The sequence below is a fragment of the Trachypithecus francoisi genome, unplaced genomic scaffold (assembly GCF_009764315.1).
Source record: "Trachypithecus francoisi isolate TF-2019V2 unplaced genomic scaffold, Tfra_2.0 Lachesis_group5, whole genome shotgun sequence".
NCBI classification, from domain to species: Eukaryota; Metazoa; Chordata; class Mammalia; order Primates; family Cercopithecidae; genus Trachypithecus; species Trachypithecus francoisi.
In genome coordinates this window covers 127,366,028-127,613,515 of record NW_022681470.1, presented here as the reverse complement: position 1 = coordinate 127,613,515, position 247,488 = coordinate 127,366,028, and the positions used below count along the sequence as shown (strand labels likewise).

At 44.4% G+C, this 247,488-nt stretch overlaps 1 protein-coding gene, 1 non-coding gene and 2 pseudogenes across 4 annotated transcripts; 2 read left to right on the top strand and 2 right to left on the bottom strand.

Annotated features, from left to right (window-relative positions):
- Positions 1–4,215: 4,215 nt before the first annotated feature.
- Positions 4,216–4,782, bottom strand: LOC117074309 (annotated as a pseudogene). The gene has a single exon (XR_004433544.1). The product of XR_004433544.1 is annotated as a 60S ribosomal protein L12-like (transcript).
- A 73,457-nt stretch (positions 4,783–78,239) lies between these two features.
- On the bottom strand, positions 78,240–211,839 carry ABCA4 (ATP binding cassette subfamily A member 4). Of its 2 annotated transcripts, none has more exons than XM_033195736.1 (50): positions 211,677–211,839; positions 203,090–203,183; positions 201,559–201,700; positions 198,985–199,124; positions 192,830–192,957; positions 188,616–188,813; positions 172,493–172,582; positions 169,050–169,290; positions 167,896–168,035; positions 167,158–167,274; positions 166,263–166,460; positions 150,792–150,997; positions 150,254–150,430; positions 148,263–148,485; positions 144,008–144,229; positions 142,520–142,724; positions 139,029–139,094; positions 136,182–136,271; positions 134,297–134,471; positions 131,948–132,079; positions 130,649–130,788; positions 130,074–130,211; positions 128,537–128,730; positions 126,450–126,534; positions 123,555–123,760; positions 123,147–123,195; positions 118,217–118,482; positions 117,449–117,573; positions 116,882–116,980; positions 115,897–116,083; positions 111,094–111,188; positions 109,538–109,570; positions 108,003–108,108; positions 107,798–107,872; positions 107,398–107,567; positions 105,748–105,925; positions 101,912–102,027; positions 100,728–100,875; positions 97,434–97,557; positions 96,964–97,093; positions 94,635–94,755; positions 94,119–94,181; positions 93,523–93,629; positions 91,009–91,150; positions 87,266–87,400; positions 86,408–86,511; positions 86,242–86,334; positions 83,309–83,558; positions 81,529–81,615; positions 78,240–78,646 (listed from the first exon to the last, which is right to left on the bottom strand). In XM_033195736.1, the coding sequence occupies exons 1-50, from the start codon at positions 211,740–211,742 to the stop codon at positions 78,641–78,643; spliced, it is 6,822 nt and encodes a 2,273-aa protein (XP_033051627.1). In that variant the 5' UTR covers positions 211,743–211,839; the 3' UTR covers positions 78,240–78,640. The 2 variants fall into 2 exon arrangements, with proteins under 2 accessions (XP_033051627.1, XP_033051626.1); XM_033195735.1 differs by lacking the exon at positions 78,240–78,646 and adding an exon at positions 78,697–79,480 and having other exon boundaries at positions 211,677–211,742.
- On the top strand, positions 126,110–127,961 carry LOC117074372 (annotated as a pseudogene).
- A 20,702-nt stretch (positions 211,840–232,541) lies between the features above and the next one.
- On the top strand, positions 232,542–232,645 carry LOC117077089. Its single transcript, XR_004434673.1, has one exon. It is a non-coding gene; the product is annotated as a small nucleolar RNA U13 (small nucleolar RNA).
- Positions 232,646–247,488: the final 14,843 nt, after the last annotated feature.

Sequence of the window (247,488 nt, the reverse complement as noted above, 5' to 3'; positions counted from 1 at the left end):
CATCATAGGGCAGTTATTCTCCAGATGAGTTCAATTAAAGAGGACACTTGAGCCGGTGAGATCACAGAAAGCTTTATCACCCACCCCTTTAGAGGTGGTCGGGATTATTTACCCCTATTAGGTTTCACGTGTGGTGGTGGACTCGGTATGAACATCAAATTGAACATTTATTGAGCTTTCCTCAACAATCTTTCACTTTCGTTGAAGTGAATAGATTATTAAAGGCAAAATGAGATTCTCATTATAAGCGGGGACAATATAGCTGTTGAAAAGAGAGCTGAGCCAGTTGGTAAAATGGTAAGAATTAGGAGAGGGATGGAAAAAAAAGATCCTTCTACAAAGTTAGATATTGGGCCTCATGTTGAGTAAATATTTGTTGGCTGAATGAATGATGGTAAGAGTTCATTGAACGAGCTTGCGCTGCTTTTTTTTTGGATATTGATTTTTTTTTATAGTGAAAGAGCTCCCCACAATCACCACCACTATTCAAATACATTTTGATGCACTGTAACATACAATTAACATTTATTATTATAAATAATTCGAACATAAACAAAAGCAGAATATTATAATGACACCCGATATAACTAGCGTCTGAACTCAAGATTGAATAAGATTTGTCTATACTTTTTTTAATTACACTTTAAGTTTTAAGGTGCATGTGCACAAAATGCAGGTTTGTTACATATGTATACGTGTACCATGTTGGTGTGCTGCACCCATTAATTCATCATTTACATTAGGTATTTCTCCTAATGCTATCCCTCCCCCCTCCCCCCACTCACAACAGGCCCCAGTGTGTGATGTTCCCCACCCTGTGTCCAAATGTTCTCATGGTTCAATTCCCACCTATGAGTGACAACGTGTGGTGTTTGGTTTTTTGTTTTTGCGATAGTTTGCTCAGAATGATGGTTTCCAGCTTCATCCATGTACCTACAAAGGACATGAATTCATCCTTTTTATGGCTGCTTAGTATTCCATGGTGTATATGTGCCACATTTTCTTAATCCAGTCTATCATTGATGGATGTTTGGGTTGCTTCCAAGTCTTTGCTATTGTGAATAGTGCCACAATAAACATACGTGTGCATGTATCTTTATAGTAGCATGATTTATAATCCTTTAGGTATATACCCAGTAATGGGATGGCTGGGTCTAATGGTATTTCTAGTTCTAAATCCTTGAGGAATCGCTACTGTCTTCCACAATAGTTGAACTAGATTACACTACCACCAACAGTGTAAAAGTATTCCTATTTCTCCACATCCTTTCCAGCATCTGTTGTTCCCTGACTTTTTAATGATCGCCATTCTAATTGGTGTGAGATGGTATCTCGTTGTGGTTTTGATTTGCATTTCTCTGATGACCAGTGATGATGAGCATTTTTTCATGTGTCTGTTGGCTGCATAAATGTCTTCTTTTGAAAAGTGTCTGTTCATATCCTTTGCCCACTTTTTGATGGGGTTGTTTGATTTTTTCTTGTAAATTTCAGTTCTTTGTAGATTCTGGATATTAGCCCTTTGTCAGATGGGTAGATTGCAAAAAATTTCTCCCATTCTGTAGGTTGCCTGCTCACTCTGATGGCGGTTTCTTTTGCTGTGCAGAAGCTCTTTAGTTTAATTAGATCCCATTTGTCTATTGTGGCTTTTGTTGCCATTGCTTTTAGTGTTTTAGTCATGAAGTCGTTGCCCATGCCTATGTCTTGAATGGTATTGCCTAGGTTTTCTTCTGGGGTTTTTATGGTTTTAGGTCTAACATTTAAGTCTTTAATCCATCTCAAATTAATTTTTGTATAAGGTGTAAGGAAGGGATCCAGTTTCAGCTTTCTACATATGGCTAGCCAGTTTTCTCAGCAACATTTATTAAATAGAGAATCTTTCCCCATTTCTTGTTTTTGTCAGGTTTGTCAAAGATCAGATGGTTGTAGATGTGTGGTGTTATTTCTGAGGCCTCTGTTCTGTTCTGTTGGTCTATATCTCTGTTTTGGTACCACTACCATGCTGTTTTGGCTACTATAGCCTTGTAGTATAGTTTGAAGTCAGGGAGCATGATGCCTCCAGCTTTGTTCTTTTTGCTTAGGATTGTCTTGGCAATGTAGGCTCTTTTTGGTTCCATATGAACTTTAAAGTAGTTTTTTCCAATTCTGTAACGAAAGTCATTGGTAGCTTGATGGGGATGGCATTAAATCTATAAATTACCTTGAGCAGTATGGCCATTTTCACACTATTGATTCTTCCTGTCCATGAGCGTGGAATGTTCTTCCATTTGTTTGTGTCCTCTTTTATTTCGTTGAGCAGTGGTTTGTAGTTCTCCTTGAAGAGGTCCTTCACATCCCTTGTAAGTTGGATTCCCAAGTATTTTAATCTCTTTGTAGCAATTGTGAATGGGAGTTCTCTCATGATTTGGCTGTCTGATTGTCTGTTATTGGTGTACAGGAATGCTTGTGATTTTTGCACATTGAATTTGTATCCTGAGACTTTGCTGAAGTTGCTTATCAGCTTAAGGAGATTTTGGGCTAAGGCAGTGGGGTTTTCTAAATATACAATCACGTCATCTGCAAACAGGGACAATTTGGCTTCCTCTTTTTCTAACCGAATACCCTTTATTTCTTTCTCTTGCCTGATTGCCCTAGCCAGAACTTCCAACACTGTGTGGAATAGGAGTGGTGAGAGAGGGGGCATCCCTGTCTTATGCCAGTTTTCAAAGGGAATGCTTCCAGTTTTTGCCCATTCAGTATGACAAATAGCTCTTATTATTTTGAGATACATTCCAGGAATACCGAGTTTGTTGAGTTTTTAGCATGAAGGGCTGTTGAATTTTGCTGAAGGCCTTTTCTGCATCTATTGAGATAATCATGTGGTTTTTGTCTTTGGTTCTGTTTATGTGATGGATTACATTTATTGATTTGCATATGTTGAACCAGCCTTGCATCCCAGGGATGAAGCCCACTTGATTGTGGTGGATAAGATTTTTGATGTGCTGCTGGATTCGGTTTGCCAGTATTTTACTGAGGATTTTTGCATCTATGTTCATCAGGGATATTGGTCTAAAATTCTCTTTTTTTGTTGTGTCTATGTCAGGCTTTGGTATCAGGATGATGCTGGCCTCATAAAATGAGTTAGGGAGGATTTCCTCTTTTTCTGTTGATTGGAATGGTTTCAGAAGGAATGGTACCAGCTCCTCTTTGTACCTCTGGTAGAATTCGGCTGTGAATCTGTCTGGTCTTGGACTTTTTTTGGTTGGTAGGCTATTAATTATTGCCTCAATTTCAGAGCCTGTTATTGGTCTATTCAGGGATTCAGTTTCTTCCTGGTTTAGTCTTGGGAGGGTGTGTGTGTCCAGGAATTTATCCATTTCTTCTAGATTTTCTAGTTTATTTGCGTAGAGGTGTTTATAGTATTCTCTGATGATAGTTTGTATTTCTGTGGGATCTGTGGTGATATCCCCTTTATCATTTTTTATTGCACCTATTTGATTCTTCTCTCTTTTCTTCTTTATTAGTCTTGCTAGTGGTGTACCTATTTTGTTGATCTTTTCAAAAAAAAAAACAGCTCCTGGATTCATTGATTTTTTTGAAGGGTTTTTTGTGTCTCTATCTCCTTCAGTTCTGCTCTGACCTTAGTTATTTCTTGCCTTCTGCTAGCTTTTGAATTTGCTCTTGCTTCTCTAGTTCTTTAATTGTGATGTTAGGGTGTTGATTTTAGATCTTTCCTGCTTTCTCTAGTAGGCATTTAGCGTTATAAATTTCCCTCTACACACTGCTTTAAATGTGTCCCAGAGATTCTGGTACGTTGTGTCTTTGTTCTCATTGGTTTCAAAGAACATCGTTATTTCTGCCTTCATTTCATTATTTACCCAGTAGTCATTCAGGAGCAGATTGTTCAGTTTCCATGTAGTTGTGGGGTTTGAGTGAGTTTCTGAATGCTGAGTTCTAATTTGATTGCACTGTGGTCTGAGAGAGAGCTTGTTGTGATTTCTGTTCTTGTACATTTGCTGAGGAGTGCTTTACTTCCAACTATGTGGTCAATTTTGGAATAAGTGCGATGTGGTGCTGAGAAAAATGTATATTCTGTTGATTTGGGGTGGAGAGTTCTGTAGATGTCTATTAGGTCTGCTTGGTGCAGAGCTGAGTTCAATTCCTGGATACCCTTGTTAACTTTCTGTCTCATTGATCTGTCTAATGTTGACAGTGGGGTGTTAAAGTCTCCCATTATTATTTTTTTTTCCACCAGTTGTCAAATGATCCTTTACTGAAATATTTTCCTTTGTGCTTAACTGGCTGGGCATTCCACAGCACCACTGTTGATGTCATCTATGATGTCATGAGGGTGGCGGCCATCAACATTACAGCCCACAGACTGGGCAGTCCCCAGGATCTCTTTAATGGTTCCAGAGAGTTCTCTGGCTAAGGATCGGTGCCGCATCTGTCGAGCAATGTTGACGATCTCATCAAAAGTGATATTCCCACTGTGTTTAATGTTTTTCTGTTTCTTTCTGTCTCTTGGGGATTCCTTGAGGGCTTTGATGATCAGGGCAGAGGCAGAAAGCACCACCTCAATCTTGGCCTGTCTGTTCTGAATGGTCAGTTTCACTGTAATCCTCAGGCCCTTCCAGTCACTCGTTGCCTTGGCAATGTCATCACCAACATTTTTTGGAGACAGACCCAGGGGGCCGATCGTGGGACCAGCGCAGAAGTGGCACCGACTTCACCTCCAGTGCCCCTCAGGTTTATGAGTTTGATCTCGCTGGGGTCGAACTTCAGCGGCATGGTGGAGGCGGCTGGTGTCGGATGAACCCGGATTCGGAATGACCAAAGAAAGTTGTACCTTGGCCTCCTCTGAGCTGAAAGCCGAGAGAAAGTCTCCTATTATTGTGTGGGAGTCTAAGCATCTTTGTAGGTCTCTGAGTATTTGCTTTACGAATCTGGGTGCTCCTGTATTGGGTGCATATATATTTAGGATAGTTAGCTCTTCTTGTTGAGTTGATCCCTTTGCCATTATGTAATGGCCTTCTTTGTCTCTTTTGATCTTTGTTGGTTTAAAGTCTGTTTTATCAGAGACCAGGATTGTAACCCCTGCTTTTTTTTTGCTTTCCATTTGCTTGGTAGATCTTCCTCCATCACTTTATTTTGAGCCTATATGTGTCTTTGCATGTGAGATGGGTCTCCTGAATACAGCACACTGATGGGTCTTGGCTCTTTATCCAATTTTCCAGTATGTGTCTTTTAATTGGGATATTTAGCCCATTTACATTTAAGATTAGTAGTGTTATGTGTGAATTTGATCCTGTCATTATGATGTTAGCTGGTTATTTTGCCTGTTACTTGATGCAGTTTCTTCCTAGCATTGATGGTCTTTACAATTTGGCATGTTTTTGCAGTGGTTGGTACTGGTTGTTCCTTTTCCTGTTTAGTGCTTCCTTCAGGATCTCTTGTAAGGCAGGCCTGGTGGTGACAGAATCTCTCAGCATTTGCTTGTCTGTAAAGGATTTTATTTCTCCTTCACTTATGAAGCTTAGTTTGACTGGATATGAAATTCTGGGTTGAAAATTCTTTTTGTGAGAATGTTGAATTTTGGCCCTCACTCTCTTCTGGCTTGTCGATTTTCTGCCGAGAGGTCCATCGTTAGTCTGATGGGCTTCCCATTGTGGGTAACACAAACTTTCTCTCTGGCTGCCCTAAACATGTTTTCCTTCATTTCAACCTTGGTGAGTCTTGGGGTTGATCTTCTCGAGGAGTATCTTTGCAGTGTTCTGTGTATTTCCTGAATTTGAATGTTGGCCTGCCTTGCTTGGTTGGGGAAATTCTCCTGGATAATATCCTGAAGAGTGTTTTCCAGCTTGGTTCCATTCTCCCCATCATTTTCAGGTACACCAATCAAACGTAGATTTGGTCTTTTCACATAGTCCGATATTTCTTGGAGGCTTTGTTCATTCCTTTTTACTCTTTTTTCTCTTAACTTCTCTTCTCCCTTCATTTCATTCATTTGATCTTCAATCACTGATACCCTTTCTTCCAGTTGATCGAATCGACTATTGAAGCTTGTGCATGTGTCACATCATTCTCGTGCCATGGTTTTCAGCTCCATCAGGTCATTTAGGAAAGTCTTCTCTACACTGTTTATTCTAGTTAGCCATTCATCTAATCTTTTTTCAAGGTTTTTAGCTTCCTTGCGATGGGATTCAAACATCCTCCTTTAGCTCAGAGAAATTTATTACTGACCTTCTGAAGCCTACTTCTGTCAACTCATCAAAGTCATTCTCCATCCAGCTTTGTTCCGTTGCTGGTGAGGAGCTGCGATCCTTTAGAGGCAAAGTGGTGCTCTGGTTTTTAGAATTTTCAGCTTTTCTGCTCTGGTTTCTCCCCATCTTTGTAGTTTTATCTAACTTTGGTCTTTGATGCTGGTGACCTATAGATGTGGTTTTGGTGTGGATGTCCTTTATGTTGATGTTGATGCTATTCCTTTCTGTTTGTTTGTTTTCCTTCTAAGAGTCAGGTCCCTCAGCTGCAGGTCTGTTGGAGTTTGCTGGAGGTCCACTATAGACCCTGTTTGCCTGGGTATCACCAGCGGAGGCTGCAGAACAGCAAATATTGCTGCCTGATCCTTCCTCTGGAAGCTTCGTCTCAGAGGGGCACCCAGCTGTGAGGTGTCAGTCAGTCCCTCCTGGGAGGTGTCTCCCATTTAGGCTACATGGGGGTCAGGGACCCACTTGAGGAGACAGTCTATCCATTCTCAGAGCTCAAACACTGTGCCGGGAGAACCACTGTTCTTTTCAGAGCTATCAGACAGGAACATTTAAGTCTGCAGAAGTTTCTGCTGCCTTTTGTTCAGCTATGCCCTGCCCCCAGAGGTGGAGTCTACAGAGGCAGGCAGGGCAGGGCAGGCCTCGTTGAGCTGTGGTGGGCTTCACCCAGTTGGAACTTCCAGGCCGCTTTGTTTACCTACTCACGCCTCAGCAATGGCAGACAACCCCCTACTGGCAGCCAGGCTGCCTCATCTCAGTTAGATCTTGGACTGCTGAGCTAGCAGTGAGCAAGGCTCTGTGGGTGGGCTTGGGACCTGCTAAGCCAGGCACAGGATATAATCTCCTGGTATGCTGTTTGCTAAGACCATTGGAAAAGCACAGTATTAAGGTGGGAGTGTCCCGATTTTCCTGGTACAGTCTGTCATGGCTTCCCTTGGCTAGGAAAGGGAAATCCACTGACCCCTTGCGCTTCCAGGGTGAGGTGATGCCCCACCCTGCTTCGGCTTGCCCTCCTTGGGAACCAGTCCCGATGAGATGAACCAGGTACCTCAGTTGGAAATGCAGAAATCACCCGTCTTCTGTGTTGATCACACTGTGAGCTGCAGACCGGAGCTGTTCCTATTCAGCCATCTTCGCTTGCGCTGCTTTAATTAATGTGTACATTTGATTCATATTTTGAATTTGCTGTGGTATCATTTCTTGATTGTTTGTATGTTATCTGATAGCATGCAATCAATACTTGATTGAAACTTAGAGTTTACATCTGCTAAACTATTAGACTTGCCTCTTTGCTGGGAATTTATATAACATATTGGCCAAGAGTGTTGGTACTGACATCAACTGGTATTGGCTTACCAACCTCAGTTTTACCAGGCACTGGCTCTTTTATCTTACCCAAGTCTCTCTGTCTTTCAGTTTCTCTAAACCAGCAAGAGGATAGTTTTAACCATATGAAACTGCTTATAATTGACTTTTTTTTGTTTGTTTTGTTTCTTTGAGACGGAGTCTTGCTCTGTCGCCTAGGCTGGAGTACAGTGGTGCGATCTTGGTTCACTGCAAGCTCCACCTCCTGGGTTCACGCCATTCTCCTGCCTAGTCTCCAGAGTAGCTGGGACTACAGGCGCCTGCCACCATGCCTGGCTAATTTTTTTTTGTATTTTTAGTAGAGATGGGTTTTCACTGTGTTAGCCAGGATGGTCTTCATCTCCTGGCCTCGTGATCCACCCACCTTGGCCTCCCAAAGTGCTGGGATTACAGGCGTGAGTCACCGTGCCCAGCAATAACTGACCATTTTTAACCGACAGAAATGGAAAGTCCCCATGGTTCCACCAAATAGAATACTTACCACATTGGGCAGGTGTGAGGAGTTAATGAAGAGGAATGAAAAGCCCTTAGTACATGTCCGGTAAGTGACAGCTCCTATTATTAATGCCCCTACTGTTTCCCCATTACAATCCAGTTCTCACAACATTGGTAAATTTATAACATGAATTCACAGCAGACATCCTGTTATGTTTCTAAGATTTGCATATGTAAACTCATTTGCTCTTTGCAACAACTCAGTTAAGTAACTTGTTGAAAATCTCAGTAATTAGTATTGTGGCCATGATCAAAACCTAGATCCTTCAACTTCAAATTCTTTACTCTTCCATACTATAGATAATTTAAATTCTTGAATGTGCTTATACATGATTTATATGTTTTAACGCCTGTACAACTTTAATTTACTACGTATAGCACTTAATGATACCCTTGCCATAACACCACAGTTCTCAGGGAGGGAAATTGAATCTTCTAAACTTATTTTGGGGGAAAAACCAGGGAATGTAAATCCGAAATTGATTATATAATCACTTTTAGTAAGTTATTTTTCTCCTGTCTAGAAAAGAGAAATAATATTGATAACCTTTCTATCTTTGGGAATGCATTTTTGTTTTTAGGTGCTTTAAAGTGCTTCTACAAGGGCTGTATAAATGCAGTGTCACTAGCACTGACTGCTTTTTTTTTTTTCTCATTCTTGACATTTACAGATCTGATATTCAACTGTTGGTTTTCCTTTAAAAAACCACTCTTCCAGGCCAGGCGCCATGGCTCACACCTGTAACCTCAGCATTTTGGGGAGGCTGAGGTGTGAGGATCGCTTGAGTCCAGGAGTTCAAGACCAGCTTGGGCAATAAGGGAGACCCCATCTCTACAAAAAATTTAAACATTAGCCAAATGTTGTGGCACGTGTCTGTCTTCCCAGTTATTCGGGAGGCTGAGGTGGGAGGATCACTTGAGCCTGTGAGACAGAGGTTGCAGTGGGCTGTGATTGTGCTACTGCACTCCATCCTGGGGGACAGAGCGAGACCCTGTCTCAAAAGAATAAAAACAAAACAAACCAGTGTCCTTGTGTGTCCCGTAATACCCTACATCAGTTTCCCTGATGTATTTGATCACAGAACCCTTTTGAAATTATAATGTATTGCTGGAAGCCCAACAGGAGCTCACAAGCTTTAAGTGCTTATAACAAAGCATACAGCAAAAAAAAAAAAAAAAAAAGTCTCACAGATGAATTAATTGCTGTAGGAAGTGATCACATTTTTATTCATAGTTTTTTTGCTTTATCAAGACAAACAAAATGAATTTCTTAATAAGGTAAAATGGATTTAAAATCTCAAGTTTTAATTCCTGGAATTAGTGTAACTGCTACATTTATGTTGCCATATTTAGAAGCCACTAAATGGATCCTGGCCCCTCTAGAGGTGAAGGTTTTTTTTTTTTTTTTTTTTTTTTGAGACGGAGTCTCACTGTGTTGCTCAGGCTGGAATGCAGTGGCGCAATCTCGGCTCACTGCAACCTGCGTGTCCCAGGTTCAAGCAATTCTCCAGCCTCAGCCTCCCAAGTAGCTGGGACTACAGGCGTGCACCACCACACCTGGCTAATTTTTTTTTTTTTTTTGAGACGGGGTCTCGCTCTGTCCCCGGGGCTGGAGTGCAGTGGCCGGATCTCAGCTCACTGCAAGCTCCGCCTCCCAGGTTCACGCCATTCTCCTGCCTCAGCCTCCCGAGTAGCTGGGACTACAGGCGCCTGCCACCTCGCCCAGCTAGTTTTTTGTATTTTTTAGTAGAGACGGGGTTTCACCATGTTGGCCAAGCTGGTTTCGAACTCCTGACCTCAAGTGATCTGCCCACCTCAGCCTCCCAAAGTGCTAGGATTATAGGCATGAGCCACTGCGCCCAGCTGAAGGTTCTTTTTTTTTAAAAGGACTTCCTAGGATTTTTCTGAAACCTAAATTCCTTGAAAATAATACAGCTGTCATGACCTGTTACCATCTTAAGGATTTGGAGGAACAGAGCCATGATTTGGAATAGAACATGAACAAGTGCAAAGGAGTGGAAATTGCCACAGTTTGTTCTGAAGACTGGATAGAGCGACACCTTCCTGGAGCAGTGGCACACCTTAAAGGTGAAGGGAACGTGTGTGTGGCAACAGAGGACCATTATCAAGAAGACTTTTTTGGGTTTGGTCTGAGAGGCATTGGGAAACCTCTTAAGCTTGAGTAAGGTAGAGTCTTGACTCAAAGTAATAAATTGGCAAAAAACTGCACACCCCTATATTTTAAATTGCTATTCATTTACTCAATAGATATTTCTCCAGTGTCTAATACTTAAGGTACTGAGCTAGGCACTGCAAATTCATAGTGAGCAAACACATTGTTCCTGTTCTTATGTAATTTACAGTCTAGTGGTAGAGGAAGATTTTAATCATATAATTACAGTAAATGTAAAATTACACTGTGGTGGTTATGAAGAAGGAGTACAAATATAATAAATCAGCAAGTAGTATGTAAAATTGCAGTGAAGAATGACTCAATGCTGAGACCAGTGAGAAGACTCTAGTAGTCACCTAGACATAGGTTAGTGAGAACATGACCCACACTGAATGCAGGCTGTGAATATGAATCAGGACAGAGCCCAGGTGCCTTTGTTTTGCCCTAGTTAGTGGGAAGGAGGGAATCAGGTTACCATGATGGAATCACAAAGTGGGAAGATTTACTTAGACAAAGCAGAATAGTTTATTTTCTCAATAGGGAGCCATGGGAGAATGTCCCAGTGGGAATATCAGGGTTGGGGTTGAGCAATAAAATTTGTTAAAATTCTCATATGTTCAAGTACAATAGAAATCATTCCATTGATAATATGAATCCCAAATATCCAATACTGTTATGTAAGATTGCCTGGATGGCTGCTGTATCTGCATCTGTTTGGCTGTGTTATCATCATCATCTGCTAAGTAAAAATAATGTAATTCCTACTCCTTCTCATCTGCTGATGGAAGAGGTTTTTGGCAGTAACTAAAATTTGTATAGTGATGAAAAATACAAGTAGATATTTAAAGAATCAATTAATATTTGGGTCTAAATGTATATATCACATTGAAAATTCTTTTTGTTTGAGATAGAATCTCACTCTATTGCTTGGGCTGGAGTGCAGTGGCTGGATCTTGGCTCACTGCAACCTCCACCTTCCGAGTTTGAGAGATTCTCTTGCCTCAGCCTCCCAAGTAGCTGGGACTACAGGCATGCACCACCATGCCTGGCTGATTTTTGTATCTTTAGTAGAGATGGGATTTCACCATGTTGACCAGGCTGGTTTTGAACTCCTGACCTCAGGTGATCTGCCCACCTTGGCCACCCAAAGTGCTGGGATTACAGGCGTGAGCCACTGCGCCCGGCCCACATTGAAAATTCTATGATTGGCCGGGCGCAGTGGCTCAAGCCCGTAATCCCAGCACTTTGGGAGGCTGAGACGGGCAGATCACAAAGTCAGGAGATCGAGACCATCCTGGCTAACACGGTGAAACCCCGTCTACTAAAAAATATGAAAAACTAGCCAGGCGAGGTGGCAGGCGCCTGTAGTCCCGGCTACTCGGGAGGCTGAGGCAGGAGAATGGCGTAAACCCGGGAGGCGGAGCTTGCAGTGAGCCGGGATCACACCACTGCACTCCAGCCTGGGCGACAGAGCGAGACTCCATCTCAAAAAAAAAAAAAAAAAAATACTATGATTGACCAAGTGATGAAGGGTGCTACTAGTACAGATATCATTCAGAAGTAATGTAACTTGGGGATGAGTGTCTTTTTTTTTTTTTTTTTAAGAAAATCACAACCAGGTGCAGTGACTCATACCTGTAAGTGAGCAGTTTGGAAGGCTGAGGCAGGAGGATCACTTGAGCCCAGGAGTTGGAGACTAGCCTGGCCAACATAGTGAGACCTCCTCTCTACAAAAAAAAAAATTTTTTTTAAAGAAAATCACGTTATTTCAACTAACTCACAAACAATAACACCACAATGGCAGGTTTAAGGAGGCCACACAAACATTTGCCCAGCCGGAGATTCTATACCATCTCAGTGAACTTGTATACAGTGAGAACACTCTTTTCCATTGCAATTCTGAAGCAAGGAAGCTATTAATGAAAGAGAAGTTTAACTGATGGTTTTACACTTTATACTTTATTGTCAACTATATTTTTTATGCTAAATTAACTTGGTCAGGTGAGCCGATTTTTCATTTCTTCAATCTGAATTTTTTGACTAGGTTAATTCATCTGCAAGTCTGCATAGTTTCAACACCTTACTGAAACCCTCACAGAGCTTTATGTCACTCTGGTTCCAGGCACACTCCAAAAACCGTTTATCTCATAGAAGCAAGGGCCAAACTGCTGCTGCTCTTGCTGCTGCTGTGCCAGCTGGGTTTCTGAGGGCCCTACTTAGAGACATCAGGCTTTGACGGCTCAGCATTACTTACTCTTCTGAAGCTCCCAGTGATGACCTGACCCAGTGTGTGCCTGACAGCCATGCCAGCTGCAGCAGTTGTCATTTGGATCATCAGACCTGGCGGTGGGGTACAGCAACAGGTGAGCCAACTACAGATGGTGGGGCTGCTGCTAGTGCTGGCCTGGGTGCACTTCTCATCGGCGGTACCTGCTGGAGACGCCCAGCTGGCCCAGGCAACCATGAGGAAGGTGCTTTGGTTTCTGCAAGCATTGTAGGTGTGTGGTAACTTCGCCTCTAAAAGTGTGGACCTCTGTCTGACTGTCAGTTTTAAGATTTGAATAGTCATCCAATGTCAGTTTGAAATAGTTATTTCTTGGCCTGAATAGATAAATATTAGGATTGGAATTAGGCTCGTAGCAAAAGCATACGAAATAGTTTTCTTGAAGTGAGGATAAGAGGTATCTTAGGAAGTGTTAATAATTAAGATGGTAAGTGAAATTATGATAGAGGAAGAGAACAAATTTATTGCTTTTATTTGGAGTTACACTCATTTTTTTTTAGCTTCTAACACCCATGTATTACTTCTATGCTTTAAAAATTGAAAAACAATATTATTCTACATGGAGGCATGAGTTAGTAATTTTTGCATACTTTCTCAGTAAATAAGGAGTTTTAGGCTTCTGTTATTTTAGTCACAGTATAATGTTTTGTTTAACGATATTTACAATATATGGGTACTAGAATAATTTGGGGGTTGTGATAGGAGTGATAGGAGAAGAAATACATAAGTATTAGAATATTTTTCTCATGTCAATGATGGTTTAATGTTTTTTGTTTTGTTTTGTTTGTTTTTTTGAGGAGTCTCTCTGTCGCCCAGGCTGGAATGCAATGGTGCAATCTCGACTCACTGCAACCTCCGCCTCCCGGGCTCAAGCGATTCTCCTGCCTCAGCCTCCTGAATAGCTGGGATTACAGGCGTTTGCCACCACACCTGGCTGATTTTTGTATTTTTAGTAGACACAGTGTTTCACCATGTTGGCCAGGCTGGTCTGGAACTCCTGACCTCAGGTGATCCACTTGCCTTGGCCTCCCAAGTATGGGATTACAGGCATGAGCCACCGCGCCTGGCTGGCTTAATGTTATTAATGTGGTGTGTATATTTTCCTCATCGTATTATGTTTAATATGTAGAGTGAATATAGGGCTGTAATTGGTATATTAAGTCCTATTAGGATAGTGGTAAAACTAGATCACAAAAATAATGCTATAACCACAAGTAATTTTCCAATTAGGTTCATAGTGGTGGTAGGGCTAGATAAGTTAGCTAGCCAGTACTCATGTTGTATTAAAGGAGGTAATATCTGTAGTTTGAGAGCTAATAGTATAGTTCAACTGTGGATTTGTTCATAGATTGAGTTTTTGAGGCACAGCAACATTGATGACATGAGGCCATGGACAATTATTAGGGCTGTGGCTCCTGTAACACTTCATGGCATTAGAATAAAAATGACTAGTTTTACTAGTGCTACAAGACTTATGGATGAATAGGCAATGAGTGATTTTAAGTCTTGTTTGGTGTAAACAAATAGAGCTGTTACAATAGTTCCTCCTAGGGATAATATAAGAAATGAATAGGTTATGTATTCTGTTAGTGGATTTAAAATTGTAAAATTTCATTTTATGCTACAGCCTCCTAGTTTTAGTAATTGGCTGCAATTGGGGCTTCTACATGCGCTTTTGGTAGTCAGAGGTGGAGGCGGTAAAGGGGTATTTTTACTAGGAATGCTATTATGTATGCTAATCATGGGAGACATTAGATCAGGAGCTTGGTCATGTTTGAATTCAATAGCGGTTCTTTAAAAATTTAATGAGTCTGAGGAATTTTGGATATAGATTAATGCTATGAGTAGGGTTGAACAGCCAATCAGTGTGTAGGACAGGAAATAAAGTCTTGCATTGAATTGTTCTCTTCAGCTTCCTCATCAAGTGACAGTGATTAGAATTGGGATTAGAGCTGCTGCAAAGATAATATAGAATAGAATTAGTTCTGTAGCAGTAAATGTCATGATTAAGAATATTTGTAGAAAAATTAATATTGGCCAGGCGTGGCGGCTCAAGCCTGTAAACCCAGCACCTTGGGATGCCTGAAGCTGGAGAATCGCTTGAGGAGTTAGAGACCAACCTCGGCAACATGGCAAAACCCTGTATCTACAAAAAATGCAAAAAAGTAGCCAGCTGTCGTGGTGCACACCTGTGGTCTCAGCTGTTCAGGTGGCTGAGGTGGAAGGATCGCTCGGGCGCGGCGAAGGCTGCTGTGAGCTGTGATCACATCACTGCACTCTAGCCTGGGTGACAGTGAGACCCTGTCTCAAAAAAAAAAAAATTAATACTGAGAAATATAGCTTTTTCATGTATCTGATTTTTTTTTTGGGAGATGGTGTTGATTTGTTATACTTATTAGGGAAAGTAGTTAAGTTGGACTTGGATGGAGTGGGATAAGGTAAATATTTAAAATTATGGCCAGATGCAGTGGCATGTATCTGTAAATTCCAGCCACGCAGGGGGCTGAGCTGAGAGGATAGGTTTGAGTCCAGCCTGGGCAACATAGTGAGGCTCCGTCTGAAACAAAACAAAACAAAAAACAAACAAAATTTATAATGAAACAAAAAACAAAAAATTATAATTTTACAATAAATAATCATAACATTATGCCATCTAAACATAATAATGAAAATACATGTGATTGGCATACTGAGAGCTGTATTAAGTATGCAATATAAGCTAGAATAATGTTAATAAAAATGAAGATATGTTGGTAATTATGAAATATAATTTAATGGGTTGAAATTGTTTGTTTTAATTTAAACTAAAAACCATATTTAATTAATTCTAGTCCTTTTTGGATCCATTCATAAACTAGGCCTAGGGATAGGATAAGGATAAAAATTAGTGCCATAACGAGTATGAGTTTCGAGTTGTTTATTTGAGATACTCATGGTAATGGTAATTGGAAGGTGATTTCTAGATTGAATAATCAGAACACTATAGCTACTAAGAAAAATTTTATGGCAAATCATAGCTGGGAAGATGCTGTTGGATCAAATCTGCATTTGTATACCCTTGATTTTTCTGTATGGATATTTAATTGTGGTAATCAGAATGCAATGATGATAAGCAGTAATGCTAGTAATGTATTAGTTAATAAGGTTAATGTAAGACTGATTATTCTTTTTCAGGTTGATACCAAAGCTAATTGATTGGAAGTCACTTGTGCTGATTAATACTAAAATAGGATCCTCATCAATAAATAGAGATGTATACAAATAGTCAGACTACATTTACAAAATGTCACTGTCAGGCAGCATCACATCTGAAAGGGTGATTAGATATGAAGTGAAATTGCAATTAGCTGGGCAATATAGGCAGACCTCCTCTCTACAAAAAATACAAAAATTAGCTGGCCATGGTGGTCCACGGGGGGCTCATGTGGGAGGATCACTTGAGCCCTGGAGGTCAAGGCTGCAGTGAGCCAAGATCACGCCACTGCACTCCAACCTGGAAGACAGAGTGAGACTCTATCTTAAAAAAAAGAAAAGGAATTGCGATTGACATAAGAAGCAAAGGATAAAAATGGTGACACCAATAATTACATTGATACAATAAAGAGAATCATTTTGTATTATATGCCTTTTTGAACAATTAATGTGTAGTGGCCTTGAAATGCGTTTTCTTTGACTGCATTTTGTTATCATTGATATACGTTTAATGTATCAGTTAGTACAACTAAGGATAGTAAAGTAATTGAATTAAAGTGAAATCATATTACCAAATGCTATGAACAGAACTGGTAAGTGATCAAGAGCTAGGGGCAACTGTATGGTAGATGTGGGTCTGGTGGGTGACTAAGCATTATCATCTAGGTAAAGCCTAACTAGAAGTGTGAAGATGTTAGCCTGAATTAGGGCAACCGTAAATTCAGGAGTGATAAGTAATGAGAAATGTAATTAAGGCTGTTGCCGGGCAAATGGGTATTAGGATTAAGGTGGCTCCATCGATTAAGCATATGGTAGATGACCACTGTAATGATGACTGTTAATTGTACTGCTAGAGCCATGGGTTGAATAAAAAGGCTAATATTATAGTTTCAATAATTACTAGCATGGGGATAAGTGGAACAGGTGTTCCTTGTGGTAGGAAGTGAGCCATTAATAATGCTCTGTTTTCTGGTAAAAGCAGGTAATTACTGCTCCTACTGATAGTGGGATAGTTATACCTAGATTTTCTGATAATTGAGTGGCTGGTGGGAGTGAGTGGGGTAATAATCCTAGTAAATTTGTTTAACTGATAAATAAGTGAAATTAATGTTAGAGATCAAATGTGCTCTTTAATATTATGTATTGTTATTTGTTTTAGTATGAGCTGCATGAATCATTGTTGAACAGAGACTAATAGATTATTGATTAGGTGATTGGGGGCAGGAAACATGATATTTAGAAATGAAATGATTAGGATAACAACAGATAGTCCTATTATTGTAGGGGTAATGAAAGAAGTGAATAAATTTTTGTTCACTTTTTTTCTCAGGGTATCTGGTGTTTTGATGCTTTGGTGTTCTTTGGTGATGGATTTAAAGAATTAATATAGTTCAAAATTTTTAATTGAGGTAGTATATATAGTACTAGAAATATGGAAACAATAGTGATAAATTGGCAGGGCACAGTAGCTCATGCCTGTAATCCTAGCACTTTGGGAGACTGAGGCAGGAGGACCACTTCAGCTTAGGAGTTTGAGATCAGCCTGGGCAACATAGTGAGATGCCCATCTCTACAAAAAATTTAAAAACTAGCGAGGCATGGTGGCACACGCCTATAGTCCCAGTCACTCAGCTGGCTGAAATGGGAGAATCTCTTGAGCCCAGGACGTTGAGGCTGCAGTGAGTCCTGATTGTGCCACTGCTCTCCAGCCTGGGCAACAGAGAAAGATCCCGTCTAAAAAAGAAAAGAAAATAACTGATAAACCATGTTGATGTGTCTAGTCATAGCGTTTCATTTTGAAGACATTAATACTTTCAGTCTTGAACTTAAAAGATTAAGGTTATTTAGCTTCACACAATGGCATTATAACAGATGATCAGTTTTCAAAGTGTTTTAGTGGAACTAATTCAAATACAATAGGTATAAAGCTGTGATTTGATCCACAAATTTCTGAGCATTGTCCATAATACAGGTCTGGTTTTGTGGGTGTTAGGGTTGCTTGATTTAAACATCCTGAAATTGTATCTGTTTTTAGTCCTAATGATGGAACAGCTCACAAGTGTAGGATATTTTTAGAGAAGATTAGTATGTGAGTTGATGTCCGGAGCCGTGTAGCCCGGATATTGCTGTGGCCTCTGTTGCTTAAGCTCCACATTGCGGAGACAAGATGGCGCACTTCCTGGTTCTTCATCATCAAACCTTCCCGCGCGCGCGAACTTTTCCCGCCGGCGGGTAAATTACCTCCCGCGCCCGGAGAGACTAAGCCTACCGAGCATGCGCCCGGTGACGTCTTTCATTCCCCGCCTGCTCCTAGCCCTTCCCCTATTGTCAGCCTATATAAGGCGTTGCTTTTCCACCATTAAACGAGACTTGATCAGAGCACTGTCTTGTCTCCATTTCTTGTGTCTCTTGTCTCTTTCCATTCCCACCCCCTCCTCCAGGGTCTGCGTTGTTCATCCCGCGGGTCGGGACACGTGGCGCCCAACGCCGGGCTTGGATACGAGGGAATGCGTGAGGAAGAGGGCGCATAGGACGGCCGGCAGCTAAAGTAAAGAGAAATCCCTTCAACCGCCGCGGGAGCCTGCTGCGTCGGAATTAAGGGTAAGTTCCGCGCCCGAAATGGGACAAGAATTAAGCCAGCATCAAATCTACGTAGGACAATTAAAAGAGGCTTTAAAGACACGGGGAGTAAAGTTAAAAGTGGTGACTTATTTAATTTTTTGATTTTGTGAAATATACTTGTCCTTGGTTTCCTCAGGAGGGGACCATTGATGTAAAAAGATGGCGTAGAGTAGGAGACGCCTTTCAAGATTATTATAATACCTTTGGCCCCGAAAAAATTCCTGTAACTGCCTTTTCTTACTGGAATTTAATCAAAGAGTTAATAGATAAAAAGGAGGCTGATCCGCAAGTAATGGCTGCGGTCGCCCAAACAGAGGAGATTTTAAAGGTCAGTTCTCAGACAGACCTCAGGAGCCCCCTACCAGATAAGGAAATGGACCTTATTTCTCTTGAGAGTGATGATGAGGGGGCCAAGGCTCCTTCTGTAAAAGATAAAGTGGTGCCAGACAATAAAAAACCTAAAAAATACCCAATTCTGCAAACATCACAAAACAGTAAAAGTAATGATAATCCTGACCCATCAGAGGTAAATTGGGATGAGTTGGAAGATGAGACAGCTAAATATCATAATCCTAACTGCCTCCCTTTTTCTCGCGCCCACCTCCCTATAATGGGACACGTGGCGCTTCTGCGCCAACGTAATGGCAGTAGTTAATCCAAAAGAGGAACTCAAAGAAAAAATCGCTCAGCTAGAAGAACAAATTAAGCTAGAAGAGTTACATCAGTCATTAATTACTAGGCTACAAAAATTAAAAACAAAATGAGAGTGTAACCAATACAGAGAATATGGGAGGTTTCCCTCGCCCACTTCAGCGGCCCGGACAACATGCCCCAAAGGAAGATTTTCTACTAGCCGAGATAGAGAAGAATCCTCCCCTAAAGATATCTTCCCGTAACTGAAACAATAGATGGACAGGGCCAGGCCTGGAGACATCATAATGGATTTGATTTCACTGTCATAAAGGAATTAAAAACTGCTGTTTCTCAATATGGAGCTACTGCTCCCTATACTCTTGCTATAGTAGAGTCTGTGGCCGATAACTGGCTTACTCCAACAGATTGGAACACACTAGTTAGAGCAGTTCTTTCAGGGGGAGATCACTTAATTTGGAAATCAGAGTTTTTTGAAAATTGCAGAGATACAGCCAAGAGAAACCAACAGGCAGGAAATGGTTGGAACTTTGATATGTTAACTGGCTCGGGTAATTATACTGATACAGATGCTCAAATGCAATACGATCCTGGGTTATTTGCACAAATCCAGGCGGCTGCTACAAAAGCCTGGAGAAAACTCCCTGTTAAAGGGGACCCAGGAGCTTCGCTCACTGGAGTTAAACAAGGACCTGATGAGCCATTTGCAGATTTTTACATACTCATAACAACAGCAGGAAGAATTTTTGGAAATGCCGAGGCGGGTGTATTATGTTAAACAATTGGCTTATGAAAATGCCAATCCAGCTTGTCAAGCGGCAATCCGACCCTATAGAAAGAAAACAGACCTAACTGGGTATATCCGTCTCTGCTCAGACATTGGGCCCTCTTACCAACAGGGCTTAGCAATGGCCGCAGCTTTCAGCGGACAAACTGTAAAAGACTTCCTTAATAATAAGAACAAGGAGAAAGGGGGATGTTTTAAATGTGGCAAAAGGGGACATTTTGCAAAAGATTGCCGTAAAGATTCAAATACAAACCCCGAAGTAAAAGTTCCAGGCCTCTGTCCAAGGTGTAAAAGAGGTAAACATTGGGCTAATGAGTGTAAATCTAAGACTGACAGGGAAATCCTTTACCCTCCCAACAGGGAAACGGGATGAGGGGCCAGCCCCAGGCCCCGAAACAAGCTTATGGGGCGGTCAGTTTTGTTCCAGCCAACAACAACAATCCATTTCAAAACTTAATAGAGCAACCCCAGGAAGTGCAGGACTGGACCTCTGTGCCACCTCCCACACAGTATTAACGCCTGAGATGGGGCCCCAGGCTTTAGGCACTGGAATATATGGGCCTTTACCTCCTAATACCTTGGGTTAATATTAGGAAGAAGTAGTGTTACTATGAAAGGTCTACAAGTTTTTCCAGGAGTAATTGATAACGACTATACTGGAGAAATTAAAATAATGGCCAGAGCTGTTGACAATATCATTACTGTTCCTCAAGGAAATAGAATCGCACAATTAGTCCTCCTGCCTTTAATTGAAACAGCTCATAAAGTACAACATTCTAACAGAGGAGAGGGAAGTTTCGGGTCCTCAGACATATATTGGGTACAGCCAATCACTAATCAAAAGCCCTCCCTGACTTTGTGGCTAGATGGTAAGTCGTTCACAGGATTAATAGATACGGGGGCTGATGTAACCATTATCAAACAAGAGGACTGGCCCTCTCATTGGCCTACCACAGAAACTTTAACTAATTTAAGAGGAATTGGGCAAAGCAATAATCCCAGACAAAGCTCTAAATACCTTACTTGGAAAGACAAAGAAAATAATTCGGGCCTCATTAAACCGTTTGTTATCCCCAAATTGCCTGTTAATCTTTGGGGACGGGACCTACTCTCCCAGATGAAAATTTTGATGTGCAGCCCCAATGATATAGTTGCTGCACAAATGTTAGCTCAGGGTTATAGCCCCGGAAAAGGACTGGGAAGAAAAGAAAACGGTATTCGACAGCCTATTCCAGCCTTAAGACAATCTAACACAAAGGGTTTGGAAATTTTTAACTTCGGCCATTGACATGCCTGTACCCCAAAGGTGCGCTGACCCCATAACATGGAAGTCGGATGAGCCTGTTTGGGTTGATCATGGCCTTAGTTAATGAAAAGCTAATTGCAGCCCAACAGTTAGTGCAGGAACAATTAGAGGCAGGACACATTACAGAAAGTAACTCTCCCTGGAATACACCATATTTGTCATTAAGAAAAGTCCGGTAAGTGGAGACTATTACAAGATTTAAGGGCAGTAAACGCTACTATGGTCCTCATGGGTGCCTTACAGCCCGGGCTACCTTCTCCGGTAGCGATCCCTCAAGGATATTTTAAAATTATCATAGACCTGAAAGATTGCTTTTTTACAATTCCCCTTCACCCTGCCGACCAAAAACGATTTGCCTTTAGCTTACCATCTATCAATTTTAAAGAACCAATGAAGCGTTACCAATGGAAAGTGTTGCCTCAAGGTATGGCTAACAGTCCCACCCTGTGTCAAAAGTATGTCGCCACAGCCATAAATTTAGTTAGAGAAACATGGAAACAGATATACATTATACATTACATGGATGATATTCTCATAGCAGGAAAAATAGGAGAACAAGTCTTACAGTGTTTTGCTCAACTCAAGCAAGAACTAACTACGGCAGGGTTACAAATAGCTCCCGAAAAAATACAATTACAAGACCCCTACACTTATTTAGGCTTCCAAATAAACGGACCAAAAATTACTAATCAAAGAGCAGTCATCCGTAAAGATAGGTTACATACCCTCAATGATTTCCAAAAACTCCTTGGAGACATTAATTGGCTCCGGCCATACTTAAAACTTACCACGGGAGAGTTAAAACCTTTATTCGACACCCTAAAAGGTGACCCCAACCCTAAGTCCTTTAGGTCGTTGTCAAAAGAGGCGCTTTTATCGCTCCATAAAGTAGAGGCGGCTATTGCTGAACAATTTGTCACCAGCATAGACTATTCACAGCCATTAACCTTTTTAATATTTCACACAACACTAACACCTACTGGTTTATTTTGGCAAGATAACCCTATTATGTGGGTCCACTTGCCTTCATCTCCCAAAAGGTATTACTCCCCTATTATGATGCCATAGCAGACTTAATTATTCTAGGAAGAGACAATAGCAAAAAATACTTTGGAATTGAACTTCTACGATCATACAACCTTATTCTAAGCCACAAATCCATTGGCTAATGCAAAACACTGAGACGTGGCTGATTGCTTGCGCTTCTTACGCTGGTAACTTGGATAACCATTACCCACCAAATAAGCTTATCCAATTTTGTAAGCTGCATGCTTTTGTCTTCCCTCATATCACCAGTAAAACACCCTTAGACAATGCCTTATTAGTATTCACTGATGGATCCTCCACAGGGACTGCTGCATATACCTTTGCAGACACCACTGTTAACTTCAAAACCAGTCATACTTCAGCTCAACTAGTGGAGTTGCAGGCCCTAATCGCAGTGCTGTCAGCCTCCCTAATCAGGCCTTAATATTTATAACAGTGCATATTTAGCTCACTCAATACCTTTACTTGAAACCGTAGCACAAATCAAACATGTGTCAGACACAGCCAAACTATTTTTACAATGCCAGCGAGTAATACATAACAGATCAACACCTTTTTTCATTGGACATATTAGAGCTCATTCAGGATTGCCAGGACCTCTATCCCAAGGCAACAAATGGCTGACTTTGCAACCAAGACTGTAGCTACAACTATAGATACAAATTGAATCAAGCACAGACCGCTCACGCTTTACACCACCTTAATGCTCAAACCCTAAGATTAATGTTTAAAATAACTAGGGAACAAGCTAGACAAATTGTTAAACAATGCCAGACATGTATAACTTATCTGCCAGTCCCTCACTTAGGAGTAAACCCAAGAGGGCTAGTTCCCAATATGATCTGGCAAATGGATGTCACCCATTATTCAGAGTTTGGTAATTTAAAATACATCCATGTATGTATAGATACATTTAGTGGATTTATATTAGCCACCCTACAAACAGGTGAAGCTACCAAACATGTAATAGCCCATTTACTACACTGTTTTTCTGTAATTGGAAAACCTAAACAATTAAAAACAGATAATGGTCCTGGCTATACATCTAAAGGTTTCCAAGACTTTTGCCTAAAATTACAAATAAAACATACTACTGGTATCCCATATAATCCTCAAGGACAAGGAATCGTTGAAAGAGCTCACTTATCCTTAAAAACTACCATTGAAAAGATAAAGAAGGGGGAATGGTACCCTACTAAGGGCACCCTAGAAATATTCTTAATCACACACTCTTTATTTTGAATTTTTTAAATCTAGACGATTTAAACAAATCAGCAGCTGATCGATTTTGGCATTCTGACTCCAAAAAACAATTTGCCATGGTCAAATGGAGAGACCCATTAGACAACACATGGCATGGTCCTGACCCAGTGTTAATCTGGGGCAGAGGCTCAGTTTGTGTTTTTCCCAAACTCATGATGCAGCCAGATGGCTACCAGAACGGCTGGTGAGACAGGTGCCTAACAATAGTCAATCCAGGGAGTAATTTTCTCCCTGAGAATATTCTTTTCTCTATTTGCAGAGATGAACCCCAATTACAAATTCCTCTGGATCCTAGTGCTGACTTACCAAGCATTCCAGGCATTCCAAGTTCATGCCGGCTTTGGCGATCCACGTGAAGCCATTACAATAATACAACAGCGACATGGTAAGCCTTGTGATTGCGCTGGGGGATATTTTGCCAGCCCACCTGAAACCTATATCACAACTGTATCCTGTTCCTCTCACACTGCATACCAGCCAATTAACTCCCTTAAGTGGCAGTGTGTATCAACCCCAACAATATCTAGTGGAGAAAATATTGGGCCCTGCCCTTGCACCTATTTTTGGGATTCTATACACAGCTCCTGTTACACCGCCTATCAAGAATGTACCTCTGGCGGTAAAAACATATTATACTGCTATCCTAACTAGATCTAGAACCCCTACTTTAGGGGCCAGTAATGTCCTTCAGTTCTAGGAAATACCAATAACCTTGTAGCAGCTGGCTGTACTGGTATTGTAGGGCAGCCTATATGCTGGAATACTCGCCCTCCTCTTCATATCTCTGATGGAGGAGGACCACAAGACAAGGCCCGAGAAATCATGGTACATAAAAAACTTGAAGAATTACAAAAGTCCCTGTTCCCAGAACTCCACTACCACCCTTTGGCCTTGCCCAAAGCCCGTGGTAAAGAAAAAATTGATGCCCAGACTTTTGATCTCCTCACCGTTACACATAGTCTACTCAATAATTCCAACTCTGATCTAGCCAATGATTGCTGGCTATGTTTACCATCAGGAAATCCTGTTCCTCTTGCCATACCCAGTAATGACTCATATTCCACATCCAATCCTTCCTGCCCATCATTCCCCCCCTTTTAGTGCAGCCCTTCGAGTTTGCTAACTCCTCTTGCATATTCCCCGTTTCGTAATGACTCATATGATATTGATGTAGGCATAGTTGAATTTACTAATTGCTCTATTGTCTCTAATGCTTCCCATTCCCTGTGTGCCCCAAATAGTTCAGTTTTGTATGTGGCAATAATAAAGCATACACATACTTGCCCACAAACTGGACGGGACTTTGTGTCCTAGCCACCCTTCTGCCAGATATAGACATTATTCCTGGAGATGAACCTATACCTATTCCAGCCATAGATCACTTTTTAGGAAGACCCAAAAGAGCAATACAATTTATCCCTTTACTTGTAGGATTAGGCATAACTACTGCCGTAACGACTGGGGCTACTAGCCTAGGGGTTTCTGTTACTCAATACACCAAATTATCTCGCCAATTGATCTCAGATGTACAGGCCATTTCAAGTACTATACAAGATCTACAAGATCAGGTAGACTCTCTGGCAGAAGTAGTGCTTCAAAATAGAAGAGGCCTAGATTTACTAACTGCAGAACAGGGAGGTATCTGCTTAGCTCTACAGGAAAGGTGTTGTTTTTACGCCAACAAGTCCGGGATCGTCAGAGACAAAATCAAACGACTGCAAGAAGATTTGGAAAAACGACGGAAAGAAATGATTGAAAACCCATTTTGGACTGGTTTCCATGGACTCCTCCCCTATATTTTACCCTTGTTAGGCCTTTGCTTTGTTTATTGCTGTTACTTTCTTTAGGACCTATAATCTTCAATAAGCGCATGACATTCATTAAGCAACAAATCGAGGCAATCCAAGCCAAACCCATACAGGTCCATTATCATCGCCTTGAACAAGAAGATCACGGTGGTCCATACTTACACTTGCTATAAACCACCTTCCTTGTGCGCTGAACTGGACAGCCAATGACGGGTAAGAGAGTGTCATCCCTCACTAACCTAAGACAGGAGGGCCGTCATAGCTACTGCCTAATCCCATGACGGGTACCAGTGAAGAGATGTGTCACTCCAACCTAAGACAGGCGCAGTTCCCGAGGGAATATCTTCTAGTCGTTTAATAATATAATAAAAAAGGGAGACCTGTCCGGAGCCGTGTAGCCCGGATATTGCTGTGGCCTCTGTTGCTTAAGCTCCACATTGCGGAGACAAGATGGCGCACTTCCTGGTTCTTCATCATCAAACCTCCCGCGCGCGCGCGAACTTTTCCCGCCGGCGGGTAAATTACCTCCCGCGCCGGGAGAGACTAAGCCTACCGAGCATGCGCCCGGTGACGTCTTTCATTCCCCGCCTGCTCCTAGCCCTTCCCCCTATTGTCAGCCTATATAAGGCGTTGCTTTTCCACCATTAAACGAGACTTGATCAGAGCACTGTCTTGTCTCCATTCTTGTGTCTCTTGTCTCTTTCCATTCCCACCCCCTCCTCCAGGGTCTGCGTTGTTCATCCCGCGGGTCGGGACAAGTTGATATTTCTATAGGCAGGACTACTCAGTTATCAACATTGAGTAGTGGTACTTGTCCTGGTTTAGATTTGTTAGAGGGATTATGTAGGAATCAAAATTAGGTCTTTGTAATGTGTGTTATTCATAACTTCAGTATCATTGATGGCCTATAGTTTTTACAGTTAGGGAGGAGTTACTAATTACATCCATTATGTATAGTAATAGGATTTGTAAAGATGATAAAGCAATTAGGATTAAAATAATAGTGGGTAAAATAGGCCATATCAGCTGAGCACAGTGGCTCATGCTTGTAATCCCAGCACTTTGAGAGGCTGAGGTGGGTGGATCACCTGAGGTCAGGAGTTCAAGACCAGCCTGGTCAACATGGCAAAACCCCATCTCTACTAAAAATACAAAAATTAGCAGGTGCCTGAAATCTCAGCTACTTGGGAGGCTGAGACAGAAGAATCACTTGAACCTGGAGGTGGAGGTTGCAGTGAGCTGAGATTGCACTCCAGCTTGGGCAACCAAGAGTGAAACTCTGTCTCAAAAAAAAAAAAAAGAAAGAAAGAAAGAATAATTCATATCATGTCTACTTCTTAAACATCCATAGTACTTGTGTGGGATAGTTTAACTGTTAATAAAATAATGTAAAGAACTAAAGGGATAACTAAAAATATAATTATTAAAGCGTGATCATGGAAATGCAAAACTTCTTCTGTAATAGGTAATGCTGCATCTTGAAGCCTAACTGGAATGGGTATGCCATAAGGATATAAAGGATTTTAACCTATTAAGTTAGCTTCAACTAAGTTATTTAATATTTTTACTAATATCTCACTTGTTGAGAAAGGCCTAGTGGTTATGGGACTGGCTTGAAATTGGAAGCTAACTTCAACTAAGTTATTTAATATTTTTACTAACATCTCACTTGTTGAGAAAGTCCTGTTGGTTATGGGACTGGCTTGAAATTGTTGATGTGATTTTGTTTCCTTCCTTTCTTATCTCAAGCTTTTACATAAGCAGGCTCTTCAAATGCATGATATGGGGGTGGGCAGCCATAAGGTCATTCAAAGTCTGTAATGAAAGCACCACTACTGAGGCTTCTCATTTTGAAGTAAAGTCTTCTCAAATTATGAGAATTATTAATATTTTGTTAGTGAAATAGAGGAGCCTGTTGATAAGATGATTTTTCATGTTGTATATGCATCAGGATAATTACAGTATTGTTATGGTATGCCTGATAAACCAAGGAAATGTTACAGAAAGTCAGGTTTATGCCCACAAATATAATTGTAAAATGAATTTTGTCTCAGGTTGAGTGTGTAACCTAAAAATTGTGAGAATCAGAGAACAAACCCTACTGTCATCATGAAAACTTCTCTTGTTGATAGAACATAGTAGAAATGTACTACAACATAATATGTGCTGCAAAGAACGATGTCTAGTGATGAGTTAGCTAGTACAATTCTTATTAGGCCCTCAACTGTAAATAGAGAAATACAGCCTAAGGCTCAAAATACAGCTGGGGATTATTTAATATTACCTCCATGTAGTGTTGCTAGTCAACTAGATACTTTAACTCCTGTGGAAATAGTGATATGGTTTGGATTTGTGTCCCTACCTAAATCTCATGTTGAATTGTAATCCCCAGTGTTAGAATGGGTCTAGTGGGAGGTGATTGGATTATGGGAGTGGATCCTTCGTGAATGGTTTAGCACCATCCCTTTGATGCTATTCTTGTGATAGAGTTCTTATGAGATCTGGTTGGTTAAAAGTGTGCAGCACCTCCCACTTACCCTCTCTTCCTCCCGCTCTGGCTGTATGAGGACGTGCCTGCTTTCCCTTTGCCTTCCATCATGATTGTAAGTTTCCTGAGGCCTCCCCAGAAGCTGAGCATAAGCTGCTATGCTTCTTGTACAGTCTGAGGAACTACAAGAAAAAAGAATAAGAAAATGTGAACAAAGTCTCCAAGAAGTCTGGGATTATGTTAAATGACCAAACCTAAGGATAATCAGCATTCCTGAGGAAGAAGAGAAATCTAAAAGTTTGGAAAACATATTTGGGGGAATAATCAAGGAAAACTTGCCTGTCCTTGCTAGAGACATCCAAATACAAGAAGCACAAAGAACACCTGGGAAATTCATCACAAAAAGATCATCGCCTAGGCACATTGTCATCAGGATAGCTAAAGTTAAGATGAAGGAAAGAATCTTAAGAACTGTGAGATGAAAGCACCGAGTAACCTATAAAGGAAATCCTATCAGATTAACAGCAGATTTCTCAGCAGAAACCCTACAATCTAGAAGAGATTGGGGCCCTATCTTCGGCCTTTTCAAACAAAACAATTATCAGCTAAGAATTTTGTATCCAGTGAAGCTAAGCATCATCTATAAGGAAAGACATGGTCTTTTTCAGACAAACAAATACTGAGGGAATTCACCACTGCCAAGCCACCACTACGAGAACTGCTAAAAGGAACTCCAAATCTTGAAAGAAATCCTGGAAACACATCAAAACGAACTTCTTTAAATCGTAAATGTCACAGGAGCTAAAAGAAAAATACAATTTAAAAAGCAGCAACAAAAACAGAAAACCAAGGTACGCAGGCAACAGATAGCACAATGGATGGAATGGTACCTCACATCTCAGTACTAATATTCAATGTAAACAGCCTAAATGCTGCACTTAAAAGGCACAGAACTGCAGAATGGATAAGAATTCACCAACCAACTATCTGCTGCCTTCAAGAGACTCACCTAACACATAAGGACTCACATAAACTTAAAGGTAAGGGGTGGAAAAAGGCATTTCATGCAAATGGACACCAAAAGCAAGCAGGAGTAGCTATTCTTACATCAGACAAAGCAAACTTTAAAGCAACAGCAGTTAAAAAAGATAAAGAGGGACATTATATAATGGTAAAAGGCCTTGACCAACAGGAAAATACCACAGTCCTAAACATATATGCACCTAACACTGGAGCTCCCAAATTTATGAAACAATTACTAATAGATCTAAGAAATGAGATAGACAGCAACACAGTAATAGTGGGGGACTTCAGTGCTCCACTGACAGCACTAGATAGGTCATCAATTCAGAAAGTCAACAAAGAAACAATGGATTTAAAGTATACCTTGGAACAAATGGACTTAAAGGATATATATAGAACATTCCACCCAACAACTGCAGAATACACAATCTATTCAACAGTGCATGGAACATTCTCCAAGACAGACTATATGATAGGTCACAAAACGAGCCTCAATAAATTTAAGAAAATTGAAATTATATCAAGCCCTCTGTCAGACCACAGTGGAATAAAACTGGAAATCAACTCCAAAAGGAACCATCAAAACCATGCAAATACATGGAAATTAATAACCTGTTCCTGAATGATCACTGGGTCAAAAGCAAAATCAAGATAGAAATTAAAACGTTCTTTGAACTGAATGACGATAGTGACACAACCAATCATCACCTCTGGGATACAGCAAAGGCAGTGCTAAGAGCAAAGTTCATAGCCCTAAATGCGTACATCAAAAAGACTGAAAGAGCACAAACTGATATTCTAAGGTCACACTTCAAGGAACTAGAGAAACAAAACAAACCAAACCCAAACCCAGCAGAAGAAAGGAAATAACCAAGATCAGAGCAGAACTAAATGAAATTGAAACCACAACAAAAAAATACAAAAGATAAATGGAACAAAAACTGGTTCTTTGAAAAGAAAAATAAAATCGATAGACCATTAGCAAGATTAACCAAGAAAAGAGGAGAGAAAATACAAATAACCACAGTAAGAAATGAAACAGGAGATATTTCACCTAATACCACAGAAATACAAAAGATCATTCATTTCTACTATGAGCACCTTTAAGTGCATAAACTAGAAAACCTAGAAGAGATTGATAAATTCCTGGAAAAATAGAGCCCTCCTAGGTTAAGTCGGGAAGATTTAGATACCCTGAACAGACCAATAACAAGCAGCGAGATTGAAATGGTAATTAAAAAACAACCAAAAAAACAAAAAAAAGTCCAAGGCTAGATGGATTCACAGCAGAATTCTACCAGACATTCAAAGAAGAATTGGTACCAATCCTATTGACAGTACTCCACAAGATAGAGAAAGAGGGAACCTTTCTTAATTCATTCTATGAAGCCAGCATTACCCTAATACCAAAACCAGGAAAGTACATACCAAAAAAGAAAGCTACAGACCAATATGAACATAGATGCTAAAATGAACATAGATGCTAAAATGAACATAGATGCTAAAATCTTTAACAAAATACTAGCTAACTGAATCCAACAACATATCAAAAAGCTAATCCACCATGATCAAGTGAGTTTCATACCAGGGATGCAGGGATGGTTTAACATACACAAGTCAATAAATGTGAAACACCACATAAACAGAATTAAAAACAAAAAATCACATGATCATCTCAATAGATACAGAAAAAGCATCTGACAAAATCCAGCATCCCTTAATGATTAAAACTCTCAGCAAAATCGGCATACCAGGGACATACCTCATGAGAAACCAACAGCTAACAGAATACTGAATGGAGAAAAATTAAAAAGCATTCCCTCTGAGAACTGGAACAAGATAAGGATGCCCACTCTCACCACTCCTCTTCAACATAGTAATGGAAGTCCTAGCCAGAGCAATCAGACAAGAGCAAGAAATAAAGGGCATCCAGATGGGTAAAGAGAAAGTCAAAATATCACTGTTTCCTGATGATATGATCATTTACCTCAAAAACCATAAAGACTCCTCCAGAAAGCTCCTAGAACTGATAAAAGAATTCAGCAAAGTTTCTGGATACAAGATTAATGTACACAAATCAGTAGCTCTTCTATACACCGACAGTAACCAAGCAGAGAATCAAATCAAGAACTCAAACCTTTTTACAATAACTGCAAAAAATAAAATAAAATACTTACGAATATACCTAACCAAGGAGGTGAAAGACTTCTACAAGGAAGACTACAAAACATTGCTGAAAAAAATCGTAGATGACACAAACAAATGGAAACACATCCCATGCTTGTAAATGAGTAGACTCAATATTGTAAAAATGATCATACTCCCAAAAGCAATCTACAAATTCAATGCAATCCCCATCAAAATACTACCATCATTCTTGACATAATTAGAAAAAACAATTCTAAAATTCATATGGAACCAAAAAGGAGCCTGCATAACCAAAGCAAGACTAAGCAAGAAGAACAAATCTGGAGGTATCATATTACCTGATTTCAAACTATACTATAAGCCCATAGTCACTAAAACAGAATAGTACTGGTATAAAAAATAGGCACATAGACCAATGGAACAGAATAGAGAATCTGGAAATACACCCAAATAATTACAGCCAACTAATCTTTGACAAAGCAAACAAAAACATAAGGTGGGGAAAGGACTCTCTTTTCAACAAATGGTACTGGGATAATTGGCTAGTCATACGTAGGAGAACGAAACTGGATCCTTATCCCTCACCTTATACAAAAATCAACTCAAGATGGATTAAGGACTTAAATCTAAGACATGAAACTAAAAAAAATAGAAGATAACCTTGGAAAAACCCTTGTAGACATTGGCTTAGGCAACGATTTCATGACCAAGGACCCAAAAGCAAATGCAATAAAAACAAAGATAAATAGCTGGGACTTAATTAAACTGAAGAGCTTTTGCATGGCAAAAGAAACAGTCAGCAGAATAAACAGACAACCCACAGAATGGGAGAAAAATCTTCACAATCTATGCATCTGACAGAGGACTAATATCCAAAATCTACAACAAACTCAAACAAATCGGCAAGAAAAAAAAAACCCATCAAAAAGTGGGCTAATGACCCGAATAGAAAATTCTCAAAAGAAGATATGCAAATGGCCAACAAACATATGAAAAGTTGCTCAACATCACCAGTGATGTGGGAAATGCAAATCAAAACTACAATGCGGTACTACCTTACTCCTGCAAGAATAGCCATAACCAAAAAATAAAAAAAACAGCAGATGTTGGCATGGATGCAGTAATCAGGGGACACTTATACACTGTTGGTGGGAATGTAAACTTGTACAGCCACTATGGCAAACGGTGTGGAGATTCCCTAAAGAACTAAAAGTAGAACTAGCATTTGATCCAGCAATCCCACTACTGGGTATATACCCAAAGGAAAAGAAGTCATTATACGAAAAAGATGCTGGCACACACGTTTATAGCAGCACAGTTTGCAATTGCAAAATCGTGGAACCAACCCAAATGCCCATCAATCAATAATGAGTGGATAAAGAAACTGTGATATATATAAACTGTGATTTTATATATATATAAATGACAACTAATGGGTAAGGGGTTTCTTGTGAAGGGGTCTCCCTCTGTCACCCAGGCTAGAGTGCAGTGGTGCCATCTCAGCTCTGCAGCCTCGACCTCCTGGGTTCAAATGATCCTCCTGCCTCAGCCTCCTGAATAGCTGGGATTACAGGTGCACGCCACCATAACTGGCTAATTTTTGTATTTTTAATAGAGTAGGAGTTTTAATAGAGTGGTAGAGTAGAACCTGGGAGGCAGAGGTTGCAGTGAGCTGAGATCATAATTTAGACACTTTGGTTGGGTGCGATGGCTCGTGCCTGTAATTCCAGCACTTTGGGAGGCCGAGGTGGGTAAATGACATATATATATGTCATTTACATATATATATATGATGGAATACTACTCAGCCATAAAAAGGAATGAATTAATGGCATTCCCAGTGACCTGGATAAGATTGGAGATTATCATTCTAAATGAAGTAACTCAGGAATGGAAAACCAAACATCATATGTTCTCCCCGATATGTAGGAGCTAAGCTATGAGATGCAAAGGCATAAGAATGATACAATCGACTTTGGGGACTTGGGAGTAAGAGTGGGAGGGGGATAAGGGATAAAAGACTACAAAGAGGGTGCAGTGTATACTACTCGGATGATGGGTGCACCAAAATGTCACAAATCACCACTAAAGAACTTACTCATATAACCTACTGGATGTGGTGGCTCACACCTGTAATCTCAGCACTTTGGGAGGCCAAGGTGGATGAATCACCTGAGGTCAGGAGTTTGAGACCAACCTAGCCAACGTGATGAAACCCCAGCTCTACTAAAAATACAAAAATTATCCAGGCGTGATAGCACATCCCTGTAATCCCAGCTACTTGGGAGGCTGAGGCAGGAGAATCGCTTGAACCTGGGAGGCAGAGGTTGCAGTGAGCTGAGATCATGCCATTGCACTCCAGCCTGAGTGACGAGAGCAAAACTCCGTGTCAAAAATAAAATAAAATAAAATAAAATAAAGCTTACTGATGTAAGCAAACACCACCTGTACCCTAATAACCTATGGAAAAATAATAAAAATAAATAAATAAAAAACATTATTACCAGCGCATAGGCAGTGATGATGACATTACAAAATTTGTGAAGGAGCTGGTTTGAATGGTACTATTTCCCAATGACCAGCTCACTTGTCAAAAAGAAGAACTTCCTGAATAACTGGCAACTGAGAAAGCAAAGTTGTAAAAGGTTTATTATTATAACAGTTTTAATTCAGATATGACAGTGTTATAATAGAAATACAGGCCAGATAGAGTGGCTCATACCTGTAATCCCAGCACTTTGGGAAGTCAAGGTGGGCAGATCCCTTGAGCCCAGGGGTTTGAAACCAACCTGGGCAACATAGCAAGACCCTGTCTCTACAAAGAATTAAAAAATTAGCCAGGCATGGTGGTGCATGCCTATAGTCCCAGCTATATGCACGTTATAAACTGAGGTGGGAGGATCGCTTCAGCCCAGAAGGTCGAGGCTGCAGTGAGCTGTGATTGCGTCACTGCACTCTAGCCTGTGCAGCAGAGAAAGACCCTGTCTCAGAAAAAAAAAAAAAGAAAAAAAGAAACACAATGAGAAAATTGTCTGTATTAGAAGATATTAAGTTGAGATATTCATATTTGCCTATATTCAGATATTGCATTGTCAAATACAGTTTTTGTGTAGTAGGAATCAAAGACTGGCAACTCTGTATGGCTAGGTGGATTATCTTGGCTTTGGGGCCTGAGGACCAGAAGTTTACTTTTTAAACAGTTTTTTTTTTTTTTTAATTTAGACACTTTGGTTGGGTGCGATGGCTCGTGCCTGTAATTCCAGCACTTTGGGAGGCCGAGGTGGGTAAATCACCTGAGCTCAAGAGTTTAAGATCAGCCTGGCCAACACGGCAAAACTCCTACTCTATTAAAAATACAAAAATTAGCCAGTTATGGTGGCGTGCACCTGTAATCCCAGCTATTCAGGAGGCTGAGGCAGGAGGATCATTTGAACCCAGGAGGTCGAGGCTGCAGAGCTGAGATGGCACCACTGCACTCTAGCCTGGGTGACAGAGGGAGACCCCTTCACAAGAAACCCCTTACCCATTAGTTGTCATTCACATTTTTCCCCAACTCCCTAGTCTTAAGCAAAAACAAACCTTTCTGTTTCTATAGATTGCATATGTTGGACATTTTATGTAAGTTAGAAATATACAATAATATAACACAACTATTTCCCCGTTTTCCTCTAGTATTTTAAAAATTTCTTTAAAAAATGTATTATGTTTAATTAACACATTGTAATTGTACATATTTAAGTGGCAAAATTTGATGTTTTCATAAATGTATATGTTGTATAGCAATCAAATCAGGGTATTTAATGTATCCATCACCTCAGGCATCATTTCTTTGTGGTGAGAACATTCAAAAGCCTGTCTTCTGGCTATTTGGTAATATACAATACCTTACCATTCACCGTAGTCACTCTACTGTGTAATGGAACACCGGAACTCATTTCTTCCATCTAATTGTCACTTTATTTCTGTTGACCAACCTCTTTGCCTTCTCCCCCTTCACCTCCTTTCCCTAGGCTATGGTAACCACTGTTCTACTCTCTGCTTCTATGATAGCAACTCTTTCATTTTTTAGATTTCACCTGAGTGAGGTCATGAGGTATTTGTCTTTCTGTGTCTGGCTTGTTTCACTTAACATGATGCCCTCTAGGCTCATCCATGCTGTCCCAAATGGCAGGATTTCATTCTATTTTACAACGGAAAGTTCTCCGTTGTGTATATATACCACCTTTTCTTCTTCTTCTTTTTTTTTTTTTTTTGAGATGGAGTCTTGCTCTGTCGCCCAGGCTGGAGTACAGTGGCCGGATCTCGGCTCACTGCAAGCTCCACCTCCCGGGTTCACGCCATTCTCCTGCCTCAGCCTCCCGAGTAGCTGGGACTACAGGCGCCCGCCACCATGCGTGGCTAGTTTTTTTGTATTTTGTAGTAGAGACGGGGTTTCACTGTGTTAGCCAGGATGGTCTCGATCTCCTGACCTCATGATCCGCCCGTCTCGGCCTCCCAAAGTGCTGGGATTACAGGCTTGAGCCACCGTGCCTGGCCATGTGCCACATTTTCTTTCTTTTTTTTAATTTATTTTTATTTTTTATTTTTATTATACTTTAAGTTCTAGGGTACATGTGCATAACGTGCAGGTTTGTTACATATGTATACTTGTGCCATGGTGGTGTGCTGCACCCATCAACTCGTCAGCACCCATCAGTTCATCATTTATATCAGGTATAACTCCCAATGCAATCCCTCCCCACTCCCCCCTCCCCATGATAGGCCCTGGTGTGTGATGTTCCCCTTCCCGAGTCCAAGTGATCTCATTGTTCAGTTCCCACCTATGAGTGAGAACATGCGGTGTTTGGTTTTCTGTTCTTGTGATAGTTTGCTAAGAATGATGGTTTCCAGCTGCATCCATGTCCCTACAGAGGACGCAAACTCATCCTTTTTTATGGCTGCATAGTATTCCATGGTGTATATGTGCCACAATGCCACATTTTCTTAATCCATGCCTCTATTGTTGGACACTTGGGTTCATCTCATAACTTGGCTATTATATATAGTGCTGCAATAAACATGGTAGTGCAGATATCTCTTTGATATACAGGTTCCATTTCTTTTGGATACACACCCAGTAGCGGGAGTGCTGGATTGCACTGTAGTTCTATTTTTAATTTTCTTTTCTTTTTGAGACAAGGTCTCACTCTGTTGCCCAGGTTAGAATTCAGTGGCGTGATCACGGCTCACTGAAGAGAGACAGAGCGAGACTCCGTCTCAAAAATAAATAAATAAATAAATAAATATAAAAAAAGAAATATCTATTAAAGTTTTCTAATTTTTCATTGGTTTAATTTTTACACTAAATATTTATCCCATTTGGCATCTGTTTTGAAAAAGGACATGAGTAGGCATGTATAATTAATATACATGCTTAAATCTGTTTCTAGTCTTTCTATTCTCTTCATTGATGTGTCCTCTATCCAGTAGCTCTATAGTATAATTTGTTTTATTTCATTTGTTTTAGTCTCACAGTATAATTTCATTTATATAGGTAAAACTATGCTAAGGCATTGAAAGACGCGCACACATATGTTAAAAGTGGAAACTAATGGAAGAAAATATTAATCACAAAATTCAGGACAGTAGTCACTTCTTCTTTTTTTTTTTTTTTTGAGAGGGAGTCTCGCTCTGTTGCCTGGGCTGGAGTGCAGTGGCCGGATCTCAGCTCACTGCAAGCTCCGCCTCCCAGGTTCAGGCCATTCTCCTGCCTCAGCCTCCCGAGTGGCTGGGACTACAGGCGCCCGCCACCTCGCCTGGCTAGTTTTTTTGTATTTTTTAGTAGAGACGGGGTTTTTTTTTTTGAGATGGAGTCTCACTTTGTCGCCCAGGCTGGAGTGCAGTGGCATGATCTCGTATCACTGCAAGCTCCACCTCACGGGTTCGCGCCATTCTCCTGCCTCAGCCTCCCCAGTAGCTGGGACCACAGGCGCCTGCCACCACACCCGGCTAATTTTTTTTGTGTGTGTATTTTTAGTAGAGATGGGGTTTCACCGTGTTAGCCAGGATGGTCTTGATCTCCTGACCCTGTGATCTGCCCGCCTCAGCTTCCCAAAATGCTGGGATTACAGGCGTGAGCCACCACACCTGATGAACAGTAGTCACTTCTTAGCGTGATGATGAGGTTGTAAATTAGGAGGTGCCATGGCTTGCTACTGGGGTGCTACTAATGTTTTATTCCTTGACCTGTGGGAGTTTACTCAGAGGCTCACCTTAAAATAGCTTTTTACACTCCACATGTTTTTCTAAAAAAATTCTTAATATATAATATAATACTTGTCCATTTTTATGGGGTACATGTAGTATTTTGTTATATTTATAAAATGTGTAATGATCAAGTTAGCGTATTTAGGATATCCATCATCCATAGAAATTTATCATTTCTATGTGTTGGGAGCATTTCAAGTCTTCCATTTCAGCTATTTTGAAATATCCGACACATTTTGTTAACTATAGTCACCCTACACTGCTATGAGATATTGGAACTTACTCCTTCTATCTAACCGAGTGTTTGTACCCATTAACCAACCTCTCTTCATTCCACCCCCCACCCCCCCACCCCACACCCTTCTCTGCCTCTGGTAACTTTCTTTTCTTTCTTTTTTTTTTTTTTTGAGATGGAGTCTCACTCTGTTGCCCAGGCTGGAGTGTAGTGGCACCATCTCGGTTGACTGCAATCTCCGCCTCCCAGGTTCAGGCAATTCCTCTGCCTCAACCTCCCGAGTAGCTGGGATGACAGGCACCTGCCACCACGCCAGCTAATATGTGTGTGTGTGTGTGTGTGTGTGTGTGTGTGTGTGTGTTAGTGGAGACGGGGTTTCACCATATTGGCCAGACTGGTCTTGAACTCCTGACCTTGTGATTTGCCCACCTTAGCCTCCCAAAGTGTTGGGATTACAGATGTAAGCCACCGCGCCTGGCCTCTGGTAACTATTATTCAATACTCTGGTAACTATTATTCTACTCTCTACTTCCATGAGATCAACTCTTTTAGCTCCCACATGAGTGAGAACATGCAATATTTGTTTTTCTGTGTCTGGCTTATTTCACTTATCATAATGACCTTTAGTCCCATCCGTGTTGTTACTGCCAATGACAAGGTTTCATTCTTTTTTAACTTCTGCAGTAAACATGGGGATGCAGATAACCCTTTGGTATACTGATTTCCTTTCCTTTGGATAAATACCCAGTAGTGGGATTGCTGAATTGTATTGTATGGTAGTTCTGTTTCTGTTTTTTTGAGAAATCTCCATACTGTTTTCCATAATGGCTGTACTAATTTACATTCCCACTAACACTGTACAGTAGTTCCTTTTCCCCACATTCTTGCCAGCATCTGTTATTTTTTGTTTTTAAAATAATAGCCATTCTAACTGGGGTAAGATAATATCTCAGCATGGTTTTGATTTGCATTTCCTTGATGATTACTGGAATTGTGCATTTTCATATACTTCCTAGCCATTTGTATTCTTCTTTTCAAAGATTTCTGTTCATGTACTTTGCCTGCTTTTTAATGGTGTTATTAGGGGTTTTTGTTGTTGTTTTGCTGTTGAGTCATTTGTGTTCATTGTTTATTTTTGATATCAGTTCCTTATCAAATATTAGTTCCAGTAGTTTGCAAGTATTTTCTCCCATTTTGGGTGTCTTTACTCTGTTGATTGTTTCCTTTGCTGTAAGAAGCTTTTTACCTTACTATACCCCCATTTATCTGTTTTTAGTTTTGTTGCATGCCTTTTGAGGACTTAGCCATAAAATCTTTGCCTAGACCCATGTTCTGTAGGGTTTCCCTTATGTTTTCTTATGGTAGTTTCATTATTTTGGGTCTTACATTTAGGTCTTTAATTCACTTTGAGTTGATTTTTGCATATGGTGAGAGGTAGAGGTCTAGTTTAATTCTTCTGCAAATAAATGCTCCATTTTCCCAGCACAATTTATTGAAGAGGGTGTCCATTCCTTAATGTGTAGTCTTGGTACTTTCTGAAAAATCTGTTGGCTATAAATATGTGGATTTACATCTGGTTCTCTATTCTGTTCCACTGGTCTATGTGTCTATTTTTATACCAATACCATGCTTTTTGTTTACTATAGCATTGTAATATATTTTGAACTCAGGTAGTGTGATGCCTTCAACTTTGTTATTTTTGCTCAGGATTGCTTTGGCTATTCAGGCTCTTTTTTTGGTTCCATACAAATTTTGGAATGTTTTTTTCTATTTCTGTGAAAAATGACTTTGGTATTTTGATCGAGATTGCATTAAATCTGTAGATTGCCTTGGATAGTATGGTTACTTTAACCATATTAACTCTTCTGATCCATGATCATGGGATGTCTTTCCATTTGTCTGTGTCATTGTCAATTTATTTCATCAGTGTTTTGTAGAGTTTTTTCACTTCTTTGGTTAAATGTATGCCTAGCTATTTTTTTTTTTGTAGCTACTGTAAATGGGATTGTTTTCTTGCTTTCTTTTTCAGCTATTTCATTATTGGTGTATAGGAACAATACTGATTTTTGTCTGTTGATTTTGTATCTTTTCTATAACTTTACTGAATTTGTTTATCAGATCCAAGAGTTTTTTGGTGGAGTCCTTAGGGTTTTTTAGACATAAGATTATGTTATTTGTAAAGAGGGGCAATTTGACTTCTTTTCTGATTTGGATGCCACTTATTTCTTTCTCTTGCCCAGCTGCCCTGGCTAGCACTTCTAATACTACTTTAAATAGGAACAGTGAAAGTGGGCATCCTTGTCATGTTTCAGTTCTTAGAGGACGGTCTCTCAACTTGTCCTCATTTACTGTTATATTAGCTGTGAATTTCTCATTTATTATTGTATTAGTCCATTTTCACACTGCTATAAAGAATACCTGAGACTGGGTAATTTATAAAGAAAAGAAGTTTAATTGACTTACAGTTCTGCATGGCCAGGGATGTCTCAGGAGGCTTATAATCATGGTGAAAGCTGAAGGGAAAGCAAGGCACGTCTTACATGGTGGCAGAGGAGGGAGAGAGCAAGGGGTGAATTGCCAAACACTTTTAAACCAACAGATCTCGTGATAACTCACTCACTATCATGAGAACTGCATGGGGGAAACTACACCCGTGATCCAATCCCTTCTCACCAAGTCCCTCCCATGATACATGGGGATTACAATTTGAGATGAGATTTGAGTGGGGGCACAAAGCCAAGCCATATCATTCTGCCCCAGACCTCTCCCAAGGGGAAGCAAGGCACATCTTACGTGGTGGCAGGAGAGAGAGAGAGAGAGCAAGGGGGGAAATACCAAACATTTTAAACCATCAGATCTCATGATAACTCATTCATTATCCTGAGAACAGCATGGGGGAAATTGCCCCCATGTCCTTTTCACATTTCAAAACATAATCATGCCTTCCCAACAGTCTCCCAAAGTCTTAACTGATTCCAGCATTAACCCAAAAGTCCAAGTCCAAAGTCTCATCTGAGACAAGGCAATTCCCTTCTGCCTATGAGCCTGTAAAATAAAAAACAAGTTTTTCCTTCCAAGATACAATAGGGGTACAGGCATTGGGTAAATGTTCCTGTTCTAAATGAGAGAAATTGGCCAAAACAAAGGGGCTGTATGCCATGCAAGTCCAAAACCTGACAGGGTGCTCGTTAAATCTTAAACCTATAATTTCCTTTCACTCCATGTCTTACACCCAGGGCACACTGATGCAATGGGTGGGTTCCTAAGGCCTTGGGCAACCCCACCCTTGTGGTTCTGCAGGGTACAGCCCCCATGGATACTTTCAGGGGCTGGTATTGAGTGCCTGAGGTTTTTCCAGGTACATGGGTGAGCTGTCAGGTCTACCGTTCTGGGGTCTGGAGGATGGTGGCCCTCTCCTCACAGTTCCACTAGGCAGTACCCCAGTGGGGACTCTGTGTGGGGGCTCCAACCACACATTTCTCCTGTGCATTGCCCTATTAGATGTTCTTCATGAGGGCTCTGCCCCAGCAGCAGACTTCTGCCTGGACATCCAGGCATTTCCGTACATTCTTTGAAATCTAGGTGGAGGCTGGCATGCCTTAACTCTTGTCTTCTGTGCACCTGCAGGAACAACACCATGTGGAAGCCATCAAGGCTTGGGGATTGTACCCTCAGAAGCCACGGCCGGAGTTGTACCTTGGCCCCTTTTAGCCATGGCTGGACCTGAAGTGGCTAGCAATCAGGGCACTAAGTCCCAAGTCTTCACAGAGCAGTTGGGCCCTGGGCCCAGACCACAAAACCATTTTTCTCTCCTAGGTCTCCAGGCCTATGGTGGGAAAGGCTGCCATGAAGATCGCTGACATTCCCTGGAGACATTTTCCCTGTTGTCTTAGCTATTAACATTCAGCTCCTCATTAATTATGCAAATTTCTTTAGCTACCTTGAATTCCTTCCTAGAAAATGGGTTTTTCTTTTCTACCTCATGGTCAGGCTGCAAATTTTCCAAACTTTTATGCTTTGTGTCCCTTTTAAGTAAAAGTTCCAGTTTCAGATAATATCTTCATAAACACATATGACTGAACACTTTCAGAATCAGCCAGGTCACCTCTTGAATGCTTTGCTCATTAGAAATTTCTTCTGCCAGATACCCTAAATCGTCTCTCTCAAGTTCAAAGTTCTATAGATCTCTATGGCAGGTGCAAAATGCCACCAGTCTCTTTGCTAAAGCATAGCAAGGTGCCCTTTACTCCCATTCCCAATAAGTTTCCTCATCTCCATCTGAGACCACCTTAGCCTGGACTTCATTGTCCGTATCACCATCAGCATTTTGGTCAAAACCATTCAACAAGTCCCTAGGAAGTCCCAAACTTTCCCACATCTTCCTGTCTTCTTCTGGGCCCTCCAAACTGCTCCAACCTCTGCCCATTACCCAGTTCCAAAGTCATTTCCACATTTTCAGTTCTCTTTATTTCTGTACCCAACTCTCAGTACCAATTTTCTGTATTAGTTCATTTTCATACTGCTATAAAGAATAGCTGAGACTGGGTAATTTCTAAAGAAAAGAAGTTTAATTGGCTCACAGTTCTGCATGGCTGGGGAGGCCTCAGGAAACTTACAATCATGGGGGAAAGTGAAGGGGAAGCAAGGCACATCTTACGTGGTGGCAGGAGAGAGAGAGAGAGAGAGCAAGGGGGGAAATATCAAACACTTTTAAACCATCAGATCTCATGATAACTCATTCATTATCCTGAGAACAGCATGGGGGAAATTGCCCCCATGATCCAATCACCTCCTACCAGGTACCTCCTTTGATACATGGGGATTACAATTTGAGATGAGATTTGAGTGGGGACATAAGTCCAAACCATATCATTAATGTTGAAGTATATTCCTTCTATGCCTAGTTTGTTGAGAGTTTTTATCATGAAGGGATGTTGGATTTTATCAAGTGCTCTCTTTTTGCATCTGTTGAGAGAATCATACAGTTTTTGTCCTTCATTCTGTTGATATGATGTAATTACATTTATTGGTTTGCATGTATTGTACTATTCTTGCATCCCTGGGATAAATCCCACTTGACTATGGGGTATAATATCTGTTTGATGTACAATTTGCTAGTATGTTTTTGAAGAATTTTGATCAATGTTCATCAGGGATATTGGCCTATAGTTTTCTTTTTTTGTTGTGTCTTTGTCCGGTTTTGGTATCAGGTTGATGCTGGCCATACTCTTTCTGGAAAGATTATATGTTTAATAATTTAAGAATGTTTTTAGAAGTTCTTACTGTCCTATGAGTACCCTTTAAGTATGTATACAGGGAAAATTTCTTTAAAAGCCAAAGGTATGGATCCCTAAACTTGGAAAGGTTCAGTGCCATCATTATAAATGTTATGCTGTGCTGAACATTCACAGTTCACAGAAGCAGAAGGTCTATGAGGGTGTTTGTTCAAAATCTTGAAGCCATAGCTTGCAACTTCCCCTCCTCTGTTACACCAGATGGGCAAATATCAACATGAGGACACAGGAAACATGAAGAAAACAAGGAAACATCACACCACCACAACACATTCAGTCTTTCAGGTCAGGCCCTCACAATGTCCCTTCCATACTTCCTTCCTGCTCTTTCTAATGCCCACATTCCAATTTAGGTAAGCACTGCCTTGTGCTTGAATCTTGCCATCCCTTCTGCCCAGCCCAAGAAGCTTTTTCTGACCTGTCTTGACCATGCTTCCTACCAAATTTAAATGCCGTGAATATTGCAAATGTTTAGTAGTAGAGCTATCATCAAATGTTTCTAAAAACAGCTTCTAATCTAGCAAGTCACTTTTAAGGAGTCTCACTACCTGTTGGGTAAAGTCCGAATTCTTGGTAGCCCCGCACTCATGGCCCCAGCCTGCCTTTCTTCCTCACCTCCTCTGACTCCTGACTCATGCCCTACATTTAAGGCAATTGGACCTTGTGCCTTTGCCCCTTCTGTGCCACATTTTCTAGCCTCTATGACTTTGCTCTCCTATCTCAGCATCCAAAGCAGCCCAAACTTCAAGGCCTGTCTAACATGCTCTCTTCCCCATGAAGCCACCCTTGCCTCTGTTCTGCTCTGCCCCTCTCATGACCTGATTCTTTTCTGCCCTGGCTTATGATTGGTTGGCAGTCCTGTCTAGTAGTTTGTCTTGACTCCCACCCTTCCTATGCTCCATGTCTTTTCCTGCTCAGAATCCCTTCTGGGATTGCCCCCATGACCTCAGATAAAGTCCAACAGGGGGAAGGCCCTCAGACCCCTCCAGTCTGGTCTCAGGTCATCCCATGTATAAACTCTGTGTTCCATCCAAAGGCTTCTCTTCTTTGTGTTGTGAAACTCCCAGTGGTTTCCATGACCATGACTTGAGTCTATTCTCTGTCTTCCTGTTTGCTGGCCTCTCCTTTATTTGCTTATAGAAACCTAGCTCTCCCTTTTACGCTAAATTTAGATGGCAGCACTCCTTCGTGAAATGTTTCTTTATTATCCTGGTTAAACATTATATATCCCACCTCTGTACTTTTGTGATGTTTAGCTTCTGTTGACATTTGTCACATATTTCTGTAAATTGTCATTATTTTTGTATTTTGCTTACCTAATCAATTAGTAATCTGCTCCTGGAGTTGATGTGCTATTTCTTAGACTTATATTTTTAACATCTGGTTTTGAGTGTTATGTTTCAGTGCCATAGATTACTTGGCGAAGATGTGTTGATTGAATTCAATTGTGAGTAATCACAGGATACCCTGACTTAGGCAGCTCTACATTTACCTTCTTCATATCTTACTTTTTTTGCTTGCAAAATTGTGCTAATTTTATTCTGTAAAAGAATGGCATGGAACTAAATTGGACAGATGCTCTATATTTTTTCAGTGTTGTATATTTTTATTGAAGCTTAAAATAAATTTGCTTCCTAGCTTAGACGCAATAGGGGAAGCCAGTTTCTCGGGTGTTGCTGCAATCCCCAGCTAACTTGTGGTAAAAGCTGATAGGGTTTGGATTCTACTAGATAGAATGGAGAAAAAGAAAACAACAAACACACAATTTCAGTACATTCTACTTAGCAAAGCCCTCAGAATAGAAGCCTAAAACAAGCTCTGTACACAACAGGGGAATCAGGCTGAGACTTTTCCTTGGGAAGTTAAAGCTGTGACACAAGCCTAGCCCTGTGCTGCTGGACATCTCCACCTGGAGCTCCCACTAGCACCTTGAACTCTTAACAGCTAAGAAGCGTTCCTTATTTTCCCTCCCAAACTGTTTTTTTTTTAAATTTTGGTTGGTGATACCACCTTCTGGCAGTTTCTGGGAGCCATGGGAGCCAGGGAAGGCTTTATCTCTCCTGCTCCCCATGCTGATTTTCCTTCTGAAAACCACCATCTTCAACCATTGCAGAAGCCTCATCATGCTGTGGATTTCTAGAGTGCCACCTTGGTGATCTCTCTAAACTGCAAATGAATATCCTTTGCCTCTGTTTGAAACCTGTTTCTGTTTTCTATGAACAAGATGCCCCACTTCCCCTGTCTTCTTGGTGACAAGCTCATCCTTGGAAACCCTACATAGATGTCTTTTCTTCTGGACTGTTTGATTCTCCCAGTGACTCAATCTGTCTCCCTCCTCCATTTGGTTGCATAGCTACCCTGAAGGTCCAGACTGCTGTCTCATATCATGTTTGCTCTAGTTAAGGGCTTCCCATCTGTCTTCTGTACTGGGTGGTGAGTGCTGGGATAGTGGTGGTAGTAGGTTGGCGTTTGCTAACTCTGTCCAGCACACTGCCTAGCAGCTAATAGTAGAAACTCAGTTAATACCTGTTGACTTGAATAAGCAAACAAATCATTGCATCCTAGTAATCCAGAGGAAGATGGGATATGCTGTCTTCTAAGTAGGCATCTTAGAGCCCCCCAGACAGCCACAGATTGAGTATCCCTAATCTGAAAACCTGAAATCCCAAATGCTTCAAAATCTGAAATTTTTTGAGTGCTGACATGACTCTCAAAGGAAATGCTCATTGGAGCACTTAGAATTCTGCATTTTTGGATTAGGGATGCTCAACTGGTAAGCATAATGAATGCACACATTCCAAAATCTTCAAAAGTCCGCTGGAACATTAATGGTCCCAAGCATTTAGAAGAAGGGATACTCAACCTGTAATAGCCACTGCATGACTTTGTCCTGCCTTGTATCTCTGTGTATTCAACAGGGTGACCCTCTTCCTCTCATATCCCATCCACTTTCTATCATCCACCCCTTCCACATCAGTAAGTATATTTCTCATACCATCTGCATGTCATTGAATTTGGGGTAAGTAGACCTAGGAACTTATCCTGGCTCTATTAGCAATTAGTTGTGTGACCTTGGAGAAGTCATCTATTTTTTTCTCAGCTTCAGGTTTTCAATCTGTAAAAGGGAAAAGAGACTAAAATTCGTAGTTTTAGATATGTTCTGGGGGTTAGGAGGCAACAATATTGGGGCCTAGTCCCTGCCTTCAACAAGAATAGTTTTGTCATGGTGTGTTTTATTTACATATCTTGGTAATATTTAGTTTGAACAAAACTTTCAAAAGGTGTTTGAAAATCCCTGACTTTGATGAATTATAAAATCCCTTTCCTCCTATTATCTCAGGAACCACAGTTCCTCATTCATTAATAAAGAACAGGCTTTGCTAGTCTTCTGAAAAGGATTATTGCTTGCTGGGAAAATTTCTCCCCCTTTAGTTTTCTTAAAATCAAAATTTAATCATAGGTCCCACTGCTTCTCTGAACTGACTTGTCACATAAAACCTGACTTGCTTGTTTGTTTGTTTTTGGAGACAGGGTCTTGCTCTGTCACCCAGGCTGGAGTGCCATGGTGTGATACTAGCTCTCCACAGCCTTGAATTTCTGGGCTCAAGAGGCACTCCCACCTCAGTCTCCCCAAGCACTAGCATTGCAGGTGTGAGCCACCATGCTTGGCCTCATTTCTATTTTTATTGTCTTTCCAACCTTTGCTCTCAGTTTATGCTGTGATTTGATAGCTGATCACAAAACTCAGCTCTGTGGGGATGTCATCTTGGAGATAAGCTGCTACTCTAAGAGGTTGGAGGCAGGCCCAGGCTTGCCTTTTGTGAGGTGAGTGGGAAGAGAGGTGCTGGGCATTGGCAGGATTCATTTAAACATACACCATTTCAAAAGCATGTGTTAAAAAACTGGTATGCAAACTAAAATGCAGTGCATTTGAGTATAAAAGGAAAAATAATTTATTGGGTGCCTCCCACAAGCAATGTGCTATGGTAAGGAGTAAAAAACAAAGACTACACTGTGTTTTCTCGTCCAGAGACTTCAGACCAAACATCTTCTAAGAAGCCATTAAATTAACCTAACATTTAGAGGTTCATAAATGTTTGTTTCCTATTGAAAATAGAAAGAGAACTGTGAGTCATTTTGATCTTGCTGGTAGAACCTTAAAAGATGGATTTAGTTCAGACTTGTTCTCTGTGACCTGAATCTGCATTCTTTGCAGTTTGTATACTAATAGTTCAAGGATAGAAGGCACATTAAAAACTTTGTAATAACTGTTATTAGTGACTGAATTGCTGTTTGTTTTTTTTAATGAAGCAAACTCATCAAAGAAAGCATGGACTCTTGCCTTCATGGTTTTGCAAGTGCTGTTCTTTCAATCTGGAACATTCTTCTTCCTGTCCTTGCACCCCCTTCGGATGGTTAACTGATTTCTAAAGTCCCTGTTTAGAGTGCGAATCCTTTGGGAAGCCCTCCCAAGTCTGAGTTATGCACCCCTCTTGTGGTCTCCTAAAACATCTTGTACTTACCCTTGTACATAGAACTTACTGAATACTAACCATAGATGTACTTTACCTATTTGGATTCATTTAATCCTCTCATCACGATAAGATAGGCCCTGTTATTATCACCATTAGACAGAGTGGAAACAAAGATACACAGAAGTTAAGCGACTTGCCTAGGATGGCTTAGCTAGCCAGTGTTAGAGCAGGGGAGTCTAGCTCCAGAACGCATACTCATAGATGTTCACATACTCTTGGCATCCTGGTATTTCCAGTACCAGAACAGCCTTGCTGGCAGTGTTTTCCAGGCCTAACAATTTGCTTGGCACTTAGAAGGCATTAATGTATACTTGTTGGAAGAGTAGATGAAGCATGACCCTCACCTCCAGGAATGAAATGGTGGCTTGGTCACAGAAAGTTATGATATGAGGTCAAAGGCAGAGATTTCAGGAAGTCTGAGCACCTGGGAGGAGGGAGAGACCCATGCTGCCTGGGAATTGGGGGCTGACTCCAGTGTGCTTAACTTTCCCCAACAAGGAGCTGGTGTTTCAGCTGGACAGTGGCCAGCCTCTCTGGTTGTGTCAGGACAACCTGGAATGTCTCTTGAACTAGTCACCCAGATAACCTCAATTTTAAGAGAAATATTAAATATTTGATTTGTAGAAGCCTATTAGAAACAAAAACAATCTTTTTTTGTCAGTGCCAGCTAGAGAAGAAGTTAAACTTACAATCTGAGCAATGGAATTCCCAAAGCACAAATAAAGAGCAACTTCTTTTTTAAAAGGATTTTAAGTCTAAAGAGCTTGTCGAGAGGAAGCCATCAGGAGCCTCCCACATTTGCAATGCCCCTGGTCTGGAAGGGAATAGTATGTCAGCAGAGGTTGGCTGAGAGAGCCACAGGGAGGACACCATGCCTCCCTGAGGATGGCAGCCTGAGTGCTGGTCATGAGGCATTGATGAGAGCTGCTACAATTCACAGGTGTCTTTAACAGCACTCATTCATACATGTTCAGATAGGCTTTAGTTTAGAGAATCGATACATGACAGCAGGGATGTCAGCACATTTTGCCCTAACCAAGTCTGTGCTTGGTCTTTTGCTGTTTCCTGAACATGCCAGACTCCTTAACTGCACATGGGTTTCTTGCCTCTTCCCCTTCCCCTTTCCCTGGGTCCCTCCAAATCCTTCTCCCTCTCCCATTGAGCCTTCCCAAGTAACTCCACTGCTCACTAATCTCCCAATTTTTGGAAATGCCACAGTCTTCCTAACTTGTGCTAAAATGGTGAAGGCGGTGTTATCTGATATCAGGTTGTGGAGCTTAAGATCTGCTTCTGACAATTTCTTGGGCAATGCCACTTAACCTCTTTGAGCTACCCATTTCCCATAGGTAAAGGGGACATGAATAACAGTTTCTGCGGCATGGGGTTGTTGTGAGGATTAACCGAAGAAATGCAGGTAAAGTGGTATGCACAGTGCCAAGCATACACCAAGCCCTGTGGGCCAGTCCCACAGAACAGGGCCCCACCTCCCTTTGCTCTGGGTCCTGATGGTGTCCCAGCAGTGGCTTTGGAGTTGGAGGTGGGCTTGCCACCCACCACATGCAGTAGACCCAAACAAAGTGATGTTGGACTGGTGCTGAGATTAGTAATGTAGTGTTTATGTGCCTGAGTAATGGGGAGGAACCTCTCTGGGCTACAGAATAGAATGTGCTTAATTACTGGCTTATTTGTTAACCAAGTCAGGGAAGCTTTGGCTAAGGACCCTAGCTTACATTTGGGGTGGTAGTCTTTACTCTCCCTATTGCCCACCTCATTTGAATCCTTTAGTTTTGTAAAATGCCAGAAACCAAAGCCAACCCAAACAGAACAGTAGGGTTTATTGGCCCCAAACTGGCAGGGGGACCCGGGACCCCCTCTCCAACAGGTGACATCTATTATCACACATCCTGAAGGTGCTCCCAGCTTCCTGGTACTCACTCCTCCCACTGCTGGCTGCAGGGAGTTTTCTTTCTTTCTTTCTTTTTTTTTTTTTTTAGCAAGATTAAGTAACCCTTCTCACTGTAAATAAGCAAAAACACTGAGGCAGAGGTGTTGCAGGCTCAAAGTGAGTAACTTGAATTTCAGCTGCCAGATTTCTGAGCTTACTGCCAGGGCAGAAAGAAATAGCAGATCTGAGCTGTGGGGATTCTTGGGCTTTGTGTTTGCCACTGCGGTCTGAGACAGGCCAGTCTTTGCTTGTGGATTTTCATTTGTACACTTCTGAGCTCTCAGTTGTTTAATCCAAAGTAGCTGGAACTATGGGGTAGTAGGTGGGATGACACGAAAAGACATGAATTCTGTGTGTGGGATTAGGATTTGGTCTTGATATAAGCTCAATTACAGTGGTTCATGGGGGAAATTAAAAATAAAAAACATAAGCCCTATTGTTCTGGGCCCAGAATTTCCCGGCTGTAGACAGTTTGCTAAGCTCTTACTGTGCACTAGGCAGGTGCCATGCTGCATGTACGATAGGCGTTGCTTCATTTAGTCCTCATAGCAACCCTTCAAGGCGGCTATTAGTCATATCTCCACTCTGTAGATTCAAAACTGAGATGCAGAGAGGTTGGTGACTGGCCCAAAGTCAAATAATTAGAAAGTGGCAGAGCTGGGACTTGAACCTAGGTCTGACTGATGCCAAAGCCTATGCATTTAATAGAATAGAGGAAAAATATCAACAAACTCTCACCTTTCCCACTACCTCAGTTAGCTCAGTGGGAATAGATTGCTTCCATCTTCCTTGTAACATAGTTGGCAGCCTCTCAACTCCAGCATCTTAGGAAAGGGGCATGGGTTTGCCTCCAAGTTCAAGTGTTGGGGAGGGAGGCTGAGGCTGGTGACACAGCACAGCACCACGGGGCTGGTTATTGCCTGGTCTTGGCAAAAATAAGGTCCAGACAAGATCTGTACTGTGGGAAATGAGGTGTGGGGAGGCATGTCTCTTTCCTGTCAAAGAAAGGTAGCTAGCTGCCCAATATAGATTTGCTTGTTTGTAAAAAGCACCAACCACAAGGGGCTTCGGGGGATTTTTGCCCTGTGACTCACAATATGAATGTACGATGCGAGGCGAGTTTGTTTTTGGTGGGAGGATTTAGGTTGGGCTGTCTCCAGAGCTGAGGTCAAGGTTGGGTGTAGCTCAGCCTTTGTGCTTTTCACATTGGCCAGCTTCTCTCTTACCTTCCTACTCCCAGGATCATAGCCAGCACCAAACCCAGACCTTTACAGGCTCTGGGGACCTGAGAACTAGCAAGATTTGCCCAGTCACAGTGGTTTGGGATGGAGTCAGAGCTAGAACTCCCATTTCTGGTGCATCTCCTCTCCTCTGCCAGGCCTTAGGGCTCATGTTTGCTCCTGGTGAATCAACACATTGAGAACTCTGGATGAGGGGTCTGTGGCCTCAGTGACCTCTGGCAGCATTTTATTCTCTTTGTGTGTTGAGGTTTCTCTTCCAGGAAGAGATATTTGGGCAAGTGCAGCTATTTGTTGGAGTTTTGCCACCATCTGTCCCCTAGAACTATGTGGAGCTTACAGGTGAGCAAGTGAGAGCCCAGCCCAGAATGCTCTGTGCCTGACGTGAGAGTGCCTGAAAGGATAGGCCAGACCAGCAACTTTCTCATTCAGCAAATGTTTGTTGAACCTTTTGCCCAGAACCAGAGGCAACCGTGACAAATGCTACCGCCCATGCTGGCAAAAATGCGCACAGTCTGGTAGGGGCTATAGACACATAATGGGTCAACATTCCACAAAGTGGTCATGTTTCCTCAGATGATCCTGGGTGGTCCAGGAGCAGAGCTGATGGTGTCTAACCCACGGGTGTTCAGGGAGGACACTTGCACCAGGCACACGCTATTCCCCAAACTGTCACCTCTCTAATCTGGATCCCCTCCCACCACATCAGCCCCTTGGCTCATTCTTCTGTTCCCAGTTGTATTATTGCCCTCTGCAAAGAATCACAAGGGGTGGGACATGAGGCTGGAGAGGAAAGCAGGGCCAGGTCACAGAGGTCTCAGTGGAGACATAGGACATTTTCATGGGAGCAGTAGGGTGTGAGACTTCAGTTCCATCTCTCTCCTGTAACCTAAGCATTTATGAGAGAGAAACCCTTTTTATCCCATGGTGCTGGCCCACAAAAGAAGGTGTTTTTCTAAGAGCTCTGGAGGCAGAACAAGTTCAGGGGCTCTATGCCAGAGGTAATAGGTAACCCTGGCACTCCATGCTGGTCACCCAGCCAGCTTTTGACCTTGGTCATGATTCTGTTCTGGAAACTGGGCCCAGGGAAGCTCCTTTGCCTCCTGCGGCTCTGCGCTTTATTCCCTGTCACAGGTTTTGGCATGCACTAGATGATGTCATTGTGGACTAATGTCACAAGCAACACTGAGGAGAAGGGCTCAATCCTTGAAAGCCAATGCTGTATCCTGTGTATTTTTTTCTAAGTGGGACTATCTTATTGTAAGTTGTTTTTACTAAAGTTTTGTATACATATATATTCCTTATAAAAAAGAAACATTCCAGAATTGCATACAATAGAAAGGGAATTTCCTGCCTCCCCTTGTAATCCCATCCCTCCCAACCATTATCCTTCCAAACTTTAAAAGAAATGCATACATATGTATGTCCAGACATTTCCTGTTGCTGCAGTATCCTTCACCCAAGCAAAAACAAGCCCTCAGGACCCTCAAAATGTCCCCCAGTTCTTTTCAGAAGTCCCCCAAAGGGTGCCTTACATGTGTCCATAAGCCCATCTGGTGCTTGTAGTCCATATGACAACCTCTCTGTTTCTCTTCTCCCACGTTTGCTCCCACCCTTGTGTGTCTGCTGCTCACAGAACCTTGGAGAAGTTCATGGGAGCCAGACACCAAAGTCCATGTCATAGGTGCTGTCTCCAGGTGCCTCTTGAGTCTCCAGTCCTTGGTTGGCATAGATGGGATGATGGAGTCCAGGCAGAGGTGGGAGAGGACCATCTGCTCAATGTGTGCCAGTGCCCTTTGTCATCTGGGTCCCCAGTCTGCTCTGCTTAGATCCTGCATCTCATGAGTTCAGTAGCCCCCATGATGAGTAGCCCCCATCAGCTTCTGCTGCTAATGCCTCTTGTAGGTGGCCTCAAAATCAGCCTGGGGATCGAGTGGAAGGGAAGAGGCTCTCATTGTTCTTTTCCCCTTTCTTTGCCTCTGTCCACTCTTTCAAATAAAATTCTCTTCTCTCCTGTCCTTCATCTTCAAAGACTTTAATCTGTAGAAGCCTTTTATGTATTATGATGATTAACCTTCTATTTATCTATATTGAAGACACTTGTATCCATTTGTCTTTGACATTGTTAGTGGCAACTTTTGTTCTTAAACATTTTCAAAATTTTAGTTAGTCAAATAGGCCTAAATTTCCCTTTATAACCTCTGTGTTTTGTGTTCTGTTTAGAATGGCCTCTTCTATTCCAGATTACAATAATATTATCTTCTAGTAATATAGGAGCTTCACATTTACGTTAATCTCTTTCATCCATTTGGAATTTGTTCTTGTGGATGTTGTGTGATAAGTGGAATTTCTTTAAAATTCCCTATAGTGTTAGATGTAAAAGCTCAAAGCCACAGATGGACTGAGCTGGCTTTTAGCTGTGGATACCCTGGCAGCAGGTGGGGGAGGGAGGGCTCCTTTGCTGAAAACACAGATGACTGCACTCTTGGCCAGCTCTGCTTCCTGCTGAAAATAACTCTTCTACCTTGTGTTGTCAGGGCTGGTCTTTCCCTTGCAATGTAGTTCAGGCTTCAGAAGTTCAGAGGTATGTGTTGGGGGTTACATTATTGCTGCATGCAGGGAGAGGCTGAAGGATGTCTGTGAACCATGAAGATTGAGTTTCAAAGAGGGCCAGGACTCTCCTGTCTGCAAGGCCCTGTCCGGCACTGGTGGGGTAGGCAAGGAGCCCTGGAGTTCTGAGCTGCACCAAGCTCCATGGCATCAGGTGGCATCCTCAATGCCTCCTGGCTACCTTCCTTAGTGATGGTACCTCAGTGCCTGGCATCAAAAATGCATATTTGATGCCTGCGTGGGCATCAAAAATACTTATTTGTTGAGTTGCTAGGAAACCATTAGGAAAGAAGTGGGGTGTCTAGGAAGATGATGATCAGAATGAGAACTTTAATGGCAGTCTGTAGGGGAGGTGACATCCATCCATTCATCCAGCAAATATTAGTTGAGTGCCTACTGTGTACTAGGCACTTTTCTAGGAGGATCTGTTGTTTTTCCAGCAACAACTAATTTGATTCTCTGACACCAACCAGGTGTCCTGCAATTCTACTCAATTTTGACACTAACTACCTGGAGTTAGTGCAGACCACACAGGTTAAGGCTCAGTCCTACAAGAATGCACCCCCACCCCCCACTTTAGATGCCAGCTGCAAATGGTGCCCACAGGCTACCCACACTTCTGCCTGGAAGACTACAAAATCTAGAGTTTCCACAACCTCCCCAGCACCAGGTTCAATAATTGGTTAGAACAACTTACAGGACTCAGGAACATAGGATCCTAGTTTACTATAAAGGATATAATATAAATGAACAACCAGATGAAGAGGTACATAGACTGAGGTCTGGAAGGGTCTGGAGTGCAGGGGCCTCTGTCCTGGTGAAACTGGGATGCAGTCTCATCATATGAAAGTGTTCAATCTGGAAGCTCCCCAAGCCCCATTGTTTAGGGTTTTTAGATGGCGTTTCATTACATAAGCATTATTAATTAAATCACTGGCTATTGGTGATTGAACTCAATTTCCAGCTCTTCTTCCATCTCAGAGGTTGGGAGAAGGGCTGAAAGTTCCAGCCCTCTAATAACATGGTTGGTTCCTTTGGCAACCAGCCCCCATCCTCAAGCTATTTGGGGGTCCACCATGAGTCACCTCATTAACAAAAAGTCAGGTTTGTTCAAAAGAGGTCTATTAGGAATAACAAAAAGACACTTCCATCACTCAGAAAATTCCAAGGATTTTAGGAACTCTGTGCCAGGATGCAGGGAGAAATACCAAATATGTATTTTTTATTATACCACAATAAATATCTGTCCTTGTGGAGTCTACAGTCTGTTGGGAGAAAGCTCCCAATAAAAAATAGACATGAGTTCTTTGACATATTGGAAGGTGACAAGTGCTATGGGGAAAAAGTGGAGCAGAGTAAAGGGGCTGGGGGATAGGTGGGCAGGAGTGGCAAATGTGTAGCAATTGTAAATGTGTTTCAGGTGAGAGCTAATTTAGTTTTAGGCAAAACCTCAAGTATAGTTGTGTGCCACATAACTACGTTTCCATCAACAGCCTTAGGCAGGTCCTTCAGGAGGAATTTCAGGAGAAGGCATTGCTGTGATAAGAAATGACAGCTCCATGAGTGTGATTGCCCCTGGAGACTTTCCAGTAGGACAAGATGTGGAAGTGGAAGAAGGTGACATTGATGACCCTGACCCTGTGTTTGCCTAGGCTAATATGTGTGTTTGTGTCTTAGTTTTTAACCAAAAAATTTAAAGAGAGAAAAAAATAAAGAATTCAAAAAGTAGTAAAAAGCTTGTAGAATAAGGATATAAAGAAAGAGAATAATTTTGTTATTGCTGTACAATTTGTTTGTGTTTGAAGCTAAGTATTATTACAAGAGAGCCAAAAAGTTTTAAAAATGTTAAGTTTATGAAGTAAAAAAGTTAATTTGTTATTAAAGAAAGAAAAATAGTTTCTGAATAAATTTAGTGTCACCTAAGTGTACAGTGCTTATAAAGTCTATAGTAGTATTTAGTAATGTCCTAGGCCTTCACATTCACTCACCACTCACTCACTAACTCACCCAGAGCAACTTCCAGTCCTGCAAGCTCCATTCATGGTAAGTGCCCTGTACAAACATATCATTTTAAAATGTATTTTTGCTGTTTAGATATGTAAGTCTTTACCACTGTGTTACAATTTTCTACACAGTATTCAGTACAGTAACGTGCTATACAGGTTTGTAGCCTAGGATTAATAGGCTATACCACACAACCTAGGAGTGTAGTAGGCTATTCCATTTAGGTTTGGGTAAGTGCACTCTATGATGTTCTTATGACAACAAAATCGCCTAACAATGCGTTTTGCAGAATATATCCCCATTGTTAAGTAATGCATGATTGTACTGTGCTTGGTGCAGAATAGAATCATTAATATGAAATATACAAAGGGTATGATAAGAAATTAAGTGTATGGTTGAAACAAATTGCTTTGATTCATTATTCCTATTCTAATAATGAGTTGGGCTCTATTTTGGTTGATTGCCATGAGGAAAATACCAGCAGTACCGCTGAATAAGGTTCAGAGTTATCTTGAGGCAGGATAAAAATAAAGAACTGACCCCAAATCCAGAATAGCTGTATGATGTTGTGGTCATTTCATGTGCTAGGTGAGCTGAGGACAAACAGAACTTTAGATAGGTGTTGTTTGGGCTACTATAACAGAATTCCATAGACTGAGTGACTTATATACAACATACATTTATTACACACAGTTCTAGAGGCTGGGAAGTTCAAGATCAAGGTGCTAACAGATTTGATGTCTGGTGAGGGCTCGCTTTCTGGTTCATGAACAGCCATCTTACCACTGAGTCCTTACATGGTGAAAGGAGTGAGGGAACTCTCCAGGGTCTTTTTTATAAAGGCACTAGTCCCAGATTAGCCCTAATGACCTAGTCACCCACCAAAGGTCCTACCTCTTAATAGTATCATACTGGGGATGGAATTTCAACATGTGAATTTTGGGGTTGGGGGAGGGGACACAAACATTCAGTCTACACAGTAATAGGCATAGAAGAAATCCCATTAGAAATGGGATCAGTGAGGCTAGCCCTGAAGACATTTAGTTTTTCTTCCTCCTTTCATAGAGCTGGATGTTTACCTTTTTGAGATACTGTACTCATTTATCTCTGAGAAAAAAGCTTCAAACAGATCCTTGAGCTCATCAAAACATGTACATTTTTCAGATAACTGTGCTAAAATCATCTTGAAGTGAATAGTACAATAGCATCTAGAAGGCCTTAGAACTGAGGGTGACTTTAGAAGACATTTGATCATTTACTTCAACTCCTCCTTTTACAGATGAAGGAATTGCCCAAGGTCAGTACAGAGGATTCACGAGAATCAGATCTTCTGACTTCTTACGTGGCGTTTTACCCACCATGCTGTGCTGCTCATACTATAATCTTATGCTTAGAATTTGGAATTACCATATATTTTTGTGAATGGATATTTAGGGGTGACTGATTATTTTCTCCTTGCTGAGAACTGTACTTCTCAGATAGGTCCTGGCACCCTACTCCCACTATAACTGATTGGTTTAGTTGGACCCATTAGATTCTCATTCTGAGATTTTGGACTGAGTCCAGGAACTGGGAATGGAGTCATGTAAGCTTTCAAAGCTGTAGAAGGAAGGTCTTCAAATTTCTTTACTGAGATCTTACAAGCTGTCTTGTCCTGTTTCTTGGATTTCATTCTTCCAATAAAACCCTTGTTTTATTGATGCTAACTCAGATTGGTTTCTGTTATTTGCATTCAAGAAAGTCTTAAACAGAAACCAAAGAAACCAATGATAAGGCACACATCTGTTGCTTCCAGATCTGAGTTTTTAAAAATAATGCATTTTAAAAATTGTGGTAAAACACACATGACACTTACATATTAACCTTTTTTTTTTTTTTTTTTTTTGAGACTGAGCCTCACTCTGTCGCCCAGGCTGCAGTGCAGTGGCATGATCTTGGCTCACTGCAACTTCTGTCTCCCGGGTTCAAGCGATTCTCCTGCCTCAGTCTCCTAAATAGCTGGGATTACAGGCGCACGCCACAACGCCCAGCTAATTTTTATATTTTTAGTAGAGATGAGGTTTCACCATGTTGGTCAGGCTGGTCTTGAATTCCTGACCTCAGATGATCCGCCCGCCTTGGCCTCCCAAAGTGCTGGGATTACAGGTGTGAACCACTGCGCCCGGACTCCATGTCTTCTTTTAGTTCTTTGAGCATGTTTAAGACGGTTGTTTTAAGGTCTTTGTCTGACAAGTCTATGATTTGGTCTTTCTCAGGGACAGCTTTTGTTGGTTTATTTTTTCCTTTGAAGAAGTCATACTTTCCTGTTTCTTTGTATGCCTTGTGATTTTTCTGTTGTTGTTATTGAAACTGAACATTTGAATCTAACATCACAGTAACGCTGGAAATCAGATTCTAACTCTTCCCCAAGGTTTACTGATTTTCATTTTTGGTTTTTGATTGTTGTGGGCTGTCTCTATGCCAAGGATCAGCCTGAAGTGCAAACCTAAGAAGGTCTTTTCAGGTCTTTTTTAAGCCGGCGCCTTGCCCTGGGAATGCAATCATTTTCTTTTTTTTTTTTATTTTTTTATTTTTTTATTTTTTGAGACGGAGTCTTGCTCTGTCACCCAGGCTGGAGTGCAGTGGCACGATCTCTGCCCACTGCAAGCTCTTCCTCCCGGGTTCCTGCCGTTCTCCTGCCTCAGCCTCCCGAGTAGCTGGGACTACAGGCACCCGCCACCACGCCCGGCTAATTTTTTATATTTTTAGTAGAGACGGGGTTTCACCGTGTTAGCCAGGATGGTCTCGATCTCCTGACTTCATGATCCACCTGCCTCGGCCTCCCAAAGGGCTGGGATTACAGGCGTGAGCCACCGTGCCCGGCCCACAATCATTTTCTAAACCCCCCTGCATGTGTGGTTGCTCTGGAATGTACCAGACTTTACATGTTTGGCTCCCAAAAGGGGAAAAAGAGAAAAATGAAGGGGTAGAGCAGGGAGAAAAAGGACACAGCACTTTAAATCTCCCAGAAGTTGCTTCCACTTGAGGAGGAAGGACTTGCGATAATAGGGGAAAGGGAGCAATAATGGCTGCCTGCCTGTGCCTGCATCTTCAAGGTCAGAAGCAACAATCAATAATCAGAACACAGCTCCCCAATTTTTGGAGCACAGAGTCCTTATTGTCTATCCTGCCTCCCACTAGTTGCCAGCAAGCTGCTCCAGGAACACATGCACAGCTGCCTGCCCTGGGGACGGGTGATAGATAGCTGCTATGAGCTGAAGTTGACTAAAATTAACCACATTTTACCATGCAAGCCTTCCCCTGGAAATTGGAAGCCTTTTAATAGACTCTAGAGTTCCAAAATAGTCACATCAGACAGATCCTGCCACTGTAATTGTTGTGTAGGTGGGGAGATAGATTCCTGGTGCTTCCTACTCTGCTATCTTCCGAGAATCCTCTCTTCAGACCTGAGTTTTATTTCAGATCTTGATTTGGAGGTCTTGGTTCATTTGGGGTGGCTTATTACATCACTACCTAGGTAAAGGTTGTACCATTAAAACATGAGGGCTATACATAGTTCCCTGGAACTGTGAAACGATTGAGTGCTTATTGTGAGGGGTTTGTCCTCAAGACCTTATGCTGTGTTGTATTCTGTTAGGAGTCTTGATTTGTGTTTTAATAATGGTTTTGTAAGACTGTGAAAAGTGCTTAAGTTGAGTGTCCCAGAGGGCAAACCCTTTTCATAAGCAACCTCAGTTTCTTTGCCTGTAAAGGAGGGGTAATAATACCGTCATCATAATATTAAGAATAGTAAATTAAATTAAATTAAATTAAATTAAATGAGATAATATATTGATGTTAAGAGAGACAAATCTAGCTGGGCATGGTGGTGCACACCTGCAGTCTTAGCTACTCAGGAGTCTGAGACAGGAGGATTGCTTGAGATGAGGAGTTCAAGGCTACAGTGAGCTATACTCACACCACTGCACTCCAGCCTGGGCAACATAGTGAGACACTGTCTCCTAAAAAAAAGGAGAGAGAGAGAAAGAGACAAACCTGGATTCAAATCCCAGCTCTACCTCTCATTACCTGGATGACTTTGGCAGATCACTCAACCTCCCAAAGCTTAAGTGGCCTCAGCTAAAAAGTGAGGGTAAGAATAACTACTTCATGGGATTATTTTGAAAGCTTCTGGTTCATAATAGAAACCTGACAAATGTTAGTGTTCCTCCCATTTCTGTTATGTCTTTTAAGCCTTTTCTGTTTTACCATGAGTAAGTTACACAGCCACAGCTTTGCAACCTAATTGTTACAGCTTGGGGCAGTCATAATTTATAAATTGAGATGACAAATTGAGAATAGGAAGGACTCAACTGACCCACCTGAAATATAATATCTGAGAGGAACCAACCAAATACATAGAAAATACTTGGTGTGCCTAAGATGAAGAGCAACCCAGCTGTCTGTGTGCCTCTGTGTGTGTGAAAATATTGATCTCCTGAAACTCACTGTAGCAGTCCATTCTTGAATTGCTATAAAGAAATACTTCGGACTGGGTAATTTACAAAGAAAAGAGGTTTAATTGACTCACAGTTTTGCAGCCTGAGCAGGAAGCATGGTGGCATCAGCTTCTGGGGAGGCCTGAGGAAGCTTCCAATCACGGAAAAAGGGAGAGGGGGAGCACACACGTCACATGGCCAGAGCAGGAGAAAGCCGGGGGGAGGGGAGGTGCCACACACTTTCACATGACCAGATCTTGACCAGGCGTGGTGGCTTATGCCTGTAATCCTAGCACTTTGGGATGCCGAAGTGGGTGGATCACTTGAGGTCAGGAGTTTGAGACCAGTCTGGCCAACATGGTGAAACCCCGTCTCTATTAAAAATATAAAAATTAGCCAGGGATGGTGGCGCATGCCTGTAGTCCCAGCTACTTGGGAGGCTAAGGCAGGAGAATCGCTTGAACCCAGGAGATGGATGTTGCAGTGAGCTGATATCATGCCACTGCACTCCAGCCTGAGTGACAGAGTGAGACTCCATCTCAAAAAACAAAAACAAAAACAAACAAACAAACAAAAAAACATACCTTGCAAAAACAAAATCACTACCATGAGGAAAATACCAAGAGGGATGGTGCTAAAGCATTTAGGAGAAACTGCCCCCATGAACCAATCATCTCCCACCAGACCTCACTTCCAACACTGGGGATTACGATTCAACATGGGATTTGCACCGGAACGCAGATCCAAAGCATATCACTCACCTTTGCCATTTGGTGTCTGAAAATTTATTCTGTGGTTCTGAGTTGGGTCCCCAAGCTGAGAATACTTGGGAAGGGTGAAGGCATGGCAGTGGGGGCCCCCTGATCTTTGATTTTGGCCCTGATGGTATTGGGGGCACTCCTACACTGGCAGGCCAGACATGGCCAATAATTTGAGTTTTTTGTTGTAATTTTTGTTTACCCCAGATGGAAATTCTTGACTGTAAGACTGAGAAACAGCCATGTCTCTTGAACAAGACAGTAAACCCAGGTGTCATAGGTATGGTGTGCTGGAAAGAAAGTGTAGTAGAAACAAGATGGGGGTGGGCACAGACCATTCCGGGTGAATTCCAACTCTACCACTTACCAGTTACATGATCTTGAATCTCTCTGAGCCTCAGTTTAATCCTCATAGTTAATGCTGAGGTAATAATGTCTAGAATTAATTGACATGAATGAGTTTCCTGTATGTAGACATGTCTGACTTATATGTCCCACTTTTGACAAAATAGCTATAAAATGTATAAATGTATCATTTTGGAGACTACTTGAAGGCTTATTCTTATTTAAACCAATTCCTAGATCTTAAAGTTATCTTGGGACTTCAGGTATCTTTATTCCAGACCCGAATGGATGGTGACTGCACCCTGTAGTTGGGCCAGTTTTAAATCCCTGTCTCTAGGTGTCATGGGTGTCATGAGCAACACTCATTTAGGATGATCATCACTGAATTGTCCTGACCCACCTGCCTCTTGGTCTCTGCACCAAGATGCTCGGGTACTTTGGTTGGGTCTTACTAAACCCAGCCACTCAATTCCTCATGTTAACAAGTTGTAATGATTTTATTGCTTTAGTTCTTTAGAGTAGAATAGTATCCTTGATAGCCATCTCAAGCTTTGATCTTCGTTTGTTTTTGTTTTGAGACAAAGTCTCAGCTCTATCACCCAGGCTGGAGTGCAGTGGCTCAATCTCCATCTTGGCTCACTGCAACCTCCACCTCCCGGGTTCAAGTGACTCTCCTGCCTCAGGCTCCTGAGTAGTGGGATTACAAGCACGTGCCACCACACCCGGCTAATTTTTGTATTTTTAGTAGAGATGGGTTTTCGCCACGTTGGCCAGGCTGGTCTCCAACTCCTGACCTCAAAATGATCCATCTGGCTCGGCCTCCCAAAGTGATAGGATTACATGTATGAGCCACCGTGCCTGGCCTGATCATGGTATTGAAAGTAGATTCCAAATGATCAACTCTCTAGAAGCTCCTTATTAATTATAAATACGTTTGATACCTGGGTGAAACTTATCCTTCAATTAGTGACATAAGGTTGATGTTTCTTAAATATTTTAGGTATCAACTACACACAAATATCATTAGACCACACACGCACAAATATGATGTTTAAATGTTTATGGCCTATAAATTGACAGGCAGTTTGACATAGAAAAGCCAAAATGTTTAATTTAGGTCCCTTTCTCTACCTTAAATTGAGCCATCTCCTTATGGCTGTTTAAAGCACCTGAATATGATTATTTATTCTGTTTTCTTCTCCAGATATTTAGTGCTGTCCCACCAGATAGTCAATGGGGGCATAATACCAGCAAGTTCCAGTCAGGATTCAGCTGGTGAAAGGGCAATTATGTTAAGCGTAGGCCACAAAGTGATCTGGGAAGTGTTTAATCAACAAGTGGTCCCAGTGTAATAGCTGGTGACTGGGTGGCCTTGGAACTGAGTTTTTAGCACATTGGCTGGGGGACTGAAAGTGAGTCCCAGTTCACCCCACCCATACAGCGATCTCTTGCTCATTTCAGACCTGCTCATTGGAGTAGCTGCTTGCTACCAAGAGCCAGAAAAAAGAAGCCCAAGACTTGTTTCTTGCCCTCTTGATCTCTGACATCATGTTCTAAAATTATGAAGCAAAATGATACTTTCTGTAGCATTGTCTAACTTTGGGAGAGATGAGACTCTTGCTATGGAGGAAGCATGGGAAGATGAGAAAGATGGTGGGTGCTGATAGGGCCTGGAATTTGGTGTGGGCAGGTTTTGAGTAACAAGAAGGGATAACATCACCTAGCCTTCTGTGCTGCCAGCCAGCGTCAGCCAGCCTGGGTTTCTGACCATTCCCACTATCCCCAGGTTATAAGAAGGCAGTCGCTACAAAAACCCATGTACAAAATATTTATCAATGTATTTATCAGTATTGGCTGCAGGAAACTAGACTACATTAATCAGGGTGAATTCAGCTCTAGGAGATGCTTTCATTGACATTTCAGGGATAAATAGCTGACATGGCCCGAACCCAAATTCCCCTGGGGCCTTTGTTAACCAAATTAGCACAGGTTCTGTCCTGTTAGGAGCTTCTGCAGGCTTGGCTAGACCAGACAGGGATCCGTTCCAGGCTCTAGCCCCTAGCTGTGTCCTCCAGAATCCATAAGCCTGTCAGTGGACCTGGGGCCCCAGCGCTTTCATGCTTTCACAACCAGCACCCCTCTTTGCCTTGGGTTTTGGGCTACAAAAGAGCCAAAACAAAACAGTCCAGGACCACTCAGACATGGCCTTCCCAGTGGCCTCTCTTCTCAGGAAACTGTCACTCTCAGAGCCCACTCTGAGCTTTGCAGCCCCTGGGCAACAGAAGGTTACAGGAGGATTATCAAAGGATTAGGGGGCTCTGCTGAGTGAGCATGTACGGGGTGTTTCTGCCAGAGTGATTTTTCTGAAACAGTCCTGATCGTGCCACCCCTCTATAACTCCATGTCTCCTACAGCTGTGTTTGAAAAGTGTCACCCAACCATCCCCTGCACCAAACTCACCCTGGGAAGGGAGGGATTATTAACATGCAGACTCCTGGGTCCACTCTCTGGCCATTGAATCTGAATTTCTGCATGTAGGGTTCAGGAGCCTACAGCTAAAACAAGCTCCCCTTGTGATTTTATGTTCATGAAAGTGTAAGAGTCAAGGTACACCACAGGATAAAGTCCAAATGGCTTAGCATGGTGTACAAGGTGCACCAGCACATAGCTTAACCTGTTTCTATCTTCCCTGGAAGCACCTACCAAACCCACATCTCCCCACTTCTAGCCATACTGATACATCTCGGAGAACTTGCCAGGGTCTCTCTATCACTCCCATGCTACTCCCATTCTTAGTGTACTCTCTCCACCATTTCCCCCCACCCTTTCTCTTCCCCATTGTTATTCTTTTAGTCTTCTTAACAATGAGTTTAGTGATCATCTCCTTTGGATCAGGCATGCCTCCACTTAATCATAACACTGGGTATCTGCCTTTCTCCCTATTGGACACTGAGCCCTGCGAGACTGGGAACTGTATCTTGTCCTTGGTTTCTCCGTGCTTACTATGCTTCTCCACCCATAGTAGGGGCTCAGAAACAGTTGAGAGCTAACAAAGATCTTCAGATAGAGACACCAGAGCTTTGAGTCTTTTTGGGTTGAGCACGTCTTCTTAACAAAACCTGAATATTGATGGTTTTTAAATTCTGGTCTCTAAAGGACAATAAGATTAATAAAGAAGAAATAAACCCAAGATATGAGATTAACTGTGTACATTTAACTAAAGATTAAGTTAGGTATAACATACGGAACAAATTACAAATAGAGGTACCACCACAGTGTGGCCCTGTTTTAACTCTGCAGAACCACCCACCTGAGGCTGGGGTTGGACTGGTGAGAGTGGCAGATGGGTGGGCTACCACTGGGAGTGGGGGAACCCAGGAACTGAAACTAAAACATGTATCTCACCCCAGGACTTTCAAGGAGAAAGGAGAGAGGTCTGAGTGGGCATTTGTCGGTGTACTAAGGATCAGTGCTCCTAAGATCAAGTAACAACCATACCAAGTCTTAAAGGTAGGAATTAGAGTAGAGGCCACAAACAACACCATCAGTGACGGTCAGGGGTCAGACAAAATCTGGGCCAAGAATGGGGAAGAGTTTGGGAAAGGTATAGCTGGTATGCTCCCATCAGCTCTTGGGAGGCTTGGCAGGCTCTGCCATGAGGCTTTATAATGAAGGCCTTGTTTTGGGCTGTCAACCAGAGGGAAATTGTGGGTGCTGGTGAGTGTTCATGGCAATAGATACCTATGGAAGGGTGGCACGTGGGCATGGTAGGCAGGAAGTCCTTGATAAGATTCTTCCCAGCCTCCTCTCTCTGCTATTAACCAAGGCTTTTGCGGCTTAAAAACAGGCCAGCACCCCTCCCTCTGCCCTGGTCAACCATATGTAGCCCCCTTTTAATCTCTTGCTCTCCCAAAATGAACTCAGATCATGAAATGGGGCACCCATAAGTTCGCATGTTTGAAACTTTGTTAACACCCCTGAAGTTCTTTCTTTTTGCAGAGGCCTCTGATAGAAGATGCAATTTCCCTAAACAGCTAGCTCCTGTTACTTTGGCAGACCTTTCAACCTTAGCCTGACAAGAAGCTTGTGTCCGCCTCCCTGCATTAACTGAGTCTTTTTCCAGAATCCCAGGGTGTGTCAGCAGCAGAGTGTGTATTCCAAATGGCTCACCGTGCATGTTTCTTTAGCTTTCTTACATCCTTTTGTTTTATTATTTCCAGCTTGGCCCGTATTTGCCATTTTTTTCCACTTAATCAAAAGGTCGAACAAAAGAATGTCTATTCATCAGATTTCCATGGAACCATGCCAATAGGGAGTATCATGAAGGCAAGTTGTCCTGGCTCCCACCTCCATCCTGGCCCTGCTGCTCTCTGCTGCGCTGTGTATGCACAACCCCATGGGTGCCTGCCTCCAGGTGGGAATGGCCACTCTCCAGCTTTCCGCATATGGCTTCAGCATTGTTTCAACCCCCTTCTCCATCCTACCTTGCTGTTACAGTTCCAAGATTTGTTTCTCACTAGTGTTTTAGGCCCTGCAACTGCACTGTGTTTTTGAGAAGAGAGTCTGACATGTATACGCAGTACATGCCATTTGGCCTTTGCTTGATACATGTCTGCTTCCCTGCTGTTCTTTTTAATTAAAAGGAGAGAGGTATGTATACGAGCTGGAGCAGGACTGGGGCCGTTAAGACTTGAGCCTGGTCCTGGCTCTGGCATTGAGTTTCCCGCTGACCTCAGGCAAGTTCCCTAAACCTTGGCTTTTTTACTGGCTTTAATGAGTAGCCCGGCTGTTTCTTGGAAAACATGTTAAATGTGTTGAAAGTTGAAAATGCTAAATATTTCTCAGCTGCATCCTTTGGCAAATTCCAGATTCCTTTCTATCCTTCTTTGGTTTTGCAAGGTCCAAGGTCAGATATCCTAGTTTCCCTCTGCCTAAGCCTCTTCAGTTAGGTGGCCCACCTTTTCATGGAAATAGGAATATGAGGCATGGACATTCATTAACTGTAGCTGTTAAAAATTCCCAAGCAAATCCAAGTAGAATGTGGTTATGAAAGCCAAGGCCTGTTGCCAAAGAAAGATGTATGTGTGTGTGTGTGTGTGCGCGCGCTTGTGTGTGCGCACGCATGCGTGCGTGCATTGTGGGATATGTGCTTGTTATATAACTTCTGATCCTTGATCCCTGGATGTTATCCAGTGAGTAGCTGGTTGGATTTGGGGCTTAACATGGCTTGGGAGCTGTTTGGAGCCTTGGTGGGAACTAGATGGCTCTGTGTTGTCTCAATCCTGCTGTGTAAATAGTCTCTTCTCCTGATTCATCTGCCACAGCCCAGCTGCTTTTCGGCTCCAGTGATCCTGCTTACTGAGTCTCCCAGAGACAGAGATCTGAATGGTCGGTGAGGAGCCTGTCCTAGGCTGGCAGGAAGGATTCTGGGCACTCTGGGGACATCTTTCACGTCCTGTACCGTAAGATATTTTCAGTGTGGGACTTCCAAGCTTGCTCTGTCAAGGAAATTTAACATCCTCTGCAGCTGCTTGAGTTTCTCTGGAGAGCGCTGTGTGTCCCACCTGAGCTGAGTTCACTTCCCTGTCTAAGCTAAGCTCCTTCCTCAGAGCTGGCCCAGGGCCCATTGCTGCCGCCAGCGACAGGGACCTGCAGGCCTGTTACAGCATTGGCTTAGTCTGGAAGGTCATATATCTGGTTGTTGGTTGAATAAAAAATAATATTTTCATCCTATCACTTAAGTTACCCAAGCTCAGCTGCTGTAGCCAGAGACCCTCACTAACTTGGGCCACCTAGTGGTCTGAGGGGAGTGTGCTGCAGTCCTGCTCCCCACAAATGCTCAGGGACCCAGAGTCCTTCCATCTTGTGGCTCTGCCATCCTGAGTCCTTGAGGCTGTTTTCATGGTCGAAACTGGGTTACCATAAATCCACATTTCAGGTGGCAGAGTTGGGGAAGAGAGCGTGCAGGGGCACTCCTTCTTGGACTTTGCACACCTCCTTTCTACTTTGTTCTGCCGGAGAAAACTTAGTGACAAGGCCACACCTTACTATGAGCTTGAGAAATGTAGCTCTTACCTGGGCGACACCACCCACAGAGTTATTACTCTGTTACTGTGGAAGAAGAAAATAATGAATTTGGATACATAGCTAGCAGCCTCCCTACATTCCATCCTTTTCAATCATTGAGATACTTTGTGAATTGTGAATGCAAAGCCTGTTGTCAGCCAGCTTCATGGGTGTGTGGCCTGTTTAGTTGCACAGGATTCTACACTCATAGGGCTCTGCATTTGATTTAATGCTCTGTTACTGCCTTCTTGAAAGTCTAATTTTTCTAACAAGGTGACCACATTTTCATTTTGCACTGGGCCCCACGAATTATGTAGCCTGTTCTGTCTGCTCTTTCCCAAATTAACATTTTCATTCTACCCAATTCAGCATTTAATGAAAATACATTTTGTAGCAAGATACCATGAAAGATCATGTGAGGGATGCAAAGATGAGTAAAATTCAATATCAGAGATTTTGCAGTCCATTAGGGAGATGGGAGAAGTGAAGTAAGTTGTCATTTAGAAGAGTTGTGCACATATGGTTGTGAATATTCACGGAAACGAAGGCAGCTTCTGCTTGATGGTGATATCGGCAGGGGTGGTGGCTGGTGTAAGATATTTGCTCTGGGTAGAATATTTTAATTTTTATTTACATTTATTTAATATATTGTAAAATATTTGTAGAGATGGTATCTTGCATGTTGCCCAGGCTGGTCTCAAACTTCTGGGCTCAGGTGACTCTCTCAAAGTGCTGGGATTACAGGCATGAGCCACAATGCCCAGCAGGGATATAATGTTTTTAAAGGAACCATTTCAGGCATATAAAAATATAGAGAATAATCTTAAAAATACCTGTGTGCCCACTACTTTTTTTGTCAATTCTTAATGTATTGCCATGTTTGTGTCACATATTTTTAAATTTAAATATTACAGATACAGTTGAGCCTCCTTTGTAACTCTCTCTGATCTTATCACCTTCTTTCCCCACCTAGGATAGACCATCACTTCCTGAATTTGGAGTTTATAATCCTCATGCATGTCACAATATTTTTTTGTTTACTATATACACATGTATCTATAATATTTAGTATTTTACATGTTTTAAATTTTATAAAAATTGCACCATACTTCACTTACTAATTCAGAAAATACCTTATTTTAAAAATAATTTCAACCTCTATTTTACATTTAAAAAGTTTATGTGCAGGTTTATTACATGGGTATATTGTGTGATGCTGAGGCTTAGGGTATGACTGATCACATCACCCACGTGGTGAGCATAGTATCCAAAAGTTAGTTTTTCAACCCTTTCTCCCTTCCCTCCCTGCCCCCTCTAGCTCAGTGTCTATTATTATTATTGCCATCTTTAGGTCTGTGGGTACCCAATGTTTAGCTCCCACTTATAAGTGAGAACATGTGGTATTTGGTTTTCTGTTCCTTTTTAATTTTCTTAGGATATTGGCCTTCAGCTGCATTCATGTTGCTGCAGAGGACATGATTTTGTTCTTTTTTATGGCTTCGTAGTATTCCATGGTGTATATATATATATATATATATCACATTTTCTTTATCCAGTCCACTGTTGATGGGCATCTAGGTTGATTCCATGTCTTTGCTATTATAAATAGTACTGCAGTGAACGTATGTGTGCATGCGTCTTTTTGGTACAATGACTTATTTTCTTTTGAGAAATAAATCATTCTGGATGATTTATTGGGATTGCTGGGTCAAATGGTAGTTCCAAGTTCTTTGAGAAATCCACAGTTGCTGAACTAACTTACACTCCCACTAATGGTGTACAAGCATTCCCTTTTTTCCTGTCTCGACAGCATTTATTATTTTTTGACTTTGTAATGATAGCCATTCTGACTGGTGCAAGAAGGCATCTACTTGTGCTTTTGATTTGCATTTCTCTGATGATTAGGGATATTGAACATTCTTCACATGTTTGTTGGCTGCTTGTATGTCTTGAGAAATCTGTTCGTGTCTTTTGCTCACTTTTTAATGGGATTGTTTTTTGCTTGCTGAATTAAATTCCTTGTAAGTTCTGTGTATTAGACTTTTGTCAGATGCATAGTTTGTGAATTTTTTCTCCCATTCTGTAGGTTGTCTGTTTACTCTGTTGACAGTTTCTTTTGCTGTATAGATGTTCTTTAATTTCATTAGACCTCACTTGCCAATTTTTGTTTTTGTTGCAATTGCTTTTGAGGACTTAGTTATAAGTTACTTCCCAAGGCCAAAGTCCAGAATGGTGTTTCCCAGGTAGGAAGTACTTTATTGAGTCATTGCTATGGCCAAATATTGTTTTAGGCATTGGAGATACAGCCATAAAAAAATAAAGGAAAATTTCTTCTCTGTATTCCAGAGGGCAGAGAGACAATAAGCAAGAAAAATAAGTAAAAACATGTGGTACGTGACAAAATGACAACTACTAACAATGTAAGAAAAAGCAGAGAAGGGAATGTAACATGAGGATGGCAGTAGAGGAAATCAAAATTGTCCTCAGAGTGACCATGGAAGATCTTGTTGCCATTATATATTTTTAGTAACATTATATTTTGAGACTTACCCATCTGTGGTTCATTTTTGTTACTACATAGCATCCATTGCATGAACAGGTCATACTTTATTTACTCATTTTCTCTTGATTAGCATTCAGATTGTTTTTAATATTTTGCTTTTATAAACAAGGCTGCAAGAAACACACCTGAGCATATCCTCCTCTGCACATGTCCAGTTTCTCTAAGACAGAGTAGACCTAGGAGAAAGGTTTGGGCCGGTGGACATGTACGTCTTTAACTTTACTAGATGTTGTCAAATCCTGTCCAAACTGGTCTTATGCATGGACACTCTGCAGTAAATAGTTATCATAGCAGACCCAAAGCTGCTGTTTTCAGAAGGGCCTGCTTGCAAGGCTAACCCTTAGCTGGCATCTGGGAACTTGGGTTTCTGGAGTGTTCCTATTGTTCTTTAATGGATAAGCATGGCTTACTGTGCCTAAACTGTGGAAACAATGTGGTTCATGCTGAGCCCTTCCTTTCCTTCTGGGAGTCTGGAATTTTGAAACATGCTAGTTAAAGTGTGCTTATGTGACACAATAAAAACCTTGGGTGCCAAGTCTCTAATGGGCTTCCCTGGGCAGAAGCATCACACACCCGTTGCCGCATTTTCACCACTGGAAAATGAATGCACTCTATGTGATCCCTCATGGGAGGGGAAAGCATACAGGAGCCTGTGCATGGATCCCACCAGATCTTTTCCATGTTTTCTTCCCTTATGATCTGGCTGTGTATTCTTACTCCATTGTTGTAATACATCTTAGCCATGAGTACACTTATATACTGAATCTTCTAAGTCCCTCTAGCATATCTCTGAACATGTCTTGTGAGTCCCTCTAGTATATGCATCTCTGAACATAAGGGTGGTCTTGGGGACCCTCTTCACACATGCCCACTAGTAGTGAGAGTTCCCAATTCTCCATGATGATGACAGATTTGGTAGCATTCATCTTTCTGATTTTTGCCAACCTGATAGGTGTGAAATAGTATCCCATTGTTATTTGGATTTTTATTTCCTTGATTACTAGTGAGGCTGTGCATCTTTTCACATGCTTAGTGACTATTTGACTTTCCCCTTCTGTGAAGTGTCTATTTGTATTCTTTGCTCATTTGTCTTTGGGTTACTTGTCTTTTTTACATCTATCAGAATACTAATTCTTTTTTCATGATGTACACTGAAAATAATTTCTTCCTGTCTGCAGTCTGTGTTTATTTTTTAGAGTGTGGTTTGTTTTGTGGAGGTTTTTCATTTTAATGTACTCAAATTAATGAATCTTTTCCCCTACAGGGTGTGTGTGTGTGTGTGTGTATGTGTATGTGTATGTGTATGTGTGTGCGCACATGTGCATGTTTTGTTATGTGTCTTTGGAGAGGCTGTATGGAGTAGTGAGTAAGAATATAAGCTCTGGAGCCAGACCATGTGGGTTTAAATCCCAGCCCCATGGCTTACTGTGCAGTTTCGGTCAAGTTTACCTCTTTGGGTTTCCGTTCATTCATCTGTTAAATGGAGATAATCATAGTTCCTGCCTATTAGGTAGCTGTAAGGATTATGTAATTAAATATATAAAGTGCTTAAAACAGTCCCTGGCACATAGTTGACTCACGAGTGCCATGAGTCCCTGGCACTCATTAGGTGTTAGCAACCAACATTATTAAGAAAACTTTTCTTATCTCAACATGATGAAAACAGTATCTTATGTTTTCTTCTAATGATTTTCCACTTTGGTTTTCAAAAGTGGTCTTGGGTATTCTTCCTTTCCCTCTTCTGTTTCCTTTCTTTCTGAGTAGATCGTTCTTAAGGCTCTTAGGTGTTAGGGAGCTGGGTAGGTACCCAGGTAGGGCTCAGGGGAGCCTCAGGGGCTGTGAGCAGGTGTAAGAGCCCAGGCAAGGCAAGGAGGGCATCCATGTAGGAAGGTGGAAACCAGACCCCAGGCAGGGTGAGGAGGGTATCTGTGTGCTGGAGTGGCCCAGGGTGGGGAGTCAGAGCCTGAGCAGGGGGAGGAAAGTGTGGGTATCAGAACCCTGGTAGTGTCAGGTGAGATTCTTGTTGGGGAAGGTAGGCAGGATCACAGTGGTGGAGATGGGATATGTGTTATATCCAGAGGGATCTATCATATAAGTAAATGTGTGTATAAATATATTAAAGATATTGGGAGCCAATTTTTCAGGGAAGGGAGCTGAAAATGTGGAAGGAAAAAATGAAAGTAAATGCTGTGATGTTGTATTGGAATCGGAGGTATCAGCATAACCTCGTGATTGTTGATGTATATGTTAATATATAGAGAAATAAATATAGATATGACTGCATATATATCTATATCTATGCATATGTACATACATACATATTCTCTAATTGTCCACTAAGAGAGCCTAGATGTTGGCTTCTGAATAGTATGTTCCCTAAAAAGAACCAGGGCCCTTGGGGAAATGGGTGAGATAAACCTGGACTATCTTGTTGTGCCAGAAAGCAGGTAAGTGCTCAAAGAATGATGTGAAACACATCAAAAGGACACAAGAGCCATCTGATGGATTTCTACTAGCTAAATAAGGGACAAATTGGACATTAAGCTAAATAGTAAAGAATTAAACCCATTGAATATAATAGGAAGCCATGAATTCATAAATAGATACATGTAAATAAAATACTTGTAAATTACAAAGGGAAAGAGAATCATCTTGTGGACGAGAAGCCTGCACACACCTCCATAATCAAGCGATTAAAGTGAACATCATTAGTAATGGGTCAAGTTGAAAGTGCACACCATCTAATAGGATGCAATGGAAAGAACACAGTATTGCTTCTGAGATATTCCTGCCAAAGATACATAACATAAATCTCATTATGAAGAAACATCAGACAGGCCCACATTGAAGAACACTACAAAATAACTGACCTCTCATCGTTAAAAGACTGAGAAGCTGTTCCAAACTAAAGGAGATCAAAAAGACAAGCCAACTCAATGCAACGTGTGATTCTGAACTGGATCATTTTGCTATAGAGGAGGACATTATTGGGATGATTGTTGAGACTTGAATGGGGTCTGAGGATTAGATGGTAGTGATGTTAATTTACTGTTGTTGATGGCTGTATTGTGATCATGTAGGAGAATGTACTTGTTTGTAGGAAATAGACAAACTATACAAACTATGAGGCTTCAGGTTGGCAGTTTTTTGTCAAATGATTGAAAAATTATATTATACTTGTAACTTTCTTGTAAATTTGTGATTGTTTCACAATTTAAAAATTATTACATAAAATGACTTCTTATTTTTTAAAAAGAATACTTTAATCCACTTGGAGCTTATCTTTGTGTATGTTATGAGATAGAACTAACTTAATTTTTTAAATACTTTCATGTAAATAACTAGTTGTTAACACTGAATACAAATTTGAAAAGTGATATTCTAGGGAGAGGGGAGAGAATAATTAAAGACAGGGACAGGAAAATCAGGGTTGAATTTAGGGGTTTTGTTTGGCTAGACTATAACTCATATGTGGACTGGTAAGGAGTCAAGCTGGAAGGGTAAGTTGGGGCCAAATCATAAAAGGCCTTTAATGTCAAAGTGAGGATTTTGCACTTAACTCTGCAGTTTATGGGAACCCTTGAGAACTTCGGTGAATGATCCTTTTGGGAAGTCTTCCCCACTCCCTCCCACTTCCTGCTAGTTGAGTGTGCTTCTTTTGGGCTCCTATAATGCATTCTTTCATATTTTCTCAATCTCTCTCTCCTCCTCTTTCCTTCTCCTTCTCCTATCCCCTCTCCCTCCCTTTCCCTACTGCATTGACCTCATCTATTTCTGAGACAGCTTCCCAACCAGAGTGATGTTGGGGACTTTTATTGTATGTGGCAGTTAGCACAGTGCCTGGCTAATAGTAAGGGTTCAATCGTGGTTACCAAACAGACCTCAGGAGATGAATTTTAAGAAGCAGACTGGTATCAGTGGATGTGGGAGAGGCCAGGCCAGGCTTGGAGCTGGAACATCGCCCAGACAGGAAGTAGTAATAAAGGCCTCTATCAGAGAAAGGACAGTGGTAAAAGTAAGGCAAAAGGGGTATTCGGGAATGACCTTGTGGTGTTGGAAGCTGTATTTGGCAAGTAGTAGAATACAGGGGGTGAAGAATGTGGAAGAGAAGGAGTCTGAGGTTTTTTTTAAGCCTCTCAGGACAGGAGAAGAGTCATGCCTACAACTGAAACAGGAAAATTCATCAGTTCAGGATCTCAGAAAGTGAGGACAATTAAAATAACAAAAAGTATAACATTACCTTATCATTGCTTACCATCCTGTAGTTTTCAAAGTTCATCATCTACACCTTTATAGCGATAAATACCCCTGAACACTCCAAAATAGGGAATCCTCTCCAAAGCGGGGACTATGAATAAATTGGGACTTCCTGGCTCTTCCCTGACATTTTTGCCCAAGAGCCCGCATTTTAAAAGTGATCAACCTACTGACCTTGCTGTTTTGTTTCTATAGAGCTCTGTAGACATTTAGCTGAGGGAACGATCATGAATGTTTGGAGCTGAGCCCTCAGGCTCCTGTTAGTTTAGGTGGGACTTGACGCTGTACCTATAAAACATCTTGTTACATGAAGTGCAGCTGATGGGAGAAGCAGGTAAAAATCCAGGCTCGTTACACCTTCCTGCAGGCTGGCTGCTGTCAGCTGTTGATTTAGTTCAATGAAGATCTAAAATTATAGTTTCTGAGCTTAAAATTGTCCCCATTCTCTGACCTTCAATTTATCTTTCAACATCTGCTGTCCCAGCTAAACTAGAGTTACTTGCAGTTCCTACTATAAAACAGAAAATGTAACAAGTGGTAATGGGGGAGGGGTCCCTAAAAGTCACCTGACGCTGTCTCTGATGTCCCTTTACATTAATCTGTTTACTTCCTAGAACAGGGGTCGGCACAGTATGGCTTATGAGCCCAACCCAGCCTTGCCCATTCCTTACATGTTGTCTATAGCTGCTTCCGGGAACCACAGCCAAGCTGAGTAGTTGCAACCAGACTCTGTACAACTTGCAAAGTCTGAAATAGTCACTATCCAGCCCTTTACAGAAAAAAAAAAAAATGTGCTGACTGCTGCATTAGAATGTTAACACCATGAAAGCAGAGCCTGTGTCTTGTTCTCTGCTTTGTCCCCAGAATATGGAGTAGTGGATGCTTTTTCACCTTCTTCTGCACTGTTTCCTCTCTCCCCTCCTTTCCCCCTTACTCCTTTGCTTCTTTGGCAGCTGTGAGAGGATGAACATGGAAATCGGTATTGTTCAAGACCAAAGAGGCTGCCTAGCTCTGGTGGAAAACAAGAATTGCACCAGGGCTAGGCTGTGTGCCTGGAATGTTGTCTGACCAGGTGCTATGCAGTGTCTTATGAATGAAATGTGTCCCCTGAAACTCACCATGACTCAAGACTGTGGGATTTAGCTACAATAATCTGTGGTCTCTTATGAAATGTACTAAAGTATAAAACCAAGAAGAAGGCTTGGGTCTGGGCAAAGCATGTCTCATGGGATGTGCACATCTGAGCCTGGACATGAGGCAGCTGCTCAGGAAGCTGAGTGTGTGTCATGGTAAGCTGCAGGAAGGGCCCTGAGTAGAGTGCCTTGGGGGTCCTCATGCCATTTGTGTCTCAGTGCTTGAAGTTACAAACGAAGCTAACAAACTGCTAAATAACCACCTCCATAATGCCCTGGGTTCAAATGTCATCTTCTTGGCCTCCTTGGAGTTCCACACTGGCCTGTGGTGGTGCACAGCCCACTTTCCCATGGCTCGCTCCCCTTTTCTTCCTTCTGCTGTTTTCCCAAGTGGCCTCGCATGCCATGGGTGGACATTAGCCAGCACGATCCGGGACCAGCCTGGACTCAGCTCACACAGGCCCTAGAAGTGGGCTTTAGCTCATTTGGACAGGGAATTGCAGAGTTCTGGGTCCAGTGGGCATGTCCCCTGGGACCTATGGATGCTTAGCCCTGGGAGAATGAAGCCACTTAAGGAGGACGGCAGTGGAGTGGGGCTGCAGGGAAGGCTGGATGGCCTACCCAGCCATTGAATTTTTCTGGAATGTGCTTTTCCTTTTCTATTAAACCAGTGGAAACAAAACAATCCCACAAAGGCTTAATTTGTGAATATTGAGGTATTTTCCAACTCTACAAGCCCAGGGCTTTATGAATCTGAAAATTCCAGTGCTTATGCTTTCCCCAACTTGACGATCACCTTGGACAAAATGTGGAGCAATCCTCCCCTGTTATCATCAGGAGTCATGAACTGTTAAGCTCAGGGCACCTGCTTAGGCATTGAAATGCTGCATTGAGGAAACGAAGCCCCAGGTGGCTGGGGCCCACGGGCTGAGTCCTTCTGGTGCCTGAAACAGCCACCCCACAAGGGTGAGGCTGCTTTATTTCTAGAGGAAAAGCTCCTCCCTTGCCCCATAATCCCCACAGGCCTGCTGGTGCAGAACTTCCTCCTCACTGGCCACAGTGAAGGTGCCCAGGCTGTCACAGAGACCCTGCGCCCCAAGCCCAGAGCTTTGCCGAGGGGTTCTCTGCCCCACTTTTCTCTTCCCATCTCTTCAGGAGAGCTAGCTTTTCACTCAGGTTGAAAGAGATTTCTCTTTTTATCCCAGCTATTCCAAAATCTTGAGCTTCCCAAAGAAGAACTGGAAACTTAGAAATTCTGGCAGCACATCATATGCCTGGAGCATCTCTTGACTGGCCATGTTTTCTGAACTGACCCTCTCCATTTCCTCCTCCTTTTCCTCATAAATTTCCCTTATGAACAGACTGGGGCATCTTTCAGTAGAGTCACACATTCTCAGGAGATCTGGGCCAAGCTTCCAGCTTTAACCCTCTTCAAACCCAAGCAAGCTGTGGCTTTGCTGCCTCTTCTTTGCTTTGTGGCTGTTTTTTGTTGTTGTTGTTGTTTTTTTTTTTTTTCTGAACGGAATCTCGCTTTGTTGCCAGGCTGGAGTGCAGTGGCACGATCTCAGCTCACTACAACCTCTGCCTCCCGGGTTCAAGCAATTTTCCTGCTTCAGTCTCCTGAGTAGCTGGGATTACAGGCACCCACCACCACACCTGGTTAATTTTTTTTTTTTTGTATTTTAGTAGAGACGGGGTTTCACCATGTTGACCAGCTGGTCTCAAACTCCAGAGCTCAGGCAATTCGCCTGCCTCAGCTTCCCAAAGTGCAAGGATTAGACATGAGCCACTGTGTCCAGCCTGTGGGTATTTTTTAAGCACGGCATCCTCCTGCTCCACTTGCCCTTTGCTGCTTTTTGGAGGTATCATTTTCTTGGACCCACTTATTTTCTGTCTATTTTTCTTGCTGGGTTTTCATAGTTTGCTAGGTTTTCGGTTTGGTGGGTATTAGTTGAACATATTCTGTGTGCCAGGAGCTGGAAAAAACAGGATGAAAAGACACAGACCTCAGGTGTAGTGAAGACAAAAGGTAAACTGAGATTTTTTCCTTAAGGGATTGTGCAGATTTTACCTGCATCCAACTCTATTCAGTTCATGATGCCTTTCTGAATCTCTCACAGCCAAACAGAATGGCTGCTAAACCACCTCCCCTACTCTACATAGTCTTTTTTTTTTCTTCTCTTTTCCTAAGCAGCCCCAAAGAGTGTAGTCTTCTTTCCTGTGATATTGTAGTTGCTAATTTAAATTCTGAGACCAGCCAGGGTGCGGCAGTGTGATGCAAGCAGTGTGCTGGGCTTTCCCAACCTCTCTCCTAGCCCTAGCTAAAATGGTCTTGCAGTTTTGGTCATTGGTAAGTTAAAGGAAAAAGTCAAAACCAGATGAAGCTGTGGGGCTACCAAAGTAGTTGTATAGTCTCTATGGGCAGTTATTTGCCTAGCATCTAGTAGGTGCAAAGTGGCAAGTCAGGAGGTGTGCAGGACTTAAAGTTGTGTAGCCCTTGCCCTCTGTCTGCCTTTAAATGAGCACAGGACCCTTCTTGCTGAAACAAAAATTTTAGCACCTTGTGCTCACTTTCTTCCTCATCCTCTTCTCAGCCACAGTTCCTGGGCCGCAGCATCTCTCCCCTTTCCGTCTTCCCTCACCCCGACTCTGGAGTCTATCCTCAATATAATGAAAGCATATTTATGAAGAAGCCCATCTCTAGGTCATGGAGGGAGACTGCCCTGGCAAGGAAACCCACTTGTTCTCCTCATCCACAAGTCTTTGGAAACGTTTGGTTCAAAATGATTATTTTCTGAATCTCGGTGAGCATTTATGTGAACTAGATGTCCATCCTCATTCCTTTCTTTTGTCTTTTTCCAGATGGAGTCTGGCTCTGTCGCCCAGGCTAGAGTGCAGTGGCACGATCTCAGCTCACTGCAACCTCCGCCTCCTGGTTCAAGCGATTCTCCTGCCTCAGCCTCCTGAGTAGCTGGGACTACAGGCATGTGTCACCATGCTCGGCTAATTTTTTGTATTTTTAGTAGACATGGGGGTCTCACTGTGTTAGTCAGGATGGTCTCGACCTTCTGACCTCATGATCTGCCCGCCTCAGCCTCCCAGTGTGCTGGGATTACAGGTGTGAGCCATCACGCCTGGCCTTCATTCCCTTCTAACACCACTGCAGAAGATGCACATGGTAGCAATGCGGAAATGGCACAGCAGCATGTCAATGAGGTCCTGACATCTTCAAATGGTTACAAAGTCCTGTCAGATCTCAGGTCCAACCAAGGACCAACTCTCGCCTGTCCATGCCTCTTTGTCTCCTGTTCTGATTACACCTGTGAGGTAAACACTCAAATAAGTTGGGCAAACAGACATGAAACTTAAAGTCGGTAATACCCAGCTGACAATGGATAATGTTTATAGGCATTACTAGTTGGGTGTTTTCTTCAAACTCTACAAAGACTTGACATGGAACATTAAGACTAGTCCATTCACTTCTAACCTAGTGTTGCAGAATCTTGCCAGAACGAGCAGTCCTGAGGCAGTAACACTCACAGAAGTGCATGGGACTGACAAAGAGCTATGCACCCACCTAAAGAATGTCTAAAACTATACTAGGTGGTGCACACCAGGGAGACTGTGGATTAGGACAGTTTGTGATGACTGCATTTGCATTTTATTTTTCCATGAAAATCACACACGCAGACACACAGACAAACACAGAGAAAAGCAGATCTGCTTGAAATGAGAGCAATATGAAGGCCAAAGCTGCTAGTGGGATGGCCCGGGGTTTCTAACTCTGTGGTCTGGAGAAGAAGGATTTTGTATTTGTTTGGTTTCACCATCAAGTGTTCCGGGTGAGCAAGTCAGTTTCGGTTTCCTTCTGAAAGAGCCACTTTCTGAATTCGCTGCACACTCCTCGTGTGTTTGTTTTCTGCTGCAGTGGGGTCATTTATGCTGGCCAGTCCATTTGGATGACCATATGGGCACAGGCTCCTGCACCTCCAGCTGCCCAGAGTTCTTCTCTGGCTGCAGGAACGAGCGGTGTGAAAGATCAGTCCTGTGGAATGAGATCACATGGACTCGCGTCATCTTGGTTTTCTGAGATGGTGTGACTACTTTTAGATTTCAAAACTAAACAGTTGTCAGTCTCTGAAGGGCACTCAGCTGAGGGCACTGTGATTCCGTCAGATCACCTGGGTTATGGGCCATCTTTCTCTCCTTCTCTATGAAATCTATGAATCAGGTCACCCTGGTTCTAAGATCCAGGCATTTGTTACAAAGACTCACACATATGAGATGTGTGCATACATGCTTACATCCTAGAGGGAAGCTACATCCATGGTGCTGTTTCCAAGGGCTCTTATGGGGTCTTTGGGGGCTTTTCTTTAGCTTAAGAAAGTTACCATTATCTTAAAAGCCAAGAAATCTTGATTTAGGTCAGCCCTGAGGTACAGAATTCCCTTGACCACTTCCTGTAGGGGTGGCTCTGGGAAGCATGAAAATGTGACTGGGGGAGGGGAGAGATGAGAGCTGGAGTGCAGGATATTAGGCTCCAGATCAAAGCTTGCGCTTTGATTAACAAAGGTGTCCATGTTCCTTGAGAAGTGGACACCAAGGTGACCTTTTTAACTGGAGACACACTGTCTCCAGCTACAGAGTGTGGGTTGAATTCCTGAACCAATGCCCGCTGTGGGGTTGGGGTAGTGTGGGTGAGGAGGGGATTGGACAAAGGCCTGACCAGTCTAGACGAAATGTGGTTTATCCGTTATCTGATTTAAAATCACATATCCCCTTAAGAGGATGACTAATACAGTACTTAGGGCTGAGAACAGGATTTGAGGTGGTGCGAGGATCCCCATCAAGGCTGAGGGTACTTCAGAAACTTCTGAAACTAATAGAAAGATACCAGTTATACGGGGGACCTGGAACAGTGTAAGAATAAGGATTAGAAATTGATCTGAGTTGTTCCTAATTTGGGAATGCACATGCTACGGTCACACAATTATTAACCTATTTAGGATGTTTCTAAGTTGTCCGATCATCTGTCACCTACTTAATTTATTAAAATCTTGACCCTCACCAGTTTTAACAACAGAGTGTAAGATTGCATAAGACCTTATCCCAAAACATGTTTTCCAAGATGGAGTCCTTTGTAGAGTAAAAGTGTTCTTGATAATCTAATATGCTGATTTCTAGATAAATATCCGCGTGGTCCTGGCTCACAATTTGGAGTTGTCAAGCCAACAGCCGCATGAACTTCCTGAAGTTCTCGCATTTGCTTAGGAGCAAGTTGTAAATTCTCTCTAGAACTTCTTGAGAGAAATTACCTTTTTCTTGTTTGAAGGGTACTTTAAAGGAAATTATTTTGAGGTGGTATCATGTAAACAATAATATAATTACTATATTTTACTTCATGACAGACATATACAATGCTATATGAAAGAATTTTCGCCAACCTTTGTAAAGATAGTATGTTGTAAAGTCAGAATTAGGTTTTGGATGAAAATTATCATAAAAATATGCCAATAAGTGTGTTGCAGGTTTTCTAATCTTTGTGAACAAAAATGTAAAAAACACAATAGAAAAATGATCTCACCCAATAAGGGGTAAAAGTTTGGAATTAACTGTTGTAGATCATAGATCATCAGCACCCCTGATGTTCTGCCTGGCCCAGAGGTGATGCGGGATTAGTCCTTTAAGAGGGAACATGCAGGAAGGGGTGGGGAGACCACTGGGTAATTCTGGGAAACAATTTTGCTACCCAATTATATATTCTGAATTACAGAGTTATAAAAAGGATTCATGACTGCAAGTGGTTTTCAAAAATAATTTTCAACTGATGTCAACAGCAATCACCAGATCTATAAATGGGAATCAGTGGCTGGAAGATCTCAGTAAAAGCAACCTTTCCCTATCTAAAGGAGCCTTTACTTAGGCATTTCTGGGCCCTCTGGCAGGTAAGGGGTGGGAAGACAAAGTCAATTTTGCCAAGTAGCCATTAGGTCTCTGCTGGTCAAGAGGAAGCGAAAAAATTCATCACAAGCACTGCTTTGGACAGCAGTGTTTCAATAATTAGCTGTATTTGGTTTTTCTTGCAATCAAGAAACTGGGCAGAATAAAAACTTTATGGGGAAATAAGGCTTTTGCACATCCTTGCTTCTTGATTTGATTTGATTTGATTTACTCTCCAGGTAAGTCAGAAGAGAGCGGCTAATTCATCCCTCTACAGTCCCAGGCTTAAGCCAAAGCATTGGGATGCTCGTGCCTCCTCTAGTACTTGCTCTAGCTCTCTCCTTCTTGGGTGGTGTGTTCTTTACATGGGCACTGTATCAGGGCAGGAACCTGCAAGCACCTATTCCAAGAGTTGTCACAAGCCAGGAGACATACCTCCTATTGCTTCTTTCTCCCTCTTCTTGATTTTTTGTAAAGAACTAAGAGCCCCCTTCCTACAACAGGTGCTATTCCTTGATCTAACCAAATGTGTCTGCCACTGAAATGATATGCCAATTAAGTCTCTTCCTTTGAAACTCAAACACATGTCCAGACATAGATGTCAAGCAGCCAAAACATTCTAATATTCTCTATTACCTTCTCTGCTCCTTATTCCCCAAATCCAAGCTTTTCTGCTGTAAGCAAAAACATGGGAAAGTTCTTTTCAAAAATGCTCTCCCATACTATCCAAATGGTTTCCTGATTACAACAGGAACCCCTACAGCTACTGAATGAAAAGTTCTTCAGCACAGAACAGGGGGACAGTGGCAGGGACTTAGCAAGGATGTGATGAGGATGTGGTGGTGACTTGGTAGGGACCATGGTATGGGTGGGACTCTCTGTAGGAGGCATATCTGAGGCCTTGAAGCAACCCAAGCCCAATGAACCAGCTGGGCTCTGAGCCGAGGAGCTGCCTCAAGCTGTGGACTGCGTAAGCAGCAGGGGTACCTGGGCTTGTCGGCTGGCTCCAGCAGCTCGAGGGTGCAAAGGGAGGTCATGAATTTCATTCTGCTGTTTAGCAAAATTTACAAATACCTGGAGGTAAGAGAAGAGCAAGATTAGGTCGATATTTCCAGGAAAACAGCACCCTACACCCACCTACCCACTTTGCTCTCTCTTTTCCACAATTCACATACAGCGCAGCTGGTATGGCTCGTGTGCTTCCCAGGGGAGGCTGGCCACCCACGGAAGCCTGGCCACCTGTGCCCTGGTCAGCGCTATCTTCTTAGACTAGACTCCCGAGTGATGCCACAGGAGTTCCCACTGGAGGACTCAAGGGACTTGGGCACCAGACATTGGGGTCATCAAGGCAAGGCAGATTCTTAGCTAGCAGCATCCTAATCCTCTAACTAAAAAAAGAAAAAAAAAAGAAAAAAAAGTCATTGATCCCTATCTGGCTCCTCGTTGAGTGTGCATGTGGCCCAGACTCCTGCTGGTGCCTTCCCCTGCTTAATGCTGATGAGAAGGTGTGGATGAGCCAGCTCCTCAGGGGTTAAATGGAGACTTCCCTGTTTCCATTTTCCTTGCTTTACTTAACTTTCTTTAAAGATGTTTATTTTAAAACAAACATATATAAAAACACAAAACCCAGAAACAACCCAAATGTCCATCAATGAATGAATAGATGGATGAACAAAATGTAGCACATACACATACAAAGGAGTATTATTCAGCCTGGAAAAGGAAGGAAATTCTGGCATATGATATAACACGGATGAACCTTGAGGATATTATGCTAAGTCCTCACATAGTAAACCAGACACAAAAGGACAAACACTGTATGATTCCACTTATATGAGGTAACTATAGTAGTCAGAGCCTTAGAGACAGAAAGTAGAACAGTAGTTGCCAAGGGCGAGGGGGGGCAGTAAGTGGTGAGTTAGTGTTTAATGGGCACAGATTTTCACTGAAGCAAGATGAAAGAGTTCTATCGGGATGGTGGTAATTGTTGCACAACAATGTAAATGTACTTAATACCACTGCACTGTGCACTTAAACATGGTTGACATGGTCAATTTTATGTTATTATATTTTACCGCAATAAAAAATGTGATTACATCTTAAAAAACTACACACGGAATGCACGTTTATCAAAACTCACTAAACTGTACATTTAAAATTGGTGTTTTTGTTTTGTTTTGCTTTTTAGAGACAGGAGCTTGCTCTGTCACCCAGACTAGAGTGCAATGGTATGAACACAGTTCATGGCAGCCTTGACCTCCTGGGCTCCAGCAATCTTTCTGCCTCAACCTCCCATGTCGCTGGGACCACAGGCATGCAACACCATGCCTGGCTGATTTTCTGATTTTTTTTGTAGAGACGAGATCTCACTTTGTTGCATGGGCCCGTCTTAAACTCCTGGGCTCAAGTGATCCTCCTGCCTTGGCCTCGCAAGAGCCTGTGTTCCATCGTATGTTAATTACATATCAATAAAGCTGAGTTGAAAGAAAAACCACCACCAGAAACCAGCAAGAATGAAACAACACACCATAGGATCACAGGGAAGGATAATGTAAAAAAAAAAAAAAAAATCAATGAAGTTTCCTGATGACTAAAAAATATTGTTAGAAAACAATTTCTGATATACCACCTTTTACCCCAATAAACAGAGGGCAAGAGTTTGTTAAAAATCGGGAATATTATGCCTCCCTCTTATGGCAATTCCAGCCCACATTGGATGTTCTGGGCCAGTCTTTGCTCAGCTCTTGGTGCCCCGGGGCCAACTTGCCTGGTCCAGGGTGGTCTGTGTGACTGAGTACTCCTCGATGAGCAGGCTGTCCTTGTGGGAGAGGAGGAGCTGGAAGATCCTCGCTAGGGAGGAGGAGGAGACCTGGAACTGGAGCATGTTATAGTGCCTCTCCCTCTGCACACTGCCTGGGAAGTTCCCCTGGAAGAACTGCTCCACAGGGTTCAGGTCAGGAAGCAAGTCGTCCTTTGGGGATTTGATCTTCATTGTGACGATATAGCCATCTCCAAATCTAGGGGATGCACACAGTGCAGGACAGGCCTCTGTTAGTGGTTGGGCCTAAGGTAATCCCAAAATAAGGAGTAGACTCATCAGAAATTTTGGGGATTAAGCCTGGCTTGGTGGCTCACACCTGTAATTCCAGCAATTTGGGAGGTAGAAGCAGGAGGATCACTTGAGCTCAGGAGTGTAAGATAAGCCTGGGCAACAAGTAAGACCCTGTCTCTACAAAAATGAGCAGGGCATGGTGGCACATGCCTGTGGTCCTAGCTACTTGGGAGGCTGAGGCGCGAGGATCACTTGAGCACAGGAGGTCGAGGCTACAGTGAGCCACGCTCATGACACTGCACTCCAGCCTGGGTGACAGAGTGAGACGCTGTCTCAACAAAAACTGAAAAACGAGAAACAAACCCAAACAAGAACAACAAAAAAAGAAATACTGGGGATTAAAGGCCCATACCATAGACCTGAGTACATAGGAAAACTAGGAGAGAAAAACCATGATAGTCCCTGGAGAAATCATTTGATACCAGTTTTTAGAGGTCAAATGTCTGCATGGTAATGTGGGACAATCGTACTTGCTGAAGTCAAAGGTAGTTTTATTTTATTTTTTAATTAATTAATTAATTAATTAATTTGAGACAGAGTCTCACTGTTGCCCAGGTTGGAGTACAGCGGCGTGATCTTGGCTCACTGCAACCTCCGCCTCCTGGGTTCAAGTGATTCTCCTGCCTCAGCCTCCTGAGTAGCTGGGATTACAGGCGCCTGCCACGACACTCGGCTTTTTTTTTTTTTTTTTTGTATTTTTAGTAGAGACAGAGTTTCACCATGTTGTCCAGGCTGGTCTTAAACTCCTGACCTCAAGTGATCCGCCTGCCTTGGCTTCCCAAAGTGCTGGGATTACAGGCATGAGCCACCGCACCCAGCCTATTTTATTTTTTGAGACAGAGTCTTGCCCTGTCACCCAGGCTGGAGTGCAGTGGTGTGATCTCGATTCACTGCAACCTCCAACTCCTGGGTTCAAGCAATTCTTGTGCCTCAGTTTCTCGAGTAGGTGGGATTACAGGTGCACACTGCCATGCCCAGCTAATTTTTGTATTTTTAGTAGACAGGGTTTCAGCATGTTGGCCAGGTTGGTCTCGAACTCAAGTGATCCGCCGGCCTCAGCTTCCCAAAGTGATGGGATTACAGGTGTGAGCCACTGCACCCGACCATCAAAGGTAGTTTTAGCCCAGTATGGGGATCCCAAGACTGCCCATAAAGACACATGGACCAGTGTATACTGAGTGGTGGTAAGGGCTGATGGGCCAGGTGGGAGCAAAGGCTTGGGAAGGCAGCACTTCCCTGAGGAAGCTTCCCGAAGCAAATGGAGCTGTTAGGGCCTAGGCCATTGGTACTTTCTTCCTCCCTCAGCAAGATGGCTGGTTACCCTCACTTGGATGAGGGATGGTCCACCAGAGAGTGTGTGCACGGCTAGTGGGTGTCAGTACCCTATGCCTTGGTATCCTGTGTCAGTCATAACTGACTCCAAAGCTCCCTCCATGGTCTAGGGCTGTTCTCCTCTGCAGTAATATGCTGTTCACCTTTCAGCTCCAGAAAACTCGCCATCCCTCCACGCAGGCAACACTCCTCTCTCACCTCCTCTATCATGCAGATATTGAGGAGTTAGAGGGAAAGGAATAGGAGAACTTCCCTTTCTCCAGCAGCTGGACACAGGAAGCTGCTGACACAGGTCTGGTGACCTGACATGCTGCTATTTCTATAGATATCTATGCAGTGTCCAAGCTGTAGTTGCTCAATAAATCATGGGTCAAAGGTCCACTTGCCACAAGCAGCTAATCTATTAGACCTTTCTCTCAGTCATTTATCTGCTCTGACACATATGAAAGGATGACATTTTCTGTGCAACACCCTCCCGTGGGTGCATCAGGATTATGCACCTCAGCATAGATAAGATGGGTTATGTGCTGTTCCTCCACCAACCAGCTTAGTGACTTATATTCTGAGCTCTTAATAAGTGTTTGTTAACTAAGTGAATAATTGTAACTCTGTTCTTTTCTAGATCATAAAGCTTATCAGAATGTGAATGAGCATGGCAATGTGCTGATAATCTTAAACTGTTAGCTTTGGCATGCAAACTCTTAATAATAAGGAATTATCTACAATAGTTTACAATGTGTGGGTACAGGGTAAGGATAATCCTACTCAAGATTACTGGCATTGTTGGTTTGTCGTATAACATATGGTCTTTTTTCAAACTCAAAAGCATACAATATTCTAAAAACAAAAACAAAAATGGGTCCTCAAGCCAGTTGGTCTCCTAACCATTCCTACATTGGAGTGGACTCTTACTAAATAAGCCACAGGTCCTGGATCTGTTGGGATAAGTGGTGGAATACTGAGGCAGTGGTAGTGGCCCTCCCTCATCCCAGCCAGGCTCTGCATGTGTCCTGATCAGACACCCCATCCAGAGACTTGGGCGAGTCTTCAACCACAGGAAATTAGGCCAATATAGAGGAGTTTCTTATCAGCATAATGGACTTCTCCATCTGCTGCTGGAGAATGAGGCCCAGCCACCACCTGCCTCTGCCCCAGGGGATGACGGGGCAGCAGGACTCTTCCAAGTGTCAATGGAGAACACAGGATCCAGTTGGATCCACAGAGGCAACAAGGGGCATGCCCTGCCATCTGCTTACTTGGACTTGAGATGCTGAATGGTGCCCATACATCGAAAGGCGCCCTTTACCATGATGGCCAGCCGGGTACACAGCGCCTCACATTCTTCCATGCTGTGGGGCAGGAGAGAGGAGGTGAGCAGGAGAGGACTCCCACCCACCTTCCCCAGCCCTGGGAATCTCTTGCCTGTGGGATGTGAGGACCACAGCCCTCCCTTCTCTGATGATGCTCACGATGACATTCCACAGCATGCGGCGTGCCTGGGGGTCCATGCCTGTGGTGGGCTCGTCCTGGGGGGTGGAGAGAAGGTTAGGGAGCACAGGCTGGGAGCTGGCCCTTCCAATGACTGCTTCCTCCTGGGCTGGCTCCCCTGAGGAGGATGAGCTGACAGATGGCGCACACAGTCACTCCCCTCACTTGAGCAAGACAAGGGTACCCTCGTGTAGGGTACAGAAGGGAGGAGGTGTATCAAAGAATAAAGAAGCATAGTGTCCACCCTGGGCCCATTTCAGCCCGCGAGGGGATTAAAGTGGACTAAGGCAATGACAGAATTCTCCTCAAAAAAAGAAAATCCTGCAAATACATTTGTCGGGTGGCAGGGAGATCACTCAGGTCACTTTCCTAGTTCCTGCTATGTCCTGTGCCCTGTGCCCTCATGATCCTTGGACTGCGTGGGCATGGCCTCAGGCCTGGCCGGGCTCAAGAGCCTTTGACCCAGCTCAGTGCTCCTGTTTGGGGACCAGACACCGACACACCACCGAACCGGCTAAACTTCCCAGCTGTGAGCCCACCGCCCACGGGAGACATCCTGGGAACGCAGGATGTGCACAGTCCCAAGTCAAGGCTGTGCCATGACTTGTTTTTCTCCAGAACTGTGTGAACCAAACACCGGGCTGAGTGCTCAAAATGAGCAACACAGGAAACAGTCCAGACTAAAGCCGAATTGCTGCAGTTTCTAAATCTGTCGACCCAGAACCTATTTCCCCAACCCGAGAGACGCAGCACTTGGTTTAAGCCCTTGGGGCGGCCCAAGCCCGCAGTTACCAGCAGCACCAGGGGCGGGCAGCCAATGAGCGCGATGGCCGTGGAGAGTTTCCGCTTGTTGCCCCCACTGTACGTGCCAGCCAGGCAGTCGGCGTAGACAGTCAGGCCCAGGCTCTTAATACTCCAGTTTGCAACCTAGGGAAGAGAAAGAAATGCCATTTGGAGAATACAAGCAAACACCCCAGACCTCCCCAGTTCAAAGCCTTGGGCTCGCAGATCTCATGCCTCTAGAATGAAAGCCCCAGCTAGGCTGAAACAGGCTCCTGCTGGCTCCTGTCGGCTCCTGTCCTCCGGCATGTGCTTCAGGCACCAGACAGGGGCTCCTTCACTCTGTGTCTTGGATCCGAGGGTGGCCCGGTCAGCTCAGCACCTGTTGGGTGTAGCCCCCTGGGAAATGGCCTTCAGCCTTACAAACAGCAAGACAGTGGGTCTCGCCCAGCGTCCTGGACCATGGCTAGGAGTGGAGGAGGAAGGGTCTGTTTGAGAAGATGGTGAGTCCCAGACCTGTTGATCCCACCCCTCAAGAGGGTCACACCCAAAGCCGTGTACATCCGACACATACATATGGAGCACTGACCATACGCTGGGTACTGAACCAGGCACTGGAGAACAATGTGAACACAGCCATTGCCGCTGTCCTCAGACTGCGGGGAGGTGACAGTCAGAATAAACAGAATACTGGCAGATCATGACAGTGCTGCGAGGGAACGATGACAGAGACACCAGGTGTGTGTGCACATGCGCAGGAAGGGATCTAGGGAAGCCACTGGCGACAAGCTCACCATGCTTCTGCCTTCTGTATTAGTCCCCTGTGCCTGGAATGTTCCTCCCTAGGTGTGCACGTGGCTGCCTCTCTCACCTCTAGTTCCTCACTCAGGTCCTCTCCTCTGCAGGCTCTCCCTGGGCCACCCTACCTCAAAGTGCAAACCCTACCCCAACACTTCCTCCCTGCATCACTGTTCTCTGAGGACTTTTCACTCTCTAATGCACTGGATATTTTACCTATTTATCTATAGATTGTCTATCCCTCCCACTAGAATGTAAGCTCCATTTTTAACTTTTTATTTGGAAATAGTTTCAAACTCACACGAACATGTAAGAATAAAAATAGTTCATAGAATTATTAACTAATAAACCCTTCTCTCTCACACACACACAATTTTTTGTGACCCATTTGAGGGAAAGTTACTCATCGCAGCCCTTCATTCCTAAATACTTCAGGGCATATTTCTTAAGAATAGGGATCTTCTTTGACATAATCACAGTACATTATCAATGTCAATAAACTTAATGTTATGATACATTTACCTAATCTACTGTTCAGAGTTCAGTTTTGTCAGTTGGTCCAATAACATCTTTCCATCATTTTTTTTCTCTTCTGTACAAGATGTAGCCTATTGTCTGTTATTCAGTCATTGTGTCTATTTAGCCTCCTGCGATCAGAGATATTTCCATAGCTCTTTCCTTGTCTTTTATGACTCTCATATTTTTGAAGAATACAGTCTCCTTTTTTATTTTCAAAGAAAAGGAATATTCCTTCTTTGGAGCTTGTCAGATGTTTCCTTATGATAAGATTCAGGTTACGTATCTCCAATCTGGATTCTACATAAGTGAAACTGTGTCCTTCACAGGATATCACATCTCTGGGCATGAGATGTCCATCTGCCCCTTATGGTTAATTTTGATCACCCAGTTAAGGTGCTGTCTAATTTCTCCATTGTAGAGGTTAATTTTTCATCACCCAGTTAAGGTGCTGTCTAATTTCTCCATTGTAGAGGCTAATTTTGATCACCCAGTTAAGGTGTTGTCTAATTTCTCCTTTGTAGAAGTTAATTTTGATCACCCAGTTAAGGTGCTATCTAATTTCTCCATTGCAAAATTACTATGTTTCTCCTTGTAACCAATAAGCAATCTGTACAGAGATACGTTTATTTCTTTAAAATTACAGTATCATTATTTTTTTTAAGAGACAGAGTCTTGCTCTGTTTGCCAGGCTGGAGAGCAGCAGCTTGATCACAGCTCACTGCAACCTGAACTTCCAGGACTCAAGCATTCCTCCCACCTCAGCCACCTGAGTAGCTGGGACTATAGGTGTGCACCATCAGGCCCAGCTAATTTGTCTGTTAATTTTTTGTAGAGACAGGGTTTCCCTATATTGCACAGGCTAATCTGGAACTCCTGGGCTCAAGTGATCTTCCCACCTTGGCCTCCCAAAGTGCTGTGATTACAGGTGTGAGCGACCGTGCCCAACCTGTTATTTATTTTTTTAAAGCACTTCCTTACTTTCTGGCATAAGATATTCCAGGTTCAGTTTATACCTATGCCATTCCAGCCCTGGAATGTATCATTTATTGAAGGAATCAGGTTTACTTTTAGTGGGGAATGTTATTAAGACAAAAGTCTGAGCACTCAGTGTGCTCATGGCTGCTGGGGTGTTTTTGCTTCTTGACCCTTTCAGAAGACAGATATACACAGGCAAATATATGTGTATATATACACACCTGTGTGCATGAAACATGAACACACCTGCATGCACCCACAAACACAAGCATATAAATATTCCAGAATTCCCAGTGCTATTTCCAGTTCCAATCCATGACCTCGCAGTTCTTTCTTGCTTTTCCCTTTTCCATATTTGTAAGTCCCTTCTTCCACAGTGAGAATTCTGGGTTCCAATAACATCAAAACATTTATTAATTTACTTAATCCTGTAACACATCTCACATTTTCAGAATCACTTTGCCTATACCACTATAAAATACAAACTAAAAAGAACTCAGAAATTATTTGTAGTTCTTCTCCCCAACTCCACCTGCCCAAGAATGAGGATATAGAGTCAAACACTGTGTTCATCAGTTGTTTGTATTAGCTCTATCTCCCTTTTGCAGGATTATGATATTTATTTGAAATAAAATTGGGTTACTTTATTTAGTTTGCTGTCAGTGTTAGGTTTTCTTTTTGTTTTCATTTTTGCCTACTTCGCATTCTTACTAATTTTTAAAAAAACATGTGGAACATTGACACGCTTCCAAAAGTTAAAACTATACAAAAATATATCCCCAGAAGTACTATTCCTTCCCATTTTTCTTTCTTCCCATTTTCTTCTTGTTGATCACCAAATTCATTGTTTTCTGGTTTATCCTTTCTACGTTCTATTTGCAAAGGTAAGCAGACATATGTTTGCTTTCTTGTTTTTCCTTCTTTCTTACATAAAAAGTAGCATTCTATATGTTCTGTTTTCCACTTTGCTTTTGTTCATTTAACAGTATTTACTGGAAATATCTCCGCATCAGTTCATTGAGATTTTTCTTTTTCTTTTTTATAGTTGCATAAGACTTTATTGTGTGCCTGTACCATAAATTATTCAGCCAATCAACAATGACTGAATATTTAGGTAACTTCCAGCATTTTGCAATTACAAATGCAACAGATCACCTTGTACATATTCATTTTGTACTATGGGAGATATATCTTCAGGATAAACTCTTAGAAGTGTGATTGCTGAGTCAAAGGATAATGCATGCATCATTTTGTTAGATATGAGAGTGGGGATTTTTTTTGTCTGTCTTGTTCACTGCTATACCCCTGGTTTCTAGAATAGTACTTGGCACACAGTAGACACATAGTAAACATTTGTTAATGAATAGCATGCTTCAGTTTCTTATCTCCAAGAGAATGCACTCTCATGAAACAGGCTTGTAATTAACCAGATTCCTATGTGGCCACAACAAACCATTTTTTACCTTTTCGATTTCCTCTGCTGGTACACCTCGAAGCCGGGCATAAAGGTAAAGATGTTCTCGTCCTGTGAGCAGCTCATCAATTGCATCAAACTGAGGACAGTAGCCCATATTTTGATGGACTTCGGAAATATTGGTTAAAATACTGCAAGAAAAAAAGCAATTAGTGAGTGTCCTTCAAGGAGGTGGAAGGATGACCATAGAGCTATGGCTGGAGAAGCTTCTGCCAATGGGAAAAGGAAGCTGCTGCTTCTCTTCTCTTTGGTTTCAGAACTGCATGCAATATTTGGGAATCAAAACAGGGGCCCTTCGGTTAGAAACGGAATCCTGTCAGATTCTTCCGTGTTTGCATGTCTAGGATTAATTGAATCCCGGTTATGCCATAAGTCAGCTTTCATTTTGGATCAGATCACCTCACATGTGAGTTTAAAAACAGAGGGAAGGCCGGGCGCGGTGGCTCAAGCCTGTAATCCCAGCACTTTGGGAGGCCGAGACGGGCGGGTCACGAGGTCAGAAGATCGAGACCATCCTGGCTAACACGGTGAAACCCCATCTCTACTAAAAATGCAAAAACTAGCCGGGCGAGGTGGCGGGCGCCTGTAGTCCCAGCTACTCGGGAGGCTGAGGCAGGAGAATGGCGTGAACCCGGGAGGCGGAGCTTGCAGTGAGCTGAGATCCGGCCACTGCACTCCAGCCCAGGCGACAGAGCAAGACTCCATCTCAAAAACAAACAAACAAACAAAAAACAAAACAAAACAGAGGGAAGATCAGGTTTAAGAAAATGATTCATGATTTTTCAATACTTTTCAGACATTTGGGAAGTAACTAGAAAAGATGGATCCGTCCCGTTGGAAGTAAACTTCTCTATCTGTATTTATTGGCAAAGATAGCACCGAAAGAGGAGCCAGTCAGATAACTACCCTCAGCCAGAGGCCTGCAGGGAGAAGGGGTAGAGTGAGTTGGGTTCCACCAACTCCCTTTGGCTAAAATATTCACCCTCACTAAAAAATATATTGCCTCATGATGGAAAATAAGCTATACATAGACTTTTAGTCTAATCTCATCCTTTTCTTCTTAAAGCTTAGGGTCTATGAATAAAGGATGGATGGTACAGGCTAGTACAGAGAGAGACTACTGCAGTTCCCCTACAATGACAAAAGCCTCCAAAGGCATGGGTTGAGCCAATTAAAACTACTTAGGGAAACAAGTAGGGTACGTCTCCAAATTAGCAGGCGCTACCCTACCAGATAATCCCAATTCTGTGTCTTAAACCTATAGTTTCTTTCTGGCGTCCAGCTCAGTTTTACCTTCTGGAAGTCAGACTGTGCCTTACTTGGACACAGTTGTAACTTTATGTCTCATAAATGTGCTCATGGAAAATTCTGTGATATCTTTCCCCTCCTCCACCCTGCCATGACTCCTTTTGTCACCATCAGGAAGTCACCTGCATGGTCACTTGCAGGTGAAGCTGGATCTGTTGAGATAGACTCAGCCATGACCTGGCTTCACCCCTGCCTGTCCCTTTTCTGTAAACCCAGTAGGGCTGGCTGTAGAGGCCAAAGAACCAGATTCATCCTATCTGAACCAGTGAAGCATGCTCAGGACTCCTCCTGCCCACTGGGCATTGGGCCATGCTAAGGATAGCTTTCAGGGGAGAGAAAGAGGCCCCAGTCAAGCAGATGCTGGACAGATGTCAGCAGCACATAACTCCACTTATAAACCAGGGCAGAGGCTTCCTCTGGGCACCTCTACCGTGTGTGCTGAAGTTTTACTGTTCAAGCTTTTCCTGCAGCCAGGAAAGAGGCAAACAAGAGAGAGCTCACCCTCTCTGTCCTGCCCATAGGGGGCCAGTCTCTTTAAACACATTTTATTACAGAGAGCAGCAGTCACCCTCCAGAATCCAAGGACACATGCCAGTTTTCCCTGTATGCTCCTTGGTCTGGCAAAGCCAAGTATCAGCCTACAAATAGCCAATGCAGGTTAAGCTACCGCAAGGGTGCATGAATGAGCCCCTATCTAGAAACTCAACTCAGAGGAAGGATGCTTCATCACAGGAGTTCTTAACCTGGAATCCAAGAGCTCCTGCAGGATCATAAATGTGAACCGGGACTCAGTAAATTCCCTGAAACTTTTTGCAAAAATGTGTGGAGGGAGGTAATGGGAAGCAATGGTGCATTTTTATAGGAATAGGCTACAAATGTTCATTGGATGCTTAAAAGGTTCCATGACCTCTAAGGGATTAAGAACCACACACTTAGTGCTTCCTTGGTCTTTCCAAGAATCCATCCCAACAGAGGAATCTCTTAACCATCACAATTCAGTTCAATTTTCCAGTGGGTCAATTTGTTGGGCTTTTTGGGCCATGCTCTCTGGGAGGCCTCCTGCTCTGTACACATCTTTCAGGGCCTCAGAGCCACCCTAGTATAGGGTCTGATGATCACCCTTCCTATTCTGGGAGAGGGACAATGCCCAGGACCTGTGAGAGACTCCCTGAGACAGGAGGAGCAGGACACTCACCTTTTGCCTGCTACAGTGGCATCCCCTGAGGTCACTGTGGTGTCCCCAGTAAGCATCTTGAATGTGGTTGTTTTGCCAGCACCATTCACTCCCAGGAGGCCAAAGCACTAGGAGAAAACACAGAGCTAGCCTGGCCCTAGAGACCAAGAAGGTCTAAAATGTCAGACCCTAGGGTAAGTGTGTGAGCTGGGGGAGGCATTTTAGATCTGGGCTGCATCAGAGGCCATGAGCCACGTGCTACTGAGCACTTGAAACACATCTAAGTCCCAATTGACATGGGCCCTGAGTGTAAAGATTCAAAGACTTAAAAACAACAAAAACTTGTCAAATATCTCATTAATAAGGTTTTCTATTAATTACATGTTGAAATGATAATATTTTGGATATACTGAGTAAAATAAAAAATACTGGTAAAATTAATTTTACCTATTTTCCTTTTACTTTTCTCATGTGGCTAGTGGAAGATTTAAAATTATATATGTGACTTGCATTATGGCATTATGTTCCTATTGAATATCTCTGCCTTATGGGGAGGAGAGGCAGGCACAAGAGCTGATGTTGGGAAGCCTTTCACCCGTGGTCTGCAGAGTACCCACCTCTCCAGGGCGAACTCCGACACACAGCCTGTCCACTGCCGGGCTGGAGGTGCCTGGATAAATCTGCAAGATACGAAGAAACAAGACTTAGAACTGAGACAGGTTTAGAGCAAGGAGGGGAAGAGGGAACAAAGAGCAAAGATGGTTTAGGAGAAAACTAACAGCACTAAGAGGTTACATATTGACATGGGCAGGCACAGAGGTGCAGTGAGTACTGAGACATCTCGAAGCTGACCCATGCTCTGTAGAAACGGAACACAGAAAAGCGAGTGATGCTCAGCTGGAGTGATTCTCGCTGAGGCCCTGTGTCAGTGCCTGAGATGAATAGCAGGGAACACACATTGGAATTAGATGTTCTTGGAAGACAAGTTATAACACAGAGATGATGACCCCACATAAAATTAGGAAACCAAATTGCTTGCATAAGCATATTAATTGATCTATAGAAGGAAAACAGCAACATCATGCCAACTGTGGATCTAACCAGCACCTCCAAACTCATACCCATTCCCTTACCTTGGTTAGTTCATGTAGCCTTAAGATGTCAGTTTTATTTCCACTGGCAATAATTCTTTGTCTTTCTTCAGCCACATCATCATCTTCATCAACAATGGGCCCCTTAGTGGGCTCAGCAATCCTAGATGAGGAAAAGGGGTCAGGATTGGGCTGGCTGTACAGTATCCTTGGCACTGTCCTTTCCATTGGACCTCTCTTTCATTTCCTTGCTTTTGCTAAATTCTAAAAAGGGCTCCCAGCAGGAGAGACGTTAGGCATTAGGTAGAGAGGTCAAGTGCTCATGTCCGGAGTCAGCCTTGGGTTCCAGTCCTGGCCCCCTCATGTGTGATCTTGGGCATTGGACCTCTGAACCTTGCCTCCTTCAACCATGTGATGAGGAGGGGGTTAACAATACCTGTCTCACAGGATTGTGCTGAAGATGAACTCAGCATCGTACCTGGCACAGAGTAAAGACTCAGGGTCTGGGAGCACCATCAGGACTAAAACCCTTCCTCTACAGCAAGCACTCAGTAAGGGGTAGTTACTAACCTCCGAGCCTTCCACTTCCTCCAGTCTGCCCTGCCAACTCCACCTCTCCAAAACAGAGTTGTCATCAGGCCACCTCATGCCTCAAAACCTTCTGTGGTTCTCCATCAGCTGGAGATTAAAGCCCTCCCTCTGCAGCTGTAGTTACGGCCCTGCAATCCAGCCCCACCTACCCTTCTCACTTACCTCTTGCGCTAAGTCCTCCGCCTGCAATTGGCATCTCCCCCTTGTTCCCAGTCCTATTGGTCATTCCCGTCTCCCAGCCTTCGCATGTGTTTCCAGTCCCTCAATGCCCCCCTCCTGCCCCACCAAATGGAATCTTCCCCATCCTTAAAGACATAGCCTCTTCTTTGAAACTCTCCCTGACCTTCTGGAAGCCAGGGACTACGGTGCACTTCTCTGGTCCTCTTTAGGTCCTAAAGCAGGCAGGACTCATTCAAATATGTTGACATCAGAGTTTGAAGCTAATGAGTCAATTTGGGTAGTCAACCAACCTGACCCGCTCTCTCCCACACAAAGGCCTCTAAAAGGTGTGGCCAAGGCTGCAGAGAGGGTCTGCAAGGGCTGAGGGTGCCAAGGACAACAATTCCTGACACTGTCTCCCATAACTAGAACTGCTTGTGTATCCTGTTTCATCAGAATGTGTTGACACCTGTGATCTCATTCACCTCTCACAGTCCTGTGAGTAGGGAGGCAGATTCATTTCCAATAAACCAATTCCCTGTGGATCACAACATAAAACCAAGTCCTTGGAATCTATTTACAGGTGACCACACTCAGCCCGAGAGGAGGAAAAGTTAAGAAACAAAACACTATCGGAGAAAGCTTGCTAGGAAGGGCTGCTGCTTGGCAATTCAGGCCCCCGGGTGAGGACAATAAAGGTAGGCCGGGATTGCAGAGGGGAGGGAGGCAGGGGCCCACCAGCTTCAGGAAGAGCCTGTGGAAGAATGGCAATTGCCAGCTAATCTGGCATTTGAGAAGCCCTGGTCAAGAGTCAGGGTTGGCGGCTACCCACCTTCCTCCAGGGGTGGGAGGGCATGATCACTGCCTGCACCCCTCCACATGGTTCCCATGTTACTCCCATGCTCCCAAATCTCTAATTAGCAAAGGGGCCTGCTGTGTCCGTTCTCTCATAAATACATTAGTCTATTTCCTAGTACTTTGGATATCCCGTAACCATTGTTATTTGCAATACTATCATCTAATCAAAATACACATTTGGTAATTAAATGAGAAGGATTTTTTTTTTTTTTTTTTTTGAGACGGAGTCTCGCTCTGTCGCCCGGGCGGGAGTGCAGTGGCCGGATCTCAGCTCACTGCAAGCTCCGCCTCCCGGGTTTACACCATTCTCCTGCCTCAGCCTCCCGAGTAGCTGGGACTACAGGCGCCCGCCACCTCGCCCGGCTAGTTTTTGTATTTTTTAGTAGAGACGGGGTTTCACAGTGTTAGCCAGGATGGTCTCGATCTCCTGACCTCGTGATCCGCCCACCTCGGCCTCCCAAAGTGCTGGGATTACAGGCTTGAGCCACCGCGCCCGGCCTAAATGAGAAGGATTAAATATCAGCAATTGAAATTAATAGCACTGCATTTTAAATATTTTAAAGAGGATGCTCTTCACATATTTGAATGTGCCATTTTAACCCGATTCCCTACTTGTATTATTGGAGAAAAGCCAGGCTTTCAGAATATAAAAAAAAACATCGTGGACTGGGGCTCCTGAGGAAAGAGATAACCATGTGGGTGTAAGGTCCAGTCCCGGATGGCCTGAGCTGCCCACTGACCCCAGGGTGTGGCATGGACATACCATTGGGAAAGGAAGAAGTGGCGCTGGACCAGGAGAGTCAGGAGGAAGTACACCACCCCTTCCACCACCATGGCAAACAGGTTCTTCCCAATCAGGTCCCAATGGAATGGATTTGCAGAGTGCTCCTCACCTGGGCATCGACAGGAATTGAGTCTGCTTCAGCCGCCCTGGCTCACCCCACAGACCTGGCCACTGCACACAGCCCACTAGACCAGGCCTTGTGTGGGAAATGAGCAAGAGCCAAACACCTGCCTCATCTGGGCTGCCCTCCATCCCTCCTGTGGCTCCCTAGCCATGGAAACAGAGGCACCCTAATCCCCTGTAGCTGGCAGGACTCTTCCAGCCCAACAAGGTCCCCTCCTAGCACCAGCCCCTCCCACAGTCTGATATAGAAGCCCCACCCCACCCCGGGTAGCCCACCCAGCTTTGGACCCAGGGCCCATGCTCCACAGGCCTTGGCTACCACCCACCAAACCGGGCATAGACATCTGTCACAGCCTGGCTCAGTGCAAGGTCAATGAGGCCCCGGCCCAGGCAGAAGTGGGGGAAGATAATGAGCAGCTTCCTCAGCACAGCGTTGAACCTGAGCAGCGTCTGAAACAGAGAATTAGGACTGTTGGAAATGGGGCAAAGCCCACCCACCCCTCTCTTCAGCAGGTGGGGCCCAGATGCTCTCACAGGACAGCACAGGGGAAGGCCTGCAGATGGAGAGTCCTTGCAGCTAGACTGGCCACTGGAGGGATTTGTCCAGCAGAGCATAATGGGTTTGCTGTGGAGGTCATGAAGTACTTATAAGCAGTGCCTCAGGCCAGGCCAAGGAACTAATCAATTAAATGACCAGTCAAGGACTAAGGCTCCCTGCAAGTTTCTAGTGGGCAGGAGCTGCCCCTTCGTCTAGCCAGGCAGCATCTTCTAAACATTTACTATGCTCAGTACCATGTGGGCACCGAAACTAACTGTGAGGAACCTGCATTACTGTCCTTACCCCTCCCCTAGATGACTCTGGGAGTGACAGCAGGAATGTGCAGAGAAGCTGCAGCCCTCCTGCTGTCCACTTAGGGAGCTCTCCCTGCAGACTCACTTTGAAACAACAGGAGCCCTCCAAGGCGTTTGTTAACAACAGCTGCAAGGGGGAAAAGCAGGCCCTGAGCCATCTCCAGTTCTGCTTTTCAGCCCCTCATGGGGCAACTACCATTGTCTAGGGAGAGGAGGGCTGGAGACTCTCTCTGGGGTCTGTGTTAAGCCAGGGACTTGTTTTCAAGTGGTCAGACTTGGCATGTTGGGCAGAGCCTCCCCTAAGAAAATAGAAGGGACACTGAGGGGTACAAGGACAGCGTAGCTCCTGGCTGGGCCACTGCTGTCCATTCCATCTGGCTCATCCCTGTCCCACAACCTCCTCTCTCTCCAGCTTCCACACCTATGCCCACATTACCTCATCCTTCCCTGCCTACGCCCTGTCTGCCCACTCTTTCTGGAATCACTGCTCTTTGGCCTCTAGGCCAGGGCATGTGCAGGCTGTTACCTATTGCTCCAAGCAGGAAAGAATGCTCTTTTTTCTTCTGCTTTCTGAAAGATTCCTGTTCTTTAGATAGCTGGCTCAGAGACTGCCTTCTCCTATAAGCCTTCCCAGATTCCCATGAGAAAGTATCCATTCCTCTCTCCCAGCACTTATCACATTCCCATGATGAATTTTTAAAAAATCTGCCTACTTTCTCTACTAGTCAGTGGGCCCCTGGAGGGTGGGCACTGAGTCCTAATTATTTTTGTGTTCTTCCTAAATACCTGCACAATGATTAGCTCTGAGTAGGCACTTCATTATTTATTAAATGGGCTAATGGAAATCTACAGGCTGAAATTGGACTTCCTCCACCATGGCTCCCCCAGCCCCTGCAGCCTGGCTCTTCCCACTGCCTCTGGCCTGCAGCGTGTTATCCGCCTCGCTCCTCTGATGCTCTGTCATACACTGTATTATGGAGGATCATTACTGTGGCTTATATCAGCTGCAAACTTGGTGGGCAGGTCCTTTCCGGACTGGAACGGGAGCCTCTGGAGGGCAGGACGAGTGGGCCACGCTTGTTTATATCAGCACACCCAGCACATGGTGTTCAGCTAGTACGGACCTCCTGACTGTGCAGGGCGGCAGCTGCTGGGAGCTGGAGAGCCTCCTGTGGGCTACTGGGGGCTTCCGTAGCAGCTTTGTATCTGATAATTGACATGAAAATACCAGCTTTTTGGAGGCGGATGCTTAGCAAATGTTGGCTAAATGGGTGCAGCCGCAGAGGGGAAAACGTTCTAAGTTGCTTTAAGCTGCTATTTAATTATTCTGAAGGAACACTCTCTTAAGACTTAGTGGGCTGTGACAAACACGGCTCCGCAAAGCAGCGTTTTCAATCACCTGGGGGCTCTGGCCATCTGCTGGGGTTGTGTTCTTATCCCCCGGCTTTCCGGAGTCTGACTCCGACACGCTGAATTTCTTATCATTCATAGGACAGATGAGGCTTCATTACTTGCCTAGCGGCCACAGAAACCCTAACAAGATCTGGAAAGAGTCAGTCTCAGGGGCCATGGGTCTGGGGGGTTTACGGTGGAGACTCCGCACAGATTTGTCCTGTGTTCCCCAGCGGGGCCCAGAGGTGGGTGGAGGTGGGCGCTGCAGGGCAGCAGTGCAGATGTGCTGGCTGGTCCCACCCTCTGAACTGGGAAGAGCTAATGAGGAGAGGAAAGGTTGAGGCACCTGGGGACACAGACACGTGGGGAGGTAAATGTTCCAAGGACAGCCACAGCCAGGACTCAGACACAGCGGTGGGGATTGGGAGTGTGGAGTGTAAAGACAGCGCTGCAGCGACTGCCTTCTTTTTTCCTGCCTCTTTTTATGATTCAGTTTGGCCATCTGTCTCTGGACAGGGGGAGGTCAGATGGAAGGAACAACTGGGCTTGGCAGCTCATAAAAGTGAGGCATTCAGCATGGAGAACCCCCAATCTCTTCCTCAAGATTAACTTGCCCAAGGAATACTATATGTCAGAGTGTCACAATTCCATAAGAAAGTGGGAGAAAGAACGTATGGGGATTTGCTGATATGTCTCCAGAGCACACAGGAAACTCAAATAAGAGTCTGCCTCTGGAGAAGGGAACTGGGTGAGTGGGAAACAGGGGTAGGAAGGAGATGTTTTTTATTGTATGCCTTTTTATTCTTTTTAGATTTTGAAATCACCCAAATGTATTGTGTGTGTGTGTAAAACCCAACACCCAAAGTCCCTAAGGAAACCTTTCTGAAAGAGTAAGCAAAGCTTAAAGTTTATTGCAAGAATAAAGTTTTGCTTGCAGAATAAACACAGAAAACAATTTCACTCAGAGTACAGAAATGAAAAAGTTTATAGGAAGAAAGAAGGAAGAAGGAAGGAAGGAAGGAAGGAGGGAGGGAGGGATGGAGGGAGGAAGAAAGGAAAATAGGAGAGAGGCAGAAGGAAAGAGGAAGGGAAGGAGGGAGGAAGGAAGGAAGAACTGAAGAGTGAAGGAAGGAGCGGGGAAGGAGGGAGGAGGGAGGAGAAGAAGGAAAGAGGAAGGAAGGATGGGAGGGAGGGAGGGAGGGAGGAGGGAGGAAGGAAGGAAGGAAGGAAGGAAGGGGGGTCAAGGGTGGGGAGGAAGAAAGTGGCACTCATCTGCATTCAGCTGCCACATGTACGATGCTTGCCCCTGGCTCTGCTTGACCAACACATATTCTACTATCCTACTGATCAAACACAAAAGCCAAAGTTATGCTCACCCGGTTATTCTCAAATAATTCCAGGATGAAGGTAATAGCACTGCTGTTGATGCCGATGAACAGATTAGCACAAGATAAAGCCACATAGGCTGTGCTAGGGACATCAAACAGGAAGGATGCTGGGTACATCATGGGAATGACCGCCCATCTGTGTGAAATGAGACAACTCAGAGCAATGGAGTTCTACTTTCCATTCCATCTGCAATACATCTGAATATAATGCACTACCCTTACACCTGAGGTGATGTGTGTGCACTGGCCAGAGTCCCAGGGGACCAGAGAGATACTCCATTTGTTGGTCTCTGTGCCTCAACTTTAAATGGAGATAATAATGCCTGCCCTGACCACTTCATGGGGTTTCGTGAGGAGCAAATGGGCTGCTAGCTGTGTGTGTACTCTGTAAACTACAAAGCCCTGTACAACTCCTAGGCGGGTTCTCCACCCTGCAACACCTCCCACTCTAGCCTGGGTCAGCAAAGCCCAGCCCAGGGTCCCAGCAAGCTCATCTTCACAGCTTACAGTCAGGTTGGTTCCCAAATTCTCTATTTCCAAGAGAGATATGTGGAGACCAGTGCTCTGGCAAGGCTCTACTGGCCTACAGAGGAAGGACCAGGATCACTATTTTCATTTTACAGATGAGGAAACTGAGGCCCAGATGGATGCATTACTCATTCAAAGTTACACATGTGGGAAAGAAAGTTGCATGCTGGGCCCTGTAACTCTGCTGATGTAACCCCTGTGTCATCCTCTGTCCCTGACTCAGGAGGAGCTTTTTGGTCGGAGTCTTCTACTGTGTGCGGTAACTCTTGGCCAGTTCACATGGAGATGCTGAGCTGGACAGACTGGCCACAGATGAGTGAGAGTCAGAGCTGGGTGAGGAGCTGGGGAATGGCTGGCCCCCAGGTTTTGGTCAAGGCCTCAGTTTGAGTAGAAGAGTCAGACCATGTGGGACTTCTCTCATTGTTGCTGACCGGACCAGGCCTCAGGGATACCTCTGTCGGTGAAGTCAGAAACAGAAGCTAGACAGATCCCTGGTTATCAGCCTCAGACCCTACCTGGGGCTGGAAGCTAAACTTGCGGGTGCTACCACCACAGGACAGCCCAGGTTTTCTGTTAGGAGATGATCCCACCCCCACCACCGGGTTTCTCTTCAGAGGCATTAGCGAATGGCCCAAACGGCTTACCCATACAACAGGAGCAGTGCCACAAGGGCAGGAAGGTTTTCTGGAGAAGTGTAGGCTTTCTTCTGAAACCCGATGAAGATGCCCACCACCAGCCCAGCACTCACGGAATAATTCATCTCAGAAAGAGAAGAGGAGAGCAAGTCACTTAACCTCTCAGACCTGCTTCCAGCTCTGCAAAATGAGGGGTGGGGCCAGGCTTCTCCAGTTCGTAGGGTCTGGGATTCTCATTCGACTTGCTTGTTAAACAGTTCTTGGTTGGCAAACATATGTTAAGCTGTCCCTAGTCCTCCTATCCCAGCCTGCGCCCTACCTCCCTGCCAAGGGAGTCTTCAGTTTGTATCTTTTGAAAGGATCAATGACAAAATTCTGCCTGGTCTCTCACTCCCTAATTGGTCACAAAGTTTTGTTGATTCTTCTAAGCATGTCTTCAGAATTCAGAAAAACTTAAAGCCTAGTTCTTGGCTTCACAAAACTCAAATAAATAATGATACCCTTTTAAAACAATTTAGTCCTACAGCCATTACCCTGGGCACAGAAAGGGGACAGCAACAGTGGGGTGAGGGGAGGAGCCACAGTGGTCAGGAGCAGGGCAAGAACCAGAGAAGGGCTTCCTCAGCAGGCAACCTGGTGTAGGGTGTGGGGGCCTCAATGGGATGAGAAAGATATTCTTATAGGAGGCTGATCTGGTGCAGGGTATCAGAGCCAGAGCAGAACGAGGAGGACCTGCACGCAGCAGAGGCAGCTGGAGCAGGGAGAGGACGGCATCCACATTGGGAAGGGATGGTGGCAGAGTTGAGCCCTGTTGATGTTCAGGTGTATAGCTCCAGTAGATAAATGAGTTGGGAGTAAGAGAAGCCAGTGTCTCACTGTTGAAGGGAGTTACAGATGTGGAAAGATAAAAAACTAGAACGAGCCCTGTGGAGTTGGTTTTGGTGAGCTCATAGTGTTCAATGTGTAGGTAGATAGAGAACTACAGATAGAGGTGTGTGCATACCTGTGTGTGTACATCCATACCTTCCCTAGTTCTATCACTGAGAAGGCCTGGGACCAATGGTGCTCCAGAGGCAATGAATATATCTAGCACACAGATCTTGGTTTCTGAGGGCCACTTCCCACTGGCAGGAACCAGGGCTTCTTGGGGAGAGGGTAGGGGTGGGGATAATGGAAGGATGAGCCTGGAATATCTTGCTGTGCCATTGAGCACGGAGGAGCTCTAGGGGAATGAGGACCTGAGTCAAGACAATACAGAAGCCAGCTTCAAGGGGCCCCCAATGACCACACTGGGGATAATGTGAATATCAAAATAAACAATGATAGTCTCAGATCATAGTCCATTGATTAACACAGGAACCATGACTGCATACAGAGATAAATACATGGATGAATAAATGGAAAGTTGTATAATGAATAGGATATTTATATATCTTTGAAGTGCCTCTACCGGAAATTTGTATTTATTATAGAGGGGAAAAGAGTAGTTTTACAGTGAAGAAGCTCAGCAGACACCTTCTTAAAGTGAGCGAATTGCACATCATCAGTAACAGAACAAATGGAAATCAGAAGCTACCTGATAGGATGCAGTGAGAACACAGCATCTGCTCGGTGATACTGCTGCCAAGAAGTACACCCTCAACCCGGGCAAGAGGAAACCTCAGACAAGCTCAGACCAAGGGACATTCTGCAACATAACCAGCCTGCAATCCTCAACAGTGTCAATACCATGCGTGTTCATGAAAGACTGTGGAACTCTTCCAGGCTGAACAAGACTAAAGAAACAGCACAATCAAATGCCACGCATGATTCTGAGCTAGATCCTTTTCTCTGAGAGACATCACTGGGACAATGGGCGAAAAAGGAGTGGGGTGTGAGGATTAGGTGGTGGTGACACATCAGAGCTGGTTTCCTCATGTTGACAGTTTGTGTGGTGGTTGTATGGGGTGTGTCCTCATTTCTAGGAAGTACACATCGGAGGTGCTGAGGGGTGCGAGAGAGAGAGAGACAGGAAGAGAGAAACAAAGGAGAAGGGGCATCTTCTTGAGAAGTGACTTTCAAATGACTCAGAAAAAAAAGGTTTGAACTGTACTTGTGACTTTTCCGTAAGTCTGTAACTGTTTCAAAATTTTAAGGGAAAGAAAAATAGACGACACATACAAGAATTTAAAACATCATATATGTGCTAAGTGAATGACAGAAGCAATCATTGTTTGTTCCTTCATTCAACTTTTTTGCCACTGGCTAGTGGTGGTACTAAGTTCCAAAATGATAGATCACAGAGGTCAGATTCCAGGCCAGCTTTAAAATTCTGGAGCACCAGAAAGCCTGCTAACATGGTACCTGCCGTCTTCTACCCCTTCATTGCCCTGCCAGCTAGTATCACCTCGCACCTCAGATGTCCACCCTATCCTAGCTACATCTCTCTCCAAAGGCTCAGAGATCCCTGGAAGCACACGTGCACGCACACACAACACACACGTGGGCCAGCCCCAACTGTGTAAATTCTATTTCTCATCTTTTAAAAAAAAAAGTAAAATTAAAAGCCCCAGCACTTTTCTAAGCATCTTTTCAGTGCTGGTGGGCCTAGCTCCTTTTATATTAGAAACACAGGGCCAGGGTGGCACCTGCAACTGATGCTCTTATCCAAACAGAGGCTTTCAGGTTCTGACCTCCTCCCCATGCATTTATGAGTGTCTCCTTGTGTAGGCAGAAGAGATAGGAAATAATTTAGTTGCTACTGATAATTTCTGGTTTTGTATTGTTAAGTGAGAGCTGCTTACTAAGCTGAGTGAGACAGAAATCATATCTTCAGGAATTCTAATATTCACCATCATTTTTAAAAGCCATGGAAGAGAAGGTCATTGGTATTGGTCTCCATCAGTTGGTATATCTTATCATCACATGAAGTGGAGGCTCATGTTGGTCTTAAAATGTTAAGATTTCACTACTCAAGACACCTAGAATAGACTGGGGTTGATGTCATAATGATCCCTGCTACATTATAACTAGGTCTTTACTACCAATTCCTTTGACCCTGCAACCTGTAATAAGGTACCCTATCCTGACCCCTCCCTACCCCCACCAACCTTGGTTGTAAGAAAGGCAATAGTGTGCTATTGATTTGATAAATACTGTTTCTTCATTTTTCACTGTAGTGGTGGTTAACCTGATATAGTGAAGGTCTGATTACTTTGACCACTGGCTGGGGTTGCCAAATTTGGCAAATTAAAATCTAGGATGCCTAGTGAAATGTGAGTTTCAGATAAACAACCATTTTTTTCGTTTTGCTTTGTTTTGTTTTGTTTTTAGTGTAAATATGTCCTGTGCAATATTTGAAGTAGGGTATGCTTATACTACAAATTATTCATCATCTGAAAATAAATTTTACTGGGTGTCCTGTATTTACCTGGTAACCCTACCACAGGGGAAGTTTTACCATTACCCTTTTGAAGGTGGGGCAGGATTTGAGAAGGGGATTTGGGGTGAAAGACCCCTTCGTATTACCTTCTCAGAGCCAGACTGATTCCAGGAAGGCCAGGCTCATGCCTGCAGTGCAGCGATTATTTGACGGGCCAGAGGCCCCTTGGTGCAGGACACAGAAAGCCCCCATCCACCAGTTGTTAAGCTGCACCCCACAGCCTTTCCTAGCTTTGGGCTCCTAGTTCCATGCCTTTCTAAGAAGATGTCAAGGGACAGCAGATACACAAGGCCCTTGGCCCAGTGCTTTTCAGCAGCCCTGGCACCGTGAGAACCCCTCCCCACTCGGTCTGGTCCTTCAGAGCACACACAAGCTCCAACTTGGGCCCACGGAGGGGAGGGAGGCGCTATAAACTGACACTTACAATGTCCCAGAGGAAGTTGGTCACCCAGTAGGTGGTGGGGCTCACTCCACTGATAAACTGGAGGTGCTTGGATTTGTTCACCCGCTCCTGGATCAAATAAAGGACAAAGCTGGCTGGGACGAAGGACATGGAGAAAATCACGCAGATGGCAACCACAGCATCCACTGAAGTGGTCAGCCTGCAGCAGGTCCAGAGACACAGGGAGAAGGCGATGAAGAGGAAGGAGCAGAAGGAGGAGAAGATACAAAGTCAGGCTTTGGGAAGGCCTTATGCCCACTCAGGGGTGGCCCCCAGGTTCCCCTTCTCTACCCTGAAGCTGTCACTCCTCTAAACTGTCCATATGGACCAAGGTTAAATGGGTATTTGTGGGTTGCCTTTCTGTTTCATGTGAATATTTCTAGACAACCTTTCTTTTTATTATATTCTCTAATTATTTTTATGGTGTATAGAAATATATGTTTATATTAATCTTATGTACTGCAATGCTCTTATTAGCTCTAATAATCTGTCTATAGAGTCTCTTGAATTTTCTATGTTGACAGACATATGGTCTGTGAGATTTATCTTTTGTTAATAATCATCTTGTTAAATCACATTTTCAAGAAGTACATCGTAACACAAGGAAATGTTCATAATGTAAATTTAAGTGAAAAGAGGGCAGGTAAGTTGTACAGGGGCTTGGTTCTATTTATCCTTTCCTCAACTGAATAGAAGGCATCTGGCTAAGGGATAAGTTGGGGCTAAAGCCAGCCTGAACTTTATGTACAAGCCATAACCCCTGGTGTGGGACAGTGTCCACCTACAGAAAAGAGCACTTTTACTAATTTCCACAAAGGTATCCTATGTGGTAGCCACTGCCCTGATAAAACTACAGATCATATCATCCATACACGTAGTAAGCTTAGAACAAATGACTGGAAGGAGACACACGAAAGTGTGGCTGAGTGAGAATTAACAGAGGACAGTCTAGGGCCCTAGGGTGTCCAGAGGAAGACACCAAGGAGCCAAGGCCCAAGTTTTAGTGGATGACCCTGGGCATGTTCACTGGCACTCAGCATGTGCTAGGATAGTAAAATCAGGACTCCACAACCTTGCAGAAGTTTGCACCAACAAAGGCGCTCCTACCAACCCCTCCTCCATGTAGGCCTCAAATAGAGTGAACATAGTACAAAACGCACAAGATCACTGTCTCCACTGGCTGAAACTGCAAGAAGAGCCTCAGCGTGAGAGTAGCAAAACTCTGTCGACATCTCCAAAGTATGCTCTTCTGAGGAAATTCCTGGAATCTAAGATAATTACTCTGAAGGAGCTGAAAGGTTTACTGAACTTTGCCAGTTCCTGGCAGCTGCTTTGCATATAGCAAAGATAATAATTGTATAAGCTCCAGCAGAAACTTGCTATCAAGAGCCAAAAGGGAATGGAACCAAATGTAAACTTACTTTCTACACAAATGTGGGGGAGAAAGAATGACCAAGAGGTGTGGTGCGTGAGGCGTGAGGCACTTATTTGAAAGTCATGTGTTCATACGTGCCTGACTGAACAGCATGACCATCCAAACCAGCACTTCACAGTGGTGAGAATTCTCTTGGGATGTTGAAAGAGTGGAGAAGGTGACAAGAAAGTGGTGAGGATGGGGCCGTGGTGGCTTACACTGTAATCTCTGAGAGCTGCTCCTTGGTCAGGTTCAGGGGTTGGCTAATGACGGTGATCCCATACTCCTCGGGGTTCCTGTCCTTGGGCAGGCTGGCCCGTAAGATGGCATTGTGGGCCACGTTGAGGAAGCTGACCAGGGCATGCCAGCCTTTGTTATTAAACCACACCTAGAGGGTGGAGAGGACATCTGAGACATTTCACTAACCGCTAGTTAAAGAAGAAATCAGCGAAGGAAAGGAAATGTGAGAAGCTGGAAGGGTTTGGTAGCTGGAAGGCATTCCTTGCTAGATTTCAGCAGGAGGAGGGATGGAATTCCATGAAGGTGGGAAAGTACAAATTAAATAACCAGCTCAGGTGAATTTTCAGCTCCAGAGCAGATTACACACAGGTCAAGTACCTTAATGTTGTCTTCAGTTTCTAGATGTTGAAGGAAATCAGGTATTTCTTTAGAGGCCTCTCTAGTGATAGGGCCCTAAAAACCATGTAAACAAACAAACAAGAGGGTTTTTGTTTTTTTTCCTGTTATCACTCATGAGAGTTTGTAGTTCATGGTAATTAAGCAAGTCAAAAATCCTACTCAAATCTCCAGTCTGTTTACATACCCCGCTCACATTCATGATCCGGCCAAGGTCGCTTAAAAACCCAACGAGCGCTTCCCCAGTGACAGGCACGACTGGGAGCTTTCCTCCGATGGAAATTCCTCCATACCTGGCGAGGGAACGAGAAATCCTCAGACCAGCGCCACGAACTTCATGCCTACTAGTAGTAGCTCTCTCGGGTTTTGTAGGGAAACGTGGACTTTCAGGGGAATTGCCTGAACCAGCAAGCAACATGGCTCCATTTTACAAACCAACTTTTAACTCTTTTCCCACCGCTGCTGCCTCCATGAAGGAGTCCAGACCCTCATCCTGGCCTCTGAGGCCATTCTGCGTCTTGTCTGTGCCCCTCTCCAACTTCATCCTTCCTCAGCCCTTCCCTGGAGTGGCCTATTCTGGACTATCGAGTCACTTCCAGAGTTCCTCGTGGCCCAGACTGCCTGTGTGTCTCTGCCTTTGCAGGATTGCTAGCTCCCCTTGGCACCTTTCTCTTTTGGGAGCATTCAGCCAACTCCAGGTCCTCTTTCACATGTCATCTCCTCCCACCCCAGCCAAGCACTCCTTTTCTGTGCCACCTCTGCGCTTTGCAGCTACTTCTAGCAGCACAGCACCCATCTTCATCCTGTCATTCCTATCTCTCGGGGCTTCTGTGCCTCACCCCTGTTCAGGGAGGCCCTTAGCCTCTCCTGCCTGGACTTGTGCTCTGCTTCTTCACTGGCCCTGGGATCCATCTCCCATACTGCCCTGCAAGTTTGAAGTGACTGTGCAGAAACACTAATCTGAGTGCATCACTCCCTGGCCTGAAACCCTTCAAATGCAGGGCAAAAGCTAAACTCAACAGAACAGAATGAATTAGCTGGTCACACAAAGCAGAGGAGGAACTCTTTCTCAGGGCCTTGAATCACTGCCTCACTCCTACTTTCTGTCTCAGCTGAGGCCCCACAGGTCCGTCTGGAGAGCAATCCTGAAAGCCAGATTTCATGTGTACAGTCTAGAGTCTGCCCAGGAAAGCACATCCACGTCAGCCCCGCACCTGTTCTGGAGGTGCAGTTCCTGAGGGAGGCTGGGAGGCAGCAGGCTCCTAGAGTCCCCCTTGACGAGGCTCCAAACCTCTGGAACCATTTCAACCTCCAGGATGCCTCAGGAATGGGGTGGGTCTGGGGCTGGCCCACACTCCCTGAAGCTTAAAAGGAATAGGCCAAGGAGTGTCCTGGGTTTAGGCTACAAGGCTCTCTTGTTGGAGTATTATAAACTGTTACATACTTGGAGGTTTTAGAAGCTTTTCTGGGGTGAGAATGCTCTGAAATGCCTCATCAGGGAACGACACCCCCACTTATATCCTCCAAGAAGAGACAGCACTGAGTGTCTTCTGAGTCTGGGATGTCCTTAGACACATATTCTTCAGGACGTGTCTTGTGACTTCCTGAGCACATACTGAACAGCCCCTCAATAAGGCTGTGAGGTGTGCCTTTTAAAAGTGTGCAATTATTTCAACAACGAATCAAGCTGAGATTTTAATTCCAATAAAAGTAGTTTCTTACCTCTGTTCATTGACCCAGAATTTGCTCTTTAAGCTGAAAGCCAAAATAAAATAATATAATGAATACCACAAGTACAGCAGTGCTGTTAACTTTTCCTTCCCAAACATTCATTTTGAAGACTGAAGTGTCAGTCTTCAGGGGGCAATTGCATTTTCTGATATCCAAGCAATGTGGAAGCTGCCCAGCCCTGGGACATTGCCTGAATACACATGCAGAGAAAGGACCTGTGATTTCCACCACTGGCTCTCCAAACCATATCACACATGCTGGACTTTCTGAGTGGTCCTGTGGTCAGGTCATACGTCAAGTCAGTATGCCTGATCTGGACCCAGAACACATGGCAACGACCATGTCAGTGTGGAATGAAGGCTGCAGCCTCCTGTCTTCCACCCTGCACAAATGAGACTCTAACAACCACCTGCACACCTTGGGGGAGTTCTGACTCACTCCACAGCCCAAAGTGAAGGCACTGACATTCAGCGAATCAAGGGTAAAATGACAAAATGGGAAATGAACAGATGCCAACTCTGGACCCCAGAGCTCAATCCCATGAACTGTCATTGTCATCAACCTTTCAGTATACACGCACAAAACCCAAAATTTCATACTGCAGATTTGCTGCTGAGAACTAAGTTTGGGATGGTTACTGTTTATTGCATTCTCTTTACTCTGCTTTTATTTTGGGGCTTGGATGGCGTTCTTTATTTTGCTAAGTGCTTTCACCATCTGCAGCGTGTTCTAATTAAGTCAATTTATCCCTCGTTCAGGGCTCTGGCAGGTGAAGCAACAGAAAGTTCTATTAAAGTTAGACAGGAGGTTTTATCTTAAAGTTCCAGAGTCTGTGCGGACTGGACCACACTTCCTTAGGATCCTCTCTCCTGGCATGGCGTGCCCCTGTCAAGCTGCTTGTTCTGATAGGGGCTCCCAAAGCTGTTCCATTCCGGGTGGGGCTGATAAGGACAGCTGGAGAGCCGAGAGAGCTAGATACTTGTTGACAAGTTCATTGGCATCTCAAAGGGCAGTGATAACAGATAATTCACAGTTAGAATATGACAGCTGCAGCTGACCTGGCTCGCCCTGGCCTGTGCTGGATTCAGATACTATCCCGCTGCCTATTTTCCACCCTATCTTTTTCCTTTCTCTTTTTTGCCTCTTACTTTTTTTCTCTTTTTCCTCTACCTTTTCCCCTATACTCCTCCACCTCCCTCCAAATTTTTACTCTCTCTTTTAACTAGTTAAAATATGTGGCTACATTTTTTAATAACTTCTATGGTCTTCTGATACAACTTTTAATAATATGTGGGTTAAAATTTAAGACTGCTTGCCCTAAACGTAAAAACAAACAAACAAACAAAAAGAATTAATCTTCAGTTACATTTTACTTGTATGTACCTCAATTGCTTTTTTATGTTGAATGAGGTGCTCGAATTAGATAAAAAAGAAAAAAATCCACTGCCCTGATCATAGATAAATTGTGAGAGAAAATTATCTTCTGTCCCTAGTCAATATCTTCTACAGGGAGCCAGGATAAAAAGCATAAAAGGATTTCTTCTTACCTGCTTCTTATAAGAGCAGGATACGTTTTTACCAAGAAGTCAGAGACGTTCCTGTCCGTCAGGTCTTGTAGAATTTCCGTGCTGCGCTGTGTTCTCTGAGGTAATGAGACACCCACATTAATTACCTTGGAACCTGAGGACTTACAAGCAGTTTGTGAAACTGCTTGTTCTCCTCCAAAAATTGTTTATGGATTCAGCTGCTGTGAAAATACTAAATAAAGTACTGGCATCTCCCTCGTTCTCACGTCAACGATGTGTAACTCATCTTTGATGCCTCTTTTTTTCTCCAATCCATTGACAAGATAGGATGGCATCACTCCAAAATAAATCTCCAATCCATCTGCGTTTCTCCAGCTCCAATACTGCCACCCTACCCAAGCCACCACCTAGACCACTAGAGAAACTTTCACACTGGTCTGCCTGATTCTGTCCTTTGTCTGCCGACTTCCGTTTTCCACCCAGCAGCCAGCTTGAGCTATAAAAATATAAACTCGAGCACCTCAGTCACCTTGCTTACTTATCCACTCCAATAAACCCTGGGATCAAATCTCGACTCACTACCAAGTCCCATGTGGCCGATGTGTGTGGCCCTGCCCCTCTCTGAGCTCACCTGCCACACTCCCCTTCCTGTCTCTCAGCGAGCACCTCTCTCTCCTGGTGCAGCTTTGTGCTTGGCTGTTCATTCTGCCTGGGAACTCTACCTGACCCTCTCATGGCTTGCTCTCAGTCCAAATTCTATTCCTCGGAGAAATGTTCCTGTTTCCAGTCACTCTATATTGTCACAGACTGTTGTGTTATCTTTATAGCTCTCATCTCCATCTGAGAATTTCCTCCTGATGGATCTGTTTATGTATTTGTATCTGTCATCCCCCGTACGATATCATTTTGGTGAGAGCAGGGACTTTGCCTGATTTGTGAGCTGTTGTGTCCCCAGCACCCAGAATAGTGCATGGCATACAGTTGACACAGTCGATTTGTGACATTAATGAAAGAATTTCAATAGTGCCTTACAATTTACAAATCACTTTCAAAATACATCTAGGACTGGAAGCTAGTACATCGAAAGATTTTGGAAAACTCAAAGGTGCATGGGTTTGTCCACCAGATGGCAATATTACTGCACCTCTGGGAACACATCGCACTTAGTTTCTCTTATTAGCCAACTTCACAGGTCAGTCGTGACCCTGGGTAAAAGCATTCACTCTGTCAAGGGTGCTGCCCAGAAGTAGTTGAGGGGATTTTGGTGGCATTACACGGCCGTTATTGCGCACCATTCTTTCCTTTTTATACACTTTCTGTCTCCTCCCCTGTTTTCCCATTTGACTTGCCTCTTTTTTTTTTTTTTTTTTGAGACGGAGTCTTGCTCTGTCGCCCAGGCTGGAGTGCAGTGCAGTGGCATGATTTTGGCTCACTGCAAGCTCCGCCTCCCGGGTTTACGCCATTCTCCTGCCTCAGCCTCCTGAGTAGGTAGGACTACAGACGCCCGCCACCTCGCCCGGCTAGTTTTTTGTATTTTTTAGTAGAGACAGGGTTTCACCGTGTTAGCCAGGATGGTCTCGATCTCCTGACCTCGTGATCCGCCCGTCTCGGCCTCCCAAAGTGCTGGGATTACAGGCTTGAGCCACCGCGCCCGGCCAACTTGCTTCGTCTTTAATTCACTCTTTTCACCTTGTTTCTTTCTCTCCTGCCAGGAGGAGAGCTGGCATACCGAATGCTCCCTGTGTGTTGGCCACTATGTTAAATGCCCTATATACATGATCTCACTTCATCCTGACACCCTTTGAGAGAAGAATTTTTAACTTAATTTACAGACAGAGAAACTGAGGCTCAGAACAGTTAGCTGACTTGCATTGACTGGGCTGCAAACTTGCAGGTGGGTGGCCCAGGGCCTAGGCACTGAATCTGCCTCTGTCTCCTCGCTGCTCTTTTCACTCAGTCACCTGCTTCTCAAGTTGAAAATGGCACTTAGAAGACCTGCCAAGTTCCCCTGGTGGAATCCAGGTTGGAACAATTGCTGCTGGCTGGGATAGCTTACGATAAATTGTTTTATAAAAATTCTGCCCAATAAAATATTTGTGTAACCCTATTTCCACATATTCTAGAAGTCAGAGACAGAGTGCTTCCACCTCTGGACCCACCACATTCAAAGAATGTTAGAGCAGGGAGGGTCCCCAGAGACAACCACATTGCCCCACTTCCCAGATGAGAACAACTGATTGCCTCTGAATCAGGCCCACACCCTCTGGACTTCTTCCAGGCTGAATAAGGACTGTGTTTGAGTGGCTAGGGTAAGCAGATGTGAATAAGAGTGTGAGTTTGTGAGTGTGTGTGAGAAAGAGAGAGAGAGAAAGATTGAGAGAGAATGAGAGATACAGTGAGAGAGAGATTGAGAGAGAAAGAGTAAGAGAGAGAGAGTGAGAGAGACAGAAAAAGAAAGAGTGACAGAGAGAGAAAGAGAGAGAGAGAGAGCGTGTGCTGCTTCTGTGCATATGCGTGGCATTCAGTTTTGCTCCAAAGGAAGGCATGTATAATAGTGAGAGAATGCAAAAGTGAAAGAAAATTGCAGCAGGAACTTTGGCTTTTTCAGAACTTTGGCTGTTACATTTTGTCCAGGGACCAAGGACCAACACTACTGAAAATAAGTTTCTAAGCTGGACAGACAGCGTGGAAGTAAGGATTCGTTTAGGAAAGGAAACACCGTGTAGGTAGGCTTGGCCTCCCCTCCCTCGCCCTGGCCAAGAGCTCAGGGTACAATATCACAGCCGTGACGTCCTGAGGCTGGAGGGTTTTGAGTGGAGGCAGCCACAGGGGCCCTGAGCACTGACAGCAAAGCAAACAAGCAAAGCTTCCTCTTGGGGCACAGACGACTGAGACAAGCTCCTCGGGTCCTTCTTTTGGAATCCCTATGATGCAGCGAATGAGCTGTGATTCCAAGAGAGAATATATTGCTTAAGAAATATAAAGATACATGCTTTAGAATATAAAAAGAGCAGGGATTGGGTGTTCTTGGTATAACACCATTTATAAGCCAGATTGTGATAGGTCCGGTGGCAAAATCTAGTTGCTCCCATTATTTGCTCCTCCCTGCTGCCTTAGCCACAGGCTTTTTTCTTGGGTCTGTAAGTGGAAGTGCTATGTGGGAGCTTCAGAAAACCTTCCCTAAACATAGCACATGTGCACACTCTGCCCTCTGTTTTGCTTCATCCTTCTTCCATTCCGCTGCCTGGAAGACAGCTCCTGCCACATTGGCTGATGGGGCTGAGGCCGCTTAGTGTGGAGGAGAAACAGAACAGAACATCATGCACCGCCCATGTAGACTTTTAGATGAGTGAGGAACAAGTTGTGCCTTGTTTTATCCACTGTTAGTTTGGGGTTGTCATCACTTGAGTTGAATCTAATTCTAAATAATTCCTTGCCCACATGATTTCATTAAATCCTCACAATAATACTATGAAATAAGCAGTTAGTCCCAATTCACAGGTGATAAAATTAAGGTTCAGCGAGGTCAAGTCGCCCACCTGGGGCTCTCCATGTCCCGTACCTGTGCTGTCCCACCATACTCACAGCCTCTTTGGGAACTGTTTATTCATTGACAAATCACTGGACAGGGCCGTCTAAGGCCCAGCCCTGGCAAGTCAACTGGGAAGCCCATTATCAACCAGGGACACAACCTTCTTCAATGTCTCTAAATCCCCCAGGAGATGCTCACTGTAATCTGTTCTGGACTTTAGAACTCCCAGGACAGGGTGCTGCTCAGAGCCAAGATCACTAATGTCCCTGCAAAAGACAGATGCTGGTTGTACATGTATTTGTGTACATACCTGCAGATGTTAGAGAGACAGCATATGGAGAGGTTCTTAATTAAGACTGTTAATAAGTGTGTAAATACATTTGCATTTGAATGTACATTATAGCATTGCTTATAATGGTGAAAACTAAAAAACCTAAGTGGCCAATAATGGGAGATCAGTTAATTTAAAGTAAATTTAGGCCAGGTGCAGTGGCTCACGCTTGTAATCCTAGCACTCTGGGAGGCAGAGGTGGGCAGATCACTTGAAGCCAGGAGTTCAAGACCAGCCTGGCCAACATGGTAAAACCCTGTCTCTACTAAAACTACCAAAAAAATTAGCCAGGCATGATGGTGCATGGCTGTAATCCCAGCTACTCGGGGGGCTGAGGCACAAGAATTGAACCTGGGAGGCAGAGGTTGCAGTGAGCCGAGATTGCACCACTGCACTCCAACCTGGGTGACAGAGCGAGACTCTGTTTCCAAAAAAAAAAAAAAAAAGGAAATTTGAACAATGGGATAATATACAGATATTAAAAATGATGTAGATTCTATTTATTGACATGGATGCATGTTCATAGTAAGTTATGCAGTAAATCAGATTTCAAGACAATATTTTGAATATAATATGTTTGGGTGGCTGCAAACCAAACATTATTGGTGATTATATCCAAGTGATGATTTTTTCCTTCTGACTTACCTGTGTTTTCTAATTTTCATATAATGAGCACATATGACTCGTATAATTTTTTAGTGCTTAAACACATTTTTCTCCTAGATTGCATGGGAAGTATCTGGTGGAAAATGAAGCTTTTGGTGAGTGGCTTCCTCCAGGTGGCAGCCACAGTGCCCTGTGGGGAGCCCCTCCCAAGAGGGTGTAGGGAGTTTGGTTTAGTCCCCTACTCAACTGCCAGTTTGAAATGTTAGTTTGCGAGAGACTCAGGAGATACCAGGGACTCCTCCTAGTCCCCATGTGGCAGGCAGACCCGGGGCCCTGTTGTTGGGGGGTCAGGTACCTGGGGGGGCGGGAGGCCCCCAGCGCCCTCGGGGCACTCTGGCAGCATGGTGAGCTTCTCCCTGGTGCTGCACCTGCAGGACGGCGAAGGGTTGGCCTCTGTCCATTTCTGCTTCTGGAACAGCTGGGTGATGTTTGGGGACACAGAAGGAGTCTTCCAGGGTGTTGAATTGCTACAAGGGTACTCCCTCATGGAAGACAAGAAAATATTCCACAATCAGCCCCAAAGTTGATGACAAATCCCTAGGCATAAGAAATAGTACCCAACCCTTTCCTCCTCCTCTTTAGACCCAGGTCCTTTCTTATCCTCTTGGAGGCTGGTTTCTGTTCAAGCAATATCAAAACTAGGGTTTTGTTAACTGACTAGGTGTGGGGCGGGGGAATAAACATCTCTAGCTTGTGGACTGTTCATCTCCCTTTTTTCTCCTAGCAGCTCTAGCTGTTGAGAGACACAGTAACCAAAAGAGGAATTTGAAATTAGTCTATTTTTGTCCTTATTAACAGTTTTGAAAAAGACTGAGTGAGAAAAGTTAAAATTATATTGAACTTTTAGGATTCCTGGTGGATGTCAACGGCCCTCGCTAACTCCCTTCTCCAGACTCAGAACAATCATGGGGTACTGGCCACTATGTCACTCATGCCATTCAAGGTCCAATTACACAATAGCATAACCCCATTTCCCTCCCTCCCTGCTCAGAAGCCTTTCAAATAAGTTATGGGGAATCATCTGTCAACTCAACATAGAACTTCTCCGCTGAGAAATATAGAGCTGTCCAGTGATGCGGGGGCTTCCTAGGAGGCCGTGAATGCCCCCGCACACAAATATGGAAGGAGAGGTCGGGCGGGGGGGTGCTGGTCAGAGATATGGAAGTGACCAGAGGAGCAGGATTGAGTGGGGTCTCCCCAACGCCTGCCATCCTGAACCCCACTGTCGGGTCCTCCCAGGGGAGCTAGTCTTGTTAGGACAGGGGCGCGTAGGGACTTACGAAAGCCACCCTTCCTTCAGGCAGCGGTTGCCAAAGCCTGGCTTATTCAGGAGGACGTCTGCAAGTACCGTGAGCTGCTCACTGCCCGGCTCATCCATGCTAGATAGAGTGAGACATGTGACTGGGACAGAGCAGACATGTGCCAACAACATGCAACTCAGAGCCTTTACTGGATAGCTGCTGTGTGTCAGGTATGTATTGGAGGCACTGAATGCTGCCTTGGGATGGCGCTAGCTCTCCTGGGAGTGTGGTACGCTGCCCAAACACTCACAGTGGTCTGATGGCATGTCACCTATGCCTCAAAAAGATGGCGCTTCAACCCGCTCACCCAAGCTTTGCATTCCTTTCCCCGCTCGTCCTTCCCAAGCAGTCCTGCCTGCCTGTCCACTGGGATCACCTTTCCAAGCAGAGGCAGATACATTAAGTTCCTTTTTGCAGGGAGCCCCAAGACCCCTCCCTCATTGGTGAAGGTCCCAGTGAAGTGGGAAGGTCAGGGCCCTTTCAAGCAGTGTGTGACCCAGGCGCCCCAAACCCACGGAGGAGAATGGTGACTCCAAGTCTCCGCACCTGAAGAAGGTGTACTGCTGCCCATACATCCAGGGGTGAAGGGTCAAGGCAGGGTATTCGCCAAAAGGAGGGATAATCATAGAAAGCATCAGAGCCAAAAACACAAAAGTGGCTGGGAGCACGATCTGTGGGAGAATAGACGTGGAATAAACATGACTGTGGCATGGAGATGTCACGCACTTGTGCATTCTTTTAAACATTTATCCTGCAGCCTCCTAATCAGCCTCTGGTGGAGAGGGTTGGGCTTCTGGGAGAACATAATAGGCAGGGTGTGCAAAGCTAAGATGTGCAGAAGAAAACAGAATGTTCTGGTGGCCACTGAAGAATCTGAATGCAGCCCAGTGTTCAGCCAGACGTCGAAGGGCAGTTCAAAGAGCGAGTCATATGACTCGCTGTTCTTTGAACCAGAGCTTCTTTTCTAAATTAAAAAAACATTAAAGGAAAAAAGAGGACAATGACTTTGATATGTAGGGTCACTGCAACAATGAATGAAAACGTGACTTTACCCCTCATCGTAAAAATAAAAACAATATTAACATTTTCACTATTATTCTATTTTCTTTGCTAAGGGAGGTCCAATTTACAAAGAAGATTCATGTTACCAAGAATCAAAATAAGGGTTTGGAAAGTGGGAAACAAAGCCGGCAGAATCTAAAGAGGGTGCTCCTCGCTGAATTAGAACCCATGTGTGCAGGAACACTCAGGAGAGGAGGGGAAGGCTGGGAGGGGAGCCACTGAGCTCAGCTGAACACCAACCAACAACAGTACCTGTGCCAGGAAGTCCTTGTGACTGCGGATGGTGTGTTGGAATCGCTTGACCAGCAGCGCCTGCACGTGCTGGAGGACCAGCTGTGCCCCTGTGTTGAGCTGCGGGCCTGGGCACTCTGGCTCTGGGGGAGGCTGGCCCTCTGGGTGAGCAGCTGGAGCCCCAGGGGAGCAGACATTGGAGTCCTGGGGTGTCTGCCTGGCCTTCTCTCTGGGACCCAAGCAGGGGTGTCCGGGGTTGACGTTTTCTCTTTTCTGCTGAGCGCCACCTGTTTTGGGAGGTTGAATTAATAATTTGGAAGATGCCTATAAGGTCTGGATCTCTAATGCCATTTTTTTCCCTTACAGCATTGGTTTTTCTCTTCATTTAAGTCAGCAATGAAATACCAGGCTGGTAGCTTAATCATCTTTATAAAAGTCTACTTTCCAGTGTAAATTACTTATACAGAGAAATTGTATAGATTCACCTGAAATTGCCTTAAAATTCTCTATTAACATTAAAGAGAACAAAATAACTCTAAAAGCATTGACATGGAGAGGTTTAAAATATGTAACTTGGTTAATAAAAAAAAAACAAAACTGGCTGGGCATGGTGGCTCATACCTGTAATCCCAGCAGTTTGGGAGGCTGAGGCGGGTGCATCATTTGAGGTCAGGAGTTCGAGACCAACTTGACCTACATAGTGAAAGCCCCTCTCTACAAAAATACAAAAATTAGCCAGGCATGGTGGCAGGCACCTGTAATCCCAGCTACTCAGGAGGCTGAGGCAGGAGAATCACTTGAACCCAGGAGGCAGAGGTTACATGAGCCCAGATTGCACCACTGCACTCCAGCCTGGGTAACAGAGCAAGACTCCCTCTCAAACAGCACAGCACAAAACAAAACAAACACACAAAAAAACTAAGGTGCAGGTCAATATGTGTAATACATTCACATTTATGTTTAAAATTCATGTATCGTGCACAAAGAAAAACTGACATCTTATGTACACACACACGTAACTGTAAAACTCTGAAAGAATGCCCGCCGACTGCCAGCAGAAGCTCTCCCTGGGGAGGCAGAGTTGGCTAGAAAGGGAGGAGGAAGTGAAAAGCGAGACTTTAGCCTTTTGTGTATTATATGAAGTTTTAAACAACAAAATACATTCACCTATTACCTGTGCACTTAAACAAATGAAAAATCAGAGTCAATGTGGTTCTTTCCGAATTCTTAGAGAATACTGAGAAGTGGTAGAAAAATTAATGAACTAAGAGTTAGGGGACTGAGGTTTGAATATGGATTCTTACAAGATACATAAATTCGGGGAAGTGACTCAGTCTGCCTAAATCTGAGTTTTCTCAGACTCCTCATCTGTAAAATGAAAGTGAGGTTAGGCATGGTGGCTCATGCCTGTAGTCCCAGCACTTTGGGAGGCCAAGCCGGGAGGATTGCTTGAGCCCAGGAGTTTTTGATCAGCCTGTACAACATAGGGAGACCCTGTCTCCACAATTAAAAAAGGAATTAGCCAGGCACGGTGGTGTGGGCCTGTCGTCCCAGCTACTTGGGAGGTGGAGGTGGGAGGACCCCTTGGCCCAGGAGGTCAAGGCTGCAGTGAGCTATGATCGGGACACTGTACTCCAGCCTGGGTGACAGAGCGAAACCCTATCTCAAAAAAAAAAAAAAAAAAAGGAACATTTCACAGGATTGTTTTGAAAATTAAAGGAGATAACACATGGGCACATGCTCTAGGAACCATTGCAAACTGTCGGTTATGTTGAAGCTATAGTTTATAGTCACTGATTAATGCTCATTTGCCAAACAACTATTGCTGGACACGGAAAGCCTAGAGGACTGTTCGTTGGTCCCTAGCTGCTTTCTTAACCCTCCTCAACCCCCCCGGGACAAGGACAGTTGTAAAGGGAATTGGGTCAGCTCAGTCATCCTTTTAACTACATTTACCTATGATGTGCCAGGCCTGGGAATGCGAAGGCCGGGTGGCAGCCCCAGCCCTGGCACCTGCACTCAGAGGGGCGAAGTTCTGCAGGTTCTTGGTGCCAGAGCCCCAGTTCTGCCGGCTCCTTCTCCTGATCTGGGCTCAGATTTGATGTCTGCTATGGCTGGCCCTCCCTCTGGGAGGATCCCTGCTGCCCCTCCTTTTTGCTGGCTGATATCATCTCACACCTCTGAGCTTTGATCTCTCCCTGAAGGCTCCATCCTGACTGGAGCCCACTGACATGGCCAGAGCTAAGGGTTCCAGGCCTATTCAGAATCACCAGTTTGTCCCTGGTTATCCGCTGCTTTCTAGTTACTGACTGTGAGCCACCCTTCAGAAGAGGCATTGACCTTTGTTGGAGGCTGCACAAATGTTTCTTATGATTAGGCATAATTGAAACCTGTCAGTAACAATATGAACCTGTGATCAATTAAGTAGCTGACCAATCGTTACCTCCTGCTCCTCGCTCTTGTTACCCAATAAATAACGAAGGGCTGCAGAAGCTTAGGGGGCTGCCTTTACTCAGTAGAAGCAGGAAGCCCTTTTCTTCTTCTCTTCTTCCCGATGCTAGCCTTTCCTTAAAATAGTTACTTTGGTTTTTTGTTATCATTTCTATGTTCATCCCTTCATTTAGTCTTGTAATGATGTTCTCAGGCAGTAACAGTAGTAACTGCTGTAATGATGGTCTCAAGTAGTAACCGTGGCAGTCAGCCACAGACCCTCTCCATGCCACGCAATGTGTGACCCCAATGCACAGCTACAGGTTCCTTTAAACTCTGGAGACAAGGTCAGAAAATGACATCCTCTAAGACTGAGTTAATTCAAAATAAATGTACTTAGCCATCTGAAAAGTGGCTGAGAGTGTGGCATTGAGCATCCCAGATTTGAGAGCCAAGACCAGAGAGTGAGACCCAGCGGCCTGGGTGACTTTAGGCAAACCCTCCAAACTCTGTGAGCTCAGTTCCCCCAGATGTGGCAGAGCCCTGCCCGACCTGCTTCATGAGATTACAGTGATAATCAAACAAGACAATGGATGTTAAGTGCTTTGAGGTAAAAGATGGTTTGTAAACCTTGAGTCTAGAGTTGCTAATTTTTAATCAGAGATCATATACTGTTTTATAACTTGGCAAGCATCAACTCATTTAATCCTCTCAACAATGCTATAAGTAGATGCTATTATTATCTCCATTTTGCAGATGGGGAAACAAGTACAAAGAGGCTGAGTACTTACCCAAAGCCAGTAAGTTTGCAAATTATGAAGCTCAGGTTTGATGTTTGGTCGGCCTCACTCCAGAAGCTACACTCTTACCCACTCCCCTTGACTGTATCTTTGGAATATCCTGTTCTACGCTTATGCTGACTAAACAGTCCTCTGATGTGTAATTTATTCTGAGAGGGCCTGTTTATCAAGAAGGAATATTCGGTACAGGTAAAAGGTCCTAACTCTTGAATCCAGCAAAGCTTCTGATATAAATTAGCATATTTTCATTCTGGTCTTGGTTAATATAAGTCTTTGACTTTGGGTGAGCTGAGATTATTCAACTTCTGTGTCAGCAGAGCTTGAAAGAAACTTGGGCTACGTGGTAAACTGCTCCTGCCCCCTGGAAAGAACTGCTTCCTGCTCCACCTCCACTCTGCCAGGATGACTACACTTTTGGCCACCACGTGACGTACTGGGATGGGCTGAAGCCTATCTGGGCTGGTATATGTGTCCATTGGTAGTTCTAGGCATAGTAGATAGATGTTTGGGCTCACTTATGAAGAAAGATGAAAACCAAGTTATCCTAAGAGCTGATTCCAGAATCCCCATAAAGAGGAAACACTCCAACAGGAAAACATTGAAATATGCCACACTGAGAAGAAGGAGGTAACTCGTGGTTTAGGAGGTGTTAGGAACCTAGGGGCAGCAAAGGAAAATCGCTGCAAAGCTTTGCCTGTACCAGGGGAGGATTTTACAGTGTGGATGGATGCCTAGTGTTCTATCAGAAGTAGTTTCTGTTTGTGTGGCAGGTAACCCTGTCACATGTCTATCTCCCCACCCTCCACCCTCTCCCGTAAACTCTGCTACACTCACAGATGCTTTGTGTGGCTGTGGGTTTGGTAAAAGTTTATGGAAGGAGCTAGTTGGTGCCCAGGCTGACACATGTAGAAGGGAGACTTCTAGAATCCACAGGAATTTTGGTCCCCATTGTTTTCAAAGCCCATAGACCACTAAATAAGGGTTCAAAATGATTTTATGTTGATCTCAAAGGGGCCAAGAGACTGGCATCTGAGTTGTGTTTAATAAACACTAAGGACTCTGCCAGCTGTCACTCATGCAGACAGGGATGGATCAGAGGCCTGCTGGAAATGACAGGAGGAGATGAGGACAATGATGTGGCAGGAACAAGGGACTGGGGATCCGGCATGAGAAGCTGAGGGATGGAGCTACCAAACTGACCTCCATAAGAATCCTCATTCATCCAAAGTGTCCCCACCCAGACCTAACTCAGTCTGTTATTCCTTTGTCACTCAAAGCCATCTAGGATGCAAAGTGCCTACTACTGGGGAGTCAGATACTATGGAGGAGTATTTGCCTTCTTTGTTGTTTCATGACTTTTTCCTTAGACATTTTTTTGAGACGGATTTTGCTCTTGTCACCCAGGCTGCAGTGCAGTGGCACAATCTCTGGTCACTGCAACCTCTGCCTCCCAGGTTCAAGCGATTTTCCTGTCTCAGCGTCCTGAGTAGCTGGAATTACAGGTGCGTGCCACCATGCCTGGCTAACTTTTGTATTTTTAGTAGAGATGGGGTTTCACCATGTTGGCCAGGCTGGTCTCGAACTCAGGTGATCCATCTGCATCAGCCTCTCAAATTGCTGAGATTACAGGCACAAGCCACCGCACCCAGCCCCTTAGATTTTCAAGATAGAACTTGGGAGGGGGGCGAGGAAGGGACAAGCCACAGTCTCCAGCACCATACCCGCAAACAGAGGTCCTGAATCAGAATCCTCCGTGACCTTCAGAAAAATCTGTCAAGAAGAAAAAAAGAGAGAATTTTATTTAGTCATTCCTACTCTCAGAAAAATCTAACCCAAGCTCTGTTTTGTTGGGTATTGCTTCATAATGGGAAGAAAATCCATTATGACTCTTTATCTAAGAACATTGTCTTCTATAAATACAAAAACGTAAGCACACAGTAACCACAACTACATAAAATATGTATGCATACAAAGAAGGGGGAAGTATGCCAAAAATAAAGATAGTTGCTATGCTTGGGTGGGGAATGATGGCTTTTTGCTTTTATACAACTTTGCTCTAACGTTAGACTTTTTTCAAAGAACCGCCACTTCTGGCACTTGACAGAAACCAGCTGGAATCTCTACTTTACCTCTTCCAGGGGAGTGTCAGAAATTCCAAAACTGCTGAGACCAAGGTCAGCCAGCGTTTCCTCCAGCTCTCTGAAAAGGCTAGCATACGCTCTGTGCTTGAAATTCTTATTTGGAAGAAGGAAGATAAGTTCTTGACCAATGCACTCCACCAGCTTTGCCTCTGGAACATGGTGGAGAACTACATCCATCAGCTCATTTACATCCCCTAGGACAAGAAAAAAGACTGATGCCAGCTCTGTTTTCCAGAACCTGGAAGATGGTGAGGTTACCCAGGTTTCCTACTTCTCTCCACCTCCCCTTTGAGGAAGAGGCATTTTGTATCTCGGCAGTGACTCTTTCAGAGGACTGATGCTCCATCAAGTCTGTTTTTAGCTTAGTTGGCCCTGAGATCACCATTGAGAGGCAGAGGGAAATGGAAGCAAAGTCCCCCCTACTAGCTAGCTGTGCAACCTGAGGGCGAGGCAGGGGGGGTGGGGTCATGCAACTTTCCTGTGCCCGTTCCTCCTCTGTTCAACCAAATGTTCTGTCCCCTCAAGCTATGTTACATTGGGTGGGTCACACTCGAGTTTCCTCATCTGTGAAAAGGGGAAAATAATGGTGTCCACTTCATTGTTGTTTTTGAGGACCGGATGAGTTAAACTACACAAAGCAGTTAGAGAAATACCTGGCACATAGGTGAGTGCTGGCTGCTATTGTTATCATTTATATCATCTCGGTAAGAAATCTCTTAGTCATGGTTGTTTTTCATTCTCATTCACTGAAAACTTGAGGGCTAAGTCAAAGTCGTTTTCATTTTTCTGGTCTGTCCCCAGCTATGGGGGACTTGCCCAAGACACAAACCTGGAACCGGTGACCAAGCTGAGTGAGAAGTGCCTTCCCTAAATCACACACCCGGGCCTGCTCTAACTTCTCAGAAGACTGCACAGTTTCTCTTGGGATTGCACCTGCCTCCACAAACAAAACTGAATCCTCAGCTCACAGGAAATGCAGAGGGGGGTTGAGAAGCCATGGAGAGAAGCTGGGGGAGGGGGTAGGATATGGGGTGTGTATCGTGGACTGTGAACAAGTGTCAGGTATCAACTGTTTATCTGACACATGTATGCATTCAGAATTGAATTTTGTGTGCAAGTGTGTATTACTTTAAAATTAAAAATCTAACTGTAAAAACCTCACTTGCATACACTTGGAGAGAGAGTTCTCTCACACATTGTCTTGAGAGGCAGGTCAAAGGGAGAGGGATTCCAGCACTCAAAACACAACTCTCAGAAAGCAGCTCTCAGAGTTGAGGACACCCAGTAGGTTCTTTTCTTTTATTGCTGTTTAAAAAACGATCCATATGAAGGGATTTCATAGCTTTCAACCAAAATCCTTCTGCCTAGCTCGATTGGAAGTCTTGCTTTATGTCAAATCTGCAAGTTGGACTTGATTGTCTTTAACTCTGGGATGACTTCATACGGAGGCTGGAGAGTCCTTTATGTTAAGGAAGCAGCTCTGCCCTAATCGCTCTCCAGGGGTCATATTCATTGTTCTCTTAGGAAGGAAATTGAACCCAAAGCCGCTGGATTCCCAGGAATTGTGTCTTAGGCATGTGTCAGCCTTTCCAGAAGTAGCTCTATAGGTCAGCAGGGCTTTGGGCATCTGGGAGGGAGGTCCATGAGTGTGTGTGTGGTGTGTGGGTGTGTTTGAGTGAAAAGACTTTCAAGGAGCTAACTGGGGATTAAATGATTTTCCCTGTCTTACTTGAGGCATAACTATGGACTGCATTTCCCACCATTCACGGCATCTCGATTCTATACAAAGAAAATCTTTGTTTAGAAATAAAGTAATTGAAAAAAAAAAAGGATCATTCAGCCACTGAGGCTTTGTTTCCAACCCAATTTTGGCAAATCACAGTAACTTAACATATTAGTATTAATTTAAAACAAATACAAACTTCTTGACCAAGATTCAGAGAATGGGGAGATAGATACCCACAGGAAGGCAGGCTAGGAGGAAGACCCAGAAGTGTCATCCTAAAAAGATGTTTGCTGTTCATCACAGGGTCTCTCAGTGTAAAGAGAAGGCAGTTGCATGAACCATGACGATGGCTCTCTGGGCATGTTCCCTCCAGTTGTAATGATCGGACGACACAAATATTGTCAGGTTCTCTTGCTTCACCAGACTTCAGTTAGTAAATTCTTAACATTTAGAAAAAGTTTGTGCTAAATAGAAAAATTTGCTTTTTCTTTGATAAGCAGATACTTTCCCCATTCATTAACTTGTATCAGTACATAAGTTTAGTTTTGCTCCTGTGTGGGAATCTGCTTCTCACATGTTCTCTCACATAGAGAGGGGATAGCCTCTCTACTGCAGCTCCCTGGAGATGGGGGCACCCCTGAGAGCTTCAGTGCATCCTAATTAAAGGGAGAATCACTGGGAAGTTGGGAAGCTGAGGGGAGAATCAGGAGTGTAACAGGAGTGTATGCTATTTCCAGACTTGCCATCCACACATGCAATCTGACTCCACAAGTTCACTGGAAGAGCCGTGCATCACCATGCTTCCACTAGAGGGCGCCATGGCACACATGTAGAAGAAGCTCTCCCCAGACTAATGAATGTGGCCTGGAGCCAGGGCAGGGAGACCCCAGGAATGAAGGCTTACTAAGGGTAAGAGCAGAGTGGATTCCTAATTAAAGGGAGAGGGCCCTTAGGTGCATGACTTTTAAAATCCCTTTGGGAATGAAGGAAGGTGGACGAGGAGAAAGAAGCTCAAAGCGAAAGAACAACTGCGTGACCTTGAGAAGTACACAGTGTTCTCTTTGCTCCCATTAAAATGCATCACAACAGGACACACCCAGCAATAGTGGGAGATGGCTGCCAGACAGGAACCCAAGTATGGCCCGTCCAGTCCTTACCATCCAGGACTTGTTCTGGAGTTAGGTCATTGACGTGGGCTGGACAAGTGGTGGAGAAACTCTTAGACACGCAGCTGCAGGTCCCCTGCAACAGACAGATGGACGGGATGACTGACAAGATGCACATCCCTTCAGTGACAGCCTCTCCCTGATGCCGGCTGCTGTCACTGCCTGCTTTATTTATTTCTCACTGCCAAGTGTAGTCAACACATTTTTTTCTTCACTGTTTAATCTGTTAATTCATCTGAGCATTCTGAGGGTGTAGTCACTTGATTTTATCCTAGAGTGTGTGAGTCACGCACAGAGAGCAGCAGAACCTCCAAGGGTACCTTTGGCTTGTCTTCAATTATGTGGAAGCTGTAGGTTCTGCCTGTGGGAGACATTCTGCGCCTCCCTCCCTGTGGATGGAAACAGGAAACCCTAGCAGCAGCCAGACACTTAAACCAGAGGCATAAATAATGCTGCCATATCATAATTGTGACCATTTGAATGTGAGCGATGCCTGTTCTTAAGAAGCCCAGGGCACATTTATAATACTTTATCTAATTTATCTTCACATCCCTAAGAAGCAGAAGCAGAGGTCATCAGCTTCATTTTCCATGTGAGGAAGAAAAAAAAAATAAAAAAAAATAAGGAGGGTCTTTCAGCCAGAACTGCCATCTTCCAGTAATTCGCCAAAATGATGAACACAAAGCAAAAGAGGAGAGGCACCCAATACATGTTCTCTAGGCCTTTTAGAAAACATGGAGTTGTTCCTTTGGCCACGTATATGCGAATCTATAAGAAAGGTGATATCGTAGACATCAAGGGAATGGGTACTGTTCAAAAAGGAATGCCCCGGCCGGGCGCGGTGGCTCAAGCCTGTAATCCCAGCACTTTGGGAGGCCGAGACGGGCAGATCACGAGGTCAGGAGATCGAGACCATCCTGGCTAACACGGTGAAACCCCATCTCTACTAAAAATACAAAAAAAACTAGTCGGGCAAGGTGGCGGGCGCCTGTAGTCCCAGCTACTCGGGAGGCTGAGGCAGGAGAATGGTATAAACCCGGGAGGCGGAGCTTGCAGTGAGCTGAGATCTGGCCACTGCATTCCAGTCCCGGCGACAGAGCGAGACTCCGCCTCAAAAAAAAAAAAAAAAAAAAAGGAATGCCCCACAAATGTTACCATGGCAAAACTGGGAGAGTCTACAATGTTACCCAGCATGCTGTTGGCATTGTTGTAAACAAACAAGTTAAGGGCAAGCTTCTTGCCAAGAGAATTAATGTGCGTATTGAGCACATTAAGCACTCTAAGAGCTGAGATGGCTTCCTGAAACGCGTGAAGGAAAATGATCAGAAAAAGAAAGAAGCCAAAGAGAAAGGTACCTGGGTTCAACTGAAGCACCAGCCTGCTCCACCTAGAGAAGCACACTTTGTGAGAACCAGTGGGAAGGAGCCTGAGCTGCTGGCACCTATTCCCTATGAATTCATGGCATAATAGGTGTTGAAAAAAAAAAAAAAAGACCTCTGGACTGGAAAAAAAATATGGAGGAATTAAATAATTTGCCTAGGATGACACAGTTTTGTCCACTTGGCAGCACAGACATAAAACTGGGTCTCCAGATGTGCTGAAGTGGTCTCCGTTGGTTGGTATGTTTTGGCTTCATCATTTTTGTGTTATAGCACCCAAGGAGGTCTCCTCTTACCCTTCACTTACCACTGAAATTCAGGTTTAATTAGGGAATAGGAATGTTGAAATGAAAAAAGAATGAAGCTTAACCAATTGCTCTTAAAACAGCCTAACCTTACAAAATAAGACGCTCACTTCTATGTTGCACCAAACCACATCTGAAGCTTGAGATCCTGGTGTGTAATCTGGCATGTAATAATTGCAGACCAATTAAAGCTAGTTGTTTCATTTTGGCTAAAGCATCTCTGTAGGAGGAGGCTTCAGAATATGTTCATCGAAATCTTCTGCAAATGGTCCCAGAACAAAGACACTGATTCTGATGACAAGAGCCTGTGTGAGGAGCCAGGTCTGGAGTGACAGCCCCGTGCTGTGTGCTCCTTCTCACCCAGGCCAGGGGCCTTCCCTGGGCAGACACCTACCTCACTGCCTTTCCTTTGGCTCTGGATGCTTTTCATCTTGCGCACCAAGGTTAAGTACAAGCCTGTGCCAAAGCAGTTCTTCAGGAAAAGCGGGGTGCCTGAGCAGTAGAGCCTTCCCTGGGCAATGATGGCAATGCGATCCCCAAGGAGGTCGGCCTCGTCCATATGGTGAGTTGACATGATGATGGTTCTGCCTGCAAGGTAGGAGCCAGGGCAATCACCAACCCTGCCCTGGGTTAGGTGTGGTTGGTAAAGGGTGTACAGCAATTTCCTGGCTACATAGTTGCAAAAATCAGGAATTAACTAAAAAACATCCAAGGGAACTAGTTCAGCAGCAAATTCCAGGATATTAGGACAATCATAACTAACATTTCATAGCATCCTACATACTGTAAGGCATTGCCACACACAGTGTCTCTGCATCCAGCATAGGACGTGATTCAAATAAATCTCCATATTAGGGGCTTGTGTATTATGGTCAGCATCGAGTGAGTTTCATACGTGCATTTTCTGGATCATTAAGCTTTGCATGTATAATCTTCATAAAGAACACACACGTGCATACTCTCCCTAACTGGAGATGTCATTAAAAGGAAACAGCAGGCCAGATGCCGTGGCTCACGCCTGTAATCCCAGCACTTTGGGAGGCCGAGATGGGCGGATCATCTGAGGTCAGGAGATCAAGACCATCCTGGCTCACATGGTGAAACCCCATCTCTACTAAAAATACAAAAACCATTAGCTGGGCATGGTGGCAGGCGCCTGTAGTCCCAGCTACTCGGGAGGCTGAGGCAGGAGAATGGTGTGAACCTGCGAGGCGGAGCTTGCAGTGAGTGGAGATCACACCACTGCACTCTAGCCTGGGCGACAGAGCGAGACTCTGTCTCACCAAAAAAAAAAAAAAAAAAAAAATTAGAAGAAGAAAACAGCAATGAGGATTCCAGGATGACAAACTCTCAGAGAAAGGCACAGGGCAATGCTGTGTGAGTAGAGTGAGGGGGAAAGCTGGCTCAATCATGGGGTTGAACCGTGCTGTTAACCTCTATGGGCACTCAGCTCTGCCTGCTGTGTCTTCCAATCTGAGCCCCTTGTCTGAGAGGTGCCGTGACAGAGGAGCCACTTCCATCTGCGGCCATCCTCTGGAGCACTGAATGCCCATCAGGTCACCTTCGCACTGGTCCTGAGTGGTCACCTGACAGCTATGGAGCTTCTAGGTATGTTTGCAGGTGACTTGGTTCCCCATGGTCAGAGAGGACTTTCACCTAGAGTAGCATCCGTCATTCCAGACAGAAGGGCTGCAGGTCGAGAGAATTTTCTAAACTATTTTGGGAAGTAGGTTGCCTCATCAATGATTCCCTGTTTATATTTTTAAAAACCTCAGGAGGCTTTTGTTGGAACTTAGATTCACCAAGTCACTGACAAACCCCCTTCTAAGTGTAGCCATGGTGGTTCCTGTACTCAGCTATGCCAGGTGAGAGAGTGGGGACCACAGGTAGAGCCGCAGTGAGAGCCCAGGAGACTGAGCAGTGGCTGTTACCTGAGCGATACTTCAGGAGCAGGTCCCAGATCGAGCGTCTCGAGTAAGGGTCCACCCCAGAGGTGGGTTCATCCAGAATCACCACCTTGGCATCTCCCACAAAGGCAATGGCGACTGACAGCTTTCTCTGCATGCCACCTGGAGGCACAAGAAGGATGGGAGAGTTAAGGGACTGTGGAGGATGGGGACGAGAAAGGCCCAGGGCCAGTGGCATTGTGGGGGCACCCTAATCCAGCAGCAGTTTGATGCTGCCTCTTAGATGTTCATAGCGTTCAAAGTCCTAATACTGTTCAGGCTTTGTAAATGCAGAAAGGGCAACCATCGCCTCCTTGGATCAGACCCTTTGAAGACTGTTCAAACACATCAACCTCAGGACAAATAAAACCCAGGCTGTTGTGAGACAGTGCTCTGCAGGGATAATGCTCTGGGGGCTGCTGTTAGATTTTTGGGGTAACTTCACAGAGGTGTTCCCACCCTTAGAAGCTTTCCTGCTCCAAGCCTCCCCTGCCTCCTGGGTGCACTGGGGAGCCATGAATTTGCCATCTGTGGCCCTGTCTCCATCCAACTCCCAGCACCTGATAGATCCTGAGCCTCTTCATTTCGCTTGTGGTGGAGGCCTGTGTCCTCCAACATGGCCTCCATCTCCAGCTGGGCCTCCTCCCAGGACTTTCCTTTCAGCTGGGCATAGAACAGTATGTGCTCAGCCACCGTGAGGCTAGGAGGACGGGACAATGAGAAAAGCAATGGCTCAGCACTTCCACTTCTAGCAGCCGATCTTACAGAAATAATTGAGGACAAGTATTCTTGATTGAGCAATCAAGATGCTCACTGCGGTGGTGTTTATGATACAAAATAAAAATAGCAGACCCTGCTTAAATAGCTAATAAGAGGATGGCTTACATAGTTCATTTATACAATGGAATAGTCTGTAAACATTAAATATTATTTTATAGAAGAATATGTAATGACAAGAAAGATGTTCATGATATCTTATGTTTAAAAAAGCAATCCTTTTTTTGAAAAAAATGTCAGGTTATAAAATTGTATGCATAGTTTTATTATTCTTTATGATTTTAAAGTATATGTGTTTATCTATCTATATATGTATAGGAGAAAGTTCTAAAAAAATTATATACCAATATGTTAACAGTGGTTATCTCTGAGTAGTGAAATTACAGGTGACTTTTATTTTTGATTTTTTGTTTACCGATATTTCCTTCCTCCCTCCTTCCCTTTCCTTCCTCCTTCCCCTTCCCTTTTCTTCCCTCCCCTCCCCTCCCTTCATCCCCTCCCTCTCTCACTTTCTTTTTTCCCTCCTTCCTTCCTTCCTCCCTTCCTTCCTTCCTCCTTCCTTCCTCCTTCCTTCCTTCCTTCCTTCTTTTCCTCCCTTCCTTCCTCCCTTCCTTTTCTTTCTTTCACAATGACTACGCATAGCTTCTTAGATAAGAAATAAAAGATACCTTATTGGGGAAAAAAAGTAACTGAAAAGCCCCCTGAAAAGTTTGCCTTTCATTTCATGGCTTACACAGGAAAAAGGAACAATGGTCCCCCTGTCTTTGGTCCCTGAAAGGAAATACTTCAGGGCTGCACAAGGGGCTAGGGGATCAATCAGCTGCTCTGTCAGAGTGAAGGCAGCTTCATCCTTCTGATGGGGAAGCCCTCAGCTCTGAGCAGCAGAGCCAGAGTCCCATATTCTGAGGGACAATTCTCACTGGAAGTAGGACAAAGGACCTTAAACATGGGGGAAAGAAAATAAGAGTCTGTATCTCTGCCTGTGCCCCGGCCCAGCACCCCTGAGCTGGGCTCTAGAAAAGTGTGCTGGGGGCAGAGGTGAGGAGAGGGGATGGGGAGGTCTCAGTTCCTGTGTTGCTTACTGGTGGAACAGGATGTTGTGCTGTGGACACATGCCAAGGCTCTGCCGGATTGCATCCAGGCTGGTTTCAATGTCCCTTCCTCCAACGAGCACAGTCCCAGAGGTTGGGGGCAACAGACCCGTCAGGATGGACCTGCGGAACACAGGAGTCAGTGGCAGAAGAGATGGCCTTTAGCAACATGCCTTAGGAGGGCTGCCCCACACTACGTTCGGTGAGAACTCTCACTGGATTCCTGCCTGAGCTGTCGATCAAACCCAAACCGCTGTTAGCTGTGGGGCCCCCTTAGCACCAGCGTGTGCATTCAGGCCCTAAGGCAGAGGGCCACCTAGGCTGTCCTTCTCTGCTAATTATTTCCTGGGGCTCCCAGGCCAACGCTGAGGGCCTCTGGGATTCCCAGCCTCAGAATGTTCATATGCAGTCACAGGTATCCCCAGCTCAGCCATCACAGAGCCTGGTGTTGGAGAGGATCAATAAAAGGTGTTTGGTGCATGACTCAAGGCTTTGCCTCCTGGGTGAGCAGTCATGGCTATTGAAAAGCCAGGTGTCATCATCATAAAGCCGGGTAAGGTCTTGAGGAAGGCGATAACTCTAAGCAGTCCTAGGCATTTGTTGATTAACTGATGGAAGCCAGGCATGGGAATTACCACCATCAGTATTAGCTTTGGATCCAAAATATAAAAAGCCCAAGAGCAACGGTGGGCAATTTTTTTTTTTTTTTTTTTTTTTTTGTGAAATGGGAACTATGACTCCCATGTCCCTAGGCTGTTGTAAGGCTTAAATGAGTTAATACACTTACAACATTAGAACAGAGCCAGCATAAAGTAAAACTCAAAAATATTATTACTGTTAGTATTAAACATTGTTTTAACCCCCGGGGGAAGTTGCATGGCAGCAGCTGATGAAGTAATGTGTTTGTCTTTGCGGAACCCTGGGGTGCTGGACTTGACTTCCAGCTCTCTGACCATATCAGTTAGCATGGAGGGAAATCAGATGGATACAGGACCGCCACACCCAGCTCTGTCCCTGAGTTCTGATACCAGCTCAGGCTATCTGAACTCGTCCTGATGGAGAAGCTGAAATCTCCGCGGATCAACCACTAGAGGGAAACAGAACCAAATAGAATGGCACCGGCCCCACATTCCATTCACACTGAACCGCCCTAGAGAACATTCCATCACAGGGTGTACACACTGCTGTTCCTTCCTGGGGATCTCCAAAGGACGTGAAGATTGTGTCACGTGGGTTCGCTGCCCCCTGCGAGGTCCGTGTCTGCTGCTCCTTGGGAAACCATGGCGGGCCCTGTTCTCCTCTCAGCAGATGGCGCTCGGGTCCCTTGGAGGAGAGTGGGACGCCTGCGGAGCTGACAGGTCCACGCAGAGCCCTTCGCCTTCCGTGCCCTGACCTTCTGTTGCCCGTCGGTTACTCCACAGCCCCCTCTAGAGACTGATTGCTTTTTGGCTTTTTTTTTTTACTTTCTCCAGAACTACCACTAACCCTCATCAGCTGATGTTGAAGCCTGCCTAATGATTGGTAGGAAAAGGAATTTTCCTTGAAAATAGCAGGACTCTGCCTGGTGTGGTGGTTCATGCCTGTAATCCCAGCACTTTGGGAAGCTGAAGTGGGCAGATCACCTGAGGTCAGGAGTTTGAGACCAGCCTGGCCAACATGGTGAAACCCTGTCTCTACTTAAAAAAAAAAAAATACAAAAATTAGCTGGGCGTGGTGGTATGCACCTGTAGTCCCACCAACTTGGGAGGCTGAGGTGGGAGAATCGCTTGATCCTGGGAGGTGGAGGTTGCAGTGAGCCAAGATCGCACCAGTGCACTCACCACTGCACTCCAGCATGGGTAATGGAGTGAGACACTGTCTCAAAAAAAAAAAAAAAAAAAAAAGAAAGAAAGCAAAGCAAAGAGAAAGGAAATAGGGAAATAGCAGGACTCTATAGCTTCCGTGCACGTGATGACAGTGGCCATGATTTGATCACCACCATGGACTGTTGGGATGGGGGAAAGACTCAAGGTATGAGAAACAAGAGGCAACTGCGGTGCCTGGCTTTTGCCCCCACTGAGCCATGACAACTCAGTGGCCTCAGGAAAGTCACTTCAACTCTCTGAATGAATGTCCACTTCCCCAGCACACAAAAGGGGCAATAAACTTATTCTACCTCCCCCTCAAGACAATACATATGAGTGAGCTTTGAATATTGCAGCAAGCTTTTACACATTCTTGGGGCCACAAATATTTGTCACTAAAATTTGTGGGAAAGAGTAGACAGCCGCTGACAGGGAAAGACTAAGCCAGGAAATGCCAGGCTAGCATGGCAGCCAGCTTCTCTGCTGGAAGACTCACAAGGTGGTGGTTTTCCCTGCTCCATTGTGGCCGAGGAATGCGGTGATCTGGTTCTCGTAGAAGGTGATGTTCAGACGGTCCACAGCTGGCCGGCCATAGGGCTCAAAAGTCTTCACCAGATTCTTCACACATACCCCAGGAACCCACCCTGGATGCTCACATTCAAAGAAGGAGTCTTGGAGGAAAATAATGAACATGATGTAAACATAATGCCTAATTACACGGCCCCAGGGCTTTTTCTCCAGTCCTTGTCTTCTGCCTGTAACATTACCTGCCCCTGTAGACTGCAGAATCATAATAGTAATAATAGCATCAAACATTTATATAGCACCTCCTATATGCCAGACACTGCTTCAACTGCTTTACACAAATTACCTCAATGTACTTTTATAATGGTCCTGAGGTGTAAACATTTATTAGGCACATTTCCAGAGCTGAGGAAACCTCAGACACAGAGACATCAACTCTCCTATTAAGGACACATAAGCATGAGTGGCAGAGATGGGATTTGAACCCAGAGCCCATGCTCATCATAGTGCACTCACTGTCTATAGGGAGAGTTGGCCCCAAGTTCAACCTTGGTCCTAGGCCCTCATTGCCAACAGTCCATGGAGCATTTCCTCATGAATTTCTGGAAGCGGCTTAGGCTCTTCATCTTCCCAAAACAACATCTGCTTTCAGACTCTCCCATGACCTTTTCTGGACCGCCATTCTCCTAGTCACCTTGGCTTGAATCTTTGAGTTGACTTTGACTAAGGCTTCTTGCTCCTCAGAACTCCCAGAGTTGTCCAATTAGGTGGGTAGGGCAGTCCACGCTTCCCCATCACCATCCCTCAAATCCCACTCCCCTCCTTCCTCCTCCCATGCCCCCTCCACTGCAGACCCTCACCTAGTGCTCTCACTTCTCCCTGACCTCCCATCTCTCCCTGCTTCATTTCACCCTATATGGCACAGCTTAATTTGTCATCTTAATACTGTAGCTTTAAGCATTTCTTTCCCTAGGGGTAGAAATTCCACTGTTTCTTCTGTGTGTGCCTCCTGGCCTTGCCTGCAACTGAGGTGGAATCAGTCCCCAGCCTCCTGATTTCAGCCTTGACTTTCCACTGTTGGAGGAGGATCTTCCCAGAGGCATGGTGTACTGCAGTGGGCAGTACACCCCTGTGGTGGGCTGGAGGGATAATAGCCAGACCCTCTCCTGCCCTGTCAGGCAGAGCCCGGGGGCTGTGCTTCCTGTCTAAACCCAGAGCATTTTGGCCACAGAGAAATGCATATGCTTAGGGAATGAAAAGCCTTGGGAAAATAAAGAACTAGTTTAAGAGAGAAGATGAGGGCAGCAAAAGCCAGGAAAAACACAACTTGTAAACCTGGGTCATCAGTTTAGGGATTATTAGGTAACTTCCACTGTCAGGAAAGGCTTCTGATGGTTTCAATGAATGGCCTTCTAGATTTGTAAGCTGTAAGTGAAGTGTAGTCAGCTCCCCTGGAGTCTCTTTCCCCCTGGACACAGAAGCATTTATTTTTGTCTTTCCTTATAGCTCATATCCGCTTTAAGTCCCAGTGACCAAAGTTATTGTTCTTGCTAAATCCTCGGAAGTCAGCACATTTGTGCAGCTCACTTGGGATTTGCCTAACAAGGGCACAGGCACACTACATAGTTGGTATTTGCTTTCTCCAGGAAATATGCGCTAATGTCTGGGCTGAACCATTCATTCCACACACATGCAGATGGACCTCTGAGAAGGGATCTGGTTTAACACTTGTCAACAGAGAGAGTCAGTTTCCTGGGCTTCTTTCCACCCTTGCCATGAGAGGTTTTGCTCTGGCTCTCTGCAGTGCTTACAGCCTTTTCCTCGCCTCTGCTGTGCATTCTTTATTGGGGTTTTACCATGTATTCCTTCTGGGTGTTCCGGATCCTCTGTTTCCTCTGTTAGGGGCTCGGTCTTTTCCAGGGCTCTTTCTTCTCTGGTTGAACACCCTGCACCAATCAGAAGTCTGTTACTCTACCTCCGGGAGCTGAGAACCAGCAAAGGCAGGAAAGGAGGGGAGAGGTAAGGGGAGCAAATGAGTTTCCTAGCCAGCCTCTGACCTGCTTTACGGCTGTGCGGTACTCAAGCATGATTGCACAATCTTTGCCAGTCCCAGAGGAAGATTTGTAACAGGCGCTTAGACTTGGAGAGTTTCACCTCCTCCTCTCAATGTGCCAGGAGGAGCCCACAGTTTCAGAAATTGTGATTTTTAAAAAATTAAGAAAACCAGTTTTGAATTTGAAATGAGTTAATTTTCTTTAGCCCACCACTGGTCCATTTTACTCCAATCCAAAACATGTGAAAGTCATGGCGAACCTTGAGTAAAAGTCTATTCAGGGGCCAGATGCGGTGGCTCACCCCTGTAATCCCAGCACTTTGGGAGGCCAAGGCCGGCAGATCACAAGGTCAGGAGTTTGAGACCAGTCTGACCAACATGGTGAAATCCCGTATCTACTAAAAATAAAAAAATTAGCCAGGTGTGGTGGCGTTCACCTGTAATCCCAGCTACTCAGGAGGCTGAGGCAGGAGAATCACTTGAACCCAGGAGGCGGAGGTTGCAGTGAGCCAAGATAGCACCACTGCAGTCCAGCCTGGGCGACAGAGTGAGACTCTGTCTCAAAAAACAAAAACATAAACAAAGTCTATTCAAAGTGCTATGACGGGCAGCCAGCTTAAACTGCAGCTTGAGAAATGGTTTACCTGAGAAATTCACCTAGATGGGCATTTAAGTATCTTGGAATTAACACCAGGGTTGAGCCTGGTGATGGTATTAATACAAGCCTGGACAAATTGTGAAGTGTGGTATAAACACACACATCGCACACACACACACACACAGAGACACTTTTTGGCAAACTTGGCATTTGGTTTAAAAAGACATCAGGACATCCTGGAAGGGGAAGAGAAGCAGAAGGACCAGTCAGTCTGCCAGACAGGAAGGCAGGGACAGGAGGAAGCCACTGTCACCAAGCATCCAAGGGCTCTCGGCCTCAAGTGCACACACAAGAGCAGGGCGAGATTTCTCAATGCAACAGCCACCCAGGGACCCTCTGTCCCCTGCCCTCTGAAAACGTGCAGGATATGTGCTGGAGCGGCAGGTAGTGGGCCTGGTGGTCAGGGACCTGCCGCCTCTAGTACTGTTCTTCTATTTCTGCTTCCTGCAGGACTTTTGAATCTGTGCCCCACGGTTCCTTTGATCACTTTACTAGCTACCAAACTGCACAAATAGGTAATGAAATAGCAAGAGGAAACATCCTCTTAAAGAGTTTAATCACTGGAATGAGTTTCCTGCCAGGCAATATATGTGCAAGTTCCAGATTTTGTCCCAAGTGACCAATAGGGGAAGATACTGGATGTCTCCTGGGCTTCATTTTTTATTTTTTAATCTGTGAAAGGAGGGAGGTTGGATAGACACTCAGCTCTTTTCTGGTTTTAGAGAGTTTTAGAAATCCATTTCAGTCCAGCCTATGAGACAGGTGAAAAATATTTGCCTTCCGTTGGCAAACATATTTGTGATTCACTTTTGAAGGAGCATATTTTTCTTATGATTTCTTTTTTTCTTAAGAGGCAGAGTATCTGTTGGGATTGTAGAGAAAAAAAAAATGCCCACAAGCCCTGATATTCATTGACATTAAAAACATTCTAGGAATACACCCCTGTGTTGAAATTTTTCATTTATTATATGATAATTTTATTATAGTAAACAATTAACAAGTTTACAGGTAGACAAGATGAATAAGTCAATACAATGAAAAAATCCTGAGCTGTTAACGTGCTGTTTGACCCAGTGAAAACAAAAGAAAAAAAACAAAAGAAAAAAAAAAAAAACCTGGCCAAACCTTTTAAAGGCCCTAGACTAATCCCCTAGAGAAAACAAACATCAATCTCAGTGCTTACAGGATAAGTCCTGGCCCAGGCCCAACAATACAAAGTAAAGAAAAGGTAGGTGAGCAACAAACAGACGGGAGAGTGCTTCCTTCGCTTGCAGAGCCTCCCAGCTCTAGGGGAGCCCCCCGCTCACACTCTGGAATTTCTTTGCTTTCTCAGACCTCACAAAAGAGTCTGTTTCTCCCTGCTTCTAGAACTTTCTCTAGTTAGGCCTCCTGTTTGGTTCAGTAGTAAAGGTGCCTTTTACCTAAGATGTGTTGTGGGCAAATGCCCTTTCAGCCTTCTTCCCCACCCCTAAGAAAGATCAACACCAGGAGAATCTAAGGCATTACCGTGAAGATCAACAGCTCTGCCTCAGCCCCAGGAGGAGTCTGCATCTTGGGAGAATAAACTAACTTATATTTTGAAAAGGCAGAGAAGAATAAAACGGCACGAGGAAGGCAGTGGGAGACGAATGCAAAGGTTCCTTCATGATTCCCTGGATTTCTGCTTTATACTGAAAAGTTGCAAAAGTTCTTTGAACCCTGCAGTGGCTTGGCCTTTTTTAAATAGGGCAATTTAGTCTACTGGACAAAGTGTACAGGACACAGGGCTTCATCCATGATCAGCCATTCATGATCACACAGGGCCCAGCGACTCGTGAAAGGTAGGCTCCCAGACGCTGCAATGCCTATCAAGGGGCAGAGTCCCAGGAGGCAGCTGACTCATCGGGAATCACACCGTTTACATAGAAGGCCACCTCTGTGACCCATACACATCCTGCACAGAGCCCAAGGAGCTGATTTCAAACATTAAGATTTGTGTTTTAAAGGACTCACCTTCACCGCCAAGCCAATACGACTCTTGCATAAGAAAGTACCAAGGAAGCGGGGTTCCATAGTCTCCTAAAAATAGAAACAAAGAAACAGAGAAGGTCGAAGGAGTCTCCCTATCCTACCTTACCGCAGTTCTGTCAGATCCAGGGTTTATCCACCTCAAATTGTAACTACAGGTATTTGTAGTTATCATTACACGGCTATTCTCAGGCTCCTAGAAAGACTACTCCTTCCAACATATTTTTATCCACACAGTCATGTTTTTGGGGTGTTATAAGCAACAGTAAGACCAATAATCTTGGTTGACATTAGTTTTCCAAGAAAATGTTTCATGAGATTATTAAATCAAGTCCTTTTCCAGGAGTCAGATAATAACAATGGTGATCATCACTAACATGTACTGGATATTCTTTCTGTGGCAGGCATTGCTGTGAGTGCTTTCCATGTGTTAAATAATTTAAACCTCAAAACAATCCCAGGAGATAGGTAGTAATATTATTCTTGTGAGAAAGGACTGAGGCACACTGAGCTTGAGCCATCTACCCCTGGTCACAGATAGTTGCCCCGGTCACAGAGAGTTAAACAGAAATGTAGGAATTCCAACACAGGTAATCCAGTTCTAATGTCACTGTTTTTAATTCTACACCCCCACCCCTCATTCTGCTGGATCCACCAGGGTTCCAAGAAAAAGACTCCCAAATTTCTAGTCCAGTTCTCTTTGAAAGTTCTGCTCCCTACAAAATGTTGATTTTGTAGAATCATGGTCTCAGCTTTTTTTAAGAGTTGCCATATGTTTCATGGCCTTTGCTGCCACTGAACTGTCTATTCCTCGGGGCAGATCTGGATCTTTATCTCCACCACTCTATTCCCGGAACCTGGCCCTGCTGAGCCTCACACACAGGTGCTGTTCAGTAAATAGCTGGTGAATAAATGAAAGCTTTAGCTTGGCTAAAATAAAACTTTTGAATTATGCACAAATTTCCATTTTAATCAGCTAATTTTCATCTATTATATCTCTTTCCAACAGTCTAGTAGGATAGAAAAAGCAGACTAAGTTCAAGTGTCTTGTTCAAAGTCACCGTCATGGGTTGAATTTGGTCTCCCTCCAAAAAGATATGTTGGGGTCTGTAACATAATACAAAATATACTTGGTCTTTGTTCCCAGCTCCTGTGCAGGGCACAGATCTCCTAAAACCCTTGGAATTTCCTGGCAGAAAGGAGTGTCTTTTTTTATTCATAATGAGCCCCTTCCTTCACCACATCTGAGTTTATACTAATGATGTGACTCAGGGTAGAGCCCCAAGATAGCTGCCGTTTCTTGGGACTGGTCGCCAGAAAGACCACCCATGTGAAGAATGGAACTTTCAGTCCCAACCCCCAACCTCCAGTAGGGGAGTAGGGAGCTGGAGATAGGGTTATAAAAACTCTTGAACAACAAGATTTGGAGAGCTTCTGGGTTGCTGAACACTTTGAGGTGCTGGGAGGGTGGTGTGTCTAGAGAAAGCAGAGAAGCTCTGCCCCCAATCCCATACCGTGCTTCTCTTCCATGTGGCGGTTCCTGAGCTGTATCCTTCATTTTAAAGCTGTGATTGTAAGTACAGGACTTTGGCAAAAGTGTGGGTAGCTTGGGCACCACATTTCCAGCTGGCATCTGAAGAGGGGGCAGTCTTGTGGGACTGAACCCGTGGCGTCTGTGTGAATTCTGGATAGTGTCAGAATTCAATTGAATTCTTGGACAACCCATTAATATAGGAGAATTGGTTGGTGCCAAAACAACAACAACAACAACAACAAAAACCAAAACACACATTTGGTGTCAGAAGTGGTGTCAAGAAAAAAGACACCAGAGTGCTAACCCCAGGTACCTCATAATGTGGCCTTGTTTAGGAACAGGGTCATTGCAGACGTGATTAGTTGAGATGAGGTCACCTGGGAGCAAGGTAGGCCCCTAATCCAATCCAGCTGGTGTCCTTATAAGATGGCCATGTAAGACAGGGAGAATGCCATGTGCAGATGAAGGATCAGAAGGGTGCATCTACAAGTCAAGGAGTGGCCAAGCACCTATAGGTTTCAGAGGGAGCATGGCCCTGCCAACACCTTGATTTTGGACTTCTAGCCTTCAGAGCTGTGAGATATAAATGGCTGTTGTCTAAGCCGCCCAGTTAGTGGTATTTTGTTATGGCAGCTCTAGTAAACGAATGCACCCATGCCACTAGGATGCAAACCCAGGCCTCCTGACCCAGTCTAGAGGCCTTCCTCCTATTGAGGGTGGCTGCCTACCTATTTCTGCCAACAAAGGCTGCCCTGAGATGATCTGAGAGATGTGAGTTTGTCCCTCCTCGTGGACTGGACCAGCCTCACCGTCTCCTGCCTGCTCTTGGCTACAGCATCAAGAGCCAGGCATGGCTGTTATAGCACAAGAAGGCTGTCGGCTGACTTGGAGACCACTCAGATGAAGGTGGGGCAGCTCTAATGACCAGAAAATGCTAATTTGAAGGAAAATTTGATTTTCTACCAAGTAAATACACGACTGTGCAAACAGCCAATTTACAAAAGCTGATTTTCCATGCTACAGATTAATTAGATATTTATTCAGTGCCACCAAAGGTCAGGCACTATTCTGGGCACTGGGACTGTCACAGTTAACAAAATAGACCACGTGCCTGCCCTCTGGGCTCATTTCTACTAAGGCCAGAGAGTCAGTAAATACATGCACAAGATACATCATCATATCAGATGTTGAAGAATGTTCCCCAAAATAAAGTAGGGTAAGGAGATGGGAACCCTGAAGGAATGTTGTTTATAGAGCCATAGATATGTAGATCTCTTCAGTCTGGAAAGATCCCTGTGATAATGTGACATTTGAACAAAGACCTTAACAAAGTAAGGAAGCAAGCCTGCAGATATAAGGGGTGGGTTGGGGGGTCGGGGGAGAGAAACGTGCTTCTGGCATGAGAACAGCAGGTGGAAAGGCCCTGAAGAGGAAATGCACTTGGTGTATTAAACAGTCAGTAAGGAGGCTGACGTGGCTGGAGCAGAGGAACATGGAGGAGAAGGGAAAATCATGAGATGAGGAAGAAAGTTGGAGGCCAGATAATGAAGCATCTTGGAGGCCAGGGTTAAGACACCGGGTTTTACTCTGAACGAGAGGAAAAACCAGTGGAGGCATTTGACAGAGAGGGCTGACACCATATGACCTTGATTCTGAAAGGATCTCCCTGAATACAGTGTGGAAAATGGACTGATGCGAGGTGGTAGTGGAAGGAAGAGGCTGGGACTGGGAAGGTTAGGTGGTGACAAGAGATCAGATTCTGGATTTGTTTCTCAAGTAAAGCCAGTAGGATTTGCTGGTGGATTTTTGACTTCTAGATTTAAACTTCAAATGCTGGCTCTGACAAAGAGCTTAGAAGCAATGAAATTTAAACTAGATGAATGGAGAGGGCTGGGGATCTGAAGAACTCAATTACCTTTACCCTATAGAGGGGGATGCTTACCTGGAAACACCTGGTCAAGGTACCAAGCGAGTAAGCCGTAGACAGCAGCATCAAGGAGCATCATCTGCATGGACATCAGGAAGCTGAATTCGTCCCCTTCCGTGGGACTGTTCCCGATGTTGCTCCACTGCAGCCCCAGGCCTTGCTCTTCAAAGCGAACCAGGTACTCAGTGCCAAATCCAAATGCCACCGGAGACAGCAGGCTCTGCAGTGAGGCAGAGAGGGCACAGAAAATGAGCAGTGCTTTTTATCTAATGCAACAGCACCCAGATGCCCTCAAGGTAGAGGGGAGAACCAAAAGAGGGTCCCCATTGCCTCCCAGTGTAAGGTCACCTCAGGAGGGGTGAAGGCCATCTTTCTCTAGACAGCTAGGGGGAGTTCAGAGTGTCTCTCTGCAAACAAGAGAGTCTCTAGCTATACAGTCACAAAAAACCATGAAACAATTCTCAGCCCAGCCCTAATCCACAGTTACGAGACCTATAGCTTCCTAGTGATCTATGTACCCAAGAAGGTGGCCTCAAAGTTCCATCTGCCTACTCAAGGATTATCAAAATAGCCCAGCTCTGCCCACAGAGGAGTCATAAGGATTTCTTGCCACTAATCCATTGTGATCGTTTTAGAAAATTGGGTGCAAGAAATGGCAGCGATTGATTTCTCATTTAACCTAAGAAATGAAAGGCAGATGCCCTGACACCTCTGGAGCCCAGTAAGTGTGAGTCGTGAGAATAAGTCAGATTTTCTGTCTTTTCCCAGTGAAGGCAGGTGGTCATCCCTTCTTGACTCTACAGCACAGAGACAGGGAGACTCCGGGGGACAAGGGGAACTGCACCCTCCAGGGCCAGAGGCTGATTAGAGGGTGGAAATGACCCATTTGAAAACAATTAGAGAAAAGACAGTGCTCTTTGTCTGGGTCTGGGAATTGTGAACTAGGAAGTTTCTCAGGCCATCAGAAGTCAGTTTCCGGAGTCCTCTCCTGGCTGGCAAGCCTGACTCTGTGGACAGTCTCATTCTGCACTTCTTTCTGCAAGCACTGGTAGAGCATGTTAAAGATACTTGTGGAAATACTCCAAGTTTGTTCTGAAGCAAAACAAAAACTTTTAATTAATGGAAACATCTCTTTAGACAGAGAGTAAAGTGGCGAGCTCCCTCCCTTCTGATTCTTCTCAAAGAATGGGAAAGGAAAACTAGTGAAATGGGCTGCTGGCTCTCTCTTGTGAGTAAACCAAGGGACCCATGAGTTGAACTGGTTTTTTAATGACTTTCCAGGGCAGATGAAAAAAGCAGGTGTGGTGAGGAGTCACTGTTGCATCGCTCAGGGTGAGAACTCCTCCCACTTTTGCCCCTGTACCTTTTAGCCTCACATGAACCTTTTAACCTTAGGTCAAAGGCAAAGTGGACCCCCTTAGAGGGCAGGCTGGGTCTTCAGGACTGCTACAGACCCTTCCGAGGAAACGTGTCGTAGGACAGGGGCCAGCCCAAGGGCCTCACCACAGCCTTCTTCAGCTCAGCGGTCATGCGGTCCTGCCAGGCGAAGCACAGGATGTGTGGCAGGTAGAGGGTGAAATAGATGATGCCACTACAGGCTGCTGCCACACTGGCCTTGGAGAAGAAGGTGCTGAGCAGGAAGCACAGCATGATGGTGGCAGTGGAGAAAGCCAACAAGAACAGGAAGAGGATGAATGGGTCGCTGTGATGTAGGATTCTTCCATGCTGAAACCAAGAGGCCATGCGTCAGTAATGCCTGCCCTTGTCCGGACGCCTTCTCACTCTGCCCTAAAGGGCTCTCTCGCACGAGCCTGTTGTTAGTGTCTAAATTTCTACAATGCATACTCCATGTGATGAGTTCCTTTAATCCTAGGAATGCCGTTTTCCCTGGGAAGAGTAACACATTAGACTCCTATCAGTCATCAGTAATGTTAAAAAAAAATTAATTGGGAGACCATTAGGCTGAAACGGCCTCAGCATTCTGTGTTCCTACATCAGCAAACCAAAACCCAACTCAGAGAAAGTTAACTAACCACAGACTGCCCACTACCTCTAATCAGGGACTTTCCCTGTGAACCAATCAAATACTTGCTTTGTTTTTCTTTGTCTTGCTTCCCTACCCCTCTCAGAGGTGCCCTGAACCACTTGTGATCTGGAGCCTCCTGTGAATCAGTTTGCTGGAATCAACTATTTAACATTTTAATGTGCCTAAGTTTCTCTTTTAATAGTATTTATTAAGTGTTAAGTAAGCAAATCCTTGGTGAGAAGAGTGGTGGTAATGTGGAGAAATATGGCTGGGACAAGGGAGGAAGACCTGGGTAGGGCATCTTGGAGCATCTCCAGGGCCCTGGATAAACCAGGTGTATGGGAAACAAAAGAGGGAGATGGGAGGGGACTCCAGAGGAGCTTCAGCGTTTTGCCTGGGGCCTGGCCTGCCCGATGCCATCATCTGTACTTGATTTTCTGAGATTTGCTGCCCTCACAGGTGAAAACGTCAGTAATTAATCCAAATCACTTGGAAATGGATTGATCCTCCCCATCCATGAATATCACACAAATACATTTCCTAGCACCTGCTGGCAGTACTCAGTAACTTTCACATTAACCAATGAATCAACCACTTTGGCTATGTAGAAAATAGGACCAAACTAACAACTTTCGCTAGGGGAACTGCTATCCAATTGCACTAGAGGATAAACTGAGATTGTCAAATGTATTAGACCTTCTTGGTTATCCTTTGCTAGAGGCATCCTATGAGGCAGTTTACTCTCTGAACACGCACATGAGTACATAGAACTCATCCTGTACTCTTCCCAGGAACATAAAGGAACAAATAGGTCCATGTCCTAAATGAGTTCTGATCAATTGGCAGTAGTTCCCTGGAGTTTGGGGTTCCTCTCATAGAAAAGAGAGACCGATGAAGTAGTATGTGTGATGGGCATGCAAGAGCTGAGTGGAAAGAACGTGCCTTTTGTCTGCTGTGGCTGCCATTTCTCCTTTCTGCTCTCCTGCCTGTGGGTACTGACAGAACAGACTGAAAACAGACAAAACAAATGGCAAGGGGGGGTGGGGCACAGAAGAGACCCATGTTTAACTAGAACCCAAATCTGAGGAAATCTAAATAAAAGTCTAGATTAGGACTCAGAGCTCCTGATTTTGTGCGTCACCCACACGCAGCTCCATAAAAATAAGTCCATGGCTGAACATGTGGCTTTTGGATGGAATCACTTTAAGGTAGTTGTTGCAATTCTCAGAAGAATGAAATCAATTTCTTTTTTATGTTAATTTTTTTTAGACAGAGCTTTGCTCTGTTGCCCAGGCTAGAGTGCAGTGATACGATATTGGTTCACTGCGACCTCCACCTCCTGGGTTCAAGAGATTCTCCTGCCTCAGCCAGCTGAGTAGCTGGGACTACAGGCATGTGCCACCACACCTGGCTAATTTTTGTATTTTTAGGAGAGGCGTGGTTTCACCATGTTGGCTAGACTGGTCTGGAACTCCTGACCTGAAGTGATCTGCCCTCCTCCATCTCCCAAAGTGTTGGGATTACAGGCGTGAGCCACTGCGCCAGGCCTGAAATCAATTTTTTTTTTTTTTTTTTGAGGCGGAGTTTCACTCTCGTTGCCCAGGCTGGAGTGCAATGGCACGATCTCGGCTCACAGTAACCTCCACCTCCCAGGTTCAAGCAATTCTCCTGCCTCAGCCTCCCTAGTAGCTGGGATTATAGGCATGTGCCACCAGGCCCAGCTAATTTTGTATTTTTAGTAGAGATGGGGTTTCTCCATGTTGGTCAGGCTGGTCTCGAACTCCCAACCTCAGGTGATCCACCCGCCTCGGCCTCCCAAAGTGCTGGGATTATAGGCGTGAGCCACTGTGCCCGGCCTTGAAATCAATTTCTTATCCTTGCTCAAAACAAAGTCCCATAAACTTCTAGGACTTCTAGGACCACAAACTTCTAGGACTTTTCACTGACTTAAGCCAGAGGTGTAACTCACTCTGTGACCCTACAGTTTCACCAGCTGTGGCTTCCTCTGATGGCCACTTTTCTTTTTGTTTCTAATAGCTTGAATAACAAAGGGACCTTCCCATTGTCCCTGCTTCCAGCTTCTTTCCTGTGTTGCTGAGGTGGGGAGGAAGAGACAAGGGAAAGGTGGGAGAGTCATTCAAAGGAAAACCCTGTTTTGGTGTGGAAAGCTCTGTTTCCGTCATCACTGGAACAATGTTCTAGTTCCCACAAAGAGAAACCCTTTTGTGCATGAAACTCCTGGTGGACATTTTTTACCTCACATCATGAAAGCTTTGAAGACCTAATGGCCCATTCTTAGGAGGGCAGATCTCAATGCTGCTTATCAACAAGGCAGGCAAAGTCTCATGGCTATTGCTAGTCAGATGTTTACACATTTTTACTCTTTTAATTCTGAGGACACAAACGTGTTGGTACTGGGAAAAGGAGCAGACTGAGGGATGGGAAAGAACAAGGGAACCCTAGATGAGGACAAGGGGCTCAGCTCCTCCCCTCATCTCTTAGAACTTTGGTACGCTTTGCAAATGTAAAGCCACATCCAGGTGGGGTCAGGTTGTTTGAGCAGAATGACCTCTACCTTAGCATTTGTCGTCCTAGGACTCTAGCACAGAGCATAACCAAGGCCACAGATCACTGGATCACAGAGCCACACTAAAAAGACAAAACCTTCAGATTTAGTACATTTTACTGTAAGGAGAAAGGGCAAGATTTGGCTTAACTGCAGATGTTTTGTTTGAACAGGATCTGATGGAATATTTGTGGATCAGATGGGTACCTGATATGGGCCAGCATGGGATGGGAGACACTCAGCCAGTCTGTGGTCACTACACACACTGCCTAGCGTGGTGCAGCACTTCATATCATGATGGGAAAGAAGTAGAACAAGTTCAATCCGTCCACCTCCAGAGCCTGCAAAGCCTGAAGTCTAAAAATTATACCAAATTCCATCCAATAAAATATAAAAAATGACCTAAATTTATATCCTTATCATTTAACAAGTACAAACAATCATCTACGGTGGAGGAGCTAAAAATGAAGGATAGCAACATATTGCAAAATAATGTTTCATTTCCAAGTCTAGCTCTCAGAGGAGTTGCAAGTTTGCAGAGGACAGACCAACAGAAGCTGCCTGTGGCTATAAAAACTCCTTATCACTGAAGAGGGATGGACTCCAAATTCCATCCTTTAAAGAGAGAGAGGTCTTGGAGATTTTTCAGGTAGCAGAATATTTTTTGGTGAAGCCATGTAGGAGGTGACCACGATGGTGATTAGTAAATAATCCAAATCTCCTCCCCTACTGCTACTGGAAAGGCAAAAGCCTTTCCCCATTTCAACTCTAGCCAGTAGTTACAATTGTAAGCCTAGGCAAACACTCCCTGAACCAATTTCTTCTGTGTTTGGAAAGAGAAGACTAGTTTAATTACACTATTACACTGTGCAGGGCTCTGCTAATAGCAGCTTCTCCAGATGGTCATGGAATGGGACTGGAAAGTCTGTGTGGACCATGGACCCCTGGGCAGGAAGTGGGAGATGGGAGGATGCTGTGATACAGTGGCTCCTTGAGGAGATTTTGTCTCTCTGAGTGTCTCCCACCTTGGCTAAAAGGAAGGGCTGGGAAGCTAGATGTCACGCTCTCTTTGGTGGCCAGATGTCTAAGACAGGCACATGAACAGGATGAAAGGGGAGAGGAACCAAAGTATTCAAGATTTTCTGGGCCTTCTCCATTTGGCTTACCATGATGAATATCGTCAGGAGGAAGATGCTCATTGACATGATGGAGAAGCTGTCCAGGAACCAGGTACACCAAATCACTGCATTGGAGACACCCTGATTTTTCAAGGTCTCCTTCAGTCTCAACTCCTTCTCCAAGACGATGCTCTTCACAGTCATGGAGACAGAATAGATCCATGCCAGCACCATGAAGATAGGGAAACAGCGGTTCAGGATGATCATGAAACTAAAGCAAGAGGAGAGAAGCAGAATAGTAGAGTGTTGTGTACCTGGTAGATGCAGAATAAATGTTTGTTGAATGAATGTGTTGAGAACAAAGCCCAGATGGAGGAAATGAAAACAGGAAAACCTTCCCTGGACATTCAATGGGCTGGAATCTTTTAATACATTCCACGTTAGCCCTGAAGCATTATTTTTTGTTTATAGCAGAGTGCTGGCTTTCTGGTTAGCCCAGGTGAATGCTCTACAAGTAAAATGTGTCAACAAAATTTTATCCTCTATGTGAAAGATCTTCCCTGTTTAAGGCCTTGCAAGGACAAGACTGCAGACTGATGCTGAGGATGGGATCTGAGTAGATAGCTACGTGCTGACACCGAAACCCAAGAGTGTGGAGCACTGACAAGGGCAAGTGGTGGTGGTAAGATCAATAACTTGGCTCTCCAAGGGGTCAGCCACCCCAGCAAAGTCTGCCTGGGTAGGTCAAACTCTAACTACACAAAAAGACACACAAAATAACTAATCAGTTTGGCACTTTCAGAAGGCAAATGATCCATCAATAAATTAGTTATCCAACAGACACTGGCTCCATCAGCAGCCATGCACAGGTGGACTAGACCCTGGTATATCCACCTGACAAACAGGGTAGATTTGATATACTGGAATGACTTTGTTGTGAGCTTTACACGTTTTCCCTGTGTTTCATGTGCTAGTAAAGCCCTTGGGATTATTATCTATTGAAAACTGTTGTGTATTGTCACTGGAAGGGCCCAGTTCCAGCATGGGAGGGTTTCAGGAAGGGAAGCATACATTCGTAAAGCCTGCATTTCTGGGACTGGCCACCAGAGGACTCTCCCACACCAAATGACCTAGCTCTCTATTGCCTCCCCACACCCACCTCACTTCCCCACGAGCTACTCCCATTCTGATCCTAAAGTGGACCTGGGCTTTTGCCCCTGGCTCCATTTCCTAGCTCTGCCTATTATCGAAACCCAAACTAACTGCAGACTGGCCACTGTTATCTCAAGTTTTCTGTAGAGCTGAGGCTAGAAAACCCATTGGACAGTTATTAAAAGAGGGTTTCCTGTGTCCACACTGAGTTTTAGGTGAACTCAATTGTAGGTCTCTACTGCTGTTTTGGTAGTGTGTCTGACCCCATCTGTAATGACAAATGAGCCCTCCCAACCCTGCACCCCGGCCCTTTCTCTACCACCCCCCAGATCCATGTTCAGTGAAACAGTAGGCTGGGCCTGGGATGGGGGTGTCCAGGGAGGCGGGGCCTGAGCTCATCCAACACATTCCTCTGCCTTGTCATTGAGCATACATCATGGAAAAGTTAGTTAGGGAAGGGGCTGCATTATTCCAGGGCTCCCAGGAACCAGACCTACTGGCCACGCAGAGTCCAAAATGAATGCTGATGTGGCAATCATTGGGCAAACATTCTGACCAGAACCCTTCCACATACCAAACATACTACATAGTGGGGAATTTGTCCCCTCCCCGAGCCTGACTTCCCTTGCTTTAATTTTCCCCTTCTCTTTTCCAGCCACAACACCATCTCTTTTCCCTTTCCCACCACTGCACTGACTCATCTGTGCCTGCCTGGAGCTTGGGAGAAGCAGGTTCCTCAGTCAGTGCTCCATGCTCTCCAATTTGGCTCTGGTCCCTGGGGCTCTCTCCAAAGACACTGAATGCTTGAGAGCACACCAGCCCACCCCAGCCCACCCCAGCACCCCCATTAGCATGTCATGGAGGAGGGTCGCGAACATCGGACTCACGAATCGTCCACGAAGCAGGGGTAGGGCATCTGCTGGAGGTAGATTCCAACTGGAGCCTCCACCTGCACCTGGCTCCTTGTGATCCCCTGTTCAACCATGTCCTGCAGATAGGCAAACCCACCCCAGATGTACCGGAAATCTTCCACAGGATCAGCTCTGGGACCAGAATCCCAGTACCTGAGAAGACACAGAGGGACAAAGGATGGGAATGGGCTCGGACAGCTCACTCACACCTCCCGACCACAGGGTGACTTGGAACTCATTCTCTTAAAACCTTTCTCTTAAATGTTTCCAAAGGATCTAATTCTACTGCCTAGTCCTCAGTTTAAATCTCAGTTTTGAATATTAGCCACAACGTAACTCTGTAATTGCTTTCATTCAAGGACTCTTTGTTGAGCTTTATAAAATATCTTATTTTTTTATTTAACTTAATTTTATTGATTTATAGGCCAAGTCCAGTCTCAGTCCCTTTCTCTCTACCAAATGTAATTTCCCACTGACTTTGGAGAAACACAGGGAGCCCTTCCTGAAACATCACCTGTCTTTAATCTTATTGGTTTTCTCCACCACGTCTATGTCCATTCGGATCTTATACTTCACGTGGGGTGGTAGAGAGTTGGTCCAGGGATACATGTCAGGGAACACCACTCCGGCCCAGAACCTGTTTTCCTCCAGTAGAGACAGGGCACGTTGGGTGAGCTGAGTTTCATCATTGTAGCTTTCAAACTTATCCAGGACCAAGCACTGCAGAGAGTCACAAAGTTGAGAGAGTTTGAGGAGGCCAACTGCAAAGACTCAACTGCACACACAAAAAGGCAGAGGATAAGGGCTGCTGCCCCAGGAAATGGTCAAATGCAAGGAGGCCTATAAACGTAATGTTTGCTTAACTCCAGAATCTGGTGTTAAGTTTTCAGTGTGTCCAGATGTAGGGGTGCAAGAGAGCTTGGAAACGCTGACGTGCTCTTATCCCTGCAGAGCTAGTGAGGACCACACTTTCCAGATGTCCAAGGCTGTCCAAATATGCAAGTCCTCAAAATGACAAAAATACTCCAGGCTTTCACTCCCCAGCATGGGGAGGCGAGGGAGTGGGGTCACACTGGCTACAGCTTGCTGTGAAGATCAGAAAGACTGACGATTAAAGAGCTTTAAAGAGAGAGAAACATTCCTAGCACTGAACCTTTCTGGCTCTCTCCAAACACACAGGATGGCCAGCTGAGGGAAGAGCAAGGAGGAAGAGAGAAAATGACAGACAGCCAAAATGACTTAGTCAGGGAAATCACTTCCAATTACAATTGTGTGATAAGTAATGCCGGGGAGGAGGAATTTCTACAATATGCCCCTTTTCTTCTCCTGGAAGAGGAAAAAAAACCGTTACCCACAAAAAAGCAGAACTAAGAATGTTTAAAAATTTGAATATGACGGTTGTCCTCTTGTATAGATTTGTTAAAGCACTTATATTGTTACTTGCATCTATTTCCTTTTCTTTAACCTCTTCTTCCTATCATTGCGAGGGCTATTGGTGTCGACATTTCTTTCTTAGCGTGTAACTCACAAGAGGTCAGATGGTGTTGTCTTGATTAAGTTGTTCCCTGAATGCATACTGAGAGTCTGCAATGTGCCAGAGCCTGGTCAACTCTAGGAATACAAGAAGGAAAGATAAACATCTCTTCCTAAAAGAAAGTTGAGAGCTAATGACGGAGAGGATTGGAGTAAACCAACAACCATAATGTGAAGGATCAGGTTCTAATGAAAGCAAGCCCAGTGTACTGGGGAAGCCCAGTGGAGGGACGCAGCTAAGTCTTCCTGGAGGTATCAGGGAAGGCTGCCTGGAGGAAGAGCCTCCTGAGTAGGAGGATAAGCAGGAATTAGCTGAAGAGAGGAAAGTGGGGGAAAGGTCAGCTCAGGCACAGGGAACAGCACATGAGGTATCTGGGGACCTACAGGAATAGAGCAGTGGTTCCCATCTGTGGCTGTGCTTTAGAACCACTGGGGAGCTTTAAAAGATACCTATGCCAGGCCCTACCCCAAACAATTAAATCAGAATCTCTAGTGGCAGGGCCAGGGCATCCATATTTTGTAAAAAGCTCCCCAGGTAATTGCAAGGCACAGAAGGGAGTGTAGGGTCAAGGGAGGTGAGTGTGACAGCAGCACTAGAAAGGAGGGTGGGACCAGACGGTTTGCCCTGTGGGACTCAGTAGTGTGAACGCAGGGCTTCCCCAGACACGTGCTTTCAGTGCTAAGACCAGGGGAGTTCTGGGCAAGCCTTAAAGAGCCATAGGAGCTAATGCAGGGTTTTAAGCAGGGATATCACCTATGGGATCAGACTGTGATCACCGGTAGTGGAGAAGGGGGAAAGCAAGCAAGAAGACTGGGCTATTGACGTACTGCAGGCTTTAAGGAACAGATTCATCGCCACAAACTATCTGTCAGTTACCTGGAATCCTCATTTTACTGAAGAGGAAATTGAGCTTTATAAAATATCTTATTTTGTTAAGAAGACCTCCCTGAGGTCACACAGAGAGACAGTGGCAGAGCTGGGACTCCCTCCCCAATTTCACCTGCAGGCCCAGAGTTCTTACGGCCACACCAGGAACCGTGGGAAAGGCTGGATCCACAGCCTGGCACTCAGCGCCCTCACTACTGTCTTGTCAGGTAGGCGGATCAGCAATTACTACTTATCCTCACTTGGCAGCCCAGGAACTTAGGTTCAAGGAGGCTGAGTGAGTCCCCCAGGGTGGCAGAGTAGGTATCAAACCCCAGTTCACTTGAGTCCACAACTATTACCCAAGAAAGAAAGAAATGAGAAAGGTGGACAGGACATAAGGACCTGACCACAGAACCAAGCTCCACTGCACTGGGAAGAAGCAGGCAAACCCAACTCATTCACCAAAACCCCTGACTCCCGAGTCCCACCCGCGCCTCAGAGCATGCACTGGAAGCCTCTGGCAATTCAGAGGCTGTGTTTGAACAAGGGGCTGCACACCCACACTTCTTGGGCCTCCTGAACTAAACTGTCCCACCTCAGCCTCCATGCCCTGGGGATGGGTCCCATGTAATGTTCTTAGTCTTCTAGATAAAAAGGAAGAAAACAAAGAAAACTATTAGTGTTCCAGCAGATATGGGCAGAGGAACACAGGTATATGAAAAATTCTAAAGGGCCCAGGCTTAAGTGACACCACGCTGATGAGATATTAATAATTATCTTAAAAGGAAATGGAACTGGTATTTCTTTGGGCCCAGGCTTAAGTGACACCATGCTAATGAGATATTAATAATTATGTTAAAAGGAAATGGAATTGGTGTTTCTTTAAGAAATACCAGTATGTGTAGCCACCCACAATAGAGCTAAGGGAAATGGCGAATTTTCTTTAGGCAGTGATTCTCTCACAAACAGGCATTGCCCAGCCTACCATTGACCAGTCCTTAAATGAGATGTAGGACTTAAACAGGTCACACCCAAAAAGTTCTCAATAAGTGTTCATTTCTTCTGGACAGAAATAATGTAAGATTTGCTATTTGATTAATAGCTTGGGTCTGCTGAGGGCGAGGGTAGGTGGGATCTAATATGTAGACTGTTAGCACAGTCCCCGACTATGGGCCTGGCACACAGTGTTTGTCAATACTTAACCCACCCGACCATACTGCTCGAGGACAAAGGATTGACAGTGTGATGCTTGGGCCAGGGGGCTCCTGAACTGAACTGCTAGAACACATTTTTAAAATATGCATTTAAATTAGCTTTAGGGAGACCTCAATGTTCTACAAAGATAAGTAGTAAAATAATCTCATTTTATTGGTTTGTCAAGTTTAGAACTGCATATAGAGAAGTTTAGTATTGGCAATTAGAGTGAATCTGAAATTTAATTCCTAAAATGAAAAACAAAATTACTTGGGGAGATGAAAGTCTTTGCTCTTCATGTTGTGACACACACATAGAATGTTCTACCAGTTCACTCAGCCATGGGGCATTTGGACAGAGCCCTAGAGGGCTTGTGGTCTGATGTTCTTACTTGGCTGGTGAAGAATTGGGATCAGAGGAGCAAAGGGCCTTGCCCAGGGTCAATCTAGGTCAGAAGCAGAGCCTGCATCCATATCTTCAGTGCTGAGCCTGCAGAGTGCCACTGTTCCCTATCGTTACTCTGAGGATAAGCCACACCCTAGCCACAAGGTGGAGTGTAACATCCCTGAACAAGATCTTCTGCCCAGAGCAGCACTGTTCAGTAGAACTTCCTGCAGTGATGGAATTGTTCTATATCTGCCCTGTCCAATATGGCAGGCAGAAGCCACAAATATCTACTGAACACTTAAAATGTGGTTAATGCATCTGAGGCATTGTGTTTTTACTTTTAATTAATTTAAATTTAAATAGCCCTGTGTGGCTGCTGGTTACTGTATTGGCCAGCACAATTCCAGAGACAGTAAATTCCTTGAGGCTGGGGCCACGACTTGTTCACCGTGGTCTCTAGAATGGCATTTTGTCACGATAGGACCTTGATATATGTTTACTGAGTTGAGTTGGTTTGTGTGTTTTGAATATAACTCTGCATCCTACCTTAGAATCACATGATAAACTAGGAGAAATTAATAAAACGTGAATTTTTGCTCCGGTGCTAATGACAGTATAACTCTTAAAACAAAAAAACTAGTAAAAATAAATACATTTTAGTAAGATGACCCTCAGAGCTATCTGGCCCATTCTCTTTGAACTCCCCTTTCATGTCTTAAGGGGAAATCTATACAGGAATAAGCAGCTGATGTTTTCAGTGGCATTGCTGACTCCTGTGATGACGTGGGCTCCATCCTGGCTGGTTTATCAGGCAGCTGATTCATAGTCATGTTTCCTGATGCATCCCCCTAGATTGATACCTTGATAATCTCTAGAGGGAAAAAAACTTAAAAGATTCTCAAATGCTCATTTACCCTAAAACATCTGACCCATTTTCTTTTTTTTTTTTTTTTTTGAGGCGGAGTCTCGCTCTGTCGCCTGGACTGGAGTGCAGTGGCCGGATCTCAGCTCACTGCAAGCTCCGTCTCCCAGGTTTACGCCATTCTCCTGCCTCAGCCTCCTGAGTAGCTGGGACTACAGGCGCCCGCCACCTCGCCCGGCTAGTTTTTGTATTTTTAGTAGAGACGGGGTTTCACCGTGTTAGCCAGGATGGTCTCGATCTCCTGACCTCGTGATCCGCCCGTCTCGGCCTCCCAAAGTGCTGGGATTACAGGCTTGAGCCACCGCGCCCGGCCCATCTGACCCATTTTCAAAGGTGCTTTGTCTTCCTTGTCTTGCAAATTGGTGTAGCATAGTGTTTAAGAGTCTAACAGACCTGTTGCCATTTCCTAATTGTGTGGCTTCTGTTTCCTTACCTACAACATTGAGCTATGCCCTATCTCATAGGTGTCTTCTAAGGATCACATGAGATGGTGTTTGTGAAGGCTTACAAGTGCCTCCCTGTAGGAATAAAAGCAGATGCTTACTGAAGGCTTACTACGTGGCCAAAACTGGCCCAAGGACTTTACTCATATTCACTCATTTCATTCTCACAACAACCTTATGAGGTCCAAGTTCACTTAGGAGGCACGACTAAGCAAAGTAAACCTCCTCTGGAGAGATTCTGTGTTTTTAACCACTATAGTATACCAAACCGTCTCACAAATAGTGAGGACCTGATAAATACCATTTTTATGACTGTTTTTGCAAAATATCTTGAAAGTCAACAGACTTTTAAGCCCCAGCCAGGTTACCTTTTAGCCATGACAGCTGTTTATCAGGGGAGGAAGGGAGCTATTTTCTTTAAATAATATGTCTGGGAACATATTCCATCCTGAGCTGATCCATAACACCTCATCTGGTTAGAACAATGCTATGGACAGATGCCAAAGCCCATGTCCCAGCTGGGCAGTAGGGGAGGTAAGAGGGGGTAGGTCCTCACCCACTGATGCTCGCTAGCTGCTTGTCGGTCATTAGGTGAAAGTCAGACAACTCTGCCCACAGGAAGGCCTTATAAAGCTAATCCTGAATGTCATCCTCCCCACATCTTCCCAAGGTCAAGGTAGAGCAATTGTAGAAGCTGCTTTGGACATGAATCAGATGTTCCTGGGTCACCCTCTGAAGTATGAGTCATGAGGTAGCCTTGTATTCTCATGGGGAAGCCACCTGCCTTGCGGCAAGTGACCTCATTCCCTATTGGTACTTGCTTTGATCCCTGAAGTCAAAATCTCGGCTAATGGACATGTATATTAGTGCACATGTGTACATAAGTATGTTTGGGAGACAGAGATGAATGAATCAACTCTCAGCAGAGGTTTCTGATTTTGATATATTTGATCTGATTAGCTCGTAAGTTAGAACATAGTAGGTTCTATGAGGCTAAGGCCATGAAGTCTAAAGAGTAACTATGCAATCATGAATGTTAGGGAAGAATGTAGGTAGACAAGAACTGGCCAGTGTAAGGTGCTCAAACCTAGCACCACTAGTGGGAAAAGAAATCAAAGGGCATCTTTGTTGAATAAAAACACAGTGTCTTAAGGTCTCAGAGGCAGATTCTGGGCAGATGTTATAGCCAGAGCTCAGAATCTCAAAGAGAACCTCTTTGATAATGCTCTATGACAGCCAATGGCAATAAAGCAAGGAAAGGGCTTTCCTCCTGCGCCTTAGTCTCCTAACTGCTGTGGCTGAGCCCAAGTGGCAGGACCACTACCATTTGAAGTCCACTCAAGTCCTACAGCTCTTTGTTGGTTGTTTTGCTGGCACTCACCAGGAAGCAGAGTCCACCCTGGTGGAAGAGGTTTGAGCCCTCTCCAGCGCAGGCAGCTGTGTTCAGGACCTCTGGAGAATGCAGTCATTTGTTTACACAGCTAAATCAAACACCTCCTTGGGAGGACAAGCTGCAGTAGCAGCAGGCTTCCTTCTTTCACTGTGACCTCTCTGTCTCTAATTCAAACACATTTGGTCATAGATACATTAAATTATCTGTTAGGTGGAAAACGATGTCCAGTGGAGGCACAGAAAGAAAGAAAATCTTTCTTTTTGTTTAAACTTGATGATCAAAGTGGGGAGCAACCCTGTGCTGACATGGCATAAGAGGACATGTTTTGACTAATACATCCAGGATGTGCTAGGAGTGAGGTCTTCGAGGGTAAGGGAGCCACTTCCCCCTTAGAGATGTTGGCTGTATAATCCCTCCTCTCACATCTGTAACTCCTAAACTCAGGCTGAGAACAAAGTGGACGATGAATGCCAGTGGAGGGCTCAAGTGGCCCTGCTGGTGTCAAGGTAGACACCTGGGGTTCCTTTTGAGAAATGCCAGTGGATGTGGGCAAACATCCCAGAAAGAGTTTCCTGGCAAATCTAAACAGTAACATTCAAGATTTATTTCCCACGACATGGAAAAAGCCACTGGATAAAATAGCCTTGGGCTGTGTTGGTTGGAATGGCGAGTTAGAGGCTGAAGGCACTGTAATAAATTTTATCTTGCATGCGGGGCACCGCAAATAGACATCTGAAACATTCACCCACAGAGAGTAAGGAAACACATGACGACTGGAAAACAAAGGGACAGGAAATGCACAGCTGTTAAAAAATGTCTGTCTCTAAAATAAACAAATTAAATACAATAATGAAACAAATAAAAAGACTGAGTTGGAGCACAAAGATTCACACTGGGGCAAAGCCACTAGGTAATGCCTGTGTCTAACGGGGTCCAAAGGAAGAGAATCACCTGGCTGACAACTGCAGGGCACTTGAGCTCTCAAAGTTTCTTGTTGAATCATCCCAACAACTTAGGCACATGGGTGCTACTATATTCAAAACATTTGATAATCAACAGAGCTGGGCACTGACCAATCAGACCACATTCTGGCCACAAACACCCATTTTAGCCACACCAGTGAACGCCACTTGAACTGCAGTTCGGGTTATCATCCTCAGTTTTCAGGCAGTGAAACAGCAATGTTGCCTCCAATCACAGAGCCCACTGGTGCAAGAGATGGTGTCCTTTCACCCATAGGATGAAGATTTTGCAAGCCATACCGGCTGACTCCAGGCACCACTGCTTCTCCCCTGATGCTGCAGCCACACCTCTGCCCAGCCCGTCCACTTCTCTTGAGCTTCACACCTCTGCGCTTTGCTTATGCTCTTCCTCCTGCCTGAAACTGTCTTTCTTCCTTGCTTAGCTGGAAAATTTAACCTTTACAGCCCAGAGCATCAGTTATGAGTGTCTACTCTATGTGACTACAGCTCCACTAAGGTAAGTTGGGAAGTCAAAAAGAAAAGTAAGGCAGTTTCGGCCCTTGAGGGGTTCAGGGCCATGAAGGTGCAGAAATGTATAAACAAATCATGATCAAGGGCTACAGGGAAGGGAATGGTGCATAGAAGAAGGCCCGAAACATAGGACCTGAGTCCCGAAGCGTGGGTGTGGGTGTTGACCAGTCAGTCAAATGGGGGAAGGATGGAAAGGTTCTGTGGTACCAGGTGGGAAGCCTGGGGCAGTCCCATAGAACATGGAAGAAGCATGAAGGGCTAGACTGGGAAGGCCTTTACCTTAACAGCAATGAGGAGTCACTGTGGAGCTGTGGGCGCTAAGTCATGGCAAGCCTGGGGCTTTAGAAAGATCTTGTTGGAAGCAGTTGGGAGCTGAACAGCAAGAGACTGGAGGCCTGGCAACCAGCTAAGAGAGACAGTATAGGCTTCTGTAAACAGAGGCCATAAATGGGGAAGAAGGAGGAATTTCAGAGATAATTTGGAGGAAGAATTGACAGTGCTTAGAGGATTTATAATGTTTTGAATTGGATTTGTACAATCTGTTTCTACTCTATCAGATTGAATTATGTTCTGCCAGTCCTCTGAGATACCACTATTATGGCGTTATTTAACGACACACTTATCTCTCCCATGTGAGCTTTCAAGGAATCAAGGATTAACAGTATTTATTCAAATGTGGGTAGTTCAATCCATGCAAATGCATGAATGACTGAATGAATTCACATCTTTTTGGTTTCCTACTTTCAAGCAGAAAAATCTAATCATCATAGTGCCCATTATGCTGCATATTACAAAAGAATGTCTGCCTTCATTGGATTCATTATATAATTTATCCAGACAATACTTACTGAGCCCCTATTAACGTGGGCTGCATATGATTGCAGAAAGAGCTTTCTCATCAGAGTCAGTCAGCTCTGGATTAGAATTCCAGATCCCCCATTTAGCTGTTGTATTATGTTAGACTGTCAACCTCGTTGAGTCTCTGTTTTTAATTCTGTAAAATGACAACTATGCTTACTAGGCAGGTAATTAGGAGTATTGCATGAGATGAAATGTAAAAGTGCCCAGCAGGTGGCTGGCTCGTAGCAGGTTCAATATCAGTCCATCCTATAAGCTCCACTGATTACTATTTGGACCTCCACCTATGACCCCAGCCTACCCCTTGCCCACATTTTCCTTCTTCAGGCCGGTTATATGTTTCTTAGAGACTAGAGGCATGAAATGAGGTCATTGCCTATGAGTTACTTAGGATCTAGTTCATGGCCCTTGAAATATGATTGTTTGTGTGATGTAGACTTCTGTGCTCTTTCTCACAATCCCCTGATATCTACCTAGCCTTCCAATGCACATCTAGAGTCAATAAATTAATAGAAGAAAGCAATAGGACAGATAATTCGCAAATATTTATACATCTGACTCTAAAGCACATTACATGATCAGCAGTTTTATCTTCTTAATCCTATTTTTTCTTAGGTTATCTTGAAAAATACGTTCCCTGAGTCCATTCTGTTTGGGTGGTGGTGACACATGGCCAGGAACATGCAAGGTGCAGAGAAAAAATAGTCCAAAACTCTGGCCTTTGAGAATTCATCAGCAAGATAATCACCATGTAGATAATAAGGAGTTATGCACTATGTATTGACTGTGCTGACAGCAGAGGAAAAAGCAGTTAATGAACACATGTTTTTTCACAGCTTAGAGAAATACAGTGGTTACTGATTAAAGTACAATTTTATGCCTTGATCAGAGGTATTTTTGTATTAAAATTTGGCTGAATTCAGCTTCCTGATGTGAAATTCAAGACCTGAAAATCAAATACATTATGAAATGAAAATACACTGTGAACTCTGAATAGTACTTCATCTGTGCCAGGCCTAATCTTTTACTAAACAAAAAATACAAAGGGGAGGGATGTGTATGTTTGTTTTAACTGAAGGGCAATAAGAAGAATAATGTATTAATTTTTCTAATTGTGCTTTTCTCCAGAAGCAAAATATATGTGAATAAAGACACATATAAATTAGAACTACAAATGAATACACATACCAGTTTAAGATATTTGCCTGAGGCCGGGCGCGGTGGCTCAAGCCTGTAATCCCAGCACTTTGGGAGGCCGAGACGGGCGGATCACGAGGTCAGGAGATCGAGACCATCCTGGCTAACACAGTGAAACTCCGTTTCTACTAAAAAATACAAAAAACTAGCCCAGCGAGGTGGCGGGCGCCTGTAGTCCTAGCTACTCGGGAGGCTGAGGCAGGAGAATGGTATAAGCCTGGGAGGCGGGGCTTGCAGTGAGCTGAGATCCGGCCACTGCACTCCAGCCTGGGTGACAGAGCGAGACGCTGTCTCAAAACAAAACAAAATAAAAACAACAACAAAAAATGATATTTGCCTGTATGGGACCCATTTGTCCTGTGTCCTCAGATTTGGAGAAGAGGGTGATTGCAAGGCCCATGGGAATGAATGCCTCCCCATGCGTGACGTGAGGCTCTCCAAACCACCATCATCTATTTTCCTACTCCACCGCCTCCCTTCTAACCGGGCCGTCTGACTTCCATTTATTTCCTCCTGCTAAGGGGAGGGGATCAGAGGAAAGACAGAATGTATGTATGGGGTGAATGAGATTGCAGTCGTCATTGTGGAGAGGGTCTGAGACACCAGACCATGGTCCACAGAAATGCCAGCATGGTGCTTGGGCCGCCCTCCTGGGAGGGGCCTATACTCTCTACTCAGAGCCCCCAGGCAGGCCTTCAGCAGCCCAGTGAAGCAACATCCTTGCTTTCCTGCCCTGGAGAGACCTTCAGAGCCATCAGCGAAGAGCTTTCATGGCCTGTCTGCTACTAAGCCATCCTCAGGGTGGGGAGGTGAATGATTTTCAAGTCTCCTCCAGACTTCCCAAAACACAAGAACAGAAGCAGAAAATTCCAGGACAAGTCACAGTGACGCGTTTCTTCCGCACACATTTCCTCCCTGCTGTCTTTTGCTTTCTGTTCATTGCTCCCTTGTTTTCCTCCTCCCCCACCCCAAGGGTAGGAAGATCAGAAACAACCTCATCACGCTGCTGGGCTTCTGCCCCATCATACCCCTCTGCTCAGAGACCCTCGTGAAGCCCTGGTGGCCAGGGAGGACGTGATTTGCAGCTTTGTGATTCCTAGAGGAGCACCAGCTTAGAGGCCTATTTACAGGAGGCACTAACATCATTTTCTCTCCTAAGCAATGGTTTTTGGCTTGTATTTTGTTAAAAAGCTAATATGTATTAAGTGCTTACTATATGTCAGTGCTTTGCATGAATTAGCTCATTTAATTCTCATTAACAATCCTATTAGGTAAGTACTATTAATATCCCTGTTTTATAGATTTGGAAACTGGGCACAGATGATAGGAATTTGAACCCAGGCAGTGTGGGTCCAGAGACTGAATTCTTTTTTTTTTTTGAGACGGAGTCTCGCTCTGTCACCCAGGCTGGAGTGCAGTGGCCGGATCTCAGCTCACTGCAAGCTCCGCCTCCTGGGTTTACGCCATAGAGACTGAATTCTTAACCATTTAAGCAACTAATGTATTTTAAGTATCTATTGGGTGCCTGGGGCTGCATTAGGTACAAGCTGCATGGAAAAAATAATCCTTCTGGAAAACAAGCCATTTATGTCATGATACAAATGTCAAGTAGACAAGGTGTATTCTTCACAGTACTTCACAAAAATGTTGTGAGAACCACTGAACTCCATGCTGCACAAATAAAGCAATAGAGTCTCTCTCCTCCATCCACACCCCCAGCACAGGTCCTGCTTATGTTATAATAGCAGTGGGTGGATGGTGGTGGGCCTGGCTGGGAATAAGGGCTTAGCAGGTAGAGGCAACATGAGAGGAGGGAGATGTTAATTGAGTAACTGTACAAGGGAACTCCAAGGTCCCACAAATCTAATAGGTCTGTAAACATGCAGATAACCAGGCATCTTCCCTGGAAATTCCAAGCCAGTCGATCTGGGTTGATGCTTAAGAGTCTGTTTTGTAAACAGACCAACAGACCAATGGAACAGAACAGAGGCCTCAGAAATAACACCACACATCTACAACCACCTGATCTTTGACAAACGTGACACACACAAGCAATGGGGAAAGCATTCGCTATTTAATAAATGGTGTTGAGAAAACTGGCTAGCCATATGCAGAAAACTGAAACTGGACCCCTTCCTTACACCTCATATAAAAATTAACTCAAGATGGATTAAAGATTTAAATGTAAAATCCAAAATCATGAAACTAGAAGAAAACCTAGGCAATACCACTCAGGACATAGACATGGGCAAAGACTTCATGACTAAAACACCAAAAGCAATTGCAACAAAAGCCAAAATTGACAAATGGGATCTAATTAAACTAAAGAGCTTCTGCACAGCAAAAGATACTATCATTAGCGTGAAAAGGCAACCTGCAGAATGAGAGAAAAAATTTTTGTAATCTACCCATCTGACAAAGGTCTAATATTCAGAATCTATAAGGAACTTAAACAAATTTACAAGAAAAAAACAAACAACCCTATCAAAAAGTGGGTGAAGCATATGAACAGAGACTTCTCAAAAGAAGACATTTATGTGGCCAACAAACATATGAAAAAAGCTCATCATCACTGATCATTAGAGAAATTAAAATCAAAACCACATTGAGATATCATCTCATGCCAGTCAGAATGGTGATTTATTAAAAAGTCAAGAAACAATAGATGCTGGTGAAGTTGTGGAGAAATAGGAATGCTTTTACACTGTTGGTGGGAGTGTAAATTAGTTCAACTATTGTGGAAGATAGTGTGGTGATTCCTCAAGGATCTAGAACCAGAAATACCATTTGACCCGGCAATCCCATAACTGGGTATATAACCAAAGGACTATAAATCATTCTACTATAAAAATACATGCACATGTATGTTTACAATAGCAAAGACATGGAACCAACCCAAATGCCCATCAATGATAGGCTGGATAAGGAAAATGTGGTACATATACACCATAGAATACTATACAGCCATAAAAAGGAATGAGATTGTGTCCTTTGCAGGGACATGGATGAAGGTGGAAGCCATCATGCTCAGCAAACTAACAAAGGAGCAGAAAACCAAACACCACATGTTCTTGCTTGTAAGTGGGAACTGAACAATGAGAACACATGGACACAGGGAGGGGAACATCACACACCAGGGCCTATTAGGATGGGCTGGGGGGCTAGGGGAGGGAGAGCATTAGGACAAATAGCTAATGCATGTGGGTCTTAAAACCTAGATGATGGGTTGACAGGTGTAGCAAACCACTATGGCACACATATACTGATTTAACAAACCTACACATTCTGTACTTGTATCCCAGAACTTAAGGTAAAATAAAGAAAGAAAATTTAAAAATTAAAAACAAATCCTATTTTATAAAAAGCATTCAAAGTCATTCTTGTCTTCAGACAAGTTGGTGATCACTTAGTAGTTGCCTGCAGTTTGGTGCTGCTGCTATGACTGGTACCTTCTGAAAGGCCACTCAGGAACCTGTGCTGCCACTTCCAGAGTTTGGAGAGAGAGGGTCATACACTCTGGAAAATTGTGGTGGCACCAGGGCAACAGCAAGTCCTCAAGAGCACCAGGTGACAGATAGAGCAAGGCTTTTCCTCACCAGTTCATTATCCTCAGGACTCACACGTCTGAGACAAGACGGCATGCTCCCGAGGGCCCTCGAGTTTATTCTGTCTCCTATTGCTCTCAGAAGCCCCTACCTTCCAACAGTTCTAGATGACACAGATCCAGACCTGGCCCATGGGCAAGAGTGATCTGCCCTTAGATGGAGTCATTCACTGGAAGTATGAGGGCAAGAATTTGAAAATGACTGAGATGTGCTCCCTGATTCTAAATAACTCCCAGATTCTAAATAGCTGCCCAGCCAGAGATGGATATGTCAACAGCCAACTCTAATCTAGCTGGGAGAGGGGTCCAAGAGAGGTGTGAAGAGAGGGCCAGGAAGCACGGAGGAGTGAATGACTAAACCTCTGTCAAAGCAGAAGTGACATTTGAGAGCTGAATGCTGAGTCTCAGAGAATGAATGAGTAGAAGCTCAGCAGATGAGGAAAGGGACAGTCATTTCAGGCGTTGGTAGACATACACTTTTCTACCTTGCGTTTCTTCTTTTGGGGAAATATCTTCCTCCACGTCACAGTAATCCTGCTCATAGTAATGGCCCTGTGGTGGGTAGCTGACCCGGGCCTCCCAGTCAGAGTACAGAGGGGTGGGTACAGGAGCCAGACTGACAGGGAAACTCTCTAGGAGCATTGCTTCTGCTACGGGAAGGGGATTTTTGGTGTACAGATGACTGCTAAGGGCTGTAAGCAGCTAGGGCACCAGCAGAGGAGAGGGCCTGGCTAGGGCTGATGCTGAGCAGAGACGAGTAGAAAAGTGAGGTGGAAGGACACAGGGTGCTCATGGTGGCTTCCAACTCTTGGATCCCCCTGAACTTCATTATTTATGTCCACCAACAAATGCTTTCTTTTTGTTTAAGCAAAAAGCTTGTGACCAAAAGCGCTCTAATAAACTAGCAATGAAAACAGCATTTGCAAAGGGTAGAATCCCAAGAGATCATGGAATGGGAATGCCTGTGGGCGTGAAAGGGCCAGGTAGCAGACTTGAGGGTGTGCAGTGAACAAGGGCTGGGAAGGTGGGGAAGGACAGATTTGGAAGGGACCTATGTTATTTGGGGGTCAAATCATTAAGATTTTAAATCAGAGAGCAATGTAAGCAGGATTGCGGAACATAACTCTGGTGCCAGTGTAGAGAAACGCCTGGGCCAACAGAGGCTGGACCCTGGAGTCCAGGGAGGAAGCCCTTGGAATGGGCTGGTGCAGAGATGACAAAGCCTCTAGTCCTCAGAGAGCCTGGAATGCAAGAGGCAGAGCTGAGAGATATTTAGGAGGGAGAGGAGACAAAGCTTGGTAAGAGAAATCAGAAGGGCAGGCTCTGAACTCAGGCATCCCCAGAGCTGGATCCTGTTTGCTTCTCCTAATGGTCGTGCATGGGATCTTATTTAACCTCTTTAAGCACTGGCTTCTCATCTGCAAATTGGCAATGATAATGGTGCAAGCCTCATGGAGCTGTGAGTATTAAATGAAGCAAATGTGTGTAAAAGCACTTGGCACAGTGCTTGGCATAAAGTTACACTCAGTAACTGACAGCTACTGTGTGGAGGGTGAAGAAGGAAAATTAGGGATGACCCTGAAATCCCTCGCTTGAGAATTTGGGCAAACACTGACGATGTTAATTAGGATAGGAAATACAGGAGGAGGATATGTTTTATGGGCAAAGAGAACATACAGTTTTTGAAGGGGACGTGTTTAGGCTGATGTGCTTGTAGAACTTGGGGGCAGAAGCGTCCCGCAAACAGTGGGACCGTGGGGTTAAGGGGACACTGGCCATAGATGGCCACTCAAGCAATGGCAGACAGGAGAGGGTTGAGGACAGACGCAGATGCTTAAAGGGGGCTACAGGAGGAGGAGCCCAGCATGAGAAGGTAGGAGATGTGAAGAAGAAACAGTTTTCAGCATAGATAAGTTTTAAGTATGGATAAGCTGTTAGAGAATGAGAACTGCACAGGGGATGTAGGGATTCTTGTTTCTTCAGTGGGGAAAATGAAAGCTTAAGTCCAAGACCACTTGACTTGCTAAGGGAGCTCTGGTCCCACTCACGGGGCTATCTTCAAGGGGCCCACTGTGGGGCTTGCAGCCCCTTACCTCCAGGTATTTATTGACCAGGCGGAGGGTGCGATCAGTGATGTTAAATATGTCTCTCCAGTTCAAGTTGGCCATGTCGTCAGCCTGGCTCTCCCGAGGGCCCTTGTAGAGGAAGTTTAGGATGGCTTCAGCTGTAATACCTTCTTCACCAAGCTGCCTATTCAAAAAGTCTTTTACTGTTGGATTCCCCAGGATGTCCTTGGGAAGAAGAAATACGGTCACTGCTTAGAAATTCCACAGGATCTTTGGTCTTGCTCTTCAGCCATTTCTAATTTTTAGTGATTGAGGGTAGAGACTCTAAGGCTCCCTAAAGAGTTAGTGAGCTTGTTCCACTATGAGGCATACCTAGCTTTATCACATTTCCCCCAGTCCATGGGTCTCTGGAATAGAGGGAAGATGTGTAGGGGCAAAGGAGGGGCCAGATGGGGGGCATTGAAAATGGTATATAAAAAGCTGTCTTTTGCTTGTGGATATTTTTGCTTTCTTTTGAGTGTCCCTGCTATATAGAACTCTTGTCTTGGTTTTGCAAAGTTGAAAATAAGACCAGACAAACACACTCAACGATCTTTGGAGTTACAGAGCTGGCCTCTTGGGGAGATGCCTCTTTGAATTTGAGGCCCTTGAGTGAATTCATAAAAGCAGGAAACTCCAGGAAACCACTGGTCTTGTGGCAGCTTTTAGACTTCTCCCAGAATTCAAGAAACATATTTCTCATCCAAAGTCAGTGACCCCACTTGGTGACTGCTTGGAATGAGGGCCTTTGGGGCCTGCTTGTTGTATTTTGATCTAACTCCAATAGCGATTAACTCTTTGCTGGGAAAAGGAAACAAGTGGAGCTTTCCTGCCCCCACCCTTTCCTCCTCCCCTCCCTCCCCACCCTCCAACCCCCTCTTACTCTGATCATGTTCATCTGTGTGCTATTGTCAAAGAAGTACCAGATCAGGGGCCCTACTTCTTCCCACGCTTTGACCAACTTCCTAACACGCTCCAGTTCTTCAAAAGTTGAGTTGGCCTAAAACCAGACAGAGATCGAGACAGAGACACGAACAGAGAGAAAAGTGAGAGAGAACTTCTGGTTGTGTCTTTTCTGCCCCTGTCACTTAGTGTTAGGGAAAGGCTTTTTAAGGAAGTGTTTTTATTTTCTCAGTCTATTGCCATTTCCCAGAACAATTCACCATCTCCCAACCTCCTGGGCTGACAGAATCTAATTTCTTAGTATCTCAGAAGTCCCTGTAATATTGATGATATTATTTTCTCGGAACCTCCCTCGTTAAAGCTAGATTTGGACCCCCTGGGAGAAAATACTCTTCCTCCCTTCCTCCCTGTCTTTATCTGTTCTGAGTAGCCAGGATTCAGAGAATTGTGACCCCTTCCATTAGGGATATAACTCAAGCAGTGGGAAAGAAAATCTCATTGTAGGCTGCAGTAGAGAGGGGAGGGCCCAGCAGGGGCACTGAAGCAAAGCATTCCAGTGATGACTGTGGATGGGGGAGGAAACGCAAGAGTCCACTTAGCAAAAACCAAACATGAGATGTGCTACCAGGAAGGCACATCACACACACACACACACACACACACACACACACTTCTGGGAGGTCCAGGGTACACAGGGCAAGCCCAGCTGGGATCTTACATTCTTCAGTATCCTTCGTGCTGCAGGTGAATCAGGAGTGTACAGGATTTTTCCCATTAGCAAAGGCTTTGCCGCCCTCCAAGCGATTTTGGTTAAAGGATTTGACTCCAGGCTCTGGATCAATGCATTACAAAAGGATGCTGCCAGGAGAGAAGGGACAGATTTTACAGAAACTCCCCATTGCTTATAACTCAACATAGTCATTAGTGTATTCACATCACATGTCTCATTCAACCCCATGCTGGAGGATTTGACGAATAACCTAAATTAATAGGCTGTACCCCACCAATAACAAGCTCATCATTAGTAGCAAAATGCCACAGTGCCTCTCAGTAATGGCCTCATCAGAGAAACAAAGGATGGGGCTTGCCCTGTGGTTTATTCTGCTTTAGAAGAAGGAGGCTGAGAAGCCTGCCTCTGATTACTGCTAGGAACTGAGGTCTTTCTCAGATGAAAGGGACTGAGAAGCCAAACAAAGCCCCCTACTTGGAATCTCAGCTTGAGCCTCAGTAATTTCCCTTCAATTAGCTGCTTAGGGGCTTTGTTGTGTGTAGCTATCTTAGAGTCCTACTACTTTTGGCATGTCCCTTGCTGCCTCTTCTCAATTTTTAACTACAGGGGCACCCAGTTACATTTCTTCCCCACCCCACCCTCCTTTACCCCATAGAAGACAAAAAAAAAAAAGTGAAAGGTGGGGAAGATGATTTGCCAGGAATTTGCCATTCGGAATGTAATCTAGTACTACACACAGATTTTCACTGCAATGCGTTTGTAAAAGCACCCCACAGCCGTGTTTACTTGCCAGGGCCCTTCTGACCTGAGCTTTGCCTGCAACTCTGGGTTGCTTCCTTGCGGATCATTCTCTTCCTCTTGAACTTAGCCCTAGTCCAACCACATCAGTGAGAAAGGGCCCCTCTGTTCCCTTTCCAAGTGGGCCTCAGTTCTCAGTTCTTTCTGTGATTCATGTCCAGAATTGCTTATAAGCAACGCCCCCTTTCTGCAAGGGGAAGTGGACTTTCTGGGAGAAGTCTCTTTTGCCTAAGGCCACTCAACAAGATAGATGCAACCCCAGGTTTGGTTTCACCTGGAAGTGTTAAACCATCAACTTAACCAACAAGAGGGGCCAATTTACAAGCAGAACTCAGAAAACTTACTTGTTCTTCTGTCGTAAGAATAGATAGGATCCTTCCTTGTGGAGTCAATCCCTAGAAAGGCCTTATAGTTATTGTCTTCATACCAGTTGAAGGAGAGCACCCGAGAGCCGCCTCCCTCGGGGTAGCCACACAGGAGGTCAGACAGGATGCTCATCAGCTTTGTAAAGGTCTCTGGACCACCATTCTGCATGAGGGGCCTGGTCACCCACAGCAAGTCCTGCATACTCGGCCGACGGATAAACTGGGGCAAGGCAAAGGCTTCGGGTTATTTTAAAGCAGCCAGAGTCATAATCTACTGTGAGGCCAACGCTCCAAAGTTTGGGTTTGACTTCCACATTTAAAAGAAAACATCCATATTCTCAGCAATCCTTAATCCAGCTGCGAAAAACAAAAAACAAAACCTACAGCCATCTACTTAGGGACTAGGAGAATACTAGGATGAGCCTTAAAGAAAATCACAGAGTGGCCGGGCGCGGTGGCTCACGCCTGTAATCAAAGCACTTTGGGAGGCCGAGACGGGCGGATCACGAGGTCAGGAGATCGAGACCATCCTGGCTAACACGGTGAAACCCCGTCTCTACTAAAAAATACAAAAAATTAGCCGGGCGAGGTGGCGGGCGCCTGTAGTCCCAGCTACTCAGGAGGCTGACGCAGGAGAATGGCGTAAACCCGGGAGGCGGAGCTTGCAGTGAACTGAGATCCGGCCACTGCACTCCAGCCCCGGGCGACAGAGCGAGACTCCGTCTCAAAAAAAAAAAAAAACAAAACAAAAACGCCGGGCGCGGTGGCTCACGCCTGTAATCCCAGCACTTTGGGAGGCCGAGACGGGCGGATCACGAGGTCAGGAGATTGAGACCATCCTGGCTAACACAGTGAAACCCCATCTCTACTAAAAATACAAAAAAAAATTAGCCGGGCGTAGCGGCGGGCGCCTGTAGTCCCAGCTACTCGGGAGGCTGAGGCAGGAGAATGGCGTGAACCCTGGAGGAGGAGCTTGCAGTGAGCCGAGATCGCGCCACTGCACTCCAGCCTGGGGGCAGAGCGAGACTTCGTCTCCAAAAAAAAAAAAAAAAAAAAAAGCACTTTGGGAGGCTGAGGTGGGCCGATCACGAGGTCAGGAGATCGAGACCATCCTGGCAAACGTGGTGAAACCCCGTCTCTACTAAAAACACAAAAAAATTAGCCGGGCGTGGTGGCAGACTTCTGCAGTCCCAGCTACTCAGGAGGCTGAGGCAGGAGAATGGCGTGAACCCAGAGGGTGGAGCTTGTAGTGAGCAGACGTCACGCTACTGCACTCCAGCCTGGGCGACAAAGCAAGACTCCGTCTCAAAACAACAACAACAACAACAACAAAAATCACAGAGTGACCCCTAGAGCACTGTAGTACAGCCTCTCCTCTTCCAGTCTCCTTTATTTGAATTCCTTGGGAATGTGTCCTTGGGCAAATGCAGAAAATATTTTACTGTTAAGCCAGTTCTTGGGTTCTGTTGTCCCACCAAGATGGGGATACTGGGGAGAAAAGGGGGGAAATAAAATGATTGGGGAATGGTTCTGTTGTAGAAAGGCAAGATCAGAGCAAATTTCTTTGGCTAAATAGTCTAAACTTTAGTTTCTTATATTTGGAAAAGAATCTTATTAGCTTAATTTTACCAATGAATTCTTCCATTTCCTTGATATGTGTGGTTTGTGGTTTTCTCGTGTGTGTGCCTCTGTGTGTGTGCATGTGTGTGTGTTTTAAAATTCTGCAAATATAGAACAGATGAAGTCTTCATTCCTAGAAAAACACTTTTTCAATTCTGTGCCAGCTAAGAGGAGGCTGATGGCCTTCTCTTCCCCATGTGGGCACCCGTGGGGCTTGCTGGCCTCATCCTTTGAGGGCAGATCTGTATTGTCGAGAACTCAGGAGAAGGCTGGTGGAGTTGCCAGTAGCTTGGCTTCTATAATGCCATTTGGCTTTGCTTTAGGGGAAAATACAAAATTAAAATAATGCTGCTTTTATTCCTAAAACATACCTTATTACTTGCTTTGCTTTCAGTGGTACTGGGGAATTTATAAAACCATTAGGATTCAATCAGGTGAGACTGAAAATAGTTCCCCATTGCAATAAGCCATGTTTACCTGTCATCCCTCTCTTTGTCCACATGCCAACACTTGCCCTCCGAAACTGATGAGCCCAGGGAGAATCCACACAGTGAGTCATGCCTATAATCACCATCTATGCTTCAATAAAGTCAAAATCTGAAATTGCTTCAACAACAGTGAGTCTTATGACAATCTTGTAAGGGGTTATTACTATTATTATGTTGCTCATTTAGTCAAAGCACTCAGAGACGGAGGGGCTGTTCTCAGGTCAAATGGTGTAATATCAATTAATATAAACTTGGCCTTCTGCTTTAATCCAGTTCACAAATGATTAGACTTGCTATCTAGACAGTCAAGAAGCCTTCTGGAACCCCTACTCAGAACTAAGAGTGTTGATATACCTTGGGGATGTTTTTACATTCTCTATCAATTTCAACTTTATTGTACTGACATGAATTTTTTTAATGCTGTGAAGAAAAGACTGTTTAACGGAGACTCTCACTGTAGCAGGTGAGCATTAGTACAATGGACTCTTCTCTAACTTTCCCACACATCAGTGTGCATACTCGGCCCAGGTTGAGATGAGTTTTATAAAGACAGATTCCAACCATGCAATTTTCCAGGTTGGTGGAGCCCAAGTCAGCTGCGAATAATGAAGGGAGAAAAGTTTGGAAAAAAGCCTGTTTCAACTTTTCCCTCCCTTTCGTAATACTCATCACCCTTGAAGAGAATTGCTTTTTTCCCATCTCTCTTTCCCATAAGGCCATAACCAAATCTGCTTGTTCATCATCATATCCCCAGCACCTCTCATTTGTTGCGTGGAAGAATCCATTTCCATATGGGAGGGGACTTGTGCAACCTGATTGTTAATTAAAATGTGCACATCTTTTTACAAAACGACACAAAAGTCAATTGTTTTCTTTATGATGAAATAAGCCAACATAGGTAAAACACTTAGAAGAAGAGTGGCTGTAAGCTATAAAGGTGTATGCTATTATTATTGGCAGTATATATTATTTGAATTTTAAGACTGTAACAGAATAATGAATCACCTCAGTACTGAAAAGACTTAGATTCAACTGTAAGTCCTCTGATGATTTGTGCCATACCAGGCAAGTTGCTTATTGCCAGTGGCATTTCTTTTTTGATGTGAAATCAGAAGGGTGGTTCCTTTCTTTCTGCCTCTTACCTAAGAGCACAGATAATTTGGAATGTGAACAGGTGCTTTGAAATCGCTAGATGGAAAGATCAAATGTGCTTTTCCTTGAACAGGTTTGAAAACAATTAAATTATTTGGCATAAGAGGGGTAAATGGTAGAAAGACATAATGAAATTATAATTACTACCATCAGGCTACTCACCTCTTGAATTCTTGGTGACATATCAGATAATATTCCTCCCCAAGATCTCAGATTGATACCTTGAGAACGGCTGTCTAGGAGTGTGGGAAGCTGTAATTGACAGTAAAACAATTTTTTAAATACATATATGTTTTAGGTATATACACACATAAGTACTATCTGATCTCCTATATGCTTGAAAACTTCCCCTCTCCTTCTTTCTGATCACAGGACCTTTTCTGCAAGATTACTTTTAGAAACAAAACTCTTTTATTTAATTGACAAATTAAAGGTTCTCATTCCAAGTCTCCCTGCTGCGCTTGTCAATCACAGATAGTTTCATAGTTATATTAAATACTATCACTATTTCAAAGTGATTCTGATTGCTGTTTTAGCGACACCAAACAAGATTCATAGAGGAAGGAAAACAGAGAGCAGCTGACAGAGTGTGAAGGAAGTGCTGCGGGCCTGGGGTGCCCATCTGTTCACCTCGGAGCTTTGTAGACACTGCAGTCTTCTCGTCAGTGTTTACATCTGTCTTCCTTTGTGCCATTTTCAGACAGGTTGTGTCTCTTCCTTCATTCAACACTGCTCTCTCATGGAGGATTTGACCAGCTACATCACCTTTATTTTAAAGCAGCGGCTGGCAGGAGTCAGAGAAGTTCCCTTGCAGATTCTCCAACTGCCAGCAGTGTTCAGGAAACCCCAGCCCATGCGAACTCAGCACTGCTCCTGCATTTGCCACCTCGGCAGGGGATGTGGAAACCCCCAAGTGTGCTGCCTCCAAGCCCCAGAGCCTGATGTGAACATCTGGTTTTCTGGAAACCAAGATCATGTCCTGTTTGACTTCATTCTTCATGTTTCAAAATTGATGGAATCACTGATCCTAGAGGAGTCGTGTAGGACTGAGTTCTAAGTGTAAAGACAGTGGTTTTCAAACTCAAGCATGCTTCCTGAGTATGTGTGAAGTGAGCACTGGGCATGAGCCTTTTAACGAGCTGGACTTGTAATTCTCATCCAAGTTTCTGGGGACCAAAAGCCTCAGCTTTTTATTTGCCAGCATGGTTCTCCTAAATGATCATTGGGCTGATCTAACTTGCAGCAAAGCTGACAAACAGGTGGAGTTAGGCTTTGACCAGCCAGGTTCTCATATCTAGCTGTGTGTCTTTGCCCCTCTCCTCTCTGCTGTAGACGCAGAAGTCCTTGTGTTCTTTTTGACCTTGAAACTCTAGAATAAATGTAGGTACACTCAGGCAGCATTCATATTTCAGGCTTATTTTCTAATTGTGAAATGAAAGGCTTTGTTAGGTATGAGAGCTACAAAGCAGATGGATAAAATTTTCCAGAGGAAAGAACAGCTAAGCTGCTATTGACACTACACCACTGAGAAGCGTCTCCCTTCCTTGACCGGAGCACTGGACCAAGGCATTGGTCTTGCCGGGAGTACTCTTCAAACTCCTTGGAAATAGCTTCAGTGGGTGCTGGGCAAAGCACTTTAATTTCTGTTTTTTCCATACAAGGGTGGGGCTGAGAAGAGTGGGTGGGAAGGGAGGAAGCAAGCCGGCAGAACTGTGTGTCAATAAGCAAGTTATCACTAAGTCCTGCCCATCCTCCCTCCTGTCTCCCCTGAGATTATTAGAGATGAAAAGAGACCTGTTGGCCGGGCGCGGTGGCTCAAGCCTGTAATCCCAGCACTTTGGGAGGCCGAGACGGGCGGATCACAAGGTCAGGAGATCGAGACCATCCTGGCTAACCCGGTGAAACCCTGTCTCTACTAAAAAATATAAAAAAATAGCCGGGCGAGGTGGCGGGCGCTTGTAGTCCCAGCTACTCGGGAGGCTGAGGCAGGAGAATGGCGTGAACCCAGGAGGCAGAGCTTGCAGTGAGCTGAGATCCGGCCACTGCACTCCAGCCTGGGCGACAGAGCGAGACTCCGTCTCAAAAAAAAAGAAAAAGAAAAGAGACCTGAGAGACATATCAGTAAAATGGCCACATGTGGGTTTTGATTCCAGTCTGAGCAAACCAGCTGTAACAATTGGGGGAAAGTGGACATGGACTGGGTATTAGGTATTATTAAGACATTATGGTAAATTTTGTTGGGTATGATCATAGCATTGTGATTTTGTTAAAACAAATGAGTTCTTATGTGTTAGAGATACATAGGGAAGTATACATGGTGAATTGACATATTGTCTGTGATTTGCTTCAAAAAAACTTTAGGAAAAAAAATGTGGAGAACAGTTAAAACAAGAACAGCCAAATATTGATAATAGTTGAAGCTGGGTGATAGGTCCATGGGAGCTCATTATATTATTCACTCTACTTTGATACTTTTTCCCTATAATACAAAGTTTTAATAATAAAAAAAGATTGTAATGTGTATGCAAAAACAAATTGTTGAATGAGCAAATACTAAGGAAATATCCTATCTTTTTTGTTCTTCCCCTCTAGGACTGCCTTTGTTCACTTCCCTTCTAGAATATTTTATCAAAATAGGCATAAGAAAAGGACTGGCCTTCTTGCCAGTCCCCTTGCCTCTAGCCCCCTCCCTTCCAATGCGCCGTGGTCTGAGCTACCCAACAGGCCAATCCAGTCATGTCACTTGCCTTGCACAAACATCTTCCATGGCTCCCTACTGTCTCCAGAAGAGAAGGTCATTACTACGTTATGCCACACATGGCCTCTGTGAGCTGCTGCCTGGCTCCCTCACTTGCCTGCTCTCCTGCTTCTCTGCCGCCAAGTGGACTTCTTTTTATCTCCACTCATATGTCAGCTGTCTCCTGCCCCCAAGCTCTGCTCTCTATTTCCCCCGCCCCCACTCCTTCTTTGCCTGGCAAACTTCTACTCATCGCTCAAGTCTCATTCCTAACATGATGACCTATGTGAAAGACAACTGCCCCCCCAGGTAGATTTAGATGCCCCTTTTTCTATGCCTCTTGCTCACTCCTGCCCGGCCATGCTCTCTTTAAGAGTTCTGTTTCCTTCCTTGCGCTGTTCACCATTGGTAATTATTCTGGTGTTTACTTGTCATCTGTCTTCCTTGTAAGACTCTGTGCCCCCTGTAGATAGAAATCACACCTGGATGACTTCTAGGTATGCTGGGCATGTGGTGGGTGTGTGAGTAAATCACCTTATCAGAATAACAAGCAGATTGATTATAATTGTTTATACACCTGATACTCCATGAAATGGTATGTTTCTTAAGGACAGGACCCCACTTTTATCTTTGTATCACCAAGCTTTTTATCCATTGCCTTTTCTGTACACTCATCAGTGTCCAACTAAGGAAGGTTCTGCAAGACAAGTCTGCTTTTAAGTCATCTTTTTAACAAAGGGTCAATAAATTTGGTCTTTTTATCTTGAAGTCAAATTTCCCTATATTGAGGTCCTGTTAGATGTGGATGTAATAAAGAAGTGGTAAATTAATGACTTCCCGAAAATTCATAATCACTCAATTTTACTAATTCAATTAATTTTATTGCCTAGGTAGTTCTAAGTCACATGAAGAGCACATAGGCTTTTTTTTTTTTTGACAACAAAGTAATAGCTGCTTATGGCAGGGCATGGTGGCTCATGCCTATAATCCCAGCACTTCGGGAGGCTGAGGTGGGTGGATCATGAGGTCAGGAGATCGAGACCATCCTGGCTAACACGGTGAAATCCCGTTTCTACCAAAAATACAAAAAATTAGCCGGGCGTGGTGGTGGGCGTGTGTAGTCCCAGCTACTTGGGAGGCTGAGGCAGAAGAATGGCATGAACCTGGGAAGCAGAGCTTGTGGTGAGCCGAGATCATGCCACTGCACCCCAGCCTGGGCGACAGAGGGAGACTCTGTCTCAAAAAAAAAAACAAACAAACAAACAAAAAAAAAACAAAACAGAAAAAGTAATAGCTGCTTACTTATATAAAGTACAAGGCAAAGCTCTCTCTGCAAACTTCCCCACATCTCTACCCAAGGGTAATCAATGTTAACAATTTGGTGCATATCCTTCCAGAAACACCAAGACTTTAACTCCTTTTTACATATTTTTCCTGATTGATAATTCCTCAGACCTCCACATTTTTACCATAGTTTGCAGTTTAACCACATCAGCATATATGACAGTGCCTGGAGAACACCCTGTCCCAAATGGTGGTTTTGCTTCCCCTGAAGACTAAGGGTTCCCTCCAAGAATATAAGATCAGCACTGTCTTAGTTCACTCTGGCTGCTATAACAAAATACCACAAGCTGTGTAAACAACAGGTATCTATTTCCTACAGTTCTGGCAGCTGGGACGTCTAAGATCAAGGCTCCAGCAGGTTTATTGCATGGTGCGGTCTCATTTCCTGATTCGTAGATGGTACCCTCTCTCTATGTCTTCATATGGTGGAAGAAGCAAGCTGGCTTTCTGGGGTTTTACAAGGGCACTAATGCCAGTCATGACCTAATCACCTCCCAAAGGCCCCACCTCATAATGCCATCATCTTGGGGATGAGGATTTCAACATACGAATTTTGGGGAGGATGTAAACATTCAGATCATAGCATGCATCTCCTCTGCATTTTTACCACCCTGTTGCCTAAGAGCCCTAATAAATGAATAACGTGAAGCATAAGAAAGACCACAAGAATAATGCACACACGAACCCATTCCATTAACCTTGCCTGGCACTGAGTGACTAGGCTCTGTCACAGTGACAAAGATTGATGCTTATCTATGCAATTTTGCTAAAAGTGATCATGCCTGGCCCAGTCTCCCATGTATACAGGGTGAGTCTATGGTACAATGGTAACCAAAAAGACACCAGGAGAAGTCACAGGCTGGGGTTTCTGGAGATGGTCTTTTGAAGTCGGCCCCTCTGCCCTTTGCCTGGCCCCTGCCTGCAACATGGATGGACTGGAGGAGGTAGCTCAGGCGTTTTGAGGTCACCAGATGACGAGCAGATGCTGGGGATGAAGGAGGGAAACACAGGGCAGCTTGGGGTCTTGAGGAAACCTGTGGTGTTCCAAACCCCTCTTGGAGGACCCAGCACCAGACTGTGCTAGGGGAGAAAAATGAAAGCCACTGCTTCTCTGACTTTTGTTACTCACAGCCAGGTGCAGTTTCTGAATGATAAAATCCCACATTTGACAAATACGTATTGAGTGTCTACTATTGTGCCAGGTGCTGGGGGCACAGCAATGAATGAAACAAAGTTCTCCCTTCATGGGGTTTACCTTCAAGAGTCTCCCTGAGGTTTCACCAGCCCTCCCATCACTGTTGTCATGCTGTGTATACGCCCAAGATTCTCCCACAGGAGAGAAAGAATCTACCTCTGACCCCTTATGTCTCCCTAACTACAGTCTAACCTCTCTCCTCCACCCTTCATTCCCGCATTCTTTTAAGCATAGTCCACATTCAGTGACCTCACTTCCTCACCAACACTTCCCTGGCTTCTACCTTCACCATCCTACTAAGATGCTACTAAGAATTCCCCAGTTTTCTCCTGGTTTTTAAGTCTAATGGACATTTTTGGTTCTTGTCTTTTCAGACCTCTCTGCTTTTCTCAACATTTCTGATCATGTCCTTTTCCTCCCTGGTTGTCTGTGACACTGCTTTTGCCTGGTTTGCTTTGCTACTTCTCTGCCTTTCCCACCAGCAACTGTGCCTCTACCTTCCCCTAAAGTGCTGAGGTTCCCAAGGGCCTCCCTTCTTCCTCTCACTCTGCACACTCTCCGGATAGTCTCATTTCCTTTATCATTTAATCTCCTTCCTTTTTATTGATGACTTCTAATCTGTATCTCCAACCCAGACCTCTCCCAAGAGCTTCAGACTTATATATCCAACTGTCTGCTGGGCATCTACCTAGATCCAACATGTCCTGAACTGACCGTATCGTCTTCCCCCAAACCAACTTCTGCACCTGTGTGCCCTTTCTGTTGCTGGCACCACTTTCTGTCTGGGAGTCATCATTGGTTCTTCCCATCTCATTGTCTAAATCTCCAGCCTGGAAATCCAGAAATTGGTACTGGGAATGAGTGTGGGGTAGGATGAGCCCTTAGATTGCAGAGGGTAACCCAGAGACATCTGAAAGGCTACTTTAGGAGGAAGCTGGTATCAAAGACTGGAATCCAAAGAGGTTGTGCAGAGAAAAAGCAACCAGGTCCTAGATAATAGAAAGGCATCTAAGAGGGGCTAGAAGCCCAGAGGCACAAACTAAGGAACAGCCACACTCATGTTTCCAGGGAGGCTGGGCATAAGTAATCAGTCATAAGCACCCATCAGTTTTGATTATTTCCTCTTCTTTCTGAATTTGTTGTCTGTCTTTCTCACTTGAGTGTGGGCAGGAGATTGCCCATGGCCATGTGGACAATCTTCTCTCCATCCCCTCTCCTTTACTTCCGCAGGCCCCAGGCACACTGTGATCTTGGAACTCCACCCCATATCACATGAACACTTTGGAAAGCATCTATGTCCATAGCTACTCATATCTTTCTCTTTCTGTAGGTCTATGTCTATGTAGGTATACTTTTCTAAAAGCTCTTAATTTTCACTTTTGAAATTATTTGACTTTGAATAACTTACTTAATGATTTTTCTGGTATAAGTTTTAAGCAATCATTGTGAATACTTAAAAATGTTTGTAAAGTGGAAAAACCTGAACCATAAACTGGCTTTGAAATTTAACATTTTGTGAACATAGTAAATCCTCACTTAATTCATCCATAGATTATTGGAAACTGCAACTAAGTGAAATGGCTGTAATGAAACCAATTTTACCACAGGTTAATCTAAACCAGAATGTTTCTTTCTTTTTTTTCTTTCCTTTTTTTTTTTTTTTTTTTTTTTTGAGATGGAGTCTCACTCTGTTGCCTAGGCTGGAGTGCAGTGGCGCGATCTCTGCTCACTGCTCCGCCTCCCGGGTTCAAATGATTCTCCTGCTTCAGCCACCCAAGTAGCTGGGACTACAGGTGCCCACCACACCTGGCTAATTTTTGTATTTTTTAGTACAGACAGGGTTTTACCACGTTGGCCAGGTTGATCTTGAACTCCTGACCTCAAGTGATGCGCCTGCCTTGGCCTCCTAAAATGCTGGGATTACAGGCGTGAGCCACTGCACTTGGCCCAAAATTAAGTTTCTATAGCTTGTTTCTGGTTACAACAAATCACCAAACTTCAAAACAAAGACTAAAATACTTCTAATATTAAATATTTAAATAAATGTGAACTATACATACATTTTTAAAGATTAATTAAAAAGTAAGATAATTATTTACCCAATTATTTCAGTTCAGAGTCATGGGTGGCTGGATTCCATCTCAGCAGCTCAGGGCACAAGGTAGGAATCTAACCTGGACAGGATGCCCTCTCATGGCAGGGGCACTCACTCCCACACCCACACTCACTCATGTTGAGATCATGCAGAAACACCATTTCCGCTAATGGGCACATCTTGGGGATGTGGGGGGACAGGAGTGCCTGGAGCTAACCCAAGCAGACATGGGAAAGATATGCAGACCCCACGCTGACAGTGGCCCCGGCCAGGAATCAATTTTGTTTTCTCTCATCAATGGTATAATAAAACAGTATTGAATGAAACTCAAGGGCCTTTCTTTTTTTTTTTTTTTTTTTTTTTTTTTTTTTTTTTTTGAGGCGGAGTCTCGCTCTGTCTCCCGGACTGGAGTGCAGTGGCCGGATCTCAGCTCACTGCAAGCTCCGCCTCCCGGGTTTACGCCATTCTCCTGCCTCAGCCTCCGAGTAGCTGGGACTACAGGCGCCCGCCACCTCGCCCAGCTAGTTTTGTATTTTAGTAGAGACGGGGTTTCACCGTGTTAGCCAGGATGGTCTCGATCTCCTGACCTCGTGATCCGCCCGTCTCGGCCTCCCAAAGTGCTGGGATTACAGGCTTGAGCCACCGCGCCGGCTCAAGGGCCTTTCATAACTGAATTTAACAATGAAGTTGAATAACATTACCTTCCTTAAACATTCATTTAATATTCATTCATTATAATTCTAAAGTGCCTTCATTTTCTTTTGGAGCCAATTAAAGAAAAAAACCTTCAAATCTCAAACAGTTTTGTATGCTTCTGTAAAGCCTGCGGTCCTTAGCCACTAGTCCTATCACTTTGGGGACTAATGGATCAAAATGACCAACCCACTCCATCTCACCCCATTCTCACTCTACCCCTACTGGCCAGAGTCAACTCACTTCAAACTACCTCACCTTCTCCAGAAAGCCTTCTTCCCCCATCACCATGCTCTTCCAGCTTTCCTTCCCCATGGGTTAGGTGCCCCTCCTAGCTATTCTGGTCTTTCTCAGTGCATTTATTTATCACTTTTATTTTGATTTGCTGTTATTTTTTAATGTATCTATCTCTCCACTAGACTATCAACTCATTAAGCATAGGAATAGGTTTTATTTTGTGTGTCTTTTATCTTCAGGCATGGTACACAGTAGGTGCTCAATAATATGTGTTGTGGTAATTAACGAGTAAATAAACTATAACAGAGTAGGAAAGAGACCATGTCTACTGAGGTTTCAGGTTCCATGAGGGATGTATCTAGCAGGCATCATGGTGACTTACAGGGAGGGAGCAGTCAGTTTCACCTGGGGATGGGAAAGTGACACTTGAGTTGAGGTTTGTAAAGAGACAAACTGATGGCTGTTGAGTGAGGACAGTGTCTGTGAGTAAAAGGGGAGGGCCCAGGAATTCCAGGTGGAGAAAGGAATGTGAGGAGAGTCCGCAAAAGAGTGCTTAGAGAGACAGCCAGAGAAGAGCAAGACAGGAATTTGGGGGAAAGGGAACAGAGAAACAATAGCTTGAGATGCATTTTTGTGTGGCTAATAGTCTTTTTCCCATCTTGTTAATAATTTAATAACATTCATTCACCAAATAGTTACTAAGCTCCAGCTATGTGCCTAGTGCTACAGCTACAATTTCCTTCCCAGCTCTTTTTAGTGGGAATGGTAAATGATGAGGGTCCAGTCCTCACACCTTCCATCTCTGAATATTGCCTGGTCCCGAGGGAGCCCTCCATATGTACCTGTTCACAGTTACCTGACTGAGGTTGCCATAAATCGTAAAATAACTTTCCCAGGGCTCTCCTCTTCTTTGGGTTCCCCCTCCCCGATTATCTATTCAAATTCACATGAATTGTTTCTGTCAAAGAACAGGAAGAGACTGTAAGTTTAGTTGGAATGGAACTGTGAAACTATTTCTGGAAAAAAAGGTCACAGATCAAAATGACAAACACCACACACACACACACACACACACACACACATTTCCTATGCCAAACAAGTTCTCTTAATTTTCCAAGTAAAAAATAACTCTTCCATGTCACACATCACAACTGACCAAGCACTGCCAATCCAAGTTCAAGGTCAGACTAGACCTCTTAAGGAAGATAAGGCTGTGAAGGGATCTGCCTCTATTAACTGAGGTCAGTCTAAGGGGCCCTTAGGCCTTGATCCTGTGCTTAAGAAATTGATACAAGGTCCTAGGCAGCAGCCAAGAAGATTCTGGCCCTAAGAGGCCTCTGCTTGGGTTGTCTGGGATCAAAACCATGTCTCTCCTTTGGGACTGTGTAATATTTTTTTCTTAAGGTAGAACAGACACGTTTATCATCTCCTAAAAAGTCTTGTTTGCATAGTATTTCTGATGCTTTGGATCAAATGTGTTCATCAAATAGACGTCACTCTACCAGCATGTGAAATGTCTTAGGCATTGACTGTTCTGTTGTTTTACTTTCTGTGATTCAAAGAAGACAATCTGGAAACAGTATTAATTTCTAAGTTGAGGATATACCTAACACAAGGGTAAATAAGTAGCCTCAGGTTAAATGTGTCTTTCTGGGGCAGATATGGCCTCTGGGAGCCATGGAAGGTTCTGAAGGGAGGGATGAGCTGCAGTCTTGAAGGCATGCAGACCAGAGGTGAAAAGCAGTTGAAGCGGTGGACAGAAGTGTGTGCTGCTGTGTTCAGTCCTGGGCTGAGCTACAGGAAACCCACATTTATCCGGGAGGGAAGTTGTTGCTAGGCAACTGGGAGAATGTGGATTTGAAGCATGCTTCTTGCAACCTGACAGTTGTTAAGCATCAAATGAAAAGGGAGGAAGCCGGCTTCAGTGGAGAGGGGGCAACCAGGAGGGGACACCCTGAGCGCTAGGAAATGCGTCATCAGTGGAGAATTCAGACTCAATCACTGGGGGGTTGGGGGACATGCCAAACTGTCTCTACCAGGAGTCACAGAGACACACAGTCTCCCAGAACGAGAAGGAACTGAGAGTCTCAACTAGAGGGTGGGCTCTCGGGTATGTGAACAGACAAGTTATGGGACTCTCTTTGGCTCAACAGAAACTAGGTCTTTTTCTGTCCGTCCCAGTATCTGTGGTTAATGAAAGCAAAACTGAGCTTGGAATCTAGGGGCAGCCAAAAGGTCACTCCATGAGACAGACCTTCTCCTGGTCTGGGGGGGTCTGAAGAAGGAGAAATGGGGAGCCAAGGGCCTCTCAAAAGAGGCTATGTTCTTGCTTTCATAAGAGCAAAATGTTTTTTGTTCAAAGTGTTTTTCCATCTCTTCTCTAATGTGAATTTCATTACTATTCCATGAGCTATGTAGGACAAGTCTTATTTTCTCGATTTTACACATGTGAGGCTAAGATTTCCTTTAAATGGCAGCAAGTTAGGAGCCAACATAGAGCCAGGGCTCAGTCTCTCAGACACTAAGAGATGCCTGTATGCCCCAGCAGCTGCCCAGGCCTGCGGTCCTCATGCCATTGGATCCTGTGCTCAGGGGCAGGGAGGATGCTGAAGGGGGCAGGGAGGATGCTGATTACTTCATAAACAAAGTTAAGGAAGAATCTGTGTATACTGAGACCTCTTAGTAAAGGATGCATACTAGAGGTAGGTAGAAAAACATTTTATGTAAAGGCTATCAACCTGGGGTCTGGCTTCAGCTGCTCCATGAGCCCCATCCTGTGTGTCTGCGTGAACTGGGGTTTCTTTAGGGAACAGGTCTAGAGCTGTAGTCAGATTCTCCAAGGTAATCCTAATCCGTAAGAAACGTTAAGAGCTACTGTTCTGTAGAGATAAAACATATCGGAAGCCAAAACCCTTCTTAAAACCAACTGACCCTGGAGAGAACCTGACGCCTCACACATTGGGGCACACATTGGAGGCGCCCAGTGCGTATTTACTGAACAAAGGCCAGGACGCCAGGACTCATTATCCTTAATGGCAGCCTTCCCAGGGGCCTGCTGTTGTCTTAAGTGACTTCAGTTTTGACCTCTCAGTATTTCTTTCTTTGTAAATCCATGAAAGCAACATCTGATGTGTCATGAAAATAAGCCCTGGCCTACTGCCTGCCTAGAGCTGAAAAGACATCAAGGCAAGCAAGTGACAATCGAGCCAGTAGGTTCAATGTGCACGAAGGGGCCTCTCTTTTATTTCATTTTTATTTCTTCTTTGTTGAAATCTGTTCACCCAGAGGATATTTTGATTATAATAGGTACAGATTTTTGTAGATGCAGGCAGAAAAAAGACTAACGCTATGAATCAAATATACTTCCTGTGACTTGAATATTTTCGTAAAACCCCAAAACAACAACAACAAAAAAAACCTTCCTGACTTAGTTTTGTTTCCTCCCAACAGCCCTGCTGTTCCCCGGTACTGGCACTCGGGCATCACTCCTTTCTCTTCTCCCCTCCCAAAACCCTCACGGAGAAGTGGCAGAAATTGGAAAGAAAGAGGAAGTCATGAAGTCACATCATTAGTGGGACCTCACTGTGAAATCCTGTAGATGTGGGGGCTTTCCCAGACACTTGACGCAGCAATATCCATCCGAAAATTGAAATGCATAGTTGAAATTTAACAAACTGCAACGAATGACCCAGGAGAGCAGCAACTGGAGGCTCTCACTGGGCAGGGGGCGGTCCACCCATGCCTCTCCCCAGTGACTCAGGAATTCGGGGAGCAGAGCCGAGAACTAAACAGGACATTGATAGGCGCATGTAGTCGGGACCCCAAGATTGGGCCCTTTTCTTCCTGGAACTCAATGTCCAGCCACTCCGTAGTCAAAGAGACATGGATAAAATGCAATCAGAAAGTAAAAACGGCAACAGAGCAGTGCTTGGGGGACAGACAAGAAAGCTGAATCATGCCACACTGGAAGCATTTTCAAAGGAAAACCGTGAACCCAAATGCCGAGGAGGCTGACTTTTCTCTATCAACAGGCATTTAGGAGGGGGGAAGGGAGGGAGACTCAGACTTCCCAGCAGCATGGCAGGTCTTGGCACCCGCCTCGGTTCCCCTGCCGAACTTCCACAAATAAACATTCAAAGCAGAAGGGACAGATTTGCTTCTCAGCAAGATTTCAAAGCTGTGCACCAGAGTTGGAGAGAAAACAGGAAGGATGGTAGGGGGAAGAGGGGGAGGAGGAGGGGAGGAGGAGGAGGAGGGGCATGCATGCCTTGGGCCAAATCAGATGGGAAGCCTCCCAACCTCTCACCCGAAACTGACACACCATTTTTTATGAGGTGCGAAACACTTCAGGTAGAGTTGGCACTAATAATACCTTGGGCCCAGGTCTGAGTTTCTGGGTTTCAAGCTGGGGGCGTTTTAAGCCTGCAAAGGCCGCAGGTGAAGACAAACTCCTTCAGGTGAAACCAAGAGTGGCTATTAATAAATTTCCTTGGAGAAAATTCAGTTATTTGGCTCTTGTTTCTCTCCCAGACCACCTAGGTTAATCTGCGTGTGCGCACTTGCAAGTGAGCGTGTGCGATAGTGTGCAAATGAGTGCGTGAGTGTACGCGTGGGGATGGGTGGGATGGTGTGGGAGGGATGTAGTAAGGCCATGGGTACTACCTTTGGATTGTTTGAAGATGATAACACTCACTTCTGATCTCCAAGGAACCCAGAGAAAACACAGCTGGTCTCAGTTGGTGCTAACCCCAGCGCCCCCCCTCCGATTCTTTGGGCTCCACAGGTTCCCACGTCTCGGAGGTTGCACCCACACCCCCAGCTCCTTACTTAAAGTGGGCAGGTGCCGTTACAGTGGTTTAGTGAGATTTTCTCTCCTTCTTTGTTAATGAGAACTCATTTGGCATTTAATAAAACCTTATTTATTCACTGGCCTACGTGCGTATGAGAAACAGCCCAGAACAGAAGGCCCAGCATTCCTGCACTGCAGCTTAGCATGGCTGCGCGCCAAACAGCTGCAATAACAGCCGCGTCCCGGCGGAGCCCCTTCCCCGGCCTCGGAGCAGCCCCTGCCTGCCTGATGCTCCTCCCAGAGGGTCGGAGGGTCTGCCCTGAGCCTTTCTGGGCCTGCCTCAGGCTTGTTTTTCTAAAAACCCAATTAGAATGGGCCCAGGAGCAACAAAGGCAAAGTCCCATTTTAATGCCTGCAATTTCTTTCAGGTTTCTTTTTTTTTTTTTTTTTTTTTGTAAATTTTTGTTTTTAGTGTAATCCATTTGTCAAATGGAAAAGCACATTTTAAAGGCACCAGAAGACTACATATGTCCTGCATCGGTTGGATCTTTCCCCACCGAGACTGAAGTAGGAGTGAGAGGAGAGCAGGTAGAGGCGGTGCTCCGAGGTTAACTGAGGCCAACTCCCCACAGGGCTTTCTCCTCTGGGCAGTCTCCCGGTCCACTGCAGGCTCTGTCGCTCACCAGCTTTGTTAACAGAACAGGAGAGAGAAAGCATCTCCACACCATGGTGGTCTCATGAGTGATCAAATGAAAGTTCTTTGGACCCTCAGAGGTGTGTGGGGTACTATTATTATGCGTGGTCTATAGAGATTGAGGTTGTAAATCAAACTCCTAAGTTCTAAGTCAGTGATTCTCAGTCTTGGCTGGACATTGGACTCATCTGGGAAGGTTTTCAACACAGTGAAGTCAAGGCTGCACCCTAGGCCAGCTGACTCAGACTCTCTGGGAGTGGGGGCCAGGCATTTGTAGGACACATTGAATCACTGGGGAAGCTTTTAAAAACTGCTGCTGGTGGTGGGGTGGGGGGGCAGCAAATGCTGCTGGTGTTGGCCCTTTCTAGGCTGTACTGCTGTGAAATGTCCTGTTTGCTTGTCTCTGGTCTGGCTGTGAGTTCAGTGAGGATGGAAGGTTCACATCTGGAGCCTTGGCCTCAGCACAATGCCCAGCCCCTCACAGGTGCCCGACGCAGGTTTGAGTGCCTGCACACAGAAACAGAGAAAGCAAGCCCCCAGGACCCATCTGAGGTCTGCAAGGGCGACAGGTCAAGGTAGCCCAGGGTTTCGCAATGCTAGCATTTGCCAAGGCAGTGTGTGAAGGCATAAGGAAAGACTTTCTGGTCTTTCTTGTCTGATAAAGAAACATTTAGAAGCCAGTGTCCTGAGTTTTGGTTCTAGTCTCCAATGGAAAGTTTACCCAGGTGCCCATTTACCCTGCTATCTCTGGCATTGACATCCCAGAGTTAGTGGTCATGTCCAGGGAGGTAAATTTACCTATGCTGATGGCCAAGGTACTTCAAGAAGAGAAGAATGACCCTGTTCCCTTCATGGTGACAAGAGGATTGCATGAACCTGGGTGCCCGGGCTCTGCCTGCAAAGCCCAGGTGCACAGACATTGCTCATTCTGCCCGTTCTGCAGAGCATGAGGGCCCTGGACGCCTGAGAGGGAGCCTCTGGCGGCTCTGCAAACACCAGCACTGGACTCCTGGCTGTGCTGGTATTCAGCTGCCTGGAATAAGGGACCTTTGTTGCCTCACTCTTCTGTCTGATTCTGAAAACAAGTCAAGGAGCGTGTCTAAAATCAGGTTCTTTTTGAAACTTTGAATAGAGACATTTGAACTACATGGCTTTTTATTCTTCCTATAGTGTGGTGAGCCAAGAAACCTTTTCTGGGGTCCTGGGGTCTCACTGATGGTGGCATCCCTAGGTTCCGACCCTTCATACTCACTCTGGGGCCCCACCCTGACGAGCTGGGAAAATTGTAGAGTAACTTTCCACGGAAAGTCATACATTGAAAGGGATTAAGAGTGGACTCTGCCAGAAACTGAGGGGTCTTATTTTATGTTGCTTCATTTTTAAAAGCCTTCAGCTTGCTTTTTAAGACGAGCTGAGTGTGGGTTTCCTGGGACTTGAGAGAGCAGTCATAAAACAGACAAAACACAGTTCCTCAACCAAGTTCTTAGTGACTGACATTCCCTAAAACACAGTTCTAGAAATTAAAAGGTAGGCAAAAAAAAAAAAAAAAAAAAAAAACACAAAAACATAATTCCATGCTAGAAATATTACACATGCCACCTTCTCTGAAGGATTCTAATTTTGAGTGTTTCTGAAAGTGTGGCCTGCAGTGATCTTCATCAGAATCGCCTAAGGTAATAGGATAGATTCTGGGCCCGGCCTGGTTCTTCTGAATCAGAGTGATTGGGGGTGGGGATTTAGAACTTGCATCTTTTACCAACTTCTCTGATGGTTTTTATGCACTTTGCAGTATGAAAACCTCTGCTCTACACCTCCTTTATCTCATCCTTCTCATCTTATCCTACTAGCAAAGGAGGAGGTATTTTCAGGTCCCAAGCAGTCTGTCTGGGATGCAGTTCTAGAGCAAAGGGTTGAGCTAGATCAGGGCTTTCCAAATTTTTGAGACTATGAAACTTTCTCTGTCATTTTTTCTCTCTAGAAACACCAACCATCGAGGTTGAGACCAGTTCCAGAGGAAGAAGCATGGGGCCTTCGTTTATTAAAATTTATGAAATGTCTTGCATATACTTTTTCTGATATGATTCCTACCACTCTATAAAGTGTTATATTTGTTTTATAGATGAGTACTGGGAGGGACCAGAAAAAGTTCAATATCTTACCACGATCACCTGGCTAGGAAATAGCAGGTCAGGGAGTCAACCCAGGCCTCCTCCTTCCTTCACCACTCTGCTAGAGGAGGCGAAGGGGACTCTCCCTACATAGAGTGGACAGAAACATGCCACAGCCACATACCTAATGGTGAATCTCATAGTGACTTCTGGGTCCCTGGGCCACTGTTTTAGAAATACTATCAGTTGTGATTTTTTGAGTCCTGGGAGCCTGGAGCTTTTGCAAGGATTGTCCGGAACACCAGGCTCACGCCCTCCTCAAGGTCAATTCCTCAGGCTCTGCTGCCCCAGGAATCACCTTGCAATTGGTGAGCAGCCAGACCCCTCCCTTACCACACGGAAGAGCTTGAAGAAGTCCACGTTGGCATACAGAGTGTCTTCTATCCACTGTAGGGTGCCCTGGGAAAGGGAGCACAGGGCATAGCGCACAGTCTGTGCCCCGCGTCGCTGGCTAAAGATGATGAAGCGCTCCAGGAGGGCCTCGCTGCAGGCGATGTCCTTCAGTGCCAGGTCCGGTACTCCATGAGCAAACTGCAGGGAGAAGAGGCAACACTAGAAACTGCCCTGTGGTAGGAAAGACACCCAGGTCCTAACCCACAGAACCTGGGAATACCTTATGTTACATGGCAATGGCAATTAAGATCGCAGATGAGATTAAAGCCACTAATTAGCTGATTTTAAAATAAGGAGAATATTTTGGCTTTTCTAGGTGGCCCCTGTGTAATCACAAGGGTCCCTTAAATGTGGAAGAGGGAGGCAGAAGAAACAGAGTCATGTGATGTGAGAAAGACTTGATGAGCCACCACTGGCCTTGGGATGGAAGGAGACCACTAGCCAAAGATTGTAGAGTGTCTCTGGAGGCTGAAGGAGGCAGGAAAGTGGATTTTTCTCTAGAACTCCCTAGTAAGGAATGCAGTCCTGCTGACCCCCTAACTTTCAGACTTGTGACCTCCAGAACCGTAAGATAATGCATCTGTGTTGTTTGAAGTCACTAAGTTTGTGGTCATTTGTTACAGCAGCAACAGGAAACCAATACGATCCTGATACCTCACCTTATCAGAGTGCCCTTTACAATTCAAGGGATCCCCTTCTTACAGCATGACGTGACAGTACCATCAAGGCTTCCTCCCTGAAGGTGGGGTTGAGGAGTAGCTAGAACAAATTTGCTCTTGGATTTAGCAAACAAAAGTACCAGATGCCCAGTCGAATTTGAATTGCAGAAAAATGAATAATCTTTAGTACAAATATGTCCCAAATAGGGTCCAAATAGAACATAATTATTCAAAAAAATTACTTGTTGTTTATCTGAAATTCGAATTTAACTAGACACTCTGCATCTATTTTGTCTGGAGACCCTAAGCCCTGCATAGCATACATTCTGCAACTCCTGGGGAACTCAAGGATAGTGGTTCTTGAAGTACAACCCTCATGATGGCCTCTCAAGGATCAGGTAGCAGGGGAGAGGCCCGGACCTTGGCCAGGGACCCGTGGCCACCCAGCACCTTAACTGGCTCCTGGAGTCCTGGACTCCCATAGCAGTGGAAGACCCTGAGTCCCATGGGCAAATTCATGAGATTCCCGGGGCACCACAGTCTCCCATGACTTCTAACAACACGGCTCTCTGGGCTGGAGGGCAGAACAGGCCTGAGCTCTGCTACCTCCTACACTGCCCAGACTATACATGGCAGCCTGGTTCCCACACGAGGCACAGGTCACAGCTGACCAGGCGTCAGTGTGGACCCTTTCAATCTCAGGGACCCATAAAACAGTGAAACCAGAGCACTGAAGAGGGCGTGTGAAGAATAGCTACTAAAAGCAGCTAGTATTTACTGAGTGTTTACTATGTGTCAGGCATCCTTCCAAGTGTTCACATATATTATTTCTTTTAACTTCAACCGCCATAGGTGGTAGGCACTTTTGCTATTTCCACTTTACAAATGAGGAAATGAGAGGTACAGAGTGGTTAATTAACTTGCCTGAAGTCACATAGCTAAGTGTGTGGCCTTGTGAGATTTGAACCCAGAGCTTAACCATCACCTGTTAGCTCGCCAGTGAGTAGGGAAGAGGGAGAAGGCAGGACAAAGAAGGGTAGGTTTATAAATTATTTCACTGAGGAGGCAACATCTGAGCTGGGCCTTGAAGCATGTCCAGTTTACTGGGTTGGGGTGAGCCAGAGAACTGAGCCCCTGTCATCTTCTAATTCCCTAGATGGAGAGAGGGGATGGTGAGCTGTGCTCAGACCCCAGGTAGAAAGGACCAGGAGGGGTATCCAGTCCTGGTGGTAAACGACACAAATCCACGTTCAATGAGCATGAGCAACAATACAGAGGTGAGCTCCCATGTTGGACAGCGCCCAGAGAGAACGTTGCCATGGTGATGGACAGTTCTGGGAACAGTGCTGATAAGGAGCCCCGGAGCTGGATGGAGGTGGAGATACAGATCAGGAGCTAGAAGACAGGTGAGCCCATGAGGCAAAGCATCCTGGGAAGTGGGCAGAGAGGGCCCGGTCAGCTGGAACGTGCCTCTGTGAAGTGCAGATGGCTCAGGGTTTGCTAATCAGCAGAGCATCAGCTCATCAGAGCCAGCAACACGAAATAAAGGCACAACCTGGTGACCCTGGCCCCTGTTCTCCCACATGAAAGGCCTCGGCACTGATGCCAGAAGCACAGCGCTAGAGATCCAAATGTCATGTTAGTAAGGAACTGGAAAGAAATTTCCCCATTTCCCCGAAATTCCTGTCCTTATCTTCATCTCCCTTTTATTACCAACTGGAAGTCATCACAGGCATTGTCAGGACTTGAGTTTTACGAGCTGAAGAGAAAGCAAAGGGGAAAATGAGCAATCGGTGCCGACAGCACCCCCTCTGTGGGGGTGGGAGAGGAAGCTAAACAGGGCCTGGCAGGAGCTGCACCACCCCAGGGCCTGGGCACTGCAGGCGCCAAGCTCACCCTGCCTCCAGGCTGACCCTGGGTTCCCCTTGTCTAGTTTCGGTGAAAACCTCAGGGTCTGAGAAGCCAGAAAAGCAGGTATGGGCTCCTTCACTGTGCAGGGAACCAGTGTAAGAACCTGCTTCCAGGAGCCGGTGCTGACCAGGTGGGGTGGGGTCCCTCACTCCTCTGGACTCAGACAGCACCCTGTGCAGACCTTGATCTCAGGGTTGACACAGGCTCTGAAGTTGTGTTTACGTCTCGTTCTCTCCTGGAGTCTGGAGGAAGACCAGACCCAGCCAGGAGGGAGTCAGGAGGGTGTCTGGTATATCAGCTGCTGCAGATCTTGCATTCTTGCTATGTTCATCACACCGAAGAAGCTGGGCGGGGAGCCCAGAAGGCCCAGAGGACAGCTGCAGCTCTCACACCTGAGCCTGCAGAATCACCTGGAGGGCTTGTGAAGCACAGATTGCTGGGCCTTATCCCAGGGCTTTGGACCCAGTTCGCCTGGAGTGGGGCCTGAGAATTTGCATTCCTAACAAGCTCCTAGGCATTGCTGATGCTGCTGGTCTCTGGGCTTTGAGAGCCCCTGGACTGGAGTAAGAAACATTGGATTAGGATTGAGAGGACCTGGATTCCATCTGGCTCTGACAATTTCTAGCCCTGTAACTGTGCACAAATCACCCCAGCCCTAGACACCCAAGCCTCCTTCTCTGTTGACCCATCTCAGGATTGTTGTGAGGAGTAAAGGAACTAAGGGATGTGCAAGTCACGAATTAGTGGTAAGAACGCTCTACATAAATAGAGGAGATTATTTAAAGGGGTAAGATAAATTGGGGGTGTATACACAGGCCAGAAATGTGCCAGGGGATAGAAGAAGGAGTTTGCCTGGTGCTGAGAAAGAAGTGGTCCAGGAAAGCAGAGGTGGGCTCTTCTGCAGCGTCTCAGGTTCTGTAGCCCCGGGACGCCACCACAGCACTTGCCAGCACTGTGCTGGCAGCTTCCCAGCCCAGAACGCTCCTCTCACTGTGTGGCTGACAGACAACTCTGCTCAAATACCACCTCATTAGGAAGGCCTTCCCGAGCATCCCCCTTAAACCTGCCCTTGTGGCCCTCTCTAACCCCCGACTCTACTGGATTTTCCTTGCAGCAGACATCATAGCCAGGAGTCACACAGCAGAGTCTCTGCTTACCTGAGCGTTGCCTGTGGTCCCACTGGAATGGAAGTTCCTCGGCCTGGGGTTTTGCCTGTCTGGTTCACACTGTGCTCTAATACCTACAACTGTCCCTAAATATTTGAGTAATAAATGAATAGACTCCTGTTTCCTCATCTATAAAGAGGAGGTTGTACCCCATGATCTCTAAGTTTCCTTCCAGTTATAAAAACTTGAGATGTTTTAAAGTTGCTAGGATGTGTGCAGCTTTGAGTCCTAGGATGAAAATGATCACGATCTCAAGTGATCCCCCAGTTTTTTTTCTAAATACAAGGCATTAAGTGATGGATTCTGAATGTGAACACAAGGAAGAAAAAAGAATAAAGTCAACATGTTTCTTGCCTTTCTCAGGCTGGGTGCTTCCCCCCTCCCCTCCAGGGAGCACCAGCCAGTGACATCCACCTACCTGCTCTGGACGGACTTGAGAGTTGATCAGAAGGTGGACCACTGAGTCAGACAGGCCAATGTTTTTAATGAGAAATAGTGTCAGTGTTTCTTCGTCTTTCAAGATATCCCTTATCCGTATTCCTCTTCCTACATATGAATAAGAGAAAGAACAGGGTATTGAAGGGGAAATGGGTCAAAAAAGGGAAAACAGCTAGAATTGATTGGGAACACGTCTGACTCGACTCTCAGAGGAAGACTCTGTTCTTGGGGTCTCTGGGAGCCCCTAGAGGTGAGGCTCTTGCCAGTGGGCTGCCCCCAACACAGCCACAACACTGACTGCTGAAGCAGCTGGGCCCAATTTAGTAAGAAGGTGGAAAAAGTTAGCCAGGGCTGGGTGGGGCTGTCAGATGCTTTGTGGGGTTGGTCTAGGATAGTGCTTCTCATTGAGGTGGGTCTGGGGAGCTGGAACAGGGGAATTTCATCCTCCTGGGAATATCTGGCAAGATCTAAAGACATTTCTGGGTGTCACAACTGGGGAGATGCTGGTGGGTAGAGGCCAGGGGTACTGCTAAACATCCTGCAAGGCCCAGGACACTCCTCCCTCCCCCACACAAAGGGTTATCTGGCCCCAAGTGTTAGTAATGCTGAGGTTGAGAAGCCCTGGTCTAGGATTGGAGGAGACATGTGCTTTTCCCACACTGCAGCTGTCACAGGGTAGAGGACACTTCTGGGTGTTTCTATCATCTCAGCTGGGGCTGAGATGCTCATGGCACTGACACGGACTAAGAGAAATGAGCTGCGGCCATTAAGGGCAGGAAAAGCTCCATGTGGAAAGAGGAGAGCCAGGCACATGCCTGGGCTCCCTCCAGCTCCTCTCAACACCTGTGGGAAGCAGGGATTCTTTATAAGGAGGCATAAAGAACACCTAACAGTTAAGGTGACCTTGGGGCAAGTGACTGAGCCTGTCCCTGTGTCTGCACTTTCAACATCTCCCTCATAGGATTGTTGACTCGGGGTAAGGAATGTGAAGTGCTTAGCTCCCAGGCCTCAAAACAGTCTGGTTTGTTATGGGCCTCAAAACAAATGCTTGTTATGATCGAATTAATAGTCTTACCCTTCCTGGGAGATTCACACAAGCACCCTCCTCCTCGGCTGGCTTCCAGGGCCAATTTAGTAAGAAGGTGGAAAAAGTTAGCCAGAGCTGGGTGGGGGTGTCAGATGCTTTGTGGGGTTGGTCTAGGACAGTGCTTCTCATTGAGGTGGGTCTGGGGAGCTGGAACAGGGGAATTTCATCCTCCTGGGAATATTTGGCAAGATCTAAAGACATTTCTGGGTGTCACAACTGGGGAGGTGCTGGTGGATAGAGGCCAGGGATGCTACTAAACATCCTGCCTCAACCCCACTAGTGCTGTAGCTCATGAGGCTCTGGCCAGAGAAGAGCCTTATGGGCCTGGATGTCTATGACGGGACTTCAACATGAAGGGAAAGCACTAGAGCGCGTGAAAATGCCAATCTCTTCACCCCGAGTTCTTCAGGGGCATGGGTGACTGTTTATCTCCCAGTTCTTCTCTAACTAACTTTAACCATCACGTGTCCCCATTCTTTCCTGGTCCCAATTCCACAGCGTCCCATCCTCTCCCTCTTCAAATTCTCCCCTCCCCAAGTGGCCAAGAGGCCTGCCCCTGTGTGCTGGACAGCCACCCTTCTCATCCCCAGGTTGTGCCTTTTCCTGAACAGCACCATATCTGGATTCATGTTGCAGCTACTTTCCTCTGGAAGGGTCTTGGGCCAACCCCACAGGCCTGTCCATGCAGCTAGGGCAGGGGAAGCCAGTCCTGAAGTTTGACCACACAGTGGCACAGTGGCCTCTCTCACAGTAATGGGCGCCCTGAGAGTTGTGCCCACTGTCACTCCGCTTTGCATAGGAAAGATTTGAGGACTTTGGGGAAAGCTGGACACACGGCCCCAAGGGAGGAGGAGGGCTCTGAGGGGAGCTGCTCCCTTTTATTCTAGTCTTCCCTCCTTTTCAAAAACATAAATCCGGCTGTCTTCCAAACCCAGCCCTCCTACTTTTCCTCCTGTCCCTGGGTGCCAGCTCCACTCTTCTTTTCCCAATTACCCCTTCATATACAGCCTTGTACACTCTCACTCCACCAACACCATCCCCAACACACACACGCACACACATGCATGCACACATGCACACACAACATGCACACACACATGCATGCACACGCACGCACACACATGCACGCGCACACACGCACACACACACGCATGCACGCACATACATGCACATGCAGACACACACACATGGGAGATCTCTTGAGAGTTGGGGGCTATGGCTCCTGCTTTTATTATACTCCTCACTGTACCTAGCAATGCTGAGTGCACAGGTGCAGGCCCTTGAAGTCAACTCTCTCTGACACCCAGCATTAAAGACTGACATCAAATCAGAATCTCAATAAATGTCTGTTGAATGACATAAGGCATTCAGTAAATAACTGTTGTCTTGACCCGAGAGTCAGGACTCCATTTGACTGTTTATCTCTTTGTTATTCTTTAACTCACTCACCTGACCTTACATACAAATATCTTGCTGGGGAGAAGGGGCAAAACAAGAAAAGCTGGGAGCGATGTTGCCCAGGCTTGGCACGCCAGACCACCCAGGTGACAGGGCTGCTGTGGCTCTGGGGGGAAGGGGAGCGTGCTGGCCCCTGGTACACCTGAGGAGGGCGGGGCCCAGGCGAAGAGGAGGTCGACACCAGACAGAAGCTTCCCTACACTCCTGAGGGAGAAATGTGAACTGGGAGCCTGAGGAAAGAAAAATAAATTTCGTTTAAAATGTGGTTCTTCTTGTTCCCTTCCCTGGGAAGATTAGAGGCTGGGGGGTGGGGACTGCTGAGGCCCCAGGAGCTGAGGGTGGGGGTGGGAGGGAAGCCAGGAGAATGTAGGAGGCTCCCGGGAAGAAGGTGTTTTAAAGATGATTGAGAGACCGCAGAGCTTGCTTCGAGGGAGAGGGAAGGGGGCTCCATGCCTGGTCTTTTATCATTAATCCTCCCTGCTTAGAATGCAGTACTACAGGTTTGCCATGAAAGAAAACCTCTGCCTGGGTCAACCAGTGGCATGCCTTCCCAGGTGGCTGTGCAGAAGCACGCCCAGCACCAGTCCTGCCACCCCCACCCGCTTGCTTTCCAAGGTGGGCTCTTCCACAGCACTGGCCTGATGAGTCCGTGCTCACAGTGAGCAGCACCCAGGTGAATCTCGACAGACTGAAACAGTCTTTGTTTCTGACAGTGCCCTTCAGGCCCTGGCCTGGGATTTCCTCAGAGACCGTGTCCCTTACTTGGGGATGGACCCCTGTCCCCTCTCATAGCCTCTAAGGCCAGGGATGTTGCAGAGCCTCCATTCCCACCGGGCCGTGGCCAGCCTTTCCTGAGCCCTTGTCCCCAGATTTGCTCCGTTAGGGACTTCTCAAACCTGAAGCCTGCAGAAGGAACCGCCTGCATACCAACTCAAAATCAGTCCTGCTCTGGGGTTAAGAAATAGTGATTTTGGTTCTCATATCCACATTGTAAAAGTCACAGAGAAACTGTGGTTTGAAATTACTTCCTTCACACTTCCTCCCAGCAGGACTCAATCTGATGATCAGACACTTAAGTGAAATGTCTGCCTCATCATCGAACCCACTGGGTGCATGAGGTATGTCGTCCCGCCAGAAGCTGGACGGCCCACGACTGCATCTGTTTGTTTAAATTAGGAAAAAAAACACCTGGTTGGTGCATGGGGGAAGGGGGGTTTCTTACTATTAAAATGGTAATTGTTGGCCGGGCGCGGTGGCTCAAGCCTGTAATCCCAGCACTTTGGGAGGCCGAGATGGGCGGATCACGAGGTCAGGAGATCGAGACCATCCTGGCTAACACGGTGAAACCCCGTCTCTACTAAAAACTACAAAAAACTAGCCAGGTGACGTGGCAGCGCCTGTAGTCCCAGCTACCCGGGAGGCTGAGGCAGGAGAATGGCGTGGAACCCGGGAGATGGAGCTTGCAGTGAGCTGAGATCCGGCCACAGCACTCCAGCCTCGGTGACAGAGCGAGACTCCGTCTCAAAAAAAAAAAAAAAATAAAAAAAAAAATAAAATGGTAATTGTACTCATACCATATAAGGTTCTTCAAACTTGGGCTCACTAAAATAAACTTTTCTATCCAGGGCAGCAAAGAATGGAGTGTTTATAATGCAGTTTGTAGAAGTGACTACATAAAGTCCATGCTTTACTAGTTTGAAACAATGAGAACGTAATTGAGCATCTTGATGCACCAATCTGGTCATACGCCTGTCCTTTCTCACTCGGATAGGGAGAGAAGGCTTCAGAAGGTGGCTGGATGGGAGGAGGATCAGATTCTCCTTGGAGAAGTTTCTCCTGTTGACTCTCCTGTGCTCCTGAATCTCCTACTTCCCTCCACCAGGCCGCGCACGCGCTGTGGTCATTTTCTGCTCACTTATCTCTCACCTTCTGCCCTGTGAGCCCTCTGAGGGCTGGCATTCACCTGACTCATCTCTCTACCCCCAGAGACCAGCCCAGTGCCTGACTCACAGGAGGCACCGAAAGTCGGCTGAGTGTTGAAGGAGCTGCACGCAGGCAGAGGAAGGTGCCTCCGGGGCTGAGTTCAACCATTCTCCCACATTTCTTGTTTGGAACCTGCAGCAGAAACTGTTGTATCGATACAGCCTCTCCCACTCCCCTGGTAGACCACTTGGTGACCCCTTTCTCATCTCTGTCAACCTCTAAGATCATCCTTAGAGTCAACCCCCTCATTCCAGCAGCATACATCTCCCAGAAGCCCCTAAAGGCTGCCTTCGCAGCCTCTGAGCCCCGTTCCCTCAGCAATCTCCCGCCAACTAGCAGCCTTTTCTCAGAGGGCACACTCCACCCACAAGGCTGCAGTAACCTCTGGATTTCCGGGGGGCTTACTTCCTCACGACCTCTCATTTTCTCCGCTCTCGCGAGTGGGCTCCAGTGGCCATTTCCAGTCCCTCTAGCCATCCGCAGAGGAGCCTACTACACACGTGACAGCACACAACACCCACTCACACTTTGTAAAGGCACACTGGAGTTGTTACTCTCAGGCTGTTTCTTGTTCTTTCCCTGGGGAGGGGAGACACAGGAGAGGAAGCCCATTCATCTTTCCTCTTTGCTCTTCCTGACTCCCGGTGGCTCCCACCCTGGTGCCCAGCTCCTGCCATCTTCCTGCACAACCATGGTGTCCATGTGGGGCCAACACCCTCACCTCCCATTTCCTCCTTGCCCTCACCAGGCACCTGCACCTCTGCTCCACTTCACCCTGGCCACATCTGGGGGCCAGTCATCACCCACCCTGCCTTTGAAATCCTGAATTCACATATTTCACTTTCTGACCACAGCCATCAACTCTTTTATCTTGTTCATTTTCTCAATCACTTAAACAGGGTCATCACACCCATTGAAACTTCTATTCCCTTGCCTCTTCATTTCTCCCAGTCCATTTCAGTACCTCTGCCTTCTCATCCTTCCTCGTGCAGCCTGGACGTGATGCATGTAGTCCAGTGCCTGCCTTCTGCCCCCTGCCTGTTGACCTTCCGTAGTGCCTCCCTACACACCTCCAGCCCTGTATCACCCACTCTCCACTTGCACTGCCTCAGTGCCTGGATGGTAAATATTACTGGGAGAAATAGTACAATTATGCATATTTATATCATGATGACATATGATCTCCAACCTTCCTGGCTCCTTAATGAGAGTTGGCCTTGCTTTTTCATGTTCCGGGTTAGCTCTCTCTCTAGAACTCTGTGAGAGTTGCTCCATACCTTTACCAAACTCTGCAAACTCCTCTTCCCCTGCTTCTAGTCCTTGACTTAGCCTCATACTTCCCATAGCACCATCTGTCTTAGCATTCTTTCTATTTCTAGACTTAACTGGATGAGACCTTTCCTGCCTTCCTTCCCAACTTCCTACCGTCCAGGCTTCTGTGGAGGAAGAGGCATCTTCATCAAGGTGATGCTCAAGCCGCCTCCAGACCCCATCCCTTCCTGCCTCCACTAGTATTTTTTTCGCCACATCTCCCTGTTCTTTCCCATATCTTCAGTCTCTCCATGGGTGAGGCAAGTGGTGCTGGAGAGCACTGGAGTCCCACTTACCTGCAATTCTCTCCGGGTGAGTCCGGAGGGTGTGCATGAATTGGGACAAGATGTGGAGCTCTGTCCAAATACGGCCAAGGTGCTGGCTCTCAGGTGCATTCATGAGGAGTTCTTGAAAATCTCGATATACCCTTGCCAAGCTGTAAGGACAAAGCCTCATTAATAAGGAAATAGCTGTTATTCTTATAATAGTAATAATATCTCATGCTATTTTTAAAGATACCATGTACCTGACCTAGCTACTACATTGAGTATCCTTATAATACTGCCAAGGTAGGAGAAAGAGGTAATTTTACTTCCTTGTACATATAGGCTAACTGACAGCGATATCTCACTATCTGTTCAGTCTCCCAGTTTTGTCAGGGCCTGGTCACCTCTCAGTCCCATGCTCTGTGTGTCTCTTGCCCAGAGAAGCCTTAAACAGGGTGACATTGGTAGATATCACTGGAGGTTTTTTCCAGTTTTTACCCAGATCTCTGAGACCTGTCCTTCCACCCATTCACGTGGGTAGGCTCTGACAGCCATGCTTCATCCACGAGGACCTCCCTGCACACACACAGGCACACATACACATGCACGCCTCTGCCAAGGCTGATGGTACAGGGAGAATAAACCTGTATCAACCCGATTTGTTCCCAGGGATTTGGATGGTGTTCAGAGATGGCCTTCTGATTGCCCAGGCCGAGGTGCTGTGAACTACATGAACAGTGGCAGCCCAGTGCATTGAGGAACAGGGGAGACTGGTCCATGGAGAGAGGTGAATGGAGTAGATACAGAGGCCAGGCCTTGCAGGCCCAGATGGAAGAGAGTTGAAGCAGCAGCTCCTGACAGCTCTCCAGGTCTTGGCCTGCCCCCCCTGAGCCCGGCCTTGCTGCCCTTGGCTCTGTGAGAAGGTCTATATCCAAATCATACACTTCCTTTGGGGGTTTAAGATTGCTTGAATGGGTTTCCGTACCTCGCAAGCAAAAGAACCTTGAATAAGCCAATATTTCAACCATAACGTGTGTGTGAAACATGAAACCCAACTTTCTGGGTTCAAATGCCAAATACAACTAGAGTCTGGAGCCCCCTTCTCCAACTCCCATCCCTCAGTTTTCACCAATAACATCTATAGACACTGCTAGGGCCATTCCCACCAAAGCTCCATGCAGCCTCCACTGAGCTGTCTCCAGGCCTCCCTGATCCCACATGTGACCCCATACGATCGATCTCTCTGGATAGGCAGGTGTTTCTTAAGCTGAAAGTGCAGTTGTAAACTAAAACTGCAAGGCAGTGCTTGCAGCAATATGAGTCCTACTAAATGCCATTTCCTTGACTTTGCTAGGAAGACAGATGTTTCCTCTTCTATCATCCTGTAATCTGGGGGTCAGCAAACATAACAATTACAGACTTACAGATCACACAGTCTCTGTCACAACTACTCAACTCTGCCATTGTAGGGCACATGCAGCCATAGTTTGTTCACAGTAGGAAAGGCTACCTCCAATCATTAGGTTGATCTATCAAACTCTTTTTCCTTTTTAGTCTAAAAGCGGGCTTCTCCTGGAAGAATCATACTGAGCTCCTCCAAGGAAAAAACTAAAGTAACCAGGTATCTCAGTTTTCACCTAGCCTGGTGTTTATACAGGTAGGGTAAAGCCTGCTCCCCAACAGGCCCTTGCTGGTGGCCTTCAGGTGTGGGCTGCCCAAGATGCTGCTCAAGGTCAGCACAGCGGGTGAGGAATGGCCCTGTCCCCACCCTAGGCCTCTGTCTCTAGGATATGTTCCCATGATGGTCTGCCAATGCTCTGAAAGGGAATTCTGAAGACAGACCTTCTTCCTGTGGGATTCGACTTGAGTTTTGACCCTAGACCAGAGGCTATTAACCTGGCATCCACAATTCCCTGAAATGAGATGTACAGTGTAATGTTTGGTATCTGGCGATTTTTCTTGGGAGAGGGGTCATTGGTTTTCATCAGTTTTTCAGAATGGGCTGCAGGCCCACAGTGAAGAGCCACTGCACCGGAGCCATATTCCAAGAGCTCACCACTCCAGGGGGCCGAAGGCAATTACGACAGAAGATTTGGAAATTGCCTTTTTCTCCCAGGAAGTAAACTTCACTTTGTAAACCTGACCTCATTTATCTTCTTAATGCTCCTTGACATTTTTCCTAGCCTTTAGATGTCCAAGAAAGCTTTTAAAGGAAGAGAGAGAGATCTGTCCAGGTTGATCAGCGTGAGGGAACTGAGTTTTTCTCCTACAATGATTCACTCCACCCAAGCAGGTCAGTGACCAGAAGGCAGTGGACATATCTCTGCAGTGAGCTGCCGTCAGACTCCAGGTCACATTTTGGGGGTATAAGGACCAAGAAATTGTGTGCACGTGGCCTTAGCTTGGAGATTTCTCCCCAAGTGCCCTGACAGTTAACAGAATGTTCCAGAGAGGAAACCTGCTCTGCTCCTAAGAGGTTAGGGGCTCGGCAAGCCACAAGAACACTCTTCCAGTGCTCCATGCTCTGTGCACGCATGTGTGCATTTCAGCACATGAAGGAGTGTGCAACTTCCTCCCCCGCATGGTAGAGATCTCAAGACTTACATGGAGTTGTTATAGTTTGACACAATTCCAGGAGATTCTCCTGGGGTGGGGTTTTGAAAGCAGGGATTGTTCACATTGCAGAAGATCCCCTGGAGCCATGGCAGCATTCCTGCTGAGGGCATCGCCTTGTTAGGAAAATGGCCTTTAAAACAGAAAATGAGGACAAGATGGGATTAGTCATGGAGCCCAAGCAGGATGCAGACCTAGGAGTTGGCTTTTTTGGGAAGGAGCCCGGGCCCCTCTGATGTCCTCCTTCATTCTCAGCATTTAAGAAGCAGGAGCATCTCATGTGTGCCAGGCCCTGTGCTGGGTGCTAGAGACATGGCTTCTTCTCTCAAGCTCCCGGTGTAGTGGGGAGACAGACAGTTGTTGTAATAGGCATGGGTGGAAATGTGAAGGGGAAGCAAGGGGGGGACACATCATGTTGTGCTGAGAGGGACATAGGAGTGTTAGTTCAAGAAGCCTCCACGCAGCTGCTGCTGCTGCTTGAGTATAGGCTCATCTATTCCTTCAGCCACGGTGAACTGAGCACCTACCCCCAAGCATGCAGTAGGGCTACAGGATATGGGCTCCTTGGGGAGAGGTAAAGAAGGAAGAGTCTGATGGACAGGAGGCTGATTCAGAACTGGGGCCTGAAACTCATGAACGAGAGGGTGAAGATCAAGAACAGAGGACTGGGCAGCTTTGCATAATGCTTTAGGCTTCCACATTAGCCGCATAGTGGGCCAGAAACCAGGTGAAGAATTTCCCAAAGGTGCAGAGTGTAACAGAGGCTCTCACTAGGTTCCTTTCAGGTCTGCAGACACCTCAGGGGTCCAAGAAATAAAATTTTTCTTCAGTACAATTGTATAGCATCCCTTTTCCTCATTTTTCTCTGGCACCATGTATAACATATCCTCTATACTGATTTCTGAAATACTTTAGAGAACTCATCTACAAATCTCTTCTCTTTAAAACGAGAGAGTTTAGGTATAAAAAATAAAAAACGAAACAAACAGAAATAAGTGCACAGTCTCTTAGTAACTACACACAAGTATTTGCTTAGAATGTGTAGGATTAAAACATGAAAATTTGGGCTGGACAAGGTGGCTCATGTCTGTAATCCCAGTGCTTTAGGACGCTGAGGTGGGAGGATCACTTGAGGTCAGGAGTTCAAGACCAGCCCAGGCAATGTAGTGACTCTGTCTCTACAAAAAACAAAAAGATTAGCTGGGAGCGGTGGCTCATGCCTATAATCTCAGCACTTTGGAAGCCGAGGCAGGAGGATCACTTGAGCCCAAGAGATAGAAGTTTCAGTGTGCCATGGTCCCAACACTGTACTCCAGCCTAGGCAACAGAATGAGACCCTGTCTCTAAACATTTTTTTAAAATTATAATTTGTGTAACATTGATACATCTGTCATATGCATCATAGACATGAAATGATGATAAGCGGATCAGATTCCCACATCCCCACCCCAAGACCTTTCTAGACAAAAGGCCCAGACCAATATCTCTCCAGGGCTTGCCCAAGCTACCCTGCTATGCTTACATTCATGTTGGCTATAGAGCGGGTTGGCGTTCCTTAACCAGATCAAGACCAGAAATAAAGATAAAGGCCACACGAGTTCGACCACAAAGCGAATCTGGAAAAACAAAACAAAAAGAGAGAAAGTTCAGCGGTGCTAAGAGATTATAGAAAACATAACCAGAGCAAACACACCCATCCTCAGAGCCCATGTGAGAAGTAGGACTTTGGTTGTGGTATATTTACCTAAACAGTTTCCTTCTTTTACCCCCTCCCCACCATACAACCTCTACCTTGTTTTATTATATCAACCAGATTTTGTGTCCATCTGGGTTCTACTCTGCCTCTGTTTTAGAAAACTGCATTAGCATGAGACTTTCATAAAGGATCATCAAGATCCTCTGCTTCAGTGCATTTTAGCTGTCGTTGTCACTATGCACATGAATGCAAATTTGGGTTCAGTATGGCCCCACCAGAGCTTGCATTTCTAATATGCTCCCAGATAATGCTTATCTAACAGGTAGTAAAGATTTCTCTGTCACCACTCACTCTGCAGATAAAGGAAGAGGCTCAGAGGAGGCAGGTGACCTGTGCAGTGTCACATCAGCAGTGGCAGCATCAGAACCAAAATCCAGCCTCCTGTTTCTGGGGCCAGTGTCCTTTTCTGCCCTCCCCATTACCTTGCCCATGCAAATGTGGTCATTTAATGAATGAATGAGTGAATAAATGACTGTGATCCATAGCAAAGCCAACAAAAATCAGGCCTACCAACATGTTTCCTTCAACAGTTTCTATTGCTTAAAGAAACGAAGCAGGGCACACGGCCATGGGTTTTTACATTGGAAGAGGCTGCTAATGTCAACATATGGTTGAAAGTTGGTATTTAAATTTTGGTTCCATTTGGAGCTTAAAGACTCTTCACTCCAAAAGCAGATCCAGTGGCTGTGGCAGTCCACACCCTGTGGCATTGCACATGAGGGTGGGGGTTGGAGATGTGGAATTAGGAGAGGAAGAGGGAGAGGGACAGGTGAATTGGAGAGTAGAATAGTTCTATGCAACCCTTACTCCAGGGACCTTAGGAAGGAACACATGAGATCTGAAGGAGATCTGAAGCAGCTGGCCGGGAATAGCAAGTTTAATAGATCAGCTAGGGGCTATTCACATGGTCTTTCATGTAACCCTTTGTTGTTTTCCTCTCAAAGAAATGTAAATAGGCTCTCAGCAAAATAAAAGACACCATAGCAGAGGCTCAATACGTGCTCCTTTCCTGCTAGTAAGAACAAACCATGTTCTGCTTTTTAAAAAACAGCCTGCTGGCAACCAGATTATAAGAAACTGAAAAACAAATTGATGGGGTAAAATGATCGTGCATTGAAGAAAGAAAAAGTAAAAACTATTTGGGGGCAGGTGGTGATTATGTAGCTGTAACTTTTTACAAGATGTTTCGCTCAAAATATGTATAGGGAGGATGTGTTGGAGGAAGCGCGCGCATGCACACAATATGGGAAGAAAAGTATAGATCCATGAGGCACTTTTTTTTCTTTTTTCTTTTTGAGACGGAGTCTCACTCTGTCACCCAGGCTGGAGTACAGTGGTGTGATCTTGGCTCACTGCAAGCTCTGCCTCCCGGATTCATGCCATTCTCCAGCCTCAGCCTCCTGAGTAGCTGGGACTACAGGTGCCCGCCACCACTCCCGGCTGATTTTTTTTTTTTTTTTTTTTTGGTATTTTTAGTAAAGACGGGGTTTCACCTTGTTAGCCAGGATAGTCTCGATCTCCTGACTTCCTGACCTACCCGCCTCGGCCTCCAAAGTGCTGGGATTACAGGCATGAGTCACCAGGCCTGGCCTTTTTTTTTTTTTTTTTTGAGACGGAGTCTGGCTCTGTTGCCCAGGCTGGAGTGCAGTGATGAGATCTTGGCTCACTGCAGCCTCTGCCTCCTGGGTTCATGCCATTCTCCTGCCTCAGCCTCCTGAGTAGCTTGGACTACAGGCGCCCACCACCATGTCCAGCTAATTTTTTTGTGTTTTAAGTAGAGATGGGTTTTCACCGTGTTAGCCAGGATGGTCTCAATCTCCTGACCTCGTGATCTGCCCAGTTCGGCCTCCAAAGTGCTGGGATTACAGGCGTGAGCCACTGCGCCTGGCCCTGGACTTCTCCTTCTTAACACACACCACATTTCAGGGTCATCACTCCTCCAAGTAAGTGAAGCCCTCAAGGGCAGTAAGCTTCCTGAGGGCAGGAACCTCATCTGTCATTGTCACTACTGTGATTCCAGGACCCCATATGGGGCAGGACTCATAGTAGGTGCCCAATAAATATCCATGGAATGAGTGAGCCTTTGTCAAGACTGGTCTAGGAGGCTTCTCCACCAAAGCCTTTGGTGACACAGGGCTCCGATCACCAACAGTCTGTAGATTTAAGAAACAGCCTCCCCCAGGGGCATACACCTTGGTATCTTGCCTTCCATTCTGGATCATTCCATCAGTGGGTAGGCTGGGAAACAAGTTCGGCAAGATAGCAACATTGAGTGATAGGAGCAAATGATGAAACCTGGAAGTTGTTCCCCGGTGTCTTCACCAAAGAAATGAAACATCCAGTTCAAATCCAACACATTTGACTCCTTTAGACAACTGCTTGCAATATTGGCTTTCTACCAAGTAGACTGGCTGTCTTCCATGCGGCAACATCTATCTGGGAGTGGTCTGGTTTGTTAAACACTGATGCTGATTTGGGAGTTAGTGGGAAGATCTGGGTTAACAACCACTTTGGGGCTTGCTTAACCTCTGAGTCTCAGTTTTCTCCTCTCTGATATGGGACTACTCATTTTTCCTACAGTGTACACTCGGGGTTAAGAGAAGGTTACTCTGAGGTCAAGTAACTGGGGTTACTATCCAGCCTGTTCCATCTTAGCTATGTGACCTTGAGCAACCCACTCAACTCCTCCGTGTCACACGGTCTCATCTGTGAAATGGATGTGATACCAGGACCTATCTCCCAGAGCAGTCGTGAGGATGAAATGAGACACCTGTGTTAAACACGAAAGTACAATATGGCATGAGGTAACACTCAATAAACGTGAGCCATTTGTTATTGCCTCACAGGGTTGTCACAAGATCACAGGGATGTTGCAACGGCAGAAGAGTAAGCAAACGGAATTAAGATTATCTGCAACTTTGTAGGCCTGCCCTCCACTTAGTTCGTCTCCCTCCTTTTTGGATTCAGAACTGCCCAGTTGCTGGCTTGGAACCACGGGGTTTCCTAAGAAACCAGCCACACACCATCCTCTGCTCCATATATAAAGAGGGAGGGCTATGCACCAGGGAGGCGACCAGCCAGCTTGGCCTGCCTGTCCCATGGGTAAAATTTCCAAACCAAGCTAGTGCATTGTCATCCTCCCTTGCAAGGATTGTCATGCACACTCCTGGTATCCACCCACTCCCTCACTCACTCATTCTTGTATTTTTGAAGAATGTGGTCTCCACAAGGCATGGTGACTTAAAGGCCTCCTCTAAGGAGTAGGGGCAGGATCAGCACCTCCTTTCTTCCTTCCTTCTTTGTCTGGCCCTGGGACTGATCCTACTTCACCTGTGCCCTCGTCCCATCCTTGAATTAGGCTGTTGTTTTCTGCCTATAGTCCCCATCCCTCAAATAATCACCCCTGTTGATTAGGTCATCACTTCTCATGTGGCTGCGCGCTGAAAACATGCTGGGATCTCAGGTCATGCCCCAGATCAACTACATCAGAATCTTGGGGCGTGGGACATCAGGGTTCTTCTTTTTAACACTTCTCAGGTAGTTCCAATGTGCAGTCAAGGCTGAGAACCACTGGTCTAGGTAATGGTTGGTTGGTAATCTTTTAAAAATATTTGTTGAGAGGTCACTGTTGTTCTAACTCTGTGAGAGTGTGTTTGGTTTTTTTTTTGGCAGGGGGTGGGGGCAGGTGCTGCATTTCACATGCCACTCCCTGCTCAAAGACCACCAACCATTCTTTTCCTAGCCTGACAGGTCTGGTCTTTGCAACAGCCTCTTCTGCCCTCTTCCAAAATCATGCTCAGCACCCCCACCGCAGAGCGGCATCCTTGTCCTTGACGCTCAACTGCGCACAGGCATACCCCAGGGAGAAATTCCACAGTATAATTAAAAACATGTTTTCTCAGCAGCTCAGACTCCCCCTACCCTGCCCTTTACACATGTCTGTAACTTTAATTAAGCCCAGCCAAGGCTCAGAAGGGCTGGTGGAAAATTCCTTTTTCCCAAGCTGGTATTTCCTTCTTTCTTTCTTTTTCTTTTTTTTCTTTTCTTTTCCTCTTTCTTTCTTTCTTTCTTTCTTTCTTTCTTTCTTTCTTCTTTCTTTCTTTCTTTTTTTTTCTTTTTTTCTTTCTTTCTTCTTTCTTTCCTTCTCTCTCTCTCTGTCTTTCTCTTTCCTTTCTTTCCCTTCTCTCTCTCTCTCTCCCTCTTACTTCCCCTCCTCTCTTTACCATTCAGTCGACATGAGGAGGAGGGTTTCTGGCAAGGGCAAGTTGTGCTTATTGTTTTAAAACTGAGCCTGTTACATTTTCCTCCTTCCTGTTCTGTTTTCAATTTAACAGAAGGCAGCCGAGGCCTAAAATGAGCCCCATGATTTTTCTTTCTGCACCAAGAACCAGGACAGGATTCCTAGCCTGGACAAACATGACCCAGAGCCTGGGTGCACTGGAGTTGGTGCCCAACCTCTCCGTACTTGCCACATTCTGGGCCTGATGTTGGGCCCCGGACAAAGGCCACAGCTGTCTCCAGGTGCTCAGGGGTGTGGTGTCCAAAAAATGACTAGCGCCCCACATTCATGAGTCCTCAGGCCTCCCCCAGATATCCGTCCTCACCCAGAAGCTGGGATGAAGGGATGACACCAAGAGATCCACCTAGTGATCTTCATAAACCCTCCCTGATGCAGCGCCCGGTCCATAGCCAACACAGGCGGATGTGTATTTGTCTTGTGCAGTGGAAAGAGCTCTCGTCGTTGGGAATGCACGTTATCAGGATGAACTCCTTGGGAAGTCTTCTCTCATCCTCTCCAGCCCCGGTGCCTCCTCTGAGCTCCCAGACCTACTCCTCACTCCCACCTGTGTTTCCTTCTGGTCCACGGTTCCCATGTTGTGCTGCATAGTAATTATACACGGGAGCCGCTCCTGCCTGGCCCTGAACTCCATGAAGGCGGTGGCTGTGTCTAGCTCATGTTGGTATAGGGCAAACACGCATCCCAGTTTGCCAGGTCCAGTGTTAGTTTACATTTATTGTCCCAGTGCAATTATTAATAGTACTCCCTTTCACTTTCAAAACTGCCCTGATTGGATGATAAATTATGTGGCCACTGTGTCTTAGTGATATCAGTGACCAGACTATTGGATGGATCTTGATCTACGGGGATCAGTGTGGTGTAACGGCCATGTCTGCCTGTCCTGGGTCACGCAGCATGGGTGTGAATCCCAGGTCCAACACACCAATTACTAATCCTTCTCTGGAGCCTCAGTGACCTCATCAGTACCGTGGGGATAACAGAGAGGCCTCTCTCGTGGAGCTGTTGGGAGGGTTCAGGGAGGTGATGCACTTAGTACAGTGCCAGACACTTAGTAACACTTGACAAACGTTAACAGAGGAAGAAAAAGAAGGAGGGAGGAAAGCAGAGATCTGAAGATTTTCATCTTATGCCCTTAGGGATTGGGAGCTGAGGAATGAGGAAATCTGGTATCTGTTTTTACTCTTGCTCTGCCTACAGGAGGCATGGAGGTTTGAGGGAAAACCTGGGAGCTGAATTATGGGCTGGGTGGTTGTACTTTTCTTAGAGGGACCATATTCTAGAGGCAGAAGTTTCCAGAAGAACCGAAAGCTTAGGAAGGAGCCACAGATCCCTCTCAGAGTTACTGAAACTGTGGGGGGTGCCTCTGTCTTACCCAGACATCCTGGAAGCTCCTGGAATGTGGTAGCAGGTAGGGAGCCATTGGGAGGCATGCCAGACAGAAATCTCAGTTTCCAGGCCATTGGGACGGCATCCAGTGAACGCCAGCCCAGACCAGGCCCAGCCCTGGGAGGTGGCCCGGCCAAGACCCTCAGCCTGAGTGGCTGTATCTCCCTGGGAGCACACTGCAGAGAAGGCAGAGTCCCTGAGCAAGAGCCACCCACACCAGGGAAAGGCCAGATTGAGAGGGAGGGCACCAGACCATTCTGAAAACAGGGTTATTCTCTGTCACAGCGACATGAGTGCCACAGGAATGGGCTCATTTTAGGCCAGCAGCTACAGTCCTCAGTTATCATGTGACCCCCTTTGAGGGTCACAGAGAGCACAGTGAGTATCATGAACTGAGAGCTGTAATTTCTTATGGGAAAGAGAAAACAATGGCATATTGGATTTTCCTCCACAATCCACAGACGCCTCACATAGGCAGGGACTGGGAGGCCTTGTTGCCACTGTATACCCATGAACCTAGCACAGTGCCTGTAGATTATTTGTTGATAGAAGGAAAGAATGAATACATGAATACATTTAATCATGAGTTTTTTCCAGTTTTGTCAGGATTTTCATGCAAGAAGGGAAGCTCCTAGGAGAAAGGACTGACTTTCTGATTACTCTTAACACTTGGTGCCTGGGGACAACAGATAACTTCAGCACCAGTCTTGACAGAGGAAAGTGGCCTGAGGACAATGGCGCTTCCCAGACAAGCCAGGTCTAACTTGCCTCTTCCCCCTGCAGCCTCCCTGCATCCTGGGCTAGCCACCCACAGGCTTTGGAGCCATCCACGTGCATGGTTGAAGCATGTCCCGTGCTGCTCTCTTTTGTGCTGGTTGTTAAGCTGTTGTCCCTTGGCTCTACATGCACCAACCTGCCAGGGCTTTCTCCTCAGGGGTCCGGACCCGAGGTCAGGCTCAGAGACCCAGCAGCAGCCTCGATGCACGCCTTGCTCCCAAGTCCTAATATCAGCTCCACAGACCTCTCATCTATGTTTCCAAGTCTTAAGAATTCCTCTCTCTTCCCTTGGTTCTCTCAGCCCTAGGGGTGGGAGCTGTGTCCTGCAATGGCTACCTCCATGATACCTTAGAGTTTTCTTTTACTCTCTCAGGTACCAGCTCTATCCTTAGCTAACACCTTTTCATATTAAACGCTAAGGAGACCCTCACTGAAACACTCATTCATATGCCTTCACCTGTTGCAGTTGGCCCCATCACCTACACGAACTTATTCCGAACCGAGATTTGGAACAAATACTGTTCTTTTTTTTTTTTTTTTTTTGAGACGGAGTTTCTCTGTGTTGCCCAGGCTGGAGTGCAGTGGCGCGATCTCGGCACACTGCAAGCTCCGCCTCCCGGGTTTACGCCATTCTCCCGCCTCAGCCTCCGAGTAGCTGGGACTACAGGCGCCCGCCACCTCACCCGGCTAGTTTTTTGTATTTTTAGTAGAGACGGGGGTTTCACCGTGTTAGCCAGGAGGGTCTCGGTCTCCTGACCTCGTGATCCGCCCGTCTCGGCCTCCCAAAGTGCTGGGATTACAGGCTTGAGCCACGGCGCCCGGCCTAAAATACTGTTCTCTTCTCATCTAAAGCAGGTCTCCCTCCCTTTCCTCCTGAGCTCTCCAGTGGCTTGCAGCTCCCATGGTCCTAATCTCACCCCTACCCAGCCCCCACCCCTTATCTCCTCCTTCCTCTTTCAGCTCCTTTAGTCATTGGCATTTGCAGGACTCTGCAAGGCTGTAGCAAAGTGCATTCTTTCTTTATAGTTCTATAGTCACGCCTTATCCCTTCCCAGAAAACATGCACAAAGCCAGTTGTCATTGACATGTACAGTCTTGGTCTTCTCTGATCTCCGGCACCTTTGCCCGCACTTTTCATGGAATATTCCACCTGTGCTACTTTATGTTGCTCTTGGTCTCAAAACATACTTTGGGTTTTCCCAGCCAGCACAGAAGCCAGTGCACGGTGGAACCTGTGTTGTGCTTTTAGGGCTCCAGTCTAACCCAGCCTGGTGTCTGCTCATTGAAAGAGTTCAGGAAATGCGCGTGATGGTTAATCATGTATTGCGTCTCACAGAATCTAGGACACAGTCCATTGTAAGATGCACTGTTATTTTTCTGCACTACTAAGAAAGAAAAAAAATGTGTCCAGTTAAACTGTGACTTGATCGTGAGCTGCATCCCGATTTCAAAATGTTAACATGTGAAAAAACAATGTGCCTCAGAGAATCAATGAAATAAGGCCTCACTAAGCTGGGAAGCTATTTGAGGGGGTTCTTGTTTGCCTTTGGCTTGCTCTTCAGGGCTTAAGGTTCTTCCCACTGCTCAGTGTGGATGCCCTAGAGGGAGGTAGAGTGGACGGGCAGGTGTAAAACCGGGGGTGGGGGAGGGGTGGGCAGGCAATAGATTGACAGGCAGAGTGGGCACAAGATTTTCATATGGCTGAGGACAGAGAATACATCTTCCTGGGAAGGGCACCGTCAGAGGGGCCCACAGAGCGGCCATCCAGCTAAACACTGCTTCAGTGCTAATCGGAAACAACCCCCGCCCTGCGCCACCACCCCACTCCACACTTCCAACCTGTTTATTTGCTCCACACCTCATTTTTAAACCACGGACAGTAACTGTTACCTTTTGCCTTTTCCGCAGGGTCCAGTTCTTCCAGAGCAAAAGCTGTATCTGTCTCACGAAGCCCATGCTAGTGACCACACGAAGACCAGATTGGTCAGAGTTGAGGTCCCGCAGACAGCAAAGGACATAAATGCCACTAAGAGCGCCTCCAGCTCCGGCCACTGTGTCCTTCTGGTGATTAAAGGCTACTTTTCCCCTTCAAAGCATAATCCTTTTTAATTACGCATAAGCCCTTTGTTGGGGAGAGGAGCCTGGACACTGCGTTGGCTCCTTTTTAGTGAGAGAAAGAGAACGCTAAAGACACAAGTGGCAGGGCACCAGGGAAACTGAGGTGGGGGATGCAGTGGGGAACCAAGACCCTCAGGCACTCTCCTCCATGAGAGGGGTTCCTGAGGGGGATGTCTTTAGATATCTTTGACCTTAAGTTTGGAACAAAATCTCTTTGCATAAATATAGGCTGGGCATTTGTCCTCAGCAAGAACCTGCCATGAGCCGGCAGCCAGGGTTTGACTGGCCCTTTAAGTCCAGTCAACTCACTTGGCAGATCTGAAATGATTCCTCCCTCTTTTAGTCTTTTATCTTGCTCTGTAAAGACTTCAGGATAGCTAGTTGGGTTGTCTCTGAGCTTACTGGAGGGTAATGATGTTTATCTCTTGTGCTAAAATTGATCAACTAGTAGTGGTTGCCTGGGGCTCTGATGGAAAAGGCACTGGAACACTCCAGGCTCAGCAGGACAGAGCTGTGATCGACTTGTAATGTCTGACTGGGGTGCCAGCACGAGGAGGGGCAGGCAGCAGGTGGGCCCGTTACTGTCATTCCAGCCCTGCAGTGAGGTGGTGCTGGGTTGACTCATCACCAGGTGAGGGATCTGTGATCCGAAGGGACACCCCAAACGGAAGCGTCCCTGGCACCTTGCTATGGAACTTTTTGTCTCTGCCTTCTCAAATCTCAGAATGTGTTCTCTTTGAAAGACTCTAGACCCTTGAGACCTGGATAGGGGTGGAGAGAGAACCACAGACAGGAATGGATGCTGACTTCATGGAGTTTGTGGTCTGGTTGTAAACACAGGACTTGAACTCAAATAACTCAAGGAGTGTGATGAGGGCCCACAGGCTATGTATGGTGGGGCTTCCAAGAGGAGAGAGATGGTTTCCGCTTAGGAAGGCAAAAAGGCTCCTTGGAGGTGATGGCATTTAAGACAAGCTTGCAGAATTACAAAATAACATTTTAGAGTAAGTTTATGATTTATAAACTGCTTTTGCATATGTTATTTCATTTTAGCCTCACTACAGTTTTGTGAGGTCCATATTTGCCGTTTTACAGATGAGGAACGTGAAGCTTAGTGAGATTAAGTACTTTGCTCAGGGTCCCACATGACAACGGTGGGTCCTTGAACAAGTGAGTCATTTACACTCTGCAAAGACAGGGAGGAATAGCTTATCTTGCCCAGGAAAACCACAAGTGAAGCATGGCTGGAGTGAAAGCTATGAATGGAGGATGCTGGAAAAGGAGACAGGAACCAGACTGAAAAATTGATGATGATCATGACTGATTCAACTGAGATTTACTGAGCGCCTGTGAAGTGACTGGAGTGGCCCACAAGTGCAGGCCACCCCCAAGCAAAGTCTGGCAGAATCATTAAGACCTTGTTACATGCTAAAGGGTATGGGTTTTATCATGCAGAAGGTGATGAAAGATTTTAATCCAGTGGCTGCCAAGGGTAGTCAGTTCACCTTGGCAGCAATGCAGGAGTGGTTTTGGGGGAGGCAGAGAGCCTGAACCATGCAGTGACAGCCATGATGGAGCGAAGGGGAGGGACTGGAGGGATAGGAAGGAGACACAGCAGTGCTGGATGAGTTACTGGAAGAAGGTGGTGGGGAAGAGGCAGAAGTTAGCTAGATGGAGTTTGGGGCTTGACTGGCTGGCTAGTGAGATGGTGGTGCTCATAACTGAGGAGGGAATGCCAGAGAAAAGCCCGTGGGGAGTAGGAGGCAGTGGGGGAGAACAGGGGTTTGCATTTGGTATGCTGAAGCTGAAGTTCCTATGACATCTGACCATACATATTCAGCAGGCAGTTGAATATTTGGGTCTGGAGTCAAGAATAAGCTTGTGAGATGGAGACATAAATTTGTGAGTGGTCAACATATAGGTGGAAGATTAAGTCCTGGGAGTGATTAAACAGGTGACCCAGGAAAGAGAAACTTGGAGAGTATATGAGGTTGCTGAAGGGGAGCTACAGCTGGTGAAGGAATATGTCTCCTTCCAATTCCCAAAGACATCAGCTATATAAATAATGTTCTGTCATAGTTTTAAAATGGTTCATTCTTCATTGAGCTAGAAAGGAGAAAGTTAAACTATGAGCACTTTGCTGATATTCAATTGATGATGCTCTAATAGTATTATTCCCATCTAATCAATGTTCTTACCTGAACAAATCTGTTTGTTGAGATTGACACATACGTGAAATAAAATGTATCATTTGAACCTTATTTTACAATTGAGTAGTGTTAATATATTCATATTGTTATGTAGCCATCAGCACCATCCATCTTCAGAACTTTTGCATTTTGCAAAACTGAAACTCTCTACCCATTAAACACTAACTCCCCAGTGTTCCCTCCCCTAGCCCCTGCCAACCATTCTATTTTCTGTCTCAATGAATTTCACTACTCTAAGTACCTCATGTAAGTGGAATCATAGAAAAGCATAATCTTTAAAGTTCATCTATGTTGTCGCAAGCCATCTTAATCTGTTTGAGCTGCTATAACAAAATGCCATAAACTGGGTGGTTTATAAACAACAGAAACTTATTCCTCACGGCTTTGGAGGCTGGGAAGTCCAAGATCAAGGTGCCAAGAGATTTGGTGTCTGGTGAGGGCCTGTTTCCTGACATGTAGATGGTACCTTCTTGGGGTGACCTCATCCAGTGGAAGGGAAAAGGGGTCTCTCTTGGGCTTCTTTTTATAAGGGCACTAATCCCATTCACAAGGGTTGTACCCTCATGACCTAATCACCTCCCCAAAGCCTCACCTCCTAATAGCATCACCTTTGGAGTTAGGATTTCAGTTTATGAATTTTAGAGGAATACATAATTTAGACCATAGCAGATGTGTCAGAGTTTCAGAATTTCTTTTCTTTCTTTCTTTCTTTCTTTTTTTTTTTTGAGATGCAGTTTCGCTCTTATTGCCCAGGCTGGAGTGCGATGGCACAGTCTCAGCTCACCACAATTTCTGCTTCCTGGGTTCAAGCGACTCTCCTGCCTCAGCCTCCCAAGTAGCTGGGATTACAGGCACGTGCCACCAAGCCCAGATAATTTTTTTTGTATTTTTAGTAGATATGAGGTTTCTCCATGTTGGCCAGGCTGATCTCAAACTCCCGACCTCAGGTGATCTGCCTGCCTTGGCCTCCCAAAGTGCTGGGATTACTGGTGTGAGCCACCGTGCTCGGCCACAATTTCTTTTCTTTTTAAGGCCAATTAATACCCTATCGTCAGTATAGACCACATTTTGTTTATCCATTCGTCCATCCAGGGTCATTCGGGTTGTTTCCACCTTTCGGCTATTGTGAGTAATGCTGCTATGAACATAGGTGTATAGATATCTGAGTCTCTGCTTTCAATTCTTTGGGGTATAAACCTAGGAGCGAAATTGCTGAATCAAATGGTATAACTTTATTTTTTGAAGAACTACCGTACTATTTCCCTTAACAGCTGCACCATTGTACATTCCAATCAGCAGTGCACAATGGTTCCAACTTCTCCACATTCTGGCCAACACTTGTTGTGCTCTGTTTTTCTTCTTATCATCGCCATCCTAATGGGTGTGAGATGGTATTTCACTGTGGTTTTGATTTGCATGTCCCTAATGTTTAATGAGGTTAAGGACATTTAACTCTTTTTTACTCTTTCAATATTATAGATATACAGTACTAAATGGCTCAAGAAAGGCCTTGAAGGATAAAGACTGAAAGCTGCCCATTGGATTTGACAACTGACCTCTGAGAGAACAGTTTTAATGGGAGGCAGAAACCAGACAGCAGAAGGTTGAAGAACAAGACCCTGGAGATGGGAGCTACTCTTTCCAGTGGCCAGACTGTGAAGGGAAGAGTGATGGCCACAGCAGCTGGAGGGAACAAGAACACTGGTTCCAGGAGGTCTTCTCCCTGAAGACAGGAAAGATTGAACCATGTTAATGTGTGGGAGACAGCTGGTTGAAAGAGAGATGCTAAAGTTACTGGGGGATGATTGATGGGGTCTCCAAGGAAGTGGAGGAGGTGGGCTTAGCCCTGGGCAGGGGAAGGGGCACCTTACATTCCACAGACACTGCAGGAAAGGAGGCCAGGAAGTAAGTACGATTCAGTGAGGGAGTGGAGGCTGAGAGTTGATGGCGCTCATCCTCATGACTTCTAACTTAAATGTGCATAGGAGGTCAGTAAGGGGATTAAGTGAGATAATGAGAAATCTTATGTGCAGATTCATTGCCTCATCTTACCTTTGCTCTCCTTTGATCATTTTTAAAGCAAAATGCAGTTTAGTCAGTCATCTACAATAGAAGAATAACTTATAGACAGTGTGTAGAGATCTTAGGGGGACAAATTATTCATAGACAACTGCCCCTTCCTTCTTACTCAGACACATACACTCACCATTATATTCATTTAATTCATTGGCAAATGACAGGTAAAGAGCATTGTTATTCAGTTCAGCTTGAGGGTTTAACCCAATAATTAGCACCAAGAACAATGCTTTCTGGAAATTGTTTTCCCAGGTACCGTTTCTTCTGGCCCAGGACAGCTGAATCCATTCAGAGGTCTCCTGGCCCCAGGAAAAGCAAGGTCGAGTTTGCTTCCTGCAGTGGACCAACTTTCTTCTCAATCTTCAGCTGCTTTGGGACTTCTTCTGGCACCCCCAGCTCTGTCAAAGGCAGATGAATTTGGGGTGACTGCACATATGGAAACTAAAGATCGGGGAATGTATTCATATAAACTGCCTGGCCAGGCACCTTTAGGAAGTCTTCATGGAGTCCAGGGAGGCACGGGGGTGGGGTGGAGTATACCCCTGCACGATGGGCTCTGCTTTAGCAGAATAAAGCTAAATCAAGTTGTTATCAAAAGTGAGAGGCACGTTGTTATTCCAGGCACATCTTACACACTCACTTCCAAAGCTGTTTAGAGTTTTGCTGATTTGACACCCAGAAAACCCACAGGAGTCCAGAGATTTTACATTTTCTGGGCATTAAGTGCAAAGTACTTGCCAGATAACAGAGTTTTAGGGGAATGCCAAGGAGTGTTGCAAAACAGACCATGAGTCTGGGCTGTTATCACACGAGCCGCAGTGAATTGCCGGCCGAGTATACAGTGTGATAACACCTGAGAAGTTTCATTCTCAGGGCCAGATCTGTCACTCTGAATCTCAAGGCATCCCGAGCTCAGCTGTGGTTGTGTATCAAGAGTTGGACATTCCAAAAGGCTATGGTCAGAAGCAAGCAACCCAATCCAGTGACAAACTTAAAAAACAGAGGGAAAGAGACGTTCTAGTGCCAATAATGATTTTTTGGAATTAGGGACCCAGATTAACTCAGCACACGCCTTTGTAGTGATGCATTTACTATGAATAAGTTGAATGATAGTAACTTGAGTGTCTGCATGGAAGTGTGTGCTTCCTCACACTGCCTTCCTTTGAAGGAAGCCTTGGCCCCTGCCTGCAGGAATTTGTGATCAGGAGGTTTAGAAGTGAAATCTCCACGGACCTGGAACTTGCATGTGCCTGAATAACTTTCAACAACAGGTACAGAGCTTGCCTCCTGGTACAATCTTGTGACCAACAAATGATCAAGAGAAGCACTTTTCCAATTTATCCACGAAACGACAAAACCAAACAATGACTGAAAATGACGTTGGTTTTCAGTTACCATTTGACCTGGAGCGTGGGGAAAACAAGGAAAACGGAAACTACTTAGGCAGCATTTTGTGAGGAGGTGGAAGCAGCGTGGGAAAATATTTCACATGGCTCTTGCCTACTCAGCCTGACAAAAAAAGCTGTGGTTTGTTGTCAGATTCCTTCAACTAAATGTGTCAAAGGTAGAGAAACCTCTCTTGAGTGAGAGACTTCTCTCTTCGAACAGCTGCACATCGCCTCCCGCCTCCCCAGCTCACACCATCCCTAGCCCTCTGTCTCCTCTCTTCACACATGTTGGAGCTGGGAAGGGGAATGGAGAAGAAGTCCATATCCTTAGCTCTGCCTCATGTGTCAGCCTTCATCCCTGCCATGGACTAGTTTCCGGCTCCACCCCAGTAGGATGCTGCAGGGTCATTTTAGCAATCACAAGGATAGCCATGGAAGTAACAGGGCCCAAGTGGACCCCCAGCAATCATCCCAGGAGCCCCCATGAACGGTCTCCAAGTGGTTTCTGTCCGTGAAGGTGAAGCAAAAACTTTGATCCTCTTTATTCTGTTATGAAAGTAGATTATTTTTAAAGTGCTGATCCTTGATACCACTTCATTGATAAAGATTCGAGTGTGAGTATTGTGGTGTTGTGGAATACCATGATCTTTGGAACCAGACAAAACTGGGTTGCGATCTCATATTTGTCGCTTAGCTATGTGACCTTACAGAGGTTTAAAAGTCTGGATGCTTGGCTAAGACGGTGAAACCCCGTCTCTACTAAAAAATACAAAAAACTAGCCGGGCGAGGTGGCGGGCGCCTGTAGTCCCAGCTACTCGGGAGGCTGAGGCAGGAAAATGGCAGGAACCCGGGAGGCGGAGCTTGCAGTGAGCCGAGATCTGGCCACTGCACTCCAGCCTGGGTGACAGAGCAAGATTCCGTCTCAAAAAAAAAAAAAAAAAAAAAGAAAAGTCTGGATGCTGCTATTAAAATGATGACAGAAAATGTCTGCATTAAACCAGGAACATCTCAAGTAAATACATGAAGGGCCTTTTTTCTTTTCTTTTTTTTTTTTTGAGACGGAGTCTCGCTCTGTCACCCGGGCTGATGTGCAGTGGCCGGATCTCAGCTCACTGCAAGCTCCGCCTCCTGGGTTTACGCCATTCTCCTGCCTCAGCCTCCCGAGTAGCTGGGACTACAGGCGCCCGCCACCTCGCCCGGCTAGTTTTTTTTGTATTTTTTTAGTAGAGACGGGGTTTCACCATGTTAGCCAGGATGGTCTCGATCTCCTGACCTCGTGATCCGCCCGTCTCGGCCTCCAAAGTGCTGGGATTACAGGCTTGAGCCACCGCGCCCGGCTGAAGGGCCTTTTTTCTTAATCAGTGATACGTCTTCATCTTTCTCTCGGCTGCTGCTTAAGCTGCTAGATTAGATTCAGGGAAAGTTTAGACATGGCCATGGAAGTTCCATAACATAGAAGACTACATTGCTTTTCTAGAGTCACATCAGGTCAACACTGGTTTCTCAGCAATGCCTGGAGAGGCTGTCTTAAGCGAAAGCCCTGTCATCAAAGGCAAAACAAACCTTTCTGTAAAATGATTATCACTGGCTTTCAACCTTTGGCAGCCAAGTTGCAGCTAGGGAATTGGGCCTGAGCTGAGGAGCTAATCCCAGCAAGGCTGTTACAAATCTTTTCCAGAGCATTTAGGCTTTCCCTCTGAAAGATGTTGGATCAAGACTTTTCCGAAATTCTCACTTTTCAGAGTAGAGACTCATGCCCCATATAGAAGGTACAGCCATGGTTTGTATCCTGTAAGTCATATGGGATGAAAAACTGTATTTCTTAGGGTAGGAATAAAACAACCCTTCGGGGCCAGGCGCGGTGGCTCACACCTGTAATCCCAGCACTTTGGGAGGCTGGGGGTGGGGGCGGATCACCTGAGGTCAGGAGTTCGAGACCAGCCTGGCCAAACTGATGAATTCCCATCTCTACTAAAAATACAAAAATTAGCCAGGCATGGTGGCATATGCCCGTAATCCCAGCTACTTGGGAGGCTGCGGCAGCAGAGTTGCTTGAGTCCGGGAGATGGAGATTGCAGTGAGCCAGGATCATGCCACTGCACTCCAACCTGGCTGACAGAGTGAGACTCTGTCTCACATAAATAAATAAATAAATAAATAAATAAAAATAAAACAACTCTTTGGCTCCCATTGCCTTCCTTATGGGGTTGGTGCATTCAACCAGAGTAGAGGGTGGGGGCACAGGGTGAGCTTTGGGGAGAATGTCAACAGACCTCTTTATTTATGACCATTATTACTGTTGTTGAAGACAAAATGAGATCAGTAGAGATCAGTCGGAGATAGCCTTGACAAACACCTCTGAGATAAGCCTTTGTTTTCAAACACAGCAGGCTTTTGTCAGTGCTTCCTAGAATCATTTGTCTTCCACTTTTACTATGTTTCCCATATCCATGGAACACCAGTACTTTATTATATTTAATTGATTTTCAATTGACTCACTTAAAAAAATAGTCTTACCATGTTGCCCAGGCTGGTCTGGAACTCCTGGACTCAGGCAATCCTTCCACCTTGGCCTTCCAAAGTGCTGGGATTACAGATGTGAGCCACTGCACCTGGCTTAACTCATTTTTTTTTTTTTTTGAGACAGAATTTTGCTCTTATTGCCCAGGCTGGAGTGCAATGGCACAATCTTGGCTCACTGCAACCTCTGCCTCCTGGGTTCAAACGACGATCCTGCCTCAGCCTCCCGTATAGCTGGGATTACAGGCATGCACCACCATGCCCTGCTTATTTTGCATTTTTAGTAGAGACGGGGTTTCTCCATGTTGGGCAGGCTGGTCTCAAACTCCTGACCTCAGGTGATCTGCCCACCGTGGTCTCCCAAAGTGCTGGGATTACAGGCGTGAGCCACTGTGCCTGGCATTGACTCACTTTTTATACTTAGCTGAACCCTAAACAATAATCTGGGAAATCACAGGTTTATTATATACTTCTAGAAAGAGCACAGAGCTATTCAAATACATTTTTCACGTACCTTTTAAAATCATCTTGTGCAGCACCAATAGGCAGGCCATACTTTAGAAGACACTTCTTTAGATGATTGACTATACAATGAAAAGACTATTACAGATAGGGCATTAATGGTTATTTTTCTTTTTCTATACTACTTACCAAAATTTCCCCCAATCCCTTTCTGGTTGAAGAAACTCTTAATTAAGCCCTTCCTCTCTATGATATCCAAAAATACTTTCACATGTACCATCTCACTTGATTCTCACAATTACCTATAAAGTGGGCCAGAAAACATTATGTCCCCCCAATTCAGGGGAGATTAAGGCTCAGAATTTACTTACCCAAAGACATGTAGCTAGTCAACAATAGGGTAAGTCAACTTGTCACAGAGACTAGACTTCTGTTCCAATTATAGATAGTATGGCTTCCATTCTCTTTTTTGGTGGTCAATATGGTTTGGCTGTGTCCCCACCCAAATCTCATCTTGAATTGTAATTCCCATAATCCCCAGGTGACATGGGAGGGACCCAGTGGGAGGTAATTTAATCATAGGGCAGTTACCCTCATGCTATTCTCATGATAGTGAGTTTTAATGAGATGTGATGGTTTTATAAGGGGCTTTTCCCTCTTTTGCTTGACATTTCTCTTGCCTGCCACCATGTAAGACGTGCGTTTTCTTCTCCTTTGCCTTCCACCATGATTGTGAGGCCTCCCCAACCACATGGAACCGTGAGTCCATCAAACCTTTTTCCTTTATAAATTACCCAATCTTGGGTGTGTCTTTATTAGCAGCATAAGAACAGACTAATACAGTGGTTAAGAACATAAGCTTTAGAGTCAGACACACCTGGTATTTAGTTATTTATTTTTGAGACAAGATCTTACTCTGTCACCCAGGCTGGTGTGCAGTGGTACAATCATGGCTCACAGTACCCCTGACCTCCTGGACTCATGAGATCCTCTCCTCTCAGCCAAGACTACAGGCACATGCCATTGTGCCTAAGTCTCACTATGTTGCCCAGGCTGGTCTCTGAACTTAAGCGATCCTCCTGCCTTGGCCTCCCAAAGTGCTTGGATTACAGATGTGAACCACACCACTGGGCACTACAACTATGCTTTAAACCCTATTCTACTGCTTATGAGGTATACCAAATGGGGAAAGCTTTTAAAATTTCCATTTGTATCAGTTTTATTATATGTAAAGTGAAAATAATAATATCTGTTGCATAGAGTTGTTAATAGTGGTTGTTGAGAACTCCTACCTCAGATGACTGAGATTAAATGAGATGATATGAAAGGAAGCACTTATCATGGTGCTCAGTCTAAAGGAAGTGTTAAACAATGGCATTATTACTTAGATAAGGAATGTTGACTGTTGATGCATTTACTACTTAATGTCTTGAAATCGTTGACTCACTTGAGGACATGATTGTCTTCAAGTGAGACATGATTGAACTTTTAAAATGGAGGTCCATCTTCTTACATATAAAAATATATCTGTGATGCTGGGCACGGTGGCTCACGCCTGTAATCCCAGCAATTTGGGAGGCCAAGGCGGGCGGATCACGAGGTCAGGAGATCGAGACCATCCTGGCTAACATGGTGAAACCCCATCTCTACTAAAAAATACAAAAATTAGCCAGGCGTGGTGGCAGGCACCTGTAATCCCAGCTAGTTGGGAGGCTGAGGCAGGAGAATCACTTGAACCCGGGAGGCAGAGGTTGCAGTGAGCCGAGATTGCACCACTGCACTCCAGCTTGGGCGACAGAGCAAGACTCCATCTCAAAAAAAAAAAAAAAAAAAAAAATCTGTGATAACTATTATGTCCACTCAAACACTTACTATCTCTTCTCTAAATGTAAGAAAAGTTTCCTCTCCTCTCACTTGCCTCATTTCTGTGATTGAGTAACTGTTGTCACCCCTCCAAATACCTTCATAGCAGCAAAGATAACTTTACATTTTTATAGGCTTAAAATGTGAAGGCATTAACTCAGGTACACTAGCTTGCTTGTCCTTCACAATTGCCCTGTGATGCAGGTATTATTCTCATTTCACAGATTAGGAAACACCCTCAAAAAGCTGGATGACCTGCCAAAGTCACATAGCATGCCAATAGAAAAGTTGGGGCAGAAACACAGGCTTTTTCATTCTTTCCCATCACACGAGTCTTTAACAAAGCAGGAAATACATGGTTGAATCTTCCTTTGACTTTTATCTCCCCTTCCTGGTACGTAATGTCATCAGCTTCTGCAAAAAGTTGCCCAGTGCATGTATAAGTAGGGAAGCATCCCGTTTTCCACGGATACCAATGCAGGAAGCAGTTGTTAGCCCTTCATTCTAGACTGCCATTGGGCAGTTGTGGTTTTATCCCTTTTATTTAAAACAGGGAAAACAGGCAGCTGTAATTCAGCATTTGTTAAAAAGGAAAACTGAGTCATCTGTTTTTCACTAATTTACATTCTAACCTCCCTCTGTGCTGATAGAAGACAAATAGCTCCCAGACCCTTTGGTGATTCATCCACATATTGGCAGCTAGTCTGGGGTTCCAATTCAGTTCCAGGAGCACTGATTTCCTATTTTCTCCTTGTTTCAGAAATTATCACAATAGACTTTAATTACCACTGTGAGCATCCAAAGAAAGGATAAGATCAGGTTGGTTTTGCAGACTGCTGGGTTCTTTCAACCCTGAAGATGGGCGTTTTGGACTGGAGCCTGCAGGTGAAATGCATCACCAGCCAGCCATCTTTGTAAAAAGTGAAAGAACCAGCTTCACGGGGACCTGGGGCTCAGACTTCACTCACACTTCTGAGAACAAGTAACGAAAAGAAAAAATGGAGAGGAAGGAGTGAAGAGGGGAAAGACTAGAAAAGTTAAAGGCAGACAGAAGGGGAAGCCGCTAGCCTCGGGTCCTCCTCACTGGTTCCTTTCCTTGGAGCAGGGAAACTCACAGGTGCCCGGATGCCGGAAGTGGCCCTCTGCCTTCCGCCTCCCTCCTCTTGTCCCACAGAGGCCCACAGCCTGGATTGCCTTTAGCTGAGCACTTTCACAACATTGCTTACCAGCTGCTCCCCACTGTAGAGGATGTTGTCAGATTACTTAATATTAATCTCTCTTGATTAGATTGCAAATTATATGTGAAGTTGTTTTAGTGAAGTCTGTATCCTATTTTCATTCAGATTAAAGGGTAAGATTTGTGAAAACATTCCCAACAGCTTTAGTAAAACAGTTTAATTAATTGGATTTGAAAACATTGGCTCCAAGACTGAATCTCAGCCAGCAATAAATGTCTCCAAGGGGCATATAAGGTTCTTTAGGTTTCAAGTACGTTTGCTAAAAAAAACTCTTTTAAATAAAATAGTCTAAGACATGCCTAATGCAAGCAAACTCCCACCTAGGTTTTTAAGCGCTTCCATCAGTTTCCTTCAGCTACTGGAAGTAAGAAAAAACAAAATGCACCCCAGAGCAATCTTTCTGCTGGTGTCACATGTCCTGCATCAACCTGGCGTGGCCATTAAACATACAGATTTCCAGGCTCCAATGGCTGAACTACTCAATGGGAACCTCTGGGAGTGAGGCCCAGGAATCTGAATGTTTAACAAGGTTTTCAGGTGGCTCTGATGCATGCACCTAGCATTTGAGAAGCACTCCAGAGGAGATCAGAAAGACAGGCCAGTTTTCCACTGGAGTAAGTGTCAGGGTTTGCCTTCAGGCTCTCTCATCCAAGTCCAGTTAATTCTCACAGCTTTAGGATCACTACAAACCAATCACTGCTGGAGGGAAAGTGGAATTGGTTTACACGAAGAAAATATAACACTGGCTTCTATTACATCACCAAGCACAACATACCAAAACCAAACATGCAAATGTAGGGGAATTTTCACTTATTGAATCATGTAATGATTCTTTTGAAATCGTTTTATGTGACTCTGAAATATTTTATGTGGCACTCTCATTTGACTGCACAGCTATTTATCCACTTTTAACTCAAGGGAAAAGACTTCATAAACATAAAGCATGTTTTATGACAACAAAGGCATATTCTTTCTGCAATCTTAGATTGTTAGTAACCAGAATCTCCTTACAAAATATATACATATATATTCTTAAATTACAAAATAGGTTGGGCCTGTCCGGGTTAAAGTCAATAATTTGGTGGGCTCAAATGACACAACTCAAACAAGTGTAGCTGTGGCTTTGCCAGCATTTTATTTACTCAGTCTCTTTGGACTTATCTGATGCAATGACTCTGCCAAGGCTGCTCCAGTGAAGGAAGACATCTCATAAAGCTTCATCTCAAACCAGTTTACCAATTACGTAAACAGTTTTTGAGGGTTGTCTATGTGCCAGACAATTATGCTGGCTACTTATGGATAGAATTGAGCATGGTATTAAAAGAATGGCTCTCAACTTTTAGCCATGTGTCAGAACTACCTGTGAAGCTTTTTGAGAATACTAAAGTATGGGCCTTACCACACACCCACTGAACTGAACCGGAACCTTCAGGAGCAGCATCCAGGCAACTGAATTTATAAAAATCTCTCCAGATGACCTGAATGCAGAACCAAGATTAAAAAGCGCTGTGTTAAATCCTACAAAGAGCCTTCCCCTTCTGAGAATTTTCAGTCTATGGGAGATATACCGATGTAAATCCATCTGCAACAGGACATGTAGTAAGAACACATTTTAAAGAAAGCACATTAGTGATAGATAACATCAAATATGACATAGAAACAAATGTATAGACAGAAGAATAAACACAAACTTGACGGAGGTTAGGGAAAGCAAGGAGACATTTCTGGGCAGATTTTATTGTATCTGGTTGGTAGGAGAAGTAACAAATTCTGCTATTCATTTTTTTTGTAATACTAAATTAAAGGCTCAGCAAAAGTTTCCAGTTTAAAAGTCAATGCTTTACTTTTTCAAAATTCTGATGTATTTGAAACCATATACAAATTTACAAAGAAATTATCTAGAATATATATACTTTTTATTAAAAATATACAACTTTTAAAATTTAGGTTAGAGCTACAGATGACTAAGTCCTACATAAGACTGCATATGTTGTCCAGGAAAAATAATAGACTAAAGTAATATGCTATGAACATACATATGAGCATGTATCACATCCACGTTTAAATGAATTCCAGGCAGTCATATGTTAAATGAAAAGAAATCAAAGGTTTGCAGTCTGGCTAATGAGAGGTTCTCTGAAGGGCATTCTGTGGAATGCATTTCTCTTGGCAAGTTGCTGGGGTGGACTCAATTCAATTCTAAGCAGATTTCTTTAATCCTTGTTTCTAAGTGGGTCAGCACCATCTGATTTTAAGTATTATTGCAAGAGACATACGCACAATGATTACTGCAACCACCCTTCCTGGGAAAGTTGCTTTTCCTTTGATAATGCTTGGAAGACCCAATTCACACAAGTTGAAGAGTCTCAGGTAGGACCAGCACTGTCACAGAAGAGGGGACAAACTGAGTACAGCTGGTGGCTTTCAGATGATAAACATGCCAAAAATTCCATTGAGTTTTTTTTTTTTTTAATAGCCTGCTTAGGAAGAATGCTTAAGCACCTTACTATATTCTTTATATTGGTTCAGGAAGATTCTGTTGGATAATCCGAGGACATGGTCTTGAAGAGAATATTCAGAGTTGGGAGGATAAACATATCATTTGAAAATCAGAAAGTCTAAACCAGTTAATTGTGTGGTTACTCCTCACCAGAGACAGTTATCAAGAGGAGGGCCAGGGAGGCAGTTTCAAGATGGCCGTTGGGTGCTACTAGTCAACTTGGGACCTAGGTGTATACCAGCATTTTCCTGAGTTCTCGAATTGTTTGTAGTTTGTCAGTGATTCTCTTTGGGTTTTTATGTTTACTCCTTTCCAAGTTTTTTGCCTCTACATTCTTTCACGTGTTTAATTGTACTGGCTGATATTTCGAATACAGTGTTAAATAGTGAATTGTAGGAACAGCGGGCATTCTTGTCACCTTTCTCTCTATCAGGATGCAGCCAGTGTTGTTTGCCCATTAAGGATGCTGCAAACTTTTTAGGCTGTGATGCATTCCACCCTCAGATAAAATTACATTTTAGATTTTATGTTACGGGACCATCCATGCATTTCTGAAAAACACTGCAGAGGTTACAAATGTAAGTGGCATGAGGCCAGCTGGGCCTGAGAAAGCCAAAGTGCCAATTTCTCAAGTAAATAAACTAAAAAAGAGGATCTTATTTCATTTGCTTTTGGGATTTCTACACTGAAAATTCACCACAGCAAACATACCGTCTGCATCCCTGTATCCATAAATATTCATTGCCCAAATGTACCCCATTTGAAACATTTTCCAGTGCCCTTAGGTCTTTTTAATTGGGTCTTCAAGTCATAAAGCCAGATTACCTGGAAGAGATCTCCAAGCCCTCAGACACTGTCTCTCACAGACGTCCCAAGCACCCCCACCAGGAAGACTTCTGGCAGTCGGCGGACCCCTAGAGCTCTATGTGATTGCCCTTTTCCATCAGTCCCGTCTCTCTCTGCCCGTTTGCAGCAAGTCACCTTCCCGATTAGTGATTTCCACGGTAGGACAGCAGCATCTATTCTTGTTTATTGGGCTTCAGAAACTGGAAGTGTCTACAGGCTGAGGTTTATACAGAGGACGAGATGCCAGAGAAACCTCAAAGGCAGGATTTGTGACTCATCTGGGTATGCAGGTTGGGGATATTGGGGAATAGGAAAGGGTGACTCAGCAAGAAGGAAGGAATGGCAGCAAGGAGTGAGGCTCCCACTGAGCTCTGCCAGTAAGGGGAAGCAGAGACATCAGTTTACCAGGTAATTCCGTAATATTCTCTAGCTCGACAGTCTTATGTTAAAAGACATGTGAAGGTTTTTTTTTAATTGTAAATCAACCATATCTATAAATTATAATGTATAATTGTATATGTTTATGAGTGCAAAGTGATGCTGTAATTTATGAATACAATGTGGAATAATGAAAGAAAACGAATTAACATATCCATCACCTCATGTGAAGGTATTTTAAAGTACATAAATACTAGCACCTATTATTTAATAGTAAGATAGTGATTAAGAGCCCTGACTTTGTAATTGGACAATTCTATGTGTGAGTTCTGGCTCTGTCAATTACCGGTTGTGTGATCTTGGACAAGGGTCTTAATTAAGCCTTAGTTTTCTCTTTTGTAAAGCAGGGATAATGCATCAACCTGTTTCTTAAGTTTGTTGTGCAGACAAAATGAGAGAATGTAGGTAGAGTGCACAGCACCACAGAAGCTCAGTAAATGTTAGTCACCATGATTTTCTCTTTAGGGTTCTATAAGCTAATAGGATTCTTTTTATATTTCACATTGTGAGGACTAAAAACAAGACTTCAGGGCAAAGAGAGCAGCTATTCATATCCCTCTAGTTCTTAATGCCATTTAGAACTCTTACACAACTTCCCATAACATGTATTTCATCTCACAGCCAAGGGAAATATGGCTCAGAATGTTGAGAACCAAGCATATGGCTCACAGACTCGAATAAAGTCTAAGAGGCCACGATTTCAGAGGAGCCATGAGTCCCTGAAGTAGGTTGCAAACCTCACCTATATGTATAGAATAATAGCTGTGACATGGTCATACAAAGCAGATTTAGTACAAATGAACATAAAATGCATATGCATATACTAATGTGGACAGTTAGGCTATTTTGGTTCATCTTATATTCTATTTTAGACGTATTAGTGAAAACCCAGCAGTGGGAATTCCTGTATATAAAATAGACACTTACTGAAATAGCTAGTGAAATATTTATCTCACAGTATGACTCATTCATCAAATCCAAGGGTCAGCAAACTTTTTTCTTTAAAGAGACAGAGAGTAAAGATGTCCCAGCTCCTCAACTCTAATATTGTAGCAGGAAAGCAATCAGTCATAGACAATGTGTAGATAAATGGGCATGGCTGTGTTCTTAGTCAAAAATCATCCTAGGTAAAAATCATCCTATTGGTGATTCTTTTTGAGTTTTTAGTTTTATTTACAACTTTACAAAAACAGGTGGCAGGCCTGATTTGGCCTATGGGCTATAGTTTGCTGACCCCTATCATACTCCAAATAACATGACTTACTGAACTATTCAGAAACAAGCTAAAATAAATCTGGTTTCTGTACTATTTAACAATTTGTGCATTGTCCACAAATGAAGTTACTTATATATGTATACACTTATGTGCGTTATATGTAATTGATGTTATAAATATTTGATAATTTTTAAATGTTTTATATAACTGTGAAAAAGCTTAAAACTACTGTATTTATTTTTATGTACATATTTTCAGTTGTTGACAGTTTTAAATGGTGTTCTTTTTATAAAAAAATAAATACGGCCGGGCGCGGTGGCTCAAGCCTGTAATCCCAGCACTTTGGGAGGCCGAGACGGGTGGATCGCGAGGTCAGGAGATCGAGACCATCCTGGCTAACACGGCGAAACCCCGTCTCTACTAAAAAATAGAAAAAACTAGCCGGGCGAGTTGGCAGGCGCCTGTAGTCCCAGCTACTCGGGAGGCTGAGGCAGGAGAATGGCGTAAACCCGGGAGGCGGAGCTTGCAGTGAGCTGAGATCCGGCCACTGCACTCCAGCCTGGGCGACTGCGAGACTCCGTCTCAAAAAAAAAAAAATAAATAAATACAATTAAGTTGGTCTTTAAATTGTGAGGTCCTAAGAAGTCATATTATTTGAAATATGGTTCAATAGTTTTAAAACAATAGTTCATCTGTCTTCCAATGTTTCTGTTTTGTTGTATGCACACTTTAATTTTTTAATCTTCAATTCAGTTCTGAATTTCTTTCACTGTTACATAAAATACTCAAGTTGTCAGCACTGAATTTGACTGGAAATTTTTAATTTACGTATGTTAAAGCCCAAGTCCTGAAAGACAAACTATCAACATATTGTGAGATTTTTAACTAAACCACACGATTCAGAAAGAGCCTTAAATATATCTTCTTTGTGCAATCCAGTTGATGATCGCTAGTAAAAACTGGTAAAAATGAAAATTCTGGTGTAAAAATATATAAATACAGATGGCAGGTTTTGTGTACTACAGAAAATATTGGAAAATGAAGCTGTTGTCATTTGGAAAATAAAAACTGTTAAAAAACAAAACAAAACAAAACAAAACCTTTCAGCTCTTTTTACCACCCTGTAATTTATATTGGAGAGATTTTTTTTTTTTTTTAACCATGATAGTCAGAAACACTGTTTCTCTGCTTAAGCACTGGATTCCACTGTAGGAAGTGAAGCTGTTTCTTGCTGATTCCATCAAGCAGCTTGACAACTGTACTTTATCGAAGATAGATTCAAATAGATCATTTTATGGCAGCAGAAAATCAATAGAACCTTTAAAATTTTTAATTAGCATTTAGTATTTATAAATTCCAAAACACAATATGTAGTGATGTGCACATGGCTAAGAAGGAGCTGTCGAGCCGGGCGCGGTGGCTCAAGCCTGTAATCCCAGCACTTTGGGAGGCTGAGACGGGCGGATCACGAGGTCAGGAGATCGAGACCATCCTGGCTAACACGGTGAAACCCCGTCTCTACTAAAAAATACAAAAAAACTGGCCGGGCGAGGTGGCCGGCGCCTGTAGTCCCAGCTACTAGGGAGGCTGAGGCAGGAGAATGGCGTAAACGCGGGAAGCGGAGCTTGCAGTGAGCTGAGATTCGGCCACTGCACTCCAGCCTGGGCGACAGAGCCAGACTCCGTCCCAAAAAAAAAAAAAAAAAAAAAAAAAGAAGGAGCTGTCAACAAAAAGAGTCAAACTCTGCAAAATATTTGAAAAGATTTATTCTGAGCCAAATATGAGTGACCACGGCCTATGACACAGTCCTCAGGAGGTCCGTAGAACGTGTGCTCAAGGTAGGTAGTTGGGGACGCAGCTTGGTTTTATTCATTTTAGGGAAGTATGAGACATCAATCAAATACATTTAAGAAATACATTGGTTTCATCTAGAAATTTGGGACAACTCAAATCAGGAGGCTTCCAGGCTACAGGTGAATGTAAACATTTTCTGATTGACAATTGGTTGAGTTTGTCTAAAGACGGTTAATAGAAGAAAAATGTTCAGGTTAAGATAAAAGATTGTGAAGACCAAGGGTCTTTTGAAGTCTTACAGTGGCTGCCCTTAGAGACAACAGATGAAATGTTTCCTATTCAGATCTTTAGGAAGTGCTAGACTTTCAGTTAATCTCTTTAGGATTGGGAGGGCCTGGAAGTAAAAGATCTAGCTATGTTTATAGAGATTCTTTACAGATGCAAATTTTTCGCCACGAAAGACAGCTTTGCAGGGCCATTTCAAGATATGGCAAATAAACATGTTTTGGAGTAAAATATTTTTATTTTCTTCCTTGTCTCATAATGTTATGCCAGAGTCAAGTTGGAAAGTAACTCACAATATATAGGGTTAAATAAAATCCATCTGATGAGAATGTATGGTTTGTAGGGCATGACTCCCTAGACCCCTTAGATAGGGATCTGGACAAGATTAAAAAAAAAAAAAGAAAATCAGAACTTAGTCCTCAGAGCTCATGAGGCTTATAAAATGCCATTGCATGTTTGGGCTACAATGTTCTCATTACTCTGAAAGCAGTTCAAGAATTTGGAGCTGAGCAAGATCTAGATTTTTACTGAATTTTTTTTTTTTTTTTTTTTTAGATATCTTGATCCAAGGCTAAAAACCTGGTGTCTTCTGAAAAAAGAATGAATGTCAATTAATTTTTTACAAACCAAACTTGAGGGGAATTTAATTAATAGCCAGTGTGACTGAGTTCATAGATGCATAATCTTGTAAATCAATAAAGAGCTCACTAAAATTTGCTGAGTGAGAGATAGAAACAAAGTGCTTAGAAGAGTACCTGACCCAATGAATTCTCAATACAGGTAGCTATGTTATTAAGATCAGCATTTCTTGTAGTGTACACCATGTCATGGGATAACAGAAAAATCACAGGCTTAGAAGCCAGGCCAGCCTAGGTTCACATCCTGACCAATCCAAATTACTTAATCTTCCTTGGATAGTTTTACCATGGGCAAAATGGAAATATTCTGGATTCTTTGGAATAACACTTGCAAAACTTGTCTTAATTTTCATTTCCCCTATTTCTGCCATTACTCTCATTAGGAAGTCTTGTAAGAAGTTGTTTACATACAGGCAGACTTACAGATCTAGTCTTTGCCTTTCAAGTATAGAACTCAAGGTGGCTAGCTTCCCAATTGGGTTTCAGAGAAAGTGGATTAGGAAATTTCCCAGACATTTTTCATTTGGGGGAGGAATGATGTTTTGAGCTCTTTGTCTTTGAATAAGTATATAATGTCATCTGGAAAAAAAAAGAAAGAAAGAAAGAAAGAAAGAGTTGTCACTTTACATGCCATAACCAAATTTGTGTGATGCTTAATAAGAAAGCCTGACTGGTTGAACAGATGAAATCACTTTCAAATGATATGTTACATAATTTTTTTATTTTTATTTTTTGAGATGGAGTCTCACTTTGTCCGCCAGACTGGAGTGCAGTGGTGCGATCTCCTCTCACTGCAAGCTCCGCCTCCCAGATTCACGCTATTCTGCCTCAGCCCCCCAGTAGCTGGGACTACAGGCGCCTGGCACCACGTCCGGCTAATTTTTTTTGCATTTTTAGTAGAGACAGGGTTTCACCATGTTAGCCAGGATGGTCTTGATCTCCTGACCTCGTGATCCACCCACCTCGGCCTCCCAAAGTGCTGGGATTACAGGCGTGAGCCACCGTGCCCAGCCAGGTTATATAATTTTTTAAGCAAATTATTCTCAGTCTAAAAGATACATACGCATTAGTGAATACTTCTTTCTGCTTAGCAGAAAAAAAACTTGTTGACTTTTTGACAGAGGTACAGATCTCTAAAGTTATATTAAAGGTACTTTTTGAAGACCTTTTATAGTTCATAAGCATGATGATTGGGGTTTCAGGCTCATGTGTAAAATGTGCCTCCCTCAAACCTTGTTACAACATCAGCACATTGCCCATGTGACATGAGGAAAAAAGAATACACTTTGTATATATATATATAGTTGCGTGTATTTAGATTAGCATAATAACTTCAAACATGGTTAGTCTTTTAAAACTTGCTTCTTTGAAGATATGTTCATGAAAACTTGAGCATTTCCATAAGATAAATTCAAAGAGGTGAAGTAGCTGAGTCAAAGGACTATCAGGATTTCAGTAGGCAGACATTGGAAAACTAACCTCAGAAAAGTGACACTAATTTACACACCAACCAGATGTAACTGTGCCCTGAATCCCAAGGATTTTGCCAACTCACTCAATCTGCTTTTCAGTTATACTCAACCCAGTGAGATGACTATTAGATGACTTAGATGCTCTCCTTATCTGATCAACTAATAAAGCATAATATCCATTCTGTCAAATGAAGGCTGAATAAGTTTAAAAGTGCCATTTTTTCCCATCTGCTCCCAGATTTTCTTTTCTTTTCTTTTTTTTTTTTTTGAGATAGAGTTTCACTCTTGTTGCCTAGGCTGGAGTTCAATGGCTCAATCTCAGCTCACCGCAACCTCCACCTTGCAAGTTCAAATGATTCTCCTGCCTCAGCCTCCTCGGTAGCTGGCATTACAGGCATGTGCCACCACGCCTGGCTAATTTTGTATTTTTAGTAGAGACAGGGTTTCCCCATGTTGGTCAGGCTGGTCTCAAACTCCCGACCTCAGATGATCCGCCTGCCTTGGCCTCCCAAAGTATTGGGATTACAGGCGTGAGCCACCCGCACCTGGCCTGCTCCCAGATTCTTTCTTCTCTAGTCTGAACCCATGGTCCACGTTTTGTCACCCAGAACCCTTGGTTCCTCAAACTCTATGAATTTTGCTGTCTCTACCCTAAAAAATTCCAGTTCCAGGAATGTTCCAGCCCTCCACTCTCCTGCCTTCCTGTTCACTGCTGAAAAACATCCAACAATTCCGTGCCTTGCCACCATCCTGACTTTGAGCTGCAGCTGGCCCTGAGCACCAGGGCCCACCAGAGTCACTTTTTGGTCGTTGTCTCACCTAACCTTCTTCCATGCCTGGGACTGCTGGCCTCTCTTCCCTGGGTTCCAAGGCTATTTTGATTTGCTTTCCCAAGTCCTCCATACATTTGTAGAGCATTCTAAGTGACCCAGTTCCTTGTAGTTGGACTATAAACACCAACGTATATGCTTAAATTTCTGAGGGAAAAACTTAGAGCATAATGGAGAAGAGTACAGACTGAAGCACAGTTGCCTGGGTCCTGGCTCAGCCCTGCCTGCCACTTCTGCACTGGGCTAGGCAATCCCACTGCCCCATGTGTCTTCGTCTGTGAAAAAAGAATCCTATGTGTATCTGTGTGGTTTAAATGACCTACTGAGAAAAATGCTTAGAATTAGCTTGTATGTAATAAACACTAGAAAATGGCATTTATTATTGTGATTCCTAATCAGGAGCCCTAGATCATGGGACAGCGAAAGAAGTACAGATATAGAAATCAGACTGGGTTCAAACCTGATTGAACAATTGGGCATGATTTGGGCATATTATTTGGGCAACTTAGCTCGGCTTGTTGGACTATGTGTTGAATGGGGCTAATACTATTTTAGATACCAGAGTTATTATACAAAGGAAATAAGAAAAATGGAATGAAGCACGTTGCACAATGTCCAGCATAGAGCAAGTAGGAAGTGACTGATTTTTAGTTGCCATTATTTTTAGACCTTGTGATTACTGATACTAGATTGTAGATCAAAGATAACATACGGGGCTCTGTTTTGAAATGTAAATTGGAATTTAGCTCTACTAGTACATAGAACTGCAGTGGCAGTGTAGCCTTTTTCACCAGCACCTAAGAATTCCTACAACTAGAAAAATTACCATACAGAAAAAAAACTGAATAAAATGGCTACAGTCAATAAAGTAAAAAACACACATACACATACGTGCACATGATGAGCTGAAGGCAGGCCACTGTCAAATAAGGCTCCTGAATTTCAGAAGTCTAGTTCAGCCCCTTGTGAGCACTCAGACCAATATACTTAACTGTTGAGTCAGAAGTTCAAAAGAATTTTAACTTTATACAACACATCCTTTACTTGACTTTGCTTCATGGCAGAATTTATAGTCTGTTCTTTTAGGACTATGCCAATATACATCAGATAAATTTGTTTTGCTGGTTTTTTTTAGAGACAGAGTCTTGCTTTGTCACCAGGCTGGAGTACAGTGGCGTGATGTCGGCTTACTGCAACCTCCACCTCCCAGGTTCAAGTGATTCTCCTGCCTCAGTCTTCCAAGTAGCTGGGACTACAGGCACACACCACCATGTCCGGCTAATTTTCTGTATGTTAGTAGAAATGGGGTTTCACCATGTTGATCAGGCTGGTCTCGAACTCCCGACCTCAGGTGATCCACCCACCTCAGCCTCCCAAAGTGCTGGGATTACAGGCACGAGCCACCATCCTAGCCGGTTATTCTTATACTTGTATTCGTAACATTTGATTAACACATTGTCAACCCATATTTGTACACAACTGTTGGGATATTTTTAAGTCATTATGATGCCTTTAGTATATACACAGCAAAGTGGCCATTTTCTAAGTTACACATCTTCCTAAGATATCATGAGATGCTCTGACTCAAGTGGTTCAGTGAGAAAGTCATCTTCTGGTTTAAGGACATCCCCTTCTGTTCACAAACTGCTAAGAGTTTTGTTTGCTTTATTGTGTTTAAATCATGAATGGGCATTAAACTTTATCAAATACTTTTTGTTTTTGCTCCCCAGCTATAGGACCAGCTTCTGGATGTGATGGCCCCTCTTTCAATCAGTACTGCTCAACAGAACTTCCTGCCATGATGGAAATGTTCTATAGCTGCACTGTCAAATATGGAAGCCACCAGCCACATGTGGCTATGGAGCACTTGGAGTATCGCTAGTGCAACGGAGGAACTAAACTTTCAATTGTATATAATGTTAACTCATTTAATGTAAATAGTCACCTGTGGCTTCTGGCAGCTGTACTGGACACTCAGATCTAGACCAGCAGCAGAAGACATATATTAGGTGAAGTTCACAGTAGTTTTGTATTAAAGTCTCCTAAAAGAAAATCATGGACACAGCTCTTCTGATTATTCATTGTATTATTTTGCAAATGGGGAATGACAACATTTTCAGAATAATATAAGTCATACTATTTTAGCTTTAATTTAAAATTGGCTTCTAATCCTGGCCTTTTTATACAGGGAAATTCTGCTGTCAGTCTTGGGAAAAAATGGTATTTAACCAAATCTGACTTTTCCAAATAAATCTGATAATAGAACTCTCTGAGAGCACTCACTCACTAACTGCCAGCTTCTGATAGTATTATGTTCTATGCTCTGCAAGGACAGGGAGTGTTTTTTAATTGCTATTTTGTGTCTATTTTCTGGTATCGTGATGGGACACAGTAAGTTGTCATTAAATGTTTGTTGAATTAAGTTATAAATAAAAGTATTCAGTGCAACCCATAACTTTATGTAAGACACAAAAATCTTTGAATATAACAACCCAATAGTAATATTACATTTATGTTTCTAATAAAACAGGAGACTGGAAGCCAAGAACAACAGCCCAGTGATCCTGGCAGGGAGTTGAGGTCACAGGATGTAAGCTATTTCAGCAAAGGACACTTGTGTGTCAAAGCATGTTTGAATGCAGCCCAGCTGGGAATGAGGTTTTTTTTTACTTCCTTTCCCCAAAAAGACTTTTTTTTTCACAGTATGCTTAAAGGTGGTTTCTATGGTCTGAATGTTTCTCTCCAAAATTCATATGTTGAAAGTTAATCACCAATGTGATAGTATTAAGAGGTGGGGCCTTTAGAAGGTGATTAGGTCATGAGGGCATCATCATCCCCACGAATGAGATTAATGCCCTCATAGAAGAGGCTTCACGGCCGGGCGTGGTGGCTCAAGCCTGTAATTCCAGCACTTTGGGAGGCCGAGATGGACGGATCACAAGGTCAGGAGATCCAGACCATCCTGGCTAACACGGTGAAACCCCGTCTCTACTAAAAAATACAAAAAACTAGCCGGGTGAGGCTGATGGGCGCCTATAGTCCCAGCTACTTGGGAGGCTGAGGCAGGAGAATGGCGGGAACCCGGGAGGCGGAGCTTGCAGTGAGCTGAGATCCGGCCACCGCACTCCAGCCTGGGCGACAGAGCGAGACTCCGCCTCAAAAAAAAAAAAAAAAAAAAAAAGAAGAGGCTTCACACAGCAATCAGCCCCTTTTGTCCTTCTGCCTTGGACCATGTGAGGACATAGCATTCACCCTTCTGCCATGTGAGGACACAACAGCAAGGTGCCTTCTTGGAAGCAGAGAACAAGCCCTTCCGGAACACCCAATCTGCTGGTGCCTTGATCTTGGATTTCTCAGCCTCCAGAACTGTCATACATAAATTTCTGTTGTCTATAAGTTATCCAGGCCATGGTATTTTGTTATAGCAGCAAGAACAGACTAAGACAGTGGTCACGTGGTTTTTGCTTTGAGGTGGATGACCTGAGGTCAGGAGTTTCAGACCAGCCTGGCCAACATGGTGAAACCCTGTTTCTACTAAAAATACAAAAATTAGCCGAATATGGTGGCGCATGCCTGTAACCCTACTCGGGAGGCTAAGGCATGAGAATCGCTTGAACCGGGGAGGCAGAGGTTGCATTGAGCTGAGATCACACTACTGCACTCCAGCCTGAGCGACAGAGTGAGACTTTGTCTCAAAATAATAATAATAATAATAATAATAAAGTTAAAAATAAAGAATGTCAAAGTAAAAAGTAACTTACAACAAAGAGAGATAGTTCGGGTGCTACCTTCTCTTACTAGCTGTATGGCAAGTCTTTGAACCCACTAAAAGAGAGTTCAAAACACCTACTCTGACTTTTTGAGGATCATGAGACAGACTACATCAAAGTGCCTCAAAGCACATTTGTAAAGTACTTAACAAGAATAAGTAAGACTTGGTTGAATGTATATATCAACTTGGGAGAGAACTGCCATCTTTATAATACTGAATCTTTCAATCCACAAAAATGATATATTCTTCTGTTTGGTTATTTAATTTATGCCAAAAATATTTTGTGTATTTCAGATGTACATCTCTATACATCTGTCCTTAGATTTCCTAAGTATTTGATGTTTTGATGTTATTTTAAATAATATCATTTCATAAATTCCATTTCCTGTTTGGTGTTAATATATAAGTGACTTGTGAATACTGAATTTTAAGCAGTTTTTTTTTCTGAATTCATCTCTAATTCGAATTCTAATAGGTTATAAATGCTTTTTAATTTTCCCTGTAATAATTACATCATTTGCAAACAATGACTATTTTATATCTTCTTTTCCAATCTTTATGCCTTTCATTTCTTTTTCTTGCCTTATTTTATGGCTAGAATCTCTAGTACAATGTTGAATAGAGGTTGTAACTGCAGATATTCTTGTGTGATTCCCAATCTCAAGGCCAAACCTTTAAATGTTTTACCACTAAATAGTCTGCAGAAGAGTGTATGTCTATCAGTTTAGGGAAGTCATAGCTTACAGTTTGCTAAGAGTATTTTTTAAAATCATATGTACCTGTTGAATTTTATAAAATCTTTTTTAAAATTTGCATTTATTTATTGAGATAGCTATGCTTTTCTCCCTTTAAGAAAATTAATGTGGTAAATTATGTTGATTGATTTTTCAAATGTTAAACTACTTTTGCACACACAAAGAAGTAATCTCACTTGGTAGTAATATACATACAATTAATTCTTTTAATATACTGAGAGTTGCTTTTCTGTATATTGTGATGTCTTCGTCAGGTTTTGGCATCAAGGTGAGGATGAACTTACAGAGTTTGGAAGTATTCTCTTTTTTTTATTTTCTAGAAGAACTTGCATAAGATTGGGGTAATGTCTTCCTTAAATGTTTGAAAGGATTCCCTGGTGAGGCTTTACATTTTGCTTGTGGAAATGTCTTAAACAACTAATTCGATTTCCACTAGTAGATGGGGACTCTCCAGATTTTTTGTCAGTTTATTTTGTCCTTAATTTTGTTCTTATTCAGATTCTCAAATTGTGTTAAGTTGTTCATTATATCATCATATCTTTCAATGTTTGTAGTCTCTAGTAATATTTTTTTCATTCCTGATGTTATTTTTCCTCTTCTTTTATTGATTAGTTTTACTGGCGGTTTATCAATTTTCTTAACCTTTTCAAAGAATCAGTCCTTAGCTTTATTATTTTTCTTTAATTTTGTTTGGTTTTACTGGTTTCCGGGTTTCACCATGTTGGCCAGGCTGGTCTCTTATTTCTTCTTTTCCAATCTTTATGCCTCAGGTGATCCACCCATCTCGGCCTCCCAAAGTGTTGGGATTATAGGCATGAGCCACCGGGCCCAGCCTCTCTTCTTGCTTCTTAATTAAGATAAAGTTTAATTGATTTTAACCTTTCAACCTTCCAAGACATGTAGTGAAGGCTAAGAATCTCTCTCCAGGCATTGCTTTAGCTGCAGCCAATTTTTAATATGGCACATCTTCGCTACTGGTCAGTTTGAAATATTTTCTAGTGTTTGTTATTTCTTCTTTGATCCACAGATCATTTAGAAGTGTGTTGTGTTTAATCTCCAGGCAGTTGAGGATTTTCTAGTTATCTTTTGTTATTGATTTCTAGTATAATTTCCCTAAGGTCAGAGAGCATATTTTGAATAATTTCAACCCTCTGAAATGTTTTGAAGCCTTCTGTATGGCCTGCTTACTGTCAACTTTGGTAAAATTTAAATATGAGCTGAAATGAAATACGAATTTTGTCACGGTTGACAGTGTTCTCTGTGTGTTAGTTAGGTTAAGTTTGTTAACTGTGGTCTTGATTTTTATCTTTTTTTTTTTGTTTAATTTTTATTTTTTTCTGTTCAGAGGTGTGTTAAAGTAACCCTTATGATTGTGGATTTGTCCATTTTTCCTTTTAGCTGTCTATTTTTGCCTTATATATTTTGAAATGATCTTATTTTGAATTTTGAAATCTTCTTTGTTGATTGACTTCTTTATCATTATGGAATATCTCTCTTTATCTCCAGTAATCCTCTTTGACTTAAAATCTGTGTTATCTGACATTAGTATGGCTATACCAGTTTTTTCACTGGTTGCAAGTTGTGTCCTTTTCCATCCTTGCACTTCCTGTGCACCTTTATTTAAGGCGTGTCTCTTCGGGACAGGATGTAGATAGATTTTGTTTTTTTCCTAGTGCAACAACAGTAGGTTAATATTCAGAATGTTTGGTCAATTTTCATTTAATGTGATTACTAATTTAAGCAGGTTTATATCTAACATCCTACTATTTACTTTCTATTTAACCCACTGTTTCATTTACCTTTTTTCTTCAATCTTGCCTTTCTTTGAATTACCCCAGTATTCTATTTTCCCCTCTTTTAACTTATTTTTGATGTTACAAAACACATCTTGGTATTTTTAATACAAATTATTGCTTTTACCACTTTCTTGACAGTGCTAGAACTTCATAACACTTTAACTCCAGCTTTTTGCCTTTTCCATTATGGCTGTCATGTATTTTAGTTTTGCATAAATTTTACACTTCTCAGTATTAGTATTGTTTTGTAACAGTTGATGTTCATTATATTTACCTTTTCTAGAGCTCTTCATCCTTTTCTTTCTTTCTGTTTTTTGCCCAGGCTGAAGTGCACTGGCATGATCTTGGTTCACCACAACCTCCGCCTCCCAGGTTCAAGCGATTCTCCTGCCTCAGCCTCCCAAGTAGCTGAGATTACAGGCATGCAGCACAATGCCTGGCTAATTTTGCATTCATCCTTTTCTTCATTTCTGTATTTCCATCTGGGATTATTTTCCTTCTATCTAATGACCTCCCATCAGAATTTCAATTAGTGTAAGGCTGCTGGTAACTAATTCTCCTTTCTGTCTGAAAACATCTATATTTCACCTTAATTTCTGAAGGATATTTTTACTTTAGATAGAATTATTTTCCCCCCCAGCACTCTAGAGAGGTCTCCTAGGTAATGGGGTTTAAATGCTTCCTTGCTGACATTCATAACAGTGACATAACAAAAATACTGCAATTGCTTAATGCAGTGATTTTAGATTTCAGCACCTAGAAACATCTCTTTCATTTTAAATTCAAAGGCATAGACTCAGGCTCAGAACTTGAAAGGACTGTACAGACCATCTATCTCAGTTTCCTACCTAATAATAATCATGGTAGATGGTTACTTAGATTTTGACTCAACGCTTCCCAGTTTTGAGGGAATTCACCACATCAGAAGATAGTGTATTTAAAAACAGTCCTAATCATAAATGGCTTCCTTCTAGAACACTAAGATGAAAACTGCCAGCCTTAACCTCCTTCTGTCCAAAGGAGCAAGGAAGCCAGGAATCCTTGCTTTCACTTAAGCCGTTTGTCCTCAGGTTTCCACAGGAAGCATCCCTTTCTCTATCCTTCCCAACTCCACATTCACAGTGAGTCACTAATCCCTGTCAATTGTGTTTCTAAAAATAAACTGGAATTTAGGTCATCATCCCCACAGAGGGTGGCTTAATGGAGGGCCTATTTCTCACCTGGATTGCTGACCCTTTTCCTGATTATAAGTAGAAGCTAAGTGATCTCCTTCAAGCTCTATTCCACATGCCTATGTCTTCAACAGCTCTCCATCACAGCACTGTTTTCTAAACTGTTCTTCTGGGACAGAGGGTGGAGGGGTGGACTTGTTAATTCTGTCATCTGCTGTGTTGTTCTCTCATTAACAAAACTGAACCTACAAAACTCACTGCAACCCAGAACAACTTCAGCAATTTTAGACACAAAGGTTTTAATTAAATGAATAAACTTTTATACATACACACTAAAAATGACATTGGAGTTGGGATGTGATAACCCTAAACTTCAATTTCCTTGCAACTAGAATGAAAAAATACAATCTGAAAGTATATGATTTATAGCAGCTCTGGCCTAAAAATGAAGATGAAGGAATTTAGAAATGATATGGAATTTATAATAAAGACACCTGAGTTGAAGCCTTATCACTCTTCGTTAGGTATATAACCTGTAGTAAGTTATTTAACCTCTTTGAAGTCTATTTGCTTGTCTGAAAAAGGCAGTTAAGAATACCTGCTGTATTAGGGTTCTCTAGAGGGACAGAACTAATAGGATATTAGGGGAGTTCATTAAATATTAACTTGCACAATCACAAGGTCCCACAATAGGATGTCTGCAAGCTGAGGAGCAAGGAGAGCCAGTCTGAGTCCCAAAACTGAAGAACTTGGAGTCTGATGTTCGAGGGCAGGAAGCATCCAGCACAGGTCAAAGATGTAGGCTGGGAGGCTAGGCCAGTCTCTCCTTTTCACATTTTTCTGCCAGCTATATATTTGCTGGCAGCTGATTAGATGGTGTCCACTCAGACTAAGGGTGGGTCTGCCTTCCCCAGCCCACTGACTCAAATGTTAATCTCCTTTGGCAACACCCTCACAGACACTCCCAGGATCAATACTTGGTGTCCTTCAATCCCATCAAGTTGACACTCAGTATTAAAAGTCTGCTGCTTGTCAACTTGAACCCATACACAACTCCTGAGATCATACATAATCTTCAAATAAAGACAATAACAAGGTCATAATTACACCTAACATAATACAACTATCCTTCCTTCAACCGGAAATGCACCAGTCCCCAACCCAAATACTATTACATAAAGTTAACAATGCTTAAATGCTGACATGAAGTCAATAAATCTTATGTCACATGATAAAGGAAAAGGTGTTTTTCTTCTTTTCTTCTTTTTTTTTTTTTTGAGACGGAATCTCACTCTGTCGCCCAGCTGGAGTGCAGTGGTGCGATCTCGGCTCACTGCAAGCTCCGCCTCCCGGGTTTACGCCATTCCCCTGCCTCAGCCTCCCAAGTGGCTGGGACTACAGGAGCTGGCCACCACACCTGGCTAATTTTTTTGTATTTTTAGGAAAGACAGGGTTTTGCCGTGTTAGCCAGGATGGTCTCCATCTCCTGACCTAGTGATCTGCCCGCCTCAGCCTCCCAAAGTGCTGGGATCACAGGCGTGAGCTACCGCGCCTGGCCAAAATAAAGATATTTTCTTAGTGCAAGTGTATACATTCACAAACATGTTTTTAGCAAAAGAAGGAGGAAATACTCATGACAATTACAGCCCCCTTTCTTTAGCTGGTCACGTGGTCATAGCCGATGACTATCTTTTTCTACTATCCATTCTGTATTCCCTTTGCCTTCAGCAAGAACCTCAGCAGGTCGTGGTTTTTTTCCTGGTGGAGTGACCCAAACCTTCATTCCTGAGGGGTCTGAGCCATTTGTAGTCCTGCCTGGATTGGGCTGTTGTAGTTTCCTACTGACCTTAATCACAGAGCATGGTAATACTAATGGATGCCCTAATGATCTGTGTTCCACGCATACTCTTACCTCCGTTGTGGAGTAGTAGACTGATTTCATCTTGATAGTCTGGGTAATCACCCCAGCCAACACTGTAACTCCTTTCTTAGCCTGTGGACTTAAAGGTAGGAGGAACCCAAAGTGTCCAGGTGGCAATCTTAACTTCCAGTTTAATGGAGTTGTTGTTGTGTCTCCTGGTGGCAGCATTCCTTCCTTTGGAACTAAGGCCTCTAGGCCAGCAGAATGCAATGTCACAGGAAGAGGAAGCAAGAATTTTGCTAGGGGATCACTAGGGGTGATGGTGAGTGGTGCCACTTCCACTTCTGCCCCTTGATTCCTGGACCTGTGAATCCTGGCTATGGGAGAAACAATACCATATATTGGATGCTGATTCAGAGCATACACCGCCTTCTGGAGACCTTTGCCCCAGCCCTGCAAAGTATTGTCACCTAGTTGGCATTGTAATTGTGACTTCAAAAGGCCATTCCACCCCTCTATCAACCCAGCTGCTTCAGGATAATGGGGAACATGGTAAGACCAGCGAATTCCATGAGGCTGAGCCCACTGCCACACTTCTTTAGCTGTGAAGTGAGTGTCTTGGTCAGAGGCAATGCTGTGTGGAATACCATGGTGGTGGGTAAGGCATTCTATGAGTTCATAGATAGTTGTCTTGGCAGAGTACTGCATGTAGAATAGGCAAATCCATATCTGGAGTACGTGTCTATTCCTGTGAGGACAAACCTCTTCCCTTTCCATGATGGAAGAGATCCAATAAATCAACCTGCCACCGGCTAGCTTGCTGATCACCCCAAGGAATGGGGCTGATCATCGAGGGCTCAGTGTTGGTCTCTGCTGCTGGCAAATTGGGCACTCAGTAGTGGCCACAGCCAGGTCAGCCTTGGTGAGTGGAAGTCCATGTTGCTGAGCCCAGGCGTAATCTCCATCCCTGTCCCCATGGCCACTTTGTTCATGGGTCCATTGGGCGATGAGAGGGTTGGACACTGAGTGGTATCCACAGAATGGGTCATTCTATCCGCTTGATTATTAAAATCCACCTTTGCTGAGGTCACCCGCTGGTGAGCACTCACATGGGATACAAATATCTTCATGGTTTTTGGCCACTCAGAGAGGTCCATCCACATTCCTCTTCCTCAAATTTGTCACCAATTTTCCAATCATGCTTCTTCTACTTTTTTCCAATCATGCTTTTTCCACCGACTCAAATGTTAATCTCTTTTGAGATTAACTTCTTCCAAGTCCCTGATCATCCAGCCAAACCATTGGTTACAGCCTATTAATCAGTATATAATCACACATTTGGCCATTTTTCCTTCCATGCAAAGTGCACAACCAGGTGTACTGCTGGAAGTTCTGCCCACTGGGAAGATTTCCCTTCACTGCTGTCCTTCAGGGATGTCCTAGAAAGGGGCTGTAGTGCTGCAGCTGTCCACTTTTGGGAGGTGCCTGCATATTGTGCAGAACCATCTGTGAATCAGACCCTAGTCTTCTCTTCCTCTGTCAACTCACCATAGGGAACTCCCCATGAGGCCATCAGTGCAGGCTGGAGTACAGCAGGCAGGGTGGCAGCAGTAGAGACCATGGGCATTTGAGCCACTTCTTCATGTATCTTACTTGTGCCTTCAGCACCTGCTCGAGCCTGATCATGGATATACCACCTCCATTAGATGATGGAATGCTGCTGTGCACGACCCACTTCAGGGGTTGAGGGGTCAGAAAGCTCCCAGTTCATGATACGCAGTTCAGGTTGCATGGTGACTTGACGACCCATAGTCAAACATTCAGTTTCCACCAAAGCCCAATAACAGGCCAAGAGTTGTCTCTCAAATGGAGTGTAGTTATCTTCAGAAGATGGCAGGGCCTTGCTCCAAAATCCTAGAGGCCTCTGCTGTGATTCACCTATGGGGGCCTGCCAAAGGCTCCAAGACGCATCCCTATCTGCCACTGACACCTCAAGCACCACTGGATCTGCTGGGTTATATGGCTCAAGTGGGAGAGCAGCTTCCACAGCAGCCTGGACCTGTTGCAGAGCCTTCTTCTCTTCTGGATCCCACTAAAAACTGGCAGCATTTCGGGTCACTCAATAAATGGGCCAGAGTAATACACTCAAATGAGGAATGTGCTGCCTCTAAAATCCAAATAGGCCCACTAGGCATTGCGCCTTTTTCTTGGTTGTAGGAGGGGCCAAATGCAGCAACTTATCCTTCATCTTAGAAGTAATATCTCAACAGGCCCCATACCACTGGACCCCTAGAAATTTTACTGAGATAGAAGTTCCCTTAATTTTAGTCAGATTTATTTCCCATTCTCTGGCACACAAATGTCCTACCAATAAATCCAGTGTGTTTGCTACTTCTTGCTCACTGGATCCAATCAGCATAATGTCATCAATGTAATGGGCCAGTGTGGTATCTTGCGGAAGCGAAAAGCAATCAAGCTCTCTCTGAATAAGATTCTCACACAAAGCTGGAGAGTTGATATACCCCTGAGGTAGGACAGTAAAGGTATATTGCTAGCCTTGCCAGCTGAAGGCAAATTGCTTCTGATGGGCCTTATGGACAGGAATGGAGAAAAAGGCATTTGTCACGTCAATGGCTGCATACCAGGTACCAGGAGATGTGTTAATTTCCTCAAGCAATCAAACCACATCTGGTACAGCAACTGCAATTGGAGTCATCACTTGGTTAAGCTTACAATAATCCACTCTCATTCTCCAAGATCCACCTGTCTTCTGCACAGGCCAAATGAGAAAGTTCAACGGGGATTTGGTGGGAATCACCACCCCTACATCTTTCAAGTTCTTGATGGTGGCACTAATCTCTGCAATCCCTCCAGGGATGCAGTATTGTTTTTGATTTTTCTAGGTAGAGGCAGCTGTAATGGCTTCCATTTGGCCTTTCCCACTATAATATCCCTCACCCTACCAGTGAGGGAGCCAACGTGGGGGTTCTGCCAGTTGCTAAGAATATCTATGCCAATTGTGCATTCTAGCACTAGGGAAATGACCACAGGATGAGTCTGGGGACCCACTGGACCCACTGTAAGTCAGACCTGAGCTAAAACTCCACCTGATCTCATAAGCCCCTACTTTAACTGGTGGACCACAATGACATTTTGGGTCTCCTGGAATCAGTGTCAGCTCAGAGCTGACAGTCCAGTAGTCCCCGAAATGTCTGATCATTTCCTTCTCCCCAGTGCAGTTACCCTGGTAAAAGGCCGGAGATCTCTTTGGGGAAGGATGGGAGAAAGATTCACTACATCAATTGTCAGTAATGTAGTGGTATCCTTCCTCAGGGGGACATGGCCTCCCCTTCATTCAAGGGGTTCTGGGTCTGTAAGCTGACTGAAGTCTGGAAATTGATTGAGGGGCTGTGATTCTCTGTTTTTATAATTCAAATTAATCTTTTGTCCATTCAACCTAGAAATTTTCTGCTTGTATAAATTAAGTAGGAATGCAGTAGCCTTCCTATCCATTTCATTTCTAGGAACACCATGATTAATTAGCTAAGGCCAGAGCTCTAGACAGGTCAGACTATTCTGATTGCCGCTTTGCCTCTGCTAGCCATTATGGTAACTATGCCCACCCTGCCTTTGATGGTTGAGTGTCACCACTTGGCCCCTGCCACCCCAGGATCCAATTACTCCCACTGTATTTAAATTTTGTAGTTGAGTGACTGCAGTTCCCATCATTAGATCTGACATACAGAGAAGAGCAATTACAGCAATTACAGGGCTCTTCAAAGACACAGGTTCTGATCTTGCAAATCTATTCCACAACTCAGTGTCCCTAGTATCATCAGGGTCCTCCCACACAACCCCATTCCAAGTTTCAGGGTCCTATTCTTTTCCAGTAAATGCCCTCACTTTAACAGTAGACACCTGGTGCATGCATCTTTTGTTACAAGTCAGCCACTCACATGATAAGAGCTTGTGTCTGCTTTTCCACAATTTCAGCTCTTGCTCTTCAGGAGGTAAGATTCTCACTCAGGGCAATCTTAGCAGATTTGAGGCTCAGTATGTTTCTGTTTTTCTACAGGAGATAAGATTCTCACTCAGGGCAATCTTAGCAGATTTGAGGCTCAGTATCTGTTTCTAAAGCTGGGAGACAGAATCTCTGAGTTCATAATTTTCTTTCATCACTTTGTACACTGAACAGAGGAGCAACCAACCAGCTTCATTATGTTTCTTGGTTCTCCACATATGGTGAAAGGTATTATGCACAGAGTCACTAAACTCCTTGACTCTCATGAGTAATGAATCAGGAGTGTCAAATGCATTTATTTTGCATAACTCTCTAAACAGTTCACACCAAGGACTATCAGTGTTCTCCATACTATTAGAAGGAGAGTCCTTAGCATTTTGGGGTCTAAATATTAAGTAGCCAACTCCAGAAACCCCAAACCAATGAAAGA

Excerpts from the sequence above, each read along its gene's own strand:
- ABCA4 (XM_033195735.1), bottom strand. The coding sequence starts at position 211,742 with ATGGGCTTCGTGAGACAGATACAGCTTTTGCTCTGGAAGAACTGGACC. Across the intron at positions 123,761-126,449 it reads TCCAGAACAAGTCCTGGATG|GGGATGTAAATGAGCTGATG; the intron begins GTAAGGACTGGA and ends TTCTTGTCCTAG. Across the intron at positions 123,196-123,554 it reads CTGACACTCCCCTGGAAGAG|ATTTTTCTGAAGGTCACGGA; the intron begins GTAAAGTAGAGA and ends TCTTCTTGACAG.